The sequence below is a fragment of the Rhinopithecus roxellana genome, chromosome 6 (assembly GCF_007565055.1).
Source record: "Rhinopithecus roxellana isolate Shanxi Qingling chromosome 6, ASM756505v1, whole genome shotgun sequence".
NCBI classification, from domain to species: domain Eukaryota; kingdom Metazoa; phylum Chordata; class Mammalia; order Primates; family Cercopithecidae; genus Rhinopithecus; species Rhinopithecus roxellana.
In genome coordinates, this window is record NC_044554.1 from 151528940 (window position 1) to 151815605 (window position 286666).

The following is a 286666-nucleotide window of genomic DNA, read 5'->3' on the forward strand; positions in this document are numbered from 1 at the left end:
TGCCGCAGTTTTCTCACTTGTAAAATGGAGATGACCATCCTTCCTCAAAGTGCCCTCTAAGGACTGTGTATGGATGTGTGCATCCTAGAACAGTGCCTGGCGCTGTTGTCATTTTTATGCCAAGTCAGATGAAGGCGCTGACTGGCTGAAGGCCAGCCAGGTTGTGTGCCAACAAATGACATATGGCCTCGGGGCCCAGCTTTCTCTCTCCACAGCCTCCAACCGGTGAGCCAGGTTCTCCTTGAGATTGGGGGGGTGGGAGCAGCATGGGTGTGTGCCCACCTCCGCTGCCCTCAGCCAGGGCCCCTCGACAGACCTCCCCCGTGGTTCATTCATCACTTGCTTGCTGGCCAGGGTGAGCGGGGAAGGGGAGGAGATTCGTTCTCAAGATCACAGGTGGGTCCTTCTGGGGTCACGGGCTTTTCAGGGCCACAGGATGCTGGGAAGTCACTCCAAGTCCCAGCCTGTGTGCAGCTTGATACTGCATCCCCCCAAGCTCCCGTATAAACACTGGGGAGCCTTGCGCTGGTGATGCCGGCGAAAGGTGACAACGTGCTAGCAGCCCTCGCTCGCTCTCGGCGCCTCCTCGGCCTCGGCGTCCACTCTGGCCGCGCTCAAGGAGCCCTTCAGCCCGCCGCTGCGCTGTGGGGGCCCCTCTCTGCGGCTGGCCGAGGCCGGAAACGGCTCTCTCTGCTCGCGGGGAGGTGTGGAGAGAGAGGCGCGGGCGGGAGCCGGGCTGCGGGTTCCGGGTGCACTGGGCACGGCCGGCCGGCTGGCCAGTGCCTGCTGGGCTTGATCAGAGGCTGGGTCCCGTGTGTGGACCGCCGTTCCCTCTTCGCGGGATCGTTGGCCCAGATGGCGGGTCTCCATCTCTTTCTCGCGTCCCCCCTTTTCCTTTTGGTTGTCTGGAACGACCTCCCTCTGGACTGCAGGAGTCCCCGGACTAGGTGCCGCAAAGTCCCCCTGCGTGTGCCAGTGAGAGGTGAAGCCGGCTGGGCTTCTGGGACAGGTGGGGACTTGGAGAACTTTTCTGTCTAGGTAAAGGATTGTAAACGCATCAATCAGCACTCTGTGTCTAGCTAAAGATTTGTCAATGCACCAATCAGCACTCTGTCAAAACGGACCAATCAGCTCTCTGTAAAATGGACCAATCAGCAGATGTGGGTGGGGCCAGATAAGGGACTAAAAGCAGACCACCGGCGCCGCCAGCAGCAACCGGTTGTGGAGCGCGTGAGTGTTTTGTTTTTGGCTCTTAGCGTAAGTCTTGTTGCTGCTCACTCTTTGAGTCCGGGCTGTGGCTGCTTTTATGAATTATAACACTCATCCGGAAGGTCTGCAGCTTCACTTCTGAAGCCAGTGAGACCACAAACCTACCAGGACAACGAACAACTCCGGACGTGTTACCTTTATTAACTAACACTCACCGCGAAGGTCTGCAGCTTCACTCCTGAGGCCAGAGAGACCACGAACCCACTGGGAGGAATGAACAACTCCAGACGCGCCGCTTTTAAGAGCTGTAACACTCACCGCAAAGATCTGCAGATTCACTTCTCAAGTCAGCGAGACCACGAACCCACCAGTAGCAAGAAACTCCTGACAAACCGTCTTTAAGAACTTAGCACTCACCGCGAGGGTTCATAGTTTCATTCTTGAAGTTAGTGAAACCAAGAACCCACCAATTCCGGATACACTAGGGGTGGGGAGACTGCGTGGGAACGGGTTCCCTAGAATTGGTGTGAACGGTCAGCTCATTGTCCTTTCTAGAGGCATGTGTGGGTTCCCACAGGGTCCAACTACAGGTTATAGTTAGGAGAAGGGCTCTTCTAAACTCAGGGGCTTCTTTCTGGTGTTCCTTACATCAAATACTGCGCTAAAAACCAGCGCATCAGACGTTCTGCGGGGCCCATTTTGGAAACTTAACCCCACAGAGTCCAGAGATCTGGCCCAGTCCCTGTTTCGGACAGCTTCCCCGCTTCAAATCCCAGCTCTGCTAGCTAAGAGCTTTAACCTCTGTGAAACCTAGCTCTCTGTTGGTACAAGGGGGCCATATGTACCTGTTGTGATGACTAAATAAAGTATGGAAATTAACCAGCACAGCACCTGACACTTCATAGGCACTTGCCAAATGGAAGCCTGGGTTCCTGCTGTCCCTGTGGCTTCCCTGCCCGGTCTTCATCCCTGTCCTCCCCAGCAGTCCCAGTTCCTCGCAGCACCTCCTCCGGAGGCCTCTTCCAGGCGTTTTGGCTCGTAAACAGGTTCCGTGGCAGCAGCGGTAGCAGCAGCAGCCTTAATTTTAGTTCTGCGCTTGGTAATTTCCCGTGATTGCAGGCCCTGTCAGCACAGCAGGTGTTCCAGCTGCTAGGGAGCCGGCAGGACTTGTCAGGGCAGAGCTCGGGCACATGCCCACGCACGTGCCTGCACCCTCGGCACATGTGCTTCTGTGCGCGCACCCACAAGCGTGCATGCGTGCACACTATTCCCGCAGGACCAGGAATGGCAACCTCGGCCAGGCTGGGCACGTACTGCCTGTGCCCATGGCGACACCACGGGAAAGTGGACATAACCACACGTGCACACCAGCCTTCTCTGTGTTGAGCGACAGGTCTGACCATAAGGAAAGGGAGGATAGGGATGAGAAAGCTTTAGGACAAGGGCTCTCACATACCCTGCTTTTCTTCCAGAATCTTTCTCCTCTCCCTTGCCTGTGGTGCCCAGGAGAGGAGCATCAGAGGAAGGGACTCTCCATGTCTTTTCTGCTCTGGGAACTCCTAAGGGGGGGGGGGGGGAGGGAGAGAGAGAGAGAGAGTGTGTGTGTGTGTGTGTGTGTGTGGGGGGGGAGTGGGGCCAGGGCAGTCCATTGATAAATACTTGTTAGACATCTACTGTAAGACTGGGCATGGTGGCTCACGCCTGTAATCTCAGCACTTTGGAAGGCTGAGGCAGGAGGATCACTTAAGCCTAGGATTTGAGACCAGCCTAGGCAGTATGAGAAGACCCTGTCTACAAAAAGAAAGTTTAAAAAAAGCCAGGTGTGGTGACACATACCTGAAATCCCAGCTACTCTGGAGGCTGAAGCAGAAGGACCGCCCAAGCTAGGGAGGTCGAGGCTGCAGTGAACTGTGATCATACCATCACACTCTAGCTGGGACTGGGTGCTGAGAAGTCACTCCAAGTCCCAGTCTGTGTGCAGCTTGGTACTGAGAGACCCTGTCTCAAAAAAAAAAATTAAAAAATAGGGCCAGGCACAGTGGCTCACGCCTGTAATCTCAACACTTTGGGAGGCCAATGCAGGCAGATCACTTGAGGCCAGGAGTTCGAGACCAGCCTGGCCAACATAGCGAAATCCCATCTCTACTTTCAAAAATACAAAACATTAGCTGGGTGTGGTGGTAAACGGTTGTAGTAGTCCCAGCTACTCAGGACGCTGAGGCAGGAGAATCACTTAAACCTGGGAGGTGGAGGTTGCAGTGAGCCGAGATTGTGCCACTGCACTCCAGCCTGGGCAACAGAGTGAGATTCCGTCTCAAAAAATAATAATAATCATTTTAAAATAATAATAAAGACATCTACAGAATCTTGACCGTGACCTGTTTCAGGTGCTGTGGATGCAGCAATGAGTAAGACAATGGGAAGAGCAGCAATAACACACAAACACGTAAATGACCTACACCTGACCCTCATTACTCACACATTCCGTATCTGTGGGTTTGCCTGCTTTCTAGCCCCAGTGTCAACACTGGCAGCGCTTCCACCATCATCGTAGAACACTCGCAGAGTGGAGAAAAGCTTGAGTGTCCAATGCACACCTCCCAGCGGAGGCCCAAGCAGGGGATGCTCTGACTTCTTGTCGCAGCTCTCAGACTGTAAACAAGGGTCCCTTCCCTTGTTTACATACTGTCACCAAGTGGTCTATTTAGTGTCACGTGTTTCACATTTTTGTGCTTTTTATTGGTGATTTCACTATTTCAAGTGACTCCTGAGTGTAGGCTGGAGTGCTGTCCAGCATTCCTAAGTACAAGAGGGCTGTGATGTGCCTTATGAGGAAGATGTGTGCCAGAGAAGCTTTACTCAGACATGAGTCACAGTGCTGTTGGCCATTAGTTCAATGTTAATGAATCAATAATACATATTAAATAAGCTATCTGTAAACAGAAACAGACATGAAACAAGATTATGTATCGATTGTATAGATCAGTTGACAAAACTGTTGCGACCACAGCCTTACAGGTGCCTATCCCCTAGGAGCAATGGTTCTGTGTTTGCTAACTCAGTGTTCATAGTGACTTTATGGAACATAACTCCACAAATAATGAGCATTGTTTGTAATTACTGCTAAGTGCCCTGAAGAAAATAAAACAAGGAAATGCAATGGTGAAAGTGAGTGATGTCACTAGGCAGCCAGGACAGGCCTTTCTGGGGAGGTGACACTGGCGCTGAATGGGGGCTATATGGAAGAAGGCAGCCATGGGAGGCATTAGGGCGAGAGTGTTCCAAGCAGCAGCTGAGCAGAAATGAACACAAGCTCAGGGGATCAGAAGACAGCAGGAAGGCCAGTGTGGCCAGAGGGGAGCACAGGATAGGAATGCAAAAGAAGCTGAGGTTGGAGAGCTGGACTGGCCCAGGACACCCAGGGCCTTGCAGGCTGCAGAAAGGAATTTAGATTATTTTTTTCCTGGTCAAATCAGAAAGCGGGGAGTGACGGGATCTGTTTTGTCCCTACTGTACGGGCTGTACCCTGTGAGGGCCAAGAGGACTGTGATGAGGGGTCTGCCGTGGAGCTCAAGGGGCAGCCAAAGAGGCAGCTGGACAAAGGGTTCTGGGCTCAGGAGGGGCCATGCGTGGGGGTCTCTCACATGCCTTGCATGAAGCTCTTCCTGCTGAGATTGCCTCTAGGGGGTCTGCCTGAGCCCTGTGAATCCACACCGCCCCCAGTCATCAGATGCTTCCTGGATGAGATCTGTGCAGAGGTGAGCCTGGAGAAGCTTCTACACAGGCACATGGTCTATTTTTGAGAGATCAAATTCCATCCAGTGGGTCCTGCAGTCCGGGCTCTGGGCCCTCCACCTTCATGGCGGCTCTTCTGCCTCCCTGGCTTTTCCCTTCCTCAAATTCCATCCAACCTTTCCAGCCCCACACACCCACCATTGCCTCCCCCAGGAGGACTTCCTGCCTACTCTGACCCCAAACTTTCAACTGACCTCTGACTTTTGAACCCTCACTGCTCTGATGGCCTGAGTCACACACATACCTCTGTTCTCTGCCCCCCAAAAGCGAGGCTTGGGTCTGCCACTCTTCCCCTCCACCCTGTGAGGGCCCCCGGGCGCAGTACTGGTTGTGGCGGGTACAGCACTGGCAGTGGTGGCATCGCCATGGCACCAGCATGGCCCATGGCTCTGCTGGGCATGGTGCAGGCACTGAGGGGCTCTGGGCTCTGGCTGCCAGAGAAATCACTGTGGGACGGCCTTCCTCCTGACTCTTCGCAGACCACCTTACTAGGCAGCCACAGCGACTGGGAAAAAAACCCGGATAGGCTCTGCAAGCCTGTGGTCACAATATTTTTGTCAACTGATTGATACATAACCTTGTTTTATGTCTGTTTCTCTTTACAGACAGCTTGTTTAATATGTATTATTGATTCCTTAACAATGAACTAAGGGGTTGGGGGAGTAGGGGTGTGCAGATCAGAGGACTGAGGCCGTGGCCAGAGTGCAGGCAGAGTGCAGGTGGAAATGCCCGCAGGGCCTGGTGGGAGGGCCTGGCTGTGCTCCAGGAGGGCTCCAACTGGGCCCAAGTTAGGACTGAGTAAGGAGCTGCAAAGGACATGGGCTGCAGGCAGGGTCCGGGCTCAGGCTGGGGCTGAGGTCACAACTCCAAGTCTGGTCTGTGTTGAGCAAGCCGGTGTGCCAAGGGTTTGTTCCTAGGTCACCGTGGCCGCTGAGCTGAGGTGCTCTGCGAAGAGTCAAGAGGAAGGTCGTCCCCCGCAACAATCTCTCCAGCAGCCAGAGCCCAGAGCCCCTCTGTGCCTGCGCCACACCCAGCAGAGCCACGGGCCACGCCGGTGCCATGGCGATGCCACCACTGCCAGCCTTCCCCAGCCCTGTAACCATGGGAATGTGCACAGGGCCTCAGGCTGATTATGCAATGCCTCTGAGGGAGGGAGACTCGCAGGCTCTGACCTATTCCCAGGGACGCCTGTGGGGAAGCTGGAACCCAAGCAAGGTCCCACCTGTTACCCCTCAGGGAAGGGAGTGGCAGGCTGAAGGTCACACAGTCCTCGCTGACATGCACAGCACCCTGCCTGAGAGGGGACGGCCATGAGAGGAAGACAGGAGAGTTAGAGAGGGAGGGAGGGAGGGAGGGAGGGATGGCATGGGGGATGGGCAGAGAGCACTACGGAGGAGAATTCTGACAGATGGGGCTGGCTGGCCATCTGCATGCCCGCGGAAAGCTCCGGCCACCTCCGGCCAGCCCCGGGACCCAGATGTTTGGTATCATGGAGATGCGGCAGCTGCCTGATGGGCTGAGCTGTTGCTTCCCCACAGCTGAAATCTGGGGCCTCATAAAGAGAAAGACGCAGAGAGACAGAGAGTGTGCAAGAGCGAGCCAGAAGAGAAAAATCCACATGAGAGAGTCACACAGATGAGGCAGAACAGACTGTCAGAAAATAATAATAATAATAATAATAATAATATCTGCAGTTTCCTGTTGGTTTCCAAGGCCTGGATCTGCCCAAGGCAGCCCTGTTCCTACCAGTTCCAGGGCCAGGGCCTCTGGCAGCCCCAGAGCTGGGAGGGTGAAGCCATAGCAGGATGGCTGGACTGGTCGCCCAAGCTCTGGAGGGCAGGGGGCCAGTGCCTGGGGCTTTTCGGTTCCTGCTCTGCACCCTGAGTCCTCTCCACCCCACGCTGTCTGGACTCTCCCTCCGGTCTGCCTCTCCTCACTCACGGTATCCCAACTCTGCCCCAGCCTCCTCTTTGTAACCCCCAGGCTCCTGCAGCCCCTTCTCCAACTTCATGGCTGGAGGCTCTGGCTCGAAGGTCATCCTTGCCCTTCGACCCCAGCCTTTGTCTTGAGTGACAGCAGTGCCCAGGCTGATGACCTGTCACCCACTGACCTTGCAGTCCCTGCCCTTCCTTCTCTCGCGGACCTCCTTGACCTCCAGCAGACACACCCTCCCACACCAATACGGAGCCCATGCTACTGCTGGAAGTCACACCAGCTGTGCTGCAAAGCATTCTGTTCTGACCACACCCTTCTGTCCTCCCAGAACGCTTCCTCTGCACCCCCACCCAGCCCTACACCTAATACTCCACTCCCTTCCAGCAGGCCCTCCAGCAGGGACCCTGTGGCATTGCACAGTTACTCTCTGACAAACACCTAGAAGTGCCTTGTGCCTTGGCCTTTGGGGCAAAACCCCACCTTGAATGAGCCCAAGTCAGTTTTGTCTGTACCAGACATTCTACTAGAAAAAGTGGTCTCACTCCAAGTTTCCGCTCTCGGGGGAGCTGACCTGCCAACACGGCCTGGCAACTGCATGTTCTTCCCTACCTGCTTGTCCTCCCACCTCTGCTGCAGCTGCTTCCATCTTCCTCACTCTCAAGACTCACCCACTCTCCACTCTCACCCGCTGTTGATGCCCACCTCCAGCAGGCCAGAACCTCGCCTTCATGATGAATGCAGGAGCCAGCAGCTGGCCTCCCTCTCCTGCCCACCCCCAGGCCACACACCCTGCTGCCAGCCTGTGGGGCAGCGTTCCCTTTCCCAGCCAAGGCCCCCCACACTGGGTTGGGGACCTGCCTTCTCACTCCTTGACCACCCCCCTGCATGACGTGTCCCCCATTCTTCAGTGACTCCCATATCCACTTTGTAGCATTTTTCCAGGCTGTCCTCTTACAACAAAACCAAATGACTCCTCCCACTCCCCTCCGGCTCCCCCCGCCCTTCCAGAGGAGCCTCGGTAAAGGGTTGTTCTCCTGGACTGCCCCAGCCGCTCCCTCTCGGCACCCTTGAACCCAGCCTCCAAGTTCATCCTCTGCCAAATCCGCTCTCCTCTGAGCTGTGCCTCCAAATCCTCTCATAAAGGCTTCTCAGTGGGCTCGCCAGCCCCTCGCTGGGACAATCTTTGTTGGGGCCCCAGGATCCCGCATTCATCTAGTTCTCCTCCCACATCTCTGAGCACTCCTTCCCCTGCTCCGCCTCCTTCAGGGGCTCCTGCTCCCTCGTGGGATTGTGAATGTGTGGATCTCTCCAGGCTCAGCTCTCAGTCCCCTTCTCATCCTGCACCTCACTCTCACTGCAGTGTGGCCCCACCCATGCCCTTGGCATCAAACACCACCAATATGCCGCCACTCATGAACTCCACTTCTGAGCCAGGCCTCGTTTCTCACTCCAGCCCACTGCTTGGCATCCTGCTGGCTGTCTCAATGTACACCAAACCCAATGTGCCCAAACTGAGCTGCTCCTGCTCTTCCCCCAAAATCTTGCTCCTCTCTGTCTCCCCTCATTCCGGTAGGCTTCTGGGATGCCTCCATCCGTCTTCTTGCTCTCAAACACAGTTTCATCCCTGAGTTAGATAGCTTTAGACTCGGTCCTTACTTTTCCACCACTATCACCCTAGTCCATGTCTCCATTTCCAGCCTCCCTGCTTCCAGTGGAGGTCTCTGCCTGAAATTCAGTCTTCGTATACCAGCCAGAGTGATCATTTAAAACACCTAAGTCTCGTCACATCATACACTTCAGTCCCTCTTGGGATGAATCCTTAGCATAGCTTTCCTGATCCTGCATGATCTGGGTGCCGCTCGCCCTATGCTCCCCTTTTCTTGCTAAGATCCAACCACAGTAGCTAACTTGCATCTCCTCCCACACCAAGCTCCTTCCCACCTCCCACCTCGGCGCCTTTGCACGTGCTGTTTCCTCCACCTGGTTTTGTTTTAATTCATTTCTTTGCCTGGTCAACTCATTCTCATGGTTCCAATCGCAGCTTAGTGGTCACTTCCTTCAGGAAGCCTTTTTATTTTTTACACTTCCAGTCTAGGTTTGGTCCTCTAGATATTTGTTCTCCCAACACTTTACTGTTCTTTCCGCATCTATCACCATTATTATGTGATTGCTTGAATGGTGTGCTTGTCTCTTGGTGCCACACATTTGTCATGCTTGTGGCCAGCCAACATATTCTGAACGCCCTTCTTGTGTCTGAGAACCTTGCCACAGTAGGAGGGCCCTCTCCAAGCTAGAGGTCTGAGCTTGCTGTACCAGCCTTCCTTGCAGCTAGTGGGCAGGGTCACTAGACTGTGCCATCAGGGGTAACTCTGTGGGACTTAGATCTGGAAGAGAGCAATAAGAGGAAGCTGGTGCCAGGTGGAATCATATTTTTGGCCAGCGTGGCAGGGAAGGAGTTTGGCTTTTCAGGACAGCCATGTGGTGGTTCTGGCATTCTGTCCCTGGTGTTGGTGGTGTGAGCAGCTGTGTCCATGACCAAAAGTGGTGAAATGAGGAATTTGCCACACTGGCCCCCTGGTGTGGGATGGCCACTGCCTCTGGGCCTGAGTTCGGGCACTCCTAGAGATAGGGGAGCTACCCGATGTCCTTAAACTTGTCGTGTTTTTGCTTAACTCAGCCAGAGTGGGTCCGGTTGTCTGCAACAGAGACCCCTAAAAAATGCCTTCTGTATCAGTCAGGATTCTCCAGAGAATAAAACCAACATTTTATATACACACACCACACACACCACACACACACACACACACACACACACACACACACACACACACACACAGTGGAGAAAGAGCTTTATTGTATGGCATCGGCCCATGCAATTAGGGAGGCTGGTAAGTCAATCTGCCCTCTGCAAGCCAGAGACCCCAGAGGGCAGGTGGTATATTCGAAGGCCTAAGAACCAGGATCCTGGAGGGCAGAAGATAGATGTTCCAGCTCAACAGCCAGGCAGAGAAAGCTCAAGTTCAACCTTCCTCTGCCCCCCCCTTTTTTTTTCTATTCAGACTTTCAAGGGTTGGCTGGTGCCTGCTCACTGGGTAGGGCCATCACTTTACTCAGTCTGCCAATTCAAATGCTAAGCCCTTCCAGAAACGGCCGCCACAGACACTCCCACAAACAATGACTAATGGGATACCAGAGCATCCTGTGGCCAAATCATACTGACATGTAAAATTGGCCATTGCCAACTGGACCCTAAGCCCCTTGCATAGGGGAACATTTGGGAGTTGCTTGTAGCTGTATTTTCAGACTCTAGCAAGGTGCCTGTCCCCCAGGTACTCAGTGAACACTCACCACATGGGTAAATGTGTGGCTGGGCAGACCCAGAGCCCTCGCAGGAATGCCATGGAAGTCCCTAGAGAGAATGAAGCCTGGGCCTGATATCACCCTCCTACCCGAACTTTCCTCCAAGTATTGCTCTCTAAACTGAGACCAGCCCCATTCCGCTTCCTGCCCAGCAGACAGTAGAAAGGGATCACTGTGCAGCCTGGCCTGGTGGGGCTTTAGGGTCTACACCCCCTGCCTGAGTCCCCTCATCCAGGAAGTCTTCCCTGACTGCTCCTGCCCACATCCACACCCGCACCTGGTCCTCTCTGATGCCAGAGAGTCTGAACCCGGCACACCAGTTCTCACATCTACGTTCAGGCTCATCCTTGTGGATCTTCCCTACGTTCCTGGGGGCTCTCTGGGGACAGAGAATGGGCCCTTCATTTTCCTCTCTCCTCCTCTTTCTCACAGAGGAGCCTGAACATAACAGGAGGGAAAGTCCAAGTTCCTTCCTTCTCTTTAGGAAGTTCTCCTCTCAGGACCCGCAGGGAGGCTGGCTGGAAGGAGGACACCGGGGTAGATGGGGGTGAGTCCTGCAGAAAGCCCAGGACCCAGGGAAGCACCTGGAAGCTCCGGATCTTGCACGAGTTCTAGTAGGCCCTGATTCTCCTGACTCTTCAGCTCTCACTCTTCTTAATCTGCTTCTTAGTCATCAACACTGGGGTCTGGGGCGGGGTGCGGGGTGCGTGGGGATGTCTTGTCCCTCCACACTCCCGCCAGGACCCTCCCTCCTCACCTAGGCTGTCCAGACCAGCAGCCCTTTCTCCACCAGCCCCTTCTGCTTGCTGGGTCCTAGTCAGGCCGCTGGGGTCCTGCGTCCAACTCCAGCACCAGCTCCGGCAGGCCGCACCGCCGGCCCAGCCAGGGCTCTTGGCTGCAGTTAGACTGCCACCTGGCGGCCAGAATGATCATCGAGCTTCTCAGCCCAGCTCGTTGCCCGCCATCCAGTGTCCCTGGTGAGACTCCCTCAGATGTCACCTCCTGAGCAACCCCGCCGCCCCGCCCCCCACCCCGGTTCAGATGAGGAAGAGCTTGCCAGTCAAAGGATCTGCCCAGGAATCTGCCTACCATCGTAGGCCCAGTCTACGAATCCCTGTCATGGAAGAGACAAGAGAAGCGAAAAGAATTTGAGGCTCCAGTTGAAACTAAAAGGGAGCAAGTGGTGAACTTGGCAGCCATTATGAAACCTCTAGGCGAGGGATGGACAGTTCACAGAGTGAGTTTCTTCTGCCCACTGCCAATACCGTACATTCACTGCTGACACTAATGGCTGACTAACCACCAACTAACATTAACGCTAACTACTCACTGCTAACCAACCACTAACACTAATCACTAATGAACCACTAACACTAACTAGCCACTAACTACCACTAACTCCTCACTGCTAACCAGTAACACCACTAAATAACAGTAATAACACTAACAGCTAGCTGCTAAACTAACTGGTAACTAATCACTAACACTAACCACTAACTAACATTGACTAATGCTAACCACTCACTACTAACTAACCACTAACATCACTAATGAACAACTAACACACTAACCACTGGCCACTACCACTAACCACTAACTGCTAACTAACCAGTAACACTGACCACTAAACTTTAGCTAACTAGCACTAATATCTAACTGCTAACACTAACTCCTAACAAGCCACTAATACTAACCACTAATGAACCGCTAATACTAACACTAACCGCTAACTAGCCACTACCACTAACCACTGCCTGCTAACTAACCAGTAACACTAACCATTAAATAACATTAACACTAACAGCTAACTGCTAAACTAACTGGTAACTAATCACCAACACTAGCCACTAACTAACATTAACTAATGCTAACCACTAACTAGCCACTAACTCTACCAATTGCTAACCACTAAAATTAATCACAACTAATATTAAAGCGTACTGACCAAACTAACTACAATCACCACTATGCTAACACCATTACTAACACTGCTAACACCAGTCAAAACTCAGAGAAACAAACTTCCTTGCATACAGTTTTTTCATATATACCTCAAAAAGGCAAAAACTTAAACTCCTAGACCTTCAGAATAAATCATCCTAACGTGGAAGAATGTTTGAACCAATGCAATGCACATGACAAGACAAAAACTTATGCCAGCCAGGCACATGCCTGTAATTCCAGCACTTGGGAGACCAAGGCAGGAGGATTGCTTGAGCCCCAGGAGTTTGAGACCAGATTGGGCAATATACTGAGACCCTGTCTCTACAAAAACATCTTAAAATTAGCCAGTATGGTGGTGCATGCCTGTTGTTTCAGCTACTTGGGAAGGCTGATGCGGGAGGATCACTTGAGCCCAGAAGGTTGAGGCAGCGGTGAGCTGTGATTGCTTTACTACACTCCAGCCTGGCCTACAGGTGAGACCCTGTCTCAGAAAATAATAACAATGCAGAAAAACCATAACACTTACATTGTTTGTACAAGAATTCTCTAGACCAATTTTCTGGGAGGCAATTTGGCAACAGGTACTAAAAGACTTATCATGTGCATTGCATTGGTTCAAACATTCTTCCACTTTAGGATAATTTATTCTGAAGGTCTAGGAGTTTGTTTTTGTCTTTTTGAGGTATAGTGAAAAAAAAATGTATGCAAGGAAGTTTATCATCACAAATACTTATTTTTAAAATTGAGAGAAAATTTCACCAATATAATACCTGCTAAATAACTATTGGTTAAATAAATAATATTATATAGACTTTTCAAATTATGTAAAAGAAAAATTGTCTGCAAGTGTTATCCAGCAAACTCCCATTTACTCATTTTTAATAACTGCTTTATTGAGATATAATTCATGTGCTATAACATTCACCCTTTTAAAAAAGTGTACAATTCAGTAGTTTTCGTGTATTCCCAGATTTTGCAGCCATCACCACTATCTAATTTTAGAACTTTCCATTACCTCAAATGGAAAAAAATGGAGCTAACATCCCATCATATGGATATTCCACATTTTGTTAATTCATTCATAAGTTGATGGATGTGTAGGTTGTTTCTACTTCTTGGCTACTATGAATAATGATGTTATGAATATTCATGTACAAGTTTTGTGTAGGCATACATTTTCAATTCCCTTGCCTATATACCTTGGAGTGGACTTTCTGAATAATTCAGTGTTTGACTTTGTGAGCAACTGTGCAACTTTTTACCAAAGCACCTGACAATTCTCTGGTCCCACCAGCAATACATGAGGGTTCCAATTTCTATACATTCTTGCCAATATTTGTTATTGGCTATTTTGTTTTCTTTTTAGCCATCCTCATGGACATGAAACAATATTGCATTGTGGTTTTGATTTACATTTTCCTAATGACTAATGATATTGAACATCTTTTCATGTGCTTATTGGCCATCTATATATAATGTATATTGTTTTAATGCATAAAAATCATATGCAATTTTACAAATACAATATGATCTCTAGATGTTTCCAAAACACACAAAAAAAATCTTTCTGGAAACGTACAAAAGTATCAATGGTGAATGTCTTGGTAATAAGATTATGATTGATTTTTTTTAAAAAATCCTTCTGTATCTCCTAAATGCCTGCAATGAGTATGAATTACTTTTATGATTTGAGACTGAATATGATTGGTTTTCAGACTGGGCCCACACTTTGACATTTGTCTGACCAGGAAGGTGCCAGGCAGCTGGGCGTCATGGGCAACAGTGTGGCCTTGGGCTTCATGTAGCTGTGTCTCCATTCCCTGGAACTCTGTAAGGGAGAAGGATGTCCGTCCACTGCCTCCACCAGATACACACTTGTGAGCCAGCACAGGTAAAAGATGCCTACTCCTTCTGTTCCCAGTGCATGAGAAAAAATACCTGGTCCAGGCAGGCCATAGAGGACAAGCTAGATCCTCCGTGCAGAGGAGAGGGCCACCATGCAGTGGATCACAGAGAAGGGAGGCGCCCAGGCAAGGACCAGGACAAGGCAAATGGCACCTGGTGATCAGCCCAAGTAGGCAGAGGCTGGAGGGGATGGTTTGGACTCTCAGGGAAGTCGGAGAAAGGAGGAATGGCCAGAAAGGCTAGTGTAGTAAGGGAAGGCTGCCTGGAAATGGGGGAAATGGAACTGAGGTCTGCAGGACAGGTCTGTTGTGGGTAGACCAAGAAGGGAGAGGTTTCATTCTGACCTGACAGTGTCCATTTCTGCCTGTTCTCTGTACTGGAATCTCCCTCTACCACTGTCAGTCAATAAACAGATCCCCATGGACACAGCCTGGGTCTCCTTCTCCTCCCTGCTGCCAAGAAGGAGGTTGGAGGAGGGACAGACTATGTAGATGTGTTACATTAAGGGAGTCCTCACTTAATGGGTGGGGGACAGCAGGCAGTACGCTGGGACCCAGGAGGGCACGCAATGGAGAGGACATAAGAAAAAGACCTGGAGTTGAGGCATCTCCACTCCAGAGCAAAATAGGGAAAGAGACTCAAGCAATTTCCAGAAGAAGAAACCCAAAAGGCAAGTGGGTACAGTAAGAGATGTTTACACCCATTAGATATCAGGGAGATGCAAATTAGGACAACAGTGCCATGGCACTTTACACCCATTTGGCTGGCGAACATTACAAAGCTGGGTAATGTCAAGTGTTGGTGGGGCTGTGGGATTTAGGGACCTCAAGAGCTGCTGGTGGAGTGCAGATCTGAGGCATGCAACCTAGCACCACTGAGTCACATCAACAGGAGGCATAATGGATGCCCAGCACTGCTCCTCCTGGGTGTGAGTCCCGGACAGAGGCTCACTCTCACAGATTCTGGAGGAGACTAGCATGTGTATGTTCACTGGAGTGCAGGGGAGACAGGACAGGACAGTAACCCGTGGGCAATGACTCTACACAGCACCACATAGTCAAAACAACGGACCAGATGTATGCAGAGAAACACGGGAGTGTCCCTTCCCCACCCCGCCCTTTTTTTTCTTTTTCCTTTCTTTCTTTTTTTTTTTAAGATGGAGTTTCGCTTTTGTCACCCAGGCTAGAGTGCAGGGGCATGATCTTGGCTCACTGTAACCTCTGTCTCCTGGGTTCAAGTGATTACCCTGCCTCAGCCTCCCAAGTAGCTGGGACTACAGGCGCCCACCACCACACCCAGCTAATTTTTTGCATTTTTAGTAGAGACAGTGTTTTGCTATGTTGGCCATGATGGTCTCGAACTCCTGACCTCAGGTGATCTGCCCTCCTCAGCCTCCCAAAGTGCTGGGATTACAGGCATGAGCCGCTGCGCCCAGCCCTGGGAGCATCTCTTAAAAGCACAGTGCTGAGGGGGAAACGTTAGAAGCAGGATGAGGCATATGACCAACAGCATTTATGTAAATTAAAGTACAGACACACAAAACACCACGTATTTTGCAAGACACACAGAAACACAAGTATTCACATTAAGCATGCTTGCTTGTTTGCCTGTGAGAGGAGGCGAATGGGAGTGGTGAAGACAAAAGAGAGTACATTTTAAGAATAAATAAAACAAGAGGCCCCTTGCACAGATACATAATCATAATGTAGCATGAACTGAGGAATGATGAACGCAGCTCAGCACCAGACATCCAAATAAAGAACGCAGGTGCGCTCCCCTTTAGAGGCCCATTTATTCACTCAAACATATGTCTATTCATTTACAGGATTATTGGCTCCTCTGAGCCTTGGGCTAGAGCCCCAGGCCCCAGGAAGAGAAATGGATGAGAGCAGACACAGAGGGACCACAGAAGTCAGAAGTAAACATACAGGAACCTCAAAAGAGAGTCAGATGCAGAGACAGGGAGGAAGGGCCGCCCCTACCCTAGGCTGGGTAACAGCTGGGGTGGGGATATGGCCCCCTTGCTCTGCCAGAGCATGGCAGACCCATGGTAGCTGCCTAAGTTCAAGTGTGGACTCCAGTGGCATGATGAGGCAGCTTAGCACATAGATGTCAACACCTTTGCCGCCGAGCGGGAAGGCGTGGTCCACTTAGCACGGGTCCTCCAGGCTGGCAGAAGCTCAGGGTCATGGCCATGCCACTTCCGTGAGATCTCAGTCCTCACCTCCAGGGACAAGGAAGAGGACATTAGGAAGGTCCCCCTGTGGCTTTGCTACTCAACCCCAATGAGACTAAGGTGCAGGGAGAGACCGTGTAAGAGAAACAGAGACATGGGGCAGGAAAAGTCATGCTTGGGCACAGGCACTACTAAGTACTACCTCTGGAGGATACTACTTCCTCCTTCCTGTGAGTATTTCTCACCATTCTTTTAGCTCCTTTCTCTGATTTTAGCCCTGCCTTTGAGCCCAGCCCAAGACATTTATAGGTGCTTTCTTGAGTTCCTGGTCAAATAACTACCCTGTTCTCTCTTAATCACTTAGACCACTCCTTGCTCTGGGGCTCAATTTTGTGAGCTCAACTCTGGCCACTGGAAATCTGTCCAGAGGACACGACCTGAAGGGAGAAAGGATTCAGAACTCTATCTGAGGGGTTGCAGCTGAGGGGACTGAAAGTAACTAAGAGAAAAGTAGCCTGAGGTGAGGTGGAAGGGTGGGATTGGGGGGTGGGGGTGCTGTCTGTATCTTTCCATCTCCGAGGGGCTTTCAGGGGCATAGGGTGCTGAGAGAATGTGCCTCATGCAGTGGAGCCGAACTGGGGTTGTGGTGAAAGACAAAAGGAATCAGATACCTGTTCAACATAAAGATGATCTTTCCCATAGCTGCCTGACAACAGAAAGAGCTACTGGGAGGTAGTAAGCTCCCTGTCACCAGAGGTATGTAACCACCTGGTCTCCAACACCGCTTCCCGAGACAGCTCCCTTCACAACTCTTTGCGGAAACACTTTTTCCACACCCCACCAGCCTCAGCCTGGGATGCTTCTTGCCCCTCCCAGGACCCCCAGGGCCCGTGGTCTGCTACACCCAGACACCAGATAAGGCTGAATGGGACTTAGAGAGGCCAGGTGAGGAGTAAAGAGAGAGAGAGGGGAAGGAGCAGTAAGGGACAGAGGTGGCAGATGAGATGGGAGCGACGCTCCACAGCGAAGGGGATAGGGCATCTGCAGCCAGCTCTCACAGAACGCAGAGCCCGTGGCAAATCCATGGCCAGCAGAGGGAGTGCATGGCCCTGCAGGTGCACGAAGGGGAAACTTGGGAGTCTGGGGCATTGAGATCAATTCTCCCCTGCCTCTCTCCCCAGAGCAGGACTGTCCTAAGGGGGAAATTCAGTGTCTCCTGGGTGGAATTCACTTTGCATCAGTCTCTGCCATGTCCCCACGTTTCCACATGTGCAGCAGCACCATCTGTTCTGTCTTTTCATGCCTATCTCCCCTTCCATCCACTCTTTTTGTGTGTCTGTTTCCTTTAGGTGCTCTCTGTTTCTCGGGCTCCGGATCTTCCTCTTTGTCTCTGCATCTGATTATTTTCCTAGTTCCCTGTATGTTTACCTCTGACTTTCTTGGTTCCTCTATCTGTTCTGATTGTCTCTCCCTCAGCTGGCATACCCCCTACCCAACTCTCCCCTTTGTTCAATTTTAGGAACACATAACTGGGGGATTCCTTCTGACTCCCTACCCTGATCCTTCTCCTGATCCCTGAAAGGCCTCCTCCACCTCCTGAAGAGTAGCTAGTAGAACTTAGCCCAGCTCAGAGGAAGGATAGATAAGAGATGTTGACAGGAAATATTCCGGTTCAGCTTGATCCAGAAGCTCAGGACAGACTACCACAAAGGCTCACAGGAGTCAAGGTGTGGCCTGAACTGGGGTTTACAGGGCCTGAGTGGGAGAGAGGAGGGGAGGCCTTAGGTCTGGTGGGAGGGGGACTCCATGAGGGATAGCCTCAAAAGTCACACACCTCTTGGTTGAGGAAGCAGTAGAGGATGGCCACGATGAAGCCCTGTGGGACAAAGAAGAAAGACCCCATCAGAACACTTTGGCCTGGCCTGAAGGTGTCCACAGTCTTTCTGCTACCTTTTCCCTACTCATCCCTATGGCTTGGGCCAGGTCTGATTGAAAGGGGAATTTAGATGCATTCATTCCTTACTATGTGCCAGGCATAGTGTCTCATAGAATTGTTGTAGCAAGCCTGCCAGGGCTGTACTGTTGGCCCCATTCCTCTGACTTTATTTCTGCATCACTTGTGAATGAGCACAACACTTGGCACATAATAGGGGATCAGTAAGAGTTGAATAGATTGGATGGATGGATGGATGGATGGATGGATGGATGGATGGATAGGTGGTGGGTGGGTGGATGGATGGATGGGTGGGTGGGTGGGTAGGTGAGTGGATGGATGGATGCATGGATGGATGGATGAATGGATGGAAGAATGCATGGGTAGTTGAATACATAGATAGATGGGTGGCTGGAAGATGGACAGACAGACAGATATTTGAATAGATGGATGAAAAAGAATAGCCGTCACCCTGTTGTGAACTCAGCCAAGGCCTGTGGGCAACAGCACCTCCCTCCAGCACCCCCAGTTGAAAGAAAGAGTGCCTGCAGAGGCCTCACCTGGAAGGATCCCAGTCCCAGCTCCAGGGGGAGGCGGATGCCCAGGCCAGCATTGTCTGGCAGGAAGTTGAAGATGATGTAGTGAATTCCAAAGAGTGGGATCAAGAAAAGTGTCGACTTGGAGAGACGCCTGCAGGAAAGACAAATCCGAGGCTCCCAAGGCTGGGATTAGAAACTGTCATGTGCACTTCGTCTCCTCTCACTTCCTACCACCTCCCTATATCCACTCTGTGAACCAGCCACCTTGGGAAATACCACCTCCCCACAATCACCCTGGGCTTTTTTTATTTCTGGGCCATGGATCCTACTGGTTCCCCTGACAACTGTTCTTGCCCCAGTTTATCCCAAAGTCTATGCATCTTTCAAAGTGTGGATCAAAACCACTTCCTCCAGGAAGTCTTCCTTGACCACACCACCCTTTACCTAGAAAGGATCCCTCTCCCCAGGCTCCCATAGAAATTGACCCCAGCACTCATCGTTCTATTTGGCATGGGAACTGGCTGTTTGGAGTCCTCATCCTTCCAATAATGTGATCCCCTAGAAGGAAGGGGCCAGGTCTATTCTGTCTCTGGGAACATAGGGAAGAGTATGGGGCTGAGGTCATGAATGCCTGTTGGAAGAGACAGAACCACCACATCGAATCCCTCTCCAGTTACCCTTTCCCAGTGTCCCCAGACATGAACACACAGTACCAATGCTGAGACTGGGTATGGAGGCTGCCCTGAGCTGGCTCCAGTTTCCTCACCAGGATGCGGATAATATTGAGAAAAAGCCCAAAGTTCACCTGGAAATAGAGGCATAGGAAGGTGGAAGACAAGGGTGAGGGGGTAGCCTTGGGTGGCTGGGGTGAGCCCCAGTCCATTTGGGAACTAGAAAATTTAAATCCTTGAGACGTGAGAACGTGCAGGTGAATGAATGCACAGATCATTGCTCCAGAATTTGTAGCCTGGAGCTGGGAGGTCCCACATTTGAGCCTTGGAGGACAGAGAAGGACCCAGGATTCCTGTCCCTCTCCAGTCCTGGGATCAAGGGGGGTGATCAGGCCTCGCCACCAGCCTCCAGCCACCTCCCAGACTCTTCTCTAGCACAAAGCAGATGTCCCTCACTTTGCACAGTTGCTAAGTTGCAAAACATTTGTACATTTACCAAAGCCATGCAAAGCAGTCTTCACTGCCTCTGTGTTGTGTGTGAGAGCAGAGGGAGGAGAAGGGTTTAGCTACAGACTCCATTTACTGCCCCCACCCCGCACCCCCAGTCTCTCACTGCAGTGGTAAATGATCTGCAACCAGCGCATTACACTCATCAAAATTGAGCTGGAACAGCCCGCATGCTGATGGAGACCACCACCCCTCTGGTTTTACTAACAGGATACTGAGGCCCAGAGAGGGCCTCACAGAGAATCAGTGGCAGAGCGAGGCTGGAGCCCAGTCTTCAAGACACCCAGCCTGGAGTTGCATTTCCTGCTGTGCACAGCCCCTCGGTAGTTTCAGGGAGGTTGACTGAATAAAGCGAAGGACACTGGCCCAGGGACTGACCCCGACTGAGAGAACGATGGGTCCTTTGATGATCCACCAGTAGGGGGAGCTGTTGTCCAGGTCCCAGCACCTGTGGAGAGAGGCAAGAATGCCATTGTTGGAAAGTCCCCTTTACTGTGGTGACGCAGACACCTCCCTCCTCTCTTGGGTATTCATGACTTCTGGTCTCACCCACCTCCCCTCCAGCCTTTTCTCCTGTCTCAGCCAGTTAGGGTCTCACCCAAAGGGGCACCCCCATCCAGGCTGGGCTCACCCTTTGTATCCACCTAGATGGGCAAACGTTTCTGAACTCTGCCTGTTCAAGGCCTCCTTGCTGGCCCCAACACATCCCTTTCTCCAGGAAGCCCCCTGGCAACTCCCTCGCCCCACCTTCCCCCAGCCCCACAGCCCTAGGAATCTGAGCTCCACTCTCCTGCCAGGCTCATGCCTCCTCTGTGCTACCCACAGACTGTTCTCCCACCCCCCAACCTAGCCGAGCAGTCCCTCCTCCTCCTCTTCCCAGCCTGGAGAACAGCCCGCGGCCTGACTGTCCACTCCACACCCCATGTAGGCCCAGCCGGTATAATGAGGTGGCCGCTCCGACTCACGCAATGTCCTCGAAGGCCAGTTTGCAGCCCACCCACGTGCCAGTGAAGAGCACAGGCAGCCCTATGGGAGGACGGAGAGACACAAACGAGGGGGTCTGCATCTTTGGCTCTGAGCTCTGGCCCCACCTCCCACCACCATCAGCCAGGTAGGGCACTGCAAAGGAAGGGCCGGACAGGACCCTAGAGCCAGGGCCCTGGTGCCACCTCCAACACTTGCTGCTGGACTGTGGCCTGTCCCTCCCCTTCTCTGGGCCTCAGACTGATGTGGAGGGGCCTTTATGTGAACTCCCTGGGCCTTCCCAGCCCTTTCCCTCCCAATGGTGCCCAACCTGCCCTCAGTGCTCACCCCAGCCAGCGAGAACCAGCCACCAGAAGGCTCTCCTTGAGCTGGGGGAGGTGGAGGCCAGTAGGCAGGTCAGGTAGACAGCTTCTGCCAACAGCCAGCTGAAGTTGGTCATGGTGGCGAAATGAGAGGTGGCCACAGAGACCTTGCATAGAACCTGGGGGCCGGGACCTGGGTGCTTCAGAGCTGGGACACCCACTGGAGCCCCCACCCCAATCTCCCCTACCCTACTCAGATACAGAACCTCCAGGCCCCTCCACCTTAGGCTGGGACCTCCAGCTCCTTGGGCCACCTGAGAGGAGGTGTGGTGATATACACTGAGGGTTAAGAGCACAGATTTGGGATCTAGACAGCTTGGCTTCTAATTTGCCATCTATTTCCTGTGCAAATCTCCTCACACCTTAGCTTTTCATCTGTAAAAGGAAAAACTTCCAATACCTAGCTCAAGTCCTTGTCATAAGGATTAAATGGAAACTGCCTAAGACTTGCTTCTATTTTCACTTACCCCCATCCTTCCTGAGCTGAAGTCAATCCCTAGAGTTGACTTATTCAGCCACAGTTCTGTCTTGCAAAAAACACACACAGGCACCTGTGCATTCACTCACTCACTGCATGACTTGATCACCTGCCAGCGGGTGAGCAGGACCACCTCTGAGTTCCGTTGGCCCAGGTTTGATCCCAGCCCCACCCATGTGCCACTGGGTGACCTTGCCAATTGCTTCTCCTCTACAAAATGGGATTAAAATGATCTTTCTTCTTCAAGTTGTTTTAAAAATTCAAGAGATAATGCCAGCTGATTCTTGAACAACAAAGGTGTGAACTGCTGAAGTCCATTTACACATAGATTTTCTTCCATCTCTGTCACCCCTAAGACACCAAGACCAACTTCTCTTCCTCCTGCCCCTCAGACTACTCAACATAAAGACGATGGGGATAAAGACCTCCGTGATGATCCACTTCCATTTAAAAACAGTAAATTTATTTTCCCTTCTTTACGATGTTTTTAAAAATTTTTCTCTAGCTTACTTTATTGTAAGAATACAGTATATAACACATGTAACAGATAAATATGTGTTAATCAGTCATTTATGTTATTAGTAAGGCTTCAGGTCAACAGTAGGCAATCAGTTAAGTTTGGGGGAGTCAAGAGTTATACTTGAATTTTCAGCTGAAAGGGGGGCCAACACCACTAACCCCATGTTGTTCAAAGGATAACTATACATGTAAAGCACTTAGTACAATGCCTGGCACAAAATAAGTGCTCAGTGTGAAGTATGATTAATTCTTTCATCAGTTAATTGAGGTCACGTGTTAGTTTGCTCACTGATTTCGCTGTTCATTTCCAGCATACTTGTAGAGAATCCAGCAGTTGCTAGGTCTCCACATTCTGCCCAACTTCCCTTTAATTTCAGTTGCCTCTTATTGTCTCCACTCCACCTCTCCCATGGTGCCTTCCCAGTTTCTTGGACATGGCCTAGGTCCTTCTGCCTTTGCGAGCTTGTTCCCCCTGGTCCCTCCTCTGGAATGTTCTCCTTCCCCATCTCCCTATTGTTGCTGCCAACACAGCTCCAGGGTCCCCTCCTCCCTGAAGCCCTCTGTCATTCTCTCCTAGCTCTCAGCTTCCTCCACTTGGGAGTCCCCTAATCTGTGTGCATTCTGTCCCATGGGCTCTTCCTAAAGGAGGGACCCAGCTCCTCCCAGCCCCTTGCATACACACCCCCAGCACAGACCAATGAGTGCTCAGGGAGGAATGAAAGGAAAGGAAAAGGCTGTGCATAGTGAAACATGGTCTAGGTTGCACTACAGAATGCGGAGTAGAGCATGCAATATAGGAAATGACATGGATCGACACCACAGTCCAGGAAAGGCGTGAGAACTTAGGGCCTGACATGGGAGAGGAGCATTTTCCTGTTCTGTAATTGGCCATGCAGGAACCCCAGGGTCAGCCCACAGGGCAGGAAAGGCTGGGGCAGGCACTTCTGGGTCTGTAATCCCACCTCCTCTCTCCCCTACCCACCCAGCCCCTTCACCCACGGCCATTACAGTAGAGAAGCTGCAGTAGTCAGTGTTGTCGCTGTGGAAAAGGGCAGCATCCTTCAGGAACACAGCACCCGCCTTGAGGATAAAAGTGGCGAACAGCTGGGTGTGGACATAGTTCCGGGGGCAGTGGAGCCTCCTGGGGGGAGTGGGAGAAATGAGGAACAAGCAGCAAGTGGGGGAGGGGATTCTGGTGTGCTGCAACTGGGCTGAGCAGGGCAGGAGGTGAATCAAATCAAATTGGATGCAATCAAACTGAATTGAATTGAGCTGAACTGGAGGCTTCAGTTTAACCCTTGCAGGACAGCTGAGCAACCATTCCTGTGCTCAGGGTAAGTGTGGAAACAGAGGAATATCTGGTCCCTGCCTTGAGGGTGCTCATAGTCTCAGGGAAGAGAGGCAGAAATGGCAGGTACCACCCACAGGAGCCCCCTGGATGATCAGAGACACTCATCCCCATGAGACCAAGATCAGCACAGGCCAGATGCCATGCTCAGACTTTGAAGGCTAGAGGAGGGGGTGGGGTCTTAAAAGGGACAATGGTCAGAGAGTTGTAACAGTCAAGAGGGCCTCCGGGCAGGAGGCAGAGGACTGTTAGATGCAGATAGAAGCTGGGCTTTCTCAGATATAAATACACTGAGAAAAATGAGGAATTCTAAGCAAATAGAATGAGTGCCACATAAGCAAAGGGGCAGAGATAGGAGTGAGTTCTGGTGTTTGAAGAGATGGGTCTACATGGTGGGGAAAAGGGAAGGGAAAGTTAGACATGGGTATGGTGCCTAGATCTGGGAAGTTCATGGCTATGCAGGCAAGGAAGCAGACTTGGCCCTCTGGGAAATAGGGAGCCAAGGAAGGTTCTTGAGCTGGTGATGAGGGTGGCAAACCTGAGAGCAACCAGGATGGTGATGGCCACGAAGAGGGCTACAATAGAGATGCTATGGCCCATGGTGTAGATAATCTTCACTGTGGAGAAGTAAGATTCCTGGGAAGGGCAGAGACAGAAGAAAGTCTCAGCTTCAGGGCCTTTGGGGGAAAGAGAGGCTTGGCAATCAAGCAGGTGAAGACTTTGCCATTCCACCCCAACATTGCCCATCTGGAGGCAGAGGTGTCCGCAGGTACCATGGAAAGCTCCCCCTATGCACTAGAGCTTTTGTTTCTAGTCTGCCTTCCACCTGACCTGCGGGTGAGGGAGGAGCAGTGGCGAGGAGTGGAGATGCTTAACACTCATTATGCTTTGGGGGTGAGGAGAGGCAGCCGCAGATACTACAGGTCCCTGGGGAATGACAAAAGCCCAAGAGGAAATCAGCTTGTTTATTGACATCCAGCTTGCTCATCAGCTTAAGAACACAATGTCCCCAAATAAAGGAGACAGCCAGGGACACCTGGGGCCACAGGCAGGCAGGCAAAAGGTTCCCATGGCCAAGTGTTTGGATCAGTCAGAGTGCAGCCTGGCCCTGAAGATAGAGGGTGCAGGCAAGGGAAGGGAGCAGGGGCCGGGGCACTGGCCCCAATCCCAGCTCTCCTGCGGGGTCCCGGCAATCACTGCCTGTCCCTGACTCAGTCTTTCCATCTGAAAAATGCTTACAGAAAAATGCTTCCATCTGAAAAATGCTTATAGTCATGCTTTACCTTTCAGAGATCAAGGGGACAGAGAAACAGGATGATGGGTGTGGGAGTGTCTTGCAAAGACCCTGCTGGATGCAGAAGTGTGGGTGTGCTCACTGGTATTAGGAGCTCTCTGCAATCACTCTGGGCTTGAGTTTCCCTCATTTGCCCACACCACAACCATGCACACTGCTCCACAGACTGAGGGTCAGAGAAGAAAAGGAACTTCCCAGGGCTGCCAGGATCCTTGTTGCCTCTGGAACCACTTTAAGCTCCCTGCCCTGGAGACCTGGACACGGAACCAAGACAGCAGCCAGCAGATCTCCCACATGCCCTCTGCCCTGCTTCTCCCTCCAAGTAACTTGGCCCGTGGGTCACCCTTGAGTAACTTAGCAGAAGACCCCCTCTTCTCCAGATGCTTCACTGCTGTCTGCTGGAAAACCGCTGTAAGGAATATTCCAACCGGCAGGCTGGGGAATGGAGGCCCCGACGTTGTGCACCCACCCATACAAATGTCCATGGCAGTCCTTCCTCCAGGATGCCAGGAGCCTCTTACCTCCTCAGCCAGTAGCTCCAGAGGCACAGGGCAGGCCACAGGGTAAGGTGGAAAGGGCTCAGACCAGCCAGTCATGGTACAATCCCGCTTCACAGCCCCTGGGAGGCAAGCAAGACTCTCTAGCCACAACTCCTTCCCTCTCCCCAGGAGGGGGCTGGGGGTGCCATGGACCATCAAGTGACCCTGACAGGGTTTGCATGGACAGTTCCTCTCAGCAACAGAGAGAGTGGCTCCAGAGGCCTGGGGCCCAGGTGTAGCCTGCCCAGGGACACACTATGGGGCCTTCCATCTCTGGCTTCACGGGCGCCATCTCTGCACAGAGAGGATTACTCCCCTGAGGGGTGGGGAGTGGTGAGCTGGGCTGCCAGCCTCCTAAAGGCAGTAGGGGAGAAAAGAGGCCCTCGCTGTCCAGGCACCCAGGCCAGGGAGGTAAAGCAGAGCAGCGGGGTGCCCCACCCTCTCCATCCTGGGCAGTTAGTGGTGTCTTGGCAGACAGGCAGGCCTGCCCCCCTCCACCCTTGCAGCCAGCCTCCTGCTAACACCTGGAGGGCACCCAGGTCCAGCACTTACAGGTTCCGCACTCTAATCCTTTCTTGCGCAGTTAATGCTTTCGTTCTCCCCAGTTCACAGCTCAGGGAGCAGAGGTCAGGATTGACTGACGGGCCCGAGGTCACCCCAGAAGAGGGGAAGTTGGTATACAAACCCAGGTCAGTCTGCCCTCAAAGCCAGTGATGTGTCTGCCAGATTCTGCCACTTCCAGACGAAAGCACCTCCCTTTCCCACCGCCACACCCAGGACCCCTCACCTGACTCTGAGCTGAAGTGAGAGAAGAAATCAGGGCAGGGGAGGGTGACCCACTCGCCAGAGCCTGCCGTCGGCCAGCACAGCAGCCCATCCCAGGTCCTAGGGCAGCCTGGATAGAGAGCCGGGAGCAGCAGAGACTCAGCCCAGCCACAGGGCTGCCCCAGCAATCCGAGGGGTGATGCCAGAGGACATAAAGGAATCAGAGAAGCCGCCACCTGACTCCTAGGCCCCATACCCAGGGTGGTGTTGGGCATCTCCTCTGCTGCTTGTAGACAGGCACTCTCATCCTCTCTCAGCTGGGTGATGAAGTCACATTCTGGGTGCATGTGGCCCAATACCTGCTGGAAACAGTGAACAGGATGAGCCAAGCCAATTGAGTGCCTTTCTGGGCTCTGTGGTCCACATGACCTGAGAACAGGGACAAGTCCTGATTCATTTCTGTGCCCTAATCCTGAGCAAAGACCTGCTTGCAGTACTTTCAGGTGTGTTTGGTGGATGTTCAGATAGAAGGTAGGAACGAAGGAAGGAACGAAGGAAGGAAGGAAGGAAGGAGGGAGGGAGGGAGGGAGGGAGGGAGGGAGGGAGGGAAGAAAGGAAGGAAGGAAGGAAAGAAGGAAGGAAGGAAGGAAGGAAGGAAGGAAGGAAGGAAGGAAGGAAGGTAGGTAGGTGTGACTGCCTAGGCAGCTGGCTGGTGGAATGGATGAGTATACAGACAGACAGACAAATATATGGCTGGGGAGGTGGATGGATGGATGGACAGATAGATGGACGGACAGATGACTGGCTACATGGATGGGTGCATGGTGGATGAATGAGAGAGCTGTGCAAGGATGGATGTGTGGGTTCATGGATGTGTAGATGAAAGGATCATAGCCTTGACAGCTGAGCAACCCTGAAAGACTACAGTTTTAGGAACTTCCCAAATTTCGTGGTACACAGTGGCCATGAGAAATGATCTCTGGAAGCTGGAAACAGGTTGGGGTTTTTTTGGAAATCTTCTAGCAGTACTTCTGAAAGTGTGCATCAAGAATCAACTAGAGATCCACTGGGATGGAAGCAGGGATATGCAGAGATCTAGGGTGGATCTAGCACTTTGCATTTTAACAAGTTCTCCAGGGAACTGGGAATGAACAGCAGGAATTTCTAGCACTTCTCCCTCCCACCGCCCCAAACTGGAGGAAAACCAAAACTGCTCGCCCAGTAGGCCAGAGCCCAAACAGTTACATAGAAGGGAAGCCAAGTTTACAAAACATACTTTCTGCACTGTGAACTGGGTATACAGCATACACATTTTTGTATAAAACACACATCTGAGTCAACCAGTGTAGACGTCTCTTCCCCCAGACTTTCACAGGAGAGGAGTGGCTGGGGAAGGGAGAAGGGCTAGATCCTAATAGACCCTGTGCAAGCTGTGATCAGAAGCAGGACAGGGGCCGGGCGCAGTGGCTCATGCCTGTAATTCCAGCACTTTGGGAGGCCAAAGTGGGCGGATCACCTGAAGTCAGGAGTTAGACACCAGCCTGACCAACATGGCAAAACACCATCTCTACAAAAATACAAAAATTAGCCAGGCGTGGTGACATGCTCCTGTAATCCCAGCTACTCGGGAGGCTGAGGTAGGAGAATCGCTTGAACTCAGGAGGCAGAGGTTACAGTGAGCCGAAATCGTGCCACTGCACTCCAGTGTGGGCAATAAAGTGAGACTCCGTCTCAGAAAAACAAACAAAAAGAAGCAAGACAGGTAGCATGGGAGGGAGTGTCCCTCTCACAGGGATTGGGGAGGTGGCATTTGAGCTGGACCTGGGGACAAAGGAGCACTTTTTAGAGCCAGACACACACAGTGGGGAGAAGAGCGTCTGGAACAGAAGGAACATGTGCAAGGACAAGGGAAGTGGGGAAAGGTGTATTGGGGAAGTATCTGCTCAGGACTAATGTTTCTCTCCCCATGGCCCACCCCTCACCCCACCCCCGCCCCCCGACACACACACACCCTCCATGTCTAACAGGATCCGTGTCAGCAAATGTTTAATTAACAGCTAGTGTTCTTTGGGAGAAATGCAGGCACAGCAAATAGTGCAGCAGATGTAAGACCAGGGCTGGGGTCAGAGAGTAGAGACTTTGACCACCAGAATGGGGACAATAGATGGTGGGTGACCACATGGAGAGACCCGAGAGCTCTGCCGCAGACTTGTGGGCCAGGAGAAGATCTGGAGACCCAGCCCAGTAAGAAGGGTCACCCCCACCAGTGCTGCCCTGGCAGGAGAAGTCACTCCTGTCCTGCCCTGCTGACCCCATGGGTCCATGACTTGGATGCAGCTCTGCCATCTCCTGCTTGGCCCTGCAGGGCCTCAGGTGCAGATGTCACCCATTACCCAAGCTCCAGGTCTGATTTTGGTGGGTGCCCCAGACTCAGCTCTTGGCTTCCTCCCCAGGACTCATTAACCCCAGGTCCATCTCAGGGCAGAGCCCCATTGCATCTCTCCCACATCTCCCAACAGACTGAGCGCACGAAGCAGGGAAGGAAGAGCAGGAGGGCAGATGGGCCTGTATGGGACTTTCTCACACTGTCAACCTGACATTGACCCTGGGCTGTTGGAAGAGCTGTGGTCTCGGCCTATCCTTCCGCCTACCGCACAGTATGGCAAGCCCCAACCCTGCCTGGGAAACTTTTCAGGGCCAATCTGGGGGAACCACTGAGGGCAAAGGACTCCAGGTGAGCAGCTTCTTGCCAAAAGTATGGACAGACAGCGCCCACACCTCTAAGAGAAGGAGGGAAATTTAGAGAAGCCCAACTAATGACTCAGGATGTGTGGTCACAGGGACAGATGTAAGGAGAGATTCTAGGAAGGGAAGTGGTGGGAGTGGAAGGACAGATTGTTCCAAGGTTTATCCAAATGCTCCTGCTGAATCAGGACTGGCAAAACACATTCTGGGGTTCCCAGTCACCCCCACACGCATCCTGGGCCCCACCCACCCCTGAGGGGAGGCTTCATCTCTCTGGACCCCCAGGCCTCACATCTGTGCCTGCTGCTCTTCCTGGTGTCAGCAGGGGATGGAGCCCACGCTGGCAGTGATTGAGTTTTAGCTTTGGTGCTAGCACCATCTACTGAATGGCCACCACCAGGTCTTGGGTCCCTCTGCTAAAAATTAATCTTTTGCTGTAGAGCACACACAGATGGCAGCCAGGGGGCAGTCGAAGTTTCCTGTGTTGCACCCCGATGCCCAGCCTTTGACAAATCAGATTCCACTCAATGCACAACGATCCAGACCAGAGGATATTTTCTCTTTTAACAAAAGAGATAAGCAAGGCTCAGGAAGGCTGAGGAACTTACAGGTCACATGACTAGTTTCATGGGTTAGGATTCAAGCCCAAAGCCTGTGCACTTAAGAGCAGGTGCAGCAAGGTGCTCGGGAGGGGCAGCACCCTCCAATAAGGCAGCGGAGGAAGAATGCTTCAGCCCCCACGAGAACCTTGTGACTCCCAGTCTGGTCCCTGCTGTCACTTGCAGTAACCTGGAAAGTTACTGGGAAACTGCAGCACATTCGAGAAGGGCCCTCTCTCCTGATCCCCATGCTCCAGCTCTCTAGCCCATGGAGTACGATTTGGTTGTCAAAAGTCTCTCCAGCCCTCGGCATCATGAGAGGATGATGGATCCGCTAACTGCTGGAGCAGAAGCAGCTGGTCTCCACCAACTCCTCAGGTTCCACTCCTTCCCTGGCCACACCCTCTTCAAAGGAAACCACCAAGTTGGAGAGTGGTTCAAGGAGTCATGGGGCTAAGAAGAGGTCTGGAAATCTTACCACAGGAGTGTGTGGAAGCATCACAGATGCACAGCCAAGAGAAAGAGCAGACTGGGGGGACGAAGACGGGGTCCTGACTTTGCCTTCCCAATTCTGAGGCACTTGTCTTGGGGCAGACAGGGTCTCTGTGGCCCCCAGAGGGCACAGCCAGGCCCTGGGGGAAGCAATAGGAAGGTGAGCTCAGTGCAGCCCCAAGAAGGACATGTTAATAGTGCTACCCAGAGTCACTACAGACTGCCAGGCAGAGGGAGATGAGGGAGGGGGCCCTGGTATCAGGAACTCTCTAAGCCATAACCTGCCACCTGCTCGTTGGGAGGGACTCTAGAGTCGAAGGGCAGTAGGGTCTCTGCCAGGCTCCAGTTGGCCCTGTGGCTTCCAGATCTGGAGCCTAGTGGGAGAGGCAGAAGGGTCTGAACTGGCTACTCACGGTCGGTAACGGGCTCAACACGCAGAGGACGTGGGCCCCCCACATCCGGCGGTCCATGGTGAGCCCAGCAGCGGCTCCCTCCATCAGCCTCAGTAAGCCTTGGCTGTCTTCCCTCCCTTGCTGTCCCCTGACACAGCCGCTGCCACCGCATCCTCTGCTTCCCTTTCTCAGGTGGCTGTTTGCATAGGCAGGAGCTAGCCAAGGGGACACAGCCCACTGAATATTCACCAGGATTGCAGGACACCTGCTCAGCTCAGCCCTGGCCCTGAGGTGGGACTCTGTTTCCAGCAGGCAGGGGCTGAGCCCCCGCCCTCACCACCTTCTACTCTGCCTATAAGTTTGCTCGTGTGTCTGTCCTGATAGCAAAGGCCCAGAGAGGTGACAGCCACAGGTCACTTGGTCAATATTCTCTACCACTTTCTTCTCTAGGCCCAGGTCTCTGGTGGTCATCGCTGGAGTGACCTCTTAGACTGATGGGATCTTACAGAATAGGAAGGGGACCTGGGCCTGCCCTTGGGAAGCCCCCAGGTTGTTTGGTGTGTGCTCCTAGCCTTATCCACGGGGCTGGAGAGTGAGGTCAGAGCTGTGTAGACCTGGTGGGGAAGGGGAAGGGGACAGTATCAGTGGAGATGGAGGGTTGGAATGGTCTTAGGAAAGGAAATGTGATCTCTAGGCACTGGCATGGACTGGCCAGGAATGTGTCAGCAAGATCTGGGTCCTTTACTGGGCAAGGACTCTGGCCTGGATGGTGAGCTAAAGCTGCCAGTGTCAAGGCTCTGGACTTCACATGGGGGCTTGTCAAAATCTCTCCAAAACTCTCACAGCAAGAGGGGAAAACGAGGTTGGATGGAAGCCTTGTGAGAGGATTCGTGGGTCAGGTCATCTTGAATAGAGGAGGACAACTGTCATCAGTAGCACAAATGAGAAGGCTTACACAGCCACTCAAACCATGTTGAACATTCATTGTCTGGTCACTTTTATTATAGTTTTCAACTTTAAAATGCAGGGTCTCCATGGGCCAGGCTAAAGACAGCGTTCTAAATGCCCCTGGATCTTGCACAGCATTTTGAAATGTCAAAGATGTCACCTCTGAAAGACCTGAATGTCCCAGTAGCCGACAGGTCCTGATGTTTGTGTGCACGTCTCCACTCACAGAAGCTGCTGGGCCGGGTGCTAAAACACCAGACATGTTTACAGCCCAATCGCATCATGAATGTTGAAGGCTCCTCGCCCCCGCTACATCTGGATTTAGGGCTTGTTTTGACATCAGCAGGGGTTTATTTTTCCATTTTTCTTCACTGTCAACAAAATGCTGAAGAAAAATATTTCGAAAAGAAAACATGAACTACCCCAAGCTCTAAAACCCTCCTACCCTGTGAAAGTGTTTTCACGAGCTTAACTGTGGAAAGAGTGCAAGCAGCATGCCACACAGAGCTCTGCACACTTTTACACTTTTAGGGGAGAGCAGAGCTCCTCTCTTGGCAGACTGAGAGCTCATAGATTGGAAAAGCAGAGTGCTGAAAAGGTATAACTTGAAGGGAAAGCTAGAACCTTCTGTTACTCAGCTACAAAGAAGCAACAGCACCAGGAAAAAAAAAAGTCTTACGATTAATCGCTGTTGATAATTAGCATCAACATCATTAGCATTAATGATGGCTAATTATTGAGGTTGATAGTGATAATTAATAATAGTTATTACTATCTAAATAAGTGGTTCCTAACCTGGAGCAATTTTGCTTCCCTAGGGGACATTTGGCAATGTCTGGAGACATTTTTTATTATCAAAATAAAAACTAGGAGTTGGGGTGGGGAGTGGGGTGGTGAAGTGCTCCTGGTATCTAATGAGTATAGACCAGGGATGCTATTAAGCATCTACAATGCACAGGATGCTCCCACCTTCGACCATGTCAAGAACTATCCAGTCCTAAAGATCAATAAGACCAAGGCTGAGAAACCCTGCTCTAACTGTTCATGTTCCCCAAGGATCCCTGCAGGCCTGTTTCTTCATGGCTCTGTCTTCTCTAGCTAATTCTGTATACACTCAGGATTCAAATTCTTCTTCCATCACTTGCTAGCTGTCATATATTTGGCAAGTTATTTAGCCTTTCTGAGCCTCTGTGTTGGTCCACTTGTATTACCATAAAGGAATACCCAAGGCTTGGTATTATATTTTTAAAAAGAGTTTATTTTGGCTCACAGTTCTGCAGACTGTACAGGAAGCATGGCACTGGCATCTGCTTCTGGTGAGGGCCTCGAGAAGCTTCCATTCATGGTGGAAGGTGAAGGGGGTACCCCTGGTGTATCACATGGTGAGAGAAGGAGCAAGAGAGCAAGGGAGATGTCAGGTTCTTTCAACTACTAACTTGCATGAACTAGCAGAGCGAGAACTCACTCATTACCATGGGGAAGGCACCAAGGCATTCATGAAGGATCCATCTCCATGACCCAAACACCTCCCACCAGGCCCCACCTCGAACAATGCAGGTCTATTTCAACATAAGATTTGGAGAGAACAAAACATCCAAATGAGCCTCCGTTTTCCCATCTGAAAAATGGGGATGATACTAACACCTTTACAGGATTGGTGGGATACGTGGACAAGGAAAACCGTGTACTGTAAAGAACCTCATGCAGAGCCTAGATCACAGTGGACAATCATTTATGACAGCATGTAACACAGATGGACTAACAGCAAAGAAGACTGGAAAAACTGATTCTTTGTATGAAAAAATAAGATTAGATCTCTAACTCATCTTTACAAAATATAAATTCTAGGTTAAAAATCCTGACTACAAAACAACAAAATCATAAAAATGCTTCAAAAAATAGAAAATTTTTTATGGCGTTAGAATAAAGGAAATTGTCATATAAAATAAAAATCATAAAGAAAAAAATCAAGTGTGACCACATCAACATTTTAAAATGTATGTTCAAGACAGGATGCCATAGATGAAAATTAAAAGCATTTTTCTGCTACAAACTGAAAGAAATATTTGCAACCAATCTTGACAAACAAATCTGTAGTATCAAAAATATATTTTAAAAATATCTAAAAATCGGCTGGGCACGGTGGCTCGCGCCAGTAATCCCGGCACTTTGGGACCAAGGCAGGCAGATCACGAGGTCAGGAGTTTGAGACCAGCCTGGCCAATATGGTGAAACCTCGTCTCTACTAAAAATACGTAAATTAGCTGGGCCTGGTGGCACTCACCCATAGTCCCAGCTACTCGGGAGGCCGAGGCAGGGGAATCCCTTGAACCTGGGAGGTAGAGTTTGCTGGGAACCAAGATTGTGCCACTGCACTCCAGCGTGGGCAACAGAGCAAGACTATGTCGCAAAAAAAAAAAAAAAAAAAAAAAAGAAAAGAAAAGAAAAAGAAAAGAAAAGAAAGAAAAAATTAGTAAGAAAGATAAAAATTAAAAATGACTCAGTAGAAAAGTGGGCAAATGATATAAACAGACAATTCAGAAAAGAAGTGAAGTATACAGGTCAATAAACACATGAAGAAATGTTTAACATTACTAATACTAAAGAATATGAAAAAAATAATGATAAACTACCCATTGTCACCTATCACGTTGCCTAAAACTTTACCGTCTGATAACACAGTGTCTGGAAGATAATGTAAAGAAATGGGAGCATCCATAAAGTTTGGATGAGAGCGAATTTTGTATAACCACTTTGAAAAACAATTTGATATTATCTATTGAATTTGAGAATGAACATACCCTATAAGCCAGAAATTCCATTTCTGGATATTTGCGTTCTGAGTTCAGTGTTGTTTATAACATGCAGTAAAAACCAGAAAACAACACAATTGTCCAATGAGAAAGGAATAGCTAAACAAAATGTGATCTATTCATACAATGGAATACTGCTGAACAGTTGAAAGGTATGAACTAAATCTATTTGTACAAGAGGAGTTCACAAAGTTCATGGAAATATGGAATTAAAAAATAAAAAATATAAACTCTATTTCTCAACACAATCTTTCAAGACATTTTTGTAAGCAACAACACCAGCCATGTAGTTCATCCCTAAAACACTGAGAGTCCTAGGAATTTAGCCATGTCAATGCAGTATTTTTTACATTATTACCTAAAGAAAAATGGGTGTCCTTAAAATATTTTTTAAGATTAGAAAACAAAAAGACGTCATGAAAAGCCAAATCATGACTGTGAGGTAGATGTGTAATGGTTTCCTATCAAAACTCTTGCAAAACTGGCCTTGTTTGATCAGAGGAATGAACAGGAGTGTTGTGATGGTGAAGGATTCTCTAGGGAAGGTTTCCTGAGCATTTTTCTCCTAAAGCTTTGGCTATCTCAAAACATTTTCATAATAAGCAGATGTTATCATTTTTTGGCTCCCCAGAAAGTCAACATGCAAAATACCTTGAGCATCCCCAAAACTGTTTTCATCATGAATTTTGCACTTGACCAATCTGCTTTTGCTTTGACAGGACCACTTCTACCTCTCTGTAGCTATTGCTTTGATCGTGCTTTGTCTTCAAGACTGTACTGGCAAAGCCATCCTTCATCTTCTCTTACAAAACTTTGAAGAAATGTTTCAGGATCTTGACCTGCTTGTTTAAAATTTCTACTGAAATCTCTGCTCTTGTCTCCAGTTGATCTGGGTGCAATGCTTCTGGCAACCATCAGTTGGGAAGCTTGCCCAACTTTAATTTTTCAGCTGGAATTGTGTAGAGTGAACTGATTGAGGTGTCTATGGTGTTGGTTATTGTTTCTGCCATTAATCATCAGTCCTCTTCAATTAGGGAATGAATAAAATTAATTCTTTTCCTCACAAATTGATGCGGATGGTCTGCTGCTACAGGCTTTATCTTTAACATCATCTCATTCTTAAAAGGAATTATCCACTTGTAAACTGCTAATTTATTTGGGGCATTGTCTCCCTAAATTTTTCATAAAGTATCCATTATTTCACCACTCTTCCACACAAGCTTCATCATAATTTGATATCAGTTCCTGCTGCAATTAAAGCAGAATTTATTTTGCTCTGAAAACAGCTTTTTTTTCCTTTTTTTTCCTGAGATGGAGTCTCACTCTATCACCCAGGCTGGAGTGCAGTGATGCACTCTCGGTTCACTGCAACCTCTGCCTCCCAGGTTCCAGCCATTCTCCTGCCTCTGCCTCCCCAGTAGCTGAGATTACAGGTGCCTGCCACCACGCCTGGCTAATTTTTGTACTTTTAGTAGAGACTGGGTTTCACCATGTTGGCCAGGCTGGTCTTGAACTCCTGTCCTTAGCTGATCTGCCCACTTTGGCCTCTGAAAGTGCTGGGATTACAGGCATGAGCCACTGCACCTGGCCTGCTCTGATAAGAGCTCTTTTCAAACTTATGTCTTATCCTTCTTAGTGTCTCAAACTAGATCCTGTTCAGACACGTTATAATAAGTTAGTACCAGTTTTTTCAGTGCTAAAAATTTTTGAAACCTATGCATAGTTTTTCATAATATTTATTTTCCATGAGCTTTCTGGAGACCCCTCACATCAACATGGAGATGTCTTAAAAATATATATTGAGGAACTGCTTCCAGCCAAGTTGGAGTAATAGGAACTGTTACCCTCCTACCTTAACAACACAAATTTCAACCAAACTATACAAAACCTTTATTTTTAGACATTAGTAGACAAGCTGATCCCTACAAGCCAGTTTTTTGTTCTTTGTTTTTCTCTAGAGGCAGTTTCCAGGCCACAGCTCAAGAAGAGAAACCCAAACATATTCTGGTGATTTTTATGAGTAAAGGAAATAAAGATTTGAGACTGAGAAAGTCAAGTTTGGTGAAATTTTTGAAGCAGAGCACTAGAGAGAGAACCATGACACAGAGACAGAGTTCTACAGTTCTGAAAACAGGTCCTCCCCAATGTTTCCACCTTGCAGTCTTTGGCTGGATACCTATCTGAGAATGTGTGAGAAGAAACTAAGGCTGGAGAAAGAATAACTGGAATGGAGTAGGTAGAAAATGCTCAAAACTCACACAGGATTAATAATAGTCTGTGTTCTGATTAGCCCAAGTGGAAAAAATAAGACATGTAACATACAGGGCATGAATATATAACAGTAATGACTTAGTAGTGTGATGAAATTAACCTTAGGGTAAGATTGCTCTGGACCCATTCTAACAAAGCTTAAGTGCAAACCTTAAAAAGATCCAAAACATAACTTCACTAGAAAAAAAAATCCAATACCACTTAAATAAACAAAATAAAATATAGAAATCAACAATGTAAAATTCACAATGCCTGACATCCAATAAAAAATTTATCAAGCAGGCAAGGAAGTAAAAAACTATGATTCATAACCAAGGGAAAAATCAATCAATAGAAACAGACCCAGGTCTGACAAAGATGGTGAAATTAGCAGCCACAAATGTTAAAACAATTATTATAAATACGCCTCATATGTTTTACAAAGAGTAAAACATGGTCATAGTAAATAGAGAAGGAAGATATTTTTAAAAGACCAAAATTCAGTTTATTAAAATAAAACATGTAATATCTGAAATGAAAAAAATAATACACTGGTTGCCATTAATAGCAGATTAGACACTGCAGAATGAAGAGCAATGAGTTTGAAGACAACTCATTTAAACTATGCAGAATGAAATGCAAAGAGGAAGAAAAGACTGGGTAAAAACTGAAAAAAAACTTCTTAAAAATAACAGAGTATAAGTTAATTATGGAACAATATCAAGTGGTTTAACATACATGGAACTAGAGTCACAGAAGGAAGGGAGGTTCAGAAAAATATTGGGAAAAAAAATGACTGAGCTTTACCAAAGATGATAAAAAATATATATCAAGGATTCAAGGAGTTCAATTAACAATATAAATAATAAACTAGAAACACTCCCAGGCACATGATAATTATTATAAATTACTGAAAACAGTCATGAAGAGAAAATCTTATCAGCCACCAAAAGGAAAAAGACAAATTGTGTACAGCAGAACAAAAATAAGAATGACCACAGATTCTCATCAGAAACTATGCAAATCAGAAGACAGTGGAGAGATATTTTTGAAGCACTGACAGAAAAAATCTTTCAAACTGTATCTATTTATTAACGAAAATATCTTTCAAATATGAGGGCAAAGACTTTTAAAGAGAAATCAAAGACAAGATAATTCATTTTCAGCAGAGCTACACTACAGGAAATGCCTAAGGAACTTTTTCAAGTCAAAAGGAAAATGAGAACAAATGAAAATTTGGAACTACACTGAAGAATGAAAAGTGGTCAGGCACAGTGGCTCATGCCTGTAATCCCAGTACTTTGGGAGGCTGAAGAGGGAAGATTGCTTGAGGCCAGGAGCTCATGAGCAGCCTGGGAAACACAAATGAGAACCCCTTCTCTACTAAGAAAAAAAAAGAAAAAGAAAGAAAAGTATTAATTAGCCAGGTGTGGTGGCATGCATCTGTAGTTCCAGCTACTGAAGAGGCTGAGGCATGAAGATTGCTTGAACCCAAGAGTCCAAAGCTGCAGTGAGCTATGATTGTGCTACTGCACTCCAGCCAGGGTGACAGAGTGAGACCCCATCTCAAAAAGAAAAGAAAAGGAAAGGAAAGGAAAGGAAAGGAAAGAAAAGAAAAGAAAAGAAAAGAAAAGAAAAGAAAAGAAAAGAAAAGAAAAGAAAAGAAAGAAAAAAACAAAAGAGGAGAGGAGGTGAGGGGAGGGGAGGAGAGGGGATGGAAGGAGAGGGGAGGGGAGGGGAGGGGAGGGGAGGGAAGGGAAGGGAAGGGAAGGGAAGGGAAGGGAAGGGAGGAAGGGAAGCAGAGACTAGAAAAGGTGAATAAAACTGAAAATAAAAGGTCTTCTTTCTCATTTTACACTGTTGAGAAGATCATTGATCTTTCTGAATATAGATGCTAAAATACTCAACAAAATACTAGCAAAACAAATGTAATCACATATTAAGAGGATTATACAGCATGGCCAAGTGGAATTTATCCCAACAATTCAAGGGTAGATCAACATATGAAAATTAATCAATGTAATACACCACATTAATAGAATAAATTTTTTGAAAAAGATAATCTCAAATGATGCAGATTAAGTATGTGACAAAATCCAACAGCACTTCAAGATAAAAAACGCTCAGTATATTAGGAATAGAAGGGTGTTTCCCTAACATAATGAAGGCCACATATTAAAAAAAAAAACCCACAGTTGACATTATACTCAGTGAAAGACTAAAAATCCCCCCTGCCCTCACCGAGATCAGGAACAAGACAGATTGCTTGCTTTCACCACTTTTATTCAACATAGTTTTAGAAGTACTAGCCAAAGTAATTAGGCAAAAAAAAAAAAAAAAAAAAAAAAAAAAAAAAAGAAAGAAATAGAAACCATCCAAATTAGAAAGGAAAAAATATTATCTGTTTGCAGATGACATGTTCTTATATGTAGAAAACCCTAAAGAATCCACAAAAAAACTGTTAGAATTAATTTTAAAAATTCAGGGCCATACACTAATCTGCTTTAGTTCAAATCCTACATCTGCCTATTACTAGCTTCATCACTCTGTGCTTCAGTCTTTCCTTCCTAAATTGGGGATAACAAGGTAATCTAAAAGGTTATATGTGGGGATGAAATGAAACATATAAAGGTGTTAATCAACTAGTCATGGGCACATAAAGCCCATATGTTTGCTGTTATGTCATGTCTTATTGCTTCTTTTTGATGTGTCTTAGAAAAATTATTTGAAATTTCTTATACTAGAATTTAACTTTAAAATTTTGTCTAGATAAATTTATTTTGGTAATGATATCGAAACACTAATATCAGAAGAGTACTATGACAACTCAGGAACCCAGACTAAGTAATGAATAAAATAGTCTCTTTGGAAAGGAGTTGAGCCAAGCAGGGAGTTGGAAACCATACATGTTAAACACACATGATAACACAAAGGGTAGGAGTGGTGCAGAACACCAACTACTATGTAAATCGTGTAAACTTCCTTGGCTATTGCTGTCCTCCCCAAGCATTTACTATGTAAATGCAAACTATATCTGTGTGAAATAAAAACTTGGACCATCTTAAAGCTTTTTTTGTTTTTGTGGAATTCAAAATCATTTTTGTGTTTGCTGAGAATAAAATTTAGAGACTATAATATTTCTTTTTATTCATTATAAAAACAAATTCAGAAAAGTTTAAGAATACAAAATCAACATGCAAACTTTAGTTGTATTACTGTACACTGAGTACTCTGAAAAGTAAATTAAGAAAACTGTTCTGTTTACAGTAGCATCAAAAAGAATAAAATACTTTGGAATAAATTTAATCAAAGAAGTGAAATACTTTTACATAGCAAACTACACAACTGCTGAAAGAAATTAGCAATCTAAAGCAATGGAAAGGTATCTTATGTTCATGAATTGGATGACATAACATTGTTAAGAGGACAATATCGCCCAAAGTAATATATGGATTCAATGCAATCTCTATAAAAATGTTATTGTCATTGTTTTCAGACATAGAAACCCCATGCTAAAATTCATATGGAATTTCAAGGGACCCCAAAAAGTAAAAACAATCTTGTAACAAAGCCAAAGCTGGAGGTCTCACTTTTCTCAAATTTAAATCTACAAAGCTATGGTAATCAAAACAATGTAGTTCTGGCACAAAGATGGATATATAGACCAATGGAATGGAATACAGAGCCAGACATAAACCCTCACATATATGGCCAATTTATTTTTGACAAGGCTGTAAAGGTCATTCAATGGGGAAAAGTCAGTCTTTTCAACAAACAATGTTGAGAAAACTGGATGTCCATATGCAAAAGAATGAAGTTAGACCTTTACCTTACACCCTATAAAAAGCATAACTCAAACTAAATGGATAAAGATCTGTATTTAAGAGCCAAAATTATAAAACTGTTAAATGAAAACATAAGGGAAAATCTTCATTACCTTGGGTTTAGCAATGGTTAATTAAGTATAATACCAAAAGCATAGGAAACAAAAGAAAAAATAGATAAATTGGACATTGCCAAAATTAAAAACTTAAGGGAATCTTAGAACATTATCAAGAGACTGAAAAGATAATCCACAGAATGGGAGAAAATATTTGCAAGTCATATATCTGATAAAGCATTAATATCCAGGATATATAAAGAGCACTGTGATGGTTAATATTAAGTGTCAACTTGATTGGATTGAAGGATGCAAAGTATTGTTTCTGGGTGTATCTGGATGTTTCTGGGTGTTTCCAGAAGAGGTTAACATTTGAGTCAGTGGACTGGACTATCCAATCGGCTGAGTCTTCATCTTTCACCCATGATGGATGATGCTTCCTGCCCTCAAACATCAGCACTTGGAGTCTTATGTTTGAGGGCAGGAGGCATCCAGCATGGGAGAGAGATGGTTTTGGACTCTTGAACTTACACCAGTGGTTTGCCACAGGCTCTCAAGCCTTCGAAGGCTGCACTGTTGACTTCCCTACTTTTGAAGTTTTGGGACTTGGACTGAGCCACTGCCGGCTTCCTTGCTTCTCAACTTGCAGACAGCCTATTGTGAGACTTCACCTTTTGATCATGTGAGTCAATTCTCCTTAATAAACTACCTTTCATATATACATATTTTCTATTAGTTCTGTCTCTCTAGAGAACCCTGACTAAAACACACTTTGGTACCAGGAGTGGGGTACTGCTGTAAAGATGCTTGAAACTATGGAAGCAACTTTGGAACTGGGTAACAGACAGAGGTTGGAACAGTTTGGAGAACTTAGAAGAAGCCAGGAATATATGGGAAAGTTTGAAACTTCCTAGAGACTTGTTGAATGGTTTTGACCAAAATGCTGATAATGATGTGGACAGTGAAGTCCAGGCTGAGGTGGAATCAGATGGAGATGAGGAAATTCTTAGGAACTGGAGCAGAAGTCACTCTTGCTATGCTTTAGCAAAGAGACTGGTGACATTTTGCTCCTGCCCTAGAAATCTGTGGAACTTTGAGCTTGAGAGAGATGGTATGAAATTGGAACTTATGTTTAAAAGAGAAGCAGAGCATTGAAGTTTGGAAAATTTGCAGCTTGACAATGCAATAGAAAAAAAAAACTATTTTTCTGGGGAGAAATTCAAGCTGGCTACAAAAGTTTGCATGAGTAATGAGGAGCTAAATGTTAATCACCAAGACAATGGGGAAAATGTCTCCAGGGCACATCAGAGATTTTCATGGCAGCCCCTCCCATCACAGACCCAGGGGCCTAGGAGGGAAAAATGGTTTCATGGGTCAGACTCAGGGTCCCCACTCCTGCTCTGTGCAGCCTCAAGACTTGGTGCCCTGTGTCCCAACTATGGCCAAAAGGGCCAACATATAGCTCAGGCAGTTGCTTCAGAGGATGCAACTCCCAAGCTTGGCAGCTTCCACATAGTGTTGGGCCTGCAGGAGTCAAGAATTGAGGTTTTGGAACCTCCACCTAAATTTCAGAGGAAGTATGGAAATGCCAGGATGTCCAGTTGGAGCTCCCACACAGAGTTCCCACTGAGGCACTGCCTAGTGGAGCTATAAGAAGAAGGCCACCATCCTCCAGACCCCAGAATGATAGCTCCACCAACAGCTTGCACTGGGTGCCTGGAAAAGCTGCAGACACTCAATGTCAGCTGTGAAAGTAGCTGGGGTGGGAAACTATACCCTGCAAAGCCACAGAGGCAGAGCTACCCAAGGCCATAGGAGGCCACTCTTTGCATCAGCATGACCTGGATGTGAGACATGGAGTCAAAGGAAATTATTTTGGAGCTTTAAGATTTAATAACTGCCCTGCTGGATATTGGACTTGCATGAGGCCTGTAACCCCTTTGTTTTGGCCAATTTCTCCCATTTGGAATGGAAGCATTTATCCAATATCTGTACCCCCATTGTATCTTGGAAGTAACAAAATTGAGTTTGATTTTACAGGCTCCTAGGCAGAAGGAACTTGCCTTGTCTCAGATGAGACTTTGAACTTGGACTTTTGAGTTGATGGTGAAATGAGTTAAGACTTTGGGGGACTGTTGGGAAGATATGATTAGTTTTGAAATGTGATAACATGGGATTTGAAAGGGGCCAAGGTGAAATGATATGATTAGGCTTTGTGTTCCCACCCAAATCTCATATAGAATTGTAATCACCAGGTAGGGAGAGAGCTTGTGGGAAGTGATTGGATTATGAGAGTGGTTCCCCCATGCTGTTCCCATGATAGTGAGTGAATTCTCTCAAGATCTGATGGTTTTATCAATAATAGTTATTCCTGTGCTGACACATGCTCTCTCTTACCTGCTGCCATGTAATATGTGCCTGCTTCCTCTTTCACCATGATTGTAAGTATCCTGAGGCCTCCCAAACCATGAGGAACTGTGAGTCAGTTAAATATCTTTTCTTCATAAATTACCCAGTGTGGAGAATGTCTTTTTTTTTTTCTTTTTGAGACAGAGTCTCATTCTGTCTCCCAGGCTGGAGTGCAGTGGTGTGATCTCGGCTCACTGCAAGCTCCACCTCCTGGGTTCATGCCATTCTCCTGCCTCAGTCTCCCGAGTAGCTAGGACTACGGGTGCCTGCCACCATGCCCAGCTAATTTTTGTTTTTGTATTTTTAGTAGATATGGGTTTCACAGTGTCAGCCATGGATGGTCTCGATCTCCTGACCTCGTGATCCACCTGCCTCAGCCTCCCAAGGCTCTGGGCTTACAGGCGTGAGCCACTGCACCCGGCCTCTAGTATGTCTTTAAAGCAGTGTGAGAACAGACTAATGCAAGCACATACAACTCAATGATAAGAAACTAAACAACCCAATTCAAAAATGGGCAAAGGACCTGAAAGACATTTCCCCAAAGATGATAATACACTGAAAAGATGCTTCATATTATTAGTTATTAGGGAAATACAAACCAAAACTAGAATGAGATAGAACTACTCTTTGTTTGATATTGTTTGATAAAGAAATACCTGAGGTTGGGTAATCTATAAAGAAAAAAGGTTTATTTGGTTCACAGTTCTGAAGGCTGCTTAAGAAGCACGGTACCAACATCTTGTGAGGGCCTCAAACTGCTTCCAGTCATGACAGAAGGTGAATGGGAGCCAGCATGTGCAGAGAGAAGCAAGGGGAGAAGGTGCCAGGCTCTTTTAAACAACCGGCTTTTGTGGAAACTAATAAGGTGAGAATCAATTCACCCACTCCCACCTGGGAGGGCATTAATCTATTCATGAGGGATATGCTCCCATGACCCAAACCACTGGACCATTAAGCCCCACCTTAAACACTGGGGATCAGTTTTTAACTTGAGGTTTGGAGGATTCACACAAACTATAGTATTCCATCTCTGGTCCCCCAAATCTCATGTCTTTCTCATGTAGAGAACATAATCATTCCTTCCCAATAGTCTTCAAAAGTCTTAACTTGTTCCACACCAACTTTAAAGTCCAAAGTCCAAAATCACATCTGAGACTCAAAGCCAGTTCCTTACAGATATAATCCTATAAAATCAAAATCGAGTTATTTACTTCCAAGATACAATGACAGAGCAAACATTGGGCAAACATTTCCATTCCAAAAGGGAGACATTAGACAAAAGCAAGGGGTAACAGGCCCCATCCAAGTTCAAAACTCAGCAGGGCACACATGAAATTTTAAAGCTCAAAAAAGTTCTCCTTTGACTCCATGTCCTACATTCTAGCCACACTGGTTCAAGGAGTGAGATCTCAAAGCCTTGGACAGCCACATGCCCAATGGGTTTTCTGCAAACAGCCCTGTGGCTTGCATCATGGGTTGGACTTGAATGCCTGTGGCTTTTCCAGGCTGAGGTGTCATGTGCTGGTGGATCAATAATTCTCAGGTCAGGAGGACAGCAGTCCTGCCTCCACATATCCACTAGGCAGTGCCCCAGTGGAGACTCTCTGCAGGGGTTCCAACTTTATACTTCCAGGTAGCATTGCCTTAGTAGAATCTCTCTGTTGGGGTTCCACTCCTTCAGCAGGCATCCAAGCTTTCAAATATATTCTGTGAAATGTAAGTGAAAGCTGTCAAGCCTCCACCACTCTGGCGTTCTGTGCACCTGCAGATATAACACCACATGGAAGCCATGAAGGTGTATGGCTTGTACGCTTCAGAGAAGCATCTCAAATGGTACCTGAAGCCATTTACCCTCAGCTGGAGTCAGAGTGGCTGCGATGCAGGAAGTAGTATCCTCAGGCAGCATAGGGCCACAGTGACACAGACGTCTCTCCCAAAATTATTCTATACTTTTAGGTCTCTGGGCCTATGCTGAGAGTTGCACCTTAAAGACTTCTGAAATGCCTTCAGGGACTTTTTTCCATTGTCTTGACTATTAGCACCTGGTTACCATTTTTTTTTAAGTTATAGATTCCCTTTTATCTATGCTAATCTCTCTAGCAAGAGGTTGCTCTGCAGCACCCTTGGATTCTCTCCTGAAAATGCTCTTTCCTTCCCTACCACGTGGCAAGACTAAGAATTTTCCACATTTTTATGTTCTGATTCCCTTTTAATCATAAACTAAACTTTTAGGTCATTTCTTTGCTCCCACATCTGATCATAAACCATTAAAAGCAACCCCAGCACTTTTTGAATGCTTTGCCACTTAGACATTTCTTCCACTAGATACCCTGGAACATTACTCTTAAGTTTGGTCATCCACAAATCCTAGGGCATGGACACAATGTCCTAGGCATTGACAAGTTCTTTAACAAGGATGACCTTTGCTCCCATCCTTTAACAAGGATGACCAGTTCCCAATAAGTTCCTCATTTCTGTCTGAGACCTTATCAGCATGGCCTTTAGCATCTATCTTTCTATCAACAGTTTTGAAACTACCACTTAATAAATCTTGAAGAACTTCCAAACTTTTTCTGATATTTTTGTCTTCTTCTGAGCCCTCCAAACTCTTCCAACTTCTGCCCATTACCCAGTTCCAAAGCTGTTTCCACATTTTTAGGTATCTTTATAGCAACATCCCACTCCCCCATAACCAATTTTCTGCCTTAGTTCATTTGTGCTGCTATAAAGAAATACCTGAAGCTGGGTAATCTATAAAGAAAAGAGGTTTCTTTGGTTAATGTTTCTGTAGGCTGTATAAGAATCACAGCACCAGCACTGGCACCTAGTGAGGGCTTCAGACTGCTTCCACTCATTGCAGAAGGTGAATGGGATCTAACATGTGCAGGGATCACAGAGTGGAAGAGGAAGCAAGAAGGGAAGGTGCTGGGCTCTTTTAAATAACCAGCTCTCACAGGAACTAACAGAGTGAGTACTCACCCACCACCCTCCAGGGGAGGACATTAATATGTCCTCCATGAGGAATCTGCCTTCATGACCTAAATACCTCCTATTAGGCCTCACCTCCAACACTGGGGATCAAATTTCAACATGAGATTTGGAAGGCTCAAACGAACCAAACAATGGCAACTTTACATCCACTAAGATGGTTATTTTTTTTTTTTAAATTAAGGAAAATACCAAGTGTTGACGAGGGTGTTGAGAAATTAGAACTCTCAGGCATTGTTAGTGGAAATGTAAATGCACAGCTGCTGTGGAAAACAGTTTGTCAGTTTCTCAAAAAGGTAAACATTGAACTACCATATGACCCAGCAATTCCACACACACACACACACACACACACACACACACACACACATATACATATTAATGAAGTTTAAAGGAGAGTGCCAACAGCTATTTGTACACCAGTATTTATAGCAGCATTATTTATAATAGCCAAAGGTGGGTGACCGTCAACAAATGACTGAATAAACAAAATGTGATTTATTATACCTACGATGGAATATTATTTAACCATAAAAAGGAATGAAGTTCTGATATATGCCACAACATGGATGAAACTTGAACACATTATGCTAAACGACATAAGCCAAACACAAACGGACAAAGACTGTATAATTCCATTTATATGAGGTATCTAGAATTGGCAAATTTATAGACATAGAAAAGAGAATAGAAGTCATCAAATCTGGAGAAATGGGATAATGAGGAGTTGTCACTTTAAGGAGTACAGAGTTTCTGTTTGATATGATTAAAAGTTAGATAGTGAAGATGTTTCCACAACATTATGAATGTGTTTAATGCCACTAAACCACTTTAAAATGGCTAAAGTAGCAAATTATGTCATGTATATTTTAACTACAATTTTAAAAATGAAAAAGACGAGATAATTGATTGCTTAAAGCAAAACTAATACTTATGTTGTGGAGTTTGTGGCCTACGTAGAAGTAAAAAGTATGAAAACAATGGTAAAAGGATTGAAGGAGGAAAAGAGAAGTATATGATTGTAAAGTTTTTATTCTATATAAAGCAGTATAATATAGTTTGAAAGTAAACTGTTATATATATTTGAAATCTGTGAGGTTCTACTTTTAACAAAATAAAACAAAGAGATATGATTAACTAGTCAATAGTGGGGATAAGATAAATCTTAAAAAAACGATTAATCCAAAAAAAGGAAAAGAAGAAAGACAAAACAGAAAGCTGATAAGACAAATAAAGGGCAAATAGCAAAGTTGTAGGAATAAATCAAACAGCATCAATCAATAAATTACATGTAATGACATTACTCCAGTTAAAGAGATTGTCCGTTGGGCGCGGGGGCTCACGCCTGTAATCCCTACACTTTGGGAGGCTGAGGCAGGTGGATCACGAGGTCAGGAGATCGAGACCATCCTGGCTAACACGGTAAAACCCCATCTCTACTAAAAATACAAAATATCAGCCAGGCGCAGTGGCAGGCGCCTATAGTCCCAGCTACTCAGGAGGCTGAGGCAGGAGAATGGCGTGAACCCGGGAGGCAGAGCTTGCAGTGAGCAGAGATCGTGCCACTGCACTCCAGCCTGGGCGACAGAGTGAGACTCTGCCTCAAAAATAAACAAGATTGTCAGATGGAAAACAAAATCAAGACCCGACCCAACTACATGCTGCCTACAAGAAACCCATTTTAAACATAAAGCAAAGATAGGTTAAAAGTTAAACAAAGTGACAAATGGGATCTAATTAAACTAAAGAGCCTCTGCACAGCAAAAGAAACTACCATCAGAGTGAACAGGTAACCTACAGAATGGGAGAAAATTTTTGCAATGTACTCATCTGACAAAGGGCTAATATCCAGAATCTACAAAGAACTCAAACAAATATACAAGAAAAAAACAACCCCATCAAAAAGTGGGCAAAGGATATGAACAGACATTTCTCAAAAGAAGACATTCATACAGTCAACAGACACATGTAAAAATGTTCATCATCACTCGCCATCAGAGAAATGCAAATCAAAACCACAATGAGATATCATCTCACACCAGTTAGAATGGCAATCATTCAAAAGTCAGGAAACAACAGGTGTTGGAGAGGATGTGGAGAAATAGGAACACTTTTACACTGTTGGTGGGATTGTAAACTAGTTCAACCATTATGGAAAACAGTACGGCAGTTCCTCAAGGATCTAGAACTAGATGTACCATATGACCCAGCCATCCCACTACTGGGTATATACCCAAAGGATTATAAATCATGCTGCTATAAAGACACATGCACACGTATGTTTATTGCGGCACTATTCACAATAGCAAAGACTTGGAATCAACCCAAATGTCCATCTGTGACAGACTGGATTAAGAAAATGTGGCACATATACACCATGAAATACTATGCAGCCATAAAAAAGGATGAGTTTGCATCCTTTGTAGGGACATGGATGCAGCTGGAAACCATAATTCTTAGCAAACTATCACAAGAACAGAAAACCAAACACCGCATATTCTCACTCATAGGTGGGAACTGAACAATGAGATCACCTGGACTCGGGAAGGGGAACATCACACATCGGGGCCTATCATGGGGAGGGGGGAGGAGGGAGGGATTGCATTGGGAGTTATACCTGATATAAATGATGAATTGATGGGTGCTGACGAGTTGATGGGTGCAGCACACCATCATGGCACAAGTATACATATGTAACAAACCTGCACGTTATGCACATGTACCCTAGAACTTAATGTATAATAAAAAAAAATAAAAAATAAAAAATAAAAAGTTAAACAAAGGAAACAGACCATTCAAACAGTAACTGAAAGAAAGTTAAAGTGACTAGGTTAATATCAGACAAAATAAACTTCAGTAAAGTAAACAAGAAATAGTAGTAAGGATAAATATGGACATTCCACAATGATAATGGGATCAACCTATCAAGAGGTCATAACAACCCTAAATGTGTGTGCACCTAATAATAAAACTTTAAAATGTATGAAGAAAGCACAGAAATAATTTTTTTAAAAAAAGAAATAGACAAATCCAAAATTTTAGTGTGAGGTTTCAATACTCCTGGGTAATCAATAAAGCAAGTATAAGACCATAGAAGCAATGACACCCCAGTAGCAATGAGCATATCTAATGCTCAGATCTTGGTGTGTAATATCATTCCACAATAAAAAGAATCAGGAATCCTTTAAAAAATGACCAATTTTAACTCTGGGGCAGGAAATATAGAAGATGAGTCTGGAACTTCTTATAGTTACAGGAAGTAAGGAAGCACTCCAAAGTTCCACAATGATGGGATTATATCAAAGGGACACAGAAGCCAACAGAAAGAGCTCCCAGTGGCCAAAGCTGAAACAATATGAGCAATGAAATTAACTAAATAATATTATATTATAACCCAAAGTATCAAATATATATCCATGAATCCAAACTTACATGAATAAACAATTAGATAAATAGATAAAAGGAAAGAATAGACTAATGGCCTATGCAGACTACCAAATAATTTATGTAGCTACTCCAGCCTCAAAAAGGTGGAGCATAACTCTCCATGCCTTAAGTATAGGCTTTCCTTACCAACTTCCTTCCAAAGAGTACAAATGGGAAGGAGGAAAAAACTTTACACTGGAGAAAATTTACAAACACTATGTCAGCCAGCTGATTAAGGTTAATATTAACTATGATAAATTACACTGATAGTATATGCTTTTCATATGATAGTATATGCTCTTCATATGGTATGATAACAACAGTACTTTACCTCTGTGGTCTTTCTCCCACAAATCCAGTTTAAGTATGAGGAAAACATCAGACAAATCCCATTTGTCTTAGTCTGTTCAAGTTTTCATAACAAAAATACCATAGGCTGGGGGGTTTTAACAATAAACATTTACTTCTCTGGAGGCTGGGATGTCCAAGACCAAGGTGTCAGCAGATTCGGTGTCTGGTAGGTGCCCTCTTTTTGATTCATAGACAGCCATCTTCTTGATGGAAAGGGCAAGTTAGCTCTCTGGGGTCTCTTATAAAAGGGCATTAATCCTGTTCATGAGAGCTCCACTCTCATGGCCTAATCATCTCCCAAAAGCCCCACCTCCTAATATCAATATCATCACATTGAGGGTTAGGATTTCAACATATGAATCTGGGGGGAATCACAAACATTCATCCCACCACATCATTAGAAGAGCATTGTACAAAATACTAGACCAATATTCCTCAAAACTGTCAAGGTCATCGATAACAAGGAAAATCTGAAAAACTGTCATAGCCCAAAGGAGACTGAGGAAATATGAAGATTAAATATAATGAACTGCCCTAGATGGAATCCTGAAACAGAAAAAGGATATTACATTAAAAACTAAAGAAATTTGAATAAAGTATAGACTTTAATTAATAATAATGTATCAACATTTGTTCATTAGTTGCAACAAAGGTATCACACTATTATAAGATGTTAAAAATAGGGGGGAACTGGGTGTGAGGTAGATGGCAACTTTCTGTACTACCTTTGCAATTTTTCCATAAATTTGAAACTATTCTAAAATTAAGAGTTCATTTTTAAAAATAAGTAAGGGTATAGATAATTTGAACGACACAATCAATTTGACCAAATTGACACATACAGAAAAACTTCTATAAATATTTTATCAAATAAAACTTTTATCTAGTATTTTATACGAGAGAATACACATTCTTCTCAAGTACACACAGAACATTAACCATGATAGACCATATTCTGGGCTATAAAACAAGTCTCAATTAATTGATAAAAATTGAAATCATACAAAGTATGTTCTCTGACCACAATGGAATTACACCAGAAATCACTAATAAAAAGGTGCCTAGAAAATCCCCAAATACCTGGAAGTTGAACTGTATACTTTAAATACTATATTGGTTGGAGAAGAAATCACAAGGGACATTAATAGATATGCTGAACTGATTGATAAGAAAAATATAACACATCAAAATCCGTGGGGTGCAGCTAAAGCAGTGCTTAGAGGGAAATTTGTAGCACCAAATGCTTACATTTAAAAGGAAGAAATATCAGAATCAATGACCTAATGTTTCATCACAAAAATAACAGAAAAGGACAACTTGTGTACAACATAAGCATAAGAAAGGAAATAATAAAGATAGCATAAATCAATGAAATAGGAAAAAGAAAAACAACAAAGAAAGCAAATGAAACCAAGCCTGGTTTTTTTTAAGAAAGATCATTAAAGTTAATAAATATCTGAAAAAACTCCTCAGGGGAAAAGGAAAGACAGGTTACCAATTTCAGGAAGGAAAAAAATGTTTTCACTATAAATCCTATGAATATTGAAAGAATAATAAAGGAACATTATGAACAATTGCGTGTCATTAATTCAACAACTTACATGAAATAGACTATGTGAAAGACTTTAATAAAACTCACTCAAGAAAAAATTATAACCTGAATAGACATATACATAATTAAGAAATCTGATTTGTCTTTTAAGAAAACCTTTCAAATAAGTAAACTTCAAGATTAGACGCTTTCACTGGTGAATTTTCACAAACATTTAAAGAAGAAATAATAGTCACATTTTTTACAATCTCTCCCAGAAAATAGAGGAAGGGGTGCTTTCCCAAGTCAACCAATGAGGTCAACATTGCTCTGACACTAAAACCAGAGATTCCAAGAGAAGAAAATTGCAGACCAACATCTCTTAAAATCATACACAAAATAACCTTCAACATAGTATTCACAACTTGAATCCAAAAATACATACATATATATTTCTGGCTCAAAATTCAAGATCCAGTCAATATAATTCTCTGTATTAACAAACTAAAGAAGAAAAACCATATTATTATCTCTAGATATGTAGAAAAAATCTTTTCACAAATTTTTACATCTGTTCATGACAAAAACTCTCAGTGAACTAGGAATAAAAAGAAACTTCCTTTACCTGACAAAGGAGCACCTTTAAAACACCTACAGCCATTATGTTAAAGGATGAAAGAGTGACGCTTTCCTCCTAAAACAGGAAACAAAAGAAAAATGTCCTCTTTCACTACTCCTATTCAACATCAGGTTAGAAGCCAGGAAATAGAAATAAGAGGTATGCAGATTTCAGTGAAAAAATAAAACTGGCTGTTTTGGTTGAAACCCTAATTTATGTAGAAAATCCAAATAAATCTACAGAAAAAGATCCTGGAACTAATAAGTAGGTTTAGCAATGTTGCAAGATCCAAGTATACATACAAAATCAATTATATTTCCTTATATTTGCAATTAACAATCAGAAATCAAACTTTTAAAAGCACTACATATAATAGCTTCATAAAATAAAATACTTATAGATAAATATAACAAAATATGCTGAAAACTATAAAACATAAGTGAAATAAATAAAAACCTGAAAAAAATAGAGAGCTATATTGTGTTCATGGATTAAAAGATCCAAGATACAAATTATCCTCAATGTGATCTGGAGATTCAACATAATTCCAGTTAGCTGTTTTTATAGATATAGTATATATTCTAATATTTGCATGATTCTAATATTTGCATGGATAAACAAAGAAACTAAAAGAGAGAACAAAATTCTGGGAATTGTGGGGAAAAGTTAAGGACATACTATCCAATTTTAACACCTACTACATAGCTACAGGAATCATGGCAGTGTGGTAATGGCAAAAGGATAGGCACATAGATGAATGGAACAAAACAGAAAGCTCAGAAATAGACCCACACAAATACAGTTACCTGATTTTTAAATAAAGGTGCAAAGTCAATTTAGTGGAGAAAGTACAATACTTTCAACACATGGTGCGGGAACAACTGAATATTTGTTTGGAAAAGCAGAAATGAACTTCAATCCATACCTCGCACCTTTTACAAACTTAACTCAAAATAGATCATAGAGCTAAATGTAAACACAAAATAATAAATGAGCTAGAAGAAAATACGGAAAAAAATCCGCATATTCTTGGGCTTGGGAAAGACTTATTAGATACAATACTGAAACCGCAATCCATATGAGAAAAAAAGATTGATAAATTAGACTTTAACAAAATTCTACAAACTTTTGCCTTGCAAAAAGAAGAAAAAGACAAGCCACGAACTGAGAGAAAATATTTGCAAATTAAATGCCCAATAAGGAACTTGTATGTAGAATACATAAAGGACACTCAAAAGTCAACATTAAGAAAGACAATGCAATTTTTTAAATCAACAAAAGAATCGAACAGTCACTTCATTAAGAAAGGTGCACAAATGGTAAATAACATCTAAAAGATGCTCAACGTCATATTTCGCTATGGAAATGCAAATTAAAGCCACAAGCTACAAACCACAAACTACACACCTACTAGGATGGCTAAAATTTAAAAATTGACAAAACCGAGTGTTTGCCAAGATGCAAAGCAACTGGAACTCTCTGAGAACTCCAATGAGAATGTAAAATAGTACGACCAATTTACAAAACACTTTAGCAGTTTATTTTAAAGTTAAATATATACTTACTATCAATCCTTCTCCTGGGTATTTACCTAAGTGAATCAAACATTTATGCTCACCTTTACACAGATGTTTATAGTAGCTTTATTCATAATTATTAAACCCTGGAAATGATCCTTTCTTTCAACAGATGAATGGTTAAACAGACTGTGGAACAGTGACACAATATAATATGACTCATCAATAAAGAGTAATAGACTATTGATTTATGCGACAATGCAAATGAATCTTAAATCCACTTTGGTAGGTGAAAGAAAGAAACCAAACCCAGAAGGCTACATACTATATTATTCAGTTTATGTGACACTCTAGGAAAGACAAAAACTGTAGAGACAGAAAGCAGATAAGTAATTGCCTAGGGTGGGGAGTAGGGGAAAGGTTTGACTACAAAAGTACCGCATGAGGGAATTGGGAGTGTTAACAAACTCTTCTGTATATCAAGTGGTTTTGGATATAAGATTCCATGCATTTGCCAAAACCCATAGACCTGTACACCCCAAAGAGTGAATGCAAATAGTTAAAAAACAAAAACAAAAACAGAATGTCAGGGGTTCCCAAGATGGAATGCAGACTGTGACAATGAAACTGACTATATTACAAACACATGACACAATCACCCTGGAGATGAAAAAGAAAGGATTGGATCTAAGTATTTTGCCTGGATGCTGTCAGATTAAAGATTTAAAAAATGGTTCATAAACACTGTACTCTACTTGTCAAGTTTGTTTTTCACAAAAGTATGAGGTAACAAGTCAAAAAATATTTTACTTGTATAATAGAACAGAGCAAATAAGTAAATATACTGTAGATAATAAGATCCAAAGAAAGATTGTAGTTAATGAGAGCTAAAGTTACAAATAAGGGAAAATGCCAGATTGAACACATTGTGCTGGACTGCAGTCACAAGTGTCAGTGTAAAGTCACGCTTTTCTTTAATAGATAGATGATGGATCAATAAATTGGTGGATTGATTGATCAATTAATAGATAAATACACAATTTGCATACAAATGAATTAGTACCCATTCATATACTTTCTAGCTCTGTCTGACGAGACAGCCACCCGCATAGAAGCTGGCACACAGATCTTGATATCTATTAATGATATTTACCATTCTCCAATAACAAAACTGAGATTGCTTGACGAAGTTGATTCCAGGCCTGGAGCAAAAATAATTCAAGATAATCCTGGAGCATCTCATGGTTCCAGAAAGATGGAGAATGCTAAAAAAAAAAAAAAAAAAAAAAAAAAAAAAAAAGGAAAGAAAAGTAAGCAGAGGAGGGAGGCTGGCAGCATGCCAAAGAACACAGGAGCAAAGCTAGAGGAGCTCCCAACAGCCAAGGCTGGCTATCTGAGCAACCAAATAAATAGCAGTAGTATTGGATTACAATCCAAGGAGTAAAATCAATAACCCTGAGTTCACACATAATAAATAAATGATGGAGAAGAGAAAACTCTTGCAGAAGGATTCCAGTTAATAAAGGTAGCTGGAAGGAGAAGCATAGAAAATTGCCATTAGAACACCACAGTAATAATTGCTGCAGGCAAACTCACCAATGAATGCAAAAGATTTGTTTGTTTCTTTTATTTTGTTTGTTTTTGGTTTTTCTTTTGGAGACAGCATCTCACTCTGTTGCCCAGGCTGGAATGCAGTGGCATGATCATAGCTCACTGCAGTTTCTAACTCCTGGGCTCAAGCGATCCTCCTGCCTCAGCCTCCTGAGTAGCTGGGACTACAAGTACATGCCACTATGCACTACGCTTGTCTAATTTTTTTTTTTTTTTTTTTTTTTGAGATGAGGTCTTGTTTTGTTCCCCATGCTGGTCTTGAACCCCTGGCCTCAAGCGATCCTCCCACCTTGGCCTCCCAAAGTGCTGGGATAACAGGATTGAGGAAAGCAAAAGTTGAAGGAAAGAAAGGATAGTTGTTTGGTCTCAAAGTATCTCCCTCAAACCTTCAAACTAAATGCAAAGGGCAAAAATTTAGAACTTTTTTAGTGAAGAAATCCATCAGACACCAAGTGATGAAGGTTACCATCGCCAGAGATGATGTCCTATTCTTATGATGTGCCTCAGGAAATGATGTAAACAGAAGGGCATTTGGTATTCTTCCCCCACATCCACAACCTCAATGCAATAATGAGAAAACATCTGACAAACCCAAGCTGAGGGACTGGACAAAATACTTGACTGTCACAGATAGAGGAAACCAAGGGGGACATGGGCAAATCCTGGAACAGAGAAAGAACATTAGTGGAATCTGAATAAGGTCTGTGGTTTAGGTACAGTATCATACTAATGTCAATTTCTTAGTTTTGATAATTGCACTGTGGTTATGTAAGATGTTGCCATTTTAGGAATTTTGTACTATCTTTGTAATTGTTCTGTAAGTCTAAAATTATTTCAAATAAAAAGTTAAAGAGACATAGTTTCATTAAGAAGATGAAAAGACAAACCACTGAAAGAGGAAAAATATTTATAAAATATATGTCTTTTTTTTTTTTATTATACTTTAAGTTCTAGGGTACATGTGCATAACGTGCAGGTTTGTTACATATGTATACTTATGCCATGTTGGTGTGCTGCACCCATCAACTCGTCAGCACCCATCAATTCATCATTTGTATCATGTATAACTCCCCAATGCAATCCCTCCCTCCTCCCCCCTCCCCATGATAGGCCCCAGTGCGTGATGTTCCCCTTCCCGAGTCCAAGTGATCTCATTGTTCAGTTCCCACCTATGAGTGAGAACATGCGGTGTTTGGTTTTCTGTTCTTGTGATAGTTTGCTAAGAATGATGGTTTCCAGCTGCATCCATGTCCCTACAAAGGACGCAAACTCATCCTTTTTTATGGCTGCATAGTATTCCATGGTGTATATGTGCCACATTTTCTTAATCCAGTCTGTCACAGATGGACATTTGGGTTGATTCCAAGTCTTTGCTATTGTGAATAGTGCCGCAATAAACATACGTGTGCATGTGTCTTTGTAGTAGAATAATTTATAATCCTTTGGGTATATACCCAGTAGTGGGATGGCTGGGTCATATGGTACATCTAGTTCTAGATCCTTGAGGAATTGCCATACTGTTTTCCATAATGGTTGAACTAGTTTACAATCCCACCAACAGTGTAAAAGTGTTCCTATTTCTCCACATCCTCTCCAGCACCTGTTGTTTCCTGACTTCTTAATGATTGCCATTCTAACTGGTGTGAGATGGTATCTCATTGTGGTTTTGATTTGCATTTCTCTGATGGCGAGTGATGATGAGCATTTTTTCATGTGACTGTTGGCTGTATGAATATCTTCTTTTGAGAAATGTCTGTTCATATCCTTTCCCCACTTTTTGATGGGGTTGTTTGTTTTTTTCTCGTATATTTGTTTGAGTTCTTTGTAGATTCTGGATATTAGCCCTTTGTCAGATGAGTAGGTTGCAAAAATTTTCTCCCATTCTGTAGGTTGCCTATTCACTCTGATGGTAGTTTCTTTTGCTGTGCAAAAGCTCTTTAGTTTAATTAGATCCCATTTGTCAATTTTGGCTTTTGCTGCCGTTGCTTTTGGTGTTTTAGACATGAAGTCCTTGCCCATGCCTATGTCCTGAATGGTACTACCTAGATTTTCTTCTAGGGTTTTTATGGTATTAGGTCTAACATTTAAGTCTCTAATCCATCTTGAATTAATCTTCGTATAAGGAGTAAGGAAAGGATCCAGTTTCAGCTTTCTACTTATGGCTAGCCAATTTTCCCAGCACCATTTATTAAATAGGGAATCCTTTCCCCATTTCTTGTTTCTCTCAGGTTTGTCAAAGATCAGATGGCTGTAGATGTGCGGTATTATTTCTGAGGACTCTGTTCTGTTCCATTGGTCTATAACTCTGTTTTGGTACCAGTACCATGCTGTTTTGGTTACTGTAGCCTTGTAGTATAGTTTGAAGTCAGGTAGCGTGACGCCTCCAGCTTTGTCCTTTTGACTTAGGATTGTCTTGGCAATGCGGGCTCTTTTTTGGTTCCATATGAACTTTAAAGCAGTTTTTTCCAATTCTGTGAAGAAACTTATTGGTAGCTTGATGGGGATGGCATTGAATCTATAAATAACCTTGGGGAGTATGGCCATTTTCACGATATTGATTCTTCCTATCCATGAGCATGGTATGTTCTTCCATTTGTTTGTGTCCTCTTTTATTTCACTGAGCAGTGGTTTGTAGTTCTCCTTAAAGAGGTCCTTTACATCCCTTGTAAGTTGGATTCCTAGGTATTTTATTCTCTTTGAAGCAATTGTGAATGGAAGTTCATTCCTGATGTGGCTCTCTGCTTGTCTGTTACTGGTGTATAAGAATGCTTGTGATTTTTGCACATTAATTTTGTATCCTGAGACTTTGCTGAAGTTGCTTATCAGCTTAAGGAGATTTTGGGCTGAGACGATGGGGTTTTCTAAATATACAATCATGTCATCTGCAAACAGGGACAATTTGACTTCTTCTTTTCCTAACTGGATACCCTTGATTTCTTTCTCTTGCCTGATTGCCCTAGCCAGAACTTCCAACACTATGTTGAATAGGAGTGGTGAGAGAGGGCATCCCTGTCTTGTGCCAGTTTTCAAAGGGAATTTTTCCAGTTTTTGCCCATTCAGTATGATATTAGCTGTGGGTTTGTCATAAATGGCTCTTATTATTTTGAGATACGTTCCATCAATACCGAATTTATTGAGCGTTTTTAGCATGAAGGGCTGTTGAATTTTGTCAAAAGCCTTTTCTGCATCTATTGAGACAATCATGTGGTTCTTGTCTTTGGTTCTGTTTATATGCTGGATTACGTTTATTGATTTGCGAATGTTGAACCAGCCTTGCATCCCAGGGATGAAGCCCACTTGATCATGGTGGATAAGCTTTTTGATGTGCTGCTGAATCCGGTTTGCCAGTATTTTATTGAGAATTTTTGCATCAATGTTCATCAGGGATATTGGTCTAAAATTCTCTTTTTTTGTTGTGTCTCTGCCAGGCTTTGGTATCAGGATGATGTTGGCCTCATAAAATGAGTTAGGGAGGATTCCCTCTTTTTCTATTGATTGGAATAGTTTCAGAAGGAATGGTACCAGCTCCTCCTTGTACCTCTGGTAGAATTCAGCTGTGAATCCATCTGGTCCTGGACTTTTTTTGGTGGGTAGGCTATTAATTGTTGCCTCAATTTCAGAGCCTGCTATTGGTCTATTCAGGGATTCAACTTCTTCCTGGTTTAGCCTTGGGAGAGTGTAAGTGTCCAGGAAATTATCCATTTCTTCTAGATTTTCTAGTTGATTTGCGTAGAGGCGTTTATAGTATTCTCTGATGGTAGTTTGTATTTCTGTGGGGTCAGTGGTGATATCCCCTTTATCATTTTTTATTGCATCTATTTGATTCCTCTCTCTTTTCTTCTTTATTAGCCTTGCTAGCGGTCTGTCAATTTTGTTGATCTTTTCAAAAAACCAACTCCTGGATTCATTGATTTTTTGGAGGGTTTTTTGTGTCTCTATCTCCTTCAGTTCGGCTCTGATCTTAGTTATTTCTTGCCTTCTGCTAGCTTTTGAATGTGTTTGCTCTTGCCTCTCTAGTTCTTTTAATTGTGATGTTAGAGTGTCAATTTTAGATCTTTCCTGCTTTCTCTTGTGGGCATTTAGTGCTATAAATTTCCCTCTACACACTGCTTTAAATGTGTCCCAGAGATTCTGGTATGTTGTATCTTTGTTCTCATTGGTTTCAAAGAACATCTTTATTTCCGCTTTCATTTCGTTATGTACCCAGTAGTCATTCAGGAGCAGGTTGTTCAGTTTCCATGTAGTTGAGCGGTTTTGATTGAGTTTCTTAGTCCTGAGTTCTAGTTTGATTGCACTGTGGTCTGAGAGACAGTTTGTTATAATTTCTGTTCTTTTACATTTGCTGAGGAGTGCTTTACTTCCAATTATGTGGTCAATTTTGGAATAAGTGCGATGTGGTGCTGAGAAGAATGTATATTCTGTTGATTTGGGGTGGAGAGTTCTATAGATGTCTATTAGGTCCGCTTGGTGCAGAGATGAGTTCAATTCCTGGATATCCTTGTTAACTTTCTGTCTCGTTGATCTGTCTAATGTTGACAGCGGAGTGTTGAAGTCTCCCATTATTATTGTATGGGAGTCTAAGTCTCTTTGTAAGTCCCTAAGGACTTGCTTTATGAATCTGGGTGCTCCTGTATTGGGTGCATATATATTTAGGAGAGTTAGCTCTTCCTGTTGAATTGATCCCTTTACCATTATGTAATGGCCTTCTTTGTCTCTTTTGATCTTTGATGGTTTAAAGTCTGTTTTATCAGAGACTAGGATTGCAACCCCTGCTTTTTTTTGTTCTCCATTTGCTTGGTAGATCTTCCTCCATCCCTTTATTTTGAGCCTATGTATGTCTCTGCATGTGAGATGGGTCTCCTGAATACAGCAGACTGATGGGTCTTGACTCTTTATCCAGTTTGCCAGTCTGTGTCTTTTAATTGGAGCATTTAGTCCATTAACATTTAAGGTTAATATTGTTATGTGTGAACTTGATCCTGCCATTATGATATTAACTGGTTATTTTGCTCGTTAGTTGATGCAGTTTCTTCCTAGCCTCGATGGTCTTTACATTTTGGCATGTTTTTGCGATGGCTGGTACCGGTTGTTCCTTTCCATGTTTAGGGCTTCCTTCAGGGTCTCTTGTAAGGCAGGCCTGGTGGTGACAAAATCTCTAAGCATTTGCTTATCTGTAAAGGATTTTATTTCTCCTTCACTTATGAAACTGAGTTTGGCTGGATATGAAATTCTGGGTTTAAAATTCTTTTCTTTAAGAACGTTGAATATTGGCCCCCACTCTCTTCTGGCTTGTAGAGTTTCTGCCGAGAGATCTGCTGTTAGTCTGATGGGCTTCCCTTTGTGGGTAACCCGACCTTTCTCTCTGGCTGCCCTGAAGATTTTTTCCTTCATTTCAACTTTGGTGAATCTGGCAATTATGTGTCTTGGAGTTGCTCTTCTGGAGGAGTATCTTTGTGGCGTTCTCTGTATTTCCTGAATTTGAATGTTGGCCTGCCCTACTAGGTTGGGGAAGCTCTCCTGGATGATTTCCTGAAGAGTGTTTTCCAACTTGGTTCCATTTTCCCCCTCACTTTCAGGCACCCCAATCAGGCGTAGATTTGGTCTTTTTACGTAATCCCATACTTCTTGCAGGCTTTGCTCATTTCTTTTTCTTCTTTTTTCTTTTGGTTTCTCTTCTCGCTTCATTTCATTCATTTGATCTTCAATCGCTGATACTCTTTCTTCCAGTTGATCGAGTCGGTTACTGAAGCTTGTGCATTTGTCACGTATTTCTCGTGTCATGGTTTTCATCTCTGTCATTTCGTTTATGATCTTCTCTGCATTAATTAGTCTAGCTGTCAATTCTTCCACTCTTTTTTCAAGATTTTTAGTTTCTTTGCGCTGGGTACGTAATTCCTCCTTTAGCTCTGATAAGTTTGATGGACTGAAGCCTTCTTCTCTCCTCTCGTCCAAGTCATTCTCTGACCAGCTTTGATCCGTTGCTGGCGATGGGCTGCGCTCCTTTGCAGGGGGAGATGCGCTCTTATTTTTTGAATTTCCAGCTTTTCTGCCCTGCTTCTTCCCCATCTTTGTGGTTTTATCTGTCTCTGGTCTTTGATGGTGGTGACGTACTGATGGGGTTTTGGTATAGGTGTCCTTCCTGTTTGATAGTTTTCCTTCTGACAGTCAGAAGGACTGTCTGTTGGTCTGTTGGAGATTGCTTGAGGTCCACTCCAGACCCTGTTTGCCTGGGTATCAGCAGCAGAGGTTGCCGAAGATAGAATATTGCTGAACAGCGAGTGTACCTGTCTGATTCTTCCTTTGGAAGTTTCCTCTCAGGGGTGTACTCCACCCTGTGAGGTGTGGGGTGTCAGACTGCCTCTAGTGGGGGATTTCTCCCAGCTAGGCTACTCAGGGGTCAGGGACACACCTGAGCAGGCAGTCTGTCCGTTCTCAGATCTCAACCTCCGCGTTGGGAGATCCACGGCTCTCCCCAAAGCTGTCAGACAGAGTCGTTCGCGTCTGCACCGGCTCCCGCTACTTCACCTGTTGGTCTTCAGCTGTGCGCTGTCCCCAGAGGTGGAGACTACAGAGACAGGCAGGCTTCCTTGAGCTGCTGTGAGCTCCACCTAGTTCGAGCTTCCCAGCGGCTTTGTTTACCTACTTAAGCCTCAGGAATGGCGGGCGCCCCTCCCCCAGCCTCGCTGCTGCCTTGCGGATAGATCTCGGCAGACTGCTGTGTTAGCAGTGAGGGAGGCTTCGTGGGCGTGGGACCCTCCCGGCCAGGTGTGGGATATATTCTGGTGTGCCTGTATGCTTACAGCGCAGTATTGGGGTGGGAGTTACCCGATTTTCCAGGTGTTGTGTGTCTCAGTTCCCCTGGCTAGGAAAACGGATCCCCTTCCCCCTTGCGCTTCCAGGTGAGGCGATGCCTCGCCCTGCTTCAGCTCTCGCTGGTCAGGCTGCAGCAGCTGACCAGCACCGATTGTCCGGCACTCCCTAGTGAGATGACCCCAGTACCTCAGTTGAAAATGCAGAAATCACCGGTCTTCTGTGTCGCTCGCGCTGGGAGTTGGAGCTGTTCCTATTCGGCCATCTTGCTCCGCCCACCGACTCTATAAAATATATGTCTTATAAAGGACTGATACCCAGACTATATACAAAATTCCTACAACTTAATAATAAGGAGATAATTTGGTTTTAAATGAATGGACAAGATTTGAATAGACACTTAACCAAAGAAGATGTGAATGGAAAATAAGCACATTTAAAGATATTCAATATCACAAGTCATTAGAGAAATATAAATTTCATCGTAAGATACTACAACACACCTACTAGAATGGCTTAAAGTAAAAATCTGACAACACAAGTCTTGGCAAGGATGTGGAGCAACTAAAACTCTCTTACATTGCTGGTGGGAATGCAAAATGGTACAGCTTCTGTAGAAAACCGTTTAGCAGAAGAACATTAAATTAAACATACACTTATACCATGCAACAATCCTTCTAAGTATTTCCCCAAGGAAAACAAAAGTATATGTTCATGCCAGGACTTGTACCAGAACGTTCATAGGAGCTTCATTCATAGTGGACAAAGCCTGGGAACACCCCCACATGTTCATCACTGATGAAGAGATAAGTAAATTACGGTATATGCGTACAATGGAATATTACTTAGTAATAAAAAATAATAAATAAATAAATAATAAAAAAGTAATACACACAACGATATAAATGAATCTCAAAAGCATAAAAGCTGAGTGAAAGACAGACTCAAAAACTCCATGCAGGACAATTCCATCTATATGAAATTCTATAAAAAGTAAAACTATAGCAACTGAAAGCAGATGAGAGGTCGCCAGGGTGCAGAGATGAAGTTATGAATTGACTGGAAAGGGTTAAGAGAGAATATCTCAGGAATGTCAGAAATCTATACAGTGACCACGATGGTGGTTACACTATTGGACACATTTGTTAAAATTCATCAAATTGAACACATAAAATTGGTGATTTTTATAATACCTAAATTTATTTCTCAATAAAGCTGATTAACATTGATAGATTTTTAGTAGAAAAAAGCAAGTTGTAGAATGTATATGCTTTCTGAATTTAAAAAACTCTATATTTGTGTATATTTTGATGTCTAGAACTATAAAAATAGGGAAAAGTGGAAAGGGATGGGATGTGGGGGGATGGTCAAATGGAATCTCACGTTTAATTTCAGTATTTCAATTGTTAAGAAAAATTTATTTGTACCTTCACTACTTGCACAATTAAAATTATTTAAATTTAATATAGGGGATAGCTGGTGTTACGGTTTTTCCATGTAATCTTGGCGGATATCAGAGATATCGGCCGAGATTTTAAGCCGACCTGCCTATCCCATTAGCAGATGGACTCCTTCACCCCTGGGACGGACAAGTTGTCAGAGAGCGCATCTGGTGGATGGTGAAACTCCCAGGGTTTAGTCCCACCTCTACTGGTGCCCCCTGGTGGTGATGATGCGCAACGGCCGCCTCTTGCCGACGGCAACTGCTAAAAGCAGCTCCTGGTCACAGGATGGCGCCAGGCATGTGCAGGCTGAAGGACGCCCAGAGCTGGGGCCGGGGACTTGGAGCTGGTGGATGGCCCTTGGGGATCAGCAGTTTCTGGATATTTGGCCCAAGTTTCCCTTGCGGGGGAACCTGGAAGTAGAGAGTACCAGAGCGACTCCTTTCTTGGCTGGGGTGTAGCCCCTCTCCTGCGCCCCATGCTGTTCTTCCTTCAGGCGCAGGCAGCAGTCCTGCGGAGACACAGGGGCCCTCGGACCTCAGAATGGATCCCCACAGACAGGAGCCGCCGGCCCCAGCCCTCTCTGAGCTGTGGCTCTGCAGGGCTGCAGGGGCTTGGCGGCCTAGAGCCATCTGCCGCTCTCACATGATCCCCTGAGAGACCCAGCTCTAAACAGGGCTGCAGTGGAAACTACCAGGGCTAGGCTCTGGCCAGGGTCAGGTGTAGGATGAGGATCAGAGCTGAGAGTCCTGGGGACACTGTTAATAATGACACTTGGATGTTTTAGGTTATTAAGACTTTTAAGTCGAGAGCCAGATGCAGTGGCTCACGCCTGTAATCCCAGAGACTCAGGAAGCTGAGGTGGGAGGATCACTTGAGGCCAGGAGTTCGAGACCAGCCTGGACAACATAGCATCTTAAAAAAAATAATAAAATTAATTAAAAAGAAAAGAAAAAAAGACTTTTAAGTCAACTTTGCAGTTCCAAAGTAAATTTGGTGCTGAACAGAAATGATGGAACTGAGGAAGGGAATCCCTTATTCCCCATTGGTGCAGAGGCACCATCCTTAAGTGCCTGCCTAGTCCCCACAGGCCCTGGCTTCTTCCTCAGATGCCTCTTTCTCCTTCTCCCAGCAGCAGTCTCAACCCCTGCAGTCATTTAGGAATGTCCAAAAATGTCCTATCCAGGGATCACGGTGACTGTCACCCTACGGTACACGTTTGTTAAAAATCACCAAAGTGTGCACTTAAACTTGCTGAATTTTGTTGTGTGTAAATTATTCCTCAATAAAGCTGATTAAAATATAAAGATTTTTAGTAGAAAAAAGCAAGTGATGGAATACGGGGGATTTTTTTCTGTTTAAAAAAAAACTATATTTGTGTATATGAGAGTTTTTTAATGTCTGGAAGTTTCCACATCAAAATCACAAAAAATAGGGGAAAACTGGGAAAGCAGGCAAAAGAGGTAACACCTGTTAGGGGGAGGGGTGAGGGCGAGGTGTAGGCGGGCAGGGGTGCGGAAGGAACACTGGCCACCAGCCAGACAACATGAGAACAATGTGACACTGTTTTCCTCCAACCGAAGACCATGCTTTAAATTGTGCTTGGATAACTCGTTTCTTTATAAACTTTAAACTTCACCACAGACTTTGCCCTCTTTCTTCTGGAGCAGGCTTTCTCTAGCCAGCCCTGTGAGGGGAGTGGGGCTGGAGAGGTGAGTTATATACACCTGTGAGATGCACAGACCCAGCTGTTCCTCGCATGTGCCCAGCATGGAAAATTGACCTCATTTTGCAGAAGGAAAAACTGAGGTACCCAGGGTCTCACGTGAAGTTGTTCTCTGAGCTGGGATTGGGACTCAGGCTCCTAGGTTCCCAGCCCTGGGTGCTGTCTGCAGCCCAAGTTGCGTGCTGTAACTCACCTCGAGGCTTTGATTCCAAATTTCAGTGTGCTTATTTTGGTTTGAAGTGGTGATTACACACTAACTCAAGGCACAGAGGGAGCAGAGCCCCCAGAGCACCGTAGGAGCATCCTGGGGAAAGGCGCCTCCCAGGCCCCAGCTACACCCCACACATGCACTGTCCCACCTGACCCCACTCCCCAGGCATTCCAGATAAGGCAAAGCACCACCTCCAGGCCAGGGAGGGACTGGGACACCACAGACATTCCAGAGAAAGGACCACTTCACCCACTCTCCTTACAGGTGGGAGACTGAGGACCAGAGAGGGCAGGAGGCCCACCCAGGGTCACACAGCCAATTAGAAGTAAAGCAAGGACTCAGGCACAGGCTGGTGCCCCCGGCCAGTCACTCCTTGCAGAGCAACACACAGATGGGAGAAAAGGCAGTGTATAAAAATGTGGTCCCAAGTCTGGGTAGGGACAGAGCTAGACAGCCAGGGCTAGGGTGCTGAGGAAGGAGCCAGCTGGACTGCTACAGGAGAGGGAGTTTGAGGGCCTAGAGGCTGGGGCAGACACGGTGGGCTTTGTGCTCTCCCTGTGGTCAGCAGTGGGAAACAGTGGCCAGTAAGAAATCGAGGGTGGTGAGTTCCCCACAGCAATGAACCACTGCCACAGGCACAGCATGGATGCATCTCCCAGAAACTGAAGATGGAGTGGGGATAGCCCAGAGGCTATCTACAGTATGCTCCCAATTTTATAGATCTCAAAAATCAAGTGAACCAATATATTGATTAGGCATACAGGCATGAATACAAATGTTTTGTTTTTAAGCAAAGGAATGACAAACACAAAATTCAGAATAGTAGACACCTTTAAGGGATGCTTGGGCAGTGGGAGAGACGCACAAGTTAGATGCAAATTTTGGAAACGTTCCAGTTCCTGAATTGAGTGTTCAGATCATGAGTGTGTATTATGTTATTAAACTTTATAATTTACATATCTAATAATTCATACTCATTTAAGGCTTACTATGGGCCAGGCCCTTTAATAAGCACTTTATGTATATTATGTGCTTATGTATATGCTCATTTAATCTTCACAACAACCTCATGAGGCGGGTCCTCATTTTCCAGATGAGGAAACTGAGGCATCAGTGATTTGTTGGAGTTCACACACCTGGTATCCGGCCCCAGATTCTAACCCAGGCATCCTGATTCCAGAGCCCGTGGTCTAAACCATTCTACTAAGTTTCATGTATTATTGTGTAAATAACAAATGTTTTATTATTTTAATCAAATAAAAAAATTTAAAGTGTACTGGGAGAGGCAGGAAAGGAAGTAACCACTGTATCGCAGGCAAGAGGGGCAGGGCCTGAGATGGAGAGAAAATCTCCCATCATCCCTCCCCTTCCCCAGATTAAATTCCTCCCCTCCCTCACCCCCTCCTCCAACTGCCCAGCCTCTAACCCTTCTTCAAGGCCCCTCTCCCAACAGCCTCCCTCACTGCTGACCCCTCTTCTCTGAGCACCGAGGACTGATGATCCTGTGCTTTTGTTTACAAACCTGGGTGGCCTGGTGATGTGTACTGGTATGGTCAAGATAAACTGGACTCAGCATGGAAGACTTCATGGAGGAAGCAGCCCCGCTACCCTCTAGGAGGACCTGGAGGGCTAGGTCAGAGGTCCAGCCCCTGGTGCCCCTTTCAGAGATGCTGAGCCAGGGGCTGGACACAGGGGATGCTGGAGTCAGCTCTGATCAGAGGAGGGGTCTGCCCCAGGGTGGTGGGGGGTGGTGAGTACCAGGAGCAGATGGATTTCCCCTGAGGCCTTCTCCTGGCCTCTCCCTGCCGCTCATCCTTCACCCTTCCCACCCGATCCATCCCTGCCCCACTCAGCTCCCTTATTTATAAACCATATGTCCCTGTGTCCCTGTCTCAGCTGCTTCAGCTGCTTCCCCTGATAACCCTAGAATGAGTGGTCCTGGAGAACTGGGAAGGGCCCAGGAGCAAGCGTAGTTCAGGAATGCTCCCCCGACCCCTGCTTAGGAACCTTCAATGGCGCCCCATGGACAGTCCAGGATCTGATGCATAGAACATACTCAAAATTCAGTAGCTTTCACATGTAAACTTTTTAATTTCAGTTTTTGCCTACAGGAGCTATTCCAGACCACTTGGCCAAAGGCCTCAAAGTCAACTGAGGAAATTCAGGTCCAGGGAGGGGAAGTGACTTGCTCTCGCTCACATAGCAAGGCCATTGGGCCCTCTCTACTCCACCACCCTGCCTTTCTGTCCAAACGTAACAGACAAACGCAAAGAACGTAGTCCCAGACCTTTCCAGCTGTGTAACTTTGGTTGCTTGCCTAACCTCTCTGATTCAGAGTTTCTTCATCTATAAAATGCAAACATTGTTTTCTTCAATACCTAGCACCCAGAATGGTGCGTGACAAATAGTAAGGGCTCGATAAAAATTTATCGGATGAATGAATCCCTAACTCTCGGCTCATTTATGGGCATCAAGCCAAGCGGTAAATATGAAATGAGGTTCCTGTGCAGTGCCGAATACATGGCAGGGACATTGCAAACGGTGCTCCTCTTGCCCCTCACTGACCACGCTGAGGATTCTAGCCTCCCTTCTGACCCCAGTCAGGGACTCCCGATCTCCAAAGCCCAGACTCCATCCTGAAATCACAGGCACCCAGAACTCTGAGCCTCACGGGTTTGCTCAGCTCTCCCAGGCCAGGCTCCTCCCCAGCAGCTCCTCTGGCCTCTGCTCCTATACCACAGGCCTTGCACTCGGCGCCTGGGGAAACAGTGTCCCTGGCCTGGCCAGAATGCCCAGCCTACAAGGCCCAGGCCCCGTGGACACTGTTTTCTCCTCTTCTCCTTTGTTCAGCGAATGTTTCTTTGCCCCTGGAACTGTCTCCTGGGACTCACGGTGGAGGAGAGGCCAGCAGGGATGGCGGTGCTTAGAGCAGGGACAGGTGAGCTGGCGATCATGCCTGTGCTCAGGGCCATTCGGGGGACTGTAAAGGCCTTGGCAGGGATGGTGTAGGACTGTCCCCCACAGACAGAGAAAAGCAGAGATGAAAAATGTTCACAGTAAAAGGCAATCAGAGGTGAGGGCCAATGCTAGCTCAGGGCAGCAGAAAGAGCTCCAGTCCCATCTCTGCGACTGAGCCCAGAGGTGACGTGGGGCAGGTCCCATCTCTCCGGCCTCAGTGTTCCCAGCTCTATGATGGTGCAGGCGTCGGGGCTTTGGTCAATCCCTATCACCTCCAGCTCTCATCTGGCTTTCTCATGTCATCACACGTGAGTATCCCCACAGGCAGACATGGCGGTCCCAGGACAACCACGCCAACAGGAAGCTTCTACTTCAGCCCTGCCTACTAAGGAACCTAACTCCCTCCTCAGTGAATTAAGCCCCAGAACCTGCCCTGCAGGGGTCCCCGAAGGATTAGCGTCTAGCAGCAGAGGGTAGGGGTGATGTGGGCCCATGGGCAGGGCTTTGAAGACGGTCTCCCTGGGAGTGCTAAGCTCCCGGCTTTGAAAATAGTCCCCCTGGGAGGACCCAGTGGAAGGGGCCTCTCTGGCAGCTTCCCCAAGAGTTGGGCTGAGGTGCCAGGGTGATGTTTCCATCCGGATAAGCCCCGGAGTGTGTGGAATGAGAGCCAGGCCTGTGAGGGCTGCACGGGTTTCCTCCTCCCACAGGCGGGCGGGCAGGACTGGCTCTTGGCTCCTGCAGCCGGGGCAGAGAGGCCCCGCCACAGTAACAGCACACAGCAGCCACCTCAGGCCTTCCTCTCAGTGCTGTGTTATGGGGGCCTCAGCACAGAGAGGGGCTGCCCAGGGTCACACAGCAAGGCAGTGGCAGGGCCAGCAGGTCCCCTAGGGTGAGTGCAGGCGTACCCCTTTCACAAGTGGACCGTCACAGTGGCCCCACCTAACCCTGGATCGGCAACCCTCGCTGGGATGCTGGAGCCTCTGAGAAAGGTCCCCAGACCGCCATCCCTCTGTGTGTCCCTGAAAGTGGAGGTGAGGAAGCATGGAGCCAGTGAGGTGTGATTTAGGACAGAGTCGCAGGAGATCAGCTGGGGTCTCAATAACAAGCCCCAAGGCCAACACATAGACTTGCAGGAATGAGGCTTTGAAAAGCCTTTGGACAAAATCCTTGAGCCAGGAGTGTCTTTCAGGACTCTCAAATTCAATCCCCATGTCTACATGGGGACACTGAGGCTGAGAAAGGAGAAGGGGCTCCTTCAAGGTGCCACGGTGAGTCAGTAGCAGAGGAGAGCCCGGAACTCTGGGTCCTGACTCCTAGCCCAGTGTTCGCTCTACTTCCACTGGCTGCGGGAGATTGGGAGTGAGGGAGCCTCGGTGTGCAGAGCCCATCCAGATGGGCTGGGATTGGCCTATTTTGGAAGGGTCTGGATGAGGCTGTAGCTCTGCTTGGGCTCACCCCCAGCCTGCACCACCTTTGCCCACAGCTCCAGGAGCTTGGCACGGACACCAGCCCCAGCTGGTTCCAGCACAATAGAAGGACAGTCAATGATTCATGGAGGCTTCGTTCCTGGGGGCCTTCTCCCCTAGGAGAAGCTGCTGGCTCCTGTACAAGCTCCCCTAGCAGGGCAGGACAGGGATTAATCAGTGACGGGTCTGGAGGGAGAGTGTGGGAGGGTCCTCCCCACCCCCCATCTCTTCCTCTCTCCTTCTCTTTCTCCCCGCTTCTCTCTCTCTCTCTCTCTCTGGCACACCCTATACCTGCCCCTCTCCCCCACTACCTCACCAGCACCATCACTGGGAACTCTAAACCTCACTTTCCTGCTTCTTCCCTCACACCTGCCCTCAGGAGAGGTTTTGATAGATTAAGCCATCCTGAGGTTTTATACAGGGCAATCTGAAAGCTAAGGGGCCCTCAGAGATAACACCCAGGCCGGCATTTATAATGGGTGTTTTGTAGAAATCCAGTTGTCGGAAATGGTAATCTGTGTTACTTCCGAAAGAAGGTTCTGTGGGCAAACAAGTTTGGTGAACACTGGCTTAAATAAAATGAGTTCTTATTGTGGGCCTTGTTAGAGCCTCTACTCTGCTGACTTGAATGGTGAGACTCCAAGAGGGTGATGTGGTTTCCAGACTTACCTCGCCACCCATGAAAACCAGTCGATAGCTCCAAGAGCTGTGACCCTCACGTGGCGAGGATCACAGAGGGCAGGTGACCTCTCCAAGCCACTCCACTCAGGTCTTAGCCAGGAGCATGGGTGGCACCTATTGGTAAAGTCCCTCTGGCCGCTAAGCTATTTCAAATCCAACTCTACAGGGTATTTTCCTCCAGAAAAATCTCCCCAAGGGGAGCCTGGGTAGCTTCACACTTAGGGAGAAAGAGGGAAAGGGGCAGGGGCCTGGAGCCCTCCGAATTTTCTGGAACCGCAATTGCAAGCCCATAGAGGCATTCCTGGGCATGGTGTCTCAGACCTCACATTCCTGGAGCCAGATGCAGCTGCTCATCCCAGCCCGGGAGGTCACTGCCAGCAGCGGAAATTCTTGGAGTTCGTCTCGGATGGAAGCTGCCACCAGCCCATCAGCTACAATCCAGGCGCAGTAGCGGCTCAGCGGTTCCAGGGAACTTCACGAACAGTTTAACAGAGTCACTCCCACCCAAGGTCCCAGGAATCCTCCCACAGGGCGCCGAGCGGAGGTTCCTCTTTAGGTCTGCAGAGACACAGATGGGAGAGAGGGGGTAAAGCGAGGCAGGACACAAAAAGGTACAGGCGTAGGAGGGCGGGAGAATCCCTGAGTCCATCTCCTTGCTGCTGAGGCCCACCCTTTCACACAGGGTGAAAGCACAGAACGCTAGGAAAGGGCACCCCGGGGTGTATTTCAGAGCCGCAGCACATGCTTGGCGTTGGCACGCACAAGGTGGCCTGTTGGAACTATGGGGCCACATCCCCTGTGACCAGCCTCCACAACCTTCCTCTGTCAATGATTTCACTGGGACATGAAACTAGCTTTGGCCACGCTCTGCCGTCTTAAATATGGAATTCACCTCCCAGTGCCTGACTTCACAAGGAATGTCAGCTGAGGAAATGTGATCAATGAATATAAAGGTTACTGACATTCTTAATCACATTTTGAATTTATTATATATTTCTTATTGAAAATAATGTTCATTGACCAAAAAAAATATTTTGTGTATAATCAGTCCAAGGTTAGACATTGGATCTGGCAAAGAAGATGGATGAGAGCATCCTGCCAGCCTGATTTGGCAAGTGAGGAAGGGAAGCCCAGACTCCCACCAGACCCCCAGAAACTTGCTCTTCCCAGCAGGAAAAAGCAACATCAGCTGCCCAGAACTCGGCAATGTGCCACTATTCTGCGACTGGGTCTGGATAAGGTGCCCTCATATTGCTCAAAAGCTAGATTTAGAGAAGGTTTCCTTGGAGTCCGCATGAATCCTGTCATCCCCTGGCAGGCAGTAGCCTGACACAGTCCAGAAGACCCTGCAGCTGGGCCCACAGGCAGCTCGCAGACGTGCACAGATGCAGCGTGGGCATTCCTGCTGACAGGCCTGACGTGACTCTCCGAAGAATTGAGCCTCCTACGCACGTGCACACACATGCACACACACCCCCAAAGTCATATTCCAACTATATTAACACGCTGTGTGCCATGAGCACCACCCCCAGCCACCAACTTTACATGTACATGATTAAAATAAATTGTCTTAGTTTCATTGGTTTGATTTGTTTTGGTTTCCTATTTGAGTTCCTCAAAGGCATAAGTTATTACATCTCTTTAAGTCTCATTATGAAAAATATAAGCTAAGTTAAAAAAAAAAAAAACTCATATGAATAAGTCACCAGGGGCACGTTGCCCCCTTTCAGAATGTTCAAGACTGCTGTGAACTGTAAGCTCCAATCCTTAAGAACGTTTTCATCTGTGCTAATTCTTTGGATTTCCTTTTTTTGGATTGGACTCGTTGGTCGAAACAGCTTCCCTCATATTACTATTTCAGAGGGAGAAAGGAAAATACTCTTCTACAAATTATGTATCTACTTACCTACTTAAGCTTATTGAGAAATGCATGCCAACTCACCCTTAATAAACACAAGCCAGGCCAGCCTTCTCAAACCAATATTCGGCCTGGGGAGCATGCTGGCTCTAGGCAAACTGAGTCTAGTACCTGGTGGTGACATCTGTTAGGAATAACACATCTCTTGAGTTCCACATAACTCAAGGCACGGAGGGAGCAGAGCCGCCAGAGCACAGTGGGAGCATCCCAGGGGAAAGATGCCCCCCAGGGCCCAGCTGCACCCCACACATGCACTGTCCCACCTGGCCTCACTCCCTGGGTATTCCAGATGAAGCAATGCACCACCTCCAGGCCAGGGAGGGACTGGAACACTGCAGACATCACAGAAAAGGGACCACTTCACCCACTCGCCTTACAGGTGGGGAGACTGAGGACCAGAGAGGAGCCTTGAACTCCAGCCTTGGACTATGTGCCCCAATCTGCTGATACACACACACATGCACATACACACACCCTTTTCCTAACTTGGACCTTGCTGGATAGACACCTCTTACTCCTTCCCACCCAGGGTTGACGTGTAAAATGTATACCAGCCTGGTATGGTGAGGACACCAGTCCATCGGAACTATCCTACAACTCTAGTGCTGGACAGGATCTGAGGGGCCCCCTTAACCCATTGAGTGCTGGATTGTGGGGAAGTCTAGGAGAAAATAGAGAGGGACCAGGAAGCTAGGAAGGCCAGAGAGCAGGAATGGGACGATGTTACTTTGATAGCTCAAAATAGATGGAAATATTTTAGCATTTTAAGAACAGGTGGACTGGGCACGGTGGCTCATGCCTGTAATTCCAGCACTTTGGGAGGCCAAAGGGGGTGGATCACCTGAGGTCAGGAGTTCGAGACCAGCCTGACCAACATGGCAAAACCCCATCTCTACTAAAAATACAAAAATTAGCCAAGTGTGGTGGCACATGCCTGTAATCCCAGCTACTAGGGAGGCTGAGGCAGGAGAATCACTTGAACCTGAGAGGCAGAGGTTGCAGTGAGCCAAGATCATAGCACTGCACTTCAGCCTGGGCAACAGAGGGAGACTCCATCTAAAAAAAAAAAAAAAAAAGACACATCCAGGTGAAGCTGTACTAGCCCGTATGGCTGAAGATCAGTTGTGCTGTCACCCAGTTCCTGATTGGTGAGCTGGAAAAAACAGAAAAATAAGCAAAATCCTACATGCAGAGAAGATGGCTTTATTGGAATGAAGCAGAATCACCTAAGCAGGATGAGCTTATTAAAATTGCTGGATACTCTTCGCCATAGGCCTCTCTGCACCCCAGGGCTCAAGGTATCAGTGGGGACTAGTGGGCTCTTGAGGGCTAGGGAAGACACCCCTATAAGCATGGGCTTCACCTGCCTTCCCTACCTACAGAATCGCCCCCTTTTTAGCAGTAAGGACAATAAACATCACTACCCTTGGGTCTTTGGGCCCCCAAGAATGGCCCCACACTGGCCCCCAGCTTGGCAGCAAATTCCACTCATCGTCCTCATTGTATTCTAAACCTAAAGAAAACAAGACATCATGCCCAGCAGCTCCTCCATGAAACATTAATCACTGTCCCCTCCTAGAGAGGCTTCTGACCAGTGAAGGTGTGACCTACAGGAGTGATGGAAAAATCCCAAAGGGCCAGCACGTGACCTGGCCACACCATGGGCAGGGGCCCCGGCACCAGTTCCTCCAGTGCTTTTCCAGATTCCTGGCTTGGGTTCCAGGGATACTGAGGACTGCCTAAAAATCCCGAAAGGGAGAGAACCCTCCCTGCATCTACCGAATCCCCCAAGAGTGCCGTGGTCCTTGTGGTCAAGTGGCCTTGAGCCAGCCACACCCTTCCATTTGGGCCCTCGGAGCCCACAGAAGCTTTGAGATGGATGACGGTGCTGGGAGCAGGGCCAGGGCTATGGGCCACTAATCCCGCTGAAGCTTTACCACATCTCTGGCCAGTGGACGAATCCTAGCCCAGGGTGTTTCAGAAATCAAGTCTTCTCCCTATAACCTCTCAACACCTCTCCAGGGCCAGGAAAGATGAATCTCCTTGATTCTGGAGGAGAAAGTGAAATGTCAAAAAGCAAATGTGAATCTGTAAGGATCTCAGACTCCTAAATGTTTAGAAACCCAGAAGAGGTTGATCCGATGCTTGAGATCGTAAATATGTGTGGCTAAAGTGAACATTCACCGCTGGACTCTGGCTGACCTTCTGATCTTCCCAGGGTTCCTAGGGGTCCTCAGAATAAATGGAGCAGTAACAGAACCATATGCAGAACCGTAACTTTTTGCTCTTGTGAGTTTAATGGAAAGACAAATACTCTAGGATTCAATGGCTGTTAGATCAAATTCTGCTTCCTTCTGGGCCAGGTGCGGGGGGCATGACCTTCCAAGCCAGCTGAGCCATTCTGTGTGCAAGTCTCAAGGGGAGGGCCAGGAGGGTGTCTGATGGAGATAGTGACCTGTTGTCTGGTCTCATCAGGGACCCAGTCGGAGATGCGTGACAGGTGCCCCTCACCAAGTCACATCACATGTGCAGTTGCCTGAATGTTCAACAGCCTGAGGACAAAGATTGAATCCTGGGAGTTTTCAAGAAATTTACTACCTCCATTAAAGTCTAATGAACAAACAGACAAGGTCTCAGCTACCCAAGGAGCCCCACTTCATCTGTTTTTCCCTCAAACCTCTCCCTGTGTCGGGCTGTATAGAAGATGAGAAGATCAGAGTCAGGGGTAGCCCCAAAGAGATGGGGTGCCTGGAGCACTAAAACCACAGGCTGGAAGATGAGGAGGAGTTTGGGATCACTTTGGCCCAAAGCTGTTGCCCCCTGGCCTGATGAGTAGCTGAGGGCCTTTCTTACTGCATTATTATCCCTCATGGTACAGCATTGCCCTTCCCCTTCTCAGATACTCTGCTGGGTGAACATGGTTCTCAGACACTTTCCTCCCAAGAAGAGGCCCTGGAAGGCAACAGGGAGGTTTGGGTGACACCACGTCCAGTTAGCCCTGGAATGAACAGGCTTCTCCTGATGCCAGATGGCTCTGGGGCTGGCCCTTCTCCTGCCTTACCCCTCCCCATGCCCACTCTGCAGGAGTGGCTGCGCTCTTCATGAAGCCTGGCTTCCTGGCTAGCCCAGAGCTTAACTTAGCAGGAATCATGACAAAACCGGCCCAGACCACATTGCGGAAAAAGCCTGATCTTTGAAGCCAAGTAGAATAGGTTCAAATCCCTGTGTGGCCTAGGGCAAATCATTTCATCTTCAGGGGCCCTGGCATCCTCTACAAATGGGGACACGTATCTCTACCTTCCAAGGATGTTGTAAAGATTAGAGTGAATGTATGCAAAATCTCAGGGAGATTCCTCACACATGGTAAGTGCTCAAGCAATACCAGTTCCCTAATGTCTTACTCAGGCCCTGCCTCATGGCTTTAGGATTCTAGAAGTCATATCTAAGCAATACACTAAAGAAGGCTGTACCATGGAGTGGGGGTGAAATGGGGGTGGGGTAGGAGTGAATGAGTAGGAGTTGAGGTGGGATGGCTAGGCCCATACTGGTGATTGGGAGGGCTTCAGGCCTAGAAGAATGTGACAAGTTAAGGAGACAAGCTGAGAAGGGCCGTGAGAGATAGGCTTGGAACACCCTCACAGGCAGGCCTGGGATTCAGCAGGCTAGCCCATACCCAATTCCCATAGCTTGGCTGGCACTCTGCCATTTATATGCCCCTCTCAAGCTGAGAGATAAGTTTCCTTATCTGTCGAATGAGCTAAAAGTTCTTGCGAGGGAATGAAGAAGAGTGTGCAGATGTGATGCACTGATTTGCAGGGACTGAGACAGCCTAGTGACCCAGGGCACACTGAAATTAGAAACCCTATTCCATCAACATGGCCTCAGTCTTCATTGGGGGTGCCTAGCTCCTGGCTCCCTGAGACCCAGCCCCCTTATATCACCATCAGCCAGGCATTCCACAGAGGGGACAGGAACCATGTGTCTCCCAGGAGCAGTGCTGGGGCCCCAGGACCTGTCGATACACTATTTCCCACCTCAGCCCACTGCCGTGGTGATACCTGTTCCCTATTATCAGGCACTATTAAGTGTGTGTGCACGTCGGAAGGATCAGGAGCTGGGGTCCCAGTCTCAACCTGAAGTAGCCCTAACTGCACTGGGCTCTGAGGAGTGAGTCTGTCTCCCATGAGATGCCCAGCCCCGGTCAGATGGGTTGCAAATGTGAGTGGAGGGAGGGAGGAAGGTGGAACAATCCCTAGTGTTCCCTGGGCCCTACTCTGTGGAGGGTAGAGGGGATGAGGGGGCTGTTAGACTTCAGGCCTGCTTTCCCCCATCCCATCCATACTCCGGAATCAAAAATGGCTCCCATCACTCCATTTAAACTGATCAGAAGCCTGTCCCTTTTCCCTGCCCCCAGGTCTCCAAAGTCATCCCACTGGGTTCTGGAAGTCTCCTGCTAGGGGCAGGACCCTGTATCCCTCAAATAGGGTTCTGGGGTGTGACTGTATCCATCGCCTGAGATCGGTGGTCTTGAAGGCAGAAGGGGAGGCAGTGGCTCCTCCTCAGACTGGGTTTCTAGCAGTGGACTGATTTCCTCGTGGAGTAATCCAGAAACATTTGTGGGGACACGGCATCAAAAGAAGAAAAACTACAGGAAGCCCGAAGGACCTTACAAGTCATTTTCCTTTATTTGCTTAACATATAATGAAATTCCAACTCCAAAGAGACGTATATGCAGAGCAGACAGATGCAGGGCCCTGCTGTGCAGCAGCCTAGAACCAGGCAGGGGGTGGGTGTGCCCCCTCTCCCCTCCATCACAACCCTCCCCACTCCTGGCCCCTGGCCATTGCCCAAGCAGAAACTGAGAAGCTGGAAATGAGAGGAATCAGCCTCATGGTCCAGGGAGTAGCCAGAGACAGGGCCTTGGTTACTAGGCCTGGCCAAATCATTGTCTAGCTAAAACCGTGGGCCTCAGTTTATCTGTTAAATGAGCTAGAAGTTCCTGCTGGGGAATGGAGAAGACAGTGTGCAAACGTGATGCGCTGGTGATAGCTAAGGGCCTCCTGGTTGTCCCTCTGCTCCTAAATACCTGCATAATTGTGTCTCTTGGTTTCTGTTGCCATCATGGCTAAGTGCACAGTGGTGGAACTGCTCTGGCCCTGGTGGAAATGAATGGACTTATGTAGATAGATGAGTGGAAGCATTCAGCCTTCAAAGCTGATTCTGATCTCTGAACTGTCCTTGGGCTGCAACTACAGCGACCTCATCAGGTCAAGGCTGACCCCTCCCCTCCAGGTCAATGTGGACGGAAGGCTGTGGCCAGGGGTCACACGGCAAGCCTGTGCAGGTTACTCACCTGCTCAAATGCCTCCAACCAGGAGCTCATGAACAAGAGAAGAGCTTGCTCCATCCTGCTCAGGACCAGCTGAGGGCTTGGAAAATCCCCAGGCCCAGCAAGGGCATCTGCCTCCATGGGCTGACCTGCATCAGGGTCTTTCTGTTCTCAGGCTTTGGACTTCAGATAGCTCAAGTGCTCTTTGATAAACAAACACCAGCATAATGGTGACCTGTGTCTACACTGATGAGAGTGAGTAGAGAACTGAAAGAATGAGCAAGATAATGCAGTGATAGATGGAAAGACCAACTAAAACTCAGAGAAGTAACATGGGTATTCCTCTTTCACCCTCTAAATGGCTTTATTTTATCTAGGGAAGCCTCTCCATGGGGAACAAAAAGTTCCAACTACCTGGCTGGCTGTCAATCTCTGCTTTGTAGCCTGTCTGCTCTGCACACACATACACAGAGCTGTGTGGCAACAGGCATGCCCCTGGGGAAAGAACACAGGGCAAGTGGAAAGAGCAGCCCTGGTCTAGACCACATCTTCCGGACCCATGCTGTGTCTGCACTTAGGGGTTGCAGGCCCGTTGAGCTCTGCCGGTCCCTGCCACTTTGCAGAAGGAGGTCGCTGAGGCCCTGAGATAGGGACAATTCCAAGGTCAGGCCGTAAGTCCGAGCGGGTCGGAGGCCTGGGAGCAAGCAGAACTGAAGGAGCAAAGCTTGCCCCTCCACTGCACCTCCTGGGATCTCTCCCCTCCAAGCACCATTGGGAGCAAGGTGCATGTTAGGAGAAGAAGGAGGGCCATGCCCAAAGGCACGAAGCAATTACAGTAGAATCCCAGGCACCTGCGCAGGTGAGTCAGCGAGCAACTTTGGGGCAAGGGGGGACTTTGTGGCACACCTCCCATCACACTCTGAGGGGGCGACTAGCAGGTGGGTCCCTTTCTTTCACCTCCTCCACGACTTCAAGGGAGTGGATGTATTAGTAAATCTTGGTCCCCAGGAAGCTCTGAGGCCAGGAAACAGAAAGAGAAAGAAAGAGATAGAAACACCCCCAAATGAGGCTTGACCATGCAGGTCTGGCAGAACTTGGGGAAGTGACTTTGGCCAGCTTGTCAGAGTGTCTACAATATGGATTTCACCCCTCCCCTCCCTCCGCCCGTCCCTGCCCCTGCCCCCTACGTGGATGCCCAGGCCAGACCCCTTCTATTTGGGCTTCATCTCCACCCTGGAGTTGATGTCGTCAGCATCCAGGTCATACTCCTCCACCTGGCCGCTGGTCCACACCTTCACGCGGTCTGTGAAGTCACTGCTGCGTGGGGCCAGGATGAAGTCGTAGATGAGTACAGCCAGGGCTGCCCCGATGAATGGCCCCACCCAGAAAATCTAGGAAGAGAGCAGGTGTGTTGAGATGGCTGCACTCAGAAGCCCCTGGAAAGCGTTCCCTGGGTTACCTCCCAGCCCACCACCCCGTTGGACAGGTTTTCTCCCACCTAGGATGGAGGCAGGTAGGAGGACCAAATCCTAACATCCTGATTCCAGTGCCCTCAAAACTAGCCCAGGCCAGAGTATGTGGTAAGGGCACCTCCTTGCCTCTGCATGGCCCAGCTCAGGCATGGGCAGTGGCAGCTCCTTCTTGAGGAAGGCCACTGCCCCCACGCTCCCAGCTTTGAAAGGGCCCCAGAGACCATTGCCTAATGCAAAGCTGGCCTAGCACATCCATATCCCCAACCATAAGAGCCAAAATCCACTGAGCGCCTCCTCTGTGTTGAGCTCAGTTTACAGATAGGGAGTGAGCCCTTTCCTCCTCCCGGCCACCCTGAGAGGTGGGTACCACCATATCCCCCTCCGCAGCTCAGGAAACCAAGGCTCAAGCACACGGCCCAAGGTCATGCTGAACCCAAAAGTGGCTGAGCCAGGATTTGGAGCCCGACTTTCAACCACACAGCTGGGATGACCTGGAGGCCAGGCAGCATGGGGCAGGGCCGAGCTGGGAGGGCAGAGACTGGGCCTGAAACTGCTTGCAGTGTGACCCCACCCTGCCTCTACATGGCAGGCCTCCGTTTCCTGATTTCCTGTCCCCTGGCTGTCTCCTAGAGCCTCCAGGACAGGAAGGGACACTGTGAGGGTGGGGTCAGACACCAAAGCCTCCCATTCCACCTCCCTGCACAGTAGGGGCAGCCTGTGGGTCGCCTACCCAGTGGTTGCTGAAGTTGTGTGTGATCACTGCGGAGCCGAAGGACCGAGCAGGGTTAATCCCACAGCCGGTGTAGTCAATCTGTGAGGGAAACAGACAGGGAGAGGCAAAGGCAGAGAGTCACAGGTGAAGAGAGAGTGAGAGAAGGGAAAGGGTGGAGGGAGAGAGAACAATCAGGGTGGGGGACCATGAGACCCAGGGAGAGAGGAGTGCTGACCCCAAGCTGGGCAGGAGGTCCCTCTGCTCCTCTCCAGGGCAGGACCCTGCCCCCAGCCCCCAGCGCTGACCTGCCATCCTCCACCCAATGCAAGAGCCCTGTCGGGACTCCCACTGGCTGCCCATGGTAGGGCACCCCACCAGCCCCTGCCCTCCCTTCCCCCACCTCCATCTGGGAGGGCCCCTGACTCACAGCCAGGAGGTGTCCGAGGGCTACAGAGAGGCCGATGGCAAGCGGGGCTGAGCCACCAAGGTCGCGGCGCCTCCGGTCGGTAGTGGCCAGCACACACAGCACCAGCTGGAGGGTCCCGATGATCTCGATGCCCAGGCCCTGGCCCGAGTTCACGCCATCAGCCAGCTGCAGGGGACAGAGGTGGTGAGGACTGGTGAGGAGGGTAGGCAGGGACTGTGTCACAGGACCCCAAGGATCCCCAGGCCTCCCAGACCCAGGCATGGAGAGCAGACCCTCAGATGGGCCTTCAGAGTCCATCACAGGGTCCCGGGCAAGCACACACAGCAGGTAGTGGAGATCAGACCTTGAACCCACCCACTGCTGTTGATGAAACTCCAGCTCAGCCCCTAATACCTGCCTAGACCCAGGCTCCACTCTGCCTAGAAGCTGGAGAGGCCTGGGGTGAGCTGAGGCCTTCACATCCAGCTGCAACCAGGCCAGGGTATTCTGGGGTACCAAGGCCAGAGGTAAGGGGCAAGCCCCAGGCATGAAGATGATGGTCAGGAGCACTCCTAGGAGAAGAGATGCAAACAGGTGGGAAGGCCCAGCAGGGGACATGGCTTCATACCCAAAAGTCCAGACCATTCCACCCCATGCCCAACCACATCTAAATTCTGGGGCTGGGGAGGCCTTCAGAGAGGTCCTGGCTCCCTCCACCCCCCTTTCTCCTCTGTGCTTGCCTCCCTTATTGTCTCCACCCTCTCTCTCTCCTTCTCCACCCCTGTATCTTTCCTTGGTCCAAGGCCTGTCTCCCATTACTTCTGGCCCTGCCCTCCCTGTCTCTCCTTCTCTCTTCTTCCTCCCTACTGCTGGCCCCAGCCTCACCCTCCCTCACCCTGGCCAGAGAGGCCCCGCCACCACCATCTGGCTGCCACTTACTCCTGGGCCACTTTTAGAAACATGACTCATGGAAAGAGAAGGGAATGGGAGCTGCTGTGAGGTTATGAAAGCCCTCCCCATGCAGCTGCCCCAGGAGGACCCCTCCCCAGGAAGCCCCAGCACCTTCCACTATGCTTTGTGGCCATCCCAGGGGCTAAGTGCACTCACACAGGGGAGCTGGACCACATCAGCAAAGGTTCACTTGCAGAGATGCCCAGATGAGGTCACTTAGGCTGCCTTCTCCCAGACAGGGCTGTTGCACCCAAACACTTCCCAGATGGGAGTCTCACTACCCAGCTCCCATCCTCAGGATATGGGAGTGTCTCTAAGGTCATAGGGAATTTTGCAAAATCCAAGGTAGGGGGGCACACCTTGGAGGTTTTCCCAGCCCCACCCTGAGGCCATCCTACAAGAACAATCCTCTTCCCGCCTTTGTCTGCAGCCCTGGGTTACAGGGAATGACTCACATCCCCTCCCCTGCCTTGCAGCCCCAACTTTGGGCTTTTCCTGGCGGACCCCAGGGCTACATCCCTTAGGTCCGCCAGCCCTCTGGGCAATGCCCAGTTCCCTTTCTGTCCTAAGGTTGGGCCGAGGAGGCAGAAGCCCTATGTTCAGGTCCTGACTCTTCTACTTTCTGGCACCGTGAGCATGGCCTATCCCCTCTGGTCTTCAGTCTTCCCATCTACAAAATGGATCTCATTGTCCATGCCTGCTCTCCAGAGCAGCTGGGAGGTTCAAAGGCCAAAGGGGCTGTCTCAGGGCATTTGGAAAGAGTTGCCGATGCAGAAGGGATGGGGTAGTGGTTGTGACTCTTGTTTTGGTTCTTCTCATTGTGTGTGCAGGATTTGGGGACAGGCAGAAGGAGTGACGGCAGCTGGAGCTGCTGGCAGAAGCCTGCCCAGAATTAGGACAGGCTGAATGGGGTTGAGGTTGGTGAAGCCAGCCCGGCTAGTCCTGATGCCCACCCACACTTGCACCTGTGAGGCCCCTGTCCCTCTGGATCTGAGCCCTCAGGAAGCTCGCGGCTCCTTCTATTCCTCTATCTTCTGCTCTGTGGGGTTGGCCTAATTGCTAGCTGGCCGAAGTCCTGAAACCAGCCCTTCCCCGATGATTAATGGAGTCATCGCTGTAAGTGGCTCCCGCCTTGGAGAATCCTCCCAGCCCCACCCCTCACAGATGTGACCAGAAGGAGCTCATCTCCTCCTCTGTTTCTTAACCAGCTGTGAGAGTCCCAGCTGCTACCCAAAGACACCAGGCTTTTCATGCAAAGTGGACAGAGCAGAGGGTGATGGTTCCAGGCCCTGTACTCTGAGTCCTTGGGAAGGGGAGGGGTCAGACACCTGTCCTGGGAATTCTGGAATGTGCCTTCCTGACTGCTGAGAACCACATGGGCTGACAGCCTTCCTCTCCAATACCCACTACCACCACCACCAGGAAGCCTCTCCTGATTGCTTCAACATCTACTGACAACCTTCCTTCAACTGCCTAATACACTTGCATTATTTACATCTGGAAAAACTTGATAATTCAGAATTGGAAGGGGCACTGAAAGGCCTGTTGAAACTCAATGTCCAGGAAAGAGCAGGTAAAATACTTCAAAATGTACGTTACAGTTTACAACCCATCAAATTTGAAAAGTTGCTTACCCAGGGACAATTCCCATTGTAATCACTTCTTTTATATATATATATATATATGAATGTATAAATGTATGTGAAGTATTTGTATATAACAAAATATATTTTATATATATATACACATATATTATATATAGTATATATATGTGTATATGTGTGTGTGTGTGTGTGTGTTTGAACATCTCCATGTAGTTTTGCCTGGCCCAGGTCTTATTAAGGCAGAAAAAAGTAACAATCGGAACAATTCTCTTCCCGCTTTTGCAGCCCTGGATTTTGTGAATGCAAGTATTACCTAAAGAATAATCCACACATTTCCTCTGAAGTGTCAGAAAGATACAAGCTCTCCATTTTGTGCTGAGCCCTTGTAAAACCACTGCTCAAGGCCCAGTTCAGACCCCACCAGCTCCTAGAAGCCTTCCCAGATCCCTGGCTGGAATTAACTTCTGCTCCCACCCACCATGCCCTCACTGAATTCTCTGCATCTTGTAGGAAACCAATCATCCTGCAGCCTATATGGGTGCATCTCCTCCTGGCCTGGGAGCTCGGTGAGGACAGAGTGGGGGACCTCTGCCATCTATCTGCCCACACGTCTGAGGAGAGGCTCATTGTGTGGTGATAGAAGTGGCAGAGAATGCTAATTTTCTAGAACCCCCACCTTCACTAGGGGCAGCCTGGCTCCAGAGGTGCTCTCCGGACCCAGGGCTATCTTCTTCACTTTCTAGCTGGGAAACAACGGGCCAGTCATTAGCCTCTGGGAGCCCCAGAGGGCAGCCTGTGTGATGGCTCAGTGAGATGATGATGCAGAGGCTGAGGCCCAGGGAGGATGCAGCAAAGCCGGGATCCTTGCCGCATAGTCTGTGCCACCCTACACTCACAGGTCAATGGGCTGGTCACTCCCAGGCCCAGCCAAGGAACCTGGCTATTCCCAGCGTGGACTTGGGAGCCGGCAGAAGGTGGTTCTGTGGCTGCCAGAGTGTCCTGCCTCTAGGACAGCCCAGGGATGATCTCTCCAGGCAATGTGCTCTAAGCCTTCCCTGCTGCCCATAGACAGGCCAACCAAGATAGCTTCCAAGGCATGGGGCCCCTGGCTTGGCCTGGCACTCTGGCGCCCTGGCCTTGGGGAACAGCAGGCTCCAGAGCCAGGCCTGACTGAGGCTCTGAGCATTCGTTCTCAAGGAACAGGAAACATCGAGGCCTTCCCTGCCCACCCCAGTGCCTCCAGGACTCAGCACTGGGCAGTGAGGAGACCCATGTGGGCCCCACAGTGTCACTCCTCCATGGATGTTCACACGTGGACATGGGGGTATTCCTGGTTTTGTGTGCCTCTGTGTGTCTTTGTAAATAAGTGTCTGCTGTGTCTGTGGATGACCACATGTGTCCAGGGCTGACTCTTTCTCTTTTTTGTTAGATTGTAAGTGGTTTATTACACAATAATTAAATTTTAAAAATCTATAAAAGAACTACAAAAATCCCCCACGCGTATGCACCAAACAACATAGCCTAAAAATAAATGCGGGAAAAATCGACAGAATTACAAGGAGGATTGGATCACTCTACCACCAGAGTGAAAAATTTTAACAATCTTCTATTAGAAATGTATAGAATAATGAAGCAGCCAAAAACTACCAATAACACGAACAGGGAGGGTTCAAACTCCATAATTAACAAGCTTGATTTAAGAAAAATATGAAAAACCCTCTACCCCTGAATTAGAGAATGCACACTCTTTTTCATCCCATGTTGGATATTTAGACAACTGATGAGGTACTGACCAAGTGTCTCGGCCCTCTCTGGGAACAGCTATCATACAGGGGTCTCTGCAGGAAATGAGGTCCTGGAGGCTGTGCTGTGTGTTTGCACTGGTATGTCTGATGGCACTTCTGAGTGCCTCACCTTTTCCCTGTGTCATACACCCACACAGGTGCCACTACCAGCTAGAGAGGGAAGAGAAGAGAAAAAAAAAAAGAGCCCTCCATGTGAGAAAGCAGCAGGTCTCAACAAGCCCTTTATTTGCTCCCAGAAACCATTTCATCTTCCTGACAAGAAACAATACACAAAGCAATGGCTTCCTCCCTCCCTCCCTCCCTCCCTCCTTCTTTTCCTAACTCCAGGGCAGGGAAAGGAAAAGGCTCTATTGAGGAACCCCCGCCCAACCCTCCTTGGGTCCCAGAGCCTGAGTGGGACCATCCGGTCTTGAGAATGTGCTTTGTGTACTGTGTGTGCATCCCCCACGCAAGAGCACATGTGTGTGCATGTTTGTGTTTGTGCCATGTGTGTATACTTCGGAGCAGCAGAAATAATCAAGGGCTAGGAGGCAGCGCCACACCTCTGTCTCCATGCCTCCGTGGGCTTCAGTTTCCCCATCAGTAAAATGGAGGCCTTGGCCCAGATTCTAGCCCCTGGCAGTATCCAGAAGTACCTCCTGCCTGACCTCGGGTTGGTCACCCTCCAGCCCCAGATCAGAAACCTGAGCACCAGATCCCCCGCAGACCATCAGAACTGCTGGTCTCAGCGTGACACAAAGCCTATGTTGTAGAACCTGTCACCCACCCCACTGGACCCCTGCATAGAACAGCACCCCCAAAACAGCCTCCCCACCAGATAGCATCCACTTGCACACCCCTAATGGCAAGGATCTTACTGACTTAGAGGCAGCCCCTTCTTCATGTCAACAATGATATCAACAACAACGTTCTTTACACTGAGTAGAAATCTGCCTCTCAAGGGGCCCTGACAGCGAGATTGCAGGCACTGAAAGGAGCTGCTGAAAGGGCCGGGGGCATTTTCCAGCCTTTCTGGATATCTTTTAAGTTGGAGATTTCAGCCTCAGAGTATGCCCACCCCACTGAACTGTAGCTCCTGGCTGAGTGAAGATAGCCCCTCATGATCCCCCTGGGCACCATTCCATGTGGGCAAGGAGCCCCTCTTGTCCCCAGAGGGAAGCCCTGACTGAGGGGACCCTGGCTACTTGCAGGGCCTCATGGACAGCATTTGCCTGCCTTCACCTCTAGGTGTGAGGGCTCAGATCCCAGCCATTCAGGAGACTCCAGACTTGGTGCTTCCAGAAGGTAAGGGCCATGGCCCCTGCTGGGTGGGGGCCCTAGACTAAGTGGGGGCACCATCTGAAATTGGCTTGTAGTGAACTAATGGCCCCTTCACGCTGCCGGAAGGTTGCCTGGGGTGGAGAAGGGAAGGCAAGGTGTGAGAGGAGGCTGTGACCTGGGGGTAATGAGCAGGGGGTGAGCCCCTCAGACAGGCATCCCAGGGGGCCATGTCCCTTCTCAAAGCATGGCCCCTTCACAGTTCCCAGGGCAAGCCCCGGTCAGGGCCAAGTATTGGGATGGGCAACACTGGGACCGGCTGGGCTGTTCTGAGGGCCTTAAAGGGGAAGCAGCCTCAGGATTTTCTGTGATGAGGGAAGTCTCCACCACAAAGCTCCCGCCCCATCTCTGTGCCCTCCCCCTCATCTGGGGCTGGCGGAAACAGTAATTATATGTCCCAGATGTGGCATCACCACCCAGCCCCCAGCCCCTCCCTGGGCAGGCCGGGCTGGGCAGGGACATGGAAACTCTGCCTTCCTTTCCCCAGCCCTCCCCTGAGCTCTGGAGGAGGTGGCAGCGCCCCCGGGAGAACTGGTGGCATGAAGGAGCCTCTCACTGTATGGCTGGGGAAACTGAGGCCCAGAAAAATGGGATAAAGGGGAGAGTTTAGGGCTTCAGTCAGGCCCCTGATGCTGCAGGTAGAAACACTCTTCATGAGCAGTCAGGCCCTGAATGAGCAGGGCTGGGAGAAGACCCCAAAGAGGGTAGCTTTGCCCTCTGCCTGAGCCCAGCGGGCTGAAATCACAGGCTCTGGGGATCCAGACCCCTTCCCCTGGATGCAGCCCCTGGCCCAAATCCTGAGCACTCACCACCCTCCTCCCATGCCCCTCCAGCCTGACCATACCCCACAACTCCCACACCATGGCCTCCACCTCCTCCTAGCCTGTGCTCACACAGTCCCTCTGTCCCTTCCCTCTGCAATGTCTCCACATTCAGGCTCCTACGAAACCTTCTCCCTGATACCTTCCTGGCCCTCCCACCCCTTAAGTTCAAAAGTTCCCGGGCCCGCCCTGACACCGCTTATCGCATCTGCCTCCTGCTCCGTATCACAGACAGCTGGGCACTGGCTTATCTTGACCTAGGGCTGTGGGCTTCTCTGAGGAGGCAGCCAGGCTAACCTAGCCCTGCAATGAGCACCCAGCAGTTCCCGGTCATGCTTGTAGGGAGCCGGCTGAGCAGACCAGACAGCAGAAGAATGAAAAAAGCCAGCAAATACTAGGAATCCTGAGTCCACTAGCATCTCCTACTTCTCAGAGCCCAGCCACACCCTGCTATGTCCCTATCTCATAGACAGGAACTAGGGCCACACAGGCCAGTCTGTTGTGTAATGCCACATGGTATTAGTGGCTGAGCTAGGACAGGGACAGGCAAGAGTGTCCACCCCAGCCTCTGAGCCTCTCACCCTTGGCTAAAATTGGTATTTGGCTCTTAGAACTAGCCGGGACCTTGCACGCTGGATGGAGGCCCACGGTCTCTCTAGGGCATATCCTGAGCCCTGACTCAGTCAGGAGAAAGTTGTCCCCAACATGTCCCGAAGGGACACCCCCTGACTCACCCCAACCACTTCCTGCCACCTCTTTTGTTGTTTTCCTTGGAAATCTCCATGCCAACCACTTGCCCCACCCAGGTTTTGCCCAGGGTGGGGCTCAGGGCCAGAGAAGCTGCAGGAGCCTCCCCCAGGTCATGAAGGAGAGTGTGTCACCTGCTGCCCAGACTGTTCCCTGCTCCTCTTGAGGCATCCAGACCACGCCTGAGACCCCTCCAGTTCCAGGGCCAGTGTCTGACGGGAGCCTTTAGGGGGGGTACCTTCTCTATTTCTAGGCCCAGAGTTGAGCTTCTGACCCCCACCCTTCCACTGTCAGGACAGGGCAGTGCCTGAGCCCCCACCATCGTGCTTAGCACCCTTATGTTCAGCACTGCCCTTGCTGGGCTGCTCTTAGCCAGCGTTCGTGGGATGGGTGATAAGTTCAAAGCAATGAAGTGAGCTGGCTGTCTGGGTGTGGCTGTGAGGTCACAAGACCTAAGTCCCCTCTTGAGGGTCAGGGTCCGCAGCTCCAATAAAGCTCAATAAGTTAGCAGCAGACAGGTCTTGAACCCAGGTGTCTGCCTCCCAGCCCAGGGCCGGCTCCCACACTAGGCTTCTCCTCTTTCTCTCCCATTTGCAACACGCCCAGCCCAAGTATTGGGGTGACTATAAAAAATGAAGGCCAGGGAGGGAATGGGGCACAGGAGTTGGGTGTGGCCTGTGTTCCAGATGGCACAGAAGGGGCCCGCCCTCCCGCCTCTGGCTCGGATGCTCATACTAGAGTGTGAAGCCTCTGGCAGCAGGGGCAGAGGTTCTGCCCTGTGAGATGGGAGGGATGCTATGGGGCCAGAAAGTCTAGGAATCACATCCCCTCCCCTACAGGGACGCTTCCCCAGCCCGTCATACCCAGCCAAGCTTCAGTGTGAGCTTGACCCTACCCAGTGGAACTCCCCGAGGCTACAAGCTCTGCCCCCACTGGAAACTGAGACCTGGGGGCAGAGCTTGACATGGTCTGCCTGAGCTCTGTCCCATACATACCCCGCAGCCACGTCTAAACTGGCTAAAGTCTAAACTCCAGCCCATGGAGGTAATCTTCAATCTTGGGCCAAGCAGAGGTTGGCTGCAGAGGAGGTTGGGTGAGGTGTCACCGTGACACAAAAGCGCTAAGCCCCCCATGGCTGAGCTGAGCCAGCTGCCCTGCCTACAGCCCTGCCAGCCTCATCTCTCCAGACAAGTCCTCCTCTCTGCTCCTTAACCTCTCTTCCTCCTTGTGAGGGCACCCCCAAGCCTGCCCACCTGTCCCCTGGGCCCTCAGAGACATCCTCCAAGCCTTCCTCAGTCTCTCAGGCCAAATCGCCCCCTGCCATTGCCCAAGCCCGGCCTGAGTTTGCACTTGTCTGAGGAGCTGGGAAAGACCAGGTCTGGGACAGCAGGCAGCTGCCACTAGCAGCCACTTTGCCATGCTAAGCAGCCCAGGAGACATTCTTTTCCACAGCTGCCACCCAGTTACCAGCATCTGCTTGTCATTAGTGACCCCAGTCTAGACCCCATTCAAGCCAGGAGCCATGGGCACGTGTGGTTCCAAACTCACCCCCACACACCCTAACACAGCAGCACAAACATGCACACAGTTTACATAAGCACAGAGACTCATGCTGGCAGACGCATGCACACACACACACACACACACACACACACACGCCACACCTCTCAGTGCCTGGAGACCCTGCAGCCCAGCACTTGCCCCCCAGCCCATACTGTAATCCAGGAAAACTGCCTTCAAACAGCCCCGGAAAGTGTTTTCACTCCCTTATCTTTGTCTAATTCCCAGGGGCAGAAGAGTGGAAGAGGGCCTTTCTCTTGATTCCTAGAGGTGGTTTGTTTGGAAACCTGTGTGAATATGGGGGGCTCCCTGAGGGAGTCCTGTTCACACACCTGCAGAACCAGCTGCAGACAGGCTGGGCATCTGGTTCAGGGTGGCTGGGGAAAGCGGGCAAAGTTTCCCCGGGGTGCAGGGCTGCAGGAGGAGGGAGTTGGCAGCACAGGCAGGACTGAGAAGGGCCAAAAACCTACAGCCAAGGGGCGAGGAACTGCTGGCCAAGCTTATTCCCCATAATAGATGCCCTGCAGGGGACATTGGCAAGACCATTATTCTCTTGATCTCAGCTTCCCACAGTGCCTGGCAGAAAACAGGCTCTGGGAGGCATGCATAACTGAGTTCCAGCCCCAGCTCTTCCCCGCCCGCCCCCCCCACCCCCGCTCTCTATGTGACCTCCAACAACCTCTTGTCCTCTCCGTTCCTCAGTGTCCCCATCTGCACAATGGGCAGAGGATGGAACTGGTGCCTTTCAGCATCATTCTAGAACCCCCCAAGCTCGGGGACACCCCACTCACGTCATTGCGGCCGAGGGAGTTCCCGGGCAGGGAGGAGGTGATGCCTGAGAGGATGGCGGTGGCGACGATGGCCCCCACGCACTGGGCGATGATGTACATGAGGGCACGGAAGATGCTGATCTGGCAGCTGAGCAGCAGCCCCAGCGTGACAGCCGGGTTGAGGTGGGCGCCACTGATGTGACCCACGCTCTGTGCCAGCGTGGCGATGCTCAGTCCGAAGGCCAGCGACACCTTCACGTTGTCCTGGACTGCGGTCTGGTTGTTCCCCAGCGGGTATTTGAAGCCCAGGGCAGAGCCGATGCTGATGAAGACAAAGAGGGTCGTGGCCAGGAACTCGGCCACCACTGCCCTCCAGAAGAGCTTCTTCTTGAACTCGCTGGCCATGCTGGCAGGGGACTTGGCCTGAGACCGCTGCTGGGTGCTCAATTCCCTCTGAGAGCTGAGCCACAGCCTGGGTTGGGCCTATTTATAGGGCCGGGGGGCGGGGGGAGCACAAAGGGAGGAAGGCCTCTCTTCACTCCTGGCCCGCCCCACACCGCAAGGACCTCCTCTGGATGGATGCAGACACGGCTCTGCTGTCCGCCTGCCAACTTTTTCCTTCCTCCTCTCCCCCTCCCTCTCTCTCTCCCTCCGCCCTCAGCCCTGCCCAGCCCAAGGAGGCAGGCAGGAGGCAGCCGTCGCTCTAATAAGGCTTTGGGAAATTCTTCCAAGCTGGCCCCACTCAGGGGACCAGAGAAATCCAGGTGTCTCCGCTCTGTGTGCAAAGCTCAGGGGGTTCCTGAGGACACAGCCAGGTGCTCCGGAGTGAGTGGGTGGACGTTGCCCTCCCTGGAGGCAGGCACCATGATCCTGCTGGCCTGACATCTCCATCCCAATCCAGAGAGGCACTGGCCTGGAGTCCCTGGGCCCAGGGCTCCAGAGGGGCAGTCAGGGCCTCCCGCACGGCCACTGCATGCCATGTTAGGGATGTCCCAGAGTCCCCAGTCTCCCCGAGCCAGGCCTGTGTGGATGGGGCACGGAGGCATCAGAAGGTGCAGAGAGGTTGTCTATGGCTACCCTCCGTGCCGTGGTTGGGGGCAGGCCTGAGCTAGGCAGAGTTATTAGAAAGCCGCCACCCTGGGAGCTCCCAAACTTCTCCAGAGCAATTTGAACCAATGATTTGTGGGCAGGTTGGTGAAGATGGGGACAGTTTAGGACTTTCCTCTCAAGGCAGTCACACTGGCGGGTCACTGGGAAGGTGGAAGGAATGGCAGCCCCACCTGGCATTGGAAGGTGCTGGAGAGGAGGGAGGGAGCAGGAGAGAAAGGGAGAGACAGAGAGATGCAGGCCGAGGGGAGGAGAAGTGACAGACAAGGAGAAAGGAAAGACAGTAGCAGGGAAATAGAGCAAAAGTGGAAGCGAAAGAGACACATCCCCAACCAGAGACAGTGAGACAAGCAGGGCCAAGAGAGACAGAGAGAGCGCAGAGGGCTAGGAAAAGACAAACTGAAACAGGAAGATAGGACTGGACCCAGAGCCAAGAAGTAGAAAGGGAGAGATAAATGAGGAGAAGCAGAGAGTGGTAGGGGCCAGACGAGCCCCTGCAGAGGGAGGGGCCGAGGCCCTGCTGCGGACCCCCGCGGGTCCCCGGTGCCCTGGGCATCTCCAATCCAGAGGCCCAGTGCTAGCCAACAAACAAAAAGAATCCGGACTCTGGGGCCAGCAAGCTGTCAGGAATCCCTGGGCCTGGCCCACTTGCCTGCTGCATGGAACGTGCTGGAAGAGCCAGGCCCAGGAAGGAGGGTCCCCCTGCATCCCCTAGGGAGGGCCTGGGATGATCTGGGCTCTCCTCCCACCTCCTGCCTGCCCCACCACAGTCTTACTCTGGAGTGTTGGCATCTTCCCATTTATAGGCCTGGTGAGAGGACTTCTCTGAGTTCTAAGTGTGCCTGGGGCAGGATAAGGATGAGTGGGTCTTATGCCTCTTGTCCAGGGGCCATCCTGCAGAGAATGACACCAGCCATTACTGGTCACCCCTCTGCCCAGCTGTGGCCTGGCTCTCGGGGTGAACTGCCAGGGACCAGCCTGGTGTGTGTTTGCTGGGGCTGCAGGTGGGGATGACGCATTCCCCTAAGTGCCTATACAGGATGGTGGTGGCCAGCAGGCCCTGCCTGCTCAGAGAGCCCGGGTGGCCGAAAGTCATCAGTACTTTCTTAGCTGTCCAGGAGAGGGAACTGGCCCTGCTGGGCTACTTCCTGGGCCCTCCTCTACATCCTTTCCACTGAGGAACCCTGGCTCAGCATTCCAGGCTCTGGGAGGCTCCCTCACACCCCTGGCCCCTGGCCCTTGGCCCCATGCCCTGGCAGGGACACTGACCCACATGAGGAGCTCTCTGGTCAGTTCCAGGGGTGTCCAACCACAGCTCTCTCTGCAGGGCTAGGATCCCCTCACCTTGAAGTTTTGGAGGGCAGACTGTTTCTCCTGCAGACCTGGCTCCTGAGGGCAGGGGGTGGCATCCCTCAGACCAGAGTCCTCTGGAACATGGCCATTTCCTTTCAGGCCACAGGCTCCTGGGTGTCTCCCGCAGACCATGTCTACTGAGGGACATACACACCACCCTCCTCCTCCCCTCACCTGTCCCTGCCCTGCTCTGCTTGGTGCAGGGCTGTTATGAGGCTGGCGGGTGCTGGGACCCAGCCAAGAAGACTTGAGGAAAGAAGCAGAGGCAGAGCTGGCACCAGGCCACGAGGAGCCACTGAACTCAGGCCAGCGTGGCCATGCAGAGTGGCAGAGACAGGAAAACAGGCCTGCGTGGACCCAGGCATGTCCCGTGTGTCCATGATGGTGTCCGTGGCTGGGTCAGCATCTGTGCAGCTAAGGATCCATGATTTGCCAGGGGGCCCATGTGGGTAAGAGTCATCTGGGACTTACTAATTTATCTGACATATAGTTGGATAAATGTTTAGTGTGTGTCATGTGCCAGACATTGCTCTGGGTACAGGGGAGACAGCCACGAGCCAGACAGACCAGCTCCTGTTCACATGCAGTTTCCATCTTGATGTGAGGGCCCACAGGCTAGGTGAGGACACGCTGGCTGATGATCGAGGTATTGTGGAGTGTGTGTGTGTGTGTGTGTGTGTGTGTGTGTGCGCGCGCTCAGCAGAAGCCCCTACTCTGCACTGTGGCAGGAGGCCGGGGGGATCAGGGCAAAGTGGTCAGGCAAAGCACTTTTGCCCAGGCAGGTAGGTGCCCACAAATCTCAGGAGGCTATGAGGGTCCTCAGGGTGCCACTCCACCTCCCCCTGTGTCTCCCATCCTCTCCCCCTTGTGAATGTGGCCTCTGCCTTTAATACCATTACGGTTCCATTCTTTTGAAGGAAGGCATGGCTGTCAGCAGGAGGCGCCACCAGAATGCAGGCACGGCCAGGAATGCCGATACGGAGCTCATGTGCCCACCATCTCTGAGGGGCCCTGTGGCCGCCACCTGGCCATGTGGATAAAAAGGGGAAAGGCTTGCCGCTGGAGCCCCAGGCCCAGGGATGTCTCCAACCCCTCCGCCTCCTTCTCCCTGATCTACCACAAATCCAGGCCGACCAGAGAAGGAAGGAAGGAAGAAAGGACACAGTGTCCAGCTGGGGCCTGCTTCCTGCAACCCTGGAAGGCTCAGATTATAAGTGACTTGCCAAGGAAAGGCAGAGCTGGCACTAAAACTCAGGACGCACCCATCCCAGAGTCCAAATGCAATTCTCTGCCCGCCTGTCAGGAAGGGCCCCCGATGACCTGGTTACCAGACAGAAAGCCCAGTACAAAATCTGGGGGCTGCAGGCCCAGAGAGGTGCCAGGATGGGGTAGGGGGGAGGGAGGGAGGAGGGGACAGCCTCCAACAACCATGTATAATTGGGGTGGTGGGGCAGGAATGGAAGCACCGGACTAAGAGTGGGCACCAGAGGAGCTGAGGGCAGCCAGAGTCATCCCTGTGATTCCAGTGAGCCCTAGGAGACTGGGCTCCAAAGCAGGTGCTGTGTGCAGCCCAGCTCTCTTCCAGGACTTCCTGACTTGGCAGGTGCTGTCCCCTCGCCCTCTGCTGGCTCCTGGGTCCTCCCATGGACTCGGGCCGAGCCAAGCTAAATAAAGGGGCTGCCCCCACCCCCACTTCTGAGCCCTGGGTGGGGCTTAAGGCCACTGAGGCTGGGCACTGCCTGGCCCTGCTGACAGCAATGGTCTCGGCAAAGGCTTTTCCAGATGTGCCTCATTCCTGACGTGCCTGGGAGACCCACGTTCCAGCCAGAGGTGGCTGTTCCCAGGACTGTCTGGGCCCCATCTCCCAGTGGGAGAGCCTTGGGCTTCATCCGGAGGAGGGTGGACGGAGCCTTGGATGTTGGCTGAGGGTCCAGACCTTGGGTGTGGCTGAGGTTATCACTGGCCAGAAGCTTCTGCTAAGTGCAGGGTAGAGGGGCCAAGGCGGGATGGACCATCCCTCTGGGGCCAGCAGGGATTTCCTACCCACAAGTCTGGCTAGGGGAAACAATGACTTCATTCCCTCCAGGAGGGCCACCAGGAAGATGGAGCTTGGGGTAGGAGGGGACTCAGACAGCAGACTGGTCCTGACTATCTAGTCACCATCAGCTCTCCCACAACTTGGATGAATTTTCCAGAATCATTCAGGCTTTCCTGAATTGGGGCAGAGAACCCTGATGGAGGGTGGGAAGAAAGGACCCAGTTCCTGAGGGTACTAGAAAGGAGGTGGTGAAAAATCAGAAAATGCTCCTCCCAGTAAATCCGTCCCAACTGACCAGTGGCTCCCGGCTCTGCTTAAAGATCCTGCACAGGGCATCCGCTGCCATCCCACTCCTGACTGACCTGCCGGCCCTGGCTTTCAGGTTACCCTGAGAGGTGGTGCAGACACAGGCCTGCACCCACAGGAGGCCATGGGCCAGATTTGGTACCAGTCTAGAGTGGTCCTTTGCATGAGGCAAGGCCAGCCCTCTCCAAGCCTGGGGAAGCAGAGGAGGGGCCCAGGCCCAGAGCACACAGACCCAGAAAAGAGATAGGATGGCCCCAGGGTCTCTCAAGTTCCTCTGACTGGAGCTCTCCACTGGCCATCCTTTTGAGGCCCTCACCACCCCTTCCTGCTCTAGACAGAGGCTCCGGCTCCATGCCCCAGGCTGGCAGTGCCTGGTTGCTGGCACCCACACTCTTCTTTCTGCCACGGTGCCGTTGCCCTCCTCCCCAGCTGCAGCAGCCCCTCCTGATCCCTCCTCCACAACAGAACCCTCGGTGAAGGCCAAGGCCGTGCTCACCCCAGGCCCACAGTCCCCGAAGCAGGGCCTAGGCCTCTGTGTTCCTGCCCACTGTGCCCTGCCGCAGAGCTGAGCACAGGGCTGGGCGTGGAGGGGGTTATCCTGGTGGCATCTGCTGACTATCTCAATCCCCCGAGAGAAGAGATAGGCACCCACCTCTCAAAGCCGGTGAATTCCTCCCTGTCTGACAGATAATTCCTGAACATTTAGGTGTCACACGATCTCTCTTAAATCAAAAGCGGATTTAGCGGGCCACCAGTGATTCACCAGAGCTGGAACAATTTAGTAATTTTCTAGGCTACTGCCTCCCATGCACTTCTCCTCTCCCTGCCCCCACCCCCTCCCCACCCCGCCGCTGCCTGCCCTGAGCACTGGCCAGGCTTCCTGTCCTAGGGGTGCAGGGATAATGTTGTACCCATTTCTTTATGGAAAGCATAGTTTTCTGATGTTTTACCATCAACTCTCCAGCAATGGTCCCTGCTTGATGCCATAGAAGATGAGCCACAGAGACAGGATGGGAAAAAGTTGCCGTCAGCCAGGCTGGGGTCCGTGAGGGCTTGAGGTGCCACATTCAGGGACGGGGACAGAGATTTGAGAGTCAGACTGAACTCTCAGAATGAGGGTGCCCTGAGGAGACTGGGCCCTACTTCCACCCCAATTCTGTGGGAAGGAAGTCCAGGAAGGAGTGAAGTCACATTTTCCCCAGCCCTGCCCTGAGGGTGAGGAATCCCTACTGGCCCAAAAGGGCAGGCATTCCTCACTTGCAGAAAAAGCTGGGGGTGGCATCTGTGCCAGGCTGCCAGCGCACACCCTTAGGGAGGGAAGGGCAGGACAGGGGCTCTGCCTGGAATGGCCTCGGCGCTGTGGGGCCCTGGAAGGAAGCATCATGTATCTAAGTGGCTTTGGAGCACATCCTCACGCCAAGCTCCGCCTCTCTCCCGGGCCCCAGCAGCCTCCATTCTGCTCTTCCCGCCCTGGGCTCCCTCAGAAGTCTCCCACGTCGGCTTGTGAGGTTATAAAACACCAGGATTGGGAGAAGGGGTCAGATAGCACCAGATCTCACGCCCTTCTCTGGTGCATGGGAAACTGAGGCTTGGAGAATTTTCTGGTGGGGCAGGGTGGAGCCAGGCTGGAACCCCTGGTCTCCAGTCCTGCCTGGCCTGCTCCGCCTGCCACACCCAGCCTCTTCCTCCTTCCTTCTCTGCTTAACAAGAGGCCACCTCCTCCTCAGGCTGCAGCAAGGACTCAGAAAAGTGCCCTCCCTGACCAGGAACCAAGAGGCCTGGGCAGCCAAAAGGAATCCACAGGAGACCCTGCCTTTTACTCTCCCAGTGCCCCAGGACCTGACGTTTTTGCATCTCCAATCAAGGCCTGAGCCAAGATAGAGGCCTGTCAACCCCTCATTGACACCGCAGTCCCTGAAGAGTCAGCAGCCACTGCCTCATGGCTCTGGGCCATCTGCTGGCCTTTTGCGGTTCTCATGCTCCCCTTCCCCAGCCCCTCCCACCCCGCACCTCCAGCGAGGTGTCCCCACAGGGGGTCTCTGGGCGCTGGACTCTTGGTTCACTTCTTCCTCTCCTGGAGGCTCCCATGACAAATGTCCCCCTGGAATGAGTCCCACCCTGTCATTGGTGGCTGTTGCCTCTGTCACCTCTCACTGCATCTTCGTTGGCTCTGTCTCCTCCTGAGAGCGCTGTGGCCACTGACACTGCTCCCACTGCCTCCTGGCCCAGTCTGATTTTCTGGGAGCCCTTGCCTCCTCCGGGTTCAAGCCAGCTGCTTCAAAGGCCAAAGCTTCCCTGGCTTCTTCAGTGTTCCCAGCATGCAAAGCCCAGTGAGTTTCACCTGAAGAAACAGATGCCCTGCCTGGAACAGTCTCGTTTCCCTCCTGGGCCCAATGGTGGAATGGCCTAGATGCAAGTGGCCCCAGAGCTTTGGTGAAATTCCTTATTCACTGCGCTCAGGGCTGTTCAAACAGGCCTCACCACCAGGATTCATACATTCATCTTGATGCCAATGCAATTGTAAAATTGAATCTTTAATGTCTTAATGTCTGGAGGAAAGGGCCCATGAAGGCCAAAGAACCCTGGCACACAAAAGTCAATGTGGCCCCGACACCACTGCTGCCACCACCACCACCAGCCAGCAGTGCATAGGGCGGGACTGGAGATGGGCACACTCCAGCTGTGCTCAGATGGACCGTGCAACAAGCTCCAGGTGGTGGCTGGGTCCCTAACCCTCTCCTCCCTCAGGATGGGTCCGCAGTCCCTGCCGCAGGCCCTGCCAAGTCACAACCAGGCAATGGACTTGGCAATAGGCCTGGTTATCCCTTCCTCCACCTCTGACAGTGCATGGGCTTCATGTACACACAAACACATACTTGCACACACACGTGCACATGCATGGACAACACACATCTGCACACACGATGCACCACCACATTTCACACCTGTACATGTGTGCACACACATACAAACGTGTGTGCCTGAACATACACATGTGAGGACACGCATGTGCATACATGCACACACGGAGTAATACACATTGTGGTCACTATCACCCCACCACCTCTGAAGCCCTGTGCCATGTACACTGCGGCCTCCACTACCTGCAGCCCTGAGACTGTCTCTCTGGCCCGAGTGCTCACAGCAGTTGCCACCTGTGCTGCCCCTCATCCAAGGACCTCCCTCACCTTCTGTCCTCACTGAGAGCTGAGTTTAAATGGCAGAAGAGAAGCTATGGGTGTTCCTATGACGGCATTGCTTCCTGGGCCCCCTCTTGGGGACACTCTACTTGCTATGTGTGTCCTGGTCTCCATCTCCAGACGGTATCCCGAAGCCTGAGTAAGGCAGGGGCCGGGCCTGACCCAGTTCTCTACGCACAGCCAGGTGGGGAGCAGGCTCCGTGTGCAGGCAGCTTGGGAAGGTGTTCAAAGCTGAGCGGGACCTGCCAGCTGCCAGTCCACCAGGCACTGTTAGGAAGGTATGCTAGGCCACCAAGAGGAGGGATGGGGCAGGGCCACCTGTGGGACAGTGCCCCTTTGGTCTTTCTCCCCTAGGATGTTGTGGGCAGGGGCTGGGGTGGGTGAGGCCTAGAAGGGTGGAAGGAAGGGTGGGCAGGGCCTACCATTGCCCCTGTCCACCCAGAGACCCCCCTCCCTCTGACGTCCATCTGGCAAATCTATTCATGTGAAGCCAACATTCCTGGAGCCCACAGGGCCAGCAAGATCATCTCACATGGGCAGATCACTGTCTCACCTAATGAGAAAATGATGACATGGTCCCCTGCCCTGGGGCCCATCTCAGCCAGCTCCCAGCTCCCCAGCCTCACCCCAGCACACACACCTCCTGCTTTGTGATGTTGCTCTACAGGTATGCAGGTCCTGGGAAGCCACCTCATAGGCCCCCCATGCCATGTCCTCCAGGCCATCCTGTCGCCAGAGCATCGGAACATCACAGCAGCAGGATCTGCAGGCCTTTACGTCCCCATTGCACCAAAGTAAACTGAGGCCATGGGCTCAGGTAACTTCCCCAATGTCGTACACAGTGAACCAGTCTCAACCTACTCCTCCCCAGCCCTACAAACAGTAAAGTGGCCCCCAGCAGGGCATGCAGCAGAGCACAGGACTTGCCTCATGACTGAGGCAGGACCCATGTCCCTACTTCCTCCCTGAACACCCCACTCCAGGCTGGCATCAAGGGGGCCTTTGAAGAGCCAGAGCCAGATGGGGTTAGGGCCGCAGAGCCTGGAACTCAGGAAGCCTGGGTGTCCACGCCAGGCCCAGGCCCATGAAGAAGGCTAAATACAGCACTAGCAGCAGCCTGGGTACAGGGAATGAGGGTCCCTCCCCAAGCCCTTGGTGTTCGAGAACCAGAGGCTTTGGAAGTGGCCATTTTTTAGGGCCAGCCAAGATGGAGGGGCCTGCCAGGCCTGCATCACAGGTCTGCCTTCGTCTCCTGCCCATCCCTACCCACTGAGCCTGAGGATGGGTGGACAGAGGAGGCCCAGGCCCTGGGTTTGAAGGCTGGAAGGGGGCCCAGACTCACAGACACCTGGAGTGGTGGGGAGGAGCTGATCAGGAGGGCAGAAGTCACAAAGCCTTCCAGGAGGAGGCAGAGCTTGGACTCATGGAGCCTGGCAATCTGAAGGCCTCGCAAAGGTGGCCTGGGAGTACACATGATCAGACTCTGGAATCCCCTGGATGAATCCCTGCCAAAGGGCCACTAACCTCCATGTGGGTGCTCCCCTGGTAGGGCCCTGGTCATTTTCCTGGGAAGCAGGTCCCACCGTGGGCCAGCTCCGAAGGCTGCTCCTTACATGTGGCTTCCGGGAACTCAGCCCCCTGTCCCAGTGCTGCCCTACAGGCTGCAGATCCAACACTTCCTGCACCCTCCACCTAGCGACAGCTCTTGGAGCAGAAGCGGGACTAAGGACCCACTCCCTGGGGCTGCAGTTCCTCAGGTCGACCACTCCCAGGTCTCTCGGGCCCTCCTTGCTCTTGCCTCATCCTGGCGACAGTACCTGGGCCTGGTGTGACCACACTATGATGCCCCACTCACCAGGAGTGACCAGGAGCAGAACCATGAGGATGCAGTGCCATAGGAGGGTCAACTTAGTCTGTGAGGGATCAGCCAGCTCCTGGAGGGTCCCTATCCTGGGGCACAAGCTCACTATCTTTCTCATCCCTACAGACCACAACACAGAGGGTCCCCTCCCACAGCCTTCAGTCACTGACCCCGCTGGAGCAGAATGAGGGGCAAAATCAGAGCAAGGGCTGGTTTGGAAGGGATGGGGCTTGAAGGGGTGGGGCTTGAATGGGGTGGGGTTGGGCTTGACAGGGCTTCGTGGGAGGACCCGGTAGGGAAATCGGGATAGAAAAGGGGAAGAAGCATCACAGGTCTTATTTCATGCAACTTTGATTTAAATGGTCTTTGGGGGGCCGGGCGCGGTGGCTCACGCCTGTAATCCCAGCACTTTGGGAGGCCGAGGTGGGCGGATCACGAGGTCAGGCGATCGAGACCATCCTGGCTAACACGGTGAAACCCCATCTCTACTAAAAACACAAAAAAATTAGCCGGGCCTGGTGGCGGGAGCCTGTAGTCCCAGCTGCTCAGGAGGCTGAGGCAGGAGAATGGCCTGAACCCGGGAGGCGGAGCTTTCAGTGAGCCGAGATTGCGCCACTGCACTCCAGCCTGAGTGAAAGAGCGAGATTCCGTCTCAAAAAAAAAAAAAAAAAAAAAAGTCTTTGGGGATTCCATCAGTGCTTCTCAGACTATAATGTGAGCATAAACACCTGGGGGTATTGTTAAAATGCAGACTCTGCTTCAGGAGGGCTGTGTGAGGCCTGAGATTATGTATTTCTAACAAACGCCCAGGCAATGCCAATGCTGCTGGTCCCAGAACCACACTTTGAACACTAAGGGACTGAATTACAAGAAAAACTCCTAATAACAATCTAGTGAAAATAAAACCAAAGAGAGGAAGGAAACTGCTCGTGGCACCAGAGACAGATTGCCATTGAGCATCACTTTCCATCTGTGCTTCCTGGAAGTCATGGCAAGAAAGAAGGAAGTATTTACCAACTCTTACTCTCTGATAGCAGAGACAGCTGCCTGTCATTAATAGGAAGTCTTTTCCCCAATTCTGGCCATCCAGGGAATTGATCAAGCAGAGATTTGAAAAGCCAGCGGTAGCAGGGCTTTCGATGGAAAGGACTCAGACCGGGTACCTCAGTAGGGCAAATCCCTGATGCGGAGTCATCATGGTTCTGATAACACGGTGCCCGGTGCCCCGCCTGAGCTAGTACCAGGGTCAATGCCCATAGGAACCATCCTTCCACCACTTGCTGGCTCAGACGCTAGTGGACTCAAATGCCCCTGCCAATGGAGGAACCCTGGAGCTGTGATGCTCTACCATGCAGCCCTGGTGGGTACGGGTGGGCAGCTGGGACCAGGCCTGAGCCACAGGAAGGGGTGAGGTGGATCTCTGGGCAGCGGAAGAGCCCCACCTCTTTCCAGTAATCGGGAAAGGCTTCCTGGAGTAGGGAACATGGCAGACAGATTTGTTTGTATAAAGGAAGGGAGGTGGTTTGGGGAGAGGAAGGTCCAAGCAGAAAGAGGGCTAGGAGGGGTGGGCTTCTAGCCACAGCAGGAGCAGGGGAGGTTCCCTCACTGCCCCTCTTCCCACGGTTGGCTCTGACTCTCAGGGAGGAGCTGGTGGAGCGGGGATGGCATGCTGCCGCCAGGATGTGGCCACGTGAGCCTGTCTTCTCTGCATAGACTGAATTGGAGCCATGGAGATGCTCTGCTTCCCACTCCTGGGTTGGTGCAGATGAGGAGGACAGGCTCTGCCTCAGGAGCACCGGGCTGGGATGCAGAGGTAAAGATGTAGGGGCTCTGCCTTCAGGGAGTCCTACACCACCCAAATCTGTCCAAGTGGGAGCCAGGGCTGAATGAGAAGCTCACACAATGAGGGCCTCTGAAGACAACTGTGAGCACAGCCACGAGCAGGGGAGACCTGGCAACCTCGTGCCATGAGGCCCTGGGGAAGTCACTGCCCTGGCCTGGGTTGTTCAAGCCTAAAATAGGTTTATTCTTATGACAGGCCAGCCCAAAAGGACTTGGGCATCATCATGGCCTCAGGCAGGTGTCAGGGTGAGCACTGCTGAGTCCCACAGGTCTTGGGTTCTCAGCTTTCCCCACTCTCACTTCTCAGGGACACGTGCCTCTCTTCCCAGCCTCCTTTGTGGAGATAGCAACGTGCAGGACCCAAACAACTTTCCAGAAAAGGAAATGGAAAATCCTTAGACAAATAAGCCCAAGGTGTGTCTGCCTTAGCTGGGAAGAAGGAAAAAGTGCTTGGCATTTTCTGTGGTGGCTTAGGGGCAATAGGAAGTGGGTTTTGCAGGAGGCACTGGGGCTGCATCACGTTCGCGGCTGGCTGCCTTCTAGGTGGGCCAGACAGGGGCACTGACCCATCTCTCCCTCCGGACTGCTTGTCAGGGGTGCGGGGAGGGGTCTGAATTGAAGGAAAGGCTGGGCTCTCACACAATAGCACACGGGTATAGAAACCAAGACACTCACACATTTTTCCAGAGTCCCCAAAGTAAGTCTCAGGAAATAAAGGAAGATAGGACAGGAGGGGCTCCAGGAAGCCCCACCCTCTCCTCTGCCCTGCTTGGGGGCCTTCCAGAATCCCAGCAAATCCTCTAGGAGGCGAGGAACGAGCAGGGAGAGTGTGGGCACTTGGCATCTGTTAGCCTCAGGCCCTGAGCAAGCACCTGGCTGGCTGAGCCTCAGTTTCTTTATCTGTCACCAGGGAGGTGTGAGTGCCAGGCTTGTTAGGGGCTGCACACAGTGTCTGCCCCTGTTGTCCTCCATCTCAGTCTTAGGAGTGGTCACTGCTGGGAATGCTGGCCCAGCTGCTGTGCAGTGCCTCCTCATCAATCACCTCCTTTCACAAGCAGGGAACCAAAGCCCAGAGTGGGGAGGAACAGCCTTAAGGGGGCAAGCAGAGAAGAAGCCATTTATCAAGCTGACCCAGGAGCAGCTATGGGGCCTGGAGAGCCAGAGAAAGGAGAAGAGGGCCTTGCCTTTCAGGGCTGGGTTTGGAAAGGTACAGGGAGGGACTGACTTCCAGGGGTCAGTACACAGAGACAATGCCCAGCAGGCCTCGCTGCATCACAGCATCTCATATGGTCACCCTTCCCGAATCTCACTGAGGTGAACTTGCCCAAGAACCAACACTTACTGGGCACCTACTAAGCACAGGCGCTCTTCTAGGGACCTTACACTTAATCCTCACACCAATCTTATGAAGTTTATACTGTTATTATTCCCATTTTACAGACAGGGAACTGAGACTCAGAAAGGTCACTGTGTGTGTGTGTGTTTTGTAACTTAGCTAAGGTGACACAGCTGAGAGGTTGGAGCTAAGATCTAAACTCAGGTGGTCCAAATTCCAGTACAAGCTTGTAACCACTCCATCATCCAACCCAAGCCCCTTTTCTCACAGCCCACACCCCATGGTAGGTTCAGCAAGGATCTCCAAAACCAAGAGAGAGAGAATGGCAGACAGACTTGGGCCCCTGATCCACAGGTCCAGGACAAGGGCCCACAACAACAGCAGACACAGGAAGAGGTATGGGTCTCTATTCTGGGGCTGGGAACTCGCCTTCCTGCCTAATAAGAGATTTCTGGTTCCTAGGAGATAAACAGTCTCCATAATACCAACTGGGACCACCAAGAGCTGGGGAAACTAAGTCTCTGCATGGGCAGGGGCCCGACTCAAGGCCACCTAGGGACTGAAAATCATCCTGCCAGCCTGGCTGTCTTCCACAATTGACTTGGAGATGGGAGCCAGCCAGTCCAGTCCACTTGGCCCAAGGTCACCAACGGCATGGAAAACAATAGGCAGTGGGTCCAGCCATGGCCAGAGTCAGAACAAAGCCCTGGGCACTTCCTCGAATTGAGGCCCCCTCCTTCATGGCTTGCCAAGGCAGGGGGGCAGAGGAAGCCTTCCTTCATCATGTGGCAGGGATGTTTTGCAAAGATGCTCTCAGGAGAGCTGCAGCCACCAGTGCTGACAGAGGAGTAGGCAGAGGGAAACGCTGCTGGACGCGAGATCTGCCTGCCAGGAAGCAGGGAAGAGAGCGCGGACTTGGGTATGGGTTCATGGACCCACCACCTTGCTCCTTTGGTTGAAGCTCTAAAAGGCAGGATGTCTCTGGGAGGCCAGTACAGGAGGATCGCTTGAGCTTAGGAGCTTGAGAACAGTCTGGACGACAGAGAAAGACCTTGTCTCTACTAAAATAAATTTTAAAATTAGCGAGGCATGGTGGCACACACCTGTAGTCCCAGCTACTTGGGAAGCTGATTTAGGAGGATTGCTTGAGCCCAGGAGCTCAAGGCTGCAGTGAGCTGTGATTGTGCCACTGTACCTCCAGCCTGGATGACCCTGTCTCAAAAAAAAAAAAAGAAAAAAAGAAAAAAAAAAGCAGGCTCTCTCACACCCGATCCTCCTCTCCATGGTTCCGGCTAAGAAGTTAGCATCTTCCTTCTGATCTGTCTTCCACATTTGTTGCCATATCAGTCTTCCGAAACAGCTTGGACCCATCACTGCCCTGCTCTGAAACCCTCCATGGCTCCCTAGTACTCACAGCTCAAGCTCCTTAACCTGACATTCAAAGCCCTTCAGGATCCAGCCCTGAGTCCCCAGGCCCCTTGCCCCTGACAACTCAGACCCTCTGCTTATCCTGCCTGGAATGCTCTCTGCCCCTCCCACAACCCACTTTACTTCAGGGTCCAGTTTCAATTCTCCCCCTTCAAGAAGATTTTGACTGCTCCAGCCCACCAAGAGGATTCCCCTCATCTGAGCTCCATCCCCCAAATACAATCTAAGAAGGATCTGAGCCTGGAGTTTGAAGGGCAGGGTGGTGGGAGATCAATCAGTAACAGAACAATCCTCCCTCAGACTACAGTTCCTGTGTACGGCAGTTCTTGATTACGAAACTGTCCTGATATAATTATTAATAGCACTCCTCAGGGTCAGTCCTTGTGCTGGGGAGGGGAAGGGCAAGCCCAGGGATGGTGCCAACCCTGGGCTCCCCACAGAGCAGGCACAGGGAGGTGGAACCGCGAGTGCTGTACTTATCACAGAGGGAGGCGGGACTTTGCTGAACCTCAGACAGGCCTTAAGCAGAAAATGCCAGATAAACACCCAGGATCAGCCTTATCAAGGGCCACAGGAAAGGCGCCAGGTTTAATCTCAAAGCCACACCTGGAACCAACGGTTTGGAGCCTCAGGCAGCACCTTCCCACCCTGACACCCAGCTGCCGAGGCTTTCTGCATGGAGTGGGTGTGAGCAGGGGAGGGGCCTCAAAGTGGGCAGAAGGAGCTTTGGGCTTGTCCTCCCATGGGGGAGGGAGGGAGGAAGGAGCCCCGGGCCCAGGGGTAAGGAAACAGCAGTAGAGGTGCACAGGGGTGTGTGTGCATGTGTTTGTGTGTTTGCTTGTGTATATGTGACAACAGAGGAACCTGTGGCCAGGTGATCGACACCCTCTAACTATTAAGACATAGGCTTGTGAAAGAGGAGATGATTGAGTCCTGTGGGCACTCAGAGGCGAGGACTTGAACTTTCAGCTGGGTAATCCAGGAGGGCTTCTTAGAGGAGGGGCCTTGGAGCTGGCCTTGTGGGATGGGTAGGATTTGACAGATGGACATGGGGAGCCAGAGGGCAAGGACCCAGGTGAATCAAAGAACACCAGGGAAGGCTGCAGGCAGCCAGGGGCAGCTGGGGAAGAGGCTGCTGAGGTCTGTTGTGGGTGAGGTGTGGGGCTGGAGGGGAAAGCAGAAGGGGAGGCAAAAAGGGAGGCAGGTTGGAATCACCCTCACCCCCATCAGATTTATTCCATCCAGCCCCAAGACCATCTGGTGGTCTGGTCTCCAAGAGACCCCTGTGGAAAAGAAATGCCCAGGAGGGCTCTTAACGATTCCTGTCTGGACCTCGGTTTCCCCATCTGTATGAAGAAGGCCTTCAGTGACTTCTTGGAGGAACAGGACACAGGATGGATGAGTATTTTGCGGGAAAATGAGCAGGAGAAAGGAAGGAAGCGCCGCAGTCTGGAAGATGGTGTGAAAAGGAAGGGCAGGAAAGGCCACCCACAGGCATTGGTAGCCACTGGCCCTTGACCAGCAGGGTCCTGATCCCTCTCTGTGCATAACAGGTCTGCATAACAGGTCTGCCAGGAGCACACGCGCAGGCATTACAGCAGCCTTCTGCCTGGCCCCTCCCCCACCCACCTATCAGCCCACCCCCTCATCCTGGAGTTTGCATTAAGCAATCTCTATTTTCACAAATGCCTGGCATTTTTGCCTGGTAATTAAAGCTCCTACAGCTCCATGAGGATTAGTGCATGATTAGGGAGTAGGGCGGACTGTGGTGGGTGGAGAAATACCTGCAAATAGACTTGGCAGCCTGACTGCCTCCTGCAAATTTTAGGATCACCTAAGAGCTCAGTGGCCACGTAAGGATGGTCCACTGGGCCTCCAGTTGCAAAGGCCACCAGCCATCTTTCACTTCCATCCCCTCAACGTGCTCTCAGCCTCTGCCCCACACCCCACCCTCCTGCCAGGGAGAGAGAGGTCTGAAGCAGCACACTGAGAAGTTCTCCTCTCCCAGGAAAACGTCCCAGCCCCAGACCATCGTCTGAGGCCCTCTCCTGCTCTTTGCCTCCACTCATACTGCTCTGGGCCTCCCACACTGTGGTCACCCCAGAGGAGACCCGCAGACATCAAGGACTCCCCTGGTCTCTCTGCTTTCACTGTTCCTCTCAGCTGGAATGATCTTCCATCCACTTCTCCACTTGTTAAAACCCTGCTCATCCTCCAACACCTGGATGAGATGCCACCTCCTATCTCATTGGAAATATTAGGAGCCAACATTTACTGAGTCCTGGTGCTGTGCCAGGCCCTGTTCTAAGCACTGCACCATGTAGTAACTCACTTACTCCTCAGCCCAGCCCTAGGAGGTTGTAATTCTACAGATGAGGAAACTGAGGCCCAGTGAACTTGAGTCAAGTGCTCAAGGCCCTAGAGGCAGGAAGCAGTGGAGTCAGGGCTGCACTCAGGCCTGGGATCTGATGCAGCTTCTTCCTCACGTGCCCACCAGCGCCTCCTACACATGCCTTCAGTAGTTCATTTTGGCGGCTACTTGTGCATTTCACACAGTCTCCCCACAAAATCACAGCCTCCAGAGCAGGGCTTTAAAACTTGAACTCAGATTCAACTAAGGATTTGTGAAAGCACAGACTCTGATCCACTAGTTCTGGGCACAGCCTGAGTCTGTATTTCTAAGCCCTAACATCAGGCAATGCTGCTGCTGCTGGTCTGAGGACAGCACTTTGAGTGGTGAATCCGGACGAGGGCAGAGATGTCCTGCTGTGCCACCCTTGCTTAGCAGAGCCTAGGGCCTGTGGAAGCCTCTCTGAGACTTCACCAGCCCCGGCCCTCATGGCGGGCGGGGGCGCTGCTGCTCCTCTTCCAGGGCTGGAGCTCTGGATGGGCTGGGTCCTGCCCCCATCCCTGCGTTCCCTTTGGGTTCAGACATGGAGACCCTGGGGAGCAGTCAGGTGGAGTCTGGACAAACCTTGCCTTAGGACAACCTCCTACGCCCCTCTAAGCCCTGGTCCAGCTCTGACCCCCAGGGAATTCTTGCAGTTCTGGAAACCGCTCTTCTGACAGGTGCTCCCTCTATGTAGAATAGGGAGAGTGCTGTGAATGGTCCTCCCACCACGAGAGAGGATGAAGAAAGTATTGGGCTGGCAGTCGAAGAGGTCAGGGGCTAGTGAGGATGTCTCTGGAGAGAAGCATCAGTGTGCTGGGGTCCCTGGGTCCCCTTCCCCTAGCCATGGGGAGCAGAGAGGGTGAATCTCTGCTCCTAAAGCCAAGTGAGGGAGGCTTCAAGGAGACTGCCTGAAAGCTTGATGTGTGCACCCCAAGGTGTGGGACACTCACATGGAGTGGGGAGGGTTAGAGGTGAGGAGCTCCCAACAGGTGGCGGGGCAGGAGATGGGCTGAGCGGGGGATCTCCAGGATTTGGGAGGTAATGATATGTTGGTGCTTTGCACAGTTCAAGTGTGGATCCTGCAGAAGGAAGACTCAGGTCTTCCATAAAGGTGGTAGAGGAGAGGTTGGCTCTGGCAGAGGGGCTGGAGAGCTGCCATAGCAGCAGTTGGAGAGGGTATCAGCTGACGTGGGGCAGTCCTGAGCAGCGGGAAGTCCCGTCACAAAAGAGGAGGCTAGCACTTCCTATGTGCTCACCAGAGGGCCCACAGCAATACCCAGCACCACTGCAGGACAGATTAAGACCTTGCTGCCCTGCCCCTCCTCCCCAGAGGAGCTACAGCCAGCTTGGGCATCTGGGGAGGACTCCAAGTTCAAGGTGGAAAGGTGACAAAAGCTAACCACAACTCCCTCTCCCAAAATGACCACTGCAAGGGGAGGGGAAACTTTCACATAATCTGGGTGGCTCTGGACACTCTGAAGCCCACCCACAGTCTCCCTAGAAAACTCTGCCCCTTGGATGGAGATTGTCCATAGGTGAGGAGTCAGGGGCCTGTATTTCATTCCTGCAGGCTTGGTAGCAGCACCATGGACTCGCCCCAGCATCTGGGTCTGGGGGAGGGTGGTGCTGGGCTGTGCTCATCTTCCATTCCAGGAAAACCTAGGCAAGGAATGTCCAACTGCATAATGTACCTGGCTTCTAGAGAGGCAGGTTTGTAATCTGTTGGAAATGGTCTTCTCAAGCCACAATGGGAATAGTTTGTTTTCTCTAGCCCTGCCAAAGGGACCTTGGTCAGGAGGTTAAGTGAGTTTCATTGAAAAGACACACTTTTCCTTCCCAGGCTGATAAACAAGGCTGCTGCTGGGAAACCGATTTCCTCTGTCCGGGTGCTCAGCTGGAGCGCCCTATCCCTGGCCAAGGAAAACAAATGCATAAACATTTCAGGGATATATAGGAAGCATTTCTGCTGGAAGCCTGCTGTGAATGGCTGCTGGAGTTTACATAGCAAACCCCACCGGGGCCTCAGCACAGCCTGGACAGAGCAGTCCCTACCCTCCCACTTCCCTCCCAGCCTGGCTGGCTCTCAGCCTGCCTCTCCCCAAAGACCAACAGTCAGGCCTCTACACATGCCCCATCCACAAGAACACAAGACAAATGCTTTCGTTGTCACCACCCAAATGCCAGTTTTACCCCCCTGGCACCTAAAATAAAAGGGGTCTCCTATAGCAGGACACAGCCCTGAGCTGCTTGTGTCCTGAGCCCCAGGGGCACATGGAAGCTGGGGATAGGCTGCTGTCCGCTGCTGGTGGCTCTCCTAGGCTTCTCCCTGGGCCAGAGCAGACACAGCAGGGGTGCATCCCCTAGTTCCTGTGTGTACACACCTACCTCTGCACAGTCCCCTCACAGTCCCAAACTGCAGCACTCACTGGGCAGACAGGGTGGGGTACAGGGATGGCAGCCTTCAATGTGATAGAAACCCTGAGAGGCTAGTGCTCTGCCCCTGGGCTCCTGCATCCATCCCGTTCTTGTGAACCACTGCAGAGGAGTCCTTCACTGTGCTTTTCACACAACCTCTCTCCCCACCCGCTTCTTCATCAGCATGCCACTGCACTTCTGCACGTTCTCACCTTCTTTTTGAAACTGGTGGGATATCAATGAATGGAACAAACAAGGTTCAGACTACCCCCTTCATGAGTGATTATCGCACTTTTCCTATTCCAACTTATGCCATCTTTGTTCTGGGATGTGAGGGTTCCACAGGCTCTGCCCACCCACATTTTCAGTCAGCCCTCTCCCTACATGCTCCCCTACACGTACCAGGGACCACACCCAGTCCCCAGTCCCTCTGTTTATCCCTGTCCTATTGTCCCCCCATGGCCAAGAGGTCCCTCCTTCTCCTTGGAAGGCTCTTTTCCCGTATCTACTTGGCCAGGTCCAGCCTACCCTCCAGGTCTACCTCCATTCTCCTGGGGCCCCATGTGGGCTCTGGGCGAATCACCCACCACCTTCCCCATACCAGCCATGATCAACACAGACAGTGCACACCACGCTCTTCGTAACTATGGAACAAATGAGTCTGGGCCCTTGACATGGGTTTGACTCATTTTATAGAAAGCCAGCTACCAGAAATAATGAGTCCCTGGGGCCAACCACATCGGAGACCTGGGCGAGGGACCACCCAGCGGGGAGCAAGGGAGGGATGCAGACAAAGGCAGCAGAGATCCTGGCAACCTCCTTCCAGTACTCAGCAGTCACAGCTCAGCTGGGAGGGGACACAGCAACACACTGGGACTCCAGCACAGTCCTGGGTGGGCCCTTCATGGAAGGGGCAGGGAGGCACTGGATGCTTCTGCAGTCACGCTGACCCAGGTTGGGGTTGCATGAGACTTGCCCCAGAGGCCTGGGGTTCAGCTGTCATCCTCGGTGATGAGGTGATGAATGGTGGACTACAGGGTTTACCCACATCCAACAGTCACAGGATGGGGTCTGAGCCGTTCCAGTTCACTGATGCCCCCTTCCACCTAAGCATAGAGTAAGGAGAGAGACAAAGAGAGATCAAGCTTCAGGGTCCCAGATGAGAGCCCATCTCTTGCCTCCACTTCCTGAAGGTTTTGTCCTGGAGGCTTTGAATAGTTCAGTTTCCATCCTGTTCATCTCACCACTCCAGATTCACACACAAACCCACACACCAGTCTCTTACGAAACACAAATACACCCAGGGCCCCAGAGAGCAATGGAGAGGCCAGGTGGCAGGTGATGCATTCTTTTGTACCACAACCTACTTTGTGCCTGGCACCACTAGGCCCTCCACTGAGGCCCTCCACTGACATGAATGATCCACATACGTGGACCAGCCGCTCTCCAGTGGGGCCCAGTGGTTAGCACTTTAGAGGCACCTGTGCAGTCCTAGATATGGCTGCGTGAAGAACAATGGGGAGAGAGTGTGGGGAGGGGCCAGGAAGCTGGCATGAACTTGTAAGGGTTCTGGGTTTTACTGAGAGCCAAAGAAAGGCAGTGAACGGCTGTGAGCCCTAAAGTAACATGACAGTTTTTTGGTTTTGTTTTGTTTTAACCTGAAGAAGCACAGAGTATAACTAAATTGTGGTCCAGGGTTAGAGACAACTGAATAACAGTTTAGTTACAAAAAAAAGTTACTGTAGGTGAGACCATGACATGTCCTAGCACTTGATTTTAACACATGGTGCTACTTTTCTAAAAACACTCAGAGGAATCAAATTTATAGCAGATGGAGTGTTTACATAAAATCTGGCACTAGGTATATTATACATATACAGATATCCTAAGACTATATATGAACTAGGAAACAGATGTTGAATGTCTCCCAGCAGTTCTACAGTGCAGAGTTTGAGGCTGGAATTCATAAATGCTTTTCCAAGTATGAGGTTTAGGCAGGGAACAGACATTTTGTTTTCAAACCCTGAAGATTTTTTTCAGGATTGAAGAAAATCTGCCACAGAGGAATAAAAAGGGGAAGCTTTTCTCACTTCAACTGAATTGTACATCGACATCCAGAAAGTCTAGGATTCCTGACATTGGAACTGCAATGAGAAGGGTGTGAACAGGTTCTCCCAAAGTAACACAGTTGCATTTTCCAACAGAAGGCTTGGAACCACCAAGAGTTTTCAGTCAATGGTTCATCCTCAACCCACTGTTCCCCATGTTTATGACACAGCCTAAACTTCCACTGAATCTCTTCCTTCCTTTCCTAGGCTTCGGCTCTTTGTCTTTCCTCAAGTCAGTGCTTTCCTTCAACTGCCGCATCAAAGTCTCTGATTTTTAGGTTGAAAGTGTCCCTTCTAAAGGCAGCAAGCTTCATACTCACCTTGTTCTTCCAACTCACTTCCCTCTTGGTTACAGACAACTTCTTGGTATCTGTAAAGACTGGATTTTCCCCTTGCATATTTTGAATACTTGACACCATTCCATTTCCCTTCGAATGAGCAGAAAGATTTCTTGTCATTTGGAGAAAAAAGTCTTCATGGCAATTCTGTGCTTCTTGCTCCCCTAGAAAGGTTTAGTGTGGAAGATATTTGCATACAGCCCATTTGGAACAATTAATATTGCATTCTCCTCCTAGCTCTGCCCGGGACACTGTGAGGATAGATCGTGCATACCATCGGGGAATGTAAGGATGTCATATTCATCCTAGTCAAGACACAAGATGCAATCCTGCCCTATATTGTACTCCCTAGTCAACAACCCAAGAAATTTTGATTTGTCCAAATAGGAATGCTGAATTGTATCTTCTTGTTAAAACACTTGGCATAAAAGGTTGAAATGGGTGGATGCTGGAAAACACGCTCAGCCAGGAACGTTACACTGTTTGGGGCAACTGTGTCCAAAACTTTCTCCGCATCCTCCTCTGTGTCATTTGCTGATGTCCAGTGATGCTGAAAGATCTCACCCAAAATCGGGTTGTATGGTCTTTTGGCAACCAATCCTTTTCTGCCAGCATGAAAGGCTGAGAGTTACCCTTTTACCAACTGAACCATTCGGTTCCTGGGATCCTTCTGGTCATAAATGCTTAGAAACACATCTGGTGTGCAAAAATATCTGCATACATTTTTAAAAGAGATACTTTAAGCATAAATACTGAAAGAACTGCCTTAGTGAGATCCATTCGCAGTCTAACTTGTGACAAGAGATGCATGATAAAACTCTCATGTTTATCCACAACCCCACCTCCCCTTCCTCAATCGTTTTGAAGTGAAAAGACCAGCATCAGCACTTGTTCCATCGGATGTAGAAGAATTAAGTGCTTCTACACTATCCAAGTGCTTCGGACTATTTACAGGGCTTCTGTGTGTCAAGCAGATCCAGAGGAGTCTACTGGGTTTCAGAGTTGAGCTAGTTTGATGGAATTTATCCGCATCATAGCGTTCATCTTCACTGCTCATGTAAGAGACACTGGGGCTGTATTCGGAGACAAACTGGCTTGGCTTGGCGAAATTAGACTGCTCCTTGGCGATGAGTGCCCACTGCTGATACTATTTGGAGGTGGAGTCTGATGATGTCCTGTAGTAGCTAATACAGGTCCAACCAGCAGGAAAATGGCCACTGCTCTGGCTGACACAACTGAGCAGGTTCTGGAGGTAAGCAGGCTGGGAAGGCATTGTGCTGACCCCCGTTCCTGGGTACTGAGTTCATCTATTACGTCTGCTGGGTTAAAAGCACCTTAGCAATCTGCAGCCACACAATGAGGGTTTGAGATTTTCAATTTTCTTGTTCTGTTCATCATCTTTGCAGTTTGGAGTGTGTCATTAAAAAGCTTTTATTGTTCTATTAAGATTTGTGGGTAAGCATTGAAATCTTGGACACCAAGGAACACATCCTGAATGCAGACTCCCAGAGGGTGGCAGAAGGGAGGCAGGAAGGACAGTAACATGCCTGCTCTCAGCCTGGTCCCCAGGTCCCTTCACCCCACCCCTCTCTATCCTTCCAAACCTTTACTCTCCTCACTCAGAAAGACTGAAGTACCTCCTATGAGCTCCCAATTTACAAATTCCTTGAATCCTGGCAAGCTGCTTCAGTGCAGGGGTGAGTCACACTCATCTGCCACTAGACAACATCTGTGTCACCACAGTGGCTGAGTCTTACTATCAGGCTGTTGAGTTTGGGCTTGGTTTTGAGGTTTCCTATAGACATAACCAACCCTCTCCATCCAGCCAACTGGTGCAAATGCAGGGAGAGTACTAGAAACACCACGGGGAAGCAGTTTGCAATTACAATAGAAAAATCAAAGCAGAGACATTTTAAAAATTAAAAGGGCCGAGCCATGACACATGTTGTGCCTGTGTAGGGGATGAATCGAATCGTTTCCTGATTGGAATCGTTCTGAAAGCTTGTGAGTCAATTACAAGGACAAGTAAGAAGGGCTCTGCATATGCAACCAACAACTGTGGACAGGCACAGAAAGGGGAGGGATGAAATGGAAACACCCCTGAGGAGCAGAAGAGACCGAATCACAGTTCCAGACTCATTCATCGGTGCTAATGCAGGAGGCAACTGCCAGACAGCCAGTTTACAGCCGGGTCTCTCATCCTCGTACCTTAAGCATTTTGGCTGGGTAATTCTTTGTTGTGGGGGCTGTCGTGTGCATTGTGAAATGTTTAGCATCCTCTCCCAGGGCTGAAATGACTAAAAATGTCCCCAGACATTGCCAAATAACCCCAGGGGCACAAAATCGTCCCGTTGAGACCACTGGCTCTGTAAAAACACCATGGTCCCTGGGGTTCAAGTCAACTCAAAATCACAGAGAAAGGCACTTCATGGCGGAAAATAAGGCCCTGTCCCCCTAAAGGCATCCCTGCAACAGAGGGCTGGTTACCTGCCTTAACTGCTTTTCAACGTTGATGAACGCTGTGTTTTTCATGGGGAAAAAAGATGCCTCATAGAGCCTGTGTCAGCCAGGACAAGACAGCAGGCCTGAGTTCAAAGCTCCTGACTGGTAGAAAATCATCCAGGGACTCTTGCACACTTTGTATCTCCAGACAAATAGGCCTGTGTGAAAGTTTCCATTCCCAAGCTCCAGCCATTCGGAATGGGGAGCAGCTCCAGGATGAGTCACGTGGGTATCCCTCACCCCTGGGCCTTAACCCCTGCTGGGCCCTGCCCAGTCCGCCATCCTGCAGGATCAGATCCAGATTCCTCTTTGCAGAAGTGTTCTCTGACTGCCAGGCCAGCCATGGGTCCCCGTCAGCACCCAGGCCAGGCTCCAAGGCAAAGCTGGTTTCACCAGCGCCTGAAGCCTAGGCTCCAGGTGGAGGTGGCAGGTGGGGGAGCTGCTGCATGAACACGACCCCCCAGGCCAGCTGCTCCTCGTGGACACCTGCTTAGGGAGCAGCCCCGCCCTCCCAGGCACTCAGCAGGGAAACCACGGTCCTCGCTCACGTTTCAAAGCCCTGCCTTGCCCTCTCCTCTCTGCCTGCTCCTGAGCCCTGGCCCAACTTGCCACCACCTGATTCCTCCTCCTCCCCAAGGCATGCCCAGAGGTCACTGCGGCTCACAGGAAAGCGAGTGCTTCCACAGCTCTTCTCTCAACCTCACAGCAGCTCAGGAGAGGGATCCTTAGATCCCAGGGACAGATGGGGAAACTAAGGCGGGGAGAAGAACCAGACCTTGTGGAGCTCACACAGCTTGATGACTGCAGAGCCAGCACAGGGCAGCTGTGTGTGGGGGGCAGGGCATCGGAAGAGGGCTGGCATGGACAGTAGGGAGTGGCAGCACCCAGAGAATGCTCCTCTGTTGGGTGGGAGGCACTACGGACAGGGAGCCTGGGCAAAACGGTGTCAGCATGGAAGCTGAACGGGAGGTTCCACAGGCAGTGAAGGTAGCTGAGGGAGGTGGGTGCTCTGCCTCAGCCCCTCGAAGGCACCATACCCAGCTGGAATTACATTTTCAATTTCTCGTCTGCACCTCCGAACAGAAACATCTGTGCCCCAGCCCCAGGCTCCGGTTATGGGTTCTTTCCTCTTTTCTCTGGACTGTTGACAACCGTTTCATTTTTCTCCCTCTAGCTAGGCTGGAAGCATGAGAGAGGTCACTGTGTGTGTCTTGTTTGGAAATGACCCTAAATTAGCCTGTTTTTGCTGAGATGGTTACAGTACAACAGGGGGAGGGGACAGGGGACAGACCCCACATTCCTGACACAAGCAAAGGTAACAGGAGACTCTCTCAGGCCGAGGTTTGCATCACAGCAAAGTGCAGAGACACATGGGATCTGGGATGGTTTGAATTAGGATGCTGTTCTCTGAAGGCGAAATCAGCAGTCTGGGCTTGTGCAATGCCACCGAGGCTACAAAGCCAGGTGGTGGGAAGTCACTGCCTGCTCAGTGACCTTCCAATGGGCTGGGACAGCAAAGGCATAAGCCGCAGTTCCTGGAGCTTGTGACTGAAAGTGTGGCTGGGACACAGACCTCTGTTCTAGAGGCCTCCATCTCACTGTCTGTAAAACAAGAAGAGGTGATAACAGGGGGTGCCCAAAGGCCTTTCTGTAGAGTCAAGCAAGCTGCCAGACAGCTGTGTGGCTCGGGGGTTCTTGCAGGGCATCAGAGCTGGGTGTAAGGGTGGGTGGTGCGTCTTTACCGGGACTGTAACAGGGTTGATTCCGAACTTGACTTTTGGCTGATGGCAAACTCTCTGAGAGCAGGAGCCAAGTCCTGCTCAGCTGTTTCCTCCATGGTGTCCAGCCCAGGGGTTCTATGAGGGTTGACCTGATGGAGGGGAATTCTGTCTGTCCACCAGGCTGGCCTACCCTGCAGCCCCACCCACCGAGCAATGGACAAGATGCTGTGGGCACACAGCTGCCTCTTATCAGGAGCTTGGGTTCTGACTGCAGCCTTTGAAATGACCTGAGCTCATGCCGCGACGTCATGTGGGGCCCTTCCTACAGACAGCAGGACTTACCCCTAAGAGGCCAGGCCCCCTGGAAGTGGGTCCTCACTGACCTTGGAGGCCACTTTCCATAGTCTGTCCCTTTGGGCTGTTTGAAAATCTGGGATGGAAACAGAACGCAAGCCTTTGTAATCAGACCCCTTGGACTAGGATTCTGGGAGGCTGGGCCTGCTGTCTCCCATTGCAGTGGTATGTTACCTGACGGGTATGGGGGCAGTGTTCTCACTCTCCACTCACCCACTCAGCTTTTCTAGGAATAACTGCCCAGGTGGACCCGCCATGATAGGGGATTGATGTGGGAAGTGGAACAGGTAGGCAGCTGGTGTCAGCAAAATTCTAGCAGACATGGAACACAGACCTGGGGATGAGGGGATAGCTAATGGAGATAGGAAGAAGGTTCCCCCGGCCCAGTGCCTATGGTAGGCCAGAGAATCAATGCCTCACTTGATACCCGACTCTCACAAGGCAGCAGGGTTTTGAGTGGGGGGTGGGTACTGCCCTTACCTGGTTCTCAAAGTGTGGTACCGGGACCAGCAGTATCAGCATCACTCAAGGACTCCTTAAAAATGCAAATTCTTGGGCCCTGCCCTGGATCTACTGAATAAAAAGCTCAGAAACCCTGGGTGTGGGGCACGGCGATTTGTGTTTTTTGGTTTTGTGTTTTTGCGTGTTTTTTGAGACGGAGTTTCCCTCTTGTTGCCCAGGCTGGAGTGCAATGGCATGATCTTGGCTCACTGCAACCTCCGCCTCCCGGGTTCAAGCGATTCTCCTGCCTCAGCCTCCCGAGTAGCTGGGATTACAGGCATGCGTCACCATGCCCGGTTAATTCTGTATTTTTAATAGAGATGGGGTTTCTCCATGTTGGTCAGGCTGGTCTCAAACTCCCAACCTCAGGTGATCTGCCCGCCTCCGCCTTCCAAAGTGCTGGGATTGCAGGTGGTGATCTGTGTTTTAACATATTCTCCAGGTGACTCTGATGCCCCTGAAGCTTGAAGCCACTGCTTTGGAGCAAACTTTCCCCATGCATGAGCCACAAATGCATATGGGCTCCCCTCAGCCCCTGTGTGCTGCACAGATAGAATTATTTTCCATCCATGACTGCTCGAGGAGATGCTGGGGCTCAGCCTTGTCCAAGCTCACACAACACTGAGCAGATGTGAGGGCAGAGAAGGGCAGGGCCCTGGCTCAAATCATGCAGTCTCTCTGCTTCCCACATCACCTCACTGTCACCTGCTTACAAGTGGCCAAGGGGCGGGGGAAGGAAGTCCTGGGAGATGGAGGCAGCCAATAGAAGAGGAAGAGGAGCTTCAGGCCCGTGTCCACACACTAAGACTCTCACTCTGCGTGGACTGAGTTCCACGCAGGCCAAAGCCCCAGGTCAGTCTCAAACAATTGTCAATTAGCGCTGAGCCCAAGAAGTCCAATCCTGGGCCCACGCTGGGAGGTGCTTGGTGAGTCATGCAGTGGAATAATTTCTGGGGAAAAAGGAGTTACTCCAGAAGAGGCAGTGGAGAGGTGTCAGGTGGTGGGCCACCCACTGGGAGCGATACAGAGACACAGAGTCAGACGGAGGCCTTCAGAGAGGGTCCTGGGAGTCCAGAGGCAAGCAGAGGCTGTGTCCAGGGTGTTGGAGCCCTGCTCAACAGGCCCACCTGCAGGAAGGATGCCCTGTGGCCTCCCACGCTGTCCTGTACAGATGCCAAGGCTAGTGTCACCTCCTGTCCCCACTGCTGCCTTTCTCTCATCACTTTGAATGAGTGGCCCTTTGTACATGAAAGGAAAGCGACCTGCAGGTGCCCTTAATCCTCCCGACGAAAGAAGCACCGGCACATGACCCTGCAAGAATGCTTCATCCCTGGCTCGGGGGGCGGGCAGGTGGATGGACGGACAGACAAAGCACGTCGAGGATGTCTCTGTGCTCCTCCCACTTCCCCTTCCTGGTGTTTCCACCATGTGAACGGCTCTCTTTCTCTGCATCTCCTCTCAAAGGTTCGCTTGCCTGTGGTGGGCATCAACCCTAAGCTCACTGTGGCCCGTGGATCTCAGGCAGTAAGCATTGTGGGGCCTCGCCATTTTCCATCCCCCTGCCACAACCCCAACCATTTCACAGGCAGAGAAATGGAGATTCTCTGAGATCACACCAAATCAGGAGTGGCTGAGGTCATCATCGTGAGCACAAACACCATGGAGCACTTAGTAATGTCCCAAACACTCTTCACAAGGTCTGGTGAGCAAGGTATGCATCACTCCCATTTTACAGATGACAAAGTGGGGTGCAGGAAGGTGAGGTCCAGTGGCTCACACCAAGAAGCGGCAACACCAGGGCTGGAACCCAGGCAACTTCTCTCCAGAGCCCACGCTCATAAATGCTACCAGTTCCACTGCTCCTCCAGAAGGGACTAGGATCCAGGCCCCTTCTCCTGAGCTACTCCTCTCATGCATCCTGAGGCCTCCGGGTCATTCCCCAAGGGCTTTGTGAAGGGCCTGCCAGGGCAAGGGGAGCAATTCTGACAGCTACGGCCCCACCAGCCCAGGGGTCCGCTCAGAGAACACAGCAAGGAGGTGAGCCCCAACTCACCCCAGTGACTGAACATTCCCCTCCCCTAGCCTGAGCCTCAGCCTCCCCTTAAATACAGAGGGGCTGGGTCAGAGGAGTTGAAGGTCCCACTTGTCTCTGAGGCCACAGGCATGCTGCTCAGTGCTCAGAGTGGCCGAGCTACTCTTCCAGCTCCTCCGCAAGCAGAGGGTGCCGCTCCAGGCAGCACCTCCCACCACCCCCAGGCTGGGCCAGGGCTCCCAGCTTCCCATCCTGCTCAAGCCTCCCCCACCCTCAGGTAAGCACCCCTGTCCTGCCTCCTTCGGGCCTAATGGTACTTGTCCTGCCTCCTTCGGGCCTAATGGTACTTGTCCTGCCTCTTTCGGGCCCAGTGGTACTTGCCACATCTGGCTGCCGCTGCCTTGAGGGAGGAGGGGCTTCAAGAGGTACCTATGTAGTCCCCACCCCCACCATGAGGGCAGCCTCAGAAGCTGTCTAAAGACGCATCACCACTGCAGACCACACACTCCTGAACCTGGGCCCCAGTGAGTGGAGAAACCTGTGTCTTTCCAATCACCTCACCCCTTTGAATCAGGGTAGTCAGGAACCCTGCAGGCCTGACGGCCCCCAACCATGGCTCCTCAAAGCTATTCGGGGTGAGGCTCAAAGCCAGAGAGGGGCTTGACTCACTTGGTTCTGATGCAGAGCTCGAGGGGTGGGACAAGGTCGTTGTCTGTGTCATCAGAGATGGTTTGGGTGGTATCTGGGAAGGAGGAGAGAGGCACACCACATGTCACCCAGGGCCCTGCACTCACCCTGAGGTCAGCACAGACCACTCCTGGGACCCGACCCCTTCTAGTCCCTGTCCCCTCCTCTCCATCTCAACTGGACCCACCCTCATCCCTAACATCCGTTCTCACCTGCACAACTCACTGGTCCCCACCCAAGTCCCACTTCAGCTACCACAATACTCTTTCTAAAAACACTTCTGATCTCACCACCCCGATTCTAAAACCTTCTATGGCTCCCCACTGCCTGAAGAATACATCCAAGCTGGTCAGCATAGTATTCAGGGCTCTTCACCATGTGGTATAGGCTTTACCCAACACCCTTAATGCCACCCACTGCTCAAGGCCCAGCTCTGGCCGCCTCCTGCAGGGAGTCCCTGCGGGCATTGACTCTCTGATCCCTCAGTCTGGGCGCTGGAGTCTGCACTACTGTCTGTCATGGGGGATGGTGGATATGAATGCTGGTTTCTGTGATCAGCCTGGAGGCTCCCTGGGGAAGGGGGGGAGGGCCCGCACCAATGGTCAGCCGGATCTGCTCCTGCTGGTTGGCCAGGCCATCATAGTAGTACAAGTCAAAGAGCCTCTCAGTCCTCCAGTCACGCAGGAGCCCTGGCTGCAGGCTAAAGAGGACGCTGAAGTGACTCTCGCTGCACACCACCCAGATGGGGAACCTTGGGGTCTTCAGGAAGCAGCCAACCTGGATGAGGGAGAGGCCTGATGTGAAGTGCCGTCCCCAGGGAAACGGGCCAGGGCATTTTTCTGTCTGACCCAAGGCAGGGCTGACCTCAGAGGGGCCCTGCTGAAGATCACGTCTGTGTCTGATGCTGGGAGCCCCCCATGCTGCTCAGGCCACCAGGCTGTTTCCCAGGGCCATCCCCGCCCTGCCACCCCACCTGCTGCTGCTCACAGGGCCTCTGCCATACAGACCCGAGACCCGGTATCACTCGCCCCCTCCTCCCCCATATCTAGTGGTTCCCAGTACTGCTCATTCTGCATCCAAGAGCTCCCCTACTGCCAGCCTTTCCTCTTGAGATCTACTCAGCCTCCAACATGTACCATGGCAGTGACTTCCTAACCAGTTCTTCCCACACCCCTCAAACAAATTCAGCTTGTCCACTAGCCTAGAGCTTGCTTACCCTTGGACAGCTTGCATCTCCCAAATCCCTTGTTGGAGCAGAAATAGTTTCCTCCTTCCAGCTCCCAGGGAGCACATTACTAGGTGCCCACCCACCTCAGCCGCAGCACCTCTGCCTCATGCTCGACAGATCACACCCTTAAGTTCCAGGAACCCGAGGTAAGTAAATGTTGGACGAATGAAATTTCTCATGGATGAAGCAGGACTTGAACTAGAACTGTACGGTAGAGACAGGGAGGAATGGAGCCCTGGGGAGCTAGGAGGGAAAGGTCTGAGTGAGAAGTCTGTGGGGGTGCCAGGAATGGAGGGCCAGAGAAATTCAGGGTGCAGCAGGGCACTGAGCTTGCAGCAACACTTGGATAGGGAGCATTCAGAGCAGGGGAATTTCATGGTGGAAGCATGTTTGTGGAAGACAGATAAGGAGGAGTAAGCACCGGGGCCCTCAGCACATTGCTAGCATCTTGCCTGTAATGGGAAGAGAAGTGACAAGGACCCCCTGTGAAGCCCCTGAATGCCTGGCCTTCAAGCACTTTCCCCCAGCCCCTGACACTCCTCGGGCGGCGCCTCTCTTGACCCTGGGCCCTGGTTTATTCAGCTATGTACGTGCCACAGGCCAGGCTGATTCTGGCCTAATCCCCACCAGCCCCAGGGAGATGTTTGCATGCTCAGGTATTTACAGCTACAGCCTGTGGATTAAAGAAAGAATGGGAATTATTTTTCCAGTGTGGAGAAGGGCATACTTTTTCCAGAACCCTTCACAGGAGAGTGGTCGAGCAGCTCCCATCTTGGTCTGGGATGTCTCTGACAGCGGGGCTGTGCTCTGAAGGTCCTGAACCAGGTCCCCAGTGAAATTCATGCACATTTAAAGCTGCCTCCTCCAGAAGGTAGGGGGACAATCTTTACAATGCACTTGTCCTTCTTAAGGTTCAAGTGTCCCCTCCCCCAACACCAAGGCCTCACCCCAGCCCTGTGTGCTATTCAAGTGGACTGCAGAACTCATTCCTTAGTGAAGTGTGGGGGAATTAGATGTCTTACAGGACGTGGCTGGACGTGCCTAAGCCCCACGTAAACTTGGCTTCCATTCCATGCTTCAAAGAGGCTTTTCTGGTGAGGGCATCGCCAGGAACAGGGAACCCTGACACAGGGACCCAGTATTCATTCGCGGCAAGGAGAGAGCCCCGAAGCTGACCAGGGAACAGGCCTTTGCATAATCAGTCACCCTGAATTTTCCAACAGAGGGACAAAAGCGCAGCTTGCCACGCAGAAATAACAGTCGAGAGATTAAGGGAAAAAAGCTGCCCGAAGAGTTTATAAATGAGTTTCCTCATTCAGGAGCCTCTTTCCAAGTGGGTGACATTTTCCAGAAATGAAATTCACTTCCTTTAAATTCTTGAGTAACCAAAGGCTTGGGGTGAGGCCGGAGTTGGTGGGGCAGGGCGGTGGGGGGCGGGGGGGGCGGGGGAGGTGCTGGCGGGGGAGGGCCACATTTCCTAGAGCACAGTCTGAGGCTTTGTCCTGGTGGGGGAACATGTAGCACAATCAGGGATTACTTAATCTTCTAGGGCGGGGGTTGTGAATGGCCTAAAGCCATCCATGGACAGCCAGGTTAGAAGCACTCACTTAAAAGGATTAGCATTTACTTGCCTCGAGTTATGGTGTGGCATTTCTAAGGACAGAATTTATGGTGTGGCATTTCTAAGGACAGCAATGGGGACACAGTGCTAGAGACAATAAGAACAGTGCTGTCCTTATGGAGCTTACCAGATTGATGGGGATGACACATTAACTAAATAATCAAACCCATACATTTCCACTGCACTTTATTGAATCCAGGATGCCCTCAGATTCGCTATTTATTTATTTTTTTATTTTTATTTATTTATTTTTTGAGACGGAGTCTCGCTGTGTTGCCCAGGCTGGAGTGCAGTGGCTGGATCTCAGGTCACTGCAAGCTCCGCCTCCCGGGTTTACACCATTCTCCTGCCTCAGCCTCCTGAGTAGCTGGGACTACAGGCGCCCGACACCTCGCCCGGCTAGTTTTTTGTATTTTGTAGTAGAGACGGGGTTTCACTATGTTAGCCAGGATGTTCTTGATCTCCTGACCTCGTGATCCGCCCGTCTCGGCCTCCCAAAGTGCTGGGATTACAGGCTTGAGCCACCGCGCCCGGCCTACCATTTATTTTTTGTATCACTAAGTAAGAAAGAAAAAGCAGGTGTGTCAAAGTCTGACACACCATCAACTGTAATAATGCATCAAAATTTCAGAAGTGCTCAAATGTGGTCAAGTTTGCATCTTAAAGGCGATGAAATGTGATGCTTAAAATCCAGAAGAGGCCCTATGAAGGAAAGAATAAAGATACCCTGATGGTGACTGACAAGGTATGGAGGGGACAATGAGAAGCACCCCCTACTTAGATGGGGTTATGAGGGCAGGAAAGGCTGCCATTTAGGAAGTAACATTTAAGTCAAAACGATGAGAGGGAAAAGCTGGGCGGGTGGAGGGTGCAGCGTGCACAAAGGCCGGGAGGTGGGAGAGAGCCCGAGAGAAGCCCCAGCCTGCAGGAGAGAGTAGCGCAGGCTGAGGTGGGAGAGGAAGGCAGGTGCAGGTCTGGCAGGGCGTTGGGGGTGGTGGGAAGTTTTGGATTTTAGTTTCTGCATTAGTCTGCTTGGGCTGCCATAACAAATACCACGGACTGGGCAGCTCAGACAGCAGACATTTATTATCTCACAGTTCTGGAGGCTGGAGGTCCGAGTTGTCACCAGGGTTGTTTCTGAAGGCCTTGCCCCCGAGCTTGTAGGTGGTTGCCTTCTCCGTGCCTTCAGAAGGCCTTCCTGCTGTGTGACCTGTGTCCTAATCTCCTCTGCTTAGGAGGATACCAGCCACACTGGATTGGGACCCACCCTAGTGGCCTCATTTTACCTTAATCATTTCCTTAAAAGCCAAATACAGTTATTAATACATTCTGAGGTACTGGGGGTCAGGGTTTCAACACAGGAATTTCGGGGAGACATAGTTCAGCTCACAACAGTCTCAGAGGACTGGAAAACCACTGAGGGTCCAGAGAAAAGGAATGATATGATCGTGCGTGTATTTTTAAAGATCACACTGGCTTCAGTGAAGGGACAGGATTGGATAGGGGGAAAGCAATGGGGACAGGAGCTGAATTTGGCTGGGCTGTCACAGGTGTCAAAATCAGCGATGCCGGTGGCTCTGACCCATGAAAGTGGATGGGCTTGAGAAACAACTTCAGGGGGAGGCACATGTCCTCCTGATGGAGAGGACATGCTCCTGGTTGAGTAAATGGGTGGATGGTGGCCACCTCTGAGCTGGGGAGGATAGGAGGAGGAGGGAGCTTTCACAACTCTGCCTGTCGGGCTGTTTTCCTTTGTGGGCCCCTTCATGAAGACGGCAGTGAACATGCCTTACAGGTCTTGAAAGAAGTGCTGAGGCTAAACTCCCTGTCCCACCCCATCCCTCCTGGACTGTCAGTCCCCCATCACCACCATGACCATGAGCCTGAAGGGACTTGACCTCCAACTGCAGCCTAGAATGCAGTCCACCCCTCGCCGGTGAGCCTTGTCCTGGGCCAGCTGTGGGACTGAGGGAGCGAGCTGGAAGTCAGATGGGCAAGACCAGCCTGGTGGGGTCACAGATAGCCCATGGAGGTCCCATAGGACACAACCAGGCCGGGCCAGTTACTTATGGCAGGGGGTAAGTTTCTCTGGCACAGAGTTTCATCTGTTTCCCCAGGCACAACCTGAGTAGGGGTCATCTGGGCAGCTCACTTTTAGGTAGGACCTCTTCCTCCCACATACTCAGTGAGGGCCCCAGAACCCCAGGCTGCAGTGAGAAGCCTGGAGACAGGCTGCCAGCGAGGGGCTTCACCTGCTAGTGAGTGAACGCTGTGGACGTCATGGCCCAGACTGTTCCAAATGCCAGTCTTCCCCGTGGCTGTATCTGTGCTGCCTGAGGAGAGGGCCAGGCTAGGCCAGAGCAGGGACCCTGGCTCTGAGTCCAGGTCTGGGCTTGGGTGCTGGACTACCTTGGACTCCTTCTATGTCCAATGTGGCTAATTGTGTAGGGTCCAAGGGACTTGGGGACAGAAGGGATGGAAGGTGGTGTTAAAGAAGAGGGAAGGGGCTGGGCGCAGTGGCTCACGCCTGCAATCCTAGCACTTTGTAAGGCTGAGGTGGGTGGATCCCTTGAGGTCAAGAGTTCAAGACCAGCCTTGCCAATATGGTGAAACCCCATCTCTACTTTAAAAAAAAAATTAGCATGCCCCCGTAATCCCAGCTACTCAGGAGGCTGAGGCAGAAGAATTGCTTGAACCCAGGAGGCAGAGGTTGCAATGAGCCGAGATCACTCCAGCATGGGTGACAGAGTGAGACCGTGTCTTAAAAAAAAAAAGAAAGAAGAAGAAGAAGAGGGAAGGGCTTTGTCTGAGCTGCCGGGCCCTGAGCCTTCAGTGGAAGGCAGGGTTGAGGCCCAGCCCTCAGTGAGCTCATGGAGGAGAAGAGGAGGCCAGGGCTTCTTCCTTAGTGAGCTTGCAGTTGCAAAGCAGAGGAAGGAAGCATCCACCTACTGCAGGGAAACAAAACTCCCAGTCCTCAACTGAGCACAGAACAGCCGAGGGTCTATGTGGATCCAAGAAGCCCACGAGGAGGGGAGATGGCTGTAGGGCCTGAATTTCTTCAACAATCATTTTATTCCAAGGGAAGGATAACCCCAACTGGTTTTCCCATCAAGTACCCTGCACAGACCACAGGAAAATAGTTTACTCTCTGACCAACGCCCTCGACCCAAGAATGAAACCAGAGCTCTTGGTGAGCCTGGGAATTCCATAAACCTGGCCAAGGTTACCTCTCTTGGCCCGTGGAATTTTGAGCTGAATACTTTCAGAGCACACCCAGGGTCTGGTGCTCGAGAGCCCTGGTGCTTCTCACCAGCCATATTCCTGGGCTCCCTCCTGACACCAGCACAGCCAGGAAGTACACACTCTCATTCTTTCTTACCCCAAGTCTTTGGGACCCAGAAGTCTGCTTTTGGCGTGCTGGGGGTATCACCCAGAGAGGGGATCTGGGGAAGGGGCTGCACCACATGGTTCATTAGCAAGACACAGCACACCTCAACATATGGGAAGGGTGGGCAAAACTGAGTCCTGGCTTAAAACCCTAGTCTTTTTCCACCCTGAAAATCCAGAGTAGAATCGCCTGGCACCATCTGCATGGCCCCACTGAGTCAATCTCTGGTTCTGAGGATATGTGGTGAATGAGGCCTCATCCAGACCCTCCAGGAATCTTTGCAGGGCGTGGTCACTGTGAAAAGCACTCCTGCTGCCCCTCAGGACAACCCTTCCCATTTAATCAACCACAGAACAATGGACTCTCTGAAGCCATGGAAAGCAACGCTCAGAAAGTTTCCATGGCAGCTAGAACAAGAAGGCAGGGTCCAGTGCTCCTCTGCCCAGCTCCCTCAGTCCCTGGCCACATTCCTCAGAGGTACAGTCACCCATGCCCTGTCCAGTTTTACCTGGCGGCCCAGCCCTTTCTGAGCCCCTGGCTGCAGTGACACAGGATGCAGAGGGACCACACGACAGCAAACAGGATGTGTGAGGCCTACTATGGGTTGAACTGTGCGTCCAAAAAGACATGTTGAATCCTAGCCCCCCAGTACCTCAGAATGTTACTGTATTTGGACACAGGGTTGTTGCAGGCATAATTAGTTAAGACGAGGTCATATGGGAGTAGGGTGGGCCTTTAATCCAGTTAATCCAATATGACTGAGGTCTGTATAAGAAAAGACACACAGGGAGAAGGTGGGCCTATGATGATGGATGGAGGCAGAGACTGGAGTGATACATCTACAGAAGCATCACCATACGGTCAAGGAATGCCAAGGATTGCCGGAAAACACCAAGAGCTAGAAGAGACAAGGAAGGATTCTCCTTATGGGTTTTGGAGGGACCATGGCCTTTCTGACACCTTGATCTTAGACTTCCAGCCTCCAGAACTGTGAGACAGTAAGTTTCTGTTGTTTCAAGCCACCCAGTCTGTGGTACTTTGTTAGGCAGCCCTAGAAAACTAACACAAGGCCTAAGACCTCAAGTTCCTGTCCCTTGGGAAGGCTCCCCCATCACACAGACACCAGCTGCAGCCACTGTGACCCACAATCACAGTGGAAATCCCTCAAAGTCCTTTTCAAACAATCTTCCCCAGAACACGGTATCAGCTGGCTTTGGGTCTGAATTACAGGCCTGTAGCCACAGCAGAGAAGCTGTACTTCTTCCCAAGCCCTCTGTGATTCCAACTGGACCCGAATTTCAGCCAGCTCTGAGAAGTGGAGTCCAGCTTTCCTTCCCCTCTTCCCTCCTTCCCATTGCTCCAGGGAGCCAGGCTCCCCTACTTGTGGTGAACGTGAGCATCTGGGTACCTGGCACACGTTGTAATGCTCAAAGAGAGATAAGAAGCCAATATCACTGCGTGCAGCAATGCCTTTGAGAAGTGTGATGTTACCGTCCCCAGAATCCAGCTCAACCACGTCGTTGAAAACGTTGGACACAGCTTTCCCAGTCAGGAGCAGATTGACAAGTTCCTGCAGATGAGAGAAAGGGAATAGGCTCATCAAGTCTGAATCAGTTACTGAAAGGGTGGAGAGGAGATGGGGGAAAGAGAAAAAGGTTGGAAAAGGAAGGAAAGCAAGGAGGAAGACAGCCTGAGAGCAGAGGAGGCTGTGACTTCAATTTTCCCACAAGCCCTGTGGGAAAGGCACCAACTTTTCTCATCAAGGTAACTCCAGGCACCCATCCACCTTTATTCCACAAGCACTCATTGAGTACCAACCATTCACAGGACCCTGTCCTATGCTGTAGGCTACTGGGGGCACTGGTGAGAGGGTGAGATTTGGCTCTTGACATGTGCTTTGCGTCTAGACTGGGGAGTCAGGTGCATGCCTGCAAGCTGACTCACAATGCAGGATGTGGCTGGGGCTGTAAAAATGTGTGCACGGAGTACTCTGGAGCCAGATGAACTCAAGGCCACATGACCGAGTCAGGGCAGCTTTAAGGAGAAGTAACATTTGGGTGAGTCTTAAATGATGTTATTTTTTAAAGAAACCTTTTTATTTTGAAATAATTTTAGATTCAAAAGAAGTTGTAAAAATAGTACAGAGAGTTCCTGTGTACCCTTCACCCAGCTTCCCCCAATGATAACATCTTACATAACCAGAGCACATTATCTCAACCAGGAAACTGACCACGGTGCAGTACCAATAACTAAACCCCAGGCCTTGTTTGAACTTCATCAGTGACGGTGGGGTTTTAATAGGGCAGGGAAAGCCGAGGAAGGTACTTCAGTAGGCAGCAGAACAGAAGCACAGAGGTGGGAGTAGGAAGCCCAAGTCTGAGTTCTAGCTCTGCCTCTGCCGTCATCTTACTGCGTGGCATGAGGCATTTGGTGGCCCTGTGACTCAGGCCACACACCTGGCAAACCAACAAGCATGCCAACCCTGGAACTTGGAGACAGTGACATGTGGAGCAACGTTCCTCCAGCAGTCATCTGCAACCCATGCCTCCCACATTTTGGTGTACCAACACGGCTGGAAGGTCCCTTCCTTACACAGGGTAACCAGGGGTCCAACCTCCTGTTAGGAGTGGAGAAAATGGGGCTCACAGGCAGGTTACCCAAGCCACATAGCCCATTAGTGCCAGAGCTGAGCTTCCACCTACATCTGGCTCTCTCTGTCCCATGTGACTTCCCTCTTCCCTCAACCCTGTTACCCTCACGGTACTATCTGCCTGGGCACAGATTCAAGATGAAGGGTGGCCTCTAAGGGCCTGCTGAGGAGGAATTTGAGCGAGCCCAGCCCCAGCACTAGGGCAGGCAGGTCTCTCTGTCTCATCCACCTTCTGCCACAGCTGGCGCTGTCTGTGAGGCAAGAAGGAGGCATCACTCCCATGGTGGAGCACGTAGGAATGGCCAGAACGGCCCTTGACCAGTGTAAACTCTGGAGGGCAGAGGTTATAGAGGCGTTTTCCCCTGAATTGTGAAAATGACATCGGGGGTTAATAAATCCCTCAGTTAACACCAACACCCCTGCCCCAGTGATAGTAAAAGAGGCCTCCTCTGATGGCCGCAGAGGGACCTCCACTGGAGGGAGATACTAAAGGGGACTTATTGTGTCCTTGTAGAGGAAATGAGACACAAGAATTTGGAGGAAATATCGGCTGTAAAATACGGCACCTCAGGGGCAGCAGCTGCTGAGAAAGGCACAGCCTTTTTCAAGCAAGTTCAAGTTTTCCCATCTGGTTTTTCAGGAGGAATAAAACCCCTGCTCCCTGATCTGTGTCTAAAACCTTCCTCATAGCAAGAAGCCTTCTTGAGATGGTGGAGAAGGGGCATCGGGCCTCTCCCTGCTCCTAGACTCAAAAGTCACACAACGGCAAAGCTCAGCAGTCCCTTCCTACTCAGTGTGGTCTGTGAACCAGCAGAATCCCCCTCCCTGGGGAGCCTGATAGAAACTGAGAATCTCAGGCCTCAGCCCAGACCCACTGAATCTGAGCCTGCTCTTCAAGAAGAACCCTAGCGGATTCATTCAAAGTGTAAGAAACCCTGGTCTAGTCCAAATGCCTCTTGTACAAATGAGGAAGCTGACGCGCAGGAGGGGAAAAAGACTGCCCCAGCTCATATTGTGAGTGAAACAGAGAATAGGGTTTGGGACCCAGCCCCAGACTCTCATCTGGGCTCCTCTGCACCCTGCCTGACTGCTCACACCTGGGCAGCATCCTTCTCTGCCCCAGAAAAGGGGAAGCTCCCATGGGGCAGGCAGGTCCCTGGAGTGAGAGTGGGGCCACCCCAGGCAGCCAGAAGAGTAGCCACTCCCCATGAGGCCTTCCTCTACGGTGGTGGGCAGCAGCCAACCCCCCAATCCCTCTGTGGGTGCCCTGGACAAACCACAGGCGCCAAGCTTGCCTTGTATGGTGCCCAGGTAGGTTTCCAGACCTGGACGCAAGTGAGCCAGGACCCCCAGGACAACTGAGTCTTCAGTTGGACCCAGAAGATGTGCAGCTCTGTCCAGCCCATCCATGCTATGCATTGTAGCCCCCATGCGCTGAGAGCCAGATTTCACTGTGGCCTATGTGGCCACTCTGGGAGGCCTCATCATGGGGAGAAAGGCATGGATAGAAGCCAGGTGTAGAGCTGAGCTCCCAGTTTTGATGTTCACTAGGTAACATCCTGAAAAGGTCCCTTCCCTGGTGTCACCTGGGTGACTGAGAGGATCGATGATAAGCAACTGCTTTCAGGGTCTTCTCTGTCCCCGTGAGGTCCACTGAGGGCCCCTTTGTAATGATGCAGAGGGAAGGGTGGCTATAAAGACAACACCTTGTGCAAACATAGAAGGGGCCAGAGCCATCATCTCCCCAACTGGACCCAGGGTCCCCTGGCCCATGCCTGAGACATTACTCCCTGCGTCCTGGGCTCTGGGTCATGTAGCACTTTGGTCTGAGTTCAGCCTCTTTTGCATCCTCTGCAGCTCTGGGCACATAGATCAGTGCACAGAAAGGTGTCCAGAAACAGACACGAAACTGAACTCTCTTTCTAGGTCTCCGTGACATGACAGTGAAACCCAGCAGAGGTGGGCATGTGAAAGCTGCTTGGAGAGTGTTGGCAGAGGCAAGAAAGACTTGCCTTTTTCTTGGGCAAGAGGAGGGAGAAGGACACCTCCCTCTCGGAGGGACAGAGGAGGGGGAAGGACCACCTGGGCCCCACAGCGCCCCTGACCTGTGTACAGTAGCCATGTGCTCCAATCAGGTGGCTGGTGGGGACATCAAAGTCCTGGCGGATGCTGGAAAACACAAGAAGAAGCATTGTTAGCACAGCTCTGCCTGACCCAGGTTGCAAACCTCGCTAGGTGACCAGGCGCTCCCCTTGGGTTCCAGGCTAAGACCCAGAATTCCAGATTTGGTGGGAACCTGAGTGCTCTGTTCTATGCCCTCCATGGAGGAGGCTCCCACCCAGAAGGGATGGAGCTAGAGCCCAGGCCTCCTAAAGTAGAGCTCACTGTGTTCTCTGGACAATGGCCTCCACTCCAGTCTCACCAGAGCTCTGCCTACACCAGAGAATAGCAACTGAAGCGTGACACAGAAGAGAGGACTCTGGGTTTGGAATCCAGTGTCCTGAATTCACATCCCAACTGTCACTACCAATGGTGAAGACTGAGGAACCCTCTTCCACCTCTGAGCCTCAGTCTGCCAGCCTGTAAAATGGGAGGAATGCACTCTAATGTTTCCTTGAATTATACAGTAACAGTCACTACCATCTGCTCCTGCACCAGGCACTGTACACACGTTATTCCCTAAAACCCTTCGAGAAAACCAAGCCTCAGAGAAGGGATGTCTTGCTCAAGGGTGCCTGGCTCTGAGCCCTGTGCCTCCAACCCATGGTACCACTATGGTTCCACTCTCAGAATGGGGTCCTTCAAAAGGTGCAAGGTGAACACCTCCTTTGCTGAAGACATTCCCCAAATTGAAAGAAATGGATTGAGCACCACTAGGCACCAGAACAATTTAGTATCCCCGTAAGCAGAGGTCTGCCACACGTGAGGCAGAAAACCCTCCCAAGTCTCCATCCTCCTTCCCGGCTTGCTGTCATGCTAGGAAGCCTGCCATTAGGACATGGTTCCTTTTAGCTACCCCAAGGTAAATCCCTCTGGGAGATGAAAATCTGTTGAACGGAGCCCTGTAAGGAGCACACAGGGAAAGAGCTGCTATCTACTCACTGTGCTCAGCAGGTGGCAACTGCAACCCCCAGCCCCAAGTGAAGAGGGAATTCCTGGCTCTATTTTATAGATGTGGGAAGAAGTGCAGAGAAGCTGGCTCTGGGGGGCAAGGTGAGGCCAGGGAGCCTGGGTCTCAGGTCTGTCCCCCTCACCTCTGCACATGACCCTGGGTGGCACACACAGCTCTGGGAGTCACACTTGAACCTGGGGGTCACACGCAGCCCTTGGGGGTACACATGACCCAGGGGGGTACACACAACCCTGGGGGGCACACATGGCCCTGGGGGGTACACACGACCCTGGTGGGCACACACAACCCTGAGAGGTACCCTTGACTCTGGGAGGCACAGACGACCCTGGGGGGCACACACAGCCACCCAGCACTGTGTCCAGGGCCTGGTCCCCTTCCTTCAAACACACCCAAAGAGAGAGCCTAGATATAGGATTTAGAGAGGCGACCCAGGGGTAGGAAGGGCTTAGCAATCAGAACATTTATTTTTCCTTTCAGTGGAAGAGAAGAGAAACTTGGTCTCAATTTATGCTTTAAATCTAAGATCTGCCATAAGCCTACAAGCCTAAAATACACGCCTGGGTCTCCGTCTGCTTCCAAAACAAGTTTAGAAACTCAAGCTCCACAATACTTGGGGAAAACGCTTGCTTGTGGTTTTTAATAACCATGGCCAAACACGGAAGGTTTATGATCCACATGAGAAGATGAGCTGGGGTTACCCTTGCAGGAGCTTGCAGAGAACCACTAAGGCTCGGGGGTCTTCAGGGAAGGGTGGTTGAGGCTCACCCACCACAGATAGCCCAGCAGGCCTGGGAAGGAGCCAGCTGGGAGTGACTCACAGCAGAGCATAGCACTCAGCTGGCACTAGCTCAGGCAGAAGAATTGATGGAAATGCTCTCCGCAGCATATACAAGCATCTTCTGAAGAGAAGAAAATAACCTCAAAAGGGTCCTGAGGGGGGTGCCGATAAGCATCACTGGCCCCATGCCACCCGGAGCTTTCAGAAGCAGTCCTGTCTTCATAAGCTCATAGCCTCGTGTTCACCCAGTGGGCTCGAGAGCCTGCGTCAGCTGGGAGCAGGGGGACAGGCAGAAAGGACAATGGGAGGAAATGGTAATTGCATCCTTAGGTGCAAACACGATGGGAAATTCAGCAGTGCACTGGAATCTTAAAAGGGAGGAACATCTGCATTTCACATCAGGGCATTCGAGAGAGAGAGATGCCAAGGAGTAGCTTATGGTTTAAGAGATTTACAACTTTGGCAAATCTAGATGCCCAGACCTCCCTCTAGGGGAATTCTCTGGAGAGCTGAGTGTGAGGAGTCCTTGAGCAGAGGAACAACAGCCTCAGCACTGGCCAGAGAGAAGGTAATCCACATGGCTAGTCCCAACCTGCTGTGTGGCCTCGGTCTCCCCTCCTGCAGCATGAGGGGCCTGGAGAAGATGAGAGGTGTAATGGGATGAACTGTGTCCCCTTACAATTTATATGTTGACGTCCTAACCTCCAGCACCTCAGAATGTGTGTTTGGAAACACAGCCTTTTAAGGGGTGACTAAGTTAAAATGAGGCCATTAGGGTGGGCCCTAATCCAATCTGACTTGGAAGAAGAGGAAATCTGGACACACAGGGACACCAAAGATGCACACTCACAAGCGAAAGATGAAGGTACCATGGTACCATTGTGGTTCCACCCTCAGAATGGGGTCCTTCCAAAGGTGCAAGGTGAACACCTCCTTTGCTGAAGACATTCCCCAAATTGAAAGAAATGGGCTGAGCACTGCTAGGCACCAGAACAATTCCGTATCCCCTAAGCAGAGGTCTGCCACACGTGAGGCAGAAAACCCTCCCAAGTCTCCATCCTCCTTCCCAGCTTGCTGTCATGCTAGGAAGCCTGCCATTAGGACATGGTTCCTTTTAGCCACCCCAAGGTAAATCCCTCTGGGAGATGAAAACTCTGTTGAACAGAGCCCTGTAAGAAGCACACGGGGAAGGAGCTGTGTGGACCCAGTGAGAAAGTGGCCACCTGCAAGCCCGGGAGAGAGGTCTGACAAGGTACCAACCCTCTGGCACCTTGATCTTGGACTTCTTGCCTCCAGAGCTGTGACACACGAATGTCTGTCATTATGGCAGCCCTAGAAACCAACACAAGTGGCCTCCAACATCTTTTTAGATTCAGAGCCCTTTCTTCAAATGAAATATTACAGGCAGAAGCCCACTACATGAATCATATGGGCTGAAGGCAGTGTGGAGGCTTGTCCCATCCTTCTCCTCTGTCAGCCCCTGGATCTCCAAGGACATGCAGCATCCTAGGAGCAGGGGCCACCTGAGCCACAGCTGTGACTGTCTCTTACCCAGGACTGACTTAACCATCCAGTCTAATGGGTAGCTGTCTCCTTCATGTACTCCTGAGGGCTGGATAGCCCTGGGCCCTCAGAGTATTCTGCACAGCCTGAGGAACCAGGCACCAAGCTGGATGACAGGAGCCAGGAGGGCCCAGGACCAGACAAAATGGAAGCTGTCTTACACCGGGGGCCCCTCCAGGGAGCAGAGCTTGCTGGGATTTCAGTCCAACAAGCACAAAGGAGGAGTGGGCTGGACCAGGGGGTGGAAACTCACAGAATAGGCTTGGCTCTGGCTGCCCTAACACCAACCTCCGCAGCATTCTGGGAGCGAAGGGTCAGAACCCTGAACCAAGGGTCTGGGGTGATGATCCAGCCTCCGGGGATGCCTGTGTCACCCAAAGATAGAGGAGGAGGAACAGAGAGCTTTGCCCAGGATGCCAGCAAGGACCAAACCTCCCAACTCTGTCCACCATCTGAAGGTTCCTGAGATCCTACGTTGTATTAAGAAACAGAACAAAGGGGATATCAGGGCTGCAAGAGTTTGCAAGGCTTGGAATTTTGCAGAAGGTAAGATGAATGCCCAGAAAGAGTAGAGAACTGGCCCTGAGTTAGTGACAGACGTCAGCCCAGACTCAGGGCCCTCTGCTTCCCTTCTCCACTTGCCCTCTGTCCATACATCCCAGAAGGCGAAGAGGCTCTGCCAATGAGCAGGCTGCACAGTGCATGGGCCTTGAATCTGCACCTTCAAATGTATCTTTCTCTCAAAAGCCTTGTAAAGCCAGGAGAGTAAGACCACCATCTTTGTTTTACTGATGGGGAAACTGAGGTCCAGTCAGTAAAAAGGACTTGCAGTTTTGTGGTCACACAGAGTAGGCAGGACTAGGACTCTGTCCCTAGTACCAACATCACAGTGTCTGCTGTGGCCGGAAATATGGGATGATCAGTCAGGCCAGCCAGCTCGAAGCAAGCCCTGGAGTCCCAAAGCCCTGCCCCTAGCCCCCACCATTGCTGGCTCAGGCACAGCTCGCCCCTTCATCTAAAAGCCTCGCTGTGTGAATCTGGGCATGTGGTATAAAAGTTTCTGAATAAGAAGGAAAATAAGTCCAAGTGGCCTAGAGACCAGGTCCCAGCCTACAGGCACAGCCATTCACCTAACACCAGTGTCCACTTGGCCCCTGACTGGTGAGTGACCTCAGGCATGTCCTGACCTCTCTCTCAGTTTGTGTCTTCACTTAGAAAACCAGAGAACTGGAGCAAGAAATCTCTAGGCGCCTCCTAGGATGTGCACAACTGTGCCTGGTCCATGACTCTATTGAAAACATCAAGCCTGAAGTAAGCAGTACTTACCCTGGGGAGACTCAACCAGCCATCCCCGCTCCACCTGACCACTAGGGCACCAGGCCCTGGAGGAACCCTGTCCCACCCCACCAGGCCAGGTCCTGCTTGCTCTTCCCAGAAACTGACCCTTGACCACACTTTCCCCACCCACCAGCAGTGACCTCCAGAGATAACAGCCCTTTCGTGGGGTTTATGTTGACTTTTAAGGATACCACCAATAGTGTAAGGGCAGCCGTGGTACAACCAAGAGAACTTGGGCTCTAAAGTCAGAGGGCCCTGGTCAAATCCAATTACTGACACTTACCAGTTATTTCCCTCTCTGAGCCTCAGTCTCCCCATTTGCAGTACAGGTACGACGACCCCTCCTTCTATTAAAGACTACTGTGAGAACTGAATGAGATGAACTATATAAGGCAATTGGCATTCAGTAAATGTCACTTCCCTTTTCCTACTATAACAACCATAATAACAAAAAACAAAACAAAACAAAAACAATGACCAAGAGGTCACGATTCCTGCCATCTCAACCACTCATATCACAGCCAAGAACCCAGAATAAACCGAGACTTTCAAGCAGTTGAAATGGAGCTGTGAATATCTGAAGAGGATTTGAATAGAGCGGATATCAACTGTTTTCCCAGGACGGCCAAGAGGGAGTAGGTGATGAGTCAGAGCAAATGGGTGTCAGGCCCCATTTGCGTGACCTTTGGTAAATCACTTTCCATTTCTGAGTCTCCGGTGTGTCATCCCCTGACAGGGATAACAATAATTACCTCAAAGGGCTGTTGCAATAAGGGACTAGACCATACCAGGTCTTGCAAACTGCAGAGCATCCCACAGGCTAGAGGGTGAAAGTTGTTTCCATTCTCGAAGCAGTAAGAGGAGAGGGCTAGGATGGGAGCCCAGGAGGCAGGGGGAGAGTTGGTGGAAGGCTCTGCAGGACGGAGAAAGAGGGACCTGCAAGGAGGAAGAAGGGAAAGCAGGGGCCCAGCCTCATCAGCAGCTGGCCAAAGGCCTTCCCAAGCTGCCTTCTGCCACCCACCACGTCCAGCTCCTTCCCCCGCAGCCAGACCCTCTGCAACTGATCCCTGCAAACCCCCACCAGTGGCCTTTGCCTACTTTGTTCTTGCTGCCTGCCAAAACCCTTCCCACTTATCCCTCAGAGCCCTGCTAAATGTCACCTCCTCTATAATCTCACTCACCCCAGGGACAGAAATGCCCCATCTCTCCTCCCCTTCCTAAGGATACCCACCAACTGCTTTTCACTCGCCTGTCTTGCCTCTCCAGGTGGCAAGGACTTTGAGGGCCAGAACTGGGCTCCAGACCCCGCAGGTGCACAGCAACTGTGCCCCTAAATGACACAAGGCTACCCACAACTACCCCAGGTGACACTGCATGTGAGAAAGGCCCTGGTGGAAGAGCTTCCAGGAGCTGGAAGAGGCAGGTGGAAGTGAGCACCCCACCCACACAGTTGAGGCTGGTCTGGCACAGGAGACCCTTCCAGAAGGTTAATTACCTCTCCCTCCTTCGAGGCCTGTCCTCTTTCTCTGCACACCTGGCCCTTCATGAACACATAGGTAAGGTCCCTGGGTGAGTGGGCAGGGGCAGGAGATGCACATAGGACCAAGGGTCAGGAGACCTCCCAGCTCTTCAGCGGCATGGGTGTGGCCCCCATTCTCAGCTGTGCCAGGTGGGCCCCTCCCACCCAGCTCTCAGGCTTGGTGTCCATGGCAGAATGACTGTCCTCACAGGTCAGTGGCTGTGACTTGCCATCTCAGCAGCCTAGGGGTCTGGCCCAGGCACAGCTGGCTTGCTTTAGCCCAGCCCAGGCCAGCTGCACTGGGAGAGGGAAGCAGGTAGTCAAGCACCCAGCTGGTATGGGCCTATCTAGGGCCTCATTTGCCACCTCTCTTTCTAAGTCTAAGTCTTTCTAAGCTGAGCAGCTCCTGTTACCCCCTCCCACAGTCCAGGGAAGACGATGCAGGCACAGGGTCTTAGACTGAGAGCCAGGAGCCTCAGGTGATGCTGCCAGCTGTGCCATTAACTGACCCTTTACTTCTCAAAGTTCCCACACCTGTAAATGAGATAAGGGTTCCAGCCTGTGGGCCCATCCCTTGGGTTGCCACAAGACCACAAAGGCCCAGGATGGCAGCAAGGGCCCTTTCCCTCTCTCCTCCACCTCCAGCTCCCGATGAGGCTAAGCCTCCAGATTCAGTCTTCCACAGGGTCAGGGGTCTGCACAGGGTCTCCAGAGGAAGCGAAGCAGAGATCTACAGGATAGAATTTGGCTCTCTGTAAAGGGGCCTGGGGAGAGAGGAGCAGGTGGCTCCCAGGGATGGGACCAGGGAGAGAGACAAAGTCAGTGGAAGGAAGTGCAGTCTCAGTGGCGGGCCCACTATTTCCATGACACTGGCATCCATGCCCCCGTGGGTCCACCTTCCATGGTCACCTTGGTCTCTTGAGACATTGCTGAAAATCTTCATTAGTGACGCCTCTGCCCCAATCTGAATCAGTGTTAAAGTTGGGCTGGAGTTTATTGAGGAAGTTCCTCTCCTGTTTCCCAGCTAAGCTTCAAAACGTCTTAGCACGCTGGGTAGGAAGGACACTTACCCATCCCACCCTGCCTCACATGTGACCTGGGGGAAGACTCAGGTGAGAGAGGGCAAGTGAGCCACAAAGCTGAGGTGTCTGTGCAGAGATGGAAGCCCCGTGGTCAGGCTCCTGGTCTGGGTGGCTCTGTTCACACCTCATTATTCTGGGCTGGCAGAGGCTCAGCAGAGTCCCAGGTAAGCTGACGAACATCCCATGGACCCCTCCCATTCAGAACAGCACATCTGAACCTCCAAGAACCTATGATTCTCAAGGGGAACAGCCCCTGTTCACATCTCATCCCACGAACCACCCACACCTGTGATTCCCCCTAGAGGGTCTCTGACGGGGTGAGCACTGCCCACACTTGCTGGAACAGAAAGCTTGGTGATCTCTTTTCTCCATTACTGAGAGGAGCCTGGGGGCCTCCATGAAGGCCCAGCCCACCCTAAACCCACATCTGCTCTCCTGTTCTCAGACACTTGTTTCCTGACTCTGCCCTATCCTTTTGCTAGCGGATGTGGCGGCCTTCTCTGGGCGGTGACTGCCTTTTGGGGATACCCCATGTCCATACGCCTGTGATGGTGCAGCCCAGGCCTGGCCACGGCAATCACACCAGGAATGGCACCCAGCACCCAGCAGGCTGAGGAACTGCTGGAGAAGGGCTCCCTTGAGCCCACCGTGCAGGAGGACCTCCCTGAGAATACAGCTGGGACAGAGGAGCCAAAAGTGAAGAGACAAAAAAACAGACACCAACTCCCAAAGACAAATGTCTGGGTTCCTGGATCCAGCCGCTCTTAAAGCCTGGGCTTCTGATAGGAATCAGTCAGTGGCTGTTTCTGCTTACACTGGCTGGGAATTGAGCTTCTGTCACTGTCTTTCCAGCCAACACTCACAGTTGGCTTTTGTTTCAGGACTATTTGCACAAAGGAATAAACTATTTTGTTGCTGCCATTGCTTTTAATCTCTTGAGGAGAGTTACGAAGAGTCACAGAGAGACATAGTGTGGGTCCTGCCCAGTGTCATCCCTCACCCTCAGCACCTAGCTTGTGCTGTTCGAAAACTGTTTCAGCAAATGACAAGCTACCACATCTTCCGGACTTTCAAGACTGCCTTTGAAGTTGCTACTGTCATGAAGGCCAAGAATCTACTGCATGAAAAGGTTTTCACCCCCACTGGATCTTCTCAAGGCCTCAATGACCTGGCCAGGCCTGTGCTCCACCGAGGCACTGGAGCAGCCCGTGCTCAGTGCTGCCCAGGTCTGGTTCAGAGCTGGCCCTGACCCCAGGACCCTGAGCATCCTTGGGGCTTGCGAGAGCTCTCTGGGGAAAGTTCTAGCCATGCGGTTTGAAAAGCAGCAAAGCTCGGTGAGCATGAAATCCTGCATGAGATTTACCATAAGTAATTCGAGATCTTAGAAAAGAAAATAAACAGCTTGAAATCAAGTGGGAAAAAAACCTTCACAAGGCTTTGCACACAGCCTGGGATAAACCAGCCTCAAAGGTCTGTTTCTCGACTGTTCTTGAGGCCTCTGACAATGAAGTGGCCAGGCAGGCAGTGGTCGGCAGCGCTCAGCTAGGTTTACATCTGCCCATGGTGTCCTCACCCTGGCTCCGGTCTCGGTTAGCGATGGCCAACAGACAGGAGGCACTGACTTTGGTGCAAGGGCCAAAGAAGAGAAGCCTCCAGTGCCCAGGCATGAGTCAGAGAACCCTCACCAGGAGGGAGGGACCACCATGCCCTCTCCATCACACATCACAATCACATGCACGTGTACACAATCAAGTCACCCTTCACACAATCTCAAACACAACCACCAACACCCACATCATCTCACACCTGGCCATACAGCGTCACCAGTCTCTCCCATCCACACACACACACTATCACACCACCACAAATGTACACATACACACGCTGTATTTGTAAAGAACTAGCTGGTTCTTTACAAACTCTGCTTCTCTTGAGCTGAACTACAATTGGTCCTGGAGACTCAGCTGTCTCTTTTTGCTATCAGGACATGTTTTCAACTGCCCAAAGTGGTAACAGATTGCCCTGAAATGGCATCAGAGGATTCTTTGGCAAAGCTGAATCTGAACCTCAGAGCAGGAAGGCCCTCGGCGATCATCCGGTCCTGAGGTTTTTAAGCTATGTATGCAGAGCTGGGGTTTCTCCAAAGGGGGATCTCAGGGGCCATGGCTGGACAGCAGGGGTTGGTACTGGATTGGGAGGCTGGGGAGGGGCAGCAGGGGCCTCTCCCTCCTACCTCTGCTGCTCTAATCAAAGTCATTCTGCTGCATCTGCTTCACACAGTGAGCTTGAGGATAAAGCTTATTTGGGTAAAAAAAAATCAGATTTTGTTTTCATTACAAACGTAGTTTAAAAAGCACCAGCCCAACCCCTCCTGTTAGATAAAGAACCCAAGGCACAGGCTGGGTCAGTCACATGGTTGTCGGTGACTGAGCTGCGCTGAGGACCTAGGTATCCTGGTGCTACATTGTGGCCAAGAAGTGAGTGCCTTCCTGTGACTTGCCACCCCACTGGGCTTCCCGGGACAAACCTAATGGTGCCTGAGGTGGACGACATTTGTACCCAAGTGTCCAAATGTCTGTAGAGAAAGGCCTTTGCCGGCTGCTAGCCCCGGAGGCAGCAGGCAGAGGTAGGATTCCAGTCCCAGAACAGTTATCATTGCCCTACAAATCACTGCAACCCTTCAGCAGAGCCTGGTATCCCTCAGAGAGCCAAGGCTGGAGGTGCTGGGATGCAGGGAGTGCCGCTGGAGTGCAGTATGACTGGCACGTGAGAGGAGCAGGCTGTTCTGGGGACTACCCTCTGGAAGGCCATAGAATGGCTTATTCACGGGCACACTCCCACATGCAGAAATGCTAGCACATTATCTGAAATAATTTCAGTGTGGCTGTCTCATGGGATCTGGGCAGCACCATGACTGCCCAGGCTATTCCCATCCTTGCTGGCATTCCTGTCTTTCCTCTTCAGGAGTCTCCCCTGGGCCCCAGGTAGGGTGGAAGGGTTAGCTCCACTCAGATGCCCACATCTGCAACCCCTCGGGGGGAAGCATGCAGCAGTCAGGAGGGAACACTGATCTGGAGGAGCCCCCAGGCGGCACAGGCTGCCCAAAGCCTGCCCTGATCCTCACTCGAAGCCCTCAGTTTAACTAAAAGCTTAACTAAAGTTATCTTGAACTTGAACAAATCAGAGAGAGTTGGGTGTCTTCTCAAATACACCTCTGCACTGCACGACCCTGGGCGGGGCGTGGTCCCACGGCCCCTCCTCACCCCTCCAGTGGCACTCAGCACAGGGAGCTCTCGGTTGCTCTGGACGTGCCTGCCAAGGGTGAGCGTCACTGCAGAAGCCCCGTCGGGAATTGCTGGACATCCCTGTGGCTGTGCCTATGGAGATGGCAGCATGGCCTCCCCCACAGGGCCCCAAGCCAAGGCTGCAGGCAAGAAAAGACAAGAAGGCACACAGAGGCATCTGAGCTCCTGGGATAGGGTTGGACCAGCCGTGGCCATTATTCCTGGCTTGTACCCACCAGGAGCTGTGCTAAGCACAGCTACATCTTGTAAGGCAGGAATTCTCACTCCCACTTTAGAGGAAGAGACTCCAGCTCTATTCAGAGGAGTAGAGAGTCAGGCCTAAAACCAACCAACTTTTTCCAAAGTTCAGGTTTACAAACAGCAAACCCAAAGAGCCAGCTCTGGGGCCAGATGGCCTGGGTGGGGCCCAGGGCCACCAGTTTTACTTGCTGTATAATCTCGAAGCCTACTCACCTCCCTCAGCCTTGTTTCCTCCTCTGAAAAACAGGGATGGTGAGAGCACTCACAGCGGTGCCCACCTAACACAGCTGCTGTGGACTCGATGTGTTTGTATGCAAAATGTTAAGGCAAAGGGCCTGGCGCACGGGAAGCCTCACAGACACTATCCTTACCACTGGCAATGAGACCTGCCTACACACTGTCATCTTAGGAGAGGGGAAGGGGAGGCCACAGGTAAGACGAAGCCCAAGGCATGCCTGCCTGCCTGCCTGGCTCCAACACCACAGCAGGACTCTATCTGGGTCCTCTGGGAGACAAGGCCCATACTGCCCCAGGGGCCTTGACCATCTGCCTGCAGGACCCAGGGAAGGGCCACAGATGTCCTGGAAGAACAGCTGGACTATGTGTCTGTGTGTGTATCCATGTCTTTTTGTGAGTTTTTGTGTGTCTGTGTGTGTGGCCATGTATGCACATCTGTGTATCTGTGTGTATTCATATTTGTGTTTGTGTATGCGTGTTGGCAGGGGTGTGACTTCAGGCCCACAAGCATGAGGCTGTGCAGGTCCAGCAGGGCAGCCTTCCCCACACTGACTCCCCACAGGTGCCCAGCTTGACTGGAAAGGGTAGGGAGGGGGAAGAAGCAGCCCTAGTCCCCCAGCTCTGCACAACATGAAGACTGGTCTGGGCATGGAACCCTGAAGCCCCTTTCAGAGGGACAGGGCTACATGCAGGAGCATGCAGGTAACAAGGCACCCACTCCCAGGCTGCCCCGGTGACCACCAGAACAGACACACTCGAGCACAGAGCCCTAGACTCCCAGAGCCAGAGGGCCCCCACACGGATGGGGGCGCTGAGACTGGCATCATTGAGCCTGGCCCTCCTGAGAGTGCAGTTTCCCCTCAAGGAGACCTGGAGACTCCCACCCAACCCGTCAGCCCAAGAATGAGGCAAACCAGGAGCAAACCCAGTCCTGGGGAGAAGGTGGTGCAGCTTATGGTCTCCATGCACGTGAGTCCACGCCAGGAATGAATCATATCATTATGGCAGGATTAGAAGTTGGAAAGCGCTGTGCACTCACACGCATTTAATAAGGTCAGAAGCAGCAAGCAGCAGGCAGCCTGGCGCACGAGGTCACAGAGCCCCCACTGTCCTCCCCGGAATCCACAGCAGAGGCCCCTGGAAACAGGGAGGGCGCCGACCAGACCCAACCAGGCCAGGAAAGAAGTGTCTCCTGCTGCGACCTCCCGCCCCTGGGCACCACAAGGCTACTCACCCTGCCTCCCCACTTCCCAGGGCCCACCTGCTGAGAGCTGTTCCCAAGTCCTCCCCACCATGCACCCCTCAAAGTAAGATTCACTCTCCCAGGACTCCAGGCCTCCAGGGTTCTGTCCTCTGCTTGAAAGAGAATGGGGCAATCGATTATACTTTCCACAACCATTCACGCGCTATTAATCTGCTACATTTCCTGGTGACATGCCCAGGTGACAAATACAAAGAGGCCTAAAGAGCTCCTAGCAAATGAGTTTCATGGGGAAATTCCAGCTGGGGGCAGGCAGGGGGGGTATGTTTCATCTGATACAGACTCATCCTACAGACCCTGCCAACAGGGGTCAGGCAGGGGAGATTAGGATAAGCCACCCTGCCACCTCTCCCTGCCTCCAGGGCCTACTAGCCACCGCCCACTCACCACCGAGGATGCCAGTCTTGTCCTCGCAGCTACAGGGCTGCCTTGGTCTACAGCGAGGCCTCCCTGTCCTGAGCTCTTGAGGGCCCTCGGCCATCTCCCGGGTTTCAGCCTCAATTGTCCATCCCCTGCACAAGTGCCAGGGGCATCCCCCTGAGTGCTCAAGTGCATACACACTGCCGTCCCAGGCAAGCTCCTTGAGGGCCGGTGGCGTGTCTTTCAGGTTGTCCACCACACACATGGTAGCCCTGGACACGTGTACATGTAGAATGTGACTACTTTCTCTCCTCCACCAGCAGACCTTCCCCTACTCCTTCCCCTACTGCACTGCTTCATTCATCCTTTCCACAACATTTATGGAGCCCTCAACATGGGCCAAGCACCATCCTGGGCTCTAGGGAGGCAGCAGTGAACAAGACAGATCAGCCCAGCCCCAGGAAGTTGAGGGAGAAAGATACTCACAGCTCCGTGGACCTGGACAGGATGGCAGACAGGGTGAGCAGGATGCAGCCATAGGGGCCCACTTCAAACTGGGAGGGGGAGAGAAAAATGAGCTCCATCCCATTTGCACCTCCCTCTTCCCAGCCCCACACCTCTGTGGGAGCCACACCCCAGGGAGCAGCCTGCCCTGAGCCAGCTGCCTCCAACCCAGCCCTGGGGTTGCTGGGTGGCCTGAAGGCTGACCTCCTAAAGGATGGGGCATTGGAACAGCCTGAATGACAATGACAGCAGAGCGAGGGTGATGCAGGGACCACCACAGAGAGCATCAGTGACCTCAGAGTCCTCGAAACTCATAAGACAGCAACAGTCATGGCCAGCTCCATTATGATGCAAGCGTCTAATGGGCATTATCACCCCGAACACTCTGACAGGCCTAGGGGACAGTACTATGATTACTGCCCTCTAGCATATGTGGAACTGAGGCTCAGAAACTGAGTGACCAGCTTGAGGCCACATAGCCTGTCAGCAGCACACTGGGACTCCAGGGACCTCTAATTCCAGATCCCTTACTCAGAAGAACTGTGCTGTGCTGAGAGCAGCAGAGAGCAGGTTTGGAGCAGAGTCAGGATCCGGTGAGGCGGAGGAGGCAGCCATGTAGATGCATATCTTAAATGTTTATATTATATTTTAAAATATCAACATTTTGGTATTTTGTTCATTGTGGATTTTTCTGATTAACTTTGATTTTTAAAAACGATAGGTTTTGCTAACTTCTGAGTTTTTTGGCACCCCCTTAGATTTTTGCATCCAAAGTGAGTCCTCCTCCCAATTTTGGTTTGGAGCTGGTGTCCTGGGGCCTGTCTAATTTAAATCCTCACTCTGCCACTTCTTGCTATGTGACCATGGAAACATTCCTGGACTCCTCTATCCTCAGTCTTCTCATCTGTAAAAAGAGGGTAATAATCACAACACCTACCCTCATCAAGTTGTGAAAATTACATGAGCTAATCCTTATAAAGTACCTCAAACAGGGCCTGGCATCTGTGTTAGCTGTTAGAACGAAGCTGGCTCTGCCCTGCCCATCTGTCCAGTGAGCCCAGTGGGCCACAGCCTGCTGGGATGGGCCATGTCACTTCTGCTCCCTGGAGAAACGCCATCCCCAACTGCAAGTCAGTGTGAAGGCCTCACCCATCCCACTTTGGAAACCATGAACTGTGACTGAAGACACTGCCTGTTATAATAGTCAGTGTTCTTTATGTGTAATCACATTTTGGACATAAAATTAGAAAAAAAAAAATCCCAACTTGTTTCTCCTGGAACAGACAATGAAAATTATAAAACTTATCATGTTTATGTTTTTGCCTTGGCTGCCAGGAAGCTCAGAGACAAATATGGTGCTCTACTATAGTAACTACTGCAGCTCAAGCTTCTGATAAAATTATCTTTTCCTCAAAATATACTCTTTGTTTCCACCCATGAATTCACTTGATCAATCAGTCATTTAAAAAAAAATTATTGGTGAAATTTCTGTGCCGAGAGGATGCTCCCAGCTAAGGCTGTAGTTGTGAACAAGGTGGATATGGATCTCTCCTCCTGGGGAAGTAACTTAGGGAAGAAAAAACAATAAGCAACTTGAAAAGGCTGGAAGAAGGGGTTCTGCCATGACAGAAATGCAGGCTCCTTCAGAAACACAAAGGAAGGGCCTTCAACACAGACTTCAGGTTTGGGGAGGGAGTATCAACGAAGGGTTTTTGGAGAAAGCGATGTCCAAACAGAAACCTAAGGGAAGGGAAGGAATCAGAAAAGTGAACGTTGCTCCAAAAGGAGAAGCACATGCAAAGGTCCACAGGCAAGAGAGGGCAAGTTGACTATGCAGGGGCACAGCAGAGCCCTGAAGACATCATTTTCTTTTAAAAAGCAACTTCCAATCTTTTTTTGGAAATAGGAATGGAATGAATGAATCAACAACCATCTTCAATCAACCTCATCTTCACTCTGTGATCTCAGGCTAGCCACTTCATTTCTGCTGCCCTGTTTCCTCTTTGTAAAACAAGAATAATGAAGACCCACCTGGCCTATTTCCTTGGCTTCTGGTGCACATTCTACGAGACAATGTCTGCGGAAGTGCTCTGAAAATGGCAAAGAGTAATGCTGATGTCTCCCCCTGCATGGGTGGACACAGGCCCAGGACGACTTGGGCCACCAGCCCCTTGTCCCAGCTCTGCATGCTGCCTAGGGAAGTCATGAAGCTCTTGGTCTCGGTGTCCCTTTCCATAGAAAGCCTACCTAATCTGCCACAAATTTCCATCTCCCCTTGGACGAATCACAAAGTGTTCTTGGTCTCAGTTTCCCCTTCTGGAATTCTTGCCTACTTCTGCCATGGACATATATGCTGTCCTGGGGCAGCAGCAGTACTTTCTTGGTCTGTGGTCTGTTTCCCCTTCCGCCATGCCTGTAATGCCTACATACCGGCAATGAAGAAACGGACACAGAAGCCCACTGTAAGCCCAAACTCTCTATGTAAATTTGGGGAACTATTATTACATTTATGCCAGCATTTCCCTCAGTCCTAGGAACACCCTCAAGGAGACCCCCAAGCCCTGACATGCCTCTCTGCAGTGGGTGGGGAAGAACCCTGCTTGAGGCTTCTTGCTCTTGCTGGAATACAACTAAATGGCACCCATATTCCATTTTGTTTTTTAAAACTTTTATTACAATTATCTCATCAAATTCAAGCTGCCAAGACATGGGAGGCCACAGGGCAACATGCCTGCATTGAAAGGCGAGGTCAGGCAAGGCAACTGGCCTGAAAACTGCCATCAGGGTCTAGAAAGTGGTGCCACTTGGGAAGAAGAGGCCATTCTTCCAGTGCTGCTCTGCACTCCATAGAGACTTGAGTCTACCAAGGAACTCCAAGGGGAGGCAGAGGTGGGGGCATCCTCCAGCTGGCCAGGAGCCTGCCAGACACCTTGCCCAGAGAGTGAGCAGTAATGAAAACACAGCAAGGAGGCAATTTATTTTGGGCAAAGATGGCTTGGTGTACATTTCCAGGCCTGGCACGAGGAACCCCTCTTAGGCCCAGGCCATGGAAAATGAATTTGGTGAGGGCAGTGCTGAGGCAGCTCAACTGCTTCCAGCAAAAACATGAATTAAACTGCAGGGGGAGAGCTGCCTTCCAGAGTGAGGAGGGCCGAATATGGACTGCCTGTACCAAGGACCAAAGCCAGGCGAGGAGGCAATTGTCTTGAGTCCAGAGGCATCGCTGCAAGGAGACTCCCTCGCCCTGGAACAAATCCCACTCTCTGAACCCCTTCCACAGTCCCTGTCTTGGTTAGGCTTCATCAAAGTCCTGGGGTACAGGCTGAGGGGGAGGCTCCGTCTCATGGACAAGGATGCAGAGGTCCTGGTGCTGAGGGGCCACCCCAGTCCATCAGTGGGCAGCTACAAGCCTCAGGATCTGTGGGCATTTGAGCAATCACCCTCAGGCTCCACCTTAGCCCCTGAAGCCTCACCAGTCACTTCCTTTTCCTGGCCCTGGTGGCTCCACGCTCTGCTTCAGCTAAGAGTGTGACTAGGCGATCCCATTCCTGGCCACCCTGGCCAGATCCCACACACGGACACGGATGCCATCAGACTCTGCTCATCTCTCCTGTGACTGCTGCACTCTCACAACACTCTGGAACAATAGTAGGTCTCCTTTCTGCTCCTTCAGACTGCCTAGTACTGCATTTGGAAGACACCCTTCTCCACGTGTTTAAGCTTCTTCTTTGAGGACCACACGTAGATGATGAAGAGATGGAAGCTACCCGATAACTGCTCCATCTTCCATTTTCCAGATGGGGAAACTGAGAGCCAGTGACTTTCCCAAGGCCACATGTGACTACAGAATAAGCCAGAGGAGGCCCCCAGGCCCCTGCTCCAGGCCTCCTCTGACCAGGCCAGGTGGTGAATGCACCACATCAGCAGATGGCCTGCTGAGTGACTCCAGTGAAAAACCAGAGTTGGGGACAGGTAGCAAAGGACAGACGGGGCTCCCGATGCCTCAGCCAGCACTCCTCCTCCCATGCGCCTGGACAGAGCAACCCATGTAGAAAGGCAGCCATCCTAATCCCCGCTTTTGGGACAGGCCCTGAGGCCTCTGCCCGGGCTGAGGGGTGAAAGCACTTCAGGTGGACTGACCCTCTGGCGACCTCACCTGCCTCCTCTTGTTCTTAAGGCAGGTCCCATTGCCTACCCAAGGGACATCTGGTACTGCCAGGGCCTGGTCATTTCCCAGGGCTGTGCCCAGGCCTTCAGGGTCCTTGGGAAAGTTCTGCGGAAGGCAGTCTGACAGCAAGAGCTTTAGTCCTGGTCCCATTTCCAGCAAGTCCTCCCACTCTCCGGCTTACCACCAAACCCTCCAGTGCCTTCTGTGGGGCCGAAAAGAATGGATCCCACATCCAGAAGGCCAAAGGGAAGGCAAGGGAAGGCTCAGGGACCAGCCAGCACACCAGGAGAGAAAGGTCTGTGTTCTTCCTCTGCTTCGATCCTGACACTCAGACGTCAGAATTGTGAGGCCTCATAGTGGGGGTCTCAGAGGTGGCAGGTCTGCTGGCCTTAGCTCAGGCCACACCCGCCTTCTGAAATGCGTCCCTCTCATTTATACATGTCTACAAGGAACCCATCTCAAGGCTGCCCTTAGAGCATCATTACAATGGCAATCCTAATGTCAACAACAGAAGCTAACAACTACTGAGAACAAGCACAGCCCAGCTGCCCTAGGCTCTCTGCATGATGCTCTGAGGCAGGCACTGTTCTTCTGACCCACATTTTACAAATGAGGAAAGTGAGGTACAGGAGGATTCAGTAAGCTGCCTAAGGTCAGGTAGCTACTGAAGGGTGAATCTAGATTAAAAGCCAGGCCAACCAGCTCCAGAGACCGCATTCTTTACCCCCGGAGTGTGTGGCCCCTCCCTACAGAGCCTGTGATGCCACAGCTCTGCTGCCGTGACTTCCCAGAGCCCTGAGATCTGCTGCTGTCTGGCCCTGGCCACATCCTGCCCAGCTCATGGCCAGGAGTGAATGTACAACTCTTCTCTGGCAAGAGGCGGGTGCTCCAGAGCCCTCACCTAGAGCAGCCCTGCCACCCCAGGGACAAATCAAAGTGTGTATCACACTGCTAAGCCCTCCAACCCACCCAGGAAGCCGCTTTCTGGTCACCTCACCAGCTGGTCCCAGGACCCACTTCACTGACAAAGAGCTCCTGTATTCCAGTGGTGGCTGCTTCCACTCGGACAGAGAGAAAGCTGTGCTGACCTCCATCTAACAGCTGCTTCCTGTGTCCTGACCCCACCTATCCAGCTCTGCTGTCAGTAGCCCTGGCTGTGTCTGCTCCCTGTGCCGTGCCTCCAGGACCAGCCCTTGAGGATGCAATGGCAGGAGCTGGATCCCTCACCCCAAGTCCATTCTCCTCAGCCCCCAACCAGGGGCCAGCATCACTCCTTCCCAGCTTCCTCGCCATCCCGGCGGGGGATGACAGGGAGAAGAACTCCAGTTCACAGCACTGTTCCCACAGTGAAATCAGAAGGCTCAGTGCTGCACATCCCACAGGAGTAAGGCACGCTTCATACCTGACGAATGTTTTGTTGAAGAAAAGTCACCAAGTCCTCATAGCAGGCCAAACTGTGGAGCATGAGCTGAGAAGACACAAACATGCAGGATGAGTGGCCCAAGCCCGGTGCAGTGCCCCATCCTGGATTAGCTTCTGTTCCCCGGCTTCAGTAGCTACAAAACCCCACTTGGGAATGTCCCTGCATCAGAGAGCAGCGTCCCCAAGTCGGGGCTGAGAGGCACGGCCATACGTCTGCGTGACTGAAAGGCTGCCTGGCACTGCTGGAGTCGCTGGGACTCAGGCAGCCCTGTGGCAGCCCTGGACCTCAGACTCCAGAATTCCAGCCTCCTGTGTGGCCCCAACAGGGGAGGGCTGCACCCCATGGGCGAGTCACTGATACCAGAGAGGAGGCTGGTGCGGAGGTCGATATCCAAATCACAATAGCCAGGCCAGGTGGAAGTGAACCGGCCATCCTGAGTTCAGCGGGAAGCAGCCCTTAAGAGTCTCCTTTGCTTTCTCAGGCAGGCCAGGAAAAAACACTTCAAGAGAAAATATTCAACAATGCAAGACCCTCAGTTAGGGTCACAGGGCAACACGTGCCCAAACCGAGGTCAAATGAAACTAATTTATTAACACAAAAATTCTCAGTGAAGAGGTTGGCAAGAAGTAGCTGAAAAACTTCACTGTTTTTATATTTTACAAAATACAAAAATATACGTCTCCCATTATGTCCCTGATTGTGTATGACTTAGATCTGGCTTTATGGCTGGTGTTCCAAGCTATTAAAGTTCCTCCCCACGTTCTAACTTTCTCTCCCTCTCCTTACCACCCCTGCCCCACCCCCTCCCACAACAATCCGGGAGCAGATGCTAAAGAAAGAGGAACAGGGACACAGAGAAGCCCAGGGCTTAACCAAAAGGCATTCCGTACAGACCTCACCATACAGACCTGCACACCCTCAAGGGGACAGGGAGCCAGTCAGCCTTTTGACCGTAAAGCCAGCTCTAGCAGGAGCCCATCCCCAAAGCCACCCCACGTCTGTCCCCACCCTAATCCCAGGAGGAGGATTCCTGGGACCTGGGTTGCGGGAAGGCCAGCCTGTCCCCAGCTGAGGAAGGATTTACTTAAATGAAAGGAGACAGTCCCCAAACAAAGCCAAAGGTTGCGTGATAATTTTCCAGAAAGCCATACTGTTTCTAAGACTCCATCTGCTTTGTATTTCCCTGTTGGACAGAACTGCTGTGTTCTTGAAGCCCTAAAAAGGAAAGGAAGGTGCATGAGTCCTCCGAGTGGAGAGAAGGCGTGCCCTCCAGCCGGGGCAAAACCACATGTGTCATTAAATAAAGACAAATAAGAAGGTGGCTCCAGAGAGAAAATGGAGCCAAGAGTTTCTCGTTTTTCCCCACTTTGAACTCACCCACTAGGCTAGGCCCAGAGAACTCCAATAGCAGGATTCAAAAGAAAAAGAAAAAAAAAAAAAAAATAGAAATGGAAAAAAGACTGCAAAGGGAGAGCTTGGAATAACCAAACCCAAACCCAACCCCTGGCAGTAGGAAGCCTGACTCTCACCGACAACTGACAAATGTGTTTCCAGACTGCGGAATGCTGACTTGCCCTTCGTTTTCACTGATGGAGGAACACCACCTCCATCCTCTCTGAGGCACCCCCTGGGTGTGCAGTCCCCAGGGGTGTGCAGCCCAAGATGGCCGGGAATCAGAGCCGGATTTGGGGCCCCGTGCTCCTTTAGTGGCTGCATAGCCTTGGACCAGCCACCCTCCCTCTCTGGGCTTCTGTTTTCTAATCTGTAAAACAGGGAGAAACTGAATTCCTGCCCCATCTGTTCTCAGGGCTGCCCTGCAGATCCTAAGGGCCAGGGTTAGTAAGTTAACTGGAAGGTGAGTACCAAAGACAAGTGACAGTAATAACAAAAATAAATAACAATATCTAACACGTGGTGCTTAGTATGTGCCAGACACTGTCCTAAACATTTCACAATTATTATTATTATTTATCAGCTATTCATATTGATAAAATGATTCAAACTGATAATCATATTTATTATATATCATTTCTTTATACTGACTCATTTAGGTCTCACAGCCATCCAAGTAAGTAATCGTTATAATCATCCCCATTTTCCAGAGGAGTAAACAGAGCGGTTACATCAATTGCCCAACGTCACACAGCCAATAAGCAACAGCATTGGGAGTCTGATCTAAGAGTCCTTTCTCTGAAGCGATATGCTACAGTGACCAATGTGCCCCCAGAGTATGGTCCTTGGCCCCAAAAGCGATCACCTTTACTACCGCTTAGCCTCACAGCTGGGACAGTGATGCTTCTACTCTGACGGGGTCAGGCTGAAGAGCCAGCAAACCTTGCATGTGGGTTATATGCAGTAGAATGGGGCCAGTGGTGAAGAGATGATGCGGGTCAGAATAACTGGGTCCAGGGCCTGGGCTTCATCTCACCTCCCTGAGTCTTTATGGGATGGGGACCCAAGTGACAAAGCAAATGGCAGTGTGCTTTGGGGACTGGGAAGAGCAGTACAGTGCGGTCAGGACTGGATCAACCTGAAGGGCTGTTTCCCGAGGCCTCCAGATCAGAGAACTATAGAGAGGAGCTGGCTGCAGGGGTCAGAGGCTTCCTCTGAGGGGTCACCCCAGAGCTCCTCAGGAAGAAACCAGGGCAGACAGACCACACCTTCCACATGAGAACTGGAGCCCAGAGAGGGCATCACAGGGCCGCATGGAAGGACGGGGCTCTCCCTGAGTCTGGGGCTGCCCAGCACATCAGGCTGGCTTGCAGGGCTCCTCCCAGCATGTGGCACAGGGTGGGGACCGGAAGGACCCAAGGACAGGAGCACACACAGCCAGCTTGCCGGCAGCTGCCAGCAGACGATGAGCCATGGCAACACAGACCTTGGAACCACTTACAGTGCGACAATGGCTCTCTCTCGGCCCCCTGCTCGCCACACAATATCTGCGAGGGCCAGGGCGAGGCAGCGGGTCCGGTGGGCATCTGAAGGCTGCAGGCCCCTGCGGACAAGAAAAGGAAGGCATTTATGCCCATGTGGACACAAGGCTGAGATGGTGCAGCTCTGCTTAGGGTGGTCAGGCAGCCCCCTCTGCAGACGGCCTGTTCTTTCCCTTGCCTGCAGAGGGGCCACCTGCAGCCCAGGAGCCCCAAGGCAAAGCCCAGGAAAGAGGGGTCTCCGCAGCTGAGGGCCAAAGGAGGTGCCTTCAAGTGGGAGGCCCCGGGTGGGGCTGGAGAAGGAGGAGGCAGAGGAAAAGGGCCCATAGGAGCAAAGGGGGCTCTGCAGGCTTGGTGGGGCCCAGAAGTGTGTGAGAGAAAGGGCTATGAGTTCTGACAGGGACTGAGAGGCCCAGCCAGCAGTGCTCGGGAATGACTGCCATCTCAGGACTCTGCTCTGGCCCTGGCCGTGCCCACCTCCAAGCACCTGGAGTCAACAGCATGTACAGGTGGTGCTCTTCACTCCCAGGGCCAAGGGGACAGCAGCCTCACTTGCTGGACATTTAGACACAGAGTGACAGGACGGATTCAAGGATGAGCTCTGTGTTTTGAGTGGGTACATGGTGGTGCCATCAAGTGAAATAAGGACAATGTGGCTAGGAAGAGGTAGTTGGAGATAGAAGATAATGAGTCGCACTTCAGACTTACTGAGTTTGAGATGCACTCAGATCTTTAGATAAGGCTGTCAGTCATGTAGAAAGCCCAAGAGAGCAGCTGGGGCTGGCACAGATTTCCCAGAGACAGAATGAAGAAAAGCAGAGACAGTGGCCAAGGGTGGAACCCTGTGGAACTCTAAGGAATCAGTGGAGGTAGAGAAGGAAGGGTCAGAGGGGTGGAATGAGGAGAGAGTGCCACGACACAGTCTTAGGAGCAAATGGACAGGCAGTCAGCTGTATCAAACATGGCAGAGACCTCTCTATAATAAAAAAGGTAACTAAGAGGTCCCTGGTGCCTGAACTGAATGAGAGGGAAGGGAAACAGCTGAATATACATATTTCTTTCCATTTCACATTCCCAGGACTCCTTCGAGCTATACTTCTAGGCTTCTCTTGGATTCTGCACATTTTTAAAAAACTCATATGGAAGCTAGCTGGTCTCTCCCTAACAAACAAAAGGACTTGATGAAGACCCTGCTAAGGCTCAAAGGAAAACAGAGGAGGGGGTGCCTGCCTTCAGTCACCAAATAATTCCTGAGCTCCATGTGGAACTGTTGGGGAGGAAGAATACTGAAGTTTGTCCCTCTTTTCCAGGGCAGGAGAAAAGAAACCAGGAGACCAGGACCCAGCCCACCACAGTGGGCAGCATGTGGTCACTGCCCGGTGCCTGGGATATATAGCCAGTGACCTACACCCAAGCTGCTGTGATCCAATTACTTTAAAAGGTGACAGACCACAGTGGCCCCTCAGTTTCCTCATCCATAAACTGGCAATGACCACTGCACCTCCCTCATGGCTTTACATGAGATGTTTGTAAGGCCCATGGACCAGTGGCTGGCATGTGGTGACTATTGAATCAATGGTGCCTATTACTATTGTCTTTTATGAAAACATCAAGTCCCCACGTGGGCCATGACAAGGAGAAAGTGGATTTCCAACATCTAATATGAAAGTGACACCAAGCCTCTGACACTGGAAATCCTTCAAATCCAATGAGACAAGCAACAAGCACTCAAGCACTTAAGAAAATAAAACAGCAACTGCCTGACACTTCTTTGGCCTCAGGAAGCCCATCATGTTCCTTGGAGGAAATAGTTACCAAGCATTCACCGAACCGGATGCCCCAGCTGCTGGGAGCACTGGCCCCGGTCACGGCTCACTATGAAAACAACCATGAGAAAACGTTGCTCTAGGTTTCAGGAGAGCCCACACCAAGGACTAAGGGGACCCTGGAAAGCAGTGCTTATCAGAAAAAGAAGAAAGGACTGGACTCTGAACCCACAAACGTGACTCCATTACCCCCACAGCTCCTGCTTCATGCCCTGCTCTCATACAAATGATGGCCATGAACTGTCAACTGCACATCCTGAATACCTCATGCCCACCCTCCCGCTGCTGTGTGGCCCAGGCCGGGGTGTTCTGCCCCTTAGCTCAGCTGTTACAGCCAGTGCCCCACCAGCATTTTTGCTCCATCTCGCCCCCCGTCCAGTCGCCGTTGCACATACACATGGGGTGGGGGTGGGGGCGTGTCTTCCTACAACACAGGTGTGACCTGTGTTCCCCGACATGGATAGATGTTATACAAAATCATGCCTGGAGTGTACCTATGCTGGAAAAGCTCCCTATCTGGAAGTAAGGAGACCCCCTGGCAAACACTTCTACACTAACTTACTGAAGCAGGTAATTCTCAGTTGGAAGCTTCTCAGTGTAGCAACAAATAAGACTTTAAAAGCCAACATTGGCCAGGTGCAGTGGTTCATGTCTATAATCCCAGCACTTTGGGAAGCCCCGGGTGGGAGGATCGCTTGAGGCCAGTAGTTTGAGAACAGCCTGGGCAACATAGCAAGACTCTGTCTGGAAAAATTAAAAAATCAGCCAGGTGTGGTGGCAGGTGCAGTCTCAGCTACTCAGGAGGCTGAGGCAGGAGGATCGCTTGAGCCTAGGAGCTGGAGGCTGCAGTGGGCCATGATCATGCCACTGAATTCCAGCCTAGGTGACAGAGTGACCCTGTCTCTTAAAAAAAAAAAAAGAAATTAAAAATGCTTGAAAAACCAACATATATATTTATCATGTGCCAGACACTGTTATAAGCTCTTTCCACGTTATTTCATCAAATTGTTAAAGCAACCCTATGAGGGAAGTACTATTATATCCTCTTTTTAAAATGGGAAAATTGAGGCATGGAGGCACAGTGATTTACCCAGATCAGATAGTAAGTAAAAACTGGAAAAAAATAAACACTGAGGAAGGAAGGAGAGCTTGGGCAAGTCGAACCAACTGTCCTGGGCACCTGGTTTTAGGAACCAGCCTCCTTTGCCTTTGACCCTGTCTTTTCAGCACCACGTAACACAATCAAGAGATCTTGCTCTGCGGTGGGGCCTGTCCCCTGATCCTACAGGCTCTGCTTACAGCCCCTTTGAACCACCATGTGTCCAAGCACAAGTCCTCATTCTTTTCACTGGCTTCCAGTTAGTAACTCTGCCAGTCTCTCTTTTCCCTGGGCCTTCTCCATCTTTCTCTTTTGAGACGCAGTTTTCTAGAAAACTCAGTGGAGTTGGAAAAAGTACAGTGGTCAGACAGGTAAGAGACTTGGGCTCGATTCCTGGGTCACAGGTTCTGGGGAAACCATTGCCCTCCCTGGCCTTTGTTTGCCTGCCCACCTACAAATGCAGGCAGGCACTGGGTCAGATGCCCCCAAAGCATCATTCCAACACTGCCATTCTGTCTTTAACCCAGGAGTTCCCAACCCTCAGGCCACAGACTGGCACTGGTCTGTGGCCTGTTAGGAACAGGGCCGCACAGCAGGAGGTGAGCAGTGGGTGAGCCAGTGAAGCTGCACTCCACCTGCTGTCAGGTCAGCAGTGGCATCAGACTCTATGGGAGCAGGAGCCCTATTGTGAATTGTGCATGCGAAGGATCTAGGTTGCACGCTCCTTATGAGAATCTAATGATAAATGTAATGCACTTGAATCATACTGAAACCATCCCACCCCATCTCCAGTCCGCAGAAAAGTTGTCTTCCACAAAACCAGTCCCTGGTGCCAAAAAGGCTGGGGACCGTGGTTTTAACCCACCTCAGATTAGCCAGGGCTTTATGTGCCTGCATAAGAACCTGCACCCACAGATGACAACAGGGGAAGGAGGTGCTGCGTCTGAATCGCCCAGGCCTTTACCAGATAGCTCAGCGCATGCCTTCACTGGCAGAACACGGGTGACAAGCAGGTCTGCATTTCCTGATCAGTCAGACTCCTTCCAGGAGGCTGGCACCTGGCCAGCCTCTTAAACCAAGAGAAGTTTCTTTAAGAGCCGAATTCCTTACAGGTGAAGTCCAGGAAAAAGACATTTATCTAGAGATAGGGGAAATAAATGATCTTGAGGGAATAATACATCCTGCTTTTACCTAAATTACCCAAGTGTTTCAGATGAAAGAGATGTTTCTACCCTAACCTTCTCAAAATAGCCTCACCTGTCCATGTGACGTGCCCATGGAGCCATGTACAGAGTCTATAGTCAATCTGGGGGAGCTCCCTGTCTGCTCCCTCTCAGGGTCAAAAGCTGCAACAGAGGGTAGACAGGCTGGCCTGGGGCTGCAGGACCATGGGCTCTGCTACCAATGTCCACAGAGGCCTCGGGCAAGCTCCCCTCCTTCTCTGGGCCTTGAATTCCCCAATTTCAGAGGCAAAGTGGAAGTGAGAGGAGGACTTGCTGGATTCCCCGACTCTCAGATCTGCACCCGCGTCTGAGGGCCGCTCCTGGCCTGTGGCTCTCTCCAGGCCTTCACGGGCATCAAGAGCTCTTTATCTCTTTCTGTGAGCCGAGCCGGCACAGCATCTTCTCAAGTGGAAAAACACCGAGTCCTGCTGCCCAGCTCTGTCCTTCCCGAATGAGGAGAGGCCGACTGCTGGCCTGATGGAATGAGTCTTAATGAAGCCAGACAGTCCCGCAGAAAAAACACCACTGCTGCCAAGATGCCTTTATTTCAGCGTGACTTCCCTGGAGAGTACGATCCCATCCTCCATCTGCTTTCACAGAACCATTTCCCCATCAGTGGTGGTGGGCAACAACTGAGGTGGGGGCCTCCAGGGCCAAGGCAGACCTCACACACAGGCAGGAAAGTGCAGGGGCTGCCTCTTGGCCCTCAGGGCCTGAGCTCCCCAGGGCCCCAGATCAGATGGCAGCTGATGGCAGGTCATTGTGGTGTTCCTGAAGAGAACAGAGGGGCTTGTCTTTTTTTTTTTTTTTTAAGCTGGATCATGTCTGAAATCCTAGAATTTCAGGGTCAAAAGGGAGTGCTGAAGCCTCACACCCAACTATGCACACATGGCTTTTGGAGGAACATCAATAATGCAATCAATCAATGTGAAAACTATGTAAGTCAATGAAACCGAGGAGCTGAGGACTGAGAGAGGTTCCTGCTCATGTGACCCAGTGTTTCCCCTTTGCTCGCGTGGGGCAGGGGCTCTGTAGGTGTTTGCTATGTTGTTCTCTGTACTCTTCTGTGTTCATCTTTTCTAACTTAAAGCCAAAGGGGAGGTTCCATCGTGAAGCCGTTCATGAACAGATACCACCCCTTGGTCCCTAGGAGTCTGTATGGGTGTCCAGTGATGGAAGTCTAAAACTCAGAGCCCTCAGCCTCCCTCCTGGTCTCCCTGGGCCCCCACTGCTCCATGCCTCTTGCAGGGCACAGCAGCACAGTGTGACATAGGGGCACCAGGTACCAGTCTTGGTTCTGCCAGGGATGCCAGATGTGACCCTGAACAACCATCTTTCCCTCTCTGGGCCTCAGTTTCCCCATCTGTACCATGGCAGGCTGAATTTGATGGCCCTACTCACTTGTAGAGCCCTTGAAGATTTACCAAGGACTTTGCATTTTCTTATTGAGTCCAATTTAGGCAGGCCAGAGATGACTATTCCTACTTCACAAACAGAGAAAGTGATGCCCCATTTCCACACAACCATAATCCAGGTCCTGACCCAGTCTGGTGCTCTCTTCAGCACACTTCCCCTCTCCCAGGGTGGCTGAGGGGCACAGAGCCATGCATTCCCCCTCCCAGCCTGGGCACCAACATCTACAGGCTAGACACCCACCCACTTGGCAAGGACGACCTTCTGCAGCCTCTGACCTGCAAGGCCTTGGCAAAGCAGTGACATGGACTCCACCTCCCTTCTCTTCTCCAGGCCCCAGACAGCCGGCCCTCACTCCCTGGTCTTCCTGGTCTTCACTTGACAGAAGCCCTAACCGGTCCTCAGGAGGGTTCTTCCTCCCCAACCCCTATCTACCTGCGACCTGAGGCAGGACCAGGGCAGGAGAGTGGGAGGAGACTGGGGTGGGAAGGCTGGGGAGGGCATCTGGTGCCTGCTGCCCAGGGCCCACTACCAGGAGGAGGTGAGTCCTTGCTGGGGTCAGGGGAGAGGGTCTCTGGGCCTCCCCAGCTTGTCTCCCTGCGACACCTCTGCCTGAGTCCCCTGAGGCTTTTTCAGCAAGCTCCATAACTGAGCCAGGTTCTCCACTCCTCCCTCTCAGTTGAGTCTGAAGGATGTCCCCTGAGGCCTGCCAGGAGGACTGTGGGAGCAGGAAGTCAGACCACTTCACTCATCCTACACAGCACAGCACCTCTGTGATGGGGCAGCAGCCGGTAGGGGTGGGCTACAAGCAGCACCCAGCCCAGGGGGTGGGCTACAAGCAGCACCCAGAGTTTCAGGGCTCCAAACAAAGGCAAGGTCACTCTCCCACACCATTAATCCTTCCAGGCTCGCTGGAGAAAGTGGCCCTGGCCAGCAGGCTGTGCTCTCCTAGCTGCACGGCACAGACCTCCTCTGGTCCAGCCAGGCAGGCCACCCCATAGGGTCCGGCTCCTTGGCACCTGGCACACCCCCACACATGACAATCCCCAACAGGCCAGCAGTTCCTTCTTCCCTCCTCCTCTGTCCACCCCCACTGGCCCCAGGACCCAGTGGGCTGCACCATCCTTGGCCTGCAGCTAGGAGTTGCCTGCCTGGTCGGCAGTGACAGGTAGAAAACCTCACTCCTCCAGCTAAGCAGTTTTCTTTCTACCCAGAGTCCCCCTGGGATCCCAACCTGGATGGCTTTTGCCTTCTAAGGCCTGGCTTCCCTCCCTGATATGGAAAGCAGAGCTCGGCCCCCATGGATGTGGCCTGGGGGATACAGAAGCTCTCACATCCCCTTAGTGGGGTGGGGGTAGGGCAACAAAAAACCAAGTTGGCCTTGTGCCCTGAGCAGTCGGCTCTTCCTGGAACATACTTAAATGCCTTGTCCTGATTGTTGGGAAACTATCTGTAAGCTCCCCTAGAAGCCCACGTTGAAGTTCAAAAGCAACTCTGAAGGAGCACTGGGCCGAAATGAGTTGAGAGACAATCTGTTGCAAGGGCCAAGGCTTGATCCAAGCAGCTGGCGGCACCCAAGCCCCCTCTGGCAGCCTGGCGCTGACCTGCCACTACCCCAGGTCCCACCCTCCTCCTGCAAATGCTGCCCTAACTATCCCCAGTGACTTCCCCACTCCTCTCCCTGCCCACAGGCTTTGCACATCTTGTTCTCTTTACTGGAATACCAATCCGCCTCCCCTCCCTGTTTGGATAACTCATTCATTTGTCCATGTGTTCACTCAACAAAAATTCTGAGGGCCTCTTCTGTGGACCAGGCACAGGGTTGGATGCCAGGGGCCTGGCTGTGAACCAGCTCAGGAAGGTCCCTGTTCTCATGGGGCTTGTGTTCTGGAGTGGAGTGGGCAGTAGTAGGTGGCAGCAGATGTGGACAGGTAACTACATCGATGAGCAAGAGCACCAACTGGCAGTGCAGTTATTAGAGGCACGGCTTGGGTTTATCTTAATGGGGGAGGTCCGAGGAGGCCTCCACAAAGATGTGGCCCATGTACAATGAGAGAAGCCAGCAGGTGCAGAGCCTGAGCACAGAGCCTGAGGGCCCAGGAAGGAGTTTGAGAATATTTGCCGTGAAAGGGAAGAAAATTTGAGGGGAAATAAGAGTGTGCAAGGATGCATATAAAGGGGAATCAGGGGTTCTGTCCATCCTTCATATCTCCATAAGATGAAAACGTCAGTCCACCAGGGAGCCCGCCCTGAGCCACTTCATGTCCAGGTGAACCCTTAGCATGTCCCCTGTAACCACCTGTTCCTATCTGGCTCTCCTGTTCAATCGTAGGTGCCATGAGGGCACCTGTATGTGTCTTGTTCAGCCCCGTATCCCTGCTAAGGACCTGGTAAGTACACTCTGCATATTTTTTTCAGTGCAAGGAAGGAAGGAAGGGAGGTAGGTAGGTGGGTGCGTATGTGCTCAGTATCCCTGTACCCTCTGAGGGCAGCCAGGGGTTCTCACTTAGCAAAGATCTACCTAGTCAGGAGCATTCCTGAGCATACAGGACTGTGTTGAGTCCACCAGGGAGAGCTGATGGCAGGGTCTCTGCCCATGACATTCAAACCTCCCAGCCCTTTGTGGGGCTGAACTTCCAGAGCAGGCAGTGGGGCATGATCCTGTACAGACAAGAGCCACGAAGCATAGACCTGAGAGCAAAGGGGAGGGGAAGCAGAGAGAAGAACAAGGACAGGTGAGATCTTGCCACAGAAGTGTTACGTTGTTGTGCTTCTGATTAGCATCTTCGGTTGGAGAGGTAATGCCTTGATTATTACTGTGCAAAACCACTGGAAAAATTATAAGATGCCAAGCATGAAGAGCCACCTTCACTTGAACCCTATCTACGGCAAAATCATCCATGCTGGTGAAATGTGTTTCACTGGAGTACCAATCTTGGCTGGATGGCTCTCCCAGTGAACAGCATCTTTCCCAGGAATGCACGGGCAATGGGCCTTGTTATCCGTGTAGCACCCAGGCTTTTCAAAAAAAGATTCTCAAATGCTTATTTCAAAGAACAAGTACCTTTCAATAAAGTTCAAGAACTGGCAAGATTAAGTATGGTTTTAAAATCCATTTAAGGATTAATGTCACTTCAGGAGAATAGGGGTGCCTGCTGGGTACCAGAGGATTCTTCTGGAGTACTAGAAACATTTTTTCTTAATCTAGGCAGTGTGTTCAGGGGTGTGTGATTTTGTGATAATTCATTGAGCAGAACGCACATAATATAACTACTTTGTATATGTTATATTTTAACTAAATTTTTTTTTTAAAAGGCCAATTGCCAGAAGTTCTGTAGCTCCGAGGGTGACTCGGTACAAGCTGGTCACCGGGCCTGCAGGGAGGGAAAGAGAGGCAGTCCACCTCCTAAAGGAGGCCTCGCCTCCAGCTCCACCAGTGCTCTGCCAATCCTTTCATCTTGGCACCAATGACGGTATGAGATAGGGGTTTTCTATCTGCCTCTCAACCTCATGGAGCATTTCTGGAGAGGACAGAGCTCATCTAAATCTCCCCTATATCATTTGTGCCTGCACAGAGATGTTCCAGGAATGTGTGCTGAATGAATGAGAATGAGCTGCTCATGTGCAAACACTTAATGTGTGAAATGAAAATTGAACGGCTGCAGGGAGTGGAAGCGATGAGTCTGTGGGGCGGCCTGGAATGTGTGGTTATGAATGTTGGCAGAGGGGAGATAGCGTGGGGAGGGAGGGGAGGCCTGGACTCAGTCAAAGGGTCAGCAGGTCGACCTGGTGGGTGTAAGGGATTTGGGCAGCTTTGCTGTGTGAGGAGAGGAAATTGGTTTCAATGTTGTTCCTGCAGCCCCTTCCCAGGTGGAGCACCACTGAGAACCCTCCTCGCTTTTAGAAACAAATGCACACAAGTCTCCTTAACACTGGTCTGCGCAGGCCTTGTCAGCTAGCTGCCATTAACCTCTCCTTTCTTGACCTGCAGAAGACAGGAAATATCAGGGAACACACACGCTTCCTTGCTTGTTTTTTCTGGACACTCTAGAGAAGACTTGGGAAAATAAGATATTGCCAGAATGATCACTGACTTACCGAGCACAGTCAGCTTTGCTATCTCCTTCGAACAGGAGTTTCTGTAGGACACAGCCTTGGACAGCTGCCAGGACTCCGCAAGGACCACCCTGCAAAGAATGAGACCATTGCTGCCAGTGAGAACTGGCCTGGGGCAGAGTTTTTGGTTTCACCCAAACTCACCCCAGAACCCAAGTGACAGAGTAAAGGGGCCCTGCCTTCTGCAACAGAAGGGCCTCTGATGTGGCAACTGCTTCTACAACACACTAACCTTGGGTCACAGAGAGGGAGTGACAAGGCCCTGCGTCCACTCCTAGAGGAAGGGGCCAGTTGACAGTGTGTCATGGGAGGAAAGTGACTCTTCATAACCAGTCAGCTGTGAAGCCAGGGACATCACCATAGGTGTTCCATCATATAGGGAAACGTTTCTGTGTCTACAGGTTGAGAGTGTTAACTGTCTACCCAGCCTTCAAGGCCCATCCTAAAGGCCTCCTCCTCCAAGAAGCCTTCCTGACCATCTTGGCTGGCAGCGAGCCCCTTCAGCAGCCTACGGTTATGTGAGCTCTGCGCTCCCTTCCGCTCCTCTTGTGGCCTGCTTCGGTACCACATCAGCTGTATCTTTGTCCTTTCCCACCCTGTAGTGCAGAGGCTCCTTGAGGAGCTCATCTCTGTAGGCATCACAGGGCTTAGCACAGGATCTGACTCCTGGCACACATTGGCAAAGGCTGGTGGGACTGAACAACACAAACAGACCTCATCCGGATTTAAGGATTGTCTGAACGGTAGGCTGGGGTGCTCATGAAGACCAGCTGAGTTTGGCCACGAGAGGCAGGGACAGAAGCTGGTGGTCCTGGGGCTCGACCTCAGGCAGTGTGGCGCAGGGGAGGTTCCTGGGGCTTAAGAAACTGAACCGGACCAAGCTGCTCTGCTCATCTGCTGATTCTTGATCCTGGGTTTAGCTTATCTTCTGCCCATGAGTATAATGTGGGAACTGGGTATAAGCCATGTTCTGGGTCTGCAACCACCAGCCTCTGCTGGCCCAGCTTCTATTACACCCTTCTCTTCAAGCACTTGCTCCGCACACTTGATCCCTCTGCCTTTTCCTGCAGCCCCCAGACTTTCATACCGCTTCCCCTTCATTCATATGCCACCTGCCTGGAGTGCCCTTTCTCCAGCTCTATCTGCAAAATCCTGTGAACCTCTCAATGATCAGCCTAAGAAGGCCCCATCCAGCGGCCCCAAGCAGACTTAAGGCCTCCTACTGCGCTCTCCTGCTGAGGATCGCAGCACCTGCACCACTCACAACAAGTGCTCCTTAAATCCATGTTCAATTTGAATATCTCCAAAGCAGAGGGTCTTGTTCCCCAGCTTTCGCTCCACCAGCCACATCTGAAGTGCCTGCACCAAGTGACAACTCAGCACATGCGGGGCTGGCTGGCCCAGAACAGCCCAGCTAATGCTCACAGGATTAACCAAAACCGGGAGGTACACCCGCCCCTATGCGTGATGGCCCAGCAGAAAGGTCCCAAGGAAACCTAGGAGCAACCTGCCTTGTTCTGCACAATGCCGTATGTTAATGAGGCTGTGTTACTAAAGGAAAAACTCTGAAGTTTCCATTCTTCATTGAAACAGCAAGAGCTGGAACCAAACAGAAGGGTCTTTATTTCCTATAAAAAGAAGAGAGAGTTTTACTGGTTGTTTTAAAAGCAAACAACAATACAATGTTCAGTGTGCATATTCCTGCAGAAGTTGTTCTTGAATTCTAGCAGGGAAGTCCATTTTCTAGCATGGTTCATCTCTTTTCTTTTTATTTTCCAAGCTCATTCTTACATTTGAGGAAAGAGAAACTCAATCCTGAGGGTCTTACCTCTGGAACATCTTTAAACCAAGCCGGCCTGTGCTCACATGGGACAAAATCTTTGTAAGCTCCTTACAGGGGCCTTGAGAAAGAGAATTTTAGATTTGCAAGGGATCTTGGAGGTCCTCTGACCCTCCACAGGCAAGACTAGGGGTTTTCAAACTCGACCTCACATTAGAACCATGTAGGATAGGAAGTTCCTAAAAACAATCTTGATGTTCAGAAAACACACCAGTCAATTAAACCCCAGTTGCTGAGTGTGAGACTCTAGTATCAGTAGTTTTAAGACTCCCTCAGGTGATTACACAGTGCACCGGGTTTGAGAGCCGGTGCTCTAGCGCAGGGTTACTAAACTGTGACCCACAGGCCAAATCTGCCCACACCACCTGTTTGTAAATAATGTTCTACTGGCACACAGCAAAGCCCATTTGTTTCCATACCATCTGTGGCTGCGTTCATACCATGATGGCAAAGTTGAATAGGTGCAGCAGAGATCACAGGGCCAGCAAAGCCAAAAATACACTATTGAGCCCTTTACAGAAAATGCCTGCCAACTCCTGGTCCAGTACAACTCTCTACCATGCGTAAGAACCTCCTCTGTGATGCCGCCCATGAGTGGTCCCCCATGAACTCTGCTTGAACCACCCCAACCCCCAGCGAAGTGGTTCCCACCATCTCTCAAGGCAGCCCTTCAACTTTTTCACAGCTGTCTTCTCCAGACTTCTGGCTGATAATGAGTTCACTGTTCATTCCCCATTAACCCACGCATCACCCTCCAGAGCCCCCAGAATGGTCAATCCCTTCCCCATGGACAGGCCCTCAGATGAGAAAGGCAGTGTGTCCTCGCCCACTCCCCTCATGATGGGCCCACCCTCTCTCTGCCATAGTTTTACATCTGAGGGGGTCTCTGAAGCCTTGAGTGAGTCCCAAGGCCAGCAGGTGGATTCTACAGCCACTTCCCTGCACCCCCTGTCTGGGTCAGACCTTTCCTTATTTTCCACCAGAATCAGCTCTTTTTTTCCTTTTCATTAAATATAAGGAAAAACCTCTTTGACAGAAGCATTTGTCCACACGTCATCAAATGTGGGCTGGTGGCACACAGGAGAAAGGATGTGTGGATTCATCTGTCGGGGCTCAGAATGACAGCTCCCGCTAGGCACAGTGTGGTCAACAAAGCCTGCGAACCTGGACTCTGCTTTCCACAGAGGCCACGTGCCCTGGGGCCTCCTGTTCTCTCTGCAGGCCTCACTTTTTCCAGCTGCTTTTGGAAATGCTACTGCTGGGTAGTCTTTAGGAGCCTAAGGGGCCTGCCCCAAGCGTAAGCGCCCTCTGCAAAGACTCATCGTCCCGTGAATGTGGTGACAGATGACAGAGCACCTCCTCCCAGGTTTGGGGCCACTTAAGTGTATCTGATCCTCTGTAGCTTCAAAAGAGACAATGGAAGGAGAAGGGGGAGATATGAGAGAGAAGGGAAAGGGGAGGAGAAGGGAAGGAGACGAAAGGACAAAGCCTCTAGACAAGTATTTTGCTCTTTGATTTGTGTGCTGAGTAAATCTGTAGTAAGCAGGAAGAAAGGGAGGTCAGCTGTGTCCCTAGGAGTTTTATTTTTCCCTCCTGGATCTTGGTGAAAGGCCAGAAGAGGACAGCGGGAATGACATTCCATCCTGCAGGAGCCTCTGGCCATGGGAGTAGTGAGGCCACCCTAGTAGCCGAGGATGGTGAGCAATCCCAGACACCCCTGCAGAGGAGGCTGCTGTGGCCAGGAACCCTCTCCAGGTCCCCTGTGACCATGGGGCCCTTTTAAGTGGCCATGGAAGTGCACCTGGACAGTGCTGAAGAATTGTTAACACCTCCCTGTCCTTCCCTCACTGCAACCTGGCCAGAGCTTAGGAGACCAGTACAGGAACAGCGCTGCTCTCATGGGGACAACTGGATCATTCCCAGTACACCCTAACGGTACTCACAGGGACATGATAAAGCAGCTCTATTCCCACAGTGTTTGGAGGGGAGGACATAACCTCCTCCCTCACCTTTTGTCTTGGAGAGGGAACAAGAGCTGCCAGGACCAGACTGCAGTTTTCCTGACTCTCAGTTTTCTTCTACACCACACCCAAATTTCCATTTCAACAATGACCAAGAGATTACAATGAGCTGGATTGGGGCAGAAACACGAAAATCATGCCATCCATACCCATTCAAATCAAGATGCATTTAACCTGGGAGTCTCCTTACACTTACCTTTGCTACTGAGAGGTCGATTGGCTTTGATGCTGTCTGCAGCTTAAGCACTGATGGGACTGGGGACAGAATGACCTCTTCCCTTATCAACTCATCCTCCACATCCTCTGAAACAAAACCATGGCCATGTGAGCCCCTTGTTATGACTCACAGAGAACATAACATGAAGTCACTAAACACCACAGACATTGCAAAGTTTGCAGAAGGTTTGAGTGAAAGGAGAGTTCCTCCCCAGTTCATTCACCTCAGCTCTGTTTTGGGGCTCCCAGACCCTCAGTGGAAGGGAAGCAACCAGATCAAGAGAGTCCATGCTCCTTGTCACAACCCTGTTTTGTTCATACTACGAGGATGTTGCCAAGTGAGACTTAGCTACTGGTCCACTAGAAAGTTCCACGCATGGACAGACAATGAAACAAGTGCCCGGGGCCTAAGCCATGGAGCCAGGACCGGGAAAGCCTAGCTCAGACACATTTCTTAAAAAAGGTGGGCATGACTCGAAAGATCATTCCCCTGAGGACGAAGGTGAAGAGGACAAGACTAGGAAAGAAAATGGAACCATTGCTGATAAAATAACTATTGCAGATGATCACTATTGTAACTTGCATTTATTGACTGCTTGAATTTGATCACCTTCCTCCACAATAGCCTTATGAGAAAGTAATTATTATTACCCCCACTTATAGATGAGGAAACTGAGGCTTAGAGGAGTTAAGTAACTGGCCCCAAGTCAATCAAATGGAGAGTGGCAGAGAGAGTGACTCCTAGTCACTCTGCCATCCCACTGCCCTGGACCTCCAGCAGGGAGGACATTAAGCCATATTCCAGATATTGTCACCTCATAGTGGGGCAACTGAGGCCTGGAGAGGGTCCCACCTGGGTCTCTGGTAGCACCAGCTGTGACTTCCCAGTTAGCTAAGGCCCCCTTGTCATTACACCTGTTGCCACTGCATTTACCAGAACACAGTGATAAAGGACCCAGGGAGAAACAATGCCAAGGCAACGGTGCTGGCAAGGCTGAGCAGAGTGAACTCCAGAGGGTAGCTCAGGGCTTGGCTCTGTGAACCCAGCTCCCTACAGGGGCCTGCTAGAGCAGGCCTGTGTGGGCGGGGGTAGTATCAAAGGCCACCACTCCCAGGACACACGGCTTATATCTTATGCTGCAGCCTCCCTTCTCCCCAGGGAGAATCAGCCACAGCACAAGGAGAACTCCTAGAGACTCAGGTCACTGAACAAGCCGATAGATTCTACCATTGGGCTGGGAAAAAAAGTCTGGAATTTAAATATGAATCTGAATTTAGATGAGAATGCTTCCGATATGGTTTGGCTCTGTGTCCCCAACCAAATTTCATCTTGTAACTCCCATAATTCCTATGTGTTGTGGGAGGGACACAGTGGGAGATAACTGAATCATGGGAGTGGGTCTTTCCTGTGCCATTCTTGTGACAGTGAATAAGTCTCATGACATCTGATGGCTTTAAAAAACGGGAGTTTGCCTGCACAAGCTCTCTTTTTGCCTGCCACCATCCACGTAAGATGTGACTTGCTCCTTCCTGCCTTCTGCCATGATTGTGAGGCCTCCCCAGCCACGTGGAACTGTAAGTCCAATAAACTTCTTTCTTTTGTAAATTGCTGAGTCTCAGGAATATCTTTATCAGCAGCATGAAAACAGACTAATACAGTAAATTGGTATCAGTAAAGGGGAGCGCTGCTGAAAAGATACCCAGAAATGTGGAAGTGACTTTGAAACTGAGTAACAGTTTGGAGGGCTCAGAAGAAGACAGGAAAATGTGGGAAAGTTTGGAACTTCCTAGAGACATGTTGAATGGCTTTGACAAAAATGCTGATAGTAGTATGAACAATAAGGTCTCAGATGGAGATGAGTAACTTGTTGGGAATTGGAGCAAAGGTGACTGTTGTTATGTTCTAGCAAAGATATTGGCAGCATTTTGCCTCTGCCCTAGAGATTTGCGGAACTTTAAACTTCAGAGAGATGATTTAGGGTATCTGGTGGAAGAAATTTCTAAGCAGCAAAGCATTCGAGAGGTAACCTGGGTGCTGTTAAAGCCATTCAGTTTTATAAGGGAAGCAGAGCATAAAAGCTCAGAAAACTTGCAATAGAAAAGAAATGTAATAGAAAAGAAAATCCCATTTTCTGAGGAGAAATTCAAGTTGGCTGCAGAAATTTGCATAAGTAGCCAGAAGCCAAATGTTAATCCCCAAGACAATGGGGAAAATGTCTCCAGGGCATGTCAGAGGTCTTCATGGCAGGCTCTCTCATCACAGATCCAGAGGCCTAGGAGGAAAAAACGGCTTCATGGGCTGGGCCCAGGGTCCCTGTGCTTTGTACAGCCTAAGGACTTTGTGCCCTATGTCCCAGCCACTCTAGTGATAACTAAAAGGGGCCAATGTACAGCTCAGGCTGTGGCTTCAAAGGGTGCAAGGCCCAACCTTTGGCAGCTACCATGTGATGTTGAGCCTGCACGTGCACAGAAGTCAAGAATTGAGGTTTGGGAACCTCTGCCTAGATTTCAGAGGATGTATGGAAACACCTGGATGTCCAGGCAGAAGTTTGCTACAGGGGCGGGGCCCTCACGGAGAACCTCTGCTAGGGCAGTGCAGAAAGGAAATGTGGGGGTGGAGGCCCCACAAATAATCCCTACAGGGCACCACCTAGTGGAGCTGTGAGAAGAGGGCTACTGTCCTCCAGACCACAGAATGGTAGATTCACCAACAGCTTGCACCATGTGCCTGGAAAAGCCACAGACACTCAACACTAGCCCATGAAAACAAGTGGGAGGGAGGCTGTACCCTGCAAAGCCACAGGGGCAGAGCTGCCCAAGACCATGGGAACCCACCTCTTGCATCAGCATGACCTAGATGTGAGACATGGAGTCAAAGGAGATCACTTTGGAGCTTTAAGATTTGACTACCCTGCTGGATTCTGGACTTGCATAGGGCCTGTGGCCCATTTGTTTTGGCCAATTTCTCCCATGACAGCTGCATTTACCCAGTGCCTGTACCCCCACTGTATATAGGAAGTAACTAACTTGCTTTTGATTTTACTGGCTCATAGGTGGAAGGGACTTGCCTTGTCTCAGATGAGACTTTAAACTGTGGATTTTTAAGTTAATGCTGAAATGAGTTAAGACTTTGCGGAACTGTTGGGAAGGCATGATTGGTTTTGAAATGTGAAGACATGAGATTTGGGAGGGGCCAGGGGCAGAATGATATGGCTTGGCTCTGTATCCCCATCCAAATCTCATCTTGTAGCTCCCATAATTCCCACGTGTTGTGGGAGGGACACTGTGGGAGATAATCAAATCATGGAGGTGGGTCTTTCCTGTGCTGGTCTCCTGATAGTGAATAAGTCTCATGACATCTGATGGCTTTTAAAAACAGGAGTTTGCCTACACAGGCTCTCTCTTTGCCTGCCACCATCCACACAAGATTTGACTTGCTCCTCCTTGCCTTCCACCATGATTGTGAGGCTTCCCCAGCAACGTGGAACTCTGAGTTCTCTATTAAACTTCTTTCCTTTGTAAATTGCCCAGTCTCAGATATACTTTTATCAACAGCATGAAAATGGACTAATACAGCTTCTTAGTTAGGGTCTCTGAAAAGCTACCCTATGACCATGGCCTTACATAAATAACCTAAAACAAAGACCAGATGTCTACCCAGCAACAAGAATGGGACTTAAAAACATGGTCGTGGGTAGAGAAAGTAAGAAACCAAATGAGATATATAACACAATGCTATCTATGTCAAGTAAAAATGATGCACACAAAACATTATAGATTTTGCAAGACCATACACAAGAAAAAGATACAGATTAAGCATAAGAGAATTATTGCATATGGGAAAGGAAAGTAATAAGAGTATAAGGGGTAGGGCTAAAGATAAATAAGGAAAGAAAGTTAGGAGGGAGAAAGGGAAGGAGAGCGGGAAATGTAAAAGGCGGGGAAGGAGGCCAGGCACAGTGGCTCATGCCTGTAATCCCAACACTTTGGGAGGCTGAGGTGGATGGATCACCTGAGGTCAGGAGTTCAAGAGCGGCCTGGCCAACATGACGAAACCCCATCTCTACAAAAATACAAAAATTAGCCAGGCATGGTGGCATGGGCCTGTAATCCCAGCTACTCAGGAGGCTGAGGCAGGAGAATCACTTGAACCCGGGAAGCAGAGGGCGGAGGGTGCAGTAAGGTGAGATTACACCACTGCTCTCCAGCCTGGGCAACAGAGCAAGACTCCATCTCAAAAAAAAAAAAAAAAAAAAAGGGTAGGAAGGAAGAAAGGGAAGAAGACTGATAGGCAGGCTTTGCAAAGACCAACACTGAGAATGTTCTCTGGAGGAAAAGAGATGTGTGATTAATTCCACCTTAGACATCTGAGGCCCCAAACAAAGGGGCAGGATAACTTGAGTGATTCCAGATTACTGGAGGACTGTCCCTGAAGGGTTTCTTGCAATGCCTTGAGCCAGATTGTTTCCTGGAGGCACAAAGTGATAGTATTTAAGACCATTTAGAGGTTTCTATTTAATCCGAGGTTGTCAGGGAGGGAGCCAGGCCTGAAACATGCTATGCCTGGGTCATATGAAGAAAATCTGGGAATGAAGGCTGGGGGCCCAGGAAAAGCAGACCCTGATGGAGCATAGGCCAGAGTGAGCCCCTTGGAAAAGGCAAACTCCTTTGGCTTCTACAGGGAGAAATTGCCCTGAATGCAGGGAGTTGGTTCAAGACCATACAGCAGGCCTCGGGCCCAGATGTAGTGGGAACACCATGCAAGGGAAAAACAAAACACTCCAGAACGACATGTTGGCCAGGCAGACAATTTGTAATGTAAATGTCAGTGGTTTGAGAATGCTATTTTTAAGGTCCTGGTTTAAATGTCTGACTGAAAAGCAGCAAAGGATTTTGTTTCCCATACCATTCTACGTGCTTTTTGTAGGATGTATGTATGTTTGTATGTATGTATAAAGTAATTGGGTTTTATTTCAATAGGGAGTCAAAGATACCAAGGGGAATGATGTTCATAGGAAGATTCCATAGGGAGAATGGTCCGCATAGCTTTTTTCTGGGAACCTGTGTAGAACTTCCTACTGACTACAAGATATCTTCTGGAAGTGCCCCAACACCAGAAACTCAGAACCCTTTCTGGCTCCAGTTTCAATAAAAGATCCCATCTCTTCTTTACCCTTCTACAAGAGCCCCAGGCTGAAACCTCCACCCTCTCACCCACCATGCCAGTCCAGCCTCTAGATCACTCTGCCTCCAAAATGTCTCATATTCTGCCCCCCGTTGCCTTTCTCTCTCCACTGTCACAGGAATATGCCCTTATGTTTCTATTTGCTCAGCAAGAGCATTCTTGAGCAGCCATGATGTACTAGGGATGATGTAGGACACACAGGTCAGAGATGACTAAGGCCCCACCCCTTCATTCAAGCAGCTCCCTGCCAAGGGAGAGACAGAGCCCCCTGAAAAATTACAACATAACCCAGTAAGTGCTGAAAAAGGGACTAGTGCAAGGGTTTTCAGAGCAGAGAGGGAGGCAATTAATTCTGCCATAAATGCTCAGGGAAACTTCCCATAAGAGGTGATATTCGGGCAGGTGCTGAAATACCCACTGGATTTCCCAGGTAACAGGGGTCTCATTACCTCTTCTCTGGACTACGCCAAGAGCCCCTCACCAGTATCCCAATATCTAAGCTTGTACCCCTAAAGTCTATTCTACACCTAAGTCCAGATATATTCCCCAAATGCACAGCCCTAGATATCTCACTAGCACAGAATCTCTGCCCAATGACTTGCTGTACAGCTCTTTAGCACAGCACTCAAAATCATCTTGCCCAGCCCAGCCTTCACTTCAGCCTCATTTCACACTGACCCCCATACCCTCCCCGACAGAGCCGTTACCTCTAGCCAATCTTTCTCACACATACACCAGGCTTTTGCCTATACGGCTCCTTCCACATCTCTATTTGGCAAGACCTTGCCCATTCTTCAGAGTCCAGACTAAATACCTACACAGTATGGAAGCTTCCAGAACTGATATGGTTTGGCTGTGTCCCCACCCAAATCTCATCTTGAATTGTAGTTCCCATCATCCCCACGTGTCGTGGGAGGGACCTGACAGGAGGTAATTGAATCATGGAAGCGGTTACCCTCATGCTATTCTCGTAATAGTGAGTTCTCATGAGATCTGATGGTTTATAAGGGGATTTTCCCCCTTTTGCTGGGGACTTCTCCTTCCTGCCGCCATGTGGAGGACATGTTTGCTTCCCCTTCTGCCACGATTGTAAGTTTCCTGAGGCCTCCCCAGCCATGCTGAACTGTGAGTCAATTAAACCTCTTTCCTTTATAAATTACTCAGCTTCAAGTATGTCTTTATTAGCAGCATGAGAACAGACTAATACAGAAACCTATCACAGAACTTGGCTTATTAAAGCAGTTAAGCACTGCTGGGCATCTGCTTCATGTGTTGCTATGGGAAGATACCTCTCTTCCTTTGTCCTACCTACCCCACCCTCCAAAAAGGCAAGGCCACCTTTTATTCACCTTGGTCTGCCTTCTACAGAGCCTTGCATATGCCTTGGCAGGTAACTGCTGACAAGAGTTTACTGAATTGAACCAAAGTAAAATGAACTGGGGTGGAGAAGGAGTGCTGTTCCTCTAACCAAATTTGATTTTTGTTTCTGAATTGCTCAACTCCCAACACCCTGGCCCCCACAAGACTTCTCCTTCCTTTCTTCTCTTTCATGAACTCCCTCCATGACTGGGTTCCATGGTCTCCTATCCTTCACCCTCTTCTCCTTTCCTAAATCATTAGCTGAGCCATTAGCAAAGAGGAGTCGGCCTCCCTCCAGAAAACATATACAAACACACTTCAAACAGCTGCTTCTGAGAATTGCTAACAGCCTTTCTTCTAGTAGAAGCTCTCTGGGTTCTGAAGACCAGGAACTGCTTTGCTTGTGTCCAAACACAAGCAGCTTTCACTGCAAAATCTTAAAGTGCAGTGGTACATAAAAAGGGTTTGGATGCCAGCACCTCCTGACTCCATGCTGTACTCTGCACAGCCTTGCACAGAAGTCTACCCCATCTGGGGAGTTCTGAGGATCTGCTGCTTCTGGGATGAGTTATGCAGAGTAAACAAACCCCCACCTCCGCCTCCACAGCTCAGACGCCTGCACCTTTCTTTCAACTTCATCAAAGCAAACTGTCAGACTACACGTCTCACACAAGGGAGTTCTAAATAGGGGCACTGCTTTCTTCCTTCAGTTTAAAAGGGAGAGTTCAAAAGGGAGAAGAAGAGCATCTGAACAGCTCTTGTCTGCCCAAATGTTACAATAGGTAAATTGTTGGCTCCAGAAGAGGAGCAAATGTTGGCAGCACTCAAGCCTCATCCTCTCACGGTCAATCGTTGGTCTCAACATCCTCAATCTCTAGCTGCTTCTGCAAAACCCTGCAAACACATCAGTCTTTGGAGAGTAGGAAATTACAGAAAGAGAAAGAAAAAAGTTTGCTTCAAAACTAAAGAGTGGAAGGAAACGTGCTCTATCTTGATCTCAGAGAGCAGTTACACAGATGTACACAGAAGTGAAGATGCACACTAGAGCACTTAAGGTTGTACACTTAATGCCTTCACCGTTTGTGTCTTATGCCTCCATAATACACTGATAAACTTTTTAAAAGGATGGGCCTTCCCAGACAGAGCTATACTGATACTCTGAATGAGAACTGTTTTCTGGAGACCTTAGTTAACTTACTAAGGCCATTACTGAATGGCCCTAAAAAAAATACCAAAGAGCTTCTCTGGCCCCACAGTGTAGATCCAGGATTGACTGGTCTCTTAAAAGGATGTCCCCAGGAGAGAAGGGCAAGAAGTAGAAGACATCAATCAGAGAGAGAGTAGTCTGCTCTGCTCACTTGACTGGACCCACTTGCTGAGGTCAGGTGGAAGGAAAGGGGCCCCCCACCACCCATCTCCCAGACAGAGCCAATGAGGACCCCTTGGGCCCTGATGGGCACAGCACAGAGGCACCCGCTGCACCTACCGAGCCGCAGGGCACCCAGCTCATCATCCACCTTGTCAGACGTCAGCAACTGATTTTTCCTAGAAAATAGAAAATATCAATGTACCAGAGGGGACAGACAGAGAAATGCAAACGGCAGAGAAGACTGTTAAGAGCGATGGACAGGCATTCAGGAGACAGGTCTCTCTAGTCTTGGCCTTGCCTCTGTGTGCCTTGAATACTCCCCCTCTCTCAGCCATAGGTTCCACATGGGATGGGACCAAATAGCCTCCATGATGCTTGTCGATTCTGTGTTCTCACAAAGAGACTCATATACCAGCCAATACAGGATGGTCAGCTCTGTAGGTTGGCATTTGCCAAGCACTGCAGGTAGGCTATCTCGCCAATTTCACTGCAATACTTTTGGGAAACACACACATGCACAAACAAATGAAGTTCTTGTCATCATTGCCCAGAATCCGTTCATCTCATCTCCATGATTTTTGTTTGTTTGTTTCCTCTCTCCTAGCTTTCTGGTAAAGCCATCAGCAGCTATATATAAGAAACCTCTGAAATGTACCAAGGTGTTTAAAGGAACCCTCCTGTATCTTCCTGTTACTTAAAACATTGCCCTGTGATTCTGATTTGTAAATTCAGGTATGTACACACAGAGCTTTCTTAAAAGGGTCCACCTTTTAAGGGTGGAACCTTTAAGGGAGCATTTTCTAAAGTTCCCTTTAGATTTTTCTGTTCTCTAGCACGCATCGATCTGAAATAAAGTAAAATCATTTCTAAACAGAAAGTATTAAAAATAACAGTATTACATCACTCTCTGAAAACCCATTTACTATGTTAAAAAAATGACAGCTCTTTTGAGCGTGGCATTGAAATATATTTTCCTCCAACATCCTTGCAGGGTAAGATATGATTGAAGTAACAATCGTAATCTTGCCCTGGTGTACTCTATTGAATTGGTTTCCTCCTGAAGATGTATGAAGGGGCGTGAATGGAAGACCTCAGAGGACACACAGTACCAAATCCCTGAGTACACACTTCTTCAGACTCTGGGTTTCTTTCACTGGCGCTAGAACACAGAACTCCCTCACCCTTCCTCCCAGGCAGTCCTCATCCTCCAAGTGTCCTCCTCGACTCAGTCAAGTCATTTGCCTTAATTCAAAACCACAAAACCCCTCTGCCCAACACCACCAGGATTCTATAGGCATTCTTGTGGGGACTGGTGGAAGAATGAGCTGGAAAGAGGAGTTAAGGCACAGAGGGGTGGTTAGAGGGGTGTGGAAGGGGCAATCAACACTGAGGTTGTGTCAGAGCACCCCCACCCATGAAGAACTGCACTTTCACCAGGAGCCTCTTCCAATCACACTCTTCCCACCTCCGCCTGCTCTGCAACAAAGGGCTGAGGACCTGAGTTCTACCCTGCCTATCCCATCTGTCACTGCTTCATCTGGAGATGAAGGCAAGGCATCCTCCCCTTGCTGTGCTTCAGTGTCCCTTTCTGAAAATCAAGGACCAAGGCATTGGTACTAAGCCTCTAAAATCCCCCATGAATGATTTCAAGCAGGGAACAGCAGCAGCAAAGACATCTCTCCAACATCCTGCATTCAATAACATCTCTCTTGAACCCCCACCTCTGCTCTCTGCCTCTTCATCTCTCACCTAGATTATTTTAATAGGCTCCTAACTGGTTTCCTGACCCTTAGTGTCACCCATCCTTGGCCCCCAACATTTTCACATGGCTGCCAAAGTCATCTTCCTAGAAAGCAAATCTGACCACAACACTGAAGCCTGGCTGAAATTCTTCAGAGTCCCCATCATCACCATCAATAATAACAATAATCACATGTATTAAAATAACAGCAAGAATACCAATACATTCCTAAAGACTCCTTTGACTGTTCCACACACTGTGCTAAATGCTTTGCAAGCCTCAAAAGTCATCTACTTCTCAGAAAAGGTTTATGAAGCACTTATTTCACTCAGTCTCAAAGACATTTAGTAATTTTCCTAGGGTTACACAGCAAGTAAGTGGCAGCACAGGCATTTAAACCCAGGCGGTAACTCCAAAGACAATGGCAATAACTACATTTACTGCTTCCTTATAAAAATAAAATCCAGGCCCATTAGGGTATCCTGCAAGGCTCTCCATGACCCGGCCACCCACTGCCCAGCCTCATCTCACTCTGGGCCATCACATTTCACCCGCATTTCCTCCATGCTGAACGTCTCAGTTCATGCCTCTATATCTTTTCATAAGCTGCTCATTCCATCTAGAATACTCTGGCAAACAAACTCACACTAATCCTCTAAAGCTCAAGTGGAACATCAGCTTCTTCTCAACTCCAAAGAACACATTCATTCATTTATTTACTCACTCACCCATCACATGTGAGGCTATCTGGCAGGCCTATCTATCTCACTGCCCAGAAGAAACACATTACACAGATATGTAAAATGAACAGACATTAAATGCAATGTCGCGTGGTGTGGTAGGCTGAATAACAGCCCTCAATTATATCCACATCCTAATCCCTGGAACTTCCTTGTGAATGTTACTTTACATGGCAAAAGGGATTCTGCAAATGAGAATAAGTGAAGGATCTTTAGATGAGGAAATTATCCTGTATTACCCAAATGGGACCAACGTAATTATAAGGATCCTTATCATAAAGAGGTAAAGAGAGATCTGACACAGAAGAAGAGAAGGCGATGTGAACATAGAAACAGAGATTGGAGTGATCTGCTTTGCAGACAGGAAGGAGCTACAAGCCAAGGAATCCAGGTGGGTACTAGAAGGTGAAAAGGGCAAGGAAACAAATTCTCCCCTGGATCCTCAAGAAACAACCAGCCCTGCCAACACCTTGACTTTAGCCCAGTGGAACTTCAGCCCTCCAGAACTATGAGATAATAAATTCATGTTGTTTGAGGCCACTTAGTTTGTGGTAATTTGTTATGGCAGCAATGGTAAACTAACACATGTGGTAACAGTTACAAGCAAGGAAGAAGAAAGGACTGCAGGATTATCTTGGTCTCCTCCGGATCTCGGGTGTCCAGCCTATAGCCAGTGCTCCATAAATGGGTGCTCAGTGCCAGATGATTCTCACAGAAGCCAGGTGGCTTACACAAGGTCACATGACTTAGAAGTGCCAGAGTCAGGATTCAAACCCAGGCTGCTGGTTTCAAATGCTCTACTCTGCTCTTGCCTCGATTTTCCACATCCTTCCTCTGCTCAGAAACTTCCATGGCTTCCTGCAGACTATAGGACAAGGGCCAAATCTCCCAAGTGGTTCCCTTGGCTCCTGAAGGTAGGCAGGTGGCCATGAGCCCACTGAGATGGTGGGAATCATGTTCCCACTGGGTAGGGTACAGCTTGGCCTGTCTCTCTGGTCACAGGACTTCCACCCAGAGGGCCATCCATCAGCTATAAGAGCCCAGCTCAGATGCTTTGTGCCGGGTTCCCATAGATCTCATCACCAGAGACTTCAATTATGCTTCCATGTAGAGAATGTGCTTATTGTTCCTTTCATGTGTCTCTTTGTGGCATAAGCTTTACAAAGTTTAAAAGGTCAGTTTAAAAACATGTTCTTCCCTTTGAGTGAAACTATTCTGAACAACAATGACAAAAAGATAAATCAAGGGATTCAAAACACTTTTTCAAAGTGTGATTGTTCAGATAACCCAGAGACATGTGTCAAAGTATGCAACTAATAAATCCATGGGGGCCAACTGGCAAAACTCTGCTCGCCCCTCTGCTGAGGCCACCACCTCCCACCACAGCTCTTCTCATGCCCCGCCCCGGCCCCAGGGAGAGGCACGAGCCAGGTCACTGCTGGTGTTCTAGGCTCCAAGGGACCAGGACTCAATCTCTGAATACCTGAATCCTTGGCTTAGTGAAGAGTCACTCTCACATAATAACAGAGAAGAAGCCAGGTGTGGTGGCTCATGCCTATAGTCCCAGCATTCTGGGAGGCGGAGACAGAGGCAGAGGCAGGAGGATCACTTGAGGCCAGCCTGGGCAACATATCAAGATCCTCTCTCTACAAAAAATAAAAAAATTAGTTGAGCGTGGTGTCACGCACCTGTAGTCCCTGCTACTCGGGAGGCTGAGGTGGGAGGATTGCCGGAACCCGGGAGTTTAAGGTTGTAATAAGCTATGATCATGCAAGCCGCTACCCCTAAAAAATAAAAATAAATAACAACAAAAAAATAAAAACTGAGAAGAGGAGATGCTTACTCCTCTGTGTTTGTTACTAGATTCTTGGCTAAATTAGTTATGGGTTCTAAAAGAAAGGCATCTCATGAAAATAAAGATACTGATCACTTACTGCTATGGTTTGAATTTCGGACCCCTCTAAAACTCATGTTGAAATTAAATCCCCAATGTGGCAGTATTGAGAGGTGGGGCATTCAGGAGATGATTAGGTCATGAGTGCTTTGCCCTCATGAATGGATTAATGGGTTCATAAATTAACAAGTTGTTATGGGAGTGGGATTGGTGGCTTTCTAAGAAGAGGAAGACAGACCTGAATTGGCACACTCAACCTCCCCATCGTGTGATTCCTTGAGCTACCTCAGCACTCTGCAGAGGGCCCCCACCAGCAAGAAGGCCCTCACTAGATATGACCTCCCATCCTTGGACTTTCCAACCTCCAGAATTGTAGTACACAAATTTTGTTTCCTTATAAACTACTCAGTTTCAGGTACTCTGTTATATGCTACAGAAAATAGACTAAGACATTTGCTATATATTTGACGAAATATCAGAACCCAGTGTCAATGGAGTTCAGATTGACCCCATTCATATGACACAAGAATCTAGAATACAAGAAATTAACATAAATTTTTCCGAAGTCAGTGATACCCCAGCACACCTAACCAAAGTAATGTAAAATAATCTGACAGAGCACTTTTACAAACCAGTTCACACAAGATTCCCTGGAAGAGAGAGGTTTTTTGTTTTTTTATTTGTTTTATAAGTCCTACTAAAATATGCTCAAAATAGTAAACTCTCAAGCACATGAGAAACGATGTACCATGCGTGAAAGCCAACAGACACAGCAAATAGGACTCCCAAAGACTCAAGATGGAGCAACAATCTTGGAGAGGCTGTAAATTAGAAAGATTAGAGAAACTTTTTAAAAATAGGAATGGAAATCATAAGAAAAGAGCTAGACATTATGAAAAAAAAAGAATGGGCAGCTCTGAAGAGTAAATGTAGTCATTGAAATAATGGGCATATAACAATGGTGATAGATAATACATTAAATATTGAAAAAAACATTCATGAGTCTGCTACTGAAAGAGGAAGGAATAAAGGACAAAAAGGAAGAAGCTGCGGGTAGTGCAAGGAAAAGAGAGAGAAGATGGGCAAGCTCTTCTCTACAGAATACCGTCAATGAATGTAGAAGGAATTATAAAATTAGAAAATCATCATTTTATACACTCCAATTTAATCATTTATATGGGAAAGGGTCATCAGTAGATGCCAATACAACTGGATGGAAGGTTTTCGAGAAACAGGGTATTCATATGGTCTGAAAGTTTCAGATTACTTATTAATTGCCAAAGGGAAAGTTATCTTTATAATGATAGAGAGAGTGACATACACCACCTTAACAGAGTGATCCAAATTAGCATCATCAAAATAAAACAAGCTGGCATTAATGTGGTCCTGATGTGATGTAACAGGAAATACACAACATCACTTCTGTATTGTCCTTCCCCCCCAAAAAATGCTTAATATAAACCTAATAATGAAACAAGACAACAAATCTAGAATATGGGTGTTCTTAGGAAAACAAGCCCATTCTCTTCATGAAAAACTAAAACTGAGGTTAAAATAGACTAGAGGCTCAGTGCAGTGGCTAACACCTATAATCCCAACACTTCAGGGGGCCAAGAAGTTGGACAACAGTCTGGGCAACATAGTGATACCCCATCTCTGCAAAAAATAAATAAATAAAAAATAAAAAATTAGCCAAGTGTGGTGGTGCATGCCTGTAATCCTAGCTGCTGGGGAGGCTTGAGGTAGGAGGATCACTTGAGCCTGGGAAGCCAAGACTGCAGTGAGCTGTGATCGATCATGCCACTGCACTCCAGCCTAGGCAAGAGTGAAACCTTGTCTGAAATAAATAAATAAATATTAGACAGGCATGTCAACCAAGACAATGGGCAAACCTTGAATGGATCCTGGATTGAAAAAAAAATAAAGCCTAAAAGAATATCTCAGGAACACTTGAGAAAGATGTGATTATGGGCTACATGTCAGATAATGTTATTGAATCAATATGAAATTTATTGGGCCAGGTACACTGGTTCATACCTGTAATCCCAACACTTTAGGAGGCTGAGGCAGGAGGATCACTTGAGCCCAGGAGTTTGAGACCAGCCTGGGCAACATGGCAAAACCCTGCCTCTACTAAAAATACAAAAATTAGCCAGGCTTGGTGGTATGAGCCTGTAGTTCCATCTACAGGACTATGGGAGGATCCCTTGAATCTGGGAGATGGAGGTGACAGTGAGCCAAGATCACACCACTGCACTCCAGTCTGGGTGTGAGAGCAAGATTCTGTCAAGAAAGAAAGAAAGAAAAGAAAGAAAGAAAGAAGGAAGGAAAGAAGGAACGGAGGGAGGGAGGGAGGGAGGAGAAGGGGAGAAAAGAAAAGAAAAGAAAGAAAGAAAGAAATGTTGTGGGTACTGTGGTTGTGGAGGAAAATGTTCTTGCCCTTAGGAGATGCACGCTGAAATATTTACAAGTGAAATGCCAGGATATCTGTATTTTCCTTTAGAATGAATCATCAGAAAAATACGTGCATACATAAATACATATAATATATATTGGGGAGGAGATGAGAGAAAGAAAGAGAAAGAACAAATGTGACAAAATTGTATCAATTGCTGAATTTAGGTGAAAAGTCTACAGATATTCATTGTACTCTTCTTTCAAGTTTTTTGCAGTTTTGAACATCTTTAAAGTTTGGAAAAAATCTTTTGGTAAACATAAACAGTAGATTAGACACAGTGAAGACATCATTAAGTACTAAGAGCTATCAGAAGACATTACTCAGAATATCACCAATCAGGAAAGAGATAAAATGCATGAAAGAGCAGAGACATGGAGGAAAAACTTCTAAAGTCCAACCTACATATAAAAGAAGCTCCAGAAGGGAAGAATAATGAGAATCTAGGAAGGGAAATACCTGAAAAGGTAATTGCTAAGAACTTTCCAGACATGTATCCTCACAGAAACATGACATTCAAACGGACATGTAAAAATAAATGCACACCTAGACACGTCATTTTAAAACTACTGGAATACCAAAGACAATGAGAAAAATCTTAGAGAAAAGGCATATTACCTATAAACAGTTACAGCAGACCTCTCAATAGCAATGACAAAGGCGTAAGACAATAAAATAACATCTTCAAAGCTGAAAGAAAATAACTGTCAACTTTGAAATTCCCAACTAAAACATCATTAAAAGTAAGAACAAAATGAAGACATTTTCAGACAAGGATTAAAACAGTTAACTATCACAGACCTCCACTGAATGAACGATTAAGGACTCATATCAGGAGTAAAAGAAATCAGTAAGCATTTAGATAAAACCTAAATGAGAACTGGCAATAGAAACAATTAAAATAATAACAATAGCAACTAATTTAAGAGTAGTTAAAAACAACATGAAACTAAAACACCTGACATAATAAACAGGCGCATAGGAATGGGAAACGATCATCAGAGTTAAAGCTTCCCAAAATGTCACATTTTTTTGAGGGGGTAGAAGGATTGATTAAAGTCAATTAAGATTAAAAATTTAGAAGTAACCACTAGAACAATAAAAACATAATGTATAATTTCTAAATGTGAAAAGAGTAGAAAAAAATACATTTCAGTTAATTCACAAGTAAGTGCCACTGTGGAAAACAGTCTGGGAGTTCCCCGAAAAGTTAAAAATAAAATTATTCTGCAATTCCATTTTTCAGTATACACCCCCAAAGAACTGAAAACAGGGACTCAAACAAATACATGGGCATAAATGTTCACGGCAGCACTATTTACAATAACCAAAAGGTGGAGACAACCCAAATGTCAATTAACAAATGAGTAAATAAATAAAATGTTATATATCCATACAATGGAGTATTATTCTGCCATCAAAAGGAATGAGGTATGGATACATGCTACAACATGGATGAACCTCAAAAACATTATGTTAAGTGAAAGAAGCCTGACACAAAAGCTTATATGATTCCACTTATGTGAAATATCACAGATTGGTAGTTGCCAGAGACTAGGGGTTAGGGGAAGAATGGAGAAAAACTGCTTAATGCATAAGGGATTTTACTTAGAAGAAATGAAAATGTTCTAGAACTAGACAGAGGTGGTGGTTATACAACACTGTGAATGTACTAAATGTCACTGAATTGTTCACTTTCAAATGGTTAATTTAAAAAATAATGCAAGAAAAGAGGAGAAATGATATAAAGAAAAAGTGTGGCAAAAGGGAAGTATGAAATATAACAGGACAAATAAATTCAAGTAAATCAGCAATTATACTAAAGGCAAAAAAATTAAACTTGCCAGTTAAAAGAGACAGAGATTGAATTTTACTTTAAAAAAGTATCTATATGCTGTTTTAAGACACATGATAAAAAAGCTTAACACTAAAGCATGGCAAAAATATACCATTTGTATACTAGCCATTGAAAAGATGATGTGGCTACATGCTATCAGATAAAAACAGACTTTGGGATAAAAAGTATTATTAGTGATAAACTTACTTACTAGAGAATAATAAAAGGAAAAATTCAACAGAAAAATGTAGCCATCATGAACCTCTATGCTCCTAACAACACAGCTTCAAAACATATTATCAAAAATTTGACAGAACTACAAGGAGAAACTGTTCAATCCATGAGCATAATAGAAAATTTTAACACATATCTCCCAGCAACTAACAGATCAAGCAGAAAAATAACATTAATAAGAATAAAGAATATTTGAACATTAAAATAACATGTTTGATCCAAAACATCCAACTGTTAAATAATATATTCTTGTCAAGCACAAATTTATAAATATTGACCATACAGTAGTTCACATATATGTCTCAAAAAATTCCAAACTGTGTTTCTGATTACAAAGAAATAAAACAAGAATTCAATAATAAAGAGATAGCTCCTCTACATCCCCCCAAAATAACCCATGCATTAGAAAATTTTAAAGAAATAATGGCAGAAAAGATTTCAAAATGGTTAACGTCAAAAACACAACTTATAAAGTCTTATGGGAAGCAGTTAAAGTAATATGGAGAGGGCAATGTATAGCATAAAGGCACCTATTACTGTGGAACAGTGGAAAGCAAAGAGCTAAGCACCCCCCTGCAAAAGAGAACAACAGAATAGACCAAAAGAGAGTAGAAAGGAGGAAAAATCAACGCAAGATGAAAAAGTTAATGAAACAAAAAATAATAAATAGATTCAATAACCCTCAAAACTGACTCTTTTAAAAGATTAATAAAAAGGCAAACCTTTGGCAAGATTGATAAAGAGAAGAGAGTATAAATAAACAATACTAAGAGTGAAAAGGAAGGATAAAACTAAACATTATCAATGGCAGCTTTTCAGTAAGAAGAATATAGTATGAATAAGTTCAAACCAATACATCTGAAAACTGACAGGTGGGACCACTTTCTAGAAAAATCACAAAACTGACTAAAAAATGAACAGAAAATCCGAAACTACCTATAATAATTTTCTTAAATCATTAATTTAAAATTCACCCCCATTTCCAGCCCCAACATACACATGAAGAGTTTTACTGATGTGTTCCACCAAATATAAGAAAATCTCCCCAGTTTACATTCCCAAAGAGTGTGCACTTGGTCCCTGAACCACCCATCCCAGCTGTGAATCTCACTGACACACTAAAAGTCTGTGCAGGAGAGCCAAGTGTCCAGCTTCTCTGGGCTTCAGATTCTTCATCTATTCTTTATTCTTCATCTAATGGGGCTAATAATAGTCTTCCCTCAAAAGATTGTTGTGAGAATTAAATGAGTTAATACATCAAGTACTAGGAATAGCACCCTACATACAGAAATTTCTACGTGTTAGTTGAGATAATGATGATTAATGAGGCTACCACAACCTTGATTCTAAAAAACTAATACCTGTAAACATAAAATACAAAAATATAAAATAAAATAGACAACTGTATTAGCCATGAGTTTGAGAGAAATTATGACCAAATAGAAATGCAAGACTATTTTAACAGTAGAAAATCTAATAATGTAATTCAAACCAAGAGATTTAAAAAATATAAAATAATCTAAATAGATGCAGAAAAAGCACTTGATAAAAATAAATATCCATATATGGTTCTTTAAAAATAATTCTTAGCATGCTTAAGGGAAGGGTTTTATTTGAACCCTAAAGAACATCCTACCTAACGCTGAGGCATTGGAAGCATCCCTGCTAGAGTCAGTAACAAGATGAGGATATCCAGCATCCCACACATACCCAATATGCTGGTGATATACATACTGGAGGCCATGCAACAAGGCGAGTGAAACTGAAAACCCCAGGACCAGAGTCCAGGTTTCCTGACTACAAATTCAGCACTCCTACCACTCCTACCCCCACGTGAAACAGAACATCATTGTGCAATGAACAAGACAGTTAGATTATAATTAAGGAGAGAGTTATTCAGACATGGGCAGACATAGAAGAATTGGATGGACACGCACATGATAGGTAAGACTGGCATCACCTGTCAACAGATGCATTGCCTCTAGTCTCAACCTCCCTTTTGCTGGAGTTGTCTTTGAGGGGCTATAAGAACCACAACACTTCGGGAACCTGGGCTTCTGCTCTTCAGACCCAGCCCCTCCCCACCTGCAAGCACTTCTGGCCATGTATGTACACAGCAAACACTGGAGGTGCCCACCAGGGACAGCGGTGCTGCACTCATTCCTGGCTTTTCCATCAGTGACTCTGCATAGCCCCTATCACTTCAACAGCTCTTGTGAATGACTGAACTGCTGGAGAAGCAGTAAGCTTTTGTGAGTCAGATCCCTGAGGGCAAGTTGATATAAAAAGACTTTTTAAAAAAAGTTTTTTTAAATGTAGAATACAAAAAAAAAAAAAAAAAGGACAAACCCAAGTTCTCCATGGAAGAAAAGTTTTTTCCTTTCACTTTCCTGCTCTCCTTTTTTCTTTGGTTTCCTGTAGCTCCTCAGCCAAGCTCCTTTAGGTATAGGCGGAGTCCAGAATTGTGGTTAGAGCTGGATGGCACTTAGATGTCACCTGGCATGACCTTTGGTGTTACAGACAAGGAAAACAAGGTCCAAGGAGAGGATGGGAATTCTTCAGTGGCTTCACCTCCTGGGAGCTCAGCGGGACTCTGAGCCTCTGGAGGGGCTTCCTCCACCTCCCTTGGTCACTGGATATTCACAGGCGTTTTTCAAATTAAGCCATAAAGAACATGAGGTCTCACGAAGGGTTGGGTTATCGAGAAGTCATCGCGTGCACTAACGATCACAACGTGTAGCAACTTTAACAGATCTTAAGTTTATACCCGGCAGTTGCCAGTTCTCAAATGGTTGACCTACAACATATAAAAGGAATATTTTTTTCTCTCTGTCTTTTCTTTCCTCTTAAGGATGTGGAAAACCTGACTAGAATTGCTGGTCTGACATTTCCTGTGAGAAAAGTTCTCTGCTTGGAATCCTGTGAAAACAATCTGCCTTAACAATTCAACTCAAATAAATTATCTTCCTGAAACCAGTGAAACCCTTAATTGGGAACTGGGCTGCATACCCAAGTCTCTCTCATCTGGGTCCATGATGACAAAGGTGGACAAAGATAGAGATCGCCCAGTGAGGACAGATTTGGGAGGCGGAGCGGGGCGGGGGGGGGCCCAGGTAGGAGGGAGGGAGAAATGGATGGCCCCGCATCCTCCTGGAAAAGCCATCGGGCCCAGGCTATCTGGCTGGAGAGAACACGTGCAGTACTCCAGCCTCCTAAGCCATTGTTTTGTTGGGGTGATGGTTTCTCAGCTAAACTCTCTTTCCGTACGTGTCCCTCCCAACAGTCCTTGGCACACGTCCTTGACAAGAAGTATGCAGAGCCAGAGCAAGATCTGAAATCAGTTCCAACATTTCTCCTTCCTGTATCTCTGTTCCTTGAGTCAGGCTGGATTCTGGAACATTCCAGGAACGGAGAAGAAATTTATCACAGTCTCAGACTCAGAAGTTTTCTTCAAGGGCATACAGTTTGCAAAACACAAGTGTAAAGAAATGTGACCTTCCCTCATATTATTTCCCTAATCTTCCAATTTCTCATACGAGACCCTGGCACGCAATTGGTATTCAATGATTGCTCCCTCTGGAAGCTGAGGAGTACTCAGAGATCACCTAGATATAGCTCATCCAGCTGGAAGGGCTGAAAAGGCTAATCTAGACCATCTAATCTAATCCTGCAGCCCTGCTGGAGGTGGAGTCAAGGACAGAGCTTTCCCAGGGCCCCTGGTTAGTAGGCAGAAATAGAGTTTTAGGCTCCTGACTCTCATCTTGGTTTATTTTAATCTATCCCATGCTGGATATTTGAGGCACCGCCTTCATTTTCTTAAGACCCAAAATGCATTAGGACAGATTGCTCTTCCCTTGGGGAGACACATACCAGCAGGACTTTGTGGCCCTCCCAGTTCATACCTCCCTGCCCTTCTCTCAGGCTGAAGTTTCCTGGGCACAGCTGAAGTCAGCTCCAAAAGGTGACTGGTGCAAGAGGCAGGAGTTGCTCAACAGGCAGTGAAAGGGTGGGTAGACATGATGTTACCCCAGGGAGAGAAAAATACCTTCTCGAAGGAAAAGTGATCTCTATGAAGCATGTCTCTGGAACACACTCAAATTCACTGAATAACCAGTCTGGCCTGAGGTATGCAGTTCACCAAGCAAAATGTTGCTAGACTATGATCTCCCTTCATCTTGGTCTCACCTCCACCCCTCTGCACACTAGCCCGTGGCTGCTGGACTTGACCAAGCCCACCCATCACGAGATGCTGGATGAGCCCAGTGACCAAGGCCAGTGCTGGAGATGTGATGGGGTGCCTGGCATGAGGTGTCCCAGGTGTAAGTGGGCCGCAGGCTGCACACCCAGTGGGCAGGGCCACTAAGGCTGCCTCTGATTAGGGATCCCTGGCAGCCCAGCCTCCCTCCCCAGAGGTCCCTGGGGGTGCCTCCCAAGGATGGTGTGAGAGCCCAGGATGGAAAGGATTGCCTCTACAGCCTTGGCCTTGTCCCAGGGAGGTCTAAAGTCATCCCTGGCATGACAAAAGGAAGGTTCTGACAGGCTGCCTGACGGAGTTGCTGCCAATTTCCACAGTAGATTGAAAAGCTGTGTGGAGATGTTTACTTAGCTGCTAGGAGAAGCCACTCTGGGGCACCAATCCTGCCCAAGACTGTCCTAATAAAGGCCAACCAACGTGTCAGGGAAGTAAGCTGCACCCACGAGAGAGGCTGAGTCCCACAAAACACTAAACCCACTTAGGCTCTGTTTGGTTAAATATGTCAAAGCATGGTTTAAAACAACTTCTAGGATGAAGCATTTTCCTTTCAAACTTATAAGGCATTCCCCTACATAAGCATTTATATAAGAGCTGTGAGCCACATGTTCGAAACAGCTCTGACTGGGTCCAAGGTTGACCTCATAGCCATTTGAAAAGAAAGAAATTTGGGTTCATTTACTTTTAGAAAGATAAAGAGGCTTACCTTTAAATAACACTTATTTTTGGAGCTCATGCCTTTCTCCAAGTGACCTTGGGCAAATATTCACCTTCCCTGGGCTTTGATTTACCTTTTCTGTGACCTTGTAAGGGCAGGCACTAAATGTTCTATAGCTTTGCCCTTCAATAATAATTGCTCATCTAAGCAGCACCTTCTACTTTTCCTAGCACTTGCTAAGCACGTTTTAAAATTTAATTCTCACAGAAGTCCTGTGTAGAAAGCAGCATAAGAACTTTTTAGCCCTATTTTTTACAAATGAAGACACTGAAGCTTGGAAAATTACCAACTGTCCAAAACACACAGGTCCGTGGTGACATGAGAAAAATAAAAAACAATGCAGCGAAATGTTTTGCTAAAGCTTAATTTGTTCATTTTAAAGGTTGACATAATCTTGAAATAAGATTGTGAAATTTTATGAAATCGTTTTAATGTCCTTACTTGGCCAGAAAAAAATAATAATAATAACAACCCGAAGAGCATTTGATTTACCATGAAGCTAATGAAGCTTAAGCTTCAGGGACTTTTCTTTCTAAGAGACCTTAGAAATGTGTGTTCACACAGTCTTGTCTTTTTGGAAAATTTGTGAAAATTAAATACTTTCATATTCTTTCCCTTAAAGAGGTCACTCAGATTGTGTAAGTTTCAGGACCACAATGTCTGGCTCTGCCTCTGAACCTGAGGCTGGTCCTCCAGTATTTTAAATAATAATTTATTTTACTGACTGCACCAAATGGATGACCCAAAGGTCTCCTTGGGCACAGAGACTGTGATTCTCTGTCCTCCCCTGGTTTGGCTAGAGCAAGATCAAGTCAAGACTGTTTCCTAGAGCTATGCTTCCTTCCACCCCACACTGCCCCATCATGAAAAAAGAACCTCCAGGAAATTTTGACCTACTCCCAAAGCACAGAGAAATGACTGTTTTCTGGGCATTTTTAGAAGAAGGAGAAAGAAACACGTTGCTTTAAACCCAAGTTAACTTTGCAAATTTTGAGCATTACACCACTCATACACATAAAACCAGACAGCTGTGGAATTTCCATGAGGGAGCCAGCCCCAATTCGGACAAGTACACCCTGGGCTAAAATTAGCTGTGTCCCTGAGCCGGCCTGCCAGCCCCCTGTGCCTCTCCTGACAGTCAGTCATCTTCCCTGGAAATGGGCTGTCAGGGTCCTTGGGTAGCAAACCATGGGTCCCATTCCTCCCTGCCCCCATTCTGAGGTTACTGCCTCCTGCCTCTGCTGAGGTTCCTCAGCTATTCAGCACAGGTGGCTGTGAGTGGAAAGCCCAGCAGGTGAGGGCATTCACTGAGTGGCTGGATGTGGCTGAGAATCCAGCCACTCAAGGGTGGAAAGTCTGTACTGAAACTTTCCATGAACCCCACAGCGCGGGAGCACAAGGCCCACCTCACACAGAATTCAGGACCTGGGGATTGAACACTTTAACACAGGGCAAGTTTCCCTCCCAGATCCTTAAAAGGTAACAATAATTCACATGAGTTTGTAGAAGTAGAAAAGAAAAAATCGGAGCACCACAATCCCTTTTCTCCTTACAATGAAACTTCCACAGAGGCGGAATGAAGCCCTCTGGCAGGGCTCTGGTTCTCTGGTTTTTTAAGGATCTGAATCTAACGCAGGCATGAGGCTGAAAGTACCCCCTCCAAAATCCCAAGTCCTTGGTTCTCCAAGCTGCACTCTCGCACCATCATCTCCCTCCCCAGTGGGACAGATGTGCAGGGACCTACAGACGGCAGCCCCTTCCAGATGGTGTGGGCGAGAAATGGCCGCAGCAAGGCAGACGCCGGGAAGAGCTCTGACCAAAAGTATCTGGAGCTTTTTCCAGAACAAATGGAAAACCATCGGAAGCAGCTGGACCCATTCTGGGCAGTCTACTGTTGGAAATGTCATGTTGAGCCTCACGGTGGGAGTGGAATCAAAGGTCCAGAAGTTTTGAGAAAACAACCAGAAGGCTGGGTGAGGATTCCAGCCCTAGCTGGTTAGAGGGCGTAAGATAGGTCTGGAAAAGGAGGGTGGGAACCAGCTTCCCAGGGCCCAGCAGACCTACTTGAAAAATCCTGTTTTCTATGCACCCGGAAAATACGTGGGAGCTGTTGTTTCCGTAACCACTGATTCCTTGGAGTTCAAGAGCTTGCGGATGCCCATGTAACAAAAATTCATCAGCTGTGTTGAGGTGCTCCCTCAGCGTGTCTTGGGCTAGCCTTGGGTTTTATACCATCACCTTACCCAGATTCCAGCACTGAATAACAAACCTGGTTACACTTCTTTATGATCATTACTCAGAGATAAGAGATAGATCCTATTAACGATTCATTTTTCCTATCTAGTCCATGTGTTTTTTTTTTTGTTTTTGTTTTGGTTTTTTAATTTTTTTTTTTATTATACTTTAAGTTCTAGGGTACATGTGCATAACGTGCAGGTTTGTTACATATGTATACTTATGCCATGTTGGTGTGCTGCACCCATCAACTCGTCAGCACCCATCAATTCATCATTTATATCATGTATAACTCCCCAATGCAATCCCTCCCTCCTCCCCCCTCCCCCCTCCCCATGATAGGCCCCAGTGTGTGATGTTCCCCTTCCCGAGTCCAAGTGATCTCATTGTTCAGTTCCCACCTATGAGTGAGAACATGCGGTGTTTGGTTTTCTCTTCTTGTGATAGTTTGCTAAGAATGATGGTTTCCAGCTGCTTCCATATCCCTACAAAGGACGCAAACTCATCCTTTTTTATGGCAATCATTAAGAAGTCAGGAAACAACAGGTGTTGGAGAGGATGTGGAGAAATAGGAACACTTTTACACTGTTGGTGGGATTGTAAACTAGTTCAACCATTATGGAAAACAGTATGGCAATTCCTCAAGGATCTAGAACTAGATGTACCATATGACCCAGCCATCCCACTACTGGGTATATACGCAAAGGATTATAAATTATTCTACTACAAAGACACATGCATACGTATGTTTATCGCGGCACTATTCACAATAGCAAAGACTTGGAATCAACCCAAATGTCCATCTGTGACAGACTGGATTAAGAAAATGTGGCACATATACACCATGGAATACTATGCAGTCCATATGTTTTTTTATTCTCTTTTTCTATTTTGAAAAATCTTAGACTAACAGGAAAACTGAATGAAAAAAAAACACACACCAGCATATACTCTTCACTTATAGTGACAAATTGTTGACATATGCCTTACTTGTTTTCTCCCTCTCTCTATGCATACATACATACACACCCACAAACACACACACATTATTTTTCTTTTTGCTGAACGATTTGAAAGCCAGCTGTGGACATCATGACACACCATCCCTAAATATTTCAGCCTGCATCTCCTTAGAATAAGGACGCTCTCCTGCCAAATCCGTATGGAGTTTGTTTGTATGACAACACTGTTTAAAACCAGGATCCTTGTCTAAGTTCTCCCAGATTCTTGCATCTGGTGCACGTGCACTTTTGTAGTTATTTTCTTTAAAAAGAGAATAATAAATCAGTAGTAATGTCTTTACTAAACATTAAATGGACCTGTAGCAAGACAAGCCGCAGACAAAACCCATCAGACACCAAATTAAAGAAGGAAGGGCTTTATTCAGCCGGGAGCTTCGGCAAGAATCACATCTCCAAAAACCGAGCTCCCTGCATGAGCAATTCCTGTCCCTTTTAAGGGCTCACAAGTCTAAGGGGGTCCACGTGAGAGGGTCGTGATCGATTAAGCAAGCAGGGTGATCGACTGAGCAAGCAGGGGGTATGTGACTGGGAGCTGCATGCACCGGTAATTAGAACAGAACAGAATAGGACAGGGATTTTCACAGTGCTTTTCTATACAATGTCTGTAATCTATACATAACAGAACCAATTAGGTCAGGGGTCGATCTTTAACTACCAGGCCCAGGGTGCGGCGCTGGGCTGTCTGCTTGTGGATTTCATTTCTGCCTTTTAGTTTTTACTTCTTCTTTCTTTGGAGGCAGAAACTGGGCATAAGACAATATGAGGGGTGGTCTCCTCCCTTATTCCCCCACTTTGAGACTCTCATTCAATAGTGAGAGTTCTCACTTTCATTCTTACTACCCATGTCTTCTTGCAAGACAGATCGGTAGTGATTCATGTAGTACACTTGTGCTGAAGCATTTTGGTGAACTAAGGTAGCGATGAAGCTTTGTATCACTTGAAGAAGTACAGGTAGCAAACAAGGGAGCATTAAGGTTTCTATTACTATATAACTCCTATTATAAGTTTTAAATCTTTTTAGCGCTGGGAACCATTTTCCAAACATGGCCCCAGGATCAGATCCATGCCACACTTGTGCGGGCACATGTGCCAGTTTTGTCATATTTCTAACTATGTCTTCAACTACTTGCCCTTGATCATCTATGTGTAGACAGCAATTAGTAAGGTTAAATTTCCCATAGACCCCTCCTTCAGCTGCTAGCAAGTAGTCGAGAGCCAATCTGTTTTGATAGATGGCATTTCTCATCTGAGTTTCTTGCTGGGCCAGAATAGTCAAGGCTCTGCCGGTCTTATTAGTGATCATTTCTAAGAGAGCTTGTAACCATATGATTCGGTTGAGCATGTAAATGGGGGTCAGGTATCCCCATGAGCCGTCTTGTGCCCAAGTACCAGGCCCATAATATTGTATGATTCTCTCAGGGGGCCATTTATCATCTTTTTAATTTTTTATAGCTATGCTTCTCTTTTTGCAGGAAGCACAGACAGGGAAGCCCAGGAGTTCGCCTGTCTTTATGGGCAGTAGGAAGAAAGATGGTTTAATAGTGCCAGTAACACTACCTGCCCACTGGTCGGGTAATTTGGCATAAGGTCTATGCCCACATATCCAGTATAATCCAGTGGGGGCTGTCCAGTCCCAGTGGGACTCCGGGTGGGTTCACACAGTTTGCATCTTTGGGAATTTACTAAATGGATTTTTCTTAGTGTGGTTTGAACTCTACTAGGCGGCTGTGTTTGTAGTATTATTATACAGTTTTTGCCCAAGGCAGCTGAGTCTTCCCACAGGAAGGGTGAAGTCCTTCCACACTCTTGCTATACAGTATTGTCTAATGATTGAGGCTTTTAGGACCCAGAAGTTATCAGGGTGATTCTTTTGAGCCAGGAATTCATCAGGAACTGGGTCTGTAAGTACTAATTCTCGGGCTTCCCATGGCCACTGATCTCCCATTACAGTTCCTCTACATACGTAACACAAAGTAACATTGAGAGACTGGGCTACATGCTCAGCTAATTGCAAAAACAAATTTCTTGTTTTTCCTGGAATTTCTGGTACTGGCACATTCAGTTTATCATAGAAGGTTTGAAATACTGGCTCATGAGAGAGTTTATAAACTTCTCCTCAAACCACGATATTTACTCGAGGATCCAGTCCAGCCCCATTGATTCCTAGGGTTACACGCTCCCCTTTTCTCCAGCGAGGATCAAGGGGGTTGGTTATTACTAGTTTTAAGGGGTTACACTGACCACTGGTACAGGAAGGGCCGCTTTTCCCTTTCTGAAGGTGGACAGGATCCTTTTTAATTTTTATCTAGGTAGCCTAAATGACACAAGACCAGTATTCACATTCATTTCCACACAGTTCTAATTCATGACAAATGTACTTATTTTCTGCCGTATAGCCTCTTTCCTAATTAAGAGAACTATATCCTATTTCTAGCTTATTACTATTAATGACAGCACAGGCATCAAACTTCAAGGTGACTTGTTTGGGCATCCCTTTTTCTTTTGTTTTAGCTAATACTTTACTCGTATTGTTTATAAGCCCCCACCAGTCCTCAGTCCTTAATCTTATTTCAAAAACTGTGGTCATGGGAGGCTCAGATGGGTCATAGTACACATCAGGTTGGTCATTTCCTGGGCTACATACCTCGCATAGAACAGCATTATACAAACAAGTTTTTTTTAGAGTTCCGGTACACTTATAATAATCATAAAATAATGGGACTGTAGCAACTTTTTGTCCTACCTCAGTGACCTGATGTATACACTGGGAACAGTCTTCAGTCTGAGGAAGGCCAGTTTAAAGTCCTTAGCGTACAAGTCCAAATTTTAAGGAAAATGAGTCCCGCGATGAGTTTTCTCATGCTTCGGCCGTGTGGACCAGTCAGCTTCTGGGTGTGACTGGAGCAGGGCTTGTCATCTTCTTCAGAGTCACTTTGCATGGGTTGGTGAAGCTGCTCCCCGTCCACGTACCACTCACAGTCTACGGATGTTCAAGGATGATTTCAGAGGTTGGGCCTGCTAGAATAAACTAAGTTCAACACCTCTACACAGTTATGTTCAACTGGGCTCTCTGATACTGGGAGCAAGGTGGCAGGGTTTAGGGTGCTGCAAACTTCAATGGTTATGTGGGGATTTTCACATAGCAAGCTCTGGTACTTGGTTCATCTAGCATTTGTTAACCAATGATGTCCTTTGGTAGTCATTAAAGTTACCACAGCATGGGAGGCCTTTATATTCAGGTTTTGCCCAAGGGTTAGCTTATCTGCTCCTTGTGCTAACAGGGCCATTGCTGCCAGGGCCCTTAGACATGGGGGCCAGCCTTTGGAAACCCTGTCTAGTTGTTTTGAGAGATAGGCCACCGGCCTTGGCCAGGGCCCCACAGTCTGGGTTAAAACTCCAACTGCCATTTTTTCTCTTTCTGACACATAAGGTGTAAAGGGTTTTGTCAGGTCAGGTAGCCCCAGGGCTGGGGCTGACGTGAGTTTTTTCTTTTAACTCATGAAAAGCTCATTGCTGTTGGTTGTAATAGATGCAGTTTATCCAATTTACATCTTTATTAACTGTCACCCACCAAAATATTGACTCAAATGCTGCAGCTATTTGATTTCAAGTTTTAAATTGATCTGGTATTCCCTGTGGGACTCCAATTGTGTCTAATTGGATGTGAGAGTCAAAAGACCCAAAAGGGGCTTCTCTCACTTTACAATGTCTTATTTTTCCTTCCCTGGCTGATGAAATGCCAGGGTGAAAGGGATAGCCAATTGGACTAAAGTACAAGTGCCACTCCAATTATTCGGCAGAGTGCCCAGTAAAGGCCCACCACAATACCACCACACATCCGCTTGGGGATGAACAAGGGCTGACTGATTGATAAGCTCTTGGAAAATTTTAAGCTCACTGCATCCCTTCAGGTCTCCAAGGAATGCTAAGTTTCCTCCCTGTCATGAGAGACACAAAGTGAACTTAGTATTGGGAGACAGAGGCTGGATGGCCCTCGGGGGCTGACCCGCAGGGTGCTGGACTTTGGGATACAGCAGAGAGAGCCTGGCATGACTTATTACTCCAGGCTGTAGAATCCTAGAAAAGAGCTACCATGCAGTCCACGCCTGGTCAACTGGAGGACCACCTTAGTGGAAAGGGGACAATCTGGGCCTCTGGCCTGCCATGTGCACAAGCATAACAATTGCTTTTGTTTAATGTGAGGATGGAATATTTGATTCATTCCAACCAGGCATTTGCATCTTGGTATGTTGTCTTAATTGCCAAAGTTTGTTTTAAGTCTTTAACGTCTATGATCCTCTAATAAAATGAATTATGACTTTGGGAAATTACAAAAACCAGTTGGGGCAGTCCATCCTTGCTCTTTAATGGTCCACAGAATGTTGGACCCACTACAGCATAAAAGCTCTACATTGGGGAGTGAGACTCCTGGTTGACACTGGAGTCTTTATTGAAATTTCCCCAGATTAAATAGTCCTAATTTACTAATGCCCAGTCTGAGGAGAGTCAGGAGGGACAGAGGTACTTCTCTGAAGTAGAGAGCTGTCTTTGACTTGGCAAGTCTCCACAGGGTATAACGAGGCAAGCATTAAATGCAATAGTTTGAGGTGAAATCGACTTGGTTATATTAATAACCAGATGGTCAGCAATAGAGCAAGGAAAGAAGAAAGAGTAATAGAACACATGAAAGCATTAAATTTTTCTTAGCTTTAGTTTGGTAGGGTTTTCCCCCGGGACTGTGGCCCACGACTCTGGAGGGGGTGGTGCTTTGACTTGGGTGTGATGAGTCTCTATCCCTTTTCTGCTGTAAGAACAGCAGTCTCGGTGGTTAGCAGCACAAGGGAAGTTCCTTCCTAGGCTGGCTCGAGCTTTTTTCTTTCTACCCTTTGATAAGAAGGTGATCTCCAGGCTGGTGCTGGTTTACTGGAAATTCTAGGGGTGGTACCTGTGCTAAAAGACTTTTAGTTTTGAGGGAAAGGAAAATGGAAGATAAACCAAGTATATAATTTCTAAGAAACTGACTTTTTGTTTCAAATGTGGGGACATAAACAGTGGACTTTACAGTCTTTGGTGCCTTCTTACTGAGAAATTTCCTTTGGCACCTATTTTTATTAGTTTTTAGACCAAAGAAAGCCAAACACCATTTTATATTTAATAACGCGTCTTGTACAATTTTTATACCAGATAAGCTAAATTTCACCTTTATATTAGTGTGCTATTAATATTAAACTTAGTTTTAATAAAACTTTGTATACATATTTATTCAATTTTTAATGTTGGATCACAAGGTAAGATTTTTATAGACTCTTTTTAACCCTTTATAATCTTTGTTAAAGAGCAAGTTAGTGCTTTAAGAAAAACCTGTTGTGTTTTTACTTTAATGTTCAGTTCACAGAAAAACTGGATGATAACCCTTTAACTTTAGCTACTATGCTTACATACAGAATTTTTTTAATATAATTAATGTTTTAAAACTTGCTTAAAACTTCAAAACAAATATTTTTAACCTTTTAATGTAGGTAAAAATTTACATTCTTATGCCTCCTTATAATCCTTTTACCAAAGGTATATTTTACTTTCCTTGTACACCTTGCACATAAACTGTTTTTTCTTCAGTAGTTTTACATTCAGGAGGCCTAGTTACTTTTAAATTATACAACATTTCTTGTATAAATTTTTTAATAACATTTTTCTCTCTCACAACTTTAGCAGACAATTCTTCGACACTCCTCAACTTTCTAACTTATTGCAAACATTTCTTTCTTTTTTTTTTTTTTTTTTGAGATGGAGTCTTGCTCTGTCGCCCAGGCTGGAGTGCAGTGGTGCAATCTCAGCTCACCACAACCTCCGCCTCATAGATTCAAGTGATTCTTCTCCTGTCTCAGCCTCCCAAATAGCTGAGACAACAGGTGGGCGCCATCATGACCGGCTAATTTTTGTATCTTTAGTAGAGACGGGGTTTCATTATGTTGGCCAGGCTGGTCTCGAACTTTTGACCTCGCGATCCGCCCGCCTCTGCCTCCCCAAGTGCTGGGATTACAGATGTGAGCCACTGTGTCCAGCCTAAACATTTCTTTCTTTAGACAACCACTTAGTTTATTTCAGGACAAGAATTCACCAGATAACACTCTTTTTACATAAATTCTATCCCCTCCTTTTCTTTTCCTTTTTTTTCGAAGATGATAACCATTCTTTTCCAAAGTGAACTTCCTTTATGTCTGTGGACTAGACTGTCTAAGGCCACAAGATTAGAAGTTACTGTAATAAATGTTACACTGTTAACTTTTAGCAAACTTTACTTTTGTTTTGAAAACCTTGTAAGTTTGGGATTTTAGTTACCCTTTGCTATTAATAAGACCTTGTTTTGTCCAAATTAACTTTGAATTGGTATAGATGGCTTTTTGTTTTCCCCCTTCAATTACTTGGGAGGAACCATCCATCATCCTGTCCTGAAGGGAGTTCCTCCTAGGTTGGGCCTTTGTATGATAATTAAGATTTAGATCCCCTGTTAGGAAACCTGCTGGGTTAAGGGAATTTTCAGTGGTTAATGTGAAATGATCCTTTTTTTTTTTTTTTCCCTTAGGATACTTCTGAACTAGTGAGGTGTGCTCACAATGAGGTTTCCTCTAAAAGTTATTTTTTTACTTTTTTCAGTTAGCAAAGCAGTTGCCGCTACAGATTGAATGCATTTGGGCCATCCCGGGTTACTGGATTAAGGATTTTTGATAGGAAGGCTTCAGTGCTTTTGGGATACGCCCTTGTTTACACAGACAACACAGTGGTATTAGAGTGTTATAGGGTTACAGAGAATACCTTCAATTATCAATTATAGGTTTTAAATTTACCTTGGCTTTTAAAGGAATAGGGTACTGTCAGGCCTCTGAGCACAAGCTAAGCCATCATATGCCCTGTGACCTGCACGTATACATCCAGACGGCCTGAAGTAACTGAAGAATCACAGAAGTGAAAATGGCCTGTTCCTGCCTTAACTGATGACATTCCAAAACAAAAGTGAAAATGGCTGGTCCCTGCCTTAAGTGATGACATTACCTTGTGAAATTCCTTCTCCTGACTCATCCTGGCTCAGAAGCTCTCCCACTGAGCACCTTGTGACCCCCTACCCCTGCCTGCCAGAGAACAACCCCCCTTTGTAATTTTCCTTTACCTACCCAAATCTTATAAAATGGCCCCACCCCTATCTCCCTTCACTGACTCTCTTTTTGGACTCAGCCCACCTGCACCCAGGTGAAATAAACAGCCTTGTTGCTCATACAAAGCCTGTTTGGTGCTCTCTTCACATGTACGTGAGCGAAAGGTACACTGAGGTTTTTTTTCTTTTTTCTTCTTTTTTTTTTTTTTTTTTTTTGAGACGGAGTCTCGCTCTGTCGCCCAGATGGAGTGCAGTGCCACGATCTCGGCTCACTGCAAGCTCCACCTCCTGGGTTCATGCCATTCTCCTGCCTCAGCCTCCCGAGTAGCTGGGACTACAGGCACCTGCCACCACGCCCGGCTAATTTTTTCGTATTTTTTAAAATACAGACGGAGTTTCACCATGTTAGCCAGGATGGTCTTGATCTCCTGACCTTGTGATCCACCCGCCTTGGCCTCCCAAAGTGCTGGGATTACAGGCGTGAGCCACCACACCCAGCCTTTTTTTTCTTAACGACTTGTATCTCTCTCTTTCTCTCTTTGATTTTCTGTCTCTTTTTCTCATTTTCCTTTTGCCTCTGTCTCTTTCTCTCTCTCTGCCTCTCTCTCTCTTTCTCTCTCTCCTTGACTCCCTCTTTGTCTCTCTGTCTCTTCCTGTTTCTCTCTCTGCTGGTCTTTCCTTGCCTCTGCCAGCCGCTTATGCTGTTGTTGTCTCAACCACTGTGGGGCGGGGGAGGGGGGAGCTCTAAAACCAGCTCTAACCAAGTGTCTATGTACAGGAACTGGTCTGGGTGCCCTGGCTTACAGGTCACCTTGTGCCATACCTTTGAAACAAGGGACCTGTCCAGGCTTCCTTCTGATGGCCAATCCACCTCTAATGCTGGCCAGTCTATCTTACACGAAGTTTTAAGTTGTCCTGGTGTCACAGTACTCCATAGTCTCCCTTAAATCCTTTCTTGAAATTTTTCAACATAGTTCCTAGTGGGGTGGGCTTACTTTGTGCCTGACCCATGCTTCTTCGAGACAAAACACCACGCTCACATCACACGCACACCACAAAACAACGGGTAAAAAGGGCACACACACACACTTTTACAGTTCACACCAAATCAGAATCAAAACCAAAATCAGAGTATCAAGAAATCCAAGCCAGGTCAAAACCAAAACCAAAGTATCAAGCAATCCAAGTCAAGTCAAAAACGAAAACCAAAATGCCAATACAAGCACGCTGTGGGTGATCAGGCCACGCTTCCACTCAAATGGAGTGGGCAAGTTCCAAAGACTAGTCTTACCAAGTTTCAGATGTCCAGACTTCAAGTGCCAGTTCTTTCCCGGTGTTCAGCCACTGTGTTGATCCTCCACGGCGGCCTGCCATACGCTGCTCTGGTGAGGCGTTCCACCGGGGCAACTGCTTACCCGGGAGCGCTCTCAGGATCCACGTCACTCAAGCTGGCTGGAGTCCCCCACAGGGATGCTCCACAGGGCAGGCCTAACCTGCCTAAGGGGCTGCCTCGACTGTCCGTTAATCACCTAGCTTCCCGGTCAGGGAACCAAGAAATGTAGCAGGACAAGCCACAGATAAAACCCCTCAGACACTGAGTTAAAGAAGAAAGGGCTTTATTTGGCCAGGAGCTTCGGCAAGACTCATGTCTCCAACAACCAAGCTCCCCAAGTGAGCAATTCCTGTCCCTTTAAAGGGCTCACAACTCTAAGGAGGTCCGCGTGAAAGGGTTGTGATCAATTGAGCAAGCAGGGGGTATGTGACTGGGGGCTGCATGCACCGGTAATTAGAATGGAACAGAACAGAACAGGGATTTTCACAGTGCTTTTCTATACAATGCCTGTAATCTATAGATAACATAACCGATTAGGTCAGGGGTCGATCTTTAACTACCAGGTCCAGGGTGTGGCACTGGGCTTTCTGCTTGTGGATTTCATTTCTGCCTTTTCGTTTTTACTTCTCCTTTCTTTGGAGGCAGAAATTGGGCATAGGACAATATGAGGGGTGGTCTCCTCCCTTAGACTAGACCTCCTTTTGTTTTTGATCTAAAATGGATGCTTTCAACTTCTCTTAATATACTCCTAGGAGTAAGTTGAATTTTAAAGACATCTGATCTTTCATGTCAGGGCTAGAAAGAGACTTGAGATTTGTTAGGGAGCTGAGCAGGGGCAGAGGGAGACTATGGGTGGGAGAATTCTGTGTGTGGATGGGTTTCTTTGGCAGCTCCAGGGGTTGACTCCTAGACACCTGCCAAAATGCCCTTATAAGATCATTTGCCCTCCATATAGCAGCTTCTGGAAAATGGCCACTCAGTGTGCCATTGCTCCATGAGGAGGTGGATATGAAATAATGGATGTGGCTCTCAGCCTTGCCAAACAGTCTCTAATCCTCAGATGGTGGCAAAGTACTTGGTCTTGGTTTCCACCTGGGACTTTTTTAGTTTACATGATTTCCTTTTCTTCTCATTCAAAAGAAATTTTATTTAAAGAAGAAAGGCTAAACAAAGTGACACTGGGACCAAAGGAAGCAACATCGATTATAGAAATGCCATTGTCCTCCCTTAGACTTTCCATGCACCTTGACCCTTCACACAATTGAGTGAAACCCTGGGCTCAAGGCAGATGCAGTGACATGGAGGACCACAGCCACATGGGCCTAGGCAAGCGGAGCCAACTGTGCCAGCCCATTGTCCAGGCCTGGCCTGGGAAAACCTTCTGGAAGAGAAGAGGGTAGGAGGACACATCGACCTCACCCTCCAGAGCTTTCAAATGGACCCACCTTCCCCTAGCCTTCAATTAAAAAAGAAGGAAATGCCTCAAGGCAGGCAAATTCATTCAATCCACAAACGTTTCCAAGAGCCTACTATATGCCTGATCCCAGGGGAAAGACATGCACAAGGGCACAGGAGCCCTTGGCCCTGGCTCTCACAACTAACCTGAACATTTCTCTTTTGACCATCACAATCTTCCATAACCTGACTCCAACCTCACTATCCATCCTTCTCACAAAATCCCCGTCTATCCAGGAATATATCCATCTATTGTTTTTAAATGGGTGTTTTGGCTAACCAAATAGCTGGGGTGGGGGGAAGCTAATATTTATTAAAATAACCATTGTGGGCCAAATATTTTATGTATTTTATTTTACTTATTCCTTATGACAATCTTAAAAAAGTTAAAAGAGGCTAAAAAAAAGTTTTTGCCTTTGCCCTGTTAGTATACGGCATAGCTAGGATTTGCACCCAAATCTGTTCAATTCTAAAGCGAGGCCCTTTCAACCTCACCGTGCCAAGAGTTACTAAATATGTGAAAGATGGCAAGCCAAGTTTCAAAGTCTCAGAATACAATACAATGCAATGTTTCCCAAATAGGAGATCTCAATAACTTGACTTAACAAAGCTTTGTTTAATTGGAATAAATTTCAAGTAACTCAACAACTCTGCTGAGTAGAATTGACTCTTTCACTAGAGATTTAAAAGGCACTTCGGGACTTGTAATGCCCTGGGCCCATAATCACAGACATCAATTATCATTACTGAGCGTAGCAGAAAATGACTCTGGTATTGTCAGCACTGTCCCCTTCTGGGCCCCACCTGAGCACGTGCACCCTGTCTCCTTGGGCTCTGTGAATGATGAATTTCTTGTCTCTGCTGCTGGTGCAAACATGGTTCGCAAACGTGCGCGCATCTCTCTTGTCCTGAGTAAAGGGCCCTATTCCTTAACCTTCCTCTTTCTTGAGCCGCCACCCTATCCCTGTGTACCCTTCATCTCTAAACTTCTTTCACAAAGGCTCTCCACATGTATCCTCATCTCCTCCCATTCCTCAACACGCTACAGTTGACTTTCTGCCCCCGAACACTCTGCTCAAGGTGCTCTCTCCAAAGCTACCTGGGAACCACCATCACCAGGCCCAGTGACCTCCCCACCTCTCCTAAGGGTCTGAAGCTGCAACCTCCTGCCTCCCAGACACTGGTTCTTCCCTCGCCTTGCGGGGGGCTCTGCTCTGACCACTGTCTTTTCTTGCCCTGGCCCACACCAAGCATGTGGTCTCCACTGCAGGATACTGACCTTGGCAATATCCACCCTCCAAGGAATTCAGCTTTCAGCCCATGCCAGCTCCTCCCAACATTCCCTGGGACCTGCGTTTCTGCCCCACTCTTGACTGTGGAAACAAAAGCTCCACTGGACATATCCAGAAACAACTCATCTTCTTCCTGACTCAACCAGCACCTCCCCTTCAGGTGCCCCTACTCCTGCTAACTGCCTGCCCAGCCTCCCCTTCCTCCAGGCCCACAGTCCTCCTTGACTGCCTCGTCCTCTGGATTCTCCTCCTCCGCTCCCTGGCTCCTCACCCCTCTGGCACATCTAGGCCAGAGCCTACTTGCCTTCCCAGCTGGGGCCCTGCTGCCAGTCACCTTGCTCAGACCTGCTGCACCCCTAGACTCACCTTGCGGCACATCTTCCTGGTTAAAAAACAATAGAACCCAAAACACAAGAGAACTTTCTATCCCTCTCTATTGCCTAGAGGAGAAGGTCTGGCTCTTGGGGCACCTGTCGGGCCTGCAGTCCACCCTCTTCCTACCACTCACACATCCCCTGGGCTCCAGCTACACCAACTTGCCCACCTCTTTGCTCACAGCATCCCCTTGGCTTGGGATTCTTCCTCTCTCTCAACTGCCAGACCTGTCCTCTACATCCTTGCTAATGCCAGTTCTCAACAGTCCTCTTCCCCCCGGTCAGGGCCGAGGATAATGGTTAAGACTAAGGCCCCAAGAGCCAGAAAACCTGTATGAACTCAGACTGCTTGGTCATTTTGTGCCTCAGTTTCCCCACCTGTAAATATGTAAAGTTGCTGTCAGGATTAAATGAAGTAGTAAGTCCAAAGCTCCTATAACAGGGCCTGTCAGATAGACAGGACTCAACAGATATCGACAGCATAATTATTCCTAAAACTATCCAGACTCCATCTCTGTGGCACTCTGCCGGATCCCTTATCACACTCATCTTTTTCTCAATCCTGTAGTACATATTTGTCAGAATGTCTCAGCCTTTTGGGAGCAGGAACCTCATCTTCAGCATCTCTCTCCCCAACACCATTCCAACAAGCAAGAGGCACTCTACAAATGCTTTGTTCAATAAAATTAAATACCATATATTTAGATTGAGATCAAAAACTGTTTACTTTATCGGGAAAAGGCCCCACTTCTGACGGACCTACGACCATAAAACTGGCCTCAACAGGAAATGAAAGAAATCCCATGGCTTTACTAACTTCTTGTGGAATGAGTAGAGAAAACAAAGTAGAATTTTCTGGAATGAGGCACATACACAGAATCTAGTCATACAGGAAGCTGCCCTGGCAGGTCATTTTTGTGATTTGAGGAACTCTGCCCAATATGCCCTTAACAGAACTCAGCATCAGAGGCCATCTTTCCAAAATGGAGACACCAGCTCTGACAGTCACAGCAGAAATCCAGCCCTCAGCCACCATTTGAGAAAACCAGCCCAAGAGTCATGAGGGAAGGCATCCACCCAGTACTCCAGCAGGACTTAATGGGATTTGGTAAGGGAAAGACTTTGGCTCTCTCTATGTCAGGCCCCAAGGCATCCAGCCTATCACAGGGTAGGAACAAGGATGCCCATCTTTTCCCTAAACAAATGCCATGATCCTTAGGAGGAGCTATGAGTTTAGGTCTTTTCTCCATGACCCACCATAAGTGTACATTATCCAAAAATGTCTGCAAATGCAGCAGAACCCAATGCAGGCTGTAGAAAAATAGGCTGGGGAAGAACAAGAGAGCTGCTTCAGTCTTTAGGAATGAGACCACGGGGATACCAGCAAACTTTCCCCTTACCCCCAAAAAAACCTCAGGCTTAGAGCAAGGCAGAGAAGACTGATGAATATGTTCCAGGCACAGCAATAAGGTCTGAAGAATAAGACTACCCCCTGCCACACAAAACTGGGCTATTCAAACCCATTCAGCCTTCAGGCTCAGCTTAGCCCTGGTTCATCCAGAAAACTCCCTCCCTCTCCTCTAAGCTCCTGTGGCATCTCAATTAGCACCATCTATCTGACCCTGAAACAGATCTGCCTGCTATTTTTAGTTGACTTTTTCTGTGTGCTAAGTCACTAATTCTGCTCTTCTATGAACCTCTTGAGTTAAGGAAAGACCTCACACTTCATTCTCCCCTCCCAAATTCCAAGCAAAGTCAAGAATCCATCTCAATTCTTATTTATTGGAATAATTCCGAGCAAAACTGAAAAAGGTAGAGACACAGACAAGTCACCTCTATACTCAGGCAGCTGACAGTCCAGCAGGAGGAACAAAGTAGCCTGTCAACTCTCCAGTGTGACATGTGCCATGAGAGGTCTGAGAAACAGATCATGTCCAAGTATAGGTACAGTGAAGAGATCAGGAAAGCCTTCCTAAAGAAGGCAACATTCAAGATGACTTAAAGATGGGGCATCACAGTTGGGACAGTGAGTTGGTTGGTTTGGTTGGTTGGGTGGGTGGGTTGGTTGGTTGGTTGGTTGGATGGATGGATGTTTGGATAGGTGGCTGGTTGACTGGATGGTTGGCTGGCTGGGTTGGTTAGGTGGGTTGGTTGGGTGGGTTGGGTGGGTGGGTGGGATGGTTTGTTGGATGAATGGATGATGGATGGTTGGTTGGTTTGGTTGGGTGGGTTGGTTGGTTGGTTGTATGGATGGATGTTTGGATAGTTGGCTGGTGGACTGGATGGTTGGTTGGCTGGGTTGGTTAGGTTGGTTGGTTGGGTGCATTGGGTGGGTGGGTGGGTGGGATGCTTTGTTGGATGAATGGATGGTCAGATGGTTGGTTGGGTTGGTTGGTTTTGTTGGTTGGTTGCGATGAATGGTTGGTTGGGTGGTCAGATGGCTGATTAGTTGTTTGGTTGGCTAGATAGATGGTTGGGTGATCGGGTGGTCATGTAATTAGTTTTGTATGAACAAAAAATTACTGAGTAAATTAATGAATGCCAACAGGCAAACTAAAGTTCAAATTGTTCCAATTATATGAAAGATTTATCACTTTTAAGTTTCATGATACTATCCCAGACAGATTAGCATTACTTTCCCTTCCATTCTCCTTGCTAAGTGCACTCTCTCATTTGCTTGGCACTTATTATTGCCAGGTCCAGGGACATGGCCGAGTAAAGACAGAGTAAAGACAGAGAAATAAGGCCCCATTCCAGGCCTCAAAAAGTTCATGAATATAAATATGAGTTATCAAATCATTTTTTTATACTGAGGGTTGTCCAAGATACTGAGGGAACAAAAGAAAGCAGCCAGACTCTGCTAACCAGGATAGGATTAGGGTGAGATAATCAAGAAGCCTAAGGTGCAAAATTTAAACAGACCCTCCCTCTCAGGTTCATGCAGGCATCCAGCTTGCAGCTGAACAACTGTGAGAATGAGTAGCTCCTTACATTTTGCATCCTAGATGCTTCACCTCACTCAGCCTTGTCCTGGTCCTATTAACCTCTACATGGGCCTTTATTTGGGGTTCTGGTAGCCAGGAACTGCTGCAACATAGCTAACAAAGCAGCACAAAAGCATCTTGGAGTGAGAAAAAAAGGAATACAGGAAAGACTCTCCATAATACCACTCCTGCTCTCTCATACTCATCTCCCAAATATTGTCTCAGAGCCTCAACAGCTTCCTTCCATCTAACAGTTACGACTTCTCCTGCATGGAATATCTTCCCAGCCTGCATCCCAGGACTCAGAACCTAGGATGGAGCTGGCAAGGGCCCAGGTGTGGTCCAAGGGGGATCTCAGAGCTGCCACGCTGATGTCCACAGATGGACAATACAAGATCACTCATCTTCCCTTCCAGGGAGATGTGTGGCCCCTTTCTCACTTCTTTAGCCGCACTTTCTGGATCTCAAAGGAAATCTGAGTCAAGGGAAATCTCTTTCTTCTGACAGGTGCATCAGGTCAGAGACTTGGAAACCATGGAACTGAAGGTACCTTGGGGTTATAATAAACACACAGGATTTCGGGGTCATCAACCCTATTTTTGGAGGGCTCAGAGTGGCCTGTAATATGTACTGGCGCTGTTTCTCATGTTTAATCTCCTGTGCCTACTTTCAGGAGGCCAGCAATCAGAAGAAGAGAGAAATGGTATTCCACTGTGGACTGAAGGCACATGTATAGGGTAGAATGTGATCAACAGGCTGAGAAGTGGGGAGAAGTGGCTGAGCATCAGGCATCAATGGTAGGCGTGGAAGACAGCTGTATCCATCACAGAAGAGAGGTCCCCAGAACAGGTTAAGGAGGTCAAGCTGAACCAGTGCAAGAGCCCAAGCAGGCCACTATCCACACAGGATGACTGGCATGCTGGAAAGGAAGTAGGTATTGTGTCTCTCAAGAGTCAGATGTTGAACCTTAATAGTCTCATGTGAAGTCCAAATAATGCATAAAGACAAATTAAAATGAAAATTCTCCCCATTACTCATCCCATGAGGTGCAGATGTTTTCGGAGTCGAGATGCTCAGAAGCAGGGAACAGTCAATGAACTGCAAATGCCACATCTTCTGTGAAGCCTCCTCCAAGTCCCGGCTGGCACAATTCAGTCCCCCTCTGGACACAGACAGGCATCTGTGTGCCTGTGGCTTTTGCTCCAGATCTGGGGGCCTCCAGAGGCACTAGAGGACCTGGGAGAGTTTGGGATGCACTTGTCTCTCTCCCTCTGGACTGCTTAAGAAAGGTCTGGTAGGGGCCTGGTGAGTGTCCGCTGAATTAAATTATGCAACAAGGGCAATGAGACTTAAGTAGCTGGGGTTGGGAGGATTGATGAAGATCTGCTGCCATCTACTGTCCATTCTTCTGCAAAACCTGAAAAACTGCCAGGCATCCCCAGTGTCAGAGGAGTGTTTCGACACAAAGGCAGAAACACTGAGACTTTGGGGCCTTGGCTATATCAAGGCTGCAGAGATCCACAGCAGAACAAGGCAGGTTAATCTGCCCTGGATCTGTGAATTAGAAGTACAGCCATTCCTTCTCCAATGTTACTGGTTCACCAGGAAGTCTTTTGCATTAAACACTACCTCTTCAAGCCTAGGGCCCTCCTGCCCCCTCAATAGCATCCCTTAACTACTCCCTGAACTTCCACTCCTTTGTGAGGGTCACAGTTTAGCACCTAATTACACAGGGCATCCCGGTGCACCCTGGGCTTCTGGAGGCAGGGAACCATATCATGCACTGGCATCCCCAGTGCCACCTGGGCTATGACACCTCTCACCTCACTAAGACAAGAGGATGTAACCCAGCCATAAAGCCAGTAATGGGTTGAAATAATGCTCTTGCAGAGGGCTGCAGATGTCATGACAGGAAAGGCTTTCTGAGCCTGGAACCAGTTTTGTTTCAGTCTCCCCTTCTGGAGTCTGTATCCTAACCTGTAAAAGATTCTGGCTTAGCCCACCTCACCAGGGCATCCAATGCACCTAAGGTGATATCCAGGGACAGGCTTTGCAGTTTATCTTTACTGTAATACCCAGGGGTTGGGTGAATGTAGAAGGAGCCATGGAGAACCGACATGGAGGCCACAGGTGTCCTGCCCAGATGCCTCGGACAGGTACATACTTCCCAGCTGCTGTCAATGTCAGCTGCTAAGGGCTCACAGTTGCATCCTTTTCTGGAGAATTGTCCTTTGCCAAACTCATCTAGGAGGTTGCACACTGCCCGCCCCACTCCAGGATGGGCAGCCCATAGCCAATGACTAACTGAGGGGCACAAAAAGCCCACTCCCTTGCTTAAACATGGGACTAACTCTGAGTCAATTCATGCTCCACGTCTCCCCAGGAGATCAGCCTGAGCCCTTAGCCCTAACACCTTTGCTGAGCTTGTTCCCCTGCCCAGTTCCACTTTCCTCACCCCACTTCCTCCTGAGAGCATGTCCCCAATAAATTACATGTACCGGAATCTGACAGGCTTGGCCCCTAGGGCATTGCTTCCTAAAGCCTGACATGCATGACATCACCTAAAAAGCTTAAAACCCAGGACACCACCAAACTTCTGACTCAGTGGGTCAGACAAGTTGTTTCTAACAAGTTCCCAGATGATGCAGATGCTGCTGGTCCAGGGATCACAGTTTAAGAACCATTGTTCTTAGGAACCTAACCTGAGAAACCATTCAACAGGTAATAGGCAAAGGGGTTAGGGATGGTGGAATTTAACCTTGCCCTGGTCAGCCTGCCTTCATCTCTAAATGTTGTAGCCAGGAACAGCCTGGAACAGGCCTCCAATGACAGATGTTCACACTCAAGGCGGGGAGTGATTCCAGGCTGCTGTGTCCTATATCCATTTACTATACACCCATAGGAGTTCAGAGGAGCCCATAGTCTAGGAGGGACTCCAAAGTCATAAGACCCTAGTTTACAGGCTCATTATTTACATAAGATGAGCCTTAGGCGTCAACTGAATCAACGTGATTCAGAGATTACAAAAGAAGTCAGAAGTCTGGTCTAGGCGTGAGTAGAGGGTAGAGTCGGGGAGCCATTACAGAGCAGCCCATCCAACCCTTTCATTTACAGACAGGAGCACAGAGGCCCAGAGAGGCCTGGAGGTCAAGGCAGACTGCAACCTGCAAGCACAGGACAAAGAAGTGCATGAATTAAAGGCAAGGTGGAGACTTGCTTTTACTGTCCTCAGACAGTAGCTGTGAGCAATCCTACTAACTTGGGCTCTAGTAATAGTCCTGGTGTGGAAGCCTCTTAACAGCTTCAAAAAAAACCCCAGTGCCAGAGGAGAAAGGTCACAGCACAACAGGAATAGGACACCTCGCTGCTCACATGTGTGGACTCCAAGCACATGATCCCTGAACCAAGGCCACAGGAAGGCCAGTTCACAATGAAACACCACTGGCCTGATAGAAAGTAACATGCAGACCAGAGGTACAAATTATGGCCCAATGACCATGACCTAAACCTGCTTCTCCCACAGTCTTCATTTCAGGGAATGGCAACCCCCATCTTACAGCTGTTCAGCAAAATCTTTGCGGTTATCCTTGCCTCCTTTCTTTCTCTAATACAGCACATCCGATCCATAGGCAAATCCCAATGAGATATGTGGTTTCGGTCAATATCAGACCACATATATGACAGTGGTTCCATAAGATTATAATATCATATTGTTACTGTACCTTTTCTAAATTTAGATGTGTTTAGATACACAAATACTTCCTATCATGTTACAATTGCCTACAGCATTCAATACAGCAACATGCTGTCCAGGTTTGTATACTAGGAGCAACAGGCTAAGCCATTTAGCCTAGATGTGTAGTAGACTGCACCCTGTAGGTCAGTGGAAGTATACTCTATGATGTTTCCACTTCAGCAGTCTCGAGGAGTCAGACAGGTGCACCCCAAATTCTCCCGGGTTCTCCAGTGCCTCCAGGGGCCCACAGATCTGGATGCACTTCTGAGAACACATTTCTCAGAACGTATCCCTGCTGGTAAGTGACTCATGATATACATCTGCATATATGTATACATACACATAATCTAGCCCACGTCTCACCACCTTCACTGCCATTTCCTTGATGCAAGCCACCATCAGCTCTCTTCTACTACTGCAGTTGCCTAACTGGTCTCTCTGCCTCCACATTTGCCTTTCTCCTTCCACACTTGAATCTGTTCTCAACACAGCAGCCAGAGGAATCTTATTAAAATACAGATCACAGCATGTCTCTGCTCGACCTCCAAAGGCTCCCATATCTCCTAGATACAGGAGTATCCAGAGTAAAAGCCAATGCATTCAGCAGCCTCCAGGCCCCACAGACCAAGCCCTTGCTTCCTCTCTTGCTTCTTTTCCTCTCTCCCCGATGTGCTCCAGCCTCAGTCAGTCACATGTTCCCACTGAAGGGCCTGTGCACAACTGCTCTCTGCATTTGCGCCGAGAGATCAAAGTGCATGTTCCCTGTCTCCCTTCTGGCCTCCTCTCAAATATAACCCTTTCTGGCAGGTTTTCCTGGCTACCTCTTTATAAAATAGCAGCTCTGTCCCCAGGGCTCCCTGTCACTCTTCCATTATTTATTTTTTCCCTTAGCACTTCTAATCCTCAGATATATTATACATTTCCTTGTTTTGGTGTTACTGTGGGCTGCCTCGTCTCACTGGAAGTGGAAGTTCCAAGAGGGCAGGGACTCAATCTGCTTTGTTCACAGCTGATTGGCTGGTGGGCCTGGCACACAGTAGGCCATCGCAGGTGGTGTGCTGCTAAATGTTAACAACTGGCTCTCCAGGGATGGGGACCTTGATGTGCTACATTTGCCAGTCTCCATGGTATAAATATTCTAACCATGACCAATTCCAAGCTACCAATGTGATGTCACTGAATGCAAAGTTGAGAAGGGGCACTAAAAATCAGCATTCGAAGCCAGTACAAGCCTTCTTTAACAGACTGCTGGTCCTTGCTAAATAGTTGTTGAATAAATTAACTGAATAAATGAGTATGCCTGTGAATTAACATAAGAGTCTGAAATCAAGTCTACCCAAAACCAAAGGATCTGTAACATGAAGAGCAAGACATCATATGTTGGTTAGTGACATCTGTGATGGAGGCTTTAAGTGAATACAGGAGGAGCATAGCTATTTAAAAAGAAAGCTTTAAACATTAACTACAAAGTGAAAACAGAGTTCATGAAAAAAACTTTGCTAGACTTGCAAAAGCTCAAGTGAGTCATTTCCTTTCTGTTCTCTGGGGCTGTATTTTCCCTGCCTGCCAAATAAAGGGCTTGGATTCTAAGGATCTTTCCAGCATTGACAGTCTATGAAGTTAAGAATTTAAACAGGCCGGGCACGGTGGCTCAAGCCTGTAATCCCAGCACTTTGGGAGGCCAAGACGGGCGGATCACAAGGTCAGGAGATCGAGACCACCCTGGCTAATACGGTGAAACCCCGTCTCTACTAAAGAATACAAAAAACTAGCCGGGCGAGGTGGCGGGCGCCTGTAGTCCCAGCTACTCGGGAGGCTGAGGCAGGAGAATGGCATAAACCCGGGAGGCGGAGCTTGCAGTGAGCTGAGATCCGGCCACCGCACTCCAGCCTGGGCGACAGAGCCAGACTCCGTCTCAAAAAAAAAAAAAAAAAAAAAGAATTTAAACAAGTCCTAAAGATACATGTATTCCACTCTGCTTTTTATAAATGCTCGCCGGGCGCAGTGGCTCACGCCTGTAATCCCAGCACTTTGGGAGGCCGAGACGGGTGGATCACGAGGTCAGGAGATCAAGACCATCCTGACTAACATGGTAAAACCCCATCTTTACTAAAAATACCAAAAATTAGCGGGCGTGGTGGTGCGTGCCTGTAGTCCCAGCTACTCAGAGGCTGAGGCAGGAGAATGGTGTGAACCCGGGAGGCGGAGCTTGCAGTGAGCCGAGATGGTGCCACTGCACTCCAGCCTGGGCGACAAAAGCGAGACTCCGTCTCAAAAAAATAAATAAATAAAATAAAAAATAAAAATGTTCAATTTAAAAATATTTTTTAAAAGTCTAAATTAGACTTCAATTCCATGGACTACATCATACTTCAAGGTTGTATTCTGGGAAGATATTCAGTTTCTCCAGGACAAAATCCATTTCATGAAATCAATGACGACCCTAAGCTCCATGGACCCGCCACGGCAGGCCCCAAAGCCAGACATCCTCCCCTCGCCTAAGCCTGCTACTTCTGGGGATGGCATGGCTGTGGATTTCCTGTTGCCTTTTCCACACAAGGCCCAGATAAAAAAGAGACAGATGTGACAGTGAGACGGGGGAAATGCCTGGAAAATGTGAAAACACAAAAAAATCTTTTGAGAGTGGTCAGAAGGGAGATCGAGAGAGTAGATGAATATTTTAAAAACTGTAGTGAGACAAAAAAAAAAAAAAAAGTACAATGCTCCAACAAACATACAAAAGTATGTGCCCTCTGTGGCAGGCATAATAATGATCCCCTCCCTCAACTATGTCCACATCCTAATCCCAGACCCCCTGAATGTGTTAGCTTACATGGCAAGGGGGGATGGGGGGATTAAGATTGCAGATGAAATCAAGGTTGCAGATCAAATGACCTTGAGATGTGGCAAGTGTCCTGGATCAACCAGGTGGGTCCAAGGTAATCACAAAGGTCTTCAAAAGCAGAAGAGGGAGAAGGAAGGGGAAAAGCAGAAAGAAGGTGGCCTGAGCAGAATTCAACCAATGTCACTGGCTTCAACGGTGAAGGAAGGGAGCCAAGGAATTCAGGTGGCCAATTAAACCTGGAAAAGGCAAAGAAACAGATTCTCCCCTAGAGGTTCCAGAAGGAATGAAGCCTGCTGACACCTGGATTGCAGACCAGTGAGACATACTTCGGATCTCTGACCTCCAGTACCACAAGACAATCTGTGTCTGTCCTCAAGCCACTAAGCTTATGGTAATGCTACACCAGCAACAGAAAACACATGCATCCCTCTATCTGCCTATACTGTCAGGTCATCTTGCCCCTGATCCTGATGGCCTGTGTGACCCTGGAGAAGTCTGTGCCCCTCTCTGGGCCTCAGCACCCTCATTTATACCATAAGCCTTCATGTCTTGGTACCCCTGGATTCCACAGCTCCATGGTTGAAGCCATGTGACAAGGCACACATTTGCTCACCAGCCCTGACCCTTAGATGTCAGTGCTGTGGCAACTGCTGTGGGTTGAATTCCTAAGGGAGGATAAAACTCTTCTCAATTCACGACCACAGTTAACGCCCAGGTTTCTGAAGCAGACTGCGCAAGTAAGTGGCTGGAACTTGTGCAGCCTATGCCTACACCTATTGCTAGATGCCCAGCATGGTGTGTTTTGAGTTAATCTGCAGAAAACCAATCGCAGGAAGGTCCCTGTGGCCATCTGCAGGTCCAGAAACTCACTCTGAGGGACCCTCAGACAAATGACAGGCCAGCACACCCCAACAGAGGGCTGTGAGCAACACAAGTGAGCTGCCTCCAAACAACCCACCTTCACAAAGTGCCCCTGAGGAGCCAAGAAGCTTGGAAGACCTAGCCCTGGGGGCTTGTAAGTCAAAATTCCCTCTCCCATGTACTGCACAGAAGTTTCCTGAGGGTCTACTCAGGTCAGGTGTGTGGGTGATATAGCAAGATCCATAAATGTGTAGAGAAAGGCACCTGCCCGCAACACAGCACTCTAGTGAGAGGAAGAGGCGAGGGTTAGAGGACTGCCCAGGTCAGGGACAGAGTCCCCATGGTTCTGAGTGATGGTGAGAGGAACCCAACAAGGGCAGCCCTGATAAGCCAGTGACAAGTGACAGGTGGCCCCAAACAGCCACAACCCCCACAACGGGAGCCCAGGTGACATATTTTCCAAGCATCTTTTTTTTTTTTATTATTATACTTTAAGTTCTAGGGTACATGTGCACAACTTGCAGGTTTGTTACATATGTATACATGTGCCATGTTGGTGTGCTACACCCATTAACTCGTCATTTACATTAGGTATATCTCCTAATACTATCCCTCCCCCATCCCACCACCCCACAATAGGACCCAGTGTGTGATGTTCCCCTTCCTGTGTCCAAGTGTTCTCATTGTTCAGTTCCCACCTATGAGTAAGAACATGTGGTATTTGGTTTTCTGTTCTTGTGATAGTTTGCTGAGAATGATGGCTTCCAGCTGCATCCATGTCCCTACAAAGGACATGAACTCATCCTTTTTCATGGCTGCATAGTATTCCATGGTGTATATGTGTCACATTTTCTTAATCCAGTCTGTCACTGATGGACATTTGGGTTGATTCCAAGTCTTTGCTATTGTGAATAGTGCCGCAATAAACATACGTGTGCATGTGTCTTTGTAGCAGCATGATTTATAATCCTTTGGGTATGTACCCAGTAATGGGATGGCTGGGTCAAATGGTATTTCTAGTTCTAGATCCTTGAGGAATCGCCACACTGTTTTCCACAATGGTTGAACTAGTTTACAGTCCTACCAACAGTGTAAAAGTGTTCCTATTTCTCCACATCCTCTCCAGCACCTGTCGTTTCCTGGTTTTTAATGATTGCCATTCTCACTGGTGTGAGATGGTATCTCATTGTGGTTCTGATTTACATTTCTCTGATGGCAAGTGATGATAAGCATTTTTTCATGTGTCTGTTGGCTGTATGAATGTCCTCTTTTGAGAAATGTCTCTTCATATCCTTTGCCCACTGTTTGATGGGGTTGTTTGTTTTTTTCTTGTAAATTTGATTGAGTTATTTATAGGTTCTGGATATTAGCCCTTTGTCAGATAAGTAGATTGCAAAATTTTCTCCCATTCTGTAGGTTGCCTGTTCACTCTGATGGTAGTTTCTTTTGCTGTGCTGAAGCTCTTTAGTTTAATTAGATCCCATTTGTCAATTTTGGCTTTTGTTGCCATTGCTTTTGGTGTTTTAGACATGAAGTCCTTGCCCATGCCTATGTCCTGAATGGTATTACCTAGGTTTTCTTCTAGGGTTTTTATGGTTTTGGGTCTAACATTTAAGTCTCTAATCCATCTTGAATTAATTTTCATATAAGGAGTAAGGAAAGGATCCAGTTTCAGCTTTCTACTTATGGCTAGCCAATTTTCCCAGCTCCATTTATTAAATAGGGAATCCTTTCCCCATTTCTTGTTTTTGTCAGGTTTGTCAAAGATCAGATGGCTGTAGATGTGGTATTATTTTTGAGGGCTCTGTTCTGTTCCATTGGTCTATATCTCTGTTTTGGTACCAGTACCATGCTGTTTTGGTTACTGTAGCCTTGTAGTATAGTTTGAAGTCAGGTGGCATGATGCCTCCAGCTTTGTTCTTTTGGCTTAGGATTGTCTTGGCAATGCGGGGTCTTTTTTGGTTCCATATGAACTTTAAAGCAGTTATTTCCAATTCTGTGAAGAAAGTCATTGGTAGCTTAATGGGGATGGCACTGAATCTATAAATTACCTTGGGCAGTATGGCCATTTTCACAGTATTGATTCTTCCTATCCATGAGCATGGTATGTTCTTCCATTTGTTTGTATCCTCTTTTATTTCACTGAGCAGTGGTTTGTAGCTCTCCTTGAACAGGTCCTTTACATCCCTTGTAAGTTGGATTCCTAGGTATTTTATTCTCTTCGAAGCTATTGTGAATGGGAGTTCATTCATGATTTGGCTCTCTGTTTGTCTGTTACTGGTGTATAAGAATGCTTGTGATTTTTGCACATTGATTTTATATCCTGAGACTTTGCTGAAGTTGCTTATCAACTTAAGGAGATTTTGGGCTGAGATGAAGGGGTTTTCTAAATATACAATCATGTCATCTACAAACAGGGACAATTTGACTTCTTCTTTTCCTAACTGAATACCCTTTATTTCTTTCTCTTGCCTGATTGCCCTAGCCAGAGCTTCCAACACTATGTTGAATAGGAGTGGTGAGAGAGGGCATCCCTGTCTTGTGCCAGTTCTCAAAGGGAATGCTTCCAGTTTTTGCCCATTCAGTATGATATTGGCTGTGGGTTTGTCATAAATAGCTCTTATTATTTTGAGATACGTTCCATCAATACCGAATTTATTGAGAGTTTTTAGCATGAAGGGCTGTTGAATTTTGTCAAAGGCCTTTTCTGCATCTATTGAGATAATCATGTGGTTCTTGTCTTTGGTTCTGTTTATATGCTGGAATACGTTTACTGATTTGCGAATGTTGAACCAGCCTTGCATCCCAGGGATGAAGCCCACTTGATCATGGTGGATAAGCTTTTTGATGTGCTGCTGGATTCGGTTTGCCAGTATCTTATTGAGGATTTTTGCATCGATGTTCATCAGGGATATTGGTCTAAAATTCTCTTTTTTTGTTGTATCTCTGTCAGGCTTTGGTATCAGGATGATGTTGGCCTCATAAAATAAGTTAGGGAGGATTCCCTCTTTTTCTATTGATTGGAATAGTTTCAGAAGGAATGGTACCAACTCCTCCTTGTACTTCTTGTAGAATTCGGCTGTGAATCCATCTGGTCTGGACTTTTTTTGGTTGGTAGGCTATTAATTATTGCCTCAATTTCAGAGCCTGCTATTGGTCTATTCAGGGATTCAACTTCTTCCTGGTTTAGTCTTGGGAGAGTGTAAGTGTCCAGGAAATTATCCATTTCTTCTAGGTTTTCTAGTTTATTTGCGTAGAGGTGTTTATAGTATTTTCTGATGGTAGTTTGTATTTCTGTGGGGTCGGTGGTGATATCCCCTTTATCATTTTTTATTGCGTCTATTTGATTCTTCTCTCTTTTCTTCTTCATTAGTCTTGCTAACAGTCTATCAATTTTGTTGATCTTTTCAAAATACCAGCTCCTGGATTCATTGATTTTTTGGAGGGTTTTTTGTGTCTCTATCTCCTTCAGTTCTGCTCTGATCTTAGTTATTTCTTGCCTTCTGCTAGCTTTTGAATATGTTTGCTCTTGCTTCTCTAGTTCTTTTAATTGTGATGTTAGGGTGTCAATTTTAGATCTTTCCTGCTTTCTCTTGTGAGCATTTAGTGCTATAAATTTCCCTCTACACACTGCTTTAAATGTGTCCCAGAGATTCTGGTATGTTGTATCTTTGTTCTCATTGGTTTCAAAGAACATCTTTATTTCTGCCTTCATTTTGTTACGCACCCAGTAGTCATTCAGGAGCAGGTTGTTCAGTTTCCATGTAGTTGAGCAGTTTTGATTGAGTTTCTTAGTTCTGAGTTCTAGTTTAATTGCACTGTGGTCTGAGAGACAGTTTGTTATAATTTCTGTTTTTTACATTTGCTGAGGAGTGCTTTACTTCCAACTATGTGGTCAATTTTGGAATAAGTGCAATGTGGTGCTGAGAAGAATGTATATTCTGTTGATTTGGGATGGAGAGTTCTGTAGATGTCTATTACGTCCACTTGGTGCAGAGTTGAGTTCAATTCCTGGATATCCTTGTTAACTTTCTGTCTCGTTGATCTGTCTAATGTTGACAGTGGGGTGTTAAAGTCTCCCGTTATTATTGTATGGGAGTCTAAGTCTCTTTGTAAGTCTCTAAGGACTTGCTTTATGAATCTGGGTGCTCCTGTATTGAGTGCATATATATTTAGGATAGTTAGCTCTTCCTGATGAATTGATCCCATTACCATTATGTAATGGCCTTCTTTGCCTCCTTTGATCTTTGATGGTTTAAAGTCTGTTTTATCAGGGACTAGGATTGCAACCCCTGCTCTTTTTTGTTTTCCATTTGCTTGGTAGATCTTCCTCCATCCCTTTATGTTGAGGCTATGTGTGTCTCTGCATGTGAGATGGGTCTCCTGAATACAGCAAACTGATGGGTCTTGACTCTTTATCCAGTTTGCCAGTCTGTGTCTTTTAATTGGACCATTTAGTCCATTTACATTTAAGGTTCATATTGTTACATGTGAACTTGATCCTGTTATTATGATATTAACTGGTTATTTTGCTTGCTAGTTGATGCAGTTTCTTCCTAGCATTGATGGACTTTACATTTTGACATGTTTTTGCAATGGCTGGTACCTGTTGTTCCTTTCCATGTTTAGTGCTTCCTTCAGGGTCTCTTGTAGGGCAGGCCTGGTGGTGACAAAATCTCTAAGCATGTGTTTGTCTGTAAAGGATTTTATTTCTCCTTCACTTATGAAACTTATTTTGGCTGGATATTAATTTCTGGGTTGAAAATTCTTTTCTTTAAGAATGTTGAATATTGGCCCCCACTCTCTTCTGGCTTGGAGAGCTTCTGCTGAGAGATCTGCTATTAGTCTGATGGGCTTCCCTTTGTGTGTAACCCGACCTTTCTCTCTGGCTGCCCTTAACATTTTTTCCTTCATTTCAACTTTGGTGAATCTGACAATTATGTGTCTTGGAGCTGCTCTTCTTGAGGAGTATCTTTGTGGCGTTCTCTGTATTTCCTGAATTTGAATGTTGGCCTGCCCTACTAGGTTGGGGAAGTTCTCCTGGATGATATCCTGAAGAGTGTTTTCCAACTTGGTTCCATTTTCCCCGTCACTTTCAGGCACACTAATCAGACGTAGATTTGGTCTCTTCACATAATCCCATACTTCTTGGAGGCTCTGTTCATTTCTTTTTACTCTTTTTTCTCCACACTTCTTGCTTTATTTCTTTCATTTGATCTTCAATCACTGATACTCTTTCTTCCAGTTGATCAAGTCGGTTACTGAAGCTTATGCATTTGTCACGTAGTTTTCATGTTATGGTTTTCATCTCTATCAGTTCTTTTAAGGTCTTCTCTGCATTGATTATTCTAGTTATCCATTTATCCATTCTTTTTTCAAGGTTTTTAGTTTCTTTGCGCTGGTTACGTACTTCCTCCTTTAGCTCTGAGAAGTTTGATCAACTGAAGCCCTCTTCTCTCAACTCATCAAAGTCGTTCTCCATCCAGCTTTGTTCCATTGCTCACGCCCAAGATGGCCGAATAGGAATAGCTCCAGCCTCCAGCTCCCAGCGTGAGTGACACAGAAGACGGGTGATTTCTGCATTTTCAACTGAGGTACTGGGTTCATCTCACTGGGGAGTGCCGGACAATCGGTGCTGGTCAGCTGGTGCAGCCCGACCAGCGAGAGCTGAAGCAGGGTGAGGCATCGCCTCACCTGGGAAGCGCAAGGGGGAAGGGAATCCCTTTTCCTAGCCAAGGGAAAATGAGACATACAACACCTGGAAGATCGAGTAACTCCCACCCTAATACTGCGATTTACCAAGGGTCTTAGCAAACGGCACATCAGGAGATTATATCCCACATCTGGTCCGGAGGGTCCCACGCCCACGGAGCCTCCCTCATTGCTAGCACAGCAGTCTGAGATCTAACTGCAAGGTGGCAACGAGGCTGGGGGAGGGGCGCCCGCCATTGCTGAAGCTTAAGTGGGTAAACAAAGCCACTGGGAAGCTCGAACTGGGTGGAGCCCACCACAGCTCAAGGAGGCCTGCCTCTGTAGACTTCTCCTCTGGGGACAGGGCATAGCTAAACAAAAAGCAGCAGAAACCTTGGCAGAGGTAAATGCCCCTGTCTGATAGCTTTGAAGAGAGCAGTGGATCTCCCAGCACGGAGGTTAAGATCTGAGAACGGACAGACTGCCTGCTCAAGTGGGTCCCTGACCCCTGAGCAGCCTAACCGGGAGACATCCCCGACTAGGTGCAGACCAACACCTCACACCTCACACGGTAGGGTACACCCCTGAGATGAAGCTTCCTGAGCAAGAATCAGACAGCAACACTCGCTGTTCAGCAATATTCTATCTTCTGCAGCCTCCGCTGCTGATACACAGGCAAACGGGGTCTAGAGTGGACCTCAAGCAAACTCCAACAGACCTACAGCTGAGGGTCCTGACTGTTAGAAGGAAAACTAACAAACAGAAAGGACACCCACACCAAAACCCCATCAGTATGTCACCATCATCAATGACCAAAGGCAGATAAAACCACAAAGATGGGGAAAAAGCAGTGCAGAAAAGCTGGAAATTCAAAAAATCAGAGTGCATCTCCCCCTCCAAAGGAATCCAAGCATCTTTTGATATCAAAGGACACAGAAGAAAAACAAAAAATAAACCAGAAAATAGTCCCTTCAGCTCCTGGGGTCAGATCTGAGGAGTCAGAGTTAGGAGCGCCTGACTGCACAGATACTCACACCTCCTAACATCTCAGCAGGTTGCATCCTCCACCTGCTCCCTAACTCCACCTTTGCCCCAGGTGTGACTTCCATGGATTTTCCTGAACCTGATATTTGGAGGCCCTGAAAGAGCCCCAAGTAGCCCCTCTCCTCCAGCTTCCTTAGGACAGAGTAGTGAAGCTGGCTCTGTGCTAATGGCCAGCTCTGATGTCATCTCACTGTACTTTCCCATGCTTTAGAAGAATTGTATGTGCACCTGCGTTTCTCCCCTTGAGGAACTCACAGGACCTGGTACACACTAGGACTGAGACCCTTGTTTACCAAACTGAATTAAACAACAAGGGGAAGGGGGCACTGATGGAGGGGAGTTGGGGAGGGTAGTGGATGCAGATACATTTACCACTGGGATTACTTTGGCCCTGGTTTCAAATCAAGAGCACTGTGTAGAGTTGTATAGTATGTGAACTACGCAAAGATGCCTCACTGAGGGAGTGAGAGAGAGCCAAAATCCAGCCCATATTCCATTTGCCAGTCTGTGCACCCTTGGATCTGCATCCATCCAGAAACCTTGTCAGGTTCCTTGGATTATCTGTGCCTCAGTTTCCTCATCTGTGAAATGGGGATAATAACTGCTGGGTTGAAGGATGCTTTTTCTCAACTCCCAGTGTTTTCTAGAAGTTTGAAGAGGGCTCTGCTGGTCTGGCCCACCTGGCCATTCTCCCCCTCTTTAATCACTCCACCCTAAGGGAGGAAGTGTGAATTTTATAACTGATAAATTCCATAAAAAATAAAAGGCATTTAGGCTCAGCTTTGCCCTTTTTCCTCTTGGAAGTGGGCTGCTCTTCCACAGGCAGCCCCTCCCCACCATGTGTTATATGAGAATACCTACCCTGGGCCCATGATGGGAGGTTCGCTTGAGCCCAGGAGTTCACGACCAGCCTGGGCAACATAACGAAACACCGTCTCTACAAAAAATACAAAGCATTAGCCAGGTGTGTGGAAATTAGTGAATCTGTGGTCCCAGGTACTTAAGAAGCTAAGGTGGGAGGATCGCCTGAGCCCGGGAGGTCAAGGCTGCAGTGAGTTGTGATTGCGCCACTGCGCTCCTTCCTAGGTGACAGAGTGAGACCCTGTCTCCAAAAAAAAAAAAAAAAAGCAAACCAAAGACATTTCCAAACAAAAACTAGAAAAAAAATTTAACATACCTGCTAAAAAAAATACTAAAGGAAGTTATTCAAGTAAAAAGAAAATAAAAATAAAAATGCCATAATTATTCCAACTAGAATAAAAAATTATCAGACTAGATTTAAAGTTCCAAATACATGCTCCTTATCAGAGATAAGCTGTAAATATATACTAGAAGGAAATCTCAGCAAATATCAAAGGATTGTAATCATAAAGAATAATATATATAAATAATTACATAAACAAAAAATAATGTATAAACTATATATATAAACAAAAAAATACCCTAAATGTATGAAATTAGTAGTACATGTCTAAATAACCCATGGGTTAAAAAAAAAAAAAAGAAACCACAATGGGAATTAGAAAATATATTAACTAAGTTATATGAATATTTAACATATTAACTTATGGAATACAGACAAAGCATTACTTACAGAGAAATGTGCAGCTTTAAAAGATATTACAAAAGAAGAAGGCTGAGAATCAGTAAACTAGAAAATAATAGCAAATCAAACTCAAAGAGAATAGAATGAATAAAATAATAAAAATAAGAGCAGAGGTCAATGAAACAGAAAACAAACATAAAGCCAAAAGTTTTCTTTGAGTATATTACACAAATGACAAATTCCTACTGAGACCAGTTAAGAGAGAAAGAACATAAATTACCAATCTCAGGAATGAAACAGAGACATAACTATAGATCTTACAAACTTCAAAGTGATAATAAGAGGATAATATAATTATACAATTTTATACCAATAAATTAAAAACATATACATAAAGTGGCCAAAGTCCTTGAAAAAATACAACTTGCCAAAACTTACACAAGAAGAAAGTTGAAATTTGAATTAAAAAGTTTTTAATTGAATACATAATTTAAACCTTTCAACCTAATGCACAGAAAATTTCTCCAGTAAATTCTCCCAAGTATTTAAGAAAGAAATCACATCAATCTTATACTCACTCTTCAAGGGGATAGAAAAAGAGGGACCACTTCTAGCATAACCTAGGTATCAGCATCTGACAAAGCTGTTGCAAGAAAGGAAATACGCCAGCCAATCTCCTTCATAAACTTATACATAAAACCCCTACACGAAATATTCATAAGTCAAATCCAATGATATACAAAAAGATAATATATCATAGCCAAGTGGGATTTATTCTTAGAATGTAAGGTTGGTTTAACATTAAAAAAATCAATCAATGTAGGAATCATCAAGTCCTACTGTAAAGAATAAAAGTAAGCATAGGGTGAAAAATAAAATAAAATAGAAATAATGCCCTAAGGGATCCTTGTGGGAGCTGATTCATCACTGTATCTCTGGCTTCCCACAAGAAACTCTTAGCCACATCTGCCTGGCCATGTTGCCGCAGGTATGTTTTCAGCCCATCTGCTAAAGCAAGCTTGTCCAACCCGCAGCCCACATGCAGCCCAGGACGGCTTTGAATGCAGCCCAACACAAATTCATAAACTTTCTTAAAACATTTGAGGTTTGTTCGCGATTTTTCTTTTAGCTCATAACTATTGTTAGCGTATTTTATGTGTGGCCCAAGACAATTCTTCCAGTGTGGCCCAGGGAAGCTCTTATACACCCCTGTCTAGAGCATTCTTCAGCTTTCCAGGTGTGTGAGCTCTGGCTGAGTTTTCTTCCTGGTAGACCATAACAAACTGCCTTGCTGGTTACTTCGTAGGCTTGTTCTGAGAGACCAAGAAGCCTAAGAAGGCCCCTTGGGAGCCATTAGGGACTAGACAACATGTGAGAGGTGGAGTTTCTTTTTGAAAAGCCGTCACCTTGGCATAGCACACTCACCTGACAGGTACGGGCTGGCTGCCCTGCCGTTTGAACGCTCTTTCCAGCCTTTCCTGGGTCATCCTGGAATTACCACCAGGCAAGTAGAGCTTCAAGGGCATCCTGTCCGCGTCTGTGCTGCCATCCACTGCTGGGCTGTCCTCAGAAAGATCTCTCGGCCTGGCCCTGTCCCGCGGGGGCAGCCCTTTCCTGGACAGATGGGGAGGGCTGCTGGCAGTGGTCTTCCGCTTTTCTACGGTCAGTTCACTAAGCTGACCTAGAGAGGTCCTGGAAGGGGAGCTGTTGCTCGAGGCCAGAATGTCCTGTTGGGTACGGACAAAGAGCTCAGGGACCTTCCGGCTCTCTTCTTGGGGTTGGGTGGAGCTGCTTGAGGGTGAGGACCGTCTCAGAGAGCGTCTGTGAAAAGAATCCTAAAGGGAGTGAGGACAAAAGCAGTGAGGACCCTTGAGGGGAGCTGGAAAACACAGATCCCACTTCAAGCATTTGCCCATGATGTGATGTCTCTCCCAGGAATGTGTTTTCCCACCCCTGACTCTTTCCCTTAAAATCCTGCCTATTCTTTGAGGAGCTACTCAAATGCTCCCACCTCTGTGCTTTCAGTGATGCACACCCCACCTGCCGGAACCTCAGAGCAGGCCTGGGCCTTTCTCTCGCAGCCCTTACAGAGAGCAGGTTCATGCAGCAGGTGAAGCAGTTGCTCCAGTCTGCATTACCACCTACCAGCTGTGTCACCTGTGGCAGGCTGCTTAACTTCCCTGTCCCTGATTTTCTCACCTGTAATATAACCAGTCCACAATCCACTACCTGTCATTTCTAAATCCCAAAACCAGGCTGGGCATGGTGGTTCACGCCTGTAATCCTAGCACTTTGGGAGGCCAAGGCGGGCGGATCACTTGAGGCCAGGAATTTGAGACCAGCCTGGCCAACATGGTGAAACCCCATATCTACTAAAAATACAAAAAAATAGCCAGGCCTGGTGGTGCATGGCTGTAATCTCAGCTACTCGGGAGGTGGAAGCAGGAGAACCACTTAAACCCAGAAGGCAGAGATTGCAGTGAGTCGAGATCGCATTACTGTACTCCAGCCTGGGCCAGCGAGACACCAACTCAAAAAAAATAAATAAATAAATCCCAAAACCTCTGAAAATGAAAGGTTTTTTAAAATCCTGTGGTAAATTCTTAACTGTTCATGAGGCTGTTTATAGTCTTTTTAAAATGTGAATATTCATTCTTACATGAAGTTGCTGAAATGGTCATGTTTTTTGCTTATGGGGTGCTACCACAAACCCTACAAAAGGCATTATGTGGTATGTGTCTCATGCACTGTACTTCCTTTCCAAATTTAAAAAATATATATATATAAATTCCAAAAGACATCCAACCCAAAGGTTTTGGACGAGGGATGAGGCAACTGTAGTACTTCTCTCCGACAAGACTGTAGGGAGGATGAAATGAGACCTGTGCAAGGCACTAGCACAGAGCCAGACGTACTGCAGCAGTCAGCAAACGCTCACTACTCCTACATGCATTTGCCCTGTGCCCACTTACATATGGTCTTAACCCCCTCCTGATGGCAGAGGTCATTCTTAATTTGCCTCTGGTGTTCACAGAGCACCCAGCTCAGCAGCGTATACCTAATAGGCACTCAAGATTTGCTTAGTGTTTGAAATGAAGGAATTCTAGAGGAGTCAATTGAAATATCCAAATATCCTCCCTTACCGTCAAAGATTAGTGGAGGAAATGGGAACTCATGTTGTTATTAATGGGAGGGTGGGAAGACAAAGACAGACATACCAGGCTTTTCCTTGGTTTAAAATTCTGAACCTCTCAATATTTCCAGAAATAATCCAAGACCAAATAGTAAAGCCTGGGCTGGAATAAGGAAACCTTAATTTTGTAGGGTTCTGGCTAAGCAGACATTACTAAGCACTATAAACCTCCTCCCAAAGCCACTCAGGACATCCCCTGCACAAAGTGGGAAAGACATTAGTCACCATTCCCAAGGAGACTCAAAATTCTAGCCGAAGGGAGCTGGAGCTGCTGCAGGGAGCCCAGCCTCTTAAGTCATTCTTAAATACAGAAGTGATGTAGTAAAAATGATGAAATACCCAACAATCTTTGGCCCTTTTCTCCTGAGCAACCAAAAAGTATGACCAAGGTACTCAAAGTCCACAATGTCCCTTCTAGAGAATCTGGCAAAATTCTATAGCAACCCATCCTTCAACATCCTTTGCAGTTTCAGATACCACCTCCCAAAACAATTACCAAAAGGAGAAGTTTGCAGCAATGCCCTCGGCAGCAAAGCAGGTCCAAGCCATCTCCGTCACAGCACAGGTACAAAGGGGATCTCCACTGCACATACTTGATCAGGACATCATACCGGTGAACCATGCTCCTCTGGTTCACCAGTCCTCAGAGTAGTCCACCAACCCCTAAGAGTCTCTAGACCCTTTTAGGGAATTCAAAACTATTTTGATAGTAGTAAGATAACACAATTTGCCTTTTTCCACTGTGTTGACTTTGTGCATGAAGCAACAGTGGGAAAAACTGCTGGTCCCAGGTGCCTTTTTCCACCGTGCTGACTTTGTGCACAAAGCAACAGTGGGAAAAACTGCTGGTCCCAAGCACGAAACAAGGCAGTGGCACCAAACTCCACTAGTGCCCAAGGCCCTCTTTACCTGCACACTCGCAGTGAAAATAGGTGAACAAAGTGCTGACTTCACTGAGGAATGTCCATGCTGACACATAAAAAGTATTCATTTTATGCCCTTAGACTCTCCAGCACACATCTCTTCAACACCCTGAGTGACACAGTGGGAGGGGCGTGCAGGCATTCCGCTGGGCGTGGAGGATGGCAGCTGGCACTGCGCGACTGTCTAGGCTGCGAGTGAACTTGCTGGTTTTTTCATGGAACCACTGAGAGACAAACTATGGTTACTCAAGTGTGGGTATTTGGCAGGCATTTTCTTGAAAATCAATTGAGCCTGTCACCTCAAGGGAAACAAATGGTGTATTTTTGTCAGTGATAAAATACAAGCTGTCAGGTAAAAATTAGAATTTTGGAAAACTTCTAACTGCCACTGTGAGTTTGAGAGCTTTGCAATACTTAAAAACTTCTTGGATCAGCTGGGAGTGACATCAACAAATGAAATTTTTTGGTGTGATTTTCTTTTTGTCTAATGAGATATGTCCACATTTGGAAGATCTATATAACTCAGTAACCAATATTTTCCAAATGACCAATATATTATGTTACTAAATCATTCAGGGGTAAAAAATTCGAAGTGCAAGACATACCAAAGGAAATTGATAAGGTACAAAAAGTTCACTGATATGGTTTAAGATTTCACATTAAGAAACTATAACTTGTCTAGTTCCGGTGTAGCATCAAAAAAAAAAATACCTCAGTTTTCTGAAAAGATTATTAAAATACCTTTCCCTTTTCCAACTGCTTATCTGGGTGAGGCCAGATTTTTTCATACACTTCAACCAAAACACCATATTGCAACACGCTGGATGCAAAAGCAAATATGAGGCTTGAACTATCTACTACAAAACCAGACGTTAAAGAGATCTGCAAAAAAATGTAAAACAATGCTACTCATCTCACTAATTTTTTGTTTTGAAAAATGTATTTTTTTATTAAAATATATCATGTTACATGTAATAGGTTTACTAGTGTTATTTTTAATGATTTTTGTAAGTACATATTTTTAACTTCTCACTTTTAATTTCGAATACAGTAAATAGCAATAGACACACCTACATAAACAAAAGCTCTTTGCACTCCACAATAATTTTAAGAGTATAAAGACAGCCTGAGGCTAAAAGTCTAGGAACTACTGATGTAAGTCTAAACTGTCACCCAGGCAAGGCTCCTTCCACAGTGTCCCCAGCAGATGGGTTACCTAACTTCCCTTTTACACAACTAGCTGAGTCCCTTCCAAAACAACCTTCTCCACTGCTGAAGTGGCTCTGACTAATGGAGGGCTCTTATACCAACCTCCATCCGCTGGTGCCCAGTTGTGCTATCTGGAGCCACTAGGCAAGGCTACACCACTCAACCCAACAATGGTGCCAGCAAGCACACACCATGCACTACACAGAAACACAACAGTGTCCTGCTCTCAGGAGGCTTACAGACTAAGCTCAAGATTGCAAACAGAGTTTATCTCACATGGAGATAGGCTACTCCAACCTCCATATTCAAAGAAATCTCTTATATTCTACCAATCTCCCACAAGATTAAACATCTCCAAACCTTTTAATTTCCTCCAAACTGTTCACCATTCTAGCCCCTTTCCTCTGGACAGGGTTCAGTTTATGAATGTCCTTCTTCAACAAGAAGGCCTAGGATGGGGTATGACATCAAGGTGTGGCCTGAACTACATAGTGGCGGGCAGGCTCTTCCTTGATCTGGACCCCAAGACTGCATGATCTCGAGAGCACTGAAATCCCAGAGCCCTAAGGGGCCTTAGACAGCTGGTCTAATAGAAGAGACTGCAGCCAAGAGAAATAAAAACCTTGACCAAAGATCCCACAAGATGGAGTCAGGGGCAGGGAGAGGACTCACTTCTTTCTGTCCTAATTCCAAATGAACTGAGAGAACAGTGCCAGCACCTGCACCCACACCTAAACATACAGCAGGTAAGTGAGAGCGCAGGTGGACACAGACACCTATTTTTTGTTGGCTTAGGCTCCCTGATTTGACTGATATGGCACTTTGAGTTTGGTGTTTACTTTTGCTTTGCTTTTCTGTTTGTTGTTTTGCAAACTTCTTTTACATATGTCTCTGATTTGGTTTTGTCTCTCTGCCTAATGGAACTCTACCATGGTCACCCTGTAAGGGAGACTATAAAACAACAATGTGAAATTTTTAGAATCTTTTTTTGAAAGAGAAAAAAATAAAAGCAAAATAAATGAAACCATAAGGCTTCGGGGTTTTAGTCCCTTTTAACTATCATGTTTCACATTTATTTTAAAAGATGCTTTCTGGTTTTTTCTTTGTTTTTTTTTCTTTTTTTTTTTTTTTCCACACAGGGTCTCACTCTTGCCCAGGCCAGAGTGGTCACATGATCATAGCTCACTGTAGCCTCAACCTCCCAGGTTCAAGCAATCCTCCCCACTCAGCCACCTAAGTAGCTAGGACTACAGATGCACACCACCACACCTGGCTAACTTTTCAATTTTTTGTAGAGATGGGGCAGTGGGACAAGTGTCTCCCTATGTTGCCCAGGCTCAATTTCTAGGCTCAAGCGATTTTTCCACCTCGGCCTCCCAAAGTGTTGGGATTACAGGCGTGAGCCACCACACTCAGCCTAAAGATGCTCTCTAAACCTGGATAGGTTCTCCACTCCTGAATTGCAAAGACAAAGCTGAGTAGGTATTCTCACCCAGCAGAGGAATAGAAAACCATGGCATCCACCTCACAGACAAAATGGGTAAGCTAAGGGCAGGAAAGGAGATCTGCTCAAGGCCTCATGGGTCATTGACAGTAGAGCCAGGGAGAAAACAGAGGCAGTGTACTTCCCACCCCATGCACAGGCCCTCTTCTCGGACTGTCCTGTGAGGTACCCCAAATAAACCCAGGCGTGCCTTAAGCCTCGCCCAGTCCTCAGCCTCCAGTCTCGTAACAACAGAAAGAGCAATAGCCCCACCTGTGGGGAGCTGGTGATGGGCCCAGCCATCATGCCTTGCACAATCAGACCAGACTTTGGCCTGGAATTCTCTCCCATCCTCTTCACATCCAAGGAGGGCTCCGAGTGAAGTTTGTCCGTCTTCTCCCATGCAGAAGCCAACATAGGAGTTTCACCCGGAACCGTCTGCATGGGCTTACTTTTGTGTGGGGGCCTTTTAGATGATACAAAATTACCAAGTACATCTCCATCAAGATTGTCATGTCTGTGAAAAAGGAATATTTCCATTAAAACAGACTCTCCAGAAGGAATCAATAACAAAGATAGCAAATTCCACATTCAATGGGCACTCAAAGCAAGCCCATTAATAAGTCTACGATGACTTCTAACCAGCCAGTGCATTATCATGAAAGACAAGGAACAGACAATACTCTGGTATCAGGGCAAGTCTGCCCTACAAAATAAGGCCAGTAAACAAGCAAACAAATTCAGAGATGATGATCCATAACAGGACCCCTCAAGTCCTTAAGACTAAAGAGCATCCTTAGTCTTCCAGACCTGAATGACGAAGGAAGACCATAATCTTTCAGTACAGTCATGGGGTATGTGAAGCCCAGCCTTGCCACACACCACTGAGAGGCATAGAGAAGACCCACAGCAAACCTGGCATTCCCCGCTGTTCAGCTAAACCTGGAGTCAGGTGTGCCAATGGCTGTGTGTGTGTGTGTGTGTGTGTGTGTGTGTGTGTGTGTTAGAGAGAGAGGAAGGAAGAAAGCAAAAAAGGACAAAAGAAGGTGAGAGACTGTGAGAATAAGCACAGACTCAGAAAGAACAAGAGAGAGCTCACAAGACAAAGCGAGAGACCCGGGCAAAGAGGAATCTTACCTCTGATCACCCAGAAGCCAGCAGTCCTGTGACACAGGCTCAGTTATTTTCTACTACTGGGCTCTGCCATAAATGGGTACGGGCCCCTACCCTATGCCAAGTTGCTTACCAGGCACTGGGTCACATGTGGGAGGGCAGTTGTGTGTGCTGAGATTGGGGCATGTCAGGCAGAGGAAGGGACTGGAACCAGCCTGGGGAAATCCCGAAGGGCTCCCAGAGAAGGCAGCACCTGAGTCTGAGAGAATGAGGCAGCAAGAGGTCCCCAGGAGAAGGCCCAGCCCCAGCACACAGGCCTCTAAGGCAGAATGTGCTCAGGGGAGCAGCCAGGGCTGGTCAGGAATGGGGTTCTGAATGGTATTCTAAGGAGTTCACCCTGAAAGCTGCAGGGAATGTCCGAAGCCCTTCGGCAGGGGAGCGGCATGGCCAGACTCCTTTCGTGGAAAGCTCACACTACCTTAGGGCAACGGTGGATTGGAGGGGAAGATCACTAGAGGCCTGGAGACCAGGGAGGGGCTGTAGGAGTTAACCAGGAAAAGAGGATGGGAGTGTGAACTGAGGCCCTTGCCGGTGGGCAGAGAAAGGAGGAAAGAAGGAAAGTGCCTACTATCACTCTGGATGAAGAGCTCACAGGACTCACAGATGCAGAAGATGACAGACAAGGAAGAGGCAAGAACAACCACATTTTTGGCTTGGGTAACTGGGTAGGACTCGGGAGCTTCAACTTCCTAGTTGCTTTTTTGTTGTATCAGAAGGATTTCACTTCTCAGCCAGGCAGTAAGTGCCTCGGAGGAAGAGCTTCTTCATAGCCCCTTACAACTCTGCACCTCCGAATCCTTGTGCTAATTGCTTGTCACGATCTCACCTTTTGGCAGCTTGACACCCATGCCCTGAGCTTCAGCGACCCTCAGGAGAGGAAATGCTTTTCAATGGAGCCAGAAGACAGCACCCATTCCCAGGAAGTTAAGCTCACTACAGGGGACTGCAGTGTCTTAAGGTCGTAACTGAATGTCATTGTTTCCCAGATAATAGGGGTTCAATCAAGAATGCCAATTATTTTCTTCCTAAGATTTTTAAAAGCGCTTATTTTTCAGATTATTCCCATCTCTACAGTGTTTTGTTGCCTTTTAGAATACCAATACCATACCCCTGTTTTTAAGAAAATCAAATAAAGCAAGTGCTTGAACCTTACAACCATGGAATTTAAAATAAACACAGTGAATCGTAACTACTCTCCATCACAAAGTAGTCCATTCTGACAGCCTCAACAGGATAATAACAGTACTTCACAGCAGAGATTTTGAAAACACAGAGTGTGGGAAGCTGAACAGTGACCCCCCCCAAAGATATTCACATCCTTATCCCTGGAATCTATTAATCCATTTATGCCAGAGGTTGCAATTTTTTGAATTTTTGCACGAGTGAAAAATCAGACCTTGGTGATGACCTTCAGCAGTAGGATATAAATAACTCCCACATGCTTAGTGTTCCAATAATGGAACACTAGGCATAAGTGGGTTAACCCACTTATGGTTAACTACATAAGCAGGTTAGCTTCACAGTAAAAGGGATTTTACAGATGTGATTAAATTAAGAGTCATAAAATGGGATTATCTGGTGGACCCAATGTAATTACAAGTGTCCTTCTTAGGAGACAAGAGGATCAAAGGTAGTAGTAAAGTTAGCAGATGTAACAACACAAGCAGAGGCTGGAGCGATGTGCTTTAAGATGAAAGAAGGGAGGCCGGGCGCGGTGGCTCAAGCCTGTAATCCCAGCACTTTGGGAGGCCGAGACGGGTGGATCATGAGGTCAGGAGATCGAGACCATCCTGGCTAATACGGTGAAACCCCGTCTCTACTAAAAAATACAAAAAACTAGCCGGGCGACGAGGCGGGCGCCTGTAGTCCCAGCTACTCGGGAGGCTGAGACAGGAGAATGGCGTGAACCCGGGAGGCGGAGCTTGCAGTGAGCTGAGAGCCGGCCACTGCACTCCAGCCTGGGCGGCAGAGCCAGACTCCGTCTCAAAAAAAAAAAAAAAAAAAAAAAAAAAAAAGATGAAAGAAGGGGTCAAGAGTCAAGGAACATAGGTGGCCTCTAGAAGCTAAAAAAGAAAAGAAAATGGATTTTCCCCTCAGAACCTCCAGACAGAACCGGGCCTGCTAACACTTTGCCTTTAGTCTAGTGAGACTGATTTTACACTTCTGACCTGCAGAACTATAAGAGAATAAATTGGTATTGCTTTAACTACTGTGAGGATTAAATTTTATATGCCAATGTGGCTAGGCTGTGGTACCCAGTTGTTTAGTCAAGCATCAGTCTAGCTGTTGCTGTGAAGGCATTTTGTAAATGTGATTAACATTTACAATCAGCTGACTTTAAGTAAGGCAGATTATCCTCAGTGATGTGGGTGGGCCACACCCCATCAGGTGAAGGCCTGAAAAGCAAAATCTGATGTTTCTCAAAGAAATTCTTTCTCAAGATTATAACATGAAAATCCTGTCTGAGTTTTCAGATTTCCAGCCTGCCCTACAGATTTCAGACTTACCAGCCCTTACAGTCCCATCAGCCAACTCCTTAAAATAAACCTTTTTTTTTTCTTTTTTAAGAGACAGGATCTCACTCCATCTCCCAAGCTAGTGTGCAGTGGTGTGATCATAACTCACTGCAGCCTTGAACTCCAAGGCTCAGATGATCTTCCCGCCTCAGCCTCCTGAGTAGCTGGGACTGTATGTGCACACTGCCACCCCTAGCTAATTTTTTTTTAAGTTTTTGTAGAGACAGGGTCTCTCTATGTTATCCAGGCTGAACTTGAACTCCCAGTCTCAAATGATCCTCCTGCCTTGGCCTCCCAAAGTGCTGGGATTACAGGCATGAGCCACTGCACCTGGCCAAACTTCTTTATATATATACATACAGGTACATAGGCATATAGATACACGCACGCACACACATACACACACACACACACACACACACAGGGAGACCATATTGATTCTGTTCCTCTGGAGAATACTGACTGAAACAGCCATGAAGCACATAGTAATTTGTTATAGCAGCAATAGGAAACTAATAAACAGAATAATGGGAAAACATACCTGGCTTTGCTTGTTTCTGACAATGATGTTCTCCATCCTGCATCTTCATCTGAAAGGTCATATATATTTACCAGTGTAGTCTCTGAGCATCTCGATGGCACTTTGTTATTTTTCTTTGGAACTGAGAGTGCAGGGGTTGGGGTATCTTGAGTGAAATTGTTAGCCGTATTTCCAAAGTGATCCAGAAAGTATCTGGTGATGAGTTCAAGACTTGTTTTTAGAGGATTTTCCTTTGCCTATCATTGGGAGAGGAAAAAAAAAATCATTAATTTATATACAGCTTCACGGAAGAGTGGAAAAAACAATTATTCCACTTTTTTGAGTAAGTTTATCAACTTCTCATTCATACAAGCTTTCAGCCAACATTTACTGGCCACATATTATATGTGTCAGGTACTATGTTGGGTAGGAACACAGAGACAAAAACAAAATCTCTGCCCTAAAAGAACTAGCATCCAGTGCATGAGACAGGTGATTCCATAAACAACTAGAATAAAATGTGGTAGGAATAGAGGCATGTCCAAGCAAATTTCCTCTTGGTTTTTTGCTCCAAGGAATAACTTTATACAATATATATCCCTTCATTTAACAAACAGAGTCTGTAGGGAACACAAACCCTACAGTTTCGTAAGTATTTGGGGCCTGAATATTTTTTTAGCTTGTAAGCTCTGCATCTAACACTGAAACCAGCGACGATAGAGACAACTGAAGCAGAAGGTTAACGTGAAGAGCACAGAGAGGCAGTAAGGACCGACTCACTTTACACTCCAACCTTAAAAACAAAAGGCAAATGAAAGTCTTCAGTAGTAGGTTTTGGAATTAAACGATACCAGTATTTTCCAGCCCTGCCGATACCAAATATTCCCTTTGGACGTTTTTTAAAAATACAGATTCTCACACCCTACTGATACTTACTACGCCAGAACAGCAAAGATGTAAATTCCCGTGAGTAATTTGGATAGACACAGCTATTCATGCAACAACATGCAGGCTGGCCTCAGGGACCCAGCCATGTGTCAGTCCCCAAGCCACTCGCCCAGTAACACCCAGGTCCTGCCAAGCCGTGGCTAGACATGGGGCACTCTGTGATTTTGCAGACTAGCAAGGCACCTACCAAGGAGCCTAGCAGAGCAGGCCCTCGAGGCATGCCAAGTCCTCCGCCTTCCTAGTCCTCTCATCCATGCAGCAGGACTCCGGGACTAAGACCCACAGCCCATGGACTACGACCAAACTCAACAGATTCATCAGATAAAACCCGGGACAGTTTTACTATTTTTTTCAGTAAGAGATACAAACAAAAACGATTTTGTCTAAGATTAAACGAAGCTTACAATAAAGTGAGTTAGGGGAAAGATACTATATTGTAGCCTTCTTGCTTTTCCTCTCAATAAGAGAGACTTAAGCCCCTGAATTACCTGATGCTCCCTTAAGATTTTTCACATCACTTGGCTCACAACAGACACAGCCTTTATATGAATCTAGATATTGTTTTTCAAGATCTCAATTTACATAGGCATTTTTATCTATCCTATACCTAATAGGTTAAAACAAGTTACTGGAAATATTAACATTAAATTGCAGGGTTTTCCTGGAATCAGGCTAGCTTTGTGCTGAATGAATGTCAAAATTATTATGTAATAGATAGACTACCGTGTAATTTTCCTGTAAAATATACACTCCAATTCATTGTATAACAGCTAATACCTGCTGTATCAATCAGGGCACTTATCAGTATCTCATGAAAATATCTTAAGTATCTTAAACTAACAACTACTTTAGGGAGACTATATCACAATGAGGGAATAAAAATAGCTTCAATGTCAAAGACACTTTTGGGAAATTAGTAAGGTACATTTATGTTAAAAGCCCAATGTGACCAAAATGGTTAACTGAATTTTCTGGGTAGCTGTCTCACTCTCTGTGCAAAATTCTCCTAAAGTGTACAGTCCACTCTCCTGCCTTAGAACACAGCAGACGGAGGACTGCAGAGCATCTGCTGCCTGGGTCACCAGTCTTTCTACAGGACTTACAAAGTACTTGCTACAGGACAGGAGATACAGGTGCCTGCATGTCACCCCATGACCCAGAGGACAAAGGCCTTCTATTTGATGTCTTTACTGAGCCTGATAGACTTCACCTGGCTGCCAATGCCTACTTCTTCTCAAAGGGGAGCACAACAATTTCTAGCAGTCTGAGTGCTCCTGTAGGTGCCAGTTGTTTTTAGTTTATATGTTTGCCTGAAATTCCATCCTTCACTTTATTGAGAGATGCCTGACCTAGGTTCCTCCCTGGCCTATGACGTGTATTTGCATAGTTTTCAAGTGGTTCAGCGGATCCTCTGGGTGTCTCAAAAAAATAGCCTTGGTCCTACCACCCTTCGAATCCAAACTGCTAAAGTCCATTTGGAAAAATCACTCCTACAATAGGACAGGGAATCAAAACACCTGGTTCTAGCCTCATCCCTACCTGGTAACTGACTGTGAGACCTTGGATAGCCAACTCTCTCTGGCTCACAGCTCCCTCCTGAGAGAAGGGAATTGATCAGTGGTTTAAAGTTGGACCCTGAGAGGCTAGCCGAGAAAGCAAGACCTCCTTTTCTCAACTTCAAATAGAGCATTTTCCCTTGTTGACTTTGCATATTGGACTTCCACATGAGATATCATTTTATTGCTTTTTTAAAAAATTGTGATAAATGCTGACCTGTATCATTTTCTTTTTGACTCTGACACTATGCCCAACCACAAGGCAAGATTTGCTGGACAGCCCATTCTTTTTCTGTCTTCCTAACAGATTTAAAAAAATTAAGTAGAAAGTGTAGCTTCATTCATTTGTATAGTCATTTATTCATTTATTCCACAAATATATACTGACTATTTACTATGCCATCGGACAACACTTTATGTATGGGGATATAATAGTGAACAAAAAAGACTGCATTTCTGGCTTCTGCTGTGTCCAAGGTATTGGGGGAGGCAGATACTAATTTTAAAATCACATAAATATTCTATTGCCAATGTGATAAACACAAAAACAGGAAAACTATAGGGTGCCATGAAAGCCTGTAATAGCAGGTTGGGGAGATCAAGTATAGGGGATCAGAGATTTCTTCCCGCCCCAGAAAACGCGGTTCCATTTGCTTTCCCAACTCTAATGCACCTGGGTTAGCTGAACCCAATTCCCTCCTCTACCTAAATTATATGTCACAGGAGACTCAAGACTAAGGTATTACTCAGAACCGAAGAAGGAAACTCTTACACAAGCAGGGAATGGAAAATTTTAGTATAACTGGATACGATATTCTTAAGTATAGTTTTACTAAAAATAGCCTTGTGTGGGGAGGCAGGAGTACAGGGAATAACTGTGGGAGGCTGAGCCCTGCCACAGGCTCTGTTCAAAATGAGCCCGACAACCACACACACACAACACGCCAGCTGACCGAGGTGGAAAACCCACTCCTGCTGGGGGTCTGTCCGCACTTGGGGGGTCCGTTTCTCTCTGACTACAAGTGTGGCAGGCCAAGAGCGCCTCAAGCCTCTCCTGTCACTGGCAGGGCCTGTGAGTGCTCTGGCAGCACCAAACTCAGTTCTAAGACTCCACACCACACCTTAGAAAGCACATACCTTGTTCTCCTTATAGAGAAATTCAAGATGCAAAACCTTTCGAAGATCATTTCTGTTGTTTATGCTGAGGTCAGAGCGTGGGCGTTCCTGGTCCATGGTCACACATGTCTTCTTTAAGCCCTGAGGGAAGAAATCTGAATCGCTGTTTACCATCTTAAATCAAAGCCCGCTGTTCTCTTAAAGCACAAGCAAAAGATTCCTGATGTGCACCAAGATAATGCTCATATAACCTTTACACTTGACATCACCTCTGCAATTATCAATATTATTCTGATTCTTAGAACAGCCCCATGGGCTAAGTGAAGGCTGAAGTTTTCAGGCCATTTCACAGATAAGGAGTGAGTTCAGGACTCGTGCACAGGAGTCCTGGGTTTGGTCCTAGATTTGGAATCATAGTATATGATTCCATATACTATGGAATATGGAATATTCAAATATTTTTAAAGCAGCTTTAAAAATAAACGAAAGAAAAAACATAAACAAAAGGCTAATATTCATTCCCTTCACTCTCATTTGGGGAAACCAGGAGACGGGGTTGACTTGCCCAAGATAACAAAATGGAACCACATCACAGGCGGGGGTTATAACCATCCCAGTCTGTGAGTCCGTGACTCTGGGACCCAGGCCCATGGGAAGCTCTTGGTAAATGTCTGCTAAGTCACCAGCAAAGCCACTTTCCATCATCCCACCCTGAACTGCCAGAAGACCAAGGTTCAAGGCCCAGCTGAGCCATGCTCTAGCAGTGGAAAATCTGGGGTTGGGGAAGTGAGGGTCCTGTTCGCAAGTGCCTGGCTTCTCAATCTGAAAAACAAACACAACTTGCTGTCTACCCCACTGGGTCATGGTGATTGTCAAATGGCTGGAGGCTGAGAACATGCCTCACCAACAGCTCAGCCTGGTGTTAGCGGTGTTCCTTATTCTTAATGGATTCCAGACCCCCAGTGCTCCACAGGCTTCAGCTTCTCTCAGAGCCTTTGTGTTCAGAATTTTACAGAGGCTCTAGCTGCTGGGGAAACACGACAAAACCCATGCCCACCATGCATTTAGGTAAGAAGGTCAATTTGGGAAACTAAAAGTAAGAACACAACCTTGAAACAGAGGAAAGAGGAGGCCATAGGGAAGGGAAATGGAAATAAATGGATATAGGTGTGGGAAAAAAGGTGGATTAGGTGCATCAGGAAAAGTCTGTTTGAAGGAGAGATGAGGTTCAAAACCAACCACCCGTATTTCATCTGGGCTTAACCATGGCTTTCCCTCCAGTCAAAGTGATGTGGAACATGCTATAACGAGGGTCTTTCTCTGATGGATAATTCTTTATGTCTGTCAACAGTTCAAATCAGCAAGCCCTGGCACATTTAACAAACCCCACCACCACCCCGGCTCTAGAGTGTGATGCACACCAGCATTTGAAAACCACTGGGGGCCTGGGCATGGTGCCATAGACCTGCAGACCCAGAACTTTGAGAGGCCGAGGCAGGAGGAATCCTCGAGCTCAGGACTTCAAGGCCACAGTGAGCTATGATTACACCACTGCACTCCATCCTGGATGAAAGAGTGAGACCCTGTCTCTAAAAAAAAAAAAAAAAAAAGGAAGAAAGAAAAAAAGGAAAGAAAAGAAAAAAAAGAAAAAAGAAATGAAAAGAGAAAAGAAAAGAAATACCATTGGGGTAGAGGACAAGGGTGCCCTTGGGAGTCAGACAGTCCTCAGTCCCATCCAGCCCACTCAAACTTCATTCGCCCAACAAACACCTGTCATGCACCTCCTATATGCCAGGCTCTGGTCTAGATGCAGGAAAGACAGAAGGAATAGGAGCTAATGTTCTGTTGGGAAAGCAGACCATAAATGTATGGTGTGGCAGCTGCTAATACGTACTACTAGGGAGACAAAGCAGGAAGAGGGAAGATAAGGATGAAAGTCACTCTTTTAGATGGTCAGCTATTTGTTCAGCATCATCCACATGCTCACTCCTGTCCCAGGTTCCCTATCTGTGAAACGAAGGGAACAGACCAGGAGTCCGTAAGTCCAGTTGCTAGAGGCAGAGCAGTGAACAGATATAAATCCCAGTCCTCAGGGAACTTGCACTCTACAGGGGGAGAGACAACAAGTATAGTATGATATGGGGAAAAAACATATAAAATAGGATAAGGAGACAGAGAGGGCTACAGTGGGTATGGGGATGGGCTGCTACTTTATCTAAGGTGGTCAGGAAAGGCATCATTGATTGATGAAGGAATCAAAAGAGCAGGCCACACAGACACTTGGGAGAAAAGTGTTCTGGGCAAGGAATAGCAAGTGCAAAGGCCCTGAGCCAGTTGCAAAAGGCCAGTGCATCTAGAGCTGCATGGCAGGGGAAAGGAGGTAAGGAAATCAGAAGTCACCCAGAGACTCATAAGGAAAGGCCTCGTGGGCTTTTGTGAAATGGGAAGGCTACTATTTCGAACTGACATATTTTTGAAAGATCACTTGGCTGCTAGGTTGAAAATAAACTGTAGGAGGCAGAAGATCAAGGAAAAACCATTTAGGAGGCTATTGAACAATTCACAACTCACATGAAACACAGGGGTGGCTTGGAGCAAGGTGTTTGCAACAGAAGTGGTAAGAAGTGGCTATATTCTGTATGTGCTCTGATGACAAAGTCAACAGATTCGCTGATGGACTGGATATGAGGTGCACAAGAAAGGAAAAAGCCAAGAATAATTCCGAAGTTTCTGGCCTAGGCAATCAGAAGGACAGAGGTGCCATTTATTCCAATGGGCACAGTTGTAGGAGGAACAGGAAATCAGAAATTGACTTTTGGACATTATGATAAATATATATTTGTTCTTTGTCCCAGGTTCCCGGCACATAGATTCTAAAACTCTTGGAATCTCCAGGGTGATAAGAACGTCTTCTGTATGCTAATGTGATGACTAGTGGCTGGGGACCCCTAGATGGCTTCAGGATAGGGGCTGGTCACCAGAAAGAGCAAACCTTGAATAGAGGGCTGGGACTTTCAGCCCTACCTCCCAACCTCCCAGAGAGGGAAGAGGAGCTATAGATTGAGCTAACCACCAATGGTCAATGATTTAATCGAACTTTCCTATATAACAGAATCGACATAAAATATCCTGAACGATGGGGTTCAGGGAGTTCCCAGGTTGGTGCTGGGAGGACAGCATGTTGAAGAGGGCATGGAAGCTCCATGACCCTCCACCCACACCTTGCCCTATGCATCTCTTCCATCTGGCTGTTCCTGAATTGTGTCCTTTATAGTAAACTGGTAAATGTAAGTAAGGTGTTTCTCTGAGTTCTGTGAACCATTCTAATACATTATTAAAACTGTGAAGGGGGTTGTGGGAACCCTCAATTTATAGCTAGTTGGTCAGAAGTTCAGGCGGCAACTTGGGACTTCTGACCGTCATCTGAAGTGAGGGCAGTCATGAGCCTGAGACCTTAACCTGCAGGGTCTGCACTAACTACAGGTAGTGTCAGGACTGTATTGAATTGTACAACACCCAGTTAGTGTCTGGAGAGTTGGAGACTTAGTTTGTATGGAGGAAAAATACCCCACACATTTGATGTCTGAAGTATAAGCAGAAACACTATCAGAGACATGTTGAGATGCTTGTTAGCCATCCCAGCAGATATGTAGAATAGGCAGTTGGAAGAATTCAAGAGTTCAGGGAGAGGTCTCAGCTAGAGATAGACATTTGGGAATTGTCAGCATATAGATGGTATGGGAATCCACAAGACTGGCTGAGATGTCTTGAGAGTGAATAGACAGGAGAAGAGAAGAGAGCCATAAACTGAGTCCTTGAGCCCATAAGAGTACACAGGACAGGGAAATGAGGGGCACCAGCAAAGACGTTGAAGGGAGCACCCAGAGCAGTAGGAGGAAAGCTAAGAGGGACAGTCTCCTAGAAGACAAGCAGAAGGACACAATCAACTGTGACAAACATAATCATTAGATCAAGAAGGGCAAGGACTAAAAATCCAAGGTTAATAATGGCCCTAACAAGAGCTATTTCCATGGAATGGTGGGGACAAAAGCCTGATTAGAAACGGTTTGAGAAAGCAGAGAAAATAATTAAAATGAGTAGACACAGCTCCTTTACGGGGTTTCTATATAAAGGCAGGAAATAATAAACCAGTAGCTGGGGTTTGGGGGTCAAGATGGGATTCTGCAGGGGCACAACGTATATGTGCTGATAGGAGTATCCTAGTAGAGGAGAGAAATGCATGGTGCAGGAGACAGCGACATCCCTGAGCACACAAGAGGGGTCATGCACACGTGGAGGGGCGGGCCTAACCAGGGGTGTGGAGAATTCATCCACAGGAACACCAGAGAGAGCAGAGTGAATGGTGCAGGCCCAGGAAGCTGAGCAAGTGTGGTAGTGGGAGCCTGTTGGACTTCCCTCATGACTTCTGTTTTCTCAGCGAAATTAGATGGGGAAGGAGCTTTGGGGTTTGAGGAGAAAGAAGGTATGAAATGGTCATCCAGGATTTGAGAAAGTAAACAGGCTGGAGAGTTGCAACCAGGTGGGCAGGCACCCATAAGGCACCACAAGGGGGTGTGGTCATGGATTTAGAGTGACACCATCAACATGGTGGTGTGTGTTTCTCTCCAATCCCATTCAGCTCTATGGGTGCAAGTGTGGAGCAGGGCGAGTGGAATTTTACTGTCAGAAGAGAATGATGAAGGGAGAGAAGGGCAAAAGAGCTGCGCCTGTTATGGAGGGCGCAATTATAACGATGGGTGGGTGAGAAGTAGGCGGGTAACGGTAGGCCCGAGGGACTGTGAACAGTTGGCAGGAACAATGCAATATAGACGTGGTGAGGCTGGAGAAGAGTTTATGTGGGGCTACGAAGGGGGACAAGCTGGAAATTTTGACAGGTGGGAAGCTTGAAATTGAGATTACAGAAAGGGCACAGTACTGGTAACGACAAGCCCAGCTCATGACCATGGGGCAGGGTGGCAGAGGGAGGATGGCACAGTCACTGCAGGAGTGGAGCCACAGACCCAAGAGGCTGGGGCAGCAGAAGAGTCACCTCAGTGGACCCTGCCATCTCCAGGAAACTATCATGACTCTCCCTGAGGGCAGACCACACTTGGTGACTTCAAGTAGGCCAAAGTGGCTGGAGGGTAGAGGGCGGAGCAAGCAGTCATGGAAGATGAGGTCTGAGGGTAGCCAGAGTCAAGTCATGGAGAGACTTGAAGTCTAATTACGATGTGAAGCCAGTAGAGGGGTTTGAGCAGGGGAGTTACATGGTCTGACCTGCTCACCCTGGGCAAGTTTCTTGGCCTCCTGGTCTCACGATAATCTTATGTGAAAGGGAATCCTTATACCTATCTTTCAGGACTGTTATGAGAATCTGAGACAACAAACCATCACCTTCCAGGTACCGGGCACCAAGGTGGCAGCTCTCTTGCTTATGACTGCTGGGTGCAATGACTGCCTGCACAAAACCCCGTGGGGAGCACATGGTCTCTGCCCTGGAGCAGAAGGCGATGAGAAAGCAGTATACCTGGGCTGCAGCCCCAGCTCACCAATACCTTCTGAGTAACTGTGGGCAACTCCTCTCTACTCTTAGGGCCTTAGTGTGCCCAGATAAAACACGGGAGGGAGAGGTGACCAGGGGAACTTGGCCATGTCAAGTGGGGGGTCGGAGGCAGGGATGTGGGAGAGGCTGGAAATGAGACTGAGATGGTAAGCTGGGGTCAAGCTACAGGGCAGGCTTGGATGTCAGTGAGGACACTGGACTTCATTTGTACTCAAGAAAGAACATGAGGAAGCCCTCTCTTAAGAGTTTTGTTCAGTGACCCAGACTTAAAAGAAATGATGGGAACAGTCAGCTTCCCAGGGTGTTAACTGATATCCAACATGCAGCCAGGACTTGGTGATGGCAGGTCAATTAGCCATAAAAACAGGGCAGATGCGACAAAGCCAAATGCATTCAAAATTTTTTCAAATAAAAATAAATCATAAAAAAACACACAAAGACACTTTCCAAACAGGTGCAGTTCAGAGACACCTCTTTGGTGTCAGAGACAGTGAGGGTGGGAGGAGGTATAAAGTTGAACACCTACGTGCACATGGTATCTATATGTCAGATCCATGCTTGAGAGCTGCCCATATGTTATTATTAATCCTCATTATAAATCTGCAAAAGGTAGGTCTTATTTTCGTGTTTTACAGATAACGAAATTGAGGCCTTGAGTAAAGTACTCAGGTTCACACTGCAAACTAGTAGCAAATATTTGAACCCTCTCCATCTGACTTCAAAGTCCTTCCCCTTTCCTCCATTCAAAAAATTACGTGTATGAGTTTTCATACCAGACAAGTGTCCATCGCCCCAGCCCAGTATGACATTGCAAGGGTAGACAAAACACACAGACTGCAGCCCTCAGTCACCACGTGTTGAAAAAACTGATGTATGTCCCCCTCCACTACCATGCCTAAGACCCCCCGGCAAGCTCCTTCCCCACGGAGGTCCCCATCTCCACCCTGAGGCCGGATGACAGCTAAGGACCTTCCAAGCCTGTGAGCGCTGCAAAAACTCTCCTGGGACAAGACAATAGTAAAACTTACAAAAATTAAAGCAACCACTGGAATTCCCACTGTTGACTAAAATGACTAAGGGCTTGACCGTCAAGAACTTTTCGGGGCCTTTGGGGTTCCCTCTGGGGAGAAGTTCTTTCCGAGTGGGGACCCTGACTTGCGTGGGTCGCGCACGGAGGCCAGCAGCCAGGCTGGGGCGCAGGCCTGCCCGCTGTGAGCCCGCGCTAGGATTGCTTGGCGCGTCCCCCGAGCCCCCTTCCCAGCTGCCTCTGTCCCGGATCGCGGATGCCCCAGGAGGGCAGCGGATGGGCTCAAACCTGCCTTGCGGAAGCGCCCGCTGACGACGGCAGAAACGCCTTGTGGGAAATGTAGTTTCCCCTGTCCCGGGAAAGCGGCGCTCTTCTGGGGCATCTCTGGAGCAGACAGTAGGCAGGGAACGGGCGCCCTCCCAGAAGGTGCAAAGCCTTCAGGGGAGATCCCGATGATCCCCCCAAATTAGAGCCACTTCCCGGGTTTTGGAGGGGGCGAGCCCTTACCTTTCTGCTGAGGAACTCCCTGACCAAGGAGGCGGCCACCTCCTCCACGAAGAGGCTGTCCATGGCACTGGCTCTGGCTGTGGCTCTGCCCACTAGGCCCACGCCGGGCCGCAGCACCCGGCAGCTGGGTCGGTCGGGCGCAGTATGGCCGCGTTGCCGTGGCGACGGCGGCGTCGGCGCTGCGAGAACTCCTCCCCTTCTCTGGGGCGGGCTGGCTGGGGCGGGAGGGAAGGGGTGGAGCGTCCTGCAAACTCGTGTCTCAGAGTGGGAGGCCGCAGCCAGGACGCCCAGGTGTCGCCCAGGGCACCGCCCACGGGCTCCGGGCTCGGGGCCTCACTCTGACCCTGGCACTGGTCGTCCGAGAGGCCTAGGACGAATTACCACTCCGCTCCGAGGCTCCATTTTCCTAGACATAAAATGGGAAGAATGCCTGCCTCCTTGTTTCTGGAGGACTAAACTCACAGGAAAGTGACCCCCTCAGGTCCACCTTCAGCACCACGGCCCCCTCTGGGGCCACCAACGCTACTGACCTGGCGGGCCTGGACCATGGGGGCAAGAAAGCCCAGGATTCTGCTTCTTGGGGACCGAAATTAAAGGACATGTTCCTCGCCCCCTTGGTGCCTGCTTTCCCGCAATGAGACTGCCATTTATTGATCACCAAGCTCTTAACTCACGATTGTACTTTTAATCCTTACAGCTTCCTGACTAGGTGGTTACTGTTGCCCCCATTCTTTAAAACGAGACACGAGATTCAGAAAGGCTAAGATTTTGCTGAGGCCCACACAGCTGGGTACTGGGAAAGTTGAGTTTCTAACCAAGCCCAGTACATTTTCCCCATACTTAGTCACCTGGGTTCCACCTTCACAATCTTTGCCACTTCTGCATGTTACCTATTGTATTCCTTCGCTCAGGCTGCCATACAAACTACCACAGACCAGGTGGCTTAAACAACACATATATTGTCTCCCAGTTCTGAAGGCTACAGACCGAGATCAAGGTGTCAGCTGGATGGTTTCTTCTGAGGCCTCTCTCCCTGGCTTCTGTTATAGATGGCCACCTTCTCTCAGTGTCTTCACGTGGCTAGCCATCTGTGTGTGCCTGTGTGCTAATCTCTTCTTATAAGGACATCAGTTGTATTGGAATAGGGCCCACCCTAATGACCACATTTCCACTTCATTACCTCTTTAAAGACCCTATCCAACACAGTCACATTCTGGGGTACCAGGCTTTAGGACTTCAACACAGGAATTTTTTTTTTTTTGAGACAGAGTCCCATTTAGGCGCCCAGGCTGAAGTACAGTGGTGCAATCTCAGCTCACTGCCAAGTGAACCTCCACCTCTCGGGTTCAAGCCATTCTATTCCCTCAGCCTCCCGAGTAGCTGGGGTTACAGGCGCCTGCTGCTGTGCCCAGCTAATTTTTGTACTTTTAGTAGAGACGGGGTTTCATCATGTTGGCCAGGCTGGTCTTGAACTCCTGACCTCAGGCAATCTGCCCGCCTCGGCCTCCCAAAGTGCTGAGATTACAGGCGTGAACCACTGCGCCCGGCCCAACTCAGGAATTTTGAAGGACACAATTCAGCCCTTAACCCCTATACTGTTACTTACGTATTATTTTCTTTAAATCCACATACACGTTTTACAATTTATTTTAAAAGGAAAGTGTTCCCAAGCAGTAATAGCCACAAGATGTTGGGTTTTGTATGCTTATTAAATCTGTAATACACATTAAAACACACACAAAACCAGAAAGGTATGCATTCACCTAAATCACCTTACGACCACTACTGGCACATGTACCACACTTGGGAAGCAACTGTCTCACCCTATACAGTCTCCATAGGACGTGGCTTTAATGTGGCAGATTGCACCATAATCTCCAGACACTTTCTCCTCTCAACCTGCGATGGTTCTTTGAGATGCCTCCTTTGAACACGATGTGCTATGTGAGAAAGAGTCATGTGCTCTTACATGAGAGAAAGAAGGGTGGAGTTGCAGGAGACAGCGTGATGCTTGGTCCAGGGGCCCTCATGTTCCAGGTGTGAAGACACACTGATGGATGATGTGTAACAATAAAAGAATAACATGAGACAGATTTATGCTCCATAAGAGATTGTGTATCAGGGGTCCCCAATCCCCTGGGCTGTGGACCAGTATGGGTCTGTGGCCTGTTAGGAACCAGGTCACATAGCAGGAGGTGAGTAGCCGCAAAGGAGCATTACCACCTGAGCTCCACCTCCTGTCCAATCAGCCACAGCATTAGCTTCTCATAGAATCACGAACCCTATTGTGAACTGCACATACAAGGGACCTGGGTTGTGCACTCCTTATAAGAATCTAATGCCTGATGATCTGAGGTGGAACAGTTTCATCCCAAAACCATCCCCCACTTCCCATGGAAAAACTGTCTTCCACGAAACTGGTCCCTGGTGCCAAAAATGTTGAGGACTGCTGTTGTGTATCACAGATAGTAGGTGTTATATAGTAGGTCAGAAGGAAGAGAGATTTCCCCCTGTGGAGGCAGATGAGGGTGAAAAGAGAAGAAATCATTCCTTCCTTCATTCATTTACTCCTTTAAAAACATTTGTTGAGTCTTTACCACGTGCCAGGTGTATGGGTCCTGCAGATTTAACACTGTAAAATATATGCCTTCTCAGAGAGAGAATGGGGAAAGATGGAAATGGGGAGATGGACAGAAAAAAAAAAAATTGTAAATGCATAGAAAGCACATACAGAGCACCACAGGTGGTTTAAAGGGTATCATAGATTTATTTTATGTATGTATTTGTTTGTTTATTTATTTATTTATTTATTTATTTATTTATTTATTTATTTATTTTAGAGGCAGCATCTCATTCTGTCACCTGAGCGGGGTTCAGTGGCACAATCATAGCTTACTGTAAGCTCAAATTTTTGAGCTCAAATGATCCTCCCACCTCAACCTCCCAAGGAGCTAGGACTACTGGCATGCACCACCATACCTGGTTTGTTTGTTTGTTTGTTTGTTTATAAAGATAGGGTCTCACTATGTTTCCCAGGTTGGTCTTCAACTCCTGGCCTTAAGCTGTCCTCCAGTCTGGAGGATGACTTGAGGATATGCACCTTCCCAAAGTGCTGAATTTACAGGAGTGAGTCACTGCAGCTGGCTCCCAAAACTCATAGATGTAAAGAGAAAAAAACCACGGAAGGAGTATAGGAGGACTTTTTATGGAGAGCAGAAATTATAATTTTTAAAAGTTGACTGGATAAGATCACTGAGATGGTAGAACTTCAGCAAGGAAGAGAGGACATGAGCTATGCAGAGACTTGGAGGGAGAGCACTTCAGGCAGAAGAAACAGCAAATGCAGAGGCCCTGCAAGGGTGCCGAGCCCGAGTTCTTGTGAAATTTGTAGGCCAGAGGGAGCGGAGAGAAGACAGAAAGAGGGGCCTGGTAGTATAGGACCATCAGAAGGGCTTGACTTTTCCTCTGAATGGGGAATCTTTTGGAGAAGTTTGGGCAGAGGAGAGACAGGCTCTGACTTAGGTTTTGACAGGATCTCTTTGGCTTTTGTTTTGAGAATAGATTGTAGATTAGGGGCAAGTACAGCGGATCCTCAAAAAACGTTACTTCCTTCAACAGTGTTTCATTATGACGTTGAAAAGAAAAAAAAATCAGTTCCCAGCTGGGGCTACTGTCTGTGTGGAGTTTGCACGTCCTCCCCGTGTCTGCATGGGTTTCCTCCATCATCCCAAAGCTGTGCACGTTGGGTGAATGTGTGTGTCTACATGGTCCCAGTGTGAGTGACTGCGGATGTGGGTGTGGGTGTGAGTGCTGCCTGTGATGGAATGTTGTCCTGTCCAAGGCAGGCCTTGTGCCCTGACCACTCTTGATCCTGAACTAGAATAAGCGGGTAAGTAATTATCTTACTTTTTAAAGTGAATTTTTCTTAATTGGATGTGTAGTTCACACTTATTTCAATGTTTACTATTTGAAACATCTTGCTCTTTATTTAGAAGTTTAGTGATATTTTTGGGACCAGAAATATGCCAGGAACTCAACTCTTGTCTATAGCAATTAGCCTATGGTAACACTGGTTTTGTTATATGCCATTTTGCTGAAAGCTGCAATTTCCAAAAATCTATGGATGATGCTAATGAGGACTTACTGTGTGGAAGCAGAGAGACTAGCTGGGAGGCAACTACACCAATCAGTGGTCCAGGTAAAACTTAGGCTAGACATGGTTAAGTGTGTGTGTGTGTGTGTCACTTTCCTGGCCCTGAAACTCTTTTTTCACATTGGAATGAAAGGTTAGGGAAGAGAAGTGCAGGAATGCATTCTTTTTCCAGGCACATAGCTGGCTCCTGGGAATAAATCTTAACACAACCTTAAGGTGGCAAGTAAAAGGGGCAATCTGGTCATCGTGGAAGGGCAGAGGGTGTGCTGCCAGACATCTGGGAAAGACCAGATCACATCATGTGTCCCATTCTTTTCCACCAATCCTCCGCAAGGAATCCTCATTTCTCTACATCATGTTCCTGTGAGCTGGAACATTCTCACAAGCCTAAGGGAGGCCTGCATTTCTGCCTGAACATGAATGGTAATTGAGGTCTTCTTGTAAAGAAACATGCTAGAGATAAAAACAGCAATGCCATCAAAATAAGAACCCAATCATTGTAAGTATCTACAATCACTTAAAAAGAAAAGAAAATGCTTTTCCAGGTTTTATAAAACAGGGATAAACCCATGAAGCCTGCTAAATAAGCAAGAACTATATATCCAGAAAGTAATAATTTCTCCGTGTTACCCATTGACCTAAAGCCAGATTTAGCCAAGATGAGCATGCACCTCATTAGTGATGGTCAGTTATTTCATTCACCTTCTCAACAATGCAACGGACTACACATGGAGTGTTAACAATGGGAATATGAGTGCAAAGGTTAACTCCCAAAAGATGACAGATAGCATAAAATCTTTGTGTAAGCTTAAAAACAACTTAAACCAAGAAGTCATAATTTCTTGTAAGAAAATAGAGCTTTGGTAAAGCTTTATAAAAATAAAAGCAAGGAAATGAAGCTGTGATTCAGGTCAGCAGTTACCTGGGAAGAGGAAGGTCAAGGACATGGCAGATGAGAACGACGCAGGTAATGGTAAGTATTCGTCAGTGCTCTGGGTGTCATGAGTGTATTTGTTTCTTAAGCATCTTTTATATTACTTCTATTGATTCGTTAGTTAATAAAAGATGGCCTCTCAAGGACCAGTGATGGCAGGATGTCATGAATTGACAAGAGTTGTGTTATTAATTAACTCCATGTCCCTGAGGTAGAGAAGAAAGCGAGGGAGAAAAATTCAATGGACTTTACATTGGAGGGACAATTTAGAGGCCTTGGTTCATAATGCAGCTGTCACACAGAGGAGAAAGGGGTGTGTGTGTGTGTGTGTGTGTGTGTGTGTATAATCATACCCATCATTATACGGCTGTGGCTGTGTGTATCTCTGAGTCAACAAACTCTTACATTTGTGTGAGTCTACCTACAGGAATTTCTGGACCCCATGAATTCTGTCTGGTGCCCTGTTTGGTTCTGGCAGCAGGATGCATCTGTTGTGTTGTGGGACTTAGAGCAGGAAGGTGAGGCCTGCTACACGGGGGCCAGATGTTTTGCAAGACTGTGAGAATCAAGTGTTGCCTCCTCCAGGATGCTCCAGGGAGGTGACTGACCAAATGAATCCCCCCCTCCAACCAAGGGCTCCTGGAGTGTCTGGAGGGCTTGGATCCAGTTCCAGAGAATAGAAGCACACACGCTTGTCCTCATAACCATGTCCTCCCAGGGACTTGGTGTCAGGGTTGGGGGCTGGGAACAGGGATCTGACCAAATCCAATATGTCTGACTAGTGGGGTTGGAAGAACATTGTGAAACTCCTTCTAATGATGTGACTCTCAGACCTTCCCAGCTGTCTGGCCACCATCGCCAAAGATCAGGACAGGGGGTCCAGCCCAGGCCACTGTCCTTGACAATATGAAGGAACAGCTTATTCGCACACTCCCCCCATAGCTCTGTCTTATCCACCACCTCCCAATCTCTGCTGCCAGGCTGTGTCCACATGGTGGCCAACATGAGACTGGAGATGGAGGGGGGACCCAGGCCCCAGCCAGGCTCCAATAGGAGGAGATGGGACAGCCACCCCCACCCCCAACAGTGAGATTGTTGGTCTTTCACTAGGCCTGGTGCATCCAAGACCTCCTCACTGTTAGGAATGATGAGGCTCAGCCATTTGTGCAGGTCTGTGCACGGGGACTGAATGGGGCAAGGAAAGAAGATAGCAGAGGTATCCCATGGGGTTTTGAGAAAATGTCCATTTTAATCAAGAAGAATATATAATTCTCTACTAATGTGATAGTTAATTTCATATGTCAACTTGGCTAGGTCATGATACCCTGCTCTTTGGTCAAATGCCAGCCTAAATGTTGCTGTGTGTAGACTTTGAGTAAAGCAGCTTCTCCTTCATAGTGTGGGTGGGCCTCATCCAATAGGTTGATTACCTTAAAAGCAAAAGACTGAGGTTCCCCAAGGAAGAGAGTGTTCTGTCTCCAGCCTGCCTTTGGACTCAAGCTGCAATATCAACTTTTCCCTGGGTCTCCAACCTGCCAGCCTGCCTTGCAGGTTTCAGACTTGCCAGTCCCCCACAATCATGTGAGCCAATTCCTTAAAATAAATTAAGGGAGAAAGAAGGTTGTCCCCAGAGAAAAAGAACCAGTTAGGTCACACACACACACACACACACACACACACACACACAGACACCCCTAAATAATATAAACCCAACCTACTTTGCTGCACACTTGCCCTGGACTGGCCCTGGGAAATTCTTGATCAAAGCTCCTTGGATGCTGTCCAGATATAAAGGTGCTTTCTCTGGGGCCAAGCTGAGACTTTTGGCAGTTGCTTCACATTCTAATGTTTTCACCAGCAAGTACAGACCCCAAACCTTCAGACATAGCCGTCAGTGCCTCCCTGTGAAAAATTCCTGTTGAAACGGTGCAGACATTCTTTGGAAATCATAACATAGTCTCCTCCAAAGTAGGATTCTGCATAAAAATTCTAGTCTGAGTAAATGAATTGAAACTGCTCCCAAAGTGGCGAAGTCCTGTGTGAAGTCTGCTAGTCGCCCAACAGAATCCATTCTTTCCTTCATGCATGGTTATATGTTTGGAGCTGGGCAAATGACTTCCAAGTCACATAGTATTTCCCAGGCTTTCTTGAAGTCAGAGGCAGCCATGGAACTAAGTTTGTCAGCAGCAGATTAAGAGGGCTGGCACCTTAAAACCAGGCCCTATCTCTTTCATCCTCTTTTCTCTCCTGTAAGCCAGAGCACCAGCTGCAACAATGAGCATGTGCTGTGACCCTAAAAACAAAAGCAGCACCTAAGAACAGTGATTCTCAAAAGTGTAGTTGTCCCCAGACACCAGCATCAGCACCACTAGAAAACTAGAAATGCAAATTCTCAGTCCCTACATCAGATGTACTGAATCAGAAACTCTAACGGTGGGGCCCAGCAATCTGTGTTTATAAGACTTCCAGGTACATCTGATGCTTACTCAAGTTTAAGTGTGCTATCCTGGGGTATGGCAAAAATAAGATGGAAGGAACCTGGTTCCCTGAATGACTGCATGGAGCAGAGTCACATGGTGATATGGACTTCAGATGGTTACAGGTGAGAGAAATACACTTTCATCTGGTTTGAGCTTAATGTTTTCATTTTTTTTTACTTTTTTGTCTATTTCTGGAAGTGGGGATGAGGGAGTCTTTTGTTAAAGCAGCTTATCTTTTCAACCTAAATACTATAAACGTCTAAGAATGAGTGAAAGCTCAATCAATTGTGGGGCAGTAGTCTCTTTCTCCAGGGTTTGCTAGACCAGATATTCCCACAGGGATTGTCCACACTGATGTATCACAAATTGATTATAGGGATGCTGGAGTCACAATCTCCTCAGGCCTCGGGACAGCTAAATGGAGCCTATCTGGCCAGAGACCATAGGCCATTACTACCATGAACAGTCTTCTCCATTTACCCCAGGCTGTACAAATATGATTTTCTGTATGTGCCCTGGAGATGCCTCCTGCTGCTCACAATTTTTAATCTTCTGCCTCTTGCTCTCCCTCTGCCCTGGTTCTCTGACTTCTTACTCTACAGCTCTGTACAAACCTGGCTCCCTTGCTCTGATGGTTCAATTGCAGCACCTTCCTCTAGGTTGGTTACCTGAATATTTGAACTCCATGCACCTGAGCTGATGGTTGTAGGGATTTTTCCCTTCTACTTTAGTCTCTATGCAGAGACCATGATGTATCCTCAGCTTTAAGGCGGGGCTTGAAGTTAGTCACAGGGCTTCCTCTCTGTGACTATCCCAGGTTTCCTGGCTTGAGTCCTTCACAAAAACAAAGCTGTTTGGAGCAAGCAGCAACCAGTGCCTTCCCAGCTTAACTCTGGCTGAAGGGTGGCTGCTTTGTGAACCCCTTCCTGCCCCTGGCATGTCAGGTGCTGGGTCTCTAGGTCCAGAGCGGAAGGAGGAAGCCCTAGAGCCCTCATCCATTTCTTTTACTCTTACGCCTGATTATACTGGTTAATATCCACTTCCATTCAGAGTGACAGAAAAACTCAAAATAAGAGTAACTTAGTGAGGAAGTACTCAAAAACATGAGGGAATCATATCAGAAGAACAAACCACCTGGCTTAAAAGGGCTCCTACTGGCTAAATCTGTACATCAGAGTAAGTAATGATAGTCATAGATTATAACTAACTGAATAAAATAAGAATCCATGAGTCTATGTTTCTATATATAAATAAAGGAGAAGGAAAAGCCTCTCCTTACATTTGAATGTCAAACTCATAAATGTAGAAAGGATGATGGAATTTGCCAATCATCATTTGGCAACCAGGATAATGATAATAATTCATTCAGACAATAATCATCAATGGATGCTAAAACTGGTGGATACAGGATATTTATGTAGTCTCAAAGAATCTCTCCATAAGATACTGCTTAATTACAAAGGGGAAAATGTTCACTTTATGATGGAGAAGTTGTCCAACCCATTAACCAAGTGATCAAAGTTATAGTCCCCAGCCATAGGACTATACACCTCGTTATGCACTGAAAGAGACACAACACCACTTCTCTGGCATTTCTGCCATACTAATAATAAGGGTAACAACAATATCAGTGACTTAAACAAGATGAAAGTCTATTTATCTCTCACATAAAAACCCAGGGCTTCTGAGTGCTTCACATCGTTAGGTTCCCAGTTTCCCTCTGTCTTGTTTCTCCGCCATGTGTGGCCTTGACCTCCTAGACCAAGATGCCAGCAGCCACATTGCAGATCACAGGACAGAGTAAAGGATGAAGAATAAATAGCAGAGTCCAGGTTTACCACATCTTAAGGAAGGCTTCTGAAGCTGATACGACACTTCTGCTCAAATCCCTTTGGTCAGAACTCACTCACTTGGCCACACAAAGCTACAAAGGGGACTAAGAAATGTAGTCTTTGTTTAAGGCAGCCTTGCCCAGCTAAATGGAGCTCAGCTAAAAACAAATCTATTACTATGAAGAAGTTAAGGGGCATACTGGGCATGGGAGAACAACTAACAATCTCTGGAACGCTGGCATTCTTTTGTTTCAAGATGACATATTTCTACACCTCTAGTTCTTTTTATTAAGATCTCAGTTCATGACACCCCACACACTTATTGCACATATAACATGCCCACATGTGCAGGATCTCAGAGCTCAAGTCTTGCAGTCTTTGATCTCCACACGAGCCTGGACCTATCTCACTTCTGTGCTTATACACAACTGTATGTCTTTATAGCTTTACTCATAAGTAGAGGCAGTTGCCTAGGAAAACTTCTCCGTGACCTCTGTGCTGCCAAAGCTGAGATGACCAGAATGGCCAACTTTTGTTCCTTTCCTTTCTAGATAAGCAGTTAAAATGCCTCTGGTAAACAACCATGTTCCCTGAGCTTGGGTTTTTTCTGAGTTCTAGGAAAAAGAATAAATGCAGGGTTTTTGAGATTAAATGGAGTCGCAAGATAAGCAGCATTTCTCAGCAACGAGCCAAGAATGCATTAGGATAAGATAGGCTGAACTTACAGGCAGAGGTCAAAAGAGCTGTGGGGGTTTCATCCTCCTCTTCCCCACCTCCACCACAGCCCCTTCAAACTCCAGCTCCACCCCCATAAGGACGCGGGAGTTAGAAATAGGTCAGGAAGAGACCGGGAAATGTATATCCTTTTGAGCCTATGAAATGCTTCTGCTGGCATCTCTCCAAGTCTGGCGTGGCCTTGATACTTGATTCCTATGATGTGGTGGAGGGGGATAGGTAGGAAGTGGGGGGTACCCCACAGATAATAAATCTCCTGTGTCGTCTGTTTTCGTATTCATGTTACTTTGGGACCACAGGGGCCATGACTTAGAAATGGAGATGGGTTTTTGTGTAATTAGCCACAACACACAGGTTTTCCTTCTGCTGGGAATGGCTAGCCCTTCTTCGCTCCATCAGCCGTCAGTGAACTACTCGCTCTTAAGTCTCAGCTCACAGATCACCTCCATGAAGTCTTCCTAGACTTCTCCCAAGCCCAGTTAGATGTTCTTCTGGCACCCCTGTGAGATGACAGTGTGGGGTCCAGGTTAAGCTCAGGCTCTGGAATGTCAGTGCTTGGGTTCATAAGCCCAGCTCTCTACTTAATAGCTACTTTGAGAAAGTCTGTGCCTCAGTTTCCTCATGTGTAAAATGGAATTTCAAAATAATACTGTCCACATGAGCTATTGGGAGAATTCAGTGAGTTTTACATGTTTTACATGTGGCTGGCCTCATAACAGCATTATTCACAATAGCCCAAACACGAACACAACCAAGCGTCCATCAGTGGATGAATGGATAAACAAAATGTGGCATATCCATATGATGGTATATTACTCAAAACCTTGAAAAGGAAGGAAATCCTGACACAGTGCAACATGGATGAACCTGAAGACATTATGCTAAGTGAAATAAGCCAGTCACAAATGGACAAATACTGTATGATTCCACTTATATGAGGTACTTAGAGTAGTCACATTCATAAAGACAAAGTAGAATGGCAGTTGCTGGGAGCAAGGGGAAGGGAGACCAAGAGTTACTGTCTAACAGGTACAGAATTTCAGTGCTGCATGATGAAACAGTTATGTGGATGGATGGTCATGGCTTGCAAGTCCGCCTCCCTGCCCCAAACAGAAGGTTCCTTCCTTTAGTCACAATGGGGTTTTCTTCTCTGAAGACTCCTTCCCCCATAGTCTTGACAGCATATCACAGGTTCTGCCCACTGGATAGAATAAAACAAAATGTATTATTAGAGCATCTAGAGAGTACTTACGGACAAATCACAGGAGCACAGCATAGTCACTGAGTCCATCCTGGCCCTGTTTCACAAGCTAGAACAGCTTCCATAGCCCCCAAAGATTCCCTCACACCCTTGCCCACTCTCTACTTCCAGGCAGCCAGCTGACTCTTTGCACTGAGCCGTCCAAGGAGCAGAGCCCCGGGTCTGGATCCTGTGTCTTTTCCCGTGTCTTGGCCAGATCGCTCGCTAAGGGAGGTCCTGACATCACAAGGAGGGGGCATTTGTAGCCTCCTTTCCTTGGCAATCTCATCTCCTGGGCATTGCCTGGCTGCCACCTGGCAGAAGCCAGCCCCTTTTTGACTGCCTCAGCAAACACTTCATCTGTCTTTAAAATTCCCTACAAGACCTATTTTAGCCACTATTCTTCCCCTGTTTGTGGACATGGACTCTCAGGGATCCACATCGGCTGGGCCTCCCACTTCTTCCACCTGTTGATCATTCTGCCATGAGCATGTCTAAAACTAACCATATTTGGCTAGACGCGGTGGCTCATGCCTGTAATCCCAGCACTTTGGGAGGCCAAGGCAGGCGAATCACCTGATGTCAGGAGTACAAGACTAGCCTGGCCAACAAGGTGAAACCCTGTCTCTACTAAAAATACAAAAATTAGCCAGGCATGGTGGTGGGCACTTGTAATTCCAGCTGCTCAGGAGGCTGAGGCAGGAGAATCACCTGAACCTGGGAGGCAGAGGTTGCAATGAGCCAAGAACATGCCATTGTACCCCAGCCTGGGCAACAAGAGCGAAACTCGGTCTCAAAAAAATAAAAACAAAAATAAAACTACCCATATTCAATGCCTCTCCAGACAAGGCCAGAGAGGACTGTACTGAGAGAAAAGCTGGGGCCCACACGCTCTCTAGGGTAACGCATGAGCCGGGAAGTGAAGGAATGCTGGCAGAGATGTTATCACAGAAACTAGTCTATGCTAAAAAAGAGCCAAAGGGAAGCAGGGCCCCCTGCCCTTCCAAGCCGGGTAAGGAGACTTGGTGGAATGACGGTGCACTGGGTGAACAAGGAGTCAGAGCACCTGAGATCTCACTCCAGCTCTGTCACCAGCTTGCTGTGTGTCTCTGGACAAGTCGCTTTCCCTCTTGGGACCTCTTTGTCCCTGACTATAAAAAATGGAGATTTGGCTGGGTGTGGTGGCTCACGCCTATAATCCCAGCACTTTGGAAGGCCGAGGAGGGCAGATCACTTGAGGTCAGAGGTTCAAGACCAGCCTGACCAACATGGTGAAACCCTGTCTGTACTAAAAATAAAGAAATTAGCCAAGTGTGTTGGTGCATGCCTGTAGTCCCAGTGACTTGGGAGGCTACAGCAAGAGAATCTCTTGAACATGGGAGGCCGAAGTTGCAGTGAGCTGAGATTGCACCACTACACTCCAGCCTGGGCAACAGAGTGCGACTCTGTCTCAAAACAAACAAACAAACAAAAAACCTGGAGATTAGACTGGGTAATTTTGAAAGACTGTCTCAGTACTGACCCTCTCCGGGAATAATATCAATGGGTCAATTTGTGCAAAACCTTTTACTTTTTAAAGCACAAAAATTTGCTGAGCATGCTGGTACTTGCCTGTAATCCCAGCTAGTCAAAAGGCTGAGGCAGGAGAATCGCTTGAACCCAGGAGGCGGAGCTTACAGTGAGCTGAGATCGCACCATTGCACACCAGCTTGGGCAACAAGAGTGAAACTACACCTTAAAAAAAAACATTTTCACCATCCTGGCTAACACGGTGAAACCCTGTCTCTACTAAAACCACAAAAAATTAGCCAGGCGTGGTGGTGGGCACCTGTAGTCCCAGCTACTCGGGAGGCTGAGGCAGGAGAATGGCCTGAACTTGGGAGGTGGAGCTTGCAGTGAGCCAAGATCACGCCACTGCACTCCAGCCTGGGAGACAGAGCAAGACTCCGTCTCAAAAAAAAAAAAAAAAAAAAGAAAAAGCACTTTCACATCAATGACTTCCTGCTGTTCTTAGGATCTTCCTGTAGATTGTTAGATTAAATCTCATGGATAGGAATATGAGGCCCAGAGAAGTGAAACAATTAGTGACAGGGCTGAGAGTAGATCCCAGGTCTCCTGGCTCTTACCAAGGTTGCTGTGCCCAGGGTGTACCCACACAAAGGCACAGATTGGGGTTGAGGGAAAAAGGGAGGCTGACAGGTGCTCAGTAGTGTGACCCAATCAGCCTTAAGGAAGGGACACCTTTCTCTAATTGGTCTACCCAGAAGAGGCACCTTGTTCTCATAGCCCTTCCACAGGGAGATGGAACAGCTTTTCTCAGTTAATCAGCTGAACACTCCTTTCTGCAATGTATCCATCTGCAGGAGCACCTCTTCCTAATTGGCACAAAAGCACCTTATGTACAAGGAATACCCTTGATCCCTGGGCTGTTCCTCTTCTTACTTGGTGTCAGGTCCTGGGGTCCAGGTCCAGCCCATGCTGAAGCCTGAGGGGAGTGGGTACATGGACAGAAAGAACACTCGGGGCCCATAGGCAGGTGAATATGGTTTTATTCAGCAACAGCTCTCATCAACAGTTTACTCACACTAGCTCTCTCACACTGTCCGCCCTGTTTCAGCTGCTTGAGCCCACTGCTCCTACACAGAGCTGTGCAGCCTGCTCTCCCTTGCCTTCAGGGTCAGCAGCTTAACTCTTTCTCCCTCTGGGCATGAGCTAGCCGAACTGTGTCCTAGCTCCTTCCTGTCCATCTGCAAGACGGACAGCTTTGGCTCTCTCTCTTTCTCTGGGTGCCAGCGCGCCCACTATGTCAAGTCATGTTGAGCTGAGCCGAACCCCAAGAGCCCCTGTACAGCATTAGCAGGACAATTACCTTTTACAGACAACAGTGGCTCGGACCAAGTATGAACTTACACAAACAGGTTATATAACAAGTGGAGGTGTGTGCCTGTGCACCAAACCCGCTGAGTCATGCAGGCATGGATATCTGCCTTGGCGTATTCCTTGACCAAAGCACATGCATGTACCTTACACTTGGGTCTGAAGTAGGGTTGCCAAATGAAATACAGGACACCCAGCTAAATTTGAATTTCAGGTGAACAACAAATCATTGTTTAGGAGAAGCATGTTCCATGCAATTCTGGGGACATACTTAACCTTAAAAATTTATTTCATTTTTCTAAAATTCAGTGAACTGGGGCAGTCTGTATTTGTCAAATCTGCTGACCTTAGTCTAGAGGCAGTGGTATGTTCCAGCTGACTCCGATCAGCTCATGAGAGTCAACTGTAAAATGTTTAGGAGATTTATGAACTGGTTATTAAACCACTGGTGGCTTGAAATCCGCCATGGTGGGAGTATTTACACCACAGAAACTGGTAACTGCTACGTATCAGTGCTTTTCCTTTACAGAGCTGGTTATGAAACATTCCCCAATATACCACTGTCCAGAGGTTTCCTTGTTCTTAACATATTAGGTAGACTCTGAAACCATGTCCCTGGATGCTCCACAGTCACACAGGAGTCAGATTGCATCTAAGATAGCTGTAAGGCTTAGTAGATTAGAAAATGGAAAATTCCACTCCTAGGATCCTAGAATGAGGAATGTTGGAAACTTAGAATTCTAAAACAAGGATGTTAGAATCTCAGAGTTTCAGAAGATGAAATGTTAGTATTGAAATCAGAGGCTGTTAGACAGTATCCATTCCTCACCCCTCTCTAGCACACAGATGGCCAAGGCCTCACAGCCTGACCAGACCTCTGGCTGGCCCTCCTGGCTCAGGGCCCAGGCTTCTTGCGAGCCACAATGAAGGAGACCCCAGAGCTGGTAGCATTGGTGACAGAGTAGCTCTGGGGATTCGGTAGGAGCTGTTCAATGTCAAAGCCAGCATCCAGGATAGCCTGCTCCACCTCCTCCTTCTCCAGGGCCACGCAGGAAAATTCACGCTTCCCCACCATGTAGGATGAGATCTGAAGCGTGACCGTGGTCACCAGGTGGCCACACGGCTTGAGCAGTGAGGCAAGGTTGCACAGTGCAGTGCGGTAGGCATCAAGGCTACAGCAGGCACACTCCATGGCCAGCAGGGTGAGCACACAGTCGGCAGGGGCAACACAGCAGGGGCCAGCGGGTTGCCCAGGTGGACATCACACTTAAGCACCTGCTTCACTGCTGCCCGCAGCTTCTCCTCCTTCTCCTCCTAACGGCTGCTGCAGAGAAAGAGAGGGAGTCAGGGAGGCACTTCGAGGTTCTGAAGGGAACTCTCAGTCCACTGTGACCAGCAGATGGAGATGATCTCTGGATCCCCAAAGGATTGCTATCCCTGAGTCCCTGTGTGACCTGACAACAGGCCCGTATTCAATCTGAGCCTCAGTTTCCCCCAAAGAAAAATGGTTAGGGAGAATGGGCCAGAAAAATTATAGGAACATTTCTCTCTCTGATTCCATGTGAGCCCCCTTCCCTTAATCCTCAGGAAGGACAAGGCCACCCCAAGCACAGATGGGGCAGCTAACACACATTATTGGATGGATGGATGGATGGATGGATGGATGGATGGATGGACGGATGGATGAATTAATGAATTTACTACAGATAATGTATGAATACTGCTATCTTAAAAAATTAATTTTGAGTGATGAAAAGCAAATCCCAAATGTCACAGAGCAAATTACTCTGCTCTAAAGCTCAAAGGTGACTAAAACTAAATTATAGATTATTTAGATATACATAAGTATGCAAGAAAAAATGTTTTGAAAAAGGGAATGATAAGCATAAAATTCATATTAGTGATTACCTCGGGTTGGGAAAGGCAGAGGCAAGGAGTCACAGAGAAGCACAGGTAAGTCTTTATTATATCCGAGTACTCAGGTTGGGTGGTGGGTTCACGTTATTATGCATTATATAGTCACACAGGTACAGACAATAGAGGAAAGAAGGAAAGATGGATGGATGGGTGGGTGGATGGATGAACATGGAGGGACATGGCTAGATGGATGGATGGGTGGATGGATGGATGGGCAGATGTATGTAGATGGATGGATGGATGGGTGGATGGATGGATGGATGGATGGATATGAATGGGTGGATGGATAGATGGATGGATGGATGGATATGGATGGATGAATGGATGGGTGGGTGGATGGATGAATATTGATGGATGGATGAATGGACAGATGGATAGATGGATGGATGGGTGAATGGCTGGCTGGATGGATGAATGGATGGGTGGATGGATGGATCAGTGGATGGATAGATGGATATGGATGGGTGGGTGGATGCATGAATATGGATGGATGGATGGATGGATGGGTGGATGGATGGACTGGTGGGTGGATGGATGGATGGATAGTTAGATACATAGAAGATAGATAGGTAGATATATAGATGAGGGTAAGGAAGGAAGAGAAGAAGGAAGGAAAGTTTCTATCATCTGGTTTTCAGTGTTCATACTTGATTATATCACACCTCAACATAGTCCTGTGATCAGATACTTGCCCCTAAAACTGCTGTAATCCTGAAACTTGGGGCCCCATCTACTCTGTCCCCACCACAGGACATCTGGTCCTGTACCTATAGGTCCTACTGTCCTGAAAATGCCAGAGACAACCAAGAGGCCAGGGAGACTTCTGAGAAAGAAGGTTGACTGGGAACCCCCTCCACAACCTCTGCACCCCTACCTGTTTCCTTCCAGGCGAATTTCACCACTGAGGTCCAGTCATAGGCCCCCGGCTCCTTCTTCAGCCACTTTTCCATCTCCTCCTGGTTGCGGTCAGTAAAGTCGGAGACAGTGATGTCTCAGAAGGACTCACAGGCAGCAAGAACTTGGTAGATGGTAGGGCCTGAGCCAATGTCGATCAGCATGTCCCCTTGAAGGCCTCCTGTGGGAAGGAAAGACTGGTAATGGACGGGTAAAAGAAACGAGACCCAAGGCAGACACAGGGATGAGGACACACACCCTGGTCTTACCGAAGGGGCAAATGGCATCAAGCATGGTGGTTATCACGGATTGGCAGCTCCCTGTAAGCCAAGCCTCATGCCAAATATTTTATATGCATTAATTTCCATTTATACCTCAGAACTACCCTGTGTACTGACTACTATCACTATTTTCATTTTACAGATTAGAAAACTGAGCCTGAAAAAGGTTAAACAATTAGCACAATATCTTTCCGTCAAGAACATAAGCCAAGAGTATAATATTTCTGGGACAGAGAACAGAGGCCCAAGCCCTGCTCTGGGGAAGATTCGGGCTGGAGGGTTCAGAGCGGACATGCTGGGGGCAGTGGCTCTTTAAGTTTCAGGCTGACTGGGAGCTGGGAGCCTCCCCTGGAAGTCCAGCCCTTGCTGGATGGGTTCCTTGTTCCTTGGAGCGGGGAGGGGTATAAGCATGCAGGAATAGGAAGCCGGGGCTGAGGAGATGATCTGGGAAGATGGCCCCAGGAGTGAATCCAGGGTCACCTGGAAGCTGGAATGAAGCATGACTTCCAACATTCTGTCTGGAGCCCAGGCGTGGGGCCATCACTTGGCCTTCCAAGCTTGGTCACACCCAGTCCAGCTATTCTCTGATTTCTGCCTCCCGCACCGGCCTGCTCCTCCAGGCTCAGCAGTCTTTTAACCCCCTCTTACCGCCCCCCCCAGACCACCAGGAGACTCACCCGTATTGTTCCGCAGTCAAGTGCCCAAAGTGAGGACATGGCTGCTTGAGTTTAGAAGACGTGACCAAATCATGGGGTCACCGTGGGGAGGGCAATGATCATCGGGAGATAGGCAGAAGTCACCATCAATTGCACAGATGGCTCAGCTGAGGTCCTTGGGGCCTGAGTGCCTTGCTGTCAGGTTTGCAACAGGGTTGAGACCCCACCTAGCAATCCTTGTCCCAGGGCAGGGCTTTTCCAGGTCCTCATCACAGACACATCTGGGCTGCACACTCTGGGCATAGGCGATCCTGACCCACTACAACCCCGCTGTTTGCCCTTGGCCTTCTGGGGGCCCCAGATGCCTGGCTGTGCAAGGTCAGGACTGAACTTGGTGATGACCTAGAGAGCCTTTTCTGCTCCACCCCAAAGACCTAGGGGCTAATGGAGAGCAGTGTGGGAACTGCACGGGGCTGTGCTCTTCCTATAGGTCCTGATCCCTCAGCTGGCACACAGCTCCTGAGCCGTGGGGAGACAGACCCAACTTCCAGTATAATAGCTGCCCAAAGAGAGGGGCAGGGCCCCAGCAGCTCCCCCAGCCCACCCCCAAAAACCCCTAAAGGAGACCAGACTGCCCCCAGGACACCTTATTCCCATCCCTATCCAGATTCCTTGGAGACAGGCTCAAGGGGAAGGGTCATCCTCTGCTCACCAGGGCCGAAGGTCTTGTGGAGACATTCCAAGTTAAACTTCAGTATGTCAGCCTAGGGTGAGGGGCTGCCATCGAAGCTGTAGTAAGTGGCCAAGCAGTCCCTGGGCAGGAAGTGCTTCTGGTACTCATCACCCCCAGTGAAACCACCCTCCATGGTGTCCCTGAAATGTGCCCTCTCCTGGCTGTCAGGTCTTATGAGGGCTCCAAGCTCTCCAGGCTCCACCCCCAGCATTCCAGCTTCATCCCATGGCTCCTCCCAAGTATGCCTCTCCTTGAGCTTCTCCTATGGGCATGCAGAAGGGAGTGCATTCTTCACCACCTCCTAGTCACACTGACACACACGAGGTTTCCTCAACCCCAGCACTATGACCGCTGGGGCTGCAGCTGCCCTGGCCCTGCTTCCTCTAGGGACCAACCCATGTCTGTCAAAGGCAATTGATAGTGCCTAGCCCTGGGTGCAACTCTCAGCCCTGCCAGCCACATGCTGCTGTGTGGCTTCCAGCAGGTGTCAGACCCGTGTTTCCCCATCTGTGTGCCCACTTCACTGACTGTGAGGACCAAAATCACTCCCCTAAGTCACAGGTGTTGTGGCCTGAGTGCACATCTTGTCCCCTGGTGGTCAGTGGGGTCCAGTGGCTCTCTCTAGGCCAGGCAGTAGGTACAGCTTCATGCATCCCCCATCCCTGCTGGAGAACGCAGTTCAGACTCCAGGAGGCAGAGCAGAATGGCTGACTTGGCATCACTGTGCGGGTCACTGGGAGAAGAGCAGAAATTGTCATCAGTCTCCATGAATGAGAACAAGGGCACCTGGTCATAAAGCATAAACTGTCAGAGGGGTCCTGGCTTCCTGGCCGCTGACTCACCAGGCAACTCCGGGTAAGACACTCCTGGCCTCGGTCTTCTCTTTGAAATGGGACTGGGTTGTAAAATCTCCCACAGACAGAGAAAAGTTCAGTCTCTGTTTTTGGCATTAGGAAATGGCTCTGACTTGGCCACAAACCAGACAGAAATGAATCTGCTACACTGGAGGTTCAGACCTCTTACCCTGAAAGTGGGAAGGACAGGAATACCTTGTTCTGGCTTTAAGTAAACAAAAAATTCTGAATTCACAGGGCCCAATAGACGGGGGATGCCACAGAGGCAGGGAACACCCAGCGGTCGTCAGGGCCCAGCTTCCAGGAGGTGGGTGCGTGGGCAGCCTCCAGGGAGGCTTGCAGCCGTCGTGCTGGCCTGCAGAAGGCATACAGAGCTGGCGGGAAACTGCAGGGCTCGCGTTACATAATTGGAGGAGTGTACAATAAAGGCATGGTACTAAGTTGTGGGCAGTGTGGAAGGAAGACATATGGTACCTCTATTAGTCAGGGTTCTTCAGAGAAACAGAACCCAGAATGTGTACACTGAGAGAACCAGATCTATTGTAAGAAATTGGCTCGTGTAATTGCGGAGGCCAGTAAGTCCAAACTCTGAAGGGTGGAACCAGGAAAAGCCAATGTTGCAGTTCAAGTCCAAAGATCAGCTGCTGCCAGAATTCCCTCTTGCTCGGGGAAGGCCAGTCTTTTGTTCTATTTGGGCCATCAGCTGGTTGGATGAAGCCCACCCACATTATGGAGGACAATCTGCTTTACTCAAAGTCCACAGATCCACAGATTTAAATGTGAATCTCATCCAAAAACACCCTCACACAAACAGCCAGGATCATGACTGACCACCTATTTGGGCACCATGGCCTAGCCAAGTTGACTCATAGAAAGCACCATCACAGAACCTGAGGGCTAGCAGCATGGAGGAGCCATCATCCCACTGAAACTGAGACAGAGCTGTGCAGAGAGGGCCTCCTGCAGCAGCCAACAGCAAAGGGGCTGATATGGTTTGGCTGTGTCCCCACCCAAATCTCATCTTGAATTGTAGCTCCCACAATTCCCATGTGTTGTAGGAGGGACCCAGTGGGAAGTAATTGAACCATGGGGACAGGTTTTCCCATGCTGTTCTCATGATAGTGAATAAGTCTCATGAAATCTGATGGTTTTATAAGGGGGACTTCCCCTACACAAGCTCTCTTTTTGCCTGCTGACATCCATGTAAGACATGACTTGCTCCTCCTTGCCTTCAGCCATGATTGTGAGGCCTCCCCAGCCATGTGGAACAGTGAGTCCATTAAATCTCTTTCCTGCAGAAATTACCCAGTCTTGGGTATGTCTTTATTAGCAGTATGAAAACAGACTAATAGAGTAGCTAAAGAGTAAATACCCAGACCTCCTTCTCCTACCTCCCTCCAATATCCTGCCAAATTTAGAGGGAAGGGAGTGGTGACTGCAGTCCACACGTCAGTTTCCTGGCACTCCAAGTAGCCTGGGGAGGAGAGGATGGAGAGCAGAATGGAGAGGCTCACGGAAGATGCCCAGCATTAACACTTAAGGAGTTGAACTGTGGACATGCATGTACTATTCAGGGATTACACAGAGCCCCTGCAGCAGGACATGGGCATCTAGGGAGTCTGTATAGGGCGGGAAGAGACCATCCTTCCCAGAACTACACATCCTGCTGCAATTGGATGTCCTTGGATGGTTAGAGGATGCCCCTCCTAATGCAAGGCCTCCAGTACCTCCTGCTGCCAGAGGAATGAGTCCAAACTCCCCCTTGGCAATCAGAGTCTCTACCCTCTGGCTTCCACCTGCTTCTCCACCACTCAGGCCTTCTCCATCCCTACATGCCTCGTGACTCTGGCCTAGCCAGAGTCCTAACAGCACTCGGGCAATCTTCTCAAAGTGAAGCCTCTTACGGATATATTCTAAGAACGAGTTTCTTAACCTCAGTGCTATTGACTCTTCAGACCAGGTAATTCCTTGTTGGGGTGGGGGTGTGAAACTGTGTCATAGGATTTTTAGCAGCATCCCTGGCCTCTACCGCCTAGAAGCCAGTACACTCCGAAGTTACAACAACCAAAAATGTCCCCAGACATTGTCAAATGTCCCCCGGGAGGCAAAACTGTCCCCAGTTGACAACCACTATCCTAAGGTTTGCCTTCATCAATGTGACAACACTTTGTTCATGAGAGGGCTAAGCTTTAGGCCCTTTTAAGAATGTGTGCCTTATCTTAGACACCTTTCTACACAGTGGGTTTTTTTTAATAGAGCAAGGAAATTTCCATTCAAGAGGACTTCTGTTGCAATAGTAAGCAAAGGAGCAAATTTCTAGCTGCCTATCAGGAAAATGAGACCACTTGAAAAGTCAGACAGATAAGAAAAGGATCAAGCTCCTTTTCAAGATTAGGGAAACTACCATCTCAGCATTCCACACTCCCTGATACCTCGCTACTTCTCTTCCTGCCTGGCTCTGTGGGGTGAAGAAATGAGTCCAAAGAGGGAACTTGCCAGTGTAAATGAGACTGTGTTTTCTCCGGTGAGTTGCAAGCAGGTACTCAGACCCTCGTCTCACACCAAACACCAAAATAAAGGCTAAATGTCTTTCTAAAAATCAACCACAGAAGCTATCACAGTCAAATTGTTATCAAACTTCTGGGTAAGAGAGGATTTTCTAAACCTAGATCGAAGAAAGCCCAAAGAGGAAAAAAAAACACATTTTTTATTTTACATTGTATTACATTATCTCATATTTTGTTTGAGAAAAATTAAATATTTTTCCTAAAAAATTAAAAGTAAAAAACACTGTTTTCCTTTTGGAAAAATAATTTGGTGATTATTTGTCTAATTTATTTATACTAAAAGTTTTTGGAACTCTGACCCAGGAATCCCACATATAGGAATCCAAAATACAGAAAAATACAGAATACAGAAATACAGAAAAAGAATCCAAATACAGAAAAAGCAAATGTACAGCAGTATTAATTACAACATTATTTACAGCAAGCAAAACCTGCAAGTCTCTTACCTGCCAAGCACTGGAGAGCAATCAAGTCAACCTTAACTGACATTCTTGTCAGCCCCCAAAACTGACATTCCGGAGCCTTCCTGGTGACATGGAGAAGTGAGGTTGGCCCAGGGCTGGGAGAACAAAGCGATCCAGATAGGTACACACAGTGAGGAGATCACAGCCCTGCAAAGACTTTTCAGATGCAAGTGTGCAGAGGCAGAGGCCAATTCTGACATAAGAGATGCTGGGACAAATATAAGACCCTCAATGTCACTAATCATTTTAACCCACCTAGAATTCATGCTAATTGGATTGCAATATGATTTTTTCTTTTTTTTTTTTTTTTTGAGACAGGGTCTTGCTCAGTTTCCCAAGCTGGGGTGCAGTGGTGGGATCATAGCTCACTGCAGCCTTGAACTCCTGGGTATAAACAATCCTCCCACCTCAGCCTCCTGAGTAGCTGGGACTGTAGGCACGCACCATCCCGTTGGCTAATTTTTTTTATTTTTTGCAGAGGCAGGATCTCACTATGTGGCCCAGACTTGAAATTCATTTTTAATAAACTGGGTAGACATCTAATTTTATTTTCTTCCAGCCAGATAGGCAGTTATGCCATCACTATTAATTATGTAATTGACACTTTTCTTATTGAACTGAAATCCCATGGAGTATGAACTCTGTTAATTTCAGAAAAGAGGAAAATTTACATTTAACACAGTAAAATGACAAGAATTATGACGAAAAATGGATTAAAATCTACACTCTGTTGAAATGTTTTCTTGTGAACTCAAAACCTAAAGAAATAAAAAATAAGGCCAGGCGTGGTGGCTCACCCCTATAATCCTAGCAATTTGGGAGCTCAAGGTGGGAGGATCACTTGAGCCCAGGAGTTCAAGACCAGCCTGGGCAACATAGGGAGACCCCACCTTTACAAAAAACAAAAATAAAAACATTAGCCAGGTGTGGTGGTGTATGCTTGTAGTCCCAGCTTCTTGGGAGGCTGAGGTGGGAGGATCACTTGAACCTAGGAGGTCGAGGCTGCAATGAGCTGTTGTCTTGCCATTGTACTCTATCCTGAGTGACAGAGTGAGATCCTGCCTCAAAGAAAAAAAAAAAAGAAAAAAAAGAAAAGAAAATGTTGACCATCTTTGATTCTGGATGGTGGGAGGGGGCCTTAGTGCTCAAAGTGTGGTGGCCTCAGTAGTGTCTGGCAGCTTATAAGACATGCGGAACCTCAGAACTAGAGCCTGCATTATAACCCAGTCCCCAGGTGACTCCTAGGCACACTAACATTTAAGCAGTTCTGGAATGGATGAAGACAGGAGGACAGTGTAAGGATGAGGCTTGGAGTTGGTCTTTATTTTGGCTTTGGGCATAGAGCCTTGAATTGGAATCTGAATTCCATCCTTTGCCGGGTAAGGCACGTCACCTTCAGCTTCCTCATCTCTAAGGGGGCGCATCAGCATGTACTTTGCAGATTGTTGTGAAGATGACAAGGCAATGCCAAGCATATAGTAGGTACTCTGAGTACTAGGGACCTTCCAAGGTGCCTTCCTTGATCTGCTTTTATAGCATCACCAGCTCATCACCAGAGAGGGGCAGCTCATCACCAGCCGAGGCCCTGGACTTGCCCATTTGCAAAAGACATGACAGTCTGCTGCCTGAAATCACTATAAGGTGAATTTTGGAAAGAGCTTTGGCAATATTCTTTTAATAAAACTTTTTATTTCAAGATAATTGTAGATTCTCATGCAGCTGTAAGAAATAATACAGAGAGATCCAGTGTACCCCCTACCCAGGTTCCCCCAGCGGTAACATCTTTCAGAATAAATAATAGTACGCTATCACAACCAGGATATTGACATTGATACAATCTACTGATCTTATTCAGGTTTCTTGAGTTTTACTTGTACTCATTTGCGTGTCTGTGGGTATGCATATGTGTACACACACGCATGTGGGTGGGTGGGTTTGTGTGTGGTGTGTAGTAAGTTCTTTGCAATTTTATCACATTTTCTGTTCATGAATGACAACACTTTATAAATGGTTTGTCCAAACATATGGACTCTGGCTAAGTTTACTTCTGTGCTAGTCAAAAAGAAGAGATTAACTAAGCAAGTAAATAAAGTAAACAGGATTAAAGCCAGCAGAGAATAGTGAATCAAGTTAAGGACAAACTGTTGCTTTTTTTTTTTTTTTTCTTTTTTAGAGAGACTTGTGGTCTTGCTATGTTGCCCAGGCTGGTCTCCCGGTCTCAAACTCCTGGGCTCAAGCAGTTCTCTCACCTCAGCCTCCAAAAGTGCTGAGATTACAGGCGTGAGCCACCATGCCCAGCCAGGACAAGCCTGTTTTCAAGAGCAAGCTCTCTGACTTTCATCAGTGAAATCTTAGCCATTTTTAGATCCTATTTCCTCCCCCTTTCCGCCCTGATTCTTGTTTCCTGACCAAACTCCAAGAGTGAAACATCCTTGAACTATTGCAGACCCTTGATCTCTCTTTGCCTCTGTCTTTGTCTCTGTTTGTCTCTTTGCCTGTCTGTCTCTCTCATTCTGTGTCTCTATCCCTCTGTGTAATTCTCTCCCTCCCTGCCTCCAGCAGCCCCTACACTCAAAACACCATGTCAAAGCAGGAACCTGCGAGAGCCAGCCCTGGTGATCCTGTTGCGTTCTTATGATTTTGGTAATTTATCAAGCAGATAAACTCCAGCCAGAAAAGCTCACACTGTGGCTCTGGCTTCATCTGTGAGGAATCTGAGCACCTCCCTGAGAGGCAGGTGCTGGTTCCAGGAGGCTATGAGACTCCTGGTGGGAAAGGCTGGAAGGGTAGGGGTGTGCATACCATGACTGAGGAGTGGGAAGACACCAAGGAGTCCTCAGCCAGGATGGAGGGCAAGCTGTATGCAGGAGGAAAAGACTATAAGGAAGCTCCACTCCCGGGACTACTTACTGACCTACTACGCCTTCAACTCAGCACTGTGGCCAAAAATGAAATCCTGAAATTTAACCTGGAAACCCTCTTCTGAAGCTTCCCTTTGGGTGAACGGCCAGTCTCCACTTTGGGGGCAGTACAGGGCTACAGTTGACAGTAAGAGCTGCAGGTTGGAGGCAAGCGGCCCCATCCTCTGGCCACTGCTCACCAAAGATGCTGCAAAGTCAGCCCAGCCAAGCTCTGTGAACCCATGAGGGCCTCTGCCAGGTGGCAGCTCAATGGGGTCTGAGCACAGGCCTCGGAGACCAAGGAACTGGGCATGAGTCTCTGGCGGTGGGCTTCAGTCTCTTCACCTGTAAAATGGGAGAAGCTGTCAGGCTCACAAGCTCATGCTGGGGGAAAATAAGAGAACAGACATGATGAACACACTGCCAGCTGTCTGCCTGTCTCTGCCGGCCTCCCCTGCAGACAGTCCATACAGCCAGCCTTTGTAGCCTTTCTGGGCTCTTGAATCCCTCTGAAAATCTGATGAAAGGTCTGGTACACACAAAGATGCACACACACACACACACACACACACACACACAAATTTTCCACACAAAACTGACAGAATTCATAGATATCCAAAGGCAAACCACAGAGCTCAGTTTACAAACCCCTGCCCTGTGGTATCAAAGTGCGCTGAGCCAGTAGATTATCACCAAGTACTTCGGTGCACACAAGGGGAGACTGAAGCTCAGGTAAGAGAGCAAGGAGAGAGGAGGCCAGCCCAGGTAAGGTCAAACAGCCAGTCAGTAGTAATAGCAAGACTAGAGCTCAGATGGTTGATTTAGGGCTGCCATGCACAGTTGGGCAGGGTGTGCACTGCAAACTCTAGGAGTTGCCAGAGTGAGGCGGGGCACTGTGGGAGGTGGGATGGTGGGAAAGGGCCTCTCCGAGGAGCACTCCAAGCAGTGTCCCAGTGAAGGGAGGGAGAAAGGGCGTAAAGACCTGAGGAAAAGGAGTGTCAGGCTGTGCGAGCAGCAGGGGCAAAGGCCCAGCAGTGGGGAGGAGCCACCCGTGTGTTGAGGACAATGTAAAGGGCGCTGTGCGAGGGGTGGAGTGCGGAGAGTCAGGTGTCAGGGAGGCTGAGACCACATCCTGTGGGGCCTTGAGGGCCATGGTAAGAAGGGAGGTTGGCACTGTGGATCTCCTAGGCACTGGAGAAGAGAATGGCATGATAGCCTCTACATTTCTTAAAGAACCGTTCATCATGCTGGGCCTCAGGAGGTGAGGGCAGCATTGGGCACAGCAGAAGCAGACGCTGGTGTCCTCCAGGGAAGAGTCAACAGCAGGAGCCCTGCAGGGGCTGGAGGTGACTGGAGTTTGGAATCACTCTGCAGGTGGAGCCAACAGGATTTGCTGATGGTTTGGATGTAAGAAAGAGTAAAGGGTCAAGGGCAACTCCAAGGTTTTTGGCCAGAGCCACAGGAAGGATGGAGTTGCCAGTATTAGGAGGGAAATGACACGGGAGGAGCAGGTGTGGGCAGCAGATGTTGATTTCTCAGCCTGGGCAATGTGTTGGAGTTGCCTGCCTGACGCTGAAGTGGGGATACCCACAGAGGAGCCACTGGGTGTACGTGACTGGGCCTCCCAGAGACTCCAGGGCTGGAGCCTGACTCTGGGAGTCATCCGTGGATGGCTGAGGCCATCAAGCAGCTAAGTGTGGATGGGGAGGAGATGCTGTGTTCTACGGCTAAGGAGTGGAGAAGGCTGTTCAGGGAGACAGAAAAAAGTAAAACCACGAGGGTGAAGTGCCCCAAGAAGCCAAATAAAGAGTGTGTTTCAAGAAGCAGGGAGCTCCAGCATGGCTGAACCTAAAGATGTTATGCTAAGTGAAATGAACCAAACTGGGAAGGACAAGTACTGTAACCTCCCCGTACAAGAAATGTCTAGAATAGGCAAATCCAGAAACAGAAAGTAGATTAGAGGTTACCAGGGGCTGCTGGGAGGGAGAAGGGGAATGGGAAGTTATTGTTTAATGAGTACAGGGTTTCCATGTGGATTGATGCAAAAGTTTTAGAAAGACGGTGATGACTGCACAACTGTGTGGGTGCAACTAATGTCACTGAACTGTACACTTTGATCAAAGTGACAAATTTTGTTATATAGTTTACAACTTGATGAAATTAATAATGTAATATACAAAAACTATTTGATTGTTTAAAAGGAGGCACAGGAGGAAGGGGGGCGGAGTTATTCAATCCCCTGTCACTTACAGCTGTGTAGACTTGAGCAAGTCTGTGCCTCTGTTTCTTCATCTGTATAATGAGGAAAATAATATCGCGCTCAAAGAGCTGCTGACAGGGTAAGTCCCAGGCTTTGCCCAGAGGGTTGTGGCGAGGACTGAGAGGCTGCTATCATAATCATCATGTCATCTCTGTGACTCTCCTCCATCGAAGCAGGTGGGAGGAGAAGGAGAACCAGCTTTGCTGGACAGTTACATGGTTGCTGAAGTGTGATATGACCAAGCCGCATCCACTGGGATCAACCCCGGTGTCCCCTAAAGAGTGCCTGTCCTGACGTGGACACGTACTGGGCAGCCCTGCAGAGCCTGGCCAGCCTGCTGAAGGCAGATGGGCACCTGGTCGCCACGGCTGCCCTGCACTTCCGCTATATGGTAGGCTCCAAGAAGTTATTCGGGCTCCACCCAGCGGAGATGATGGAGAAGGCCATGCAGGAGGCTGGCTGCCAGGTGCAGAGGTGTGCCCCATCAGCTGCTCTGAGACCTTCTCCATCAACGAGGGTGTCTGCTTTGTGGCTTCCTGCAAGGGTCCCAGTGTCTGAGGCCAGACTGGCAGAGAAGGGCCTGCCCCAGAGGGGAAGTCATGACCAAAGCATCTACAGTCTTGCCCCACAGCCCCGCTAAAAGCAGGTCAGGCCTCAGCCCTACCTCTTCATTCCTGTTACCTGGTCCCAAGGTCACAAGTGAAAAGCAAGGGTTCCCCCAGCACCACGCCTAGGGGTCTGTCCCTTACACTACCCTGCACCAAAGATCATGAACAAAAAGTGGCTTAGCTGGATACTATCTTGGTTTGGATTCCCCTAGAAGCAGACCCTAAGACAAGGATTTCAGTGCTGATAGTTGATTTGAAGGGAGATCCCAGGAAACATCAATCAGGACATGGGAAGGAAAGCAGAAAAGGCAGCCACACAGAGTGTGTCAACAAGCCCTTACCACTGTGGGCAATTGGAACGCTGTTGTCCTGGGGGCTCTGGGGCCAGCGTAGAGCACATGGCTTGGAGTTATCCCACCTGGGGGAGCTGCAGCACTTGCACACTACGTCCTGTCATCATGACTGAGGGCTGCTCCTCAGGGGCATTAATTCCCCAGCATGTCCAACTCGCCTGTATTTGGACAGCGCAGCCCAAGAGAGAAGCCCCAAGTGAAGACTCACAGGTGCTGGCCGTGGGCAGTTCAGCCAGCATGCTGAGGGAATGGGAAGAGGCAGCAAGAGCATCAGCAACAGACATGAAATGTCCCATCGGCTGGGGTCCTGTCGGCTGGGGTGTGGGACGGGTCCTGGGGAGCGTGGTTTTTCCACCAGACGAACAGGATGTCAGGTTCTTAAAGTGGAAAGGCACCTGCAAGAGCTGGAAGACCTCTAGGCCAAGCTCCTGTTCCCACAGGTGGGGAAGCTGAGGTCTGGGAGGGGAGGGGACTGGCTCCATCCAGAGGGCTAAGTGGTCAGTGGCAGGGGCAGCATTGGAGCCTGGGCTCTGTCAACGGACCTGGTGGTGATGGAGCCTCGGGAAATGGTCGGCTGAGGCTGACCAGCAGGGCAGAGCCGGGACTGAGGCTGTCCATCCATATGGTCAAGAATCCGGGGCCTCTGACCTCTGGGAAGGCCTGGGGCCATGTCCCTAGAAGGAGCTTCACAAGGTCGTACATCTCTGGACACCCTTCTTACTCAAACAGCCAGCTCAGTTCCAGCCAGCTCTTAGCACTGGGCTTCCTCATTTTCCCTGGGATATAGGAAGGGCATCAGCATTTTTCCACCCAGGCCAGGCCTATATGAAGCCCCCAACTACTTTCCAAAATGTGGCATGACCCCTCACAGGTCTTGCAACTCCCAGTGTCCCCAATCCCAGTCCATTTTCCCCAGAGAAGCCTTCCAAAGCCAGTGCAGGTCAGGCTCTATCCTGCTTTAAACCATGCCCCACAGGGATAAAGGGCCCAGCCCAGCTACAGTTCATGAGGCCCTGCACACCTTGGCTGCGGCCTCAGGGCCCGTACCCACCAACAGGGCTCCGGGAACCAGTCCAGCAACTTCCTACCTGCATGTCCTTGCAGCACAGAACTCCTCCCCTCCTCTCTAACTCATGCCCCATCTCTGAACAGACTCTAGCAAGTGATACAGGAAAGAGCTGTGATGGGGAGAAGGGTTGAGCCAACATCCCTGGCCCATTTGCCATCCTGCTGCTAAAACTCAGTGCTTTTCAAACTGCCTTCATCACATTTTTGGGGTCCCTGAGCCTTGTATCAGAGGACAATGATGAGTCTTCCTCCATCCACCATAAGCAACAGTTTCATCCCTGGGTCCTGGATCTGCTGGAGATGCCGGCAATGGCTCCCATGGCCACCAGAGGGCAGGGCAGGGCAGGAAGCAGCAAGCGGAGGCTGGAAAGGAGATTCTGTGTGGATCCTCCTTAGGAGAGAAAGGTCCATTTCCTGCCACCTTTTGATTCATGAAGGTTCTGCCAGGCCTAACCAGGCAGAGAAACCATGAGCTGGCCCACCGGGAGGAGCCTTGAAACCTTTGGACAGGCAGGGCCTCTGAAGCTTGGATCCACCTGTCTCGTGGTCCTGGACACTGTATTTCAACTGGGAACCAGCAGACTAGGTTTTCCAAACTAATGTGCCTGTGCATCACCTGGAGATCTTGCTAAACTCTGAATTCTGATCCGGTACATCTGAGCCAGTAGGGCTAAGATTCTGTATTCCCAACAAGCTCCCAAGTGACGCTGACGCTGCTGGTCCAAGGACCATGCTTTGAGTAGCAAGGGATAATAGAAAAGAATGCATCTTAAAATCTGAATTTTCCCTGAAATAATGAGGTTCCTGGGCACATCTTAGGGTTGGCACCTAATTTCTCTAGCTTTTTTCTCCAGATGAGAGAGGGAGGAAGACCTGGGTACTCTACCCAGAAAATATCCCTACCCCTTCTCTCGCCACCGGCATGGTGGGCTTTCCTCCCTCTGGTCTTTGACTGTCTTCCCTGCCAGCTTGGACTTCCCAGGGCAAGGACTAGGGATGCCCTCCCAGACTCTTCACCTTGGCAGTTCCCTGGCAGGCAGTAGGGACCTGGCGAGGGTTTGCAGTTGCTGAGCTCACACAACTCAATGCCTTCCAGCTGGCTCTTCATGGCTGAGGGTTCTGGAACTGCCCAGAACCTTCCCACATCACCTACCCTCCTCCAAGCTCCCACCAGGTGCGTGGGAATGGGGATGGGATAGTTAGAGGAGTTGCAGGTTTCCAACTTGAGGCCCAAAGATGCAAAGTTACTTCTACAATGTCATTCACCTTCAATATCCCAAGCTGTAGTCAGTCAAAGAACGCTGGGTGGGGCCAGGGCAGGTGTTTTCACCCTGGATATGCATTAGACTTACCTAGGCAGCTGTAAAAGTCCTGAATCCTGGGCCTTACCCCAGACTGATTAGATCAGAAATTCTTGGAGGTGCCACCCAGGCATCAGTACCTTGTAAAGCTCCCCTGGTAATTCAAATGTATGGAAGATTGAGAACTGCTGACCTGGGCTGGTGCTTCTGAAACTGTACTGTGCTCATGAATTACTTGGGAGTCTGCCAAAATGCAGATTCTGAGTCTGTAGATCTCAGGGGGACAAATAATTTGCATTTCTGAAATGTCCCTAGGGAGGCTGATGATGCTGATCCAAGACCCATTCTGGGTACCAAGGGGTACAGACCACAAAGTACTTCCTTTCCACCTACCCCCAGTCCAGGCTCCACACTTTTAGTAAAACAGGACTGTATAATAAAGTGGTCTGAGTGTAGACTGATGATCCCTGAGTGTAGATCCTTCAGGGCCTGGGCTCCTGAATGATTCGAAAAGGTCTTCTAAATCATGACAGAGCCATCTGTGCTGCCTCTGTTGATATGTCATTGGGAGCATCCAAGAATCACTCACTTCTTCTAGAAGTTCATCCACAGAGCAGCTCTGTATTTCAGCCTTACTTGCTGTCCTCTCCCCACCACTACAGTATCCAGCTGCCTCCACTGGCCTAGCCTGCAGACACTCAAACTGAGCAGGTCCGAAGGCACACCGCCCATCTCCCGGTCCCTCAGCCCTGCTCCTCCTCCCCTCTCCCCAGCCCAGCAAGGACACTCCTGTGCAAGTCTCATCCATGCCAGACACATGATTGCCACCCTAGCCTCTTCCTCTCTCACCCTTGGTCTGCACCACCAGCTTCCCCAAGCCTTGACATTACCTCCTAAACAGCTCTCAAATCCACCTAGTGGCCCTCATCGCCCCACCACTGCCCTGATTCTGGTTCTATTCTCTCACCTCAGCACCTATCCCACCTCCAGGCTCTTGCTCTGTAAAGGGTGGTCCATGAAGCAGCAGCAGCAGCATCACCAGGGAACTTATTACAAATGCAGCATCTTGAGTCCCAGCCCAGACCTGCTGAATCCGATCTGCATTTTAAGAAGCTCTCCAGGTGATTCATACCTACATTAAATTCTAAGAAGCACTGATCTAGTAATAGAGAGATGATGACAGGAAACAAGAAGGGAAAGAGAAAGCAGAAAAGAAGAAGGGGGGTCCTTTTTAGCATCCTCCATTCCTGGCCCCCTCCTCATATTCCACATCTCAGCTCAAATGGTACCTATCCCTACCCTTACCACATAGAGTAGATGCTTCCCCCTCTCTTTCTCCGTTCACTATCACATCACCCATTTATTTCCTTCATCTCACATGTTATTCTATTTTCTGTCTCTCAGTGACACAGAAATTCTAACTGAGGCAGGAAACTGCTCTCCCTTGTTCATGGCTGTATCTCTAGTGCCTAGCACATGGTACGTGTTGAATAAATAAATTGAATACGTGAAACTTATTACAGACTTCTGTTGCTGCAAACTTCACCTTTTCAACTAAGAAGTTTCTGAAGCCATCTAGGCCAATAGCTTTGTTTTATTCTTTATATCACAAATGGGCCATGATCTAACAACTTGATGCTTTAAGCAGAACATCAAGACTTCAAAAAGCAAGCATGTGCCAGAATGGGATCGATTGCAAAAATGACCACAGATTCTTCCCTTTCCAGTGGGTACAAGTCTTTGCCATATGACTTTGCCTCTTCTTCCATTAGGACGTAGCGCTATTTCTCTCCACCATCTCCCTGTTCCCAATATGAACTTGACCACATGACTTGTTGTGGCCATTAGCAAAAGTGATGCAAGCAGAGGTTTGAAAAGTACTTACACACTGGAGCTTGTCCTCTCTCTTCCTTCTTGGTATTTACCCAAAGAAGTTGAAAACCCATGTCCACACAAAAATTCATGCACAAATGTCTATAGCATCTGTATTTATGAATTGATACAACCTGGAAGCAACCAGGATATCCTTCACCAGGTAAATGCATAACTATAGTGCATCCAGACAATGGGTTAGTTTTCAGGACTAAAATTATGATGAGCTATCAAGCCATAAAAAGACACAGAGGAAACAAACTTTCTTAATTGAAAGAAGTTGATCTGAAAAGGCTGCTTACTGTATGATTCCAACTATGTGACATTCTGGAAAAGGTAGAACTGTAGAGACAGTGAAAGATTAGTAGTTACCAGGGGTTTGAGGGAAGGAGGAATGATTAAGTGGAGCACAGAGGATTTCTATTTTTAGGGCAGTGAAACTATCCTATATAATACTACAATGGTGGATATGTGACATTATACATTTGTCCAAACCCATGGAATGAACAACACCAAGAGTGGATCCTAGCGTAGACAATGGAGTTTGGGTCATAATGGCGGGTCAATGTAGGTTAATTGATTATAACAAATGTACCACTCTGATGGGGATGTGAATAGTTGGGGGTGGGGACAGGGAACATACGAGGAATCTCTGAACTTCCCACTTAGTGTTGCTGTGAACATAAAACTGGTCTAAAAAACAAAGTCTATTAAAAAATAAGTGCTTTCACAATGAGACTTGTTCCCTTCCTTGCTGCTCTTAGGAACCCTGTGGCCCTCGGTGTATTAGTCTATTCTCACACTGCTAATAAAGACATACCCAAGAGCAGGTAATTTTTAAAGGATAGAAGTTTAATAGACTCACAGCTCAGTATGGCTGGTGAGGCCTCAGGAAACTTACAATCACAGCAGGAGGGGGAGAAAACACATCTTTCACATGGTGGCAGCAAGGTGAAGTGCTGAGAAAAAGGGGGGAAGCCCCTGTAAAACCATCAGATCTTGTGAGAACTCAGTATCATAAGAACAGCATGAGGGTATCTGCTCCCATGATTCAAATACCTCCCACCAGTCCCTCCCATGACATGTGGGGATTATGGGAACTACAATTCAAGATAAGACTGGGGTGGGGACACAGCCAAACCATATCACCCAGCATGTGGGAAAGCCCAGATTGGCCTGCTGGACACTGAGGGCTGTACCATGCCATTGCCCCAGCCAACATCAAGTCAACTGCCAGATATGTGAATGAGGGCATTGCAGACCCCCAGCCCCAGCCAAGATGCCAGCTGAGTGCAGAGGGTAGCCCAACCAGCCCTGACCACTGTGCTGCCCTGACCGCAGCATGGCCCAGCCAACCCACAGCATCCTGAGAAATCATAAATGTGCTAAGCCTCTATTTTCAGGTGAGTTGTCACCACAAAAAATAACCAAAATACAGATAGCTTTTTCAGATAAGGACAGCAGATTGAGCACATTTGAGCCTTGTCCTTCCTAAAATACCACTAAATGGACAATAAATAGATTATTTAAAAGCAATAAACTGGTAATGACAAGTGGGAGAGGAGACAACAGCAACATGATGTTGGAAGCTGGGCAGCAGGTTGATGAGCAGGTACACTAATTTACCAGGCAAGGACAAGCTGCATTGTAAGCTTGCCATGGTGGAACTTGGTAAGCAACTTGACTTTGTCTAGGAAGGTTGCGAGATTGGACTGGCTATTTCTGGAAACGGTGAGAGTGGGCCGAAGGTGGGTTCCCAGTAGGTGGACTGTTGAATGCTGTGTAGGAAGAAGTTCTCATGCCCTGCCTGTCAGCCCATAGCAGCTGGTGCTCCCTGTCCCACCCTACCCAGGACCAAAAGCCTCTTCCTTAGGGAGAGCAAAACAGAGGGTGTCTGCACCAAGGGCCACCAGACACAGTTGATGCTGGAGGCACTGTTCTTAACATAAGAGGATTAGCTGAAGATTTATATGCTGGATATCAACACCATCCGGGGCCCTAGCCTTCTTCCGTCTCACTCTGCTCTCAGGATGGTGACCTCTAGGTGTCCTATCCTTACACAGGAGACCAGAAAAGTCTTTTCTAGAAAATATAACCAGCCCTAGGCCAGATGCAGTGGTTCATGCCTGTAATTCCAGCACTTTGGGAGGCTGAGGCACTGGGATTTTAGGCATGAACCACTGCACCTGGCCCAGGCTGGTCTCAAACTCGTTTCCTCTGCTATTGGGCTTTCCTCACGTGTGTGGCAATCCTCAGCTGCCTGCTCATATTTGCAATAGGGCACTATGGAGATTAGAAGCTCAGTACTCGTTGGGGGTCCAGTCTGGCCCTAGAGCCCTTGTGTCCATTTCTCAGATGATTTCTCCTGGGCTGGTCAAATTCTTTGGGTTTTGTTTGTTTGTTTGTTTGTTTGTTTGTTTGTTTGTTTTAAGAGAGACAGCGTCTTGCTCTGTCACCCAGGCTGAAGTGCAGTGGCCCTATCATAGCTTACTGTAACCTTGAACTCCTGGGCTCAAACAATCTTCCTGCCTCAGCCTCCTGAGTAGCTGAGACCACAGACATGAACCACCACACCCAGATAATTTTCTTTTTCTTTCTATTTTTTTTTTTTTTTTTAGTAGAGTTGGGGGTCTCACTATATTGCCCATGCTGGCCTCAAACTCCTGGCCTGAAACAAGACAAAGGTAACCTGGAAGAAACAGATTGTGCAGGGAGAAGAAAACTTTCTGTAAAGGATCATCAGTATGCTCTCAGAGATAGAAGATGTTGAATGCGTGAAACAAGAACAGGATACGCAATCCCGGCTGCTGGTGCTAGCTCTTCCTCCCTGCCTGTCTCGCTCTCCCTGCTCCCTCATTCCTGCTTCCTTGCCTCCTGGGGACACCCCCCAAACCATCACCTCTCCCCCAAGCCCTGGTCTCAGGTTCTGCTTTCAGGGAAGCTGCAGCAGGACAGCTTGCATTCTGCTGGCATCCCCCTGGGCCAGAGGGCAGTGAGTGTTAAGGTCTTGGCAGGCCCGGGAGTTGAGGCAGCAGAGAGAGCTAGGAGTGGGAGGAGCAGGCCCTGCTGGTGTCACTGGGGGTGTTTACACAAAATACTGCACCACTGAGCGCCTCCCTCAGCCATTGTCCAGCAAATGCTCACTGACCTCAGTGCTCCTGCTCCAGAAAGGGCCGCTGGAGACCCCCAACCTATCCTTCCCATCGCTAGAGCACAGGGACAGTGGAGAGACAATGTCAAACACATCCCTGTCTGGGTTTCAACCCTGACCCTGATGCTCAGGTCTGATCCTGGACAAGTTACCTAACCTCTCTTAGCCTCTATTTAGTCACATGCAAAACAAGGGTAATGGGGGAGATGAAATGAGTTCATATTAAGCATGTAGCACTAGGCCTGGCCCAAGATGAGCCCTATGCAGTGTTAGCTGTTGGTGTGAGGCTTTCCCCCTAAATCTGGCACACATTCAGTGAGCTCAGAGGAGGTGGCCCCACTCTGGAGGGGAATCTCGTGATCACACTGGCTCCATCAGAGCGGGGCTGGAAGGTGGGCTAGAGGAAGCCCCGAGGAGGTCAGGGGAACTGGGGAGCCCCCAAGAGGTCAGTGGGGCTTGAGGGATCCCTGAGAAGGTCAGTGGGGTGTGGGGAGCCCATCTGGAGGTAAGGGGAGGGCACAGAGCTTGACCCTGAAGAAGGAAAGCAAGGTACGCATTGGAGGTTTCCAGAAAAGCATGACCACAAGGAAGGAGGGCAAGTGCCTGGGGTATGAGGGTAAGGAGACCAGCTGGGGCACAGACTTCATGGGGCATGACAGGAGAGGAATCGGGGACATGAGAGGAGGCAGAGCCAGCCAGTGGGGTGGACTGGATGGGCCAGTGGGTGAGCTGTCCAGTGGCGGGCATTGATGGGCTGGCAGGTGAAATGTCCTGTGGTGGGCAGCATCTTGTAGGTGGCGTGAGCTCCTGCTTCATGACTGCCCTCATCGCAGCAGCCACTGACCTCCTGGGAGATGCACACAGCATGCGCGAGGTGGAACCTGGCACCTGCTCCCCAGCCCACTTGCCAAAAACCAGAGAAGAAGAGGGTATGCTCTGGGAGTGGTTGAACTTGGAATCCAGATTGGGAGGGTCAAATACTGCATGAATATTTCCAGAGTCCAAGAATCCAACGTGCATGTTCACCAAAGCTGTGTTTGAAAGACCACCAGAAGATGGAGGTGTTCAAAGCCAAACAGATTCTCCCAGATTTGCCCTGGGTAGTAGGAACCTGGTATGGAAAAGACCAGAAAGTAATCGGGTTTTCAGATTCTTCTGAGGAAAGGAGGAACCTGGGTGAGGCCAGGTTGCGGGGCTGCTGGGCCCCTGGATGGTGCTAGGTGGGTCCTGTACCCCAGCTCAGCAGGGCACAGTCAGCAGGGGCAGTCAGGGAGGCCCCAGGCTCCCTATCGCCCAGACCATATGCACTGTTGGAGGGTCTGAGTGAAGGACGGGGGTGAAGATGCGCCCAGACTCCCTGCCTAGTGTGGCCATGAAGGCCATGACTTCCTGCCCAGCTTGCTCTCCCAGCAGATGGGGACCACCCCCCAACAGAAACTAAAGTTGGGATATCTGAGGGGTCAGAGGTCTCTCAGTGCAGGGTGGTGAGGGCTGAGCACAAGGAAGGTCAGCACAGAGTTGCCTCACGTGGCGGGGCTGCATGGGGATCCAGCAGTGCATGCAAAGGGAGTGAGCTCCCCACTACTATGGGGTGTGCAAGCAGAGGCTGAGTGGGCTCCTGCTAGGATGGTGAAGCAGGGCTCCCACAGCCCAGCACCCAGTGGGACGCTGGTCTACAGGAGATCACTTCTGGGCCTCCTTTTAGGCCTGAGGAGCAGAACACCTGCACAGAGGGTCGGGACGTTGTGTGGGTGTGACTGGCTGCCTCTGGCAGGAGGCATAGCCAGGGCAAGCACCAGGAGAGACAGGGAGGAGCACAGCCACTGGGAGGGTCCTTGAGGGCTCCTGTAGAGGCCCATGTGGGCTGGGGTTAGGGAGGCTTCCACAGGCAGAGCAGTGACAGCCAAGGAGTTGGGGGCTGGAAAAGGGGACAGTGGGGAGGAACTGGTGTCCTGGCATAGGCACTGCTGTGGTCAAAGGTGACGGGACATGGGCAGGAGTGGCCTGCACAGCTTTAGGAAGGCAGGGCAGCTGGTGAGATGAGCTACAGTGACAGGAGCTGGAGAAGTACATGGGCCACCCAGCACTGTGGGAGGCCGAGGCGAGTGGATCACCTGAAGAGTTCAAGATCAGCCTGGGCAACATGGTGAAAACCCATCTCTACTCAAAATACAAAAAAAAAAAAAAAAAATGTCAGGTGTGGTGGCACATGCCTGTAGTCCCACCTACTCAGAAGGCTGAGGCAGGAGAATCACTTGAACCCTGGAGGCGAAGGTTGCAGTGAGCCATGAGCCGAGATTGTGCCACTGCACTCCAGCCTGAATGACAGAGCAAGACCGTCTCTCTCTAAACAAAAAAAGAAAGAAAGAAAAAAGAAGAAGAAGAAGTGCATGGGGTCAGAGTTAGCAGAGCCTCCCTTGCCAGGGCTCCTGGTGTTCCTTCCCTGTGAAGGAGGCAGAGATGACTCTCTGTGGCTTTGGAGAAGGGTGGGGCATGTCCTTGGGAAGTTGGATGATTTAAAATATATGCATACATATATCGAGTTTTTAAGCACTGCAGTGGGGTCTTGCAGTGGGGGACATAGCATGCAGTAAACTCCTTGGTGGAAGATTTTCTCATGCAGGCGTCAGCAGTGGGCCTGAGCTTGGGTGGGCAGGCAAGATGTGAGCAGCATCAGGAAGGCAGGGCAGGAGTGTGCCCGAGTGGAGGGGACACCCCCTCAAAATACCTAGGGTGGCAGATGCTGACCATCTGCTGAAGAGGTCAGCCTGGCTGCGACCAACGGGCCATGTGGCTGTAGACAGAGTGAGCACACATCCTATAATTAAGCAAGCCATCCATTTCCCGCTGTTAGACTGCAAACGGGCTACCCGACGCGTTGAGAAGAAAGCAATGCGTTTTATTCTTTGTAATGATAACTTCCAGATCCAAGAATGATGTCAGCTGTCCATTCTGCTGGCCAGCAAAATACCTGCTCCGCCTCTCCCCTGGGATCTTGTGCCCATTTTAGACCTCAAAAGGCATAACTGCTTGATTTTCCTTCAGTACCACAAAGGAAGTCATCTTTTCTACTGCAGCAGCAAAGGCAGAAAGCTTCTGAAAACCCAGTCAGAGAGGCCAATCATTTGGCTTTCAGACAGCCAGATAAGCCCCCTTGTTCCTGCCTTGCCGTGGGGGAATGACAGTAGAAAGGTGTGCTGGGAACCCCAAAGTCGTGGGGAGGGAGGGCACCCTGAGTGGAGCCTGCCCACTACCTCACCTTCCCAACAGCTGGCAAAAAGGGGAGAGGGGTCCCCATGCAGACAGAACCTTGAGGACCAGAGAGTCAGCTGCCCAATTCACGGATGGGAAGACCGAGGCGCAGAGAGGGAGGGAGCAGCCTGCAGGTGTGAAGCTTGGTGGTTACCATGTGCAACAGAGTCTTGGCCTGTAGTTGGGATGCCTGGATTCTAGACCCAGCCACATCTCTCATGAGCTGTGTGGCCTTGGGTGAGCTCACGCATCCTCTGTGGGTAAGTGGTGACAGGAAGATGTCCGGGATCTCCTCTGAGGATTGCAGGCCTCTCAGCCCTGCTTTTCCTCTCCATCTCCGCCCCTCTTGCACAAGAAAGGCTTCCATCTCAAGGCTTTGGGAAGGTGGACAAGTCATCAGCAGTGTAATGCCACCATGGCAGTGCAAATGTTGGCAGGAGGGCCAGGTACCAAGGGCTGCAGCCATGTGGTCAGCAAGTACCGGCTACTTTCCTCGCCTCAATTTCCCCAGTCGCACCAAAGAAGCAAAAAAGGCAGGAAGCTAGAAAAAGCCCGGGCTTAATCAGAAACAAAGTGCGGAGTTGGAGGCAGGATTTTAGCCATTTTCAGCTGGGCTGTCCCCAGCAGTTCCTCCTGGCCCTACTATTCACTTCTTCTGGCTCCTGCTCCTTCCTTCACTTGCTTCTCAGCTCTCCTCTATTTCCAGGGGCAGGTTTGCAGAGGAGAAGTCACCTCACCCACACTGAGGTCCCTCTGCTGAGATGGACGTACACCTTTCCTAAGCCATGTAATCCATAAAACAAGGCTGTGAGGTGCTGTATTTTATGCTCTCTTCGGCATTTAATTATTTGGAAGAGTTTGTCCACTTTGTCTAATAAGTACATGAGGGTGGAGACTGTCTATATTTGATTCTGTATCCCCAATCCCTAGCACAATGCCTGCTGAATGATTACAACTATCCCTATTTCACAGATGTGAAAGCTGAGGCTCAGAGAGGTTAAGGAATCTGCCTAGGGCCACACAGTAAGCAAGGCGCAGGCTGAGTTTCCACCCTAGCTGTGCCCAGCTGCAAAGCAGGGTGGGTGCATGGATGAGTGAAGTTGGTTCATGTTCTCAGTAACCAGATGGGCTTTGTGCACCAGGGTGGAGGAACCAGAGAGGTGCTCCCAGAGTCTGCATAACTCCATAGACAGACAGACAGACAGACAGACAGACCGACCAACCTGGGCTTGAATCCTGGCTCTGCTGTGCAGGCATCATGGCTGAGCTTTCAGTTTCTGCATCTATAAACTGGGTGATCCTAAGAGTGTCCCCTTAGGTTGGGTAAGGATTAGATGAGGGACGATGGGGAAAAGTGTGTTCTGGGGCCTAGCCCACAGGGATCTCAGCAAGAGCTGCCGCTCGTTTCTGGGATTGTCCTCGGTCTGAGGAAAGACCTCGGAGGCAGACATGGTGCTAGCAGAAATGGTGCTGGCATGGTGCTAGGAAACTTTCCTCCCACTTCTGGGAACCCCCTCTGCTGCTGCCGTGATAACGAGAGGTGACTTTTCAGAAAAGCATCCTGTGCTTTTATTTTTTAATTTTTGAGACAAGGTCTCGCTCTGTTGCCCAGGCTGGAGGGCAGTGGTACGATCTCGGCTCACTGCAGCCTCAGCCTCCTGAGTAACTGGGTCTACAGGTGTGTGCCATCACGCCTGGCTAATTTTTGTGTTTTTAAAGTAGAATCAGGGTTTTGCCATGTTGGCCAGGCTGGTCTGAAACTCCTGACTTCAAGTGTTCCGCCTGTCTCTGCCTCTCAAAGTCCTGGGATTACAGACTTGTGCCACCGTGTCCGGCTGTGCTTTTAGCATAAAGGACTTTGCTGCAAGACAGAGCCTAAAGGCCTAGCACACCCTTGCAGCTCTTCCCTTGCCTGCCCTCCATGGCGTCACCCTGAACCCTGAATGCTCTGCTTGCAGTCCCACTCTGCTGCCCTCCCCAGACTTCCCTCCTCTTCCTCCTCCTGTAGCTGGTCCCTGCCAGTTCTTCAATACTAGTCCCCATCCTGTCCATCCCAGGAGTACTCCCTGAGCCCAGCCCTTGGGTACCCGCTGCACTCACAGCTACAACAATGGCTCATAGGTATTCAGTCCCGGTTTCCTTCCCCGACCCCTCTCGGCATTCCCAGGACACCGCAGCTGTCGTGCTGTGGTGGGAAAGGGTGATTGTCTGCTGGTGGGGAGGCTTAAGGTGAGTTGGCTAGATTTCCCTAATCACATAATGGCAGGGAGCCTGTATACCCTAACCTGGCCATGGCCTAGAGATTATGATGTATTTTGGTGAATGACTGGGCGCACCACTCACCGCAGCTGGCCCAGGAGGGGAAGGATGCTTCAGTATGGCCGTTTCAACCGCACCTGGTTTCTTTCAGATTTGACTTCCGAGGATTTTCTGCTTTAAGTAGGAGAGCCTGGGTTCTAGCCGAGCATCGCACCATCTCATACATTTTATATCCCTCAGCCAACATTTATGTCATTTAGAAGTCCTATGAAACGGCAACATTCTCAATTTGGTTTAACCATTTTATTTATTCTGTGTCTGCATCTCTATTTTACATCTATGAATGTGGTTATTGACACTCTTAGTCCATTGTATAGTTCATTGGTGGAAGTTACTTTCAACACCTGCTGCTTACTTCAGTTTTCAAGGTTGCAAGTAGAGATGAAGAATAACAACCACTCTTTCTAATTTAAATTGTTTGTTCTTCAAATCACACCCAAGTACAACTATTCCAAATTACAAAGCAGCCAAATCAGGTTAAGAGATTTCTGGGTGATTCCCTGGCTATCAGCAGTGTTTTGCTGAGGTGTGTGCACAGAGCCCACGCCAAAAGCCCTGTAGGGGAGGTGGGAGGCCAGACTGTGACTTCAAGGTTCTAATTGTCCTCAGTGAGAGGACTAGATGCGAAGGACATGGCCACAGGTGTGACCACCAGCCCCTTGCCGCGGTGACGTAGGCCTTTTGTAAAGTGTCCTTTTGTGAGCTGAGTGAAGCTGACATTGATAGGTGCATGCATGCTTAGTTTTTAAGAAAAATTCTAGAGAAGGTTTTGTTTGGTAAGAATGGAAAATTTTTACGGTCTTTTGTTTAGAAGGTAAGGAGAATAATTTGCTTCTGAGATCTTGTGATGATCATTGTAAATTTTAACTATTTTTTTTTCATCCCTGTTTATACAGATGCTCGTATCACATATATGTCGGTATATAGAAGGAAAATAACGTCTCTGTATTCACTTTATATACACTTCCATATGTGACTACTAATAGTCACACATAGGTTCTAGCGACTAGGACTTTACTTGATAACCATAGAGGGTAATTAAATAACTTACTGCTCTTAGCCTTGCATTTTGTTCTGTGAACAGGGACCCTGTGAAATGCGTCCTCTGCATTCCAGCCTCCTCTGCAGCCACTTCGGGGAACCCGTGGTTCCAGGATTTCTTAGAGCTCCAGGATGTCTCCAGTCCCAGCCTCCTGGGCGTAAAGAAGCTGCCCTTCCAGGCAGGACCATGGACGTTACGGGCTGGACACAGGGACTGCTCCTGAAGCGGAGTTGTCCCACCACGGCTGTCTGCTGGAACCGGATAGGGAGGTGGAACCAGCCTCGTGCCAGTGCACGGCCTCCCGGCAGTGCTGTGCGTGAAGCCCCAGCCGCCCTTTGTTGACCCCCCAGCCATCACCCCACTCGGATGCGATCCTTGGCCCACCCTCAGGTTCCCAAAATGTGTTAGGGTTTCCTGACTAACGCATTTTCGGTCTAGGGCTTAAAAATGTCCTGGACCAACCTCACAGGTTCTTCAGTAAGCAATATATGAGTGTGCTGGTGATCAGAGCACACACTGCAACCCTCCACTCCAGGGTCCTTTGTGCCAGGTGGAAACGGAGCGTGTGGGTCCCCAGAGTCCCTGCAATCCTCACTCAGGCACTGCTCTTTGGTTTTCTTAATTAAAAGCCTAAGGCCTTGATCATGAAAATTGCATTCTCCCCGAGAGAGTTTCCGGACTGAGATCACTGTAAAATGCCGTCATGTCAAATATGCTGAGATTGGGCCAGGTCTGCTTCCTTGCCCCGGCGCCAAAGCAGGTACTTCTTCTTTAGGAGGACCAAGCCGGTGGGACATCTGAGAGGGACTTGCCTGTCCTGAGGGATGAAGCGCTGGCCTTCACACTCTGCTCAGCCTCACAAGCTCCTCTCCTACCCTGCAAACTGCCTGTCTTGCGTTGCCCTCATTGGGAGATTGTTAGGGACTTATATGGTTGAATGCCCATAGGACCATCAGATGTGAAAAGGTGAGAACCAGGCTGTGAGGGGGGGACCATGTCCAAAAATGGAACGTGTGGCGGTAGGTCCATCTTCTGTCTAAAGTGTTTTTTAACATAAAAACATATGTCTCAGGGCAGAGAGGGGGCCACAACGGGGAGAACTATCGTAAAACTCCACCTGATAAAGCTGTTTGGCAAAACCGTGCAAGGAACCCTCAACACTCAACAAGAAAGAACAACCTGATTAACAATGGCCAAAGACCGGACAGATACCCCAAAAGAAGAATACAGAGATGGCAAATTCTCATGTGGAAAGATACCGCGTCTTAATGTCATAGGGCGAGGGCTACGGGCA

At 48.4% G+C, this 286666-nt stretch overlaps 4 protein-coding genes across 5 annotated transcripts; all 4 read right to left on the reverse strand.

Moving 5' to 3' along the window:
* Positions 1–15962: 15962 nt before the first annotated feature.
* GHRHR (growth hormone releasing hormone receptor) lies at positions 15963–30679 on the reverse strand. Its single transcript, XM_010365068.2, has 13 exons — positions 30513–30679; positions 26520–26622; positions 26286–26393; positions 25481–25578; positions 24204–24301; positions 23326–23458; positions 21286–21439; positions 20940–21000; positions 20353–20422; positions 19510–19601; positions 18818–18947; positions 18159–18200; positions 15963–16372 (listed from the first exon to the last, which is right to left on the reverse strand). Exons 1-13 carry the CDS (start codon positions 30594–30596, stop codon positions 16247–16249), a joined length of 1299 nt encoding a protein of 432 aa, XP_010363370.2. The 5' UTR covers positions 30597–30679; the 3' UTR covers positions 15963–16246.
* A 46029-nt stretch (positions 30680–76708) lies between these two features.
* AQP1 (aquaporin 1 (Colton blood group)) lies at positions 76709–90161 on the reverse strand. The gene is made up of 4 exons (XM_010365067.2): positions 89562–90161; positions 79987–80151; positions 79578–79658; positions 76709–78766 (listed from the first exon to the last, which is right to left on the reverse strand). Exons 1-4 carry the CDS (start codon positions 89943–89945, stop codon positions 78587–78589), a joined length of 810 nt encoding a protein of 269 aa, XP_010363369.1. The 5' UTR covers positions 89946–90161; the 3' UTR covers positions 76709–78586.
* Positions 90162–109493: 19332 nt separating this feature from the next.
* On the reverse strand, positions 109494–242814 carry MINDY4 (MINDY lysine 48 deubiquitinase 4). Of its 2 annotated transcripts, XM_010365066.2 has the most exons (18): positions 242630–242814; positions 235554–235673; positions 231934–232169; positions 227977–228220; positions 222321–222730; positions 173574–173632; positions 165524–165630; positions 162978–163094; positions 161449–161537; positions 151753–151854; positions 150011–150074; positions 148839–148904; positions 143251–143318; positions 130054–130117; positions 126707–126868; positions 119658–119838; positions 119044–119116; positions 109494–109924 (listed from the first exon to the last, which is right to left on the reverse strand). In XM_010365066.2, the coding sequence occupies exons 1-18, from the start codon at positions 242690–242692 to the stop codon at positions 109876–109878; spliced, it is 2274 nt and encodes a 757-aa protein (XP_010363368.1). In that variant the 5' UTR covers positions 242693–242814; the 3' UTR covers positions 109494–109875. The 2 variants fall into 2 exon arrangements, with proteins under 2 accessions (XP_010363368.1, XP_030788272.1); XM_030932412.1 differs by lacking the exon at positions 119658–119838.
* Positions 242815–256540: 13726 nt separating this feature from the next.
* On the reverse strand, positions 256541–263170 carry INMT (indolethylamine N-methyltransferase). Its single transcript, XM_010365065.2, is given in 4 exon segments — positions 256541–258101; positions 258104–258194; positions 259655–259872; positions 261341–263170. Coding segments are annotated over 4 exon segments (867 nt in total). The 5' UTR covers positions 261573–263170; the 3' UTR covers positions 256541–257775.
* Between the last annotated feature and the right edge of the window lie 23496 nt (positions 263171–286666).

What these genes read in the sequence shown, in the direction of transcription:
- GHRHR (XM_010365068.2), bottom strand. Translation starts at nt 30,596, where the DNA reads ATGGAGGGAGCCGCTGCTGGGCTCACCATGGACCGCCGGATGTGGGGG. An exon ending in ACCATCCTGGTTGCTCTCAG is followed by an intron (nt 23,459 to 24,203) that starts GTTTGCCACCCT and finishes CACTCCCCCCAG; the next exon opens with GAGGCTCCACTGCCCCCGGA. An exon ending in CTGGCCTTCGAGGACATTGC is followed by an intron (nt 20,423 to 20,939) that starts GTGAGTCGGAGC and finishes CTCTCTCCACAG; the next exon opens with GTGCTGGGACCTGGACAACA.
- AQP1 (XM_010365067.2), bottom strand. Translation starts at nt 89,945, where the DNA reads ATGGCCAGCGAGTTCAAGAAGAAGCTCTTCTGGAGGGCAGTGGTGGCC. An exon ending in ACTCCCTCGGCCGCAATGAC is followed by an intron (nt 80,152 to 89,561) that starts GTGAGTGGGGTG and finishes TGTCCCCTGCAG; the next exon opens with CTGGCTGATGGCGTGAACTC. An exon ending in CCCTCGGACACCTCCTGGCT is followed by an intron (nt 79,659 to 79,986) that starts GTGAGTCAGGGG and finishes TTTCCCTCACAG; the next exon opens with ATTGACTACACCGGCTGTGG.
- MINDY4 (XM_010365066.2), bottom strand. Translation starts at nt 242,692, where the DNA reads ATGGACAGCCTCTTCGTGGAGGAGGTGGCCGCCTCCTTGGTCAGGGAG. An exon ending in TCAGAAACAAGCAAAGCCAG is followed by an intron (nt 228,221 to 231,933) that starts GTATGTTTTCCC and finishes CCTTTTTCACAG; the next exon opens with ACATGACAATCTTGATGGAG. An exon ending in CAGATGGAGTCTTAGAAACA is followed by an intron (nt 148,905 to 150,010) that starts GTATGGCTTTCT and finishes GTGTCTTCTCAG; the next exon opens with CTCATGCTCCACAGTTTGGC.